Consider the following 242,753-nt stretch of genomic DNA (forward strand, 5'->3'; position numbering starts at 1 on the left):
GGATTGAAATAAATGCAAGGACTTAAATGCAAAGGCAAGAGTTTATGATGTTGCTGAGATAAATGTGGTTCTTCAGATCAGCATCTAGCTAGCTTGCGGAAGTGATTGGTAATAGCAGAGACTATTATTATAAAGAAATAAGGAATACATTTGCCAAGATAAATGCAAATGATCAAATAAAGACAAACAAGTACTAAGTACTTGGTAAAACATTCCATACTTCTGTGATGCTTACATTGCCTTATCATTTTCCCACATAAATAAGCCATCGATTTTTGTTCAATTGTAAGCGAAACTAGAAAAGCAATTAACAGAGACACGAGGTTAATTGGCAGCCCCTCATTGGGTCTGCCAGCTTCCGAGACCCTCCTTCTGGTTAATGTAATGGACCGCAATTTACGTCAACTTAATACTCATTTCTGGGCAAGAGTTCCTTCTCTGCTCCAAGGATATGTGCCTTGAGTGGGTGGACCAGGGAGGTTGATTTCCCGCTCCATTTCTCGCACGCCTAGGTAAGATTTATGGGGAGTGGGGCTCGACTCGAAGGACCTCAAGTGTGCAACGCAATTTGCCGAAAGTATCGAATTTCTCCCAGAAAACACTTTCACCACGGCAGCGCCAGTGCGTGTGTGTGGCTCCCTTTGATTTTTTCCCTGCTGCGACCACTGGACGTAGAAAAGTAAACAGAAGGTTAATGGATTTGACACACGGTTCCAAGGAAGCCACGGCACTTGGGCGTGAAATGGATATGCTTTCAGGCTAGGCACACACACAGTAAGTTCCGAGAAGGTGGATAGAAATTGGGGGAAGACATTGCTTTGTTTACTCCCTGGACAAGTGGACTGTGGTGGATTCTTAAAGAACTGGGCTGTTCCAAAAAGCTGGAGCTCTACGACTCTATCTTGAAAGTTATCATAACATATAGGTCCTTAAGAACTCCTCTCCCTTTAAGCAATATCCTTTTTTAATAAAACTTAATCCAAAAACTGAAATAATCTTAGAAAACTAAGCTAGATCGATTCAGCTTCCTTTTAAGCTTAAGTTCTTTTAGCTCTTGAAGCAATTGTCTGACTTTTCAGCAACTTTAATTTGTTTTCCTACTCTGGAAAATTCCGCCACCGATTCGCAGTGCTGGTCGTGTTTATTTAAACTTTCGCTGCACGTCCGCCCAGCCAGAAGCTGCAGGCTCAAAGTTCCAATCAGTCCTGCCTTTTGCCGTCTGGCTGACAATTGGCCAGGGCAACCAGGACACCCAGGACTCGGGATACTCGCCCACTCCGCGCAGGCACGTGCTCGCTGGGGGAATCGAAATAAGGCGAAGAAAACTGCAACTGTTTACGGCAAATTTGCGCAGTTTTTTGCGCCATTTCACTTTCCAACACACACATTTCCCGAATAAATGCAGCTGCAAATAAATCATGTGCGAAGGTGTCCTTAGCCACCGCAGGCAATCTGCGCCACTGACAGTTTTAATGCCGAATGAAGTCCTTTTTTCCCTCTCACTCTCCCACTCCCCACCACCCCCACTCCCAAGGTCTCGCACTTGTGGCATATGTGTGACGTTTCAATATCCTGTTGCGTGATTTTTATTTTCATATTTTTTATGGAGATTTCCCCGGTGCGTGTGTGGGCACGAGGCTGTTACGTGAAAAGTCGCAAGTCACAAATCAAAAGCTCGCCATTGTTTGGCTTGGCTTTTTGGTTCCACTCAGTATGTTTTTGTTTTCGCTTGTTCTTCTTGTTGGTTTCGCTTCGTTTAGGCCTTTGAGCTGTCTACTTAGGGGGTTTGGCTAGCGGGTGTGCCCTGTACACACAGATATACCCCCCTATTGGAGGGGTATGGGGCTGTTCAGATAGAGAGTCACGCCAGCAGCCAATAAATCAAAATCCGTATTGCTGGCCCCCATAACCCGATTTTCATACCGTTTTGCGTTAGTTGTTGATTTTGTGATTTATGTCACGGTGGTTTTGTCCTCTGTTTTGGGTTCTCGATAAGGCAGAGGGAAAGTTAATTGAGGCAATGATAGAAAATGCCCTCTTAAACTGACAACCATTTTGAAGCAACCAAAAAGAAAGAAAATTTGCTCTGTTTAAACTTTCTCCAGAGATGTTATGCATATAGGAAACCTCTTTAAAATATTAAAAAAAACTGTTTCTTGCTTTAATTTCCAATAAAAACAGATCACTTTGTTCATCCAATTTACATGTACATATTCCTCTACCTAAAGCTCCGCCCTCTTCCACTCCCCCTGGAGTCATGGAGTGTAATATCCATTTTCTACGAGAGCTGGCAAAGTTTTCCAATACCATTTGCCATAATTCTGCTTCGCACATTGACACCTAACCGAAAGCCGTTCAATAAGAGCCAAAAGACAAGGCGGGCAGAGAGTGGAAGGAGCTCTAAAAAATTGTGAAAAGCACTCGAAATCTTGGACAACACTTTTCCGACTTGGACATGGACACTTAACTGACAATGTCTGACCTTTTCAGCAGCACAAGTCGGCGAAAAGTAAAAGCAAAATTTAAGCAAAAATCGTACGAAGACATAACAAAATTTTTGATGTATGTACAAATGTGGGGGGTCAGTTGTGATAGGGTGGGAAAACTCTTTCCGGGGGTTGGAAAATGCTTACGTGATGTTCGAGTCTTGTGTGAAGGTCGCAGGGAGGTTGGGGTGAAAGAAAGCAAGGATGGGTTGGACAAGTCAAGTCAGCGCATTGTTGCATACGTAAGGAAAAGCCTGGAAAAGAGGGAAAACTCCAAAGGGCTAGGGCAGGCACTGGAGATGCAGATGGAGACGGCGCCTTTGTGTCACAAGTTGCCAACACATATTTTCCGACTCCGTGAGGTTTTCCCAGGCAAACTTAAAACTGTCAAAAGTTCAGCCATCTCTTTCTCGCGCTCTACACCCATCTCGGTCTCTACGTGAGGCATCCACATTTGGCCGCCTGTCAGCAGCTGCTCCTCGAACGCAGGACGCGGTTCAATATTGATTCAACTTTCTGGCCAACAACTCGGCGATTAAAAGTGCATTTAAATCCGGCAAAATGGTGGTTTAAAAGGGGTGAAGTGATTCAATTTCATGGAATTTCATCATCTGTATCACATGAAGTCAGCCCTTGGATCTTAACCCCTTGAAAACCAAATTTTGCCTTGGATTTGAATTCTGAACTTTCTTTACTTTTTAATTTTGCAGCACAATAAGCTACCGTTTGCTACTTTAATACTACATTTAATATTTTACTATCCCAAGAAGTAAGTCCGTATCGAAAGGGTTAAGCCTAACCTAATCACCTCCACCTGCCACCTCCAAATGCATCGAAAAGCCCCCAAGGACAAGCAAACAACAGCTGCCTGCAAGTATGCTACAATAAACTGAACTGCACCTCCTACAGTAAGGCCTACGACGAGGGACAGGGCTAAACAGGTCTTCCCATAGAATAGCCTTGAGCCACGCTGCACTGTTTCCAGCAAGGATATTTCATGGGACGGTGTGGGGTCATTGTGTGCCGGTTGTTGCGTGTTTACGCAACGTAACCAAAGTCAAAACCTCGATTAGGATTCAATCTGCTGCTGCCGGCAACACTGGCCACGTTGCGAGTCCATGTTGTTGTTACCCCCCGGGCATCGTAACCCCCCATTCCCCTTCCTGAATACGTATCCATGCACTCCCACTTCCCCTTTCAATTGACCCCACGCAGGTCAGGCTACAAAGTCAAACCGATTAAAACACACGCACGGGTTAGAGACAGACAAGTCGAGATGATAAAGTTCCGCTTTGGACAGAAAGATACCTCTTAATGTATATTAATATTCGATGTATATTAGTAATACATTTTAAGCTGATTATCAGCCATAACTCATAGGAATTTAGTACAGATTATCTTAGATTAAGACTTTATGATTATATCAATCTGTAAATTTAAACTTAGAGCTGCTACAGGGTACTCTGAAGCAGCGACGGGGCTCCAGCTGCGTTGTCCGGCCGTGTCCTTTCGTGTCCACATAGGTAGTCCCATTGTAGTCCACTCCGGGCCGAAACAGTGGGGCTCTGCAGCTCTGCAACTCCGGAGCGGTATTCTTCAAGGGGCAATTAACTGTTAAGCTGCCAAACAGCGGCAGCAAAAAAGTCCAAAATCAAGCGAAAAAAGTAGTTGTCTCGGTCGATGGAGAGCGGAGTCCGAGGGATGTGTATGGGACTTGCATAGATTAGATTTCAGCTGGAACAGGATGCCATCACCCGATCACCCTGCCATGCCCCTTATCCACGAGAATCCCCGATGTCGTGCAGTAGCAAAATATTTGCAGCTGCCACAAAAGCGGGGACCGCACAGTGGCGGCCATAAAAGAGCCATTAACGCCAGGAGTTTGGACCAGCCACAGCCACTCCCCGCGCCCACCGCGCACATCCTTGGGGATAATTTAAAGCGCTTAAATTCGGGGCGGTGAAAATGCTTGAGTGGAAACTGTCAGCAACATCAGCGCATCCAATTGCCAATTAGCCAAGGTGCAAGAAATCAAATGAAAAACCGCGAAAAGCAGCAAAACCATTTCAAATGAAGTGAAAAAAGGGAAAATTCTAAGAGAAAGATTAAATATATTTCAAGGAAACTTCTTGCTCACACAAAAGATGCGAAGGAAAACACGAAACCAATTTGAAAGATAACAAAAAGAAGAATCACTTCGAGTCGTTAGATTTGGGAGGTTACTTAAGCTAACAAAATTAAGGATATAAAATTAAAGATAGGAAATATTATTATTCTGTTTCCAATACTGATCTAGGTTCCTCACTTACTCTATCAAAGAGAGCTTACTAAAATAATTGAAATCGATTTAAAATTATTGATTTTTATAGTCCCTTCATTCTTTCCCAAAATACTTCCCATAATGAGTGGCAAACTTGGAATACATTTTAAATATTCCTCCGAAAGAGTATTAAACAGAAGAGAAGCTTAGAAGGACACTCATCAAGGAGCAAGGACAGGACCACGCCCAGCTGTCTCAACAGTCTACAGCAAATTAATTTGTCGAGTGTCCGTTGCAGCCAGAGAGCCTTGAAGCGAAGGCCACGCTGAAGGTGCATCAATGAGTTGACAGTGTGGAAAGCGCTTTTCTCATCCGGCTTCTCCACCCAATCCAATCCTGCCCTCCTCCCCCGTTCCACAAACAAATCTTTCTGCGGAAATCTCAATCTGCGCTCGAGCAAATTGTTGTTTAAATAAAAATTTAAAGCAAATTGCTGCGCGGAAGTAAATCGTTTTGTGGTAATGGTGGATAAAAAATGTAAGCCACAGCATATCAAATTACCCTCGGATGGAAGAGGAGATGTTGCCAGATGACAAAGTGCGTGGTTTCCCGCGCAGGAGGAGGGGTAGGGGAGTGTAACAAGGTGTAGCTGGAAGTAAGTCAGCTTCTTGATAAGTGGGGTTCGGGATTCTGAGGGGGTGGATTCATCCCGGGATGCGGTTGACAGTCGGGCGCGTTTTGATGCGATGTTGAAAAATTGTTGCTAATTTTTTAACAGCCAACGGAGACGGAGTTCCGGAGACTGGAGATGAGAATATCGCATTTCCGGGGAGTCGCCGGCGAGTGCAAATGGTTGGCATTTTAATTTTATTAGAACAGGAGCAACAAGCGAAGGATAAAAGAAAATCCCCTTAAAGGAGATCTTTCTCCGAGATAGAAGTCACAAAAACACTTAAGGCAAACGGATAACTTTTAAGATCTTCCTTCCAATTGATGTCATTAGGCATATGTTTAGAATGACAGTTCCACGGATTCCATCTTCAAGGTTAGGTAATGTTCAGCACGCCCAGAGCTAGCACACTTACAGGATCTAACCCATAACTTTATAAGCCGCTTTAAGTCCTTGGCAATGATGGCCCAAATACGCGTTAGCCAAAATCATATGCAGAATTTGTCCGGATGTAACAAATGCACCTTTCAGCAGGGAAACACAAGCTCATTGTCTCTTATACAGCTCCCAGTCCTATTTCCCAATGCAATTTAAGCAGCCGCAGAAAAATGTTGCCAACATATTTTGCACAATGTTTTCCTACGCACTCAGGACCAAAAAGGGCAGACGAACGACTTGGGGGACTTTGCTGAAATGACATTTGGCTCCGTATGTGACAGGATGTGCAGGAAGGAGCAGGAGGGCAGGAGGAGGACCTCACAGGAGCAGCCGTTGGCATTGAAAAAGGCAATTTAAGTGAAGCACCAAGTGGGAGGGATTGGTACAGTAGAAGATGTCTAGGTAGGTTCACACAACAATTTCTATACTTTAATTCTTTGTATTCATGAAGAATATCAAAAATAATCTGATTTAAAATGTACTCACTTATCTAGGTACTTCTGAAGTAAGTTGTACCTGAGAAAAACAGTACCATTGTCACTACTTCTGGCCAGAAGGTACACACAGATGTACGCAAACAAGATCCGACGCATGCCAATTGTAGCCACCTTCCTGCCCCTCGCGCCCATCACTCATCCGCAGGGTGTGCGCAAATTTTGATAAATTGCCGCTGCTACCTTTCGGGGGGAAACCTGCATACATATGTTGTCTGGCAGATGAAATGACTCAATCCGGGAAGGTGAAATCAAGACAAATGCATTGCACTTCTCAAGGAGAAAAGTGCACGCCATCAATCTTAATTAAAAGCCAAGTCGCACAGGCAGCGGAATTGGAAAAGTTTCCTTTCGAGAGGAAAACAAACAATAAATCTGGGAAATTATTAGCAGCGCCAATCGAAATCGAAGTGCAAACTTGCAGGGTAAAGATTTGGTCGAAGAGGGAAGGAGCACCTTCAGCCGGGCGTGATAAATGGCAGCCAGAACCACAGGGAAGTTGGGAGGCGGAGGGCTGCGCCTAATTGAATTTAATTGCCACTTAATGGTGCAATGAGCTGATGGCCAATGCCAGCCAAGAAAGCGAATCGAACTGCGACTTGGAGTCCAAGGTATGAAGTGGAAAACTATGTGGAAAACTACTAAGAGGGAAAGGGAAAGTAACTAATAAATAAAGATGAGTAAGCTGGCTCCAACATTATGTTCACGGGAAAAGCGCTCGGAAAAGTGCAAATAAAGTTCATTAAGTAATCGAAATTTATTTTAAATTATATTCTTTAACATAACATATAATTGGAGTGTATTATTCCATAGACCTTTTAATCAAAAAGCAAAAAATTCAATTCTTTTTTAAATTTTAACATTTAATAAGAAAATGTGCGGCTAAAGTTACGATTGCGTGGCGGCAGCATTGCGGGAAGAAGAAACATTTGATCCAGCTCATGGATCCATCGGGTCATTACTGAAAGAGATCGTACACATATGGGCCAGGTTGTTGGACACCGTTCAGCTTACCTATCTTGTGGCCAGATATCAGAGGACATGCGCCATGAAAGGTGCGCTGGTCAAAGTCGTACGTCTCTCCATCCAGGTTGTGCCAAAATAATGCAGATCCCTTTTGAGTTGGCACGACCAAGTTTAATTGGGGAAAGGCTGTGGCTCCACCGTGCTGCACATTGTTCAGCTGTGAAGAGCAGTACTTAGGCAATATGCTATGACGTTTAGATCATGCTTAATTACGTAGAAAATGAGAGTGGCAATGCGATCGCCTGCCCTCTGTAAAAAGGGAGATGGGGTAGAGAAATAGTCGTGGTGTGGCACAAAGTGACCCCCAAAGCCGTACTTCAGGAACTGCATTTCTCTTCCGCTCTGCAGCCTGAGACCTGTAATGTCCTCTGTTTTCCGACTAATGCGGTCCAAGAGCCTCTGATCTTCGGGATCCGCTTCCGGATAAGGAAGCCACACACTATCGGCGGTACGAGATGGGGCTACCTTCTCCGTTCCGTTTTCCGCATGGAAGACCATGGCCCGCTCTAAAAATGGACGACTCTTGCTTTCCAGGCTCTCAATCTCGGAGTCGCTGAGAACGCTATGGTAGATCACTATATACGGGTTCAGAGAGAGTTCCTCCATTCGGAAGGGGGCTAGCTTCAGGAAGGGCGAAGTTGTGGTGTTGTAGCGGCAGTGAAGCCTCGAGCTTGTGGATTCGTTTGCCTGTCTTCGACTTACGGATCTGCAGAGGTGATTAAAGGACTCTTCAGCTTCCGAGGAGTCAAAGTCAGGGGTTGATTCTTGAGGATTCTTAAGGAAGTGAAGAGCGAGCGCATTGCCAGCTCCACCGAACCTGGAATCCTTCATCAGGATGTCGCGTGCGTTGGATTCCTCGCCTGCAGGAGAGATAAATCTATATAAAGTTCCTTCGGATCCTTTTCGACAGCCAGCACCCACCACTTGCTACTAGAGAGCGAGCAAGAAGCAAAGTAACATCTATATCTGAGACCCCGATCACCTCATGGTATTTGCGGGGCTGCTCTGCCAACAACTTCTTGGCCAATCGCAGCCACTTGGAGGCTAAAAGGTAGCTGCCCATCTTGAAGGAGCCCTTTCCCATGGCGTAGCAATCGCTAGCTGATAAGCTGCCACTGGTCCGCAAGACTTGAATGTAACACACATTAGAAGATTCGCTGTTGGGTAACTAACCTGTACTGCACTCCGTCTACCAATCCTCTGGCCACATCCCTGGGTTCCAAGCCATAAGTTTGGATAATGCGAAACATGGCCAGACTGGCCTCCGTCAGATCGTCCTGCAATGGAAGGTCCTTGCGAAGTTCCTCGATTGACGCAATTTTATCTGAATATTTTGAAGAAGAAAATAAGAGGTCAGAACAGATCAGGTTTCTTACCTAGGCCCACTGGCTTCTGCATGAACTTCTCCAGCGGCTCCCAATCCTCGCGCATCTGCCGGATGAGGGTTAAGCTCATAAAGGGGTTGGACAGATACTCGTCTTCTCTGTTCTTTGCTTCTTCCAAGGGCTTTTTAAAAGCTTTAGCTATGCTAAAATGATAGAAAATGACTAAATTGCACGTTTAATCTGTGTTTAGTCACCCTCGCAGTGCGTCGATCTTGTCCTGCAGCTCCATGGCATAACTATTGAGTTGGATAATGAGCTCCTTATCTTTTGCCAGTAAGTTCAACTTCTCCTCCGATGATGTTACGTAGTTCTTACGATCAACATATCCCTGCACCAGCCAGCTCAGACCAAGCATAAAGGTAAGTTTAAGCCACATAGTGTCTGGCACTCATCATCATAAGCAACTGTTATTGTGACGACCTTCCATTCGTTAAGCGTCACGGTAAGTTAGAGTGAAACTAATTCTTAAAATTACTTTTCTAGTGAATGTTCTGCTCCTCAGCCATCTAAGAGAGCTCTTTTTTAGAGACGATTAACATTTTCTTATAGGTTTTATTTAGTATTTAAGTTATAATATCTAACATCAGAAAATATTGCGATAATTATTAAACTCCCTCATTGTATAGCGGCTGCCACGACTGGAAAGAAAGAGTAGATGATGATCAGCCATAGTTAAAGGCGAATTTCAGTTTCTTACCCGAATTGGAACCGTCAAACACAGGGCAGGAAGCGTGCCAATCCATTTTATGGGATTCCCCATTCACATGACGCCAGAAAAGAACTTTTCCTCGCTCCGCAGATACTTTCACATTAATGCGCGGAAAAACTGTGGCACCACCATGAGGGACATCATCCAGCTGAAAAGCAAAGCTTTCAACAGGAACTTCCTGGATAAAGAACTTACGTAAAAGATAAACGAGGCACTCCGATCATTACAACCTTTGGGAACCGCATTGGACTCGTTGAATAAGTCATGGTGATTCGAGGAGTAATGACCCCCGAAACCAAACTGAATGTAGTTTACAGAATGTCTATCACAGATTTTCAATCCGGTGATATCCCGCATCCGCTTGGTCAGTCGATCCAACAATAGTTCCCCAGATGGGGGCATGTCCTTGTAGGGTAGAATGGTTTTCAAGGCTGAGCGACCTTCAAAACCGCCATGTTCTCCAAAAACCTCCATTGGTTTTAGTTTGTGCTCCGCCAAGAGTTTCAACTCCTCAACATCCTTTACTGGCAGGATGTCATGGTATACCATGATGTAAGGTTCCAGGGAGACCTCCTCCATCTTGAGTGGAGCCAATATCAGAAACGGCGACGTGGTAGTGATATAGCGACAGGAGAGCCTTGAAGATTTCGTTGGGGAAGAGGAACGGCACAGCCTCTTGTAATCTTCTGTAAAATCGTGCCCAAAGTCTACAGCCTTGAATGGATTTGCCGCGAACTGATCCAGCAAGGTAGTCGAATTCTCTGCTAGATCGGGCTGCTCCAAGAGCACTTCCTCAGCGTCTTCTTTAAGGCCTGACTTCTGGTTTATAAAATGTACTGAATTACTTTGATCCACCTACCCAATTCCATCAAACAGCGGGCCTCCAGGAGGGCCACATCTCTGCTAGTCATCCCCAGCACCTCATAAACTCCCGAGGAAGGCTCTGCCATCCGAGTCCTGGTGTTGGTCAACCACTGAACCGCCTCCTTAAACTGACCCAGCTTGAAGTACGCCTTTGCGATTTCAAAGCAATCCAGAGCTGAGAGGGTAGAGCTAAAGATCGGAATTAGAGAATGTTGTTTTACGAGATCGAGTGAGTCCTTACTTATATCGCACGTTGTCTATGAGACCGTGGGCCATCTCCCAGGGCATCATACCGTAGACTTCTGCCATTCGGATAATGGCCAGAGTGGCTTCATCGGTATCCGCCGGCCAAGGCAGTTCTGGTAACTTGCTCTTTAGGAAATCGATTTGTTCTGCAAATAAATTTATTGACAGAAGTTAGTTTTCCTAGTTTCCTGCCTTTCTCACCCTCTCCCACTGACTTCTTCATAAACTCTTCCAGGTAGTGCCAATCCTGGTACATGTGTCGGATAAGTGGAAAACTGTGGAGGGGATTGCCCAGGTACTCCTCCTCCACACCTTTTGCAGCCTCAAGTGGTTGTCTGATCTCCCGAACAAGTCTGTAGAAAAACATCCAAAGGAATAGGTAGTTCCATAGGTATTTATAAAGCTCATCCTCACCGCTGCAGCTGGGCAACCTTTTCCTCGACCTTCTCAGCATATATAATTAGGTTATTGATCAGTTCCCTGTCCAACTGCAATAAATCCATTTTCGCTGACTCTGCGACTAGGAACTCTTTGTGTCTATCAAAAGTCACTGAGCTTGCAGCTTTCCAAAAGAAAAGCAATAGCAGAAAAGTGCAAACCCTTTTGAGCAGCATTCTCTTTAAAACTGATGAGGTAGTAGGGAACGGTTTAAAGGTGTCAAACAATCAAGATGTGACCAATTTTCAATTTAACGTTGATAATCGAATTACCTCAAGAAGCGTTACCCAGTCTAGGTAAACCAAAAATTATTTATTATTTATTTTCATTACAATATTCAGTGTAAAAGAGAAATGGGCTTCTTACTCTTCTTTTTTCAAAATGAACTTGATCATAACTGGAAACAAAAATGGAAAACATGGTTAAAAGATATATATTTAACGAGCATAACCACTCTACCTAATCCACTGCCTGCGATATTTGGACAAATCGTGGTGGCCAGCTCCTTGTGTTGCAAGGTGATCAGCACATTGCCCCTCCTGGGTTGGACAAAAAGATCTTCTTTTGGCATGGTAATAGCCCCACCCAATGTCACATCTCTGAGCTATATAAGGATATCGACAAGATCAGGCAGAATATAAAAATGAATAGCACTTACGAATATTAAAACAGTGGCCTCGATGTCCTCCGAATTCATAACGTTCAGCTGTGGAAACTAAAATGGGGTTATATCGACAACCTAAGACTACAACACGTCATTACCTTGGTGGAGTTCCTTAACAGATTGAAGGGCTCGAAAGCCTGCAACTGGGCGTACTCAACTATAAAGAACGTCTTCCAGGTCTCTTCCACTCCTGTCATATCCAAAATCCTCCCATTTATGCGCTTCAGTACCGGACTATATCCATCGGAGATGGAGCACCCGGTAACTCCCTTCATTAGTTCAAATTGGACGTTGGGCGGACATTGCTCGAAGGCGTGTTCGACGTGCTTCATCTCCGATTCGTAGATGCTTCCAGGATAAAGGATAGTGTAGGGATCCTGGCTGAGCTCCTCAAACTTCAATGGAGCATATTCCAGAAATGAATGAACCCACGAATTGAGCTCGCACTTGAGACGACCCTGCGAGATTCCGCCACGACAATGCCTTTCCAGGACACTGGGACTCGGTTCGGGATCGAGTATGGGTTCCATGGGATCCCTCAAACTCAACAACTCCGTCTGACCCACCTCCTGTATTAGATGGACATTCTGGGAGTTCAAGCGCAGGGCCGTCGCGTAGGCATCATTAAAAGATTCGCGATCTGTCAGTTTAAAATACATTATTATTGGATATCCGGAATTATCCAGAGCTTACTCAGTTTAAAGAGGGCCCTGGCCAGATCTCGATAGACCTGCCAGCGCGGGGCTCCCAGTAGATCGTAGAGACCACTGTACTTCGATAGGGTGTAGTGTTCGGCAGCCACTTTAAGCCACTTTGCTGCCCCCAGGTAATCGTGCTCCTCGTAGAGCTCCAACCCCATCTGATAGCAGTCCAGAGGGGAAAGGTGTAGGGAACTAAAAAGAACATAAACTAACTAACTGAATGTTATAGATCTTCATAACTTTTCACCTGTTTCGCTCATTTTTGGCCACCAGGGATGCGGGCTCGTAGCCGTAGAACTGAGTCAGGCTATGCACCTCCTTGGCGGCCTTCTTGAATGCTGACTTTTGGGGAAGCTGCGGCAGTAAGCGGTCGATCTGAGCCACCTGGTCGGGGCCCACCTTCTCCTCCATGTACACCTGCCAACTGACCCAATCCTGGTGCATGTGTCTGATCAATCGAAAGGCATTTAGCGGATTGGAGAGGTACTCCTCCGGATCCCTCTTGGCCTCATCTATGTCGTCAAAGTAATCTTCCAAAGAACTAAAGTAATAGAAAGATTGCTAAGTATTTGGCAAGAATACAATAGGTCCAAAACCCTACCTGTTTATTAGGCTGATCTTCTCCTCCAGCTTTTGAGCATACTCAAGCAGATTCTGTAGGAGATCGCGTTCCAAGTTAAGCAGTCCCCGAATCCGCTTCTCCTCGAGGGTCCTAACGATAGGGCAGACCAGGATGAGCAGTAGGATTGCTGACCAAAGTGACATGGCCATGATGTGGAGATGTTTTGGGGTAAACTAATCTTCTGGGGGACAACACCTGAGCAGGAACACAATGAATTCGACCGAGCCTAATATCTGTGACTAAATGTTTTCCTCCCAATCAAAAAGGCATGCATTATAAAATTTATTTCTAAATAGTGAGTTGTGTTTAGAAGTTAATTTTAATGTTTTAACATTTTTACTAAATTGAAACTGTTTCTTTTCAGAATGTATCAGTAACTCAAATGTTATAAACTTTATGTTGACAAATTTTATATATCAAAGTTTTGCAACGATTTAATCTAGTATTTTTTCCTGTACGAAGTGGGCCTTATCATCATTTCTACAAGGTTATATTCCGGCAGTCTCTGTTGTCCTCCAACTGGTTGGAATGGCATGTTATTGTTATAGGTATATTCCTGGATCAGTCTATAAAATCGATTGTAAAGGTATTAGTGTTTAGTTTGTTCTTAAATTATGTATTTATTACCCTGGGAGGACGTGATACCATTTATCACTCGAGTCTTGTTCAACGGTTTCAGATTGCGGTATCCGAATACCAAAACCTTGTTGTTTAGGGAAATGCTCTACCAAATAACCAGGTGGTTCTCTACGTCTGTTATTAGGATTTGCAGTTGGATAAACGGTTCTTTGTAAATTGGGATTAGGTGCAAAATTCGGAATTATCTTTGATATTACGAAAACACTTAAGGAGTCTACGGCTGTACCAGAGTAAGTTCCCACCGACTTTAGCTTATAGGATTCCTGCTGGCTACCAACTTTAAAGTCGTCGTAATGAGCGTAGCTAATGAGTCCCTCCCTCGATTCAAGTCTAACAAGACATTCGTGCTGTGTATAATTAGTCAACTTATGCAGTACCTCCAGCCCCAAGAAATAATCATTGCTGATAAGGCCAAATCCATTCCTATAATCCGTAAAAGAATGCTTAGTTTTCCGAGTTTGATAATAAATCTCTTGAATGGTCATCCAACCACTGGAATTGCACGGAGCTGCGAATGAATCTATCCCGCGTAGCCTTATGTTGTGTACTTTATTGGGGAGTCCTCTTGGGCAAATCTCTAATTCATTACACTTCTCAAGATCACGGGATATTCTGCGGATTCGATTTTCTTCTGACGAAATCTGAACATTCAGCCTATTTATTTCTTCTGTTTTCTTTGTTATCTTTTCTCTTTTGTCCTCTATTTCTATATCCTTAAATTTAATGAGGTCGTCCTTGGTTAGCAACTCTAATTTTTTTTGTTCTAGTTCCTTGTTCTGGTCCCTTAACAGGTCATCCTTGATTTTTAGTTGACCTTGAGCACCTAGTAACTCAGCTTGCAAAGTTTTCATGGTCCCTGCCATAACACTTAAATTGTCATTTAGCTTTCTTATCTGCTCCTTCTGCTGTGCGATTTGCTCCTCGTTCATCTTTATGATGCTGTCTTTGTGGTTGGATTGTTGGTTTATTTGGTTTATTTCATAATCTTTTGAAATTATTTTGTTTTGACAAATAGATTCTGCTAACGGACCCTGCAGTTCCTCTTTGATCTTCGTAATCTCTTCCTTTGATTTCAGGTTTACTTCAGCAATCGCCAACTTACTCTCCAACTCCCTAATGGTAGCAGACATGTTCCTAATATCGTTTTTTAGTTCATCGTTGGTATCAACTGCGGACTTCAGTTTCTCAAAGTGATCGAGCAAAGGCTTTAGGTTCGGCAAGCAATGTTCACAGGTCTTACAGTCGGGATTTCGGGATTGTGGCTGCGAGGTGCCATTATCTGCGGGAGATAGCTGCGCTAAGACCGAAATCGGCAGAAAAATAATCAAAAACCCAGATTTCATCTCGTTCACGACAAAAAGCATACTAAAGTCTTACTTGAAAGGTGGACTCTTATATAGCTATTCTGTCCCTCATTGTTTTCTGTGTGTGATATCACGCGCCCCGCAGAGTTCTTTGTTCTGCGTAGCCTTGGTGGTGCGACAATGCATTAGAGCGAGATGGTTATAGTGTATAACCGAGAAGGAGTTAGAACAACGCGAGTTGAGACGATATGAGTGTGTCGATCGCTGCACTATAAGAAATTTGACCACTTTTCTGGCCAACATTAAAATCTCAAGAACAAGGCAAGATATTTGGGATCTGTTTTTGATTTGAGTTCATATGGTCAATAGATAGATAGATAGATGCTAACTCAAAAACTAAGCAAGATATTTAGATTATTTTTTTCGATCAGATCAGATAAGATTTAAATCTAAATACTGCTTGTAAAGATAAACAGCAACAGCAGCATCTATTCAAATTTCTGTTATGGAACACTTAAAATTGATCTAATGTGAATGCAATTCAGTTAAAATTATTTTAATTTTTTAACCTTCAAAAAATGTTTTTTGTTAGAAAAGTCGGGTTTGAAAGCTGAAGCGACCAAGTCGTGTTAGCCAAAAAATAGATGTCGCAGCCACGGAAGCGCAAGGGCCGTTAAATTGATATGGAATCCATAGAGTAGAATACTCAAATTCCGACATATATATGCTCAACAATTGAAGAGCGCCACAGAAAGCAAGATTAACTTTTTCCGATTTCGTCGAAAGGAATTCTTATCTGGAATGTGTGCTTTATAATGTAACGGACTGCAACCATCAAAACAACTTTTCAGGCTGAGGTGTTACCTTAGGATCCGAGCGCACGCGAGGTATGTCCGGCTGGCTGCTTGTCGCCTGTTCCGTAGTCATTAATGATTACGGAATCTAATTTTCGCGTGCTAGACAAGCAAAAAAAATCGGTGTCGGATAGCCCCAACTAAACCGAAAGACATGTTTTGTGTTTCCCAGATACCCCGGCCGAGTCTCACTCTTACCTCTTTAGATGACCTAGAGGTTGTGCAGTGCCCACCCTACCAATGGTCGTTCCATTCCCCAGTGTCCCCCAAAGTCAGAACGACCCCAATCACGGCAAGCTACCCTATCTCGAAATCATCCCAGCTGCGGAAAAAGCTTTGGTTTTAAAACATTATAAATACTTTATTACACGCTAAGAAAAACAATGACGGATGCGAAAACATTTCTTAAAATTAAACGTACAAAGAAATAAAACTTATCATGTGCAAAAGGAACTTGAATAGCTGAGGGTTTTTTTGTTTCTAAATAAATTATTGAATTTTTCCAAAATACTTAGCCACGAAAAAGAAAAACTAGGAGATTTAAAAAAAATGTTCTCACTAAGTTGAAGAAAAAGACATCTAGAGAACTTTACGAATTTCCAAAGGCAAAGGGGTAGCAGATCGATTGCATAACTATTTTTCTCTGCCAGATTTTCGTGAAGCGTGCATTAACTATTCTTTAACCAAAATATTTTTTTTCACTTACCACCGCAATGCTGGAACATCCATCGATGAAGTCCGAGGCTATATTTAACTGATTTTAGAAAAAAAAAATATGAACTCACAATGAAAAGCCTACGAAGACAACCCAAGAACATAGAACAAAGTTTTCCAGACTCCGGTTAGGGGATGACTTCCACCGATTTCGATCGGGCGGTAACCCAAACCCCGGAGTATGAGGTGAAAACTAGATCCGAAAGAGCCTGACTTGCCTGACTTGCCCCTGTTACTCTCAGGAGCGCCGCCCCCGTGACTTGTAGTGACTAGTAGTTAGTTAGTTACAAAATTAAAATTGTTTCTATTTAAAATGTATAAGTAACTCAAATGCTATAAACTTTATGTTGACATATTTTATATATCAAAGTTTTGCCAGGGCTTAATCTAAGAATTTGTCCTGTACGAAGTGGGCCTTATCATCATTTCTACAAGGTTATATTCCCGCTGTCTCTGTTGACGTCCAAATCGGGGTTGGGATGGCATGTTATTGTCATTGTTATATTCCTGGATCAGTCTATAAAATCGATTGTAAAGGTATTAGTGTTTAGTTTGTTCTTAAATTATGCATTTATTACCCTGGGAGGACGTGATACCATTTATCACTCGAGTCTTGTTCAACGGTTTCAGATTGCTGTATCCACTTTCTTAAATCTATTTGATTAGGGAAATCTTCCAAATATCCTGGTGGTTCTCCACGTCTTTCATTACGATTTGCAGTTGGATAAACGGTTCTTTGTAAATTGGGATAAGGTGCAATTTTCGGACTAATCTTTGATATTACGAAAACACTTAAGGAGTCTACGGCTGTACCAGAGTAAGTTCCCACCGACTTTAGCTTATAGGATTCCTGCTGGCTACCAACTTTAAAGTCGTCGTAATGAGCGTAGCTAATGAGTCCCTCCCTCGATTCAAGTTTAACAATACATTCGTGATGTGTATAATTAGTCAACTTATGCAGTACCTCCAGCCCCAAGAAAAAATCATTGCTGATAAGGCCAAATCCATTCCTATAATCCGTAAAAGAATGCTTAGTTTTCCCAGTTTGATAATGATACTCTTGAATGGTCATCCAACCACTGGAATTGCACGGAGCTGCGAATGAATCTATCCCGCGTAGCATTATGTTGTGTACTTTATTGGGGAGTCCTCTTGGGCAAATCTCTAATTCATTACACTTCTCAAGAGCACAGGATATTTTTGTTATCGTTGCCAAATTATTATAGTTATCATTATTTATTCTGCGGATTAGATTTTTTTCTGACGAAATATCAGAATTCAGCTTATCTATTTCTTCTGTTTTTTTGAATATCTGTTCTCTTTTGTCCTCTATTTCTATATCCTTAAATTTAATGAGGTCGTCCTTGGTTAGCAACTCTAATTTTTTTTGTTCTAGTTCCTTATTCTTATCCCTTAACAGGTCATCCTTGATTTTTAGTTGACCTTGAGCACTTAGTAACTCAGCTTGCAAAGTTTTCATGTTCCCTGCCATAACACTTAAATTGTCATTTAGCTTTCTTAGCTGCTCCTTTTGCTCTGCGATTTGCTCCTCGTTCATCTTTATTATGCTGTCTTTGTGGTTGGATTGTTGGTTTATTTGGTTTATTTCATAATCTTTTGAAATTATTTTGTTTTGACAAATAGATTCTGCTAACTGACCCTGCAGTTCCTCTTTGATCTTCGTAATCTCTTCCTTTGATTTCAGGTTTACTTCAGCAATCGCCAACTTACTCTCCAACTCCCTAATGGTAGCAGACATGTTCCTAATATCGTTTTTTAGTTCATCGTTGGTATCAACTGCGGACTTCAGTTTCTCAAAGTGATCGAGCAAAGGCTTTAGGTCCGGCAAGCAATGTTCACAGGTCTGCGAGGTGCCATTATCTGCGAGAGATAGCTGCGCTAAGACCGAAATCGGCAGAAAAATGATCAAAAACCCAGATTTCATCTCGTTCACGACAAAAAGCAAACTGAAGGCCTTACTTGAGCGGTGAACGTGTATATACAACAATTGAAGAGCGCCACATAATGCTAGATTAACTTTTTCCGAATTCGACGAAAGGAACTCTTATCTGTAATGTGTGCTTTCTAATCTTTAAAAAAAGTGTCCCTGTAGTTCAAGGTCGCTAAACCAGATGCAAAATATATCGTGGACCTTTATCGAGACAAAAAAATTATTTCATAAGTTCTAATATAAGGTATAAACATATCCCAGCTGGGTAAGCTGTTCTGGTATAAATTGAATTACATATCCTTTACCTCCATTGAATTTTTAGTTTTAATATTTCCTAATTTTTTGTCCGACAGTTTACTTACCCAAGTCTTCTTCCCTACCGGAATTAGCGCCATGTTTAGTAGAGTTTTCCTCCTAAATAGTGTGGCCACAATTTCCACTAAAACCAAAAAAATTCATTATTATCGATAGTGGAGGCGAACATCGGGATTTCCATAGACCAAATTGCATCGCCTATCGACTCAAAATAAAATAGATCAATTGGAAATTTAATTTGAAAATACATTCTTTTACTGGCTATTTAACATTACTGTAAGATAATGACATTGAGTAAACGTTAAATTTGTAAAACAAACTACCATTACAGAGCAATGGAAGCGCCATTATTTTGCCGCGTCTGCATGGAGTATTGCGAAGACATGTTTATGAAAAACATATTTGAGCTAACGCCGGAATATAACTGTACCATCGCCGATATGATAGCTGAGTGTACCGGCTATATAGTTGAGAAAGGAGACCGTCTACCCGAAACCATTTGCTCTAATTGCCTGGAGAATGCGAAAAATGCATTCGAGATAAAGCGAACCAACATGGAGGCCACCAACACCACAAGATAAACGAGCGTCTGGAAGATGAACCATTTTCCATTTCCGACACAGACAGTCAAGATGATAATGAGGATTATTTGCCATCCGATGAGGCGTCAGCGGGTCTGCTCCGGATTATAATCCTCTAAAGGAAAAAATGGCAAAGGAGCATCGACACAAGTGCTCCTATTGTTCCAAGACCTTCCAAAGGGCCTGCCATTTTCAGAGACACCTGCGAATCCACACAAATGAACGACCCTACAAGTGTTATCAGTGTCCAAAGAGTTTCATTTGTTCTTCGAATCTTAATAACCACCTGCGAATTCACGCAGGAGTAAAGCCCTTCAAATGTGATCACTGCTCAAAAAGTTTTATACATAACGGCGCTCTTACGGTACACTTAAAGCGACACAGTGGGGAACGACCTTTCCAATGCACGCAATGCTCAAAATCCTTCTTCTTAAAAGAGCAGCTTAAGATACACATTCGAGTCCATACGGGAGAACGACCATACCAGTGCTCCCTTTGCCCTAAAATATTCGCCGCTTCAGCAGCCCTTAGTCGGCACATGCTAATCCACACTGGAGAACGACCTTATAAATGTTCTAAGTGCTCATCGAGTTTCAACCAGTCCTCAAGTCTGAATCGACACTTGAAAACCCACGACAAATGACTGTACTCTTAAGCCAATTGAAATACATTTTGAAAAGTATTTTATCCTGTCTCTTCTGTAAAGGTCCATCGCTTACTAGATATATACAAAAATAAATTTTAAGGAATATATTTCTGAAGAACTTGGATGTATTTCATGTGATTAGGCTATAATTATCGATACTACCGCTTAGGTGTTAGGGCAATCGATATATGGGAAACATCGATTCATCAGCTGTTCGAATAAATTTCGAGGATTTTCACCAGAGTGTTTTTCGAGTTTTAGGAAAAGTGCGAGTCGAACATAGCAGTGTCGTGGAAAAAAGAGTAATTACTGAATAACAATTATTAATTTAATAGTTGATATTAATAGCGAGTGTAATTGTGCCTATCTTGCTCTTTTCAATATTTCTGAATTTCTTCCTTCCGGTTAAAAACTAATAAATACAGGATCTGGGCGAAAGAATAAAGTAAACTTGAGTACAAACCAATAAGTGCCGAGTAAATACAGTGAAATCTCCTGAAAAGAACCAACATGTTGCTGCAGCGAAATAAGTAAAACTTTAATGCGGCTTTTCCCTATGTTTTGTGTGTTTTTCTTGTATAATTTAATTAGTGTCCCGCTGTTTGCGTGTCTGCCTCCCCTTTCATCACATTTTTTAGTTTTTCTCTTCCTTTTAATCAGTTTTTCCGTCTTTTTCCAGTGCCCGCGAAGATTATAGCCAGGTTATGGATTTCAATTACATGTTCTGTTTGTCTAACCAATTTTATTTTATCAATTGCGTGCTAACAAGAGCAAAAGCCTCACCCCTCTTTTTTTTTGTGCTGGAATTTGTGTTTGCATTTTATTTTTAGCCTCGCTTTTGTTGTTGTTTTAGCCGTTCTCGTTTTGGTTGCTTTATCCCCATCTGCCTCTCCACCTATACTTTGTTTTGCTCTCCACTTTCTGCGGCAGCTCTCTCTTGCCCACAGAAATAAAAATACTTATTCTTGTTATTGATATGGTTTAAGCTTTGTTTGAATAAAGTTGAAGTCTTTTACGTTTAGCATACTCTTAATTAGGTTCTAACGGAAAAAGAGAGGCACGCACTCTTAATTCCAGTTTGTTGTGGTTCGACCGCTCTGATGCTCACTTTCAAACACCTTGACTTATACAGGAAAAAATGATCTAGCAAATCGATTTGCATGCCAAGTCCTTGAAATAAAAGCTTATTAACTTTTATTACTGAAATATCCTTAAGGTTTCCCCATTATACGTACAGTTAGTTGGCCGATTTCACTCAAAACAGCAACAGCTGTTTCCCACCACCAAAACCTCATTCCAGCGATCTGGCAACGCCACACATCCATCGTTCTTTGCGCTCCACTTCGCCCACAGTCTTTCGCTTTTATTTATACGAAAAAGAAGTGTAAAAAGTGCCGTCGTACTGAGTTTTTTTTTATTGATTTCATTCCTATTCCGGATCCGATTCCGTGTTAATTGAAAGCGTTAATCAGTCGAGAAGCTCACATTTGGCCAGTCGTCCGCGGGTTGTGCTCTTATCAACACTTTTCGCGCGTGTTTTTCCTGCGAGAGTGAGTGTCTGCTGTTCATACATACATGGATACATATCACCACACATATGCTTTGCATTTCCATATCCCAAGGAGGTTATAATAGTGTCGGGCTTGTGTTCGATAAAAGATAAGATAAAAGTGACTGCAAATCCATCTAATTACTGATGAGTGACTTTCCTGAGCGATTTCACCCGTACTCACGTGCGCTGCGACTGAAACTAAGGCTCCTGCTCCACTTACTGTTCTTTGTTCCCCCTGAATTACTGTAAATAACCGCAACTAATTTGTGTGATAAAAAACTCACATGTCGCCAATTGAGCTAAATCCAATTTTTTTCCTGGTCGCAATCCAACAAAAACACTTCTGGTGGGGATAATTGCTTATCACACTCACTCAAAAGAATCACTCAATCGCGCGACTTGTTGCCCTTCGCATTTCGGAGTGGCATTTGGTATGTAACTGTTTGTTTAGAAGAAGGACATAGGGAGGATTTGATAACGGGATTCTTGAATTTAAGTTGCTTTCTTAGGGATTTCCAATAATGAATGAGTTTCGCTTTTATCGAATTTCTTGTTTGGATCTCACGAAAAGCTCTCTTTGAAAATGCCGATCTTTCAGTAAATAATCGGAAAGCTTTTGCATGTTTAGAATCTCAATAAATATTGTTAAATTGAAATACATATATTGGATTATTATATCATATTACGAAGAAAGAATTAATATCGTTGGAGTCGTAGCTTTAACTTTTTATTTAGAAAAACAAGCAGGAAGCGTAGAAAAGAGTTGATTAAATCTAAAACAACACGCCCCACGTTTCGGTCCCTAAAGTTGGAGTCACTAACCCATTTCCATGTCTTATCACTGATCCTATCGCCTGTCTGCGGCATCGAAGCTATTGGACTTCAGCTTCAGGCTGCCCCTTGTAAGTTGATTCAAATCGATTATAGACAGGTATGGCTTGGGAGGCACATTCACGGGCAAGGGAACTTCAATTGTGACAGCTGCTGATCTCTTGCTTTTGGAACCCCCGATTCCTCCGTGATCACTGCCCGTTTTCAGGGCTCCCAGGGCGAAGGGAGAATACTGGTCATGAGTGGGGTGTTGGGAGCAACTTGCGGTTGCAGCTCTCCTGTAGTTGCGATATCCACTGAAGCAACTGCTTCCGGGGGCTAACGGGCGAACGGGTGAGAATCCTCCTTCATCCGAAGATCCACCTCCTCCCCCCGAGTCATAGCATATGCTGAGGTTGGTGTAGGCAATGGGGGCGTGGCATCGAGGGGTTTTGGGTCGGGGCTTGACCTCGTATCGGGTTTTCGAGCGGGAGCGAGAGTGGTGGGCATGCCGGTTTCGCCCCCGCCGCTTGCTCCGCACCTCGGTCACTATCGGCATGGGCAGGATGTTGATGAAGCGGTAGTACTGCAGAAGGGTTCTGGCCAGATTCCTCCCAACGCGGTAATCTGGAAGGAAAAGGTTTTTAATAGGAACTCTACTGAGAAGTGGAATACATCCACTTACATCCATCTTCGTTGTACAGTGAGATGGTCTTGCCATCCTTGAGATAGTGACCCGCCATGGAGACTTCCAAAGTGTAGGCATTCACCGTGTCACTGAGTCGCTCGCAACTGAATCTCCGAATGCTTCCTGCCTTCCGTTCATCCGCATTGAACATCGTGTGCTCGGACACATAATCCGGAGCATTGCTGGCGAAGAGTCGCGGGAAAACCAGGTGCCTCTCGTATCTGTAAACATCCTCGTAGGTGTTGCCGTAAATAAAGCAACCGTGCATGCTGCTATTGGCATGCAGATCGATCACAAAGTCAATCTGATACGTCTGAAAGGAATTGAGTGAGTCCAACAAAGATGAAATTGTAAACATGAAATCTATCCGCTTGACGACTATACTCACGTCCGAATTATCTAACTCCTTTAGCATGCCCTTCACAGCATGCAATTCCGGCTGAGTGAACTCGGATCCAATGTGCCAGTTGCGATTCATGTCCTGGCCCATCAGATTGCAGCGATTGTTGCCCAGGAACACCCCATCTGGATTCACCATGGGCACAATCTTGAAGACAAAGTTATCCCTCAAAACCACGGCTATGGGGTGGTTGCCCACCAGGAATTCGATTAGACCCTGGCACACATGGGAGGCTGGAGCTTCGCTGGAGTGCGTCCTGCAGAGGATCACAATCACACGGATGAAGCTGCGATCCAAGCGATTTGTCGAGCGTTGCTTGGCGGTCACATGGTCAATGGTCAGCAGGTCCACATTGCGATTTTGCTGAAATAGTAGCATAGATGTCCATGAAAAACCCTCAAATAGAGATTATCTAAGGACTCACCAAGGATTTAATAAGCACACATCGGGTGAACCGCTTCTCCGCTCCTTGCCGGGCATCAATCACATTCAAATAGGACTGAAGACGCGAATAGCTATATGGCCAGGCCAAAGCAAACTGGTAGACATCCTCCTCTTTGTCGAAAATAAAGGCGAAACTCAAAACATAATGCCCCTGGTGCATGGCCGATCGGTAAAAGAACACCTGCCGCTTTGATAACCTCTGCCACTTGGGTCGACTGGAACTCTTAACCAAAGGGGTCAGCCCCGAGGAGAACAGGTTTCTGCTCTTACTGATGTTCACTATGTGGAAGAGCACTCGCTGATCCTGCTTCACATTATCCACAGTGAAGTTGAACCAGAAGCGAAAGCGCGGATTGCAGGTATCCGGTCTGAGGAACAAGTCGTACTCAAACTCGCCCACCAGCTCCGCTTTTCCCAGATTTCCCGTTTCGAAAGCGGCATCGAAACAGAGGTGACCTCTCTTTGCCTTGCCACTTTGACCCGGCGGACGAATGATAACCCGGGAAACGTTGCCCAGACCACCTTCTCCATCGCTGTCTTCGCTATCTGTAAATGAGTTATCATAAAAAGAGGATTATATAAGTAAAACTCTGCTTAACATTATGCTATCCCCTCCTAAACTCAGACAACGATCGGAATATTATTTAATTGATAAGAATCAAGAGCTAAGCTGAAACAAATTTGCTCTTGATCTTAGCCTTTGGAATCTAAGACGACTGTCAATCCAAGTTGGATTACTTAGTTTCTTATCTGTTTGTGAAATTTGTGCCTGATCACGTTTAGTACCATCTGAGCCGCGTTCGTACATGCTCGTATGCTGAAGCGGATCGCAGGCAATTCCCAACATGGTGACTCTGGCTCCGCTGATGCGTGTTTCTCTGGCAAAAATCTATGTTCTTCTAATGCAACAGAGCCGAGTGGAGTGGCCCTAATCCTCCGAGGGTTTTCCTTAGCCTGGCCTGTCATAACTTTCTTGGTCGGAGGACACCTCCTTCTAATCCCACCCATGCGCTATCTTTAAATCAAGGCATCCTCATCCCGCCATTCTGTTCCTTGTGCCACATATGCGTGCCGCAAGTTTTCATTGCACTCGTTGCACCTGCCAACGCCTTTGGCTGAGCCTCGAGCAACTCGAGACGTCAAATGTCTAAAATTGAATAGTCGCCTCGTGGTTGCGTCGGCCTCCAAACCCAGACCCGACCCGAGCACTTCCTGAGTTGAAAGCCGGAGGTGAATGTCTCGAGTCTTGAAAGGTCTTAAAATAGCTTCATTTGTACTCTAACTGGGGGTGTTTACATTTTCTGAGGGATGAGCAAAAATGCATTTCAATACAACCTTATATTTTGGTTTTTCATGGACAATTTATATTATTGGATTAATCTCTAAGAACTTTCTGTTGGTTATTCTTTTATTCTCCACCTCTACCATGTATAGATTCCACTTGAATATTTTTCTAACACCTTCACTTTCTTAGTGTATTTAAGCTTCGTTTCACTTGGGTATTTCCCCATACCTCCTTATCGCTGGTGCACATTTATGGCCATTTCGCTCACCTGAGTCGCCCATTCCTCCGCCTCAACCCATAAACTTCCCTTTGCTTTGAGGCTGCTTTCCTTGGGCAGGATCGAAAATAGAAATTCAATTAGCCAACGCCTCTTGGGCTTTCACTTTTCTCGAGTGGAGCTCCCAAGACGTGGAAGTCGCGTGCGAAGTCTTGGCGCTGGAGGTCGATCTCTATCTGCTAATCCTGGGCAGCTCCTGGTCGCTCCTCGCCGCTTCCTCCGCACCGCACTGACTGCCTTGGAATCCGGAATCGGGGCTGCGGAATCCGGAACTGTGATTCGCATGTTGGCACTTTGACGTTGCCACGCCACTCACGTGTGTCGCCTTCTGTTTGGTCGATAATTCGCAGTAGTTTCCGGCTAGGGGTTTCGGTTCGCCTGTGGTTTTGGGTTCCTTCGCATCGAGAGCAGTTTCCAGAACTGGGCAACCGAGAAGAGAGGCAGGACTAATTGCGTTCACCAAAAAGCTGAATCTATTTAGTTCACTGGGGCTAATCGATACGGTCGCACATCGCAACGTGGGAACCGTAACTACTGCGTGTGTGTTACTTTAACGATTACGGCAGTGAATGAACCCGACAACACCCCATTCGCTTAACCCTAACCCCTAACCCCTAAACCCAGAACCCAAGACAGCATGTCCAAACGCAGGTAGCTTTCCATTAACCCAACTTAATGTCTGGTTTTGGTTTTGTTTCGCTTTTTATTGATAAAAACTCGTATTGATTCCTGTACTCTCTTACAGACTAGGCAGCGTCCGCCCACCGAAGCGTTGCAGGAGCGACATGGACAATACCTCCACCTCGGACATTGTCATCATCAATGGCAACTCACATCCGGATCTGGCCAACATGGTGGCCGAGCGCATGGGCATCAAGAATGGCGGCTGCTCCGTGTTTCACAAGTCCAACAGGGAGACCATTGTAGAGATCAGTGATTCAGTTAGAGGCAAGGACATCTATATCATACAAACGGGCACTAAGTGAGTCTGGACGTAGTCATGCGTGTCTTTATATTAATTGTCTTCTCATTACCACGAAAGGGATGCCAACAACAACATCATGGAGCTGCTGATCATGGCCTATGCCTGCAAGACTTCCTCGGCCCGCTCTATTGTGGGAGTGATCCCATACTTGCCGTATTCCAAGCAGTGCAAGATGCGCAAGCGCGGGTGCATTGTGTCCAAGCTGCTGGCCAAGATGATGTGCACCTCGGGCCTAACACACATCATCACTATGGATCTGCACCAGAAGGAGATCCAGGGCTTCTTCGATATACCCGTGGACAATCTGAGGGCATCGCCCTTTCTACTCCAATATATTCAGGAGAGCGTGAGTTTTTTTGCACTGTAAACTTGGAATGGAACTAAACGTGTTGATTTCTCCAGATTCCTGACTACCGCAACTCCGTGATTGTGGCCCGCAATCCGGGCGTGGCCAAGAAGGCCAACTCCTATGCCGAGCGACTGCGTCTTGGCCTGGCCGTCATCCATGGCGAACAGAAGGAGACTGATGCCGATGAGGTCGACGGTCGGTACTCCCCTCCCCCGACCAGGTGAGTTGCATTCCCTCAGTCTCAAAAGTGGGCCTCGCTGATCCCCAAGTTAGTTGTCAGGTTTCTGTTTGATTTGTTAGCTGTTTTATTTTGATTTGCTCTTAGCTTTGCTGGTTAGTTTCTGTGTTTATAATGCTTTCTTTAAACACCGAAGTGTCCCTCATGTCTTGTAACCTGTACTCGGCCTTAGACTGTTCCGTTGAATATCCTCCATCACACACCAAACAGTGCAAGTAACATTTCTGTGATTTATCATACCTATGCATATAGCACTAAATCTAAATAGACGGGAATGAATCAGCCATTCATTTTCTAATGTTTACAATTTGAAATTGTATTTTATCTTATCAGATTTATACCTTTCTCAATCTAATGCTGATTAAAATAATCTTAGAGAACATCACTAAATCACTAATTTTGACAAGCATTCTTTTTTATGCATCTTTTATTAGTTATTACCATGAACTTAAAGAAACTCAAACTGTTTAAGTCTGAGTAAAGCATTTACTACTACTTTAAGTTCGTAACTTCATTTGCACGGATCCATTAGATCACAATCGCTATACCATAATTGTTGCAGCTTTTGTCAGTGGCTTCAGTTTGTACTTCACAGCCAAGGCAGACACCAGCTTAGTAGATTTTTGAGTAATGTAAGCCAGTTCTTATTTTCCTGCTTCATTGACGTTCAAACTGTTTTCGTATTTTGCGTTTTTGGAAGTTTTATTTTAATTTTTGACTCCGCACGTGCCGCAAAACCCTCGGCACCTTTTGGCGGGCATAGGGAGTATTTCTCTTGTCAAAATTTCAAATTCAGAAAACAGAAAAACAATCGAAATTTATCTTTATTTGTGTTATGCAGTGCGTATAGCAATTTATTAGGAAATTCAGTTGAAATGTGCTTACCAGCGACGCCTAGGTTCGTATTTTTAACTATTGTTTCATTTCAGTTCAATTATAATTTTTAATCAACTGCCATTTGTACTTTTCCCCACCCACCACGACACACCACCAACCCCCGACCCACCCACACGATTTCTTTCTTTTTTGGTTACGATTACGATCCGACCATCCAATGAAACGCACCACAACCACCACCACCTCGACAAAACCAATCCACAATGTACCACAATGCACCACATTGCACCACTCGAACTGCAAACCTCGTGAAACTGCCGCACACTAACCACTAGAAACTCTACTCCACAACACGCCCCATCCAGCAGCAACCGCCAGAGAACCACCTCGGTGTCGGTGGGTGTTCCGGAGCACATTGTCAAGGTCAAGCCCCCACTGACCATTGTGGGAGATGTCAGCGGACGCATCGCCATTATGGTGGTAAGTATTGTCTTTTCATTCCTAATAATAAAAACTTCCATTAATTGCTATAAATTGACTCTTCCAGGATGACCTGATTGACGATGTCCAGGCCTTTGTGGCCGCCGCTGAGATGCTGAAGGAGAACGGAGCCTGCAAGATCTACGTGCTGGCCACGCACGGTCTGCTTAGCTCAGATGCACCGCGTCAGCTGGAAGAGTCGCCCATCGATGAGGTGGGACTTGTAGTTATTGAGACAATCTTAAGTCAATCTGAATATATTTTTAATCACTATGCAGATCGTTGTCACCAATACCATTCCACACGAGATCCAGAAGCTGCAGTGCCACAAGATCAAGACGATCGACATATCCATTCTGATTGCTGAGGCCATTCGCCGCATCCATAACAAGGAATCCATGTCCTATCTGTTCCGCAACGTAACGCTGGAGGATTAGGGAACCCACCCACTCATACTACCACTCACAAGTCACAAAAATAGTGTTGCCTCCGGCTGATCCTGGGCCGGTTATTGTTTGTTTTTCGCTTTTAGACATCATTGGAAAGTGCGCTCAGCGTGCGTTTGCTCAAATAAAAATGAATGATCCGAGATACTGTAGCACACCTTTAGGCCCCACATATACTCCACACTGTATACACTGTACTACACGTTGTACGTTCATCGAAGGCTAACCACTTTCTGCTAGTTCTTAAGTCAAAGGTCCCAAAACTTTGTCCAAATAAAAGCTGATTGTACTCAATTTTGGAAAGTTTGGGGCATCATAAAGGCGCTATAGGGCACTTGAAGTCTGTCCGAATTTATGGCACTCGTTGAAATGAAAACCTGTTAAGTAGCCCGTCCAAGCCGTAAATCATTATCAAGCAGACACGGCGATTGCAGCCTTAAATGGGTCCGTTCTGCATTCTGCCTTAGCCCGGTAAGCAAATAAAGTACCAAACAGATGTCTCGCATCGCTCTTATTTGACAAATATTGTTGCGGAAACGAGTGCAGCGGCGATAAGATAGCGCATTCATCTCCGAGGAGTTCCTCGTGACAAGAAAACCGGAGAATCCCGCTTAGGCAAGTGGCTCATACATAAATCATGGTCCATTAATCAAGCATCAGATATGTCAGTCCCTATCTTACGGCACCTCAAAGGCGGTAAATTTGCATTGCTAAATGACAGGGGGTTGGCTGAAGAATGCGGTTCCAGCAGTGACGAGATCCCACGGAATGGGAATGGATTCATAAACCCAATATTTGGGCCGGCCCAATGGCGTATATTTGCGAGGTCTCTGCCTAGGCCAAGTGCGATAAACTCGGCACTGTTTGCCCGCCAGAAAGCCAAACAGAAACTGTGCTCCAATCTTCGGCGTGACACTTGCTGCCTTTTTATCGCAAACAAAAACATCGTAAAGTCCAAGATAATCCCACAAATCTCGGTGCTCAGGCACTTGCTGGATTTAAATTCAAATTGAATAGAGTGGCATCTGATATGCAAATCAAGCCCTACGCCGAGATCGACGGGGTATCTCGTTCCCGTTCGAATTCCCAGACACCAGCAACGAGTCACGTGAAGCAGCCGTATTGCGCATACGCCGTGTTAGCCCTGCTTGTTTTACTCTGTCGTGCATTGAACCGACTTCCGTCAGGGGCTTATGCCCATGCCACCTATTAACAGTCCATCACATTTTACTTTTAATAGAGCCTGTCGGCCGCTTTGTTCTATCATTCCCGTGGCGTTCCAATTGCAATGGCAATTGTTGTCTTTTGACTCTGTTTGTTGTTTCCGCTTTTGGCCCTCTTGTTTGCCTTTTTGTTTATCACTACGAAATTGATTTGTTAATTTGCCCAGCTTGTCGACGAGTCATTAGCACGACACTTCGGGCCCATAAATTGATTGGCCCGGACGCTGGCGGTTAGCACCTAGCAATTGTCTAAAATATAATGGGCCATAATCTGGACAGCACGCTCCAGTGCACCCGTGCTCCCGAGTGGGTGTCAGCCCCTAATGCTTATTAGCTTCCCGAGGGGCAAACGATATCTGCCAGATACCCCGATGATTTGCGTTTTGTCTGGCAGAACGGATCAATTTGAATAGAGCGGCAACAACAATCTGGTCACACGACCTGGCCGATTCGGAATGACCACTTGATGATTCGGAATATGCTTTACATTTAAATAAGCTTTGTTAGGGTTACTCTGTGCGCTCCAATTCGAATTTATTGAAAGTAGTTTCGTTTCAGTATGGCTTTTGAAATTCAGTTATTAAACTGAAATTAGTTTATCTAGCCTCTCCTTAGATGAGATGCCTTCTCGTTGGTGCAAATGAATGAAAATCAAACATTGCATATCACGAACGTGCAACTCGTCGAACATCATTATTGATAAATATTATCATTATGGATTTTATGTTCATTGACAACATTTGATTACCAACTATTTTGGGTCCTCCTCCCTTATGAGCTACAGTTGAGAAACTTTCGCCGTAGCTCCTGAGTACCCCTCACGAGTGGCTGTTATGGATAAAAATATACGACTGCCAGGTGCTTATGTGTTTTGCCCGTTTTTTGTGTAGCGATATATCTACGTTTTGTTTTCTTCTGACTCGGTCATGTGACCAAATTAAATCAGTTTCGTTGCCACTGCGGTTGATGCCGTGATAAAAAAAACAGGCTACGCCTCTTCTTTCACTCCCCCTACATTCTCACCGGATCAAAGCGGATCGGGTCACGTGAGAGGTTGGAGCCACTTTGGAAATGATGTCGCATTATGGCGGGGATCCCAGCAGCAATCCCGGTCTTCGGCCGCTATTGAACTTGGTCCGTGACACGGTTTTCGCCAGCTTCCTTAAGCTGAAATTCTCAAAAAGCTGGACAGGCTGACCTCAGACGACATCGTAAATTCAGACCGATCATGAATTCGGATACCCGATCGACGGGTTTGAGTCACGTGAAGCCTTACGGCGGGTACTTTACACGCCTCAATGCAGTCCGCTGCACAGTGGAGGCGGGTGGTGGAACCAGGTGGTTCCGGGGCCGGGACAGGCGTTGGGAGGCGGCTGATCGGCTTGCGTAATGTTTGGGATCTTATACAATTAACTGAATGCACAATTAACAATTTTATTTGAGCGGTGATTGTCATTCATTGCAATTGTTTGAGCTCAACTTTAACTTTGTTTACCCGCCCGTCGGTGCAGTTTCAGATACAAAGATAGCGATGCACCGGGGGAAATAGCTATGCAAATTCGGATTTATTTATTACTCTTTCATGGGCAATATATTAAAGTTGAATAATTAAACAGTTGTGGGATGCTTAGGTGGACTTTTAATTGTACAAATGGGAAATTAGTATAGATTCTTATTGCTAATAACGACTACATTGTAGGTCCATACAAAGTAAACCTCATTATATTTAAGAATCTTGAAAGTCCCAGCAGGAACTCTTTCTTAGACGGTTTTTCTCTGTGTACGCTTACAGTTAGTCTACGTGTTGTCCATGTTTTATGGCGAGCCACAGGCAGTGCATACAAATGGACAAGCCTTTCCGGCATGTGACCCTCAAGGAGAGATGAGCTCCCTTATCAAAATACCAGCACACCTTGAGATTTCTCCGGCCAGATAACTGCCGAAATTCGGCCATGCTCAAGGGCCGCCAAAACATATATAATCTCACCTTAAGTAGGCCGCCCACGCGCACAGAAGATTTATGCTGTATGCCGTCCAAAGACCCAAGAAGAGGCCCCTCCAGCGCCGGAATCTACTTGTTTTTCGAGATGATAGAAGAGAAAACAACGGGAGACAGCTTAACGATAAGCAGACAATTATCCGCACGCCAGCGAAATTAAAAGCAAATTAATTTACTCAAAATTATAATTGACTCGCTGGCGGGCTAGCTATGCACATTTAATTGTTGTCTAATGCGACTGCCCACCGCTCCCCTTTGGGGGTTAACGCTGCGTATGAGTAATGCAAATTGACCACACAAGTGTTACATATCCACCTGCGACACATAATGGCCAACCAATCACCTGGACAAGTCAGCGACCTATAAATATTCATAACAATCGCCGCGAAAGTATCCCAGTAATGTCGATCGCACTAAGATCAATTGTTACGGCGATCGGAGTACGATTGTGGTCGCAGAAATATCTCCCGAATATCTATCAAGTCGAATCTTTAAGCTTATTGGGTGTGCTTTCTTTGATGGTTCAGCTAAACAGCATCATGGGATATATCATAAATTTCATCATTAATTAATAGTCAATGGGCAATTTAAATTTAATTGTAACCGCTTAAATGCTTAATATCTGAGTCCAAATTGCTTATTACCTCATTTTTAATTATCTTTTATTCAGCCGAATTTCATTAGGCTTCAGTCTGGTTGAATCGTTTTAGAAATGACAAATCGAAATTCGAAAAATAGATCACTGCCCTACTATTTGCACCTGAACTGTCGTATATAGATGGGAACTCAAGAAAGGTGACAGAGAAAAGAGAAGGTACAGCAGATTTGCCCTGTGAAATTCCCAGGAGAAGGGCACCCAGTCTTCGGCCTTCGAATAAAAGTTGTTTGATTTTCATCAGTTTGGATCGTAGTTCGTAGCTTATTCGTTTTCGATTCTGCGCCATCGATCAGGCCCTCGGCGCGTGTTTGCCATTTGGGGAGAAGACTGTGCTTGGCAGTGACTAGATCGGTGATTAATAGCCAACCAGGCTTAGAGCCACAATTTTGGAGGGCTTCCAGACTGACCCAGACGCAAGTGGCATGCAGCCAGAGCGTGCCGTCGAGGAAAACCCAGAGAAAAAATCCCCACCTTTGGATTCCCCAAGTTTCGGATTCTGCAGAAAAGCTCTTCGAATGCAAATGGATTGATGTCGACTGAATGAGGTCCAAAACCAGAAGACTCTGGCTAGTAAAACCAGTCCAGAAACAAGGCACTTTTAAGGGGTTTTCCACCAGCCGAGGTACGGCGAATTTAAATTACAGACAGACATAATTGTTAGATGATTTATTCGATCAGCAGCTGATGGACAGATTGACAGGCCAACCGGTTCGAAGTGATGCCAAAAAAGTCAATGTCTCAATGTCTACTCAGGGCGGAGTGGAACTCTCGAGTCCCGGCGAATTCCGGCCATTATCTCGGCCGTATACTTGATTTATGGAGCGCACTCTTCCAACTGATTTATATGCGCCGTGTTCCTACGGCTGATTGATTTCCCGTGTCGACAAACGCTGGACTTCAGTAGCACGCGATTGTCGGGGCCATAAAGATAGGGCGTTCAAAATTTGGGCAACTTTTATGGAAATTTTGGGAGAGCAAAAAAGTTACCTTTAAATCACTTTGATATCCTCCCATCCAAGACGATTTATACATTTCCATTTCATATTAATATTCATTCGATTGGTTTATTGCAAGTGCTAAAAAGCCTGAGAAATTTGCAAATCCCATGGGAAGATCGAAACAGAGCAAAAAACCTTTTAGGCTTGGCCTCCATCGGTTAACAAGAAACCCGGGGTGTGAAAATCCGACCAATTAGCATGCAATAAAATACATTTCTCGAATCGTAATGTTGCATCGGATTGTGGTTCCCATAGTCGGTGCCAGCACGTGCGGAAAAATCACAACAAAGACTGTTGATTTTCCAAAGTAAACAAACAGCTGAAGGGGCAACATGACTTGGAAATACCCTAAACTTGAAAATTATATGTTGCGACGAAGAATATGACTTAAATTATTTCAGCTTATTATGAAAGATAATATATTTGGTTTATTCTTAAGGTGTTAGGTTGATTTATTTCCATCAAAGGGTTACTGCTAGCCAGATTCGCGTCTTCGCTATTGGCAGACTGACTGACTTAACTAGCTTTCATGGGAACATTCAATCATACATAACAAACAAAAAAGCGTGAAATACCCTGTAATTATATGCAATAAAACCTAATTGCCCAAGAAGCCTAAAGATATTGTTGATAATGGGATTAGAGTGAAAATAAGTGAAGATTTCCTAATTAAATCCAGAATTTCCGAACGTTTACGTTTATATAGAAAGCAATGACAATCTCTTCAATAATTAACTTTGTTATAAGTTTTAAGTTTAAAGATAAAAATAAAGTTTGATATCTATACAGAATCAGCTTATAAATGGCGACAGTTCCCTTAGTACACACACGAGTATGTACCTAAATCTAAAAACAACTCCCATTAGTGGAAGTCGCAGTTTTATCTGCCCCCATAAACCTCCCACGAGGTGTTGTCTTACCTGCTGGGTCTGTCCCATGTTCCTGCCTCTTGTTGGCCAACCGATGGGCTGCGTCATTTCCATTTCTTTGGGTGGTTACACGACCTGCCCGCCCAGATGAAAAGCCCCCGATCGCTAGAGAGCCGGTTTCGATCGAGAGCGGGAGAATTGGCTGGGAAGATTTAGTGAGGCCTCAAGAGAAGAGAGGTGGAGAATCGGATGTGAGGATTTCTCAGGTCTCCGGTCTCCGGTCTCGAAAGTAGAGAGTAGAGAGCAGAGAGGAGAGAGGTGGAGATAACATAACGAAAGCCGGCGGATAGTCTCGAATGCGCTGCCAGCGTTTTGCGAGCGATGCCTATTTACTATATAATCGGTTACCAACAGGCGGGCGGCTGTTAGTGCTGCTCTTTCCGCGGCTTCAAATCATTCCCGCAGTGGATGGCCACGCGATCGGTTCGGTTTTTGGTATCAGAGATCAGAGTATCGGTTTCCCGGAGATTCAGTGTCAGTGTCGTCGCCGTTCCAGTGAGAGTGCCATGAAGCCTTAGAAACTAAGGAAATCCCACGACTAAACAATAAATCCACAGACACAGTTTAATAAAATAAATTAACTAAAAATGAGCCAGCGCAGTGACAACGGCCACACGAACAGTGGTTTTAATGGCGGCTCTGAGGTGTCCTTGGACATACCCACCAATACCCTGTATCACACCTCCAGGGACTGCATTGTTCAGGAGGAACAGGGTCCCAATGAGAGCTGCCTGGAGGGCACCCAAGGCTGCTGCTCTAATCTCTGGTCGAATATCTTCAGGAAGAAAACCCTGTACAAGCGTTTCCCCATTCTGGTGTGGCTGCCCCAGTACAAAAAGGATTATATATTCGGCGATATAGTGGCGGGCATATCGGTGGCCTTGACTGTGATTCCCCAGGCCTTGGCCTACGCTGGCATTGCAGGACTAGATCTGCAGTATGGCCTGTATGCCTGCTTCCTTGGCTGCTTCATATACATATTCATTGGATCCAGCAAGGATGTGCCCATAGGACCCACGGCCATATCAGCTCTGTTGTCCTTTCAAATAGCCGGAGGCAGTTGGCAAATGGCCACCTTGCTGACCTTTCTCACAGGACTCATTGAGATCCTGATGGGAGTCTTTCGGCTGGGATTCCTCATTGACTTCGTATCCGGACCAGTGGGAGCTGGTTTCACCAGTGCCGTGTCCTTGATCATCTTCAGTTCCCAGATGAAGGACTTTTTGGGCATCAAAACCAGTGGAAATACCTTCCTGCAAGTGTGGATCAGTATTGTGAATGACATCCACAACATCAGCTGGCCGGACTTCATCCTGGGACTCATCTGCATCACTCTGTTGCTGAGCCTGAGAGCGCTAGCCAGCTGCTCGTTGGGTCCCAAGGAGGGGAAAACCACCACCCAAAAACTTCTTACTGGCATTTTCTGGACCATTGGAACTGCTCGAAATGCCCTGTTGGTTTGTGGAACTGCTGGCCTCGGCTACTGGCTGTTTGTTAATGGAAACGAGGATCTGGTGAGGACCGTTGGGTTTGTGCCCAAGGGATTGCCCTCCTTCCAGCCCCCTCCTTTTCACATGGATGCCGTTATCAATGGAACTACCGGAGAGGTCCTTCAAGAGGAGCAGAGCTTCTGGGACATGGTCAGTACCCTTGGATCCGGCCTCATTGTGGTTCCCCTAATCGCTCTCTTGGAAACCATGGCCGTTGTTCAAGCCTTCGGTGAGTTATTCACAAATTTTCACAAAATTGCGGTTTTGATCTCCTTCCTCCCCAACAGTTCAAGAATCTAAAAATTTCGAGTAGGAAATGAATCACCAGTAATTAGTTTTCATTAAAAGCTTGTTTTTAAATCAGAGTGACGAAAGCAACGAGTTTTTCTGCCAACTTTTAACGGCTTGTGCGAATTTGTTTTAAAATGTTTACTTAATTGATTTAAAAATAGGCGTGTGCTCTTAAGAATCAAATTTAATTCGTTTACGACTGAAAATCAAAGCATTTCCTTATTTTTAATTATGGACTTATAAGTTGATTTCTTTTCTACATTTGAATTTTAACTTATAAATCGTTTCTATTCTCAGCTAATTTATTGCAGTAAATAAGTTGACCCCAAGAACCCAGCACATTAATTAATATTAATAATAAATGACAGCAGTCACACTTTCGGAATTAAGATGCACAGTTTATATGATAGCTTCTGATCACACGATGCGATTTGGGTGTTTCCTCATTCAAATTTGAGTCATTCTGAGTTTGGGGAAGAACATATCTTAAACATATATACTTTGAGTGAATTACAATTTGTCCCTCGTTTGTTTTTCCCCTTCAGCTGATGGAAAACCCACGGACGCCACTCAGGAGTTGATAGCCTCGGGCATTTGCAATGTGGCCAACTCCTTTGTCCAGGGTCTGCGGAGCAATGGAGGGATCGCCAGGGGAGCCATCCTCAATGCCAGTGGAGTGAGGACCCAGCTGTCCAACCTGTACACCAGTGTGATCGTGATCATCGCGCTGCTCTATCTCACGCCCTGCTTTTATTACATTCCTAAGGCGGCACTGGCCTCTATTATTATTGCGGCGGTGATCTTCATGGTCCAGTACCGAGTCATCAAGCCCATGTGGCACAGTAAAAGTGAGTTAAAAATAGATTGATTTATAAAAAGAAGTTGCTTGATAGATGTATGATTCTCCTGCCAACAGAAACCGATCTCATTCCCGGCCTTGGAGCCTTCTTTGCCTGTCTGGTTCTGCCCCTGCAATTGGGCATCCTTGTGGGCATCGGCATCAATGTCGTCTTCATTCTCTACCAGGCAGCCAGGCCAAAGCTGCGCATCGAAACTCTGGCGGTGAGTCATCTATATGAAGATAAGACGCTCTATAGTATGGTGTTCTAAATTATCTCAAGAATAATTTCGTTGCCTAAAAGTATGCAATGAATCTTTAAATTTTGGTTCTCAGTAGAGGTTTTGGATTAGATTTATGTTATAGTAGTAGTATATGCTTTGATATTCATATAAACCTTCTCTTTATAGACAACTTCTGGCCTGAAGTACCTCATGCTCACCCCTGATCGCTGCCTCATCTTCCCTTCGATGGAGTTTGTGCGCAAGGTTATCAACAAGCAGGGTCAGAAGTCCACCCTGCCAGTGGTCATCGACTGCACCCACATCTATGGAGCAGATTTCACGGCCGCCAAGGTCATATCCACCATGGTGATGGACTTCAAGCAGCGGGAGCAGCCTTTGTTCTTCTACAATCTGCAGCCCAGAGTGGCGCAGGTCTTTGAGGGACTTAACAAGGATCTGGTGGTCATATACGACATCACCACCCTGCACGCCAAGCTGGCGGAGAAGTCGCCGATCTGAGGGAGCCAAAGAAATCCGAGGGAGATCAACGCTGCAACCTCGTCAAGCGATAGTCTTAGTCAAATCTCGCTCTAAGTCTGTGTATTAGCCTAGTCTACGTCTTAGTACTAGCTTAGTCTTGCCCGCCGAGGCCGAGGCCGAGCGGCCAAACGTGGCCTGCCCACGCTCATCGCCTTAGTTGAAGGCACCATTCCATGGGGCTAGCCTAGCTCACCTTAATTAGCAGTTAAGTTGCGGCAATCTTCCACATTTCGCAGATGTCTGCACAATATTATTTATTTGGCCTCTGGTGAAACGCTGTGAACTTCGCTGAGCGAAGATGCAGAGTCAGAGTTCCTCCCACCCGCGATTTTGCCGCTGAGCATAGTATTATTTACGGATAGCGATCGAAGAGGTTTAGCATAAGTACTTAAATAAATCGAGTAAATATAACATAGCCAACTGGCCTATACTGTTTTGTTCATAAGGTTATGAATGAGGAATTATAGCACTTATTTTCACTTTATATTTCATCAGAAAGGCTCTACAAACATTGCTTTAACTGTGTTGATTTCAACAGGAATTAGATATTTGAATTTTGTACCACAAGGTATTGGGGTGTTGCCAACTTGTCACTTTATCTTATGGCCACCTGGCTTGGGTATTTGCAAAATCTTATTTGATAGAATTATGGTTGGCTATTTTTTGAATCCCGATTGCCCACTCATCTAGATTAAATATCTAATCAATTTATGTCAAGATTTCGAACTGCCTTCGAATTTGATTTAATTTGGCGCTTCGTGTGGGCAGTAAATCTTTGGCTCGAAAGCATCAATAATTTTCGAGCTCAAAATATGGGTTATCTAAATGTTTGGCAGACTATAGTATGGATACAGCTTCAATTCTTTATTTATATTTTAAAATATTGTTTTTGTTTCAAGTTCATAAGCTTTAGCCGGTTCAAGAACCCCTTCACTTATCTGTAGAATCAAGTTCCCAGCCCTTGTTTGTCAAACGTTTTCCAGCACTGAATAAAAACTGTTGTCTCATCGCCCGCTTCAGTTCGTTTGAAAAATAAACAAAATTCTTTTACAAATCCGATATTCGTTAAAGGCAAAAAATAAGAAGATAACATTCTAGTTATTTTAAGTACTGACTAGAATATAACCCTCTTAAAAACTGTGCCAGATGAATATCGATGTGGGAGTCCCTGAGGATGAAGAAGGACCCGGCTTCCGTTCATACTTTACGCAGAAAATATCCGAGCTGCAGTTTACTGTTAACGAACGCCAGAAGAACTTGCTCCGTTTGCAGGCCCAAAGGAATGAGCTGAACTCCAAGGGTAATCTATGCAGTCTATAAAGTAGAAGTTCCTTATTAAGACTCTTCCTTTCTTTCATTAGTTCGCTTGCTGCGCGAGGAGTTGCAGCTGCTCCAGGAGCAGGGCAGTTACATTGCTGAGGTAGTAAAACCCATGGACAAAAATAAAGTCCTTGTAAAGGTCCATCCTGAGGGGAAGTACGTCGTGGACGTGGACAAGGCCATCAATATCAAGGATGTGACACCCAGCAGTCGAGTAGCTCTTCGGAATGAAAGCTACACTCTACACAAAATCCTTCCCAATAAGGTGGATCCTTTGGTTTCCCTGATGCTGGTGGAAAAGGTTCCGGACTCCACCTACGAGATGGTAGGTGGCTTGGACAAACAGATCCAGGAAATCAAGGAGGTGATCGAGCTGCCTGTGAAGCACCCAGAATTATTTGATGCTTTGGGCATTGCCCAGCCAAAGGGAGTTCTCCTCTACGGGCCTCCTGGAACTGGCAAAACCTTACTGGCCCGAGCTGTAGCCCATCACACGGAGTGCACTTTCATAAGGGTTTCAGGATCGGAGCTGGTGCAGAAATTCATTGGCGAGGGATCCCGAATGGTGAGGGAGCTCTTCGTTATGGCCAGGGAACATGCTCCGTCTATAATCTTCATGGATGAGATCGATTCGATTGGTTCCTCTCGGCTAGAAACCGGAACTGGAGACTCGGAGGTTCAGCGGACCATGCTGGAGCTTCTGAACCAACTGGACGGCTTCGAGGCCACTAAAAACATCAAAGTAATCATGGCCACCAACCGTATCGATGTCTTGGATCAGGCCTTACTGCGTCCCGGTCGCATTGACCGCAAAATAGAGTTTCCACCACCGAATGAGGAGGCCAGATTGGACATTCTTAAGATTCATTCGAGGAAGATGAACCTCACCAGGGGCATAAATCTGCGTAAGATTGCGGAACTGATGCCTGGGTCTTCGGGGGCTGAAGTTAAGGGTGTTTGCACCGAGGCTGGGATGTATGCCTTGAGGGAAAGACGCGTCCATGTCACCCAGGAGGACTTTGAAATGGCCGTATCAAAGGTGATGATGAAGGACTCCGAGAAGAACATGTCCATTCGAAAGTTCTGGAAATAGCTTCAGTATATTCGACCTTCTAGATCAATATCATTCCATCTTATGTAAAAGTCTGTTATCACTGAATAGAACTATTTTCGATCTACCTGTATTTCTGCATCAGAAAGACAATAAGAAAAATAAACTCATGGAAATAAGTTCTTTACTTTATAAACTATGTCTAGATGCTCGAAATCTTACTTAGATAATATTATTTAGATCATAGCAAGGCTAACTCCTAGCCAAAGAAAGAGTGCTGGCCATGCTGACGCACTCACTAGCTCCATTTCCGGACTCGGCGTGGTCGAGGGAGTCCACAGATCTCGATAGATCCGGTTCATCGGGTCGAAGTTCCTGGTTGAGGGAGTGGGTGTTGTAACACAGCACCAGCCTAGTGTTCAATCCCTCGAAGACGCTCACTACACTGGGCTTCAAGTTGAAGAATATGATCTTTTGCTGACGCCGACGGAAGTCGTCCACAATGGAGGATATAACCTTGGCGGCCGTGTAGTCTGCTGCATAGATATAGGTGCAATCGATGACCACTGGCAAAGTGGACTTGCTGCCCAGCTTGAGTACCATATTTCGGACAAACTCCACCGAGGGGAAGATCAGACAGCGATCGGGGGTGATCTTGACGAAACGGATTCCCTGCTGGGTCTCCAATTGCTCGAGGGTTACCTTTGGCCTAGCCGCATAGTAAAGAATGAAGAGAAGATTCACTCCAATGGCCACCATGATACCGATTTCCAGAGGCAGCACCAGACAGGTAACAAAGGCCAGAATTCCAGGCACTAGATCGGAACCTGAAAGGATGAGAGATTACTGAGGAATATATCAACTAGACTGAGCCAGTCCTAACTCACGTTTGCTTCGCCACATGGGCGTTACGACCTGGTACTGGACCTGGAAGATCACAGCCGATATGATAATCGCCGCCAGCACCGCCTTGGGAATAAATGCGAAATAGTCGGTGAGGAAATTCAGGGCCAGCACTACGATGACACCGATGTACAGATTGGACATGTTGGTGCGACACCCACTGGCATTATTCACCGCCGATCGAGCCAACCCGCCATTGCATCTGTAGCCGGAGAAGATGGAGGTGGCAATGTTGCCCACTCCACAGGCGATCATTTCTTGGGTGATATCGATCTGTTTTCCCTTGGCGAAGGCCTTGCAAACAGACATGGTTTCCAAAAGAGCCATCAAGGGAACGATGACGAGACCATAGCCCAGACTCTGCACCATTTCAAGGAAATTCTGTCCTTCCACAGGGGGAATCCCGGCAGTTTCATTGCCAGGCTGTGCCTTGATGGAAAAGGGAGGAAGTGAGGGCGTGGGCATTCCTTTTGGTATATTTCCAGTTAGCCTAAAAGGATTGGTTCCATTGGCATCCAAGTACATGGTGATCGCGGTGAATACAATCACTACAGAGGCGTTCCTTGAGGTCGAAAAGAACTTGATCACATGATTGACAACCCTCTGGAATCCATTCCTCCTGGTCTCATCCTTCGGGCCAATAGTAAACTTTCCGAAACTTCTCATGGCCAGGAGCAGGAAAACACAACCAAATCCCAGACAGGTGTCGGCTACCCGCACATTTTCAATATCTCGGAACATGCTTATCCACGTGGCCAAAAAGGATCCACCATCGCTCTTGACACCCAGCATCGATCGCATTTGGGAAGTGGACACAATCAGGGCCACGGCACTTGTAAAGCCCGCACTCACTGGTCCAGATACGAACTCCACCAGACATCCAAGCTTAAAGATGGCCATCAGGATCTCTATAATGCCGGTGAGAAAGGTCAGAAGTACAGATCTCTGCCAGGATCCTTGGGCGAACTGGAATGTCATGAGCGAGGCCACCGCCGTGCTGCCAATAGTGCTGTCCTTGCAGGTGCCCAAAAGGACATACACGAAGCAGCCCATAAAGGATCCATACAGGCCATACTATTAAGGATATAAAGAAAAAGTCTTTATAAGCTGTCTGCCGAGGCTACCTATCGATCTTATCTGCCAAGAGTTGCTTCACCCGAGACACACTGATAATGAATGATCTAGTGATCATCTCTAAATTATCTCGGGGCTGCTTTTTCCTCAAACTTGCTAATAGGCTGGGAAAACATGGTGATATCTTGATGAACCAATCAAAATTTGTACACCCCACATAACATTTGGAAGCCTTCTTCTTCATAAATTCTTAAAGTAAATTTCGAAGTTTTTGTCTGCGGATTGGAACTCACCTCCGGTGGAAGACCGACCACGCCCGAATAGGCCAATCCCTGGGGAATAACGGTGAGACCCACGGTGAATCCAGCTATCAAATCGCCGATGCAGTCTCGCGAGTTGTAGTGTGGCAGCCAGGTGAGGAAGGGCAGTCGCCTCAAGAGGGTCTTCTTCCGGAAGATATTCCGGGCATATCGCGAGCAGCAGGACTCGGCATTTTCTGACTCTTTAGAAGCCTCCAATTGCTCCAAGCTCTTGCTCTTCGAGGTGCGATGGTCGGTGATAAGAATGAAATCCGTGGAGGAGCTGTCGAACTGCGCCTCCAGACTGTGATTAACCTCCGCCTGTTTGCGGAAGGTCACCTCGTTCTCGAGCGTGGACATTCTGGCCGAGATCTCTGCGTGAACTGATGGCTCGGACGACACGCCGCCGGAACCTGATGATCCAAGGGGCTGCGTCACGCGCTCTTATCTCCGGAGGCTGTTTGCCCAGATCTCGACGCGTGTCGTGTGTGGGAGCGGGATACAGGTTGTATCTTTCAGTTATATCCACAGCGGTTCCATAAACACGCCAAAACGCTCTTGACAATGATCCAAGCCCCTGCATCCGCCCCTTCCCTATGTTTATCTTGGAATTGTCGGCCAGTCCGTCCAATGGCACAAGTGTCCCCGATTGATAATCGGAATTTTTCCATTAATCAAGCGCGATCTGTGGAGAATCGTTAATCAGGTGTGCACTACTCGTTCACCGGGTAAATATTGATCTTGACAGTTATCCATCTCCGTCCAGCTGTGACTAGATCAGTAGCTTTTCGGGTCGAAAGATCGCTTGATGATCGAAAGTGATGAGATACTTGGTATTCAGATAGCTGTCTTATCTAATGTCAAGAGGCTACTGTATAATCTATCTTTATATCTCTAAGATAAAAAGGATTTGAAGGCGGAAAGAAAGTCTTACTATTTTTAGCTGATATACTCGCTGACGAAAGCAATTTGCGTAGTAGTTCCGTAGAATTCCCAAATTATAAAACAAATATTTAATATTCTATAACTTATGTAAAATGATAAAAGAACGCCAATAATCAACAAGAGATATCGTTATATATTTTTGTAGTTTTTTTATTTAATTTTTAAGTTTTTACATGATTTTTAAAAATTGTATTTTAAAAGCATTGCATTATGTCATACAAAGTAAGATATATCATTACATTATACAATCGATTGTTTTTCATTTGTTTTGTGTGTTTAACCATAAGTTAAATTTATGTTTAAGCATTTTCATAATTCAATAGCAGTAATTGTTTCAGAGACCATGGCTATATATGTATCATATATATATAGTGTGTATAAGTATTATGTATGTTATGTTTGTGTTTGTATCATATGTGTGCATGTGTGGATATAAACACGACTAAAACTATAAATTGTGAAACATCCTCCCGTCTAGGGGCTAAAAACAAGGGCCAGAATGGAAGGTAAATAAAATAAAGTACTATAAACGTGTGTTTAGCTGCAGCGTAAATGTGAAGATTTTGCTTAAGGAAATAACTATTTTAGAGCTGCCATTTAGAAAGCTGATCTGATTCGACCTGCGTGTGTGACAATGAACATTCGCCTAACTCGTAACAAACAAATGATTATGCTTATATGGTAAACCGAACACAAACTCGAACCGAAATCAATCAAGTCAATCTGAAGAACGCAACAAACACCAAACAAAACAATATAGAACAACAACAAGTTTATGAGACAACACTACTTTAGGCTATTGCATTTTCTTTTTCAGTGTAGAAATGAAGACTCCAATATCCACAATTCAATTCTGATGAGTCCTACTGCCAGACGCCAATGGTGTAGTTCCTGCTCAGGTGTCCCATGCGACGCTGACGTCCAACTGCAAGATATTCGAAAAACAGGATTAGTAAGATTCCCAATTGAGTTCGACAAGGTACTTGGCTCAGAACAAAGCATGACGCACAACAGTAGAATAGGTTTAATACAAGCCCACAGAAATGCTACCCTTGTTGGCTTACGGCTAAGCTAATACGCCTTAGTTGCTAATCAGACTTCCTGATCCGTAAATATTTACCAACCCGTTTAGGGTCTATTTTCGAACCAATCTCGGCTGGAAGCGTTAAAATTGACACTTTTCAGCTGACGGGGTCACCGGTGGATCTTAGGTGCTAACTCATGATGCTTTCATGATGCTTCACTTTGTGGTGAAATCAAATCTTAACAGGGGTAAGTCAGATGATGTCAATATAACTATTCTATTACTCTTAATTCTATTATTATTATTATTAAGTTACTATCAAAACTATATCTATGGAAATAGGATTACAATTTTAACAATGACACTTCTTAGTGCGAGTATATTTAACATTTCAAAGAACGAATAAAAACTAAATCCACTTTGGCTTTTAGAATTAACTTAATCCTTAAGCAATAGCTAAGTTACCTTAGCTTGTGAAATTCATAATTTATCGTAAGCTAAGTTTGTAGATATATTACCCAAAAGATACTTTACGTACTTCATGTCGCACATCATTCTTCGGTGTTAGTTGACAGCTGGTTGGTGGATTGGTTTCGGGGAGTACAGAAGGTCGGTTGGTGGGGGAGTTGGAGTTGGGTGGACACACAGATCTGTTGTTCTTGTTGCCGTGGCTGCTCATGTTGTTGTTGTTCTGGTTTGCTGGTGGTGTTCTTGGTGTCTTGGTTTCTTGCTGGGTTTGCTTGTTAATTGGTAATTATCTGGTAATCAAATCAGGAGTCGGACAAAACGCACACACATAGAGATGGCTTTCTGGTTGATTGTTGTTCTTGGGTGGTGGTGGTGGCATGTTGTTGTTGGTAGCTTGCTGCACATATTTCGTAATTTGTCTTTTTATTTACGCTGGTTCAGGCGTTTCACACGTACTGGAAACACAGATACAGGACAACGAGAGTGTGTTTGTTCGTGGGCGGGGCGGAAGAGAAGAAACAAATACATTGGCATTAGTCAAGTGGTGGCAACAGAGAGTGAAGAGATATAGAGAAGGATTCAAGAACAATTTAGTTTTCGGGTTAGTTTCGAACTTCAATCAATGTCAATCAATCAGTACAAAACGGTCAATCAGGTAGCAGGTACAACATTCAAGTGGGCCCAGTTTTCTGGGCTTTATTTCGGGCAGAGGTCCTTAAGACTAACTTTCAATTAGCTGGAAGCTTTCGGGGTTATTAATCGGGGTTAATCGCTATTCTTTTCGGCTGCAGATCAAACAACAATTACTTAGACAGAAGGATACCAACTTTTCGTCTGTTTGAGATACTCTGCATCGTGTTTAATATTTTTGTTTGTTGATTTTTCATGGCTCTGGTTGTCGGTGGTGCTGGCTTATTGCTTATTGCTCTGCTGTTAGTTGGTGGTTCTTATTGAATCATAAAAGTGTCTCAAATCTAGGTTTGTTATGGGTTTCTGCTACTTTCGCCTTACACTGACTCGGATCTGGGGACTCACTTAGATCATACATCGCAGTTTAATTCCTATGTGAAGAGAACTTTATTAGAGCCACCGTACTAGCTCGCTGCCAGAAGTTGTCTGAAGTGTGAATCGTGTTCTGGTTTGATTACACATACTTATGTAACATGCAAATGGTTTGGTAGGGGGAAAACATGCAAGAACAATGGGTTAAAAGCAAAAACATGCAGTGAATGGGTAACTTAAACAATAACAAAAGAGTACATAATGAGGCAACAACAATCTACATATTGGATGCTAGTGTTCATGACTGATCAGTGGGAATTGCAAGGACAAACGAGGAAGTCTAGCTTCGAAGAACCGAAGCTGTGGATACCCTTGCATATATTATTTACTATGTAAGCCAATTTGTAGACTTCTTAGATACAAAATTCGAAAACTAAATTAAATATTGCAAGAGTATGAAAAGATCTTTGTTTAGTTTACAGTCAACACTGCTATATATAATATGCAAACAGTCAGCCAAATTGCACTCTCTCTAATCGAAGATCTGCGAAAGCTAGTTATAAGCTATATTTATATAGCTTCTATATGCTATTTGCTAGTTGGGGGCTTTGGTTATTCGGCAGTTCTTGCAAGTTAGCAGAAGAAGTTGAAGAAGTGGATGGAGAATCCGTGTTCATAGATACCTGTGTTAAGCGTTAGATAAAATTATACACGTGACGCCTAAACGATTTCTCCTGGGTTATAGAAGAGGTCTCGACTTGGAACACAGCTCATGGACATGGGTACGCCCAGGTGGAAGGTGTACCCATCGTCCATGAGCCTGTTCGATCTGCGTTATATATGGTATATATGTATTTAGTTTGATATTTCACTTCGTTTCTTTGGTTTCAGTTTGCTTTGCTTAGTTAAAGTCTCTAGAGTATATAGATATTTTTTGGCAAGCTCGGGGCTGCTTTATCTTTAGCTTAAACTTCTGCTCCTGCTTCTGCTTCCTTCTTCTTTATATATATATATATATAGTATATAGTATTATACACGTTCTTTCGTTGTTATGTGCTTCTGTTTTTCTTCGGTTCTTTGGGTTTAGATTACAAAACGCTTTAAAAATGGTTTAGTTGCTTGCTTTCTGGTCTGCTTATTGAATTCTTGTCGACTTTCTATGCAGATTATTGAAAAATCTGAACTGCAGTCGCAACTCAAGATCTTTTCTTACTGAAAACGAGAAACAGAAAGAGGGGAAGAGAGAGAGAGAGAGAATAGAACACATAAACAAAGATGATAAAGACAAGTCACATAAGGAGGGCGAAAAATCATAATCATGAGTCTTTGACTGTCTCGAGAACTGAATTTCTGAATCGTTTTTGGCTGATTTCTCTGATTTCGTCTGTTTTTTGGAGGATAGAAAGATACAAAGATACAAAACACAGAGTGCTGCGATGAGAGTGTGTATGTGGGTGTGCTCGGGATTGGGTTAATAGCACGTCTCTGATCTGAATGATATATGTAGGATCGTGGCTGGATTATTTACACGGATCGATTTCGAATGGAAGAAGCGGCTGACAACGACGACATGGATACAGATATTAACAAGATATAGGTAGGTTGTGCTGGAATCACTTTCCGGTTTCTGCACAGTGTAAGAAAATCTCCAAAGTTTATCATCTCTCTCATAACAAAAGAGTTTATCATTTGTTTACAAAATGTAAGCTTGATTCAACTATTTTGTTATGAACGAGTATTGATAGCAATCTGGAAGTGATATTCTTAGGGGTCCGAGTGGTATGTACAAGTTCTTGGTCGGCAAGATCTTTGGACTGCATCCAGAGTGTTTTTGTGTGTAGTTTTTGGGCAACGACAACGACAACATCAAGGGTTACATAACCAATGAGACAGAAAAGGGAAAGGCGCGAGTGGATCGAATGACTGTCTGTACATGGCTCGAACTTGTGGTTGCTGTGGTTTCAGTGGATTTCAGTGGTGTTCTGTGGCATTCAGTGGCTCCGGTGGTGCGGCTGCAGTGGCTGCCCGGCTTCTCACTCACGTGTGCGCTTGGTAGACGCCTTCATCGTCGTAGTTTGGTGTCACGGACCGACTGCCCGGCACCACCATGTTGTCGGGATCGATCTCCGGATCAAAGGCATCGCCGCCGCCCCGGATGACCATATTATCCGGATCCTCTTCCACTTCATAGTCGGCCGGAGGCTGCGGCGATGGCGACGGCGAGGGCGTAGCCGATCGGTTATAGGAAACCAGATCCCGCTCGATCTCCATGTTGCCCGGCAGGATCAGCTTCGGCAGATTGGGCTTGAGTTTCTGAACGCGGAAGACTGTCGCGGTGTCGAGTTGATTGTTGGTCGATTTTTGGGTGTTTTGAGTTTGAGAGTAGCGTTGCAAATTTACAACAGACAAGTGGATAATTGGTTAATGTTCTTCTTGGCGGAAGTCATTTTACAGTCTATGGTAATTACAAGAAGACGGGAGACGGGAGTCGAGAGAGAATCGAGGGGTGGCACAGAATATTACAAAGGTGGGTCGATCTCTTCTACCGAGATCCTGGCTCTAGTCTAAAGGGTAACACATGGGTTAGCATCGATTATAAATGGAAGAATGATATACGTACTGAACCCTCTTACCATAAATGTCAATTAGAATGTAGTAAATGCTATTGTCTGGCCTAGTTATTATCCATCTTAATTCAATTTTAAAATATATCTTATGGGATGCTCAACCCAGAACGATAACGACAGGTGAAAACGAACGATAACGTGATAACGAAACGTGAACGATAACGATAACGCAACGAAGGCTGGTGAGACGATGTGAGAATGTAGAACGATGGGGTTAAGACTGGAGAATTGGAGTGACGATGAGGCTGATGGAGGCCGAGAACGGATTACCTGGTTACCAGACACAATCGAAAATAGATAATTGATAGAAAGATAAAGTGAAGTGGGGCTGGGGAGGACGCAACAAAGACGTGGAGCTCGGTTACCAAATGGGGCCGCTCAGATCTTCTTCTCAGCTCCAGTTGCTGATGAGGAGGCGGATGCCTCCGCCTGGAGATTGCGCACTAGACGCCCTGCAGGTGGCAAGTTATGGGTTACAGTATCTGATGGATCGGTCCAGGTGCGCGCCTTGATGAACTTCTCGAAGGCAGCCAGGCTCTTCAACCTAGTGGGTGAAACATCCTTGGCCGCCTTGGAGTCTGAATGGTCATGATGGAGTGGCGATTGATTGCTGGATGATGGAGAAGCGATGGTGGTGATTCCGCTGGCTAACATACCTTGTTGCAATTCACCTAAACGCGCGAGTGAGGCAACTCAGTCAATAAGAAATAAACCTAATCCTATCGAGGGGAGGAGCAGTGGAACGAAACGCGGAACCAACGCTGATCGCCTGCAGATCGCTGGGAGTGGAAGTAGCCGTCGGGGTCAACTGTCAATCCCAAGGGTCAACTTACTTCTGTCGATGTTGCGCTGCAGGTGAGCGGCCACTCGGTGGCGGGCGTCGTTGAACTCCAGGTGCAAGCCGAGGCGCAGCAGCGACGAGTTCTTCTCCACCAGGTCGGTGATCTCCATCTCGATCTTGTTGCCCAGCACCGCAGATCGCTGGTCAGAGAGAAATCAAAGAGGTAGATTGGCTTTTAAGTAATATTTAAGGTAGCAACACTCACCTGATTGGAGGCCCTGAACTCCTCGATGGTGTGGCACTTGAGCAGGGCTTGCACCAGCTTAACGATCACGGGCGGACTGATGAAGTTGGTCTCGACATTTAATACTCTCAGGGTTTTGCTCTTCTCGATGGCCTCGGCTAAAAGGAGAGCTGTCTTGTCGGTGAGGCCGACATTTGTCAGCGAGAGGACTTCCAGATGTTCGTTCTGAGGCAGTGCGGCAAACAGTTGCTCGAGCTTCTCGTCCGAGATGTTCTACAGAAAGCCAATAAGTTTAGAAAATGCAGAATGTTAGATGAAGTCTGGGAAAAACCTTAATGTTGTTCAAGTTCAGGTCGATCAGCTTGGAGTCATCGTCCTTGACCCGCTTGATGGACTCCTCAACATCTGTGCTGTTGGGCGGATCCATGGGGAAGAGCTTCTGCTGGGTGGACTTTGTGATGCCATCCCATCCCAAGCCCACCGGCTGTCCCTTGTTGAGCAAGGAGGCGTGGTACTGGTCCTGGTTCATCATCGAGTGGAAACCCAGGATGGCGGCCAGATCGATGATCTCTTCCTGCGTAGCATCGTTAAGAGCGTGCTCGTACTCCTCGCCCATGTCAATGGCGATCTGTTCCTCGGCCTCGATTTCGCGGGCATCCCTTGGCGGGGGCACCCACTTCTTGCCACGGACCTTGCCCTGAACATAGGGCTCGAACTCAGGCTGATCGGGCGTCTCGATGGCCTGCTTATTGATGTGCTCGATCAGCTGTTTCCGGTTTAGAGGACCAGTGGCCTCCTTGGTGCACTCATAGCTGTTGCGCTGGTCTGGCGGCAGGAAGTTATCCTGAAGTAATAGGAAAATGGTTAAAGTCAACGAAAAATAACCTCTACGAGTGGTTACTCACATCGGGATCCACTTCTTTGGCCAGTATGCTTATCTCCTCGGGCGAGAGCTGGGCCAGCAGGCTCTCCACATCCACATCATCGTACTCACTCAGATCCTTGCCATAAAGTTTGGCCGGGGTGGTGAGAGTGGTTGTCTTTGTAGTGGCTGAAGTCTGCAAAGCAAAAAGGAAAATTGTTTAACATTTCAGGATATTTAATTGCATAAAATAATATCTCAGTTAAAGATCATTTCCTGCACCTTCCCAATTAGAAATAATATTTCTAATGAAAGGCTTGTGAACACAATTAGATGTTTTCCCTACAAGTTACAAGTTTTTCCGACTTAAATGCCATGAGAGGATCAGTTAAGATTGCACTTAATTGCAGGGCAATCTTCCCACGCTTTTGCTCTCCTTTTCGCTTGGGCAAATGCCATTGTTTTCACTTTTGCAGAGTTCACTTTTCAGTTTCCTGCTTTTCCGATGAGAGGGAAAGTCAGAAGTGCTCGCACGGGGTTACGAGGTCTGGTAAAATGGGGTTTTCGAAGAACTTAAAGCTACTTTTCGCACATTTTTCTGCTTCAGGCGGAGGCTCACTGGCGGTTGAGGGGCGCGGCGTTTGATCTTTGGCACCGGACGCAGCTTAATCTGCTGGAACTCGGCCACCGGCAGGGCACTCTCCATACTGGACTCTTGACTTGACAGTTCGGAGGTGTCCAATCGATACGGAATATGAAATATAAGGCGCGCAATATGGCAAATCCAATTATGAATGCAACGAGGCGACTTGCAGCTTTTAGCTTTCAGCCGGAGACTTCAGCGACTTGGGACTGGGTCTGCGTTCCACCACCGACTGACTGGCAAGAGAGACCCACCGAAACACCAGACCACCGCACCACCAGACCGCCGAATTAAGGCGAGACAACGGCAACCACATCGAAAGCCAAGCGAGAGTCGTGCAACATTTGCTTCGAGCCAACCCAAAGACAGGCTGCAATCGCTCAGCCAGCCAGATAGTCAGCCACTCAGTCATTCAGCCATTCAGTCAGTTAGTCAGTGAGTCAGGCGTTCACTTCAGGCCAAGTTAAGTCGAGTCACTCAGCCAGTTGGCCCGAAGAGTTGCCAATGTAAATTAGGCACACCGTCAAAAATTAAGGCTAAGAAAGCATGCCTTTTGCAAAGATATTTTCAAGTTTGTAATAATGTTTACAGGTCATTGCAAAACAGATAACAACTTTTAAGATTAAACATTATTTAAGATTATTATTAAAAGGTAACAGCTTTTAAAAACATATCAAACTTATCTTCCAGTGCAGAAGGCGGGGGACAGGGGCAGTCAACTGTGGCATGACTTCTCCGCGGTGGTGTCTGCACTTAAACGACTTCTCGGTGGGAAATTGTTGTGCAACTCTGCCAGATTTCAAATAAATAAGTCAACAAATTGTGGCCCATAAACAAGCCGAGCGGAAGTCGTCGAAAAGCCACGAAATCGACATTAGACATGGAGGGAAAACCTGCCAGTGATTTGCATAAGACAATTGTAGGACTGGAAACATTGAGGGCGGAATAGATGTTCTAGCTAAGCGTGACCGACCGCGATGAGGAAGGAGGGGGAAATTTAGTATTTAGTATATTGTATTTAGTGCAGGCAAATAAAAAGCCAAGAAAAGAGCCGATTGAAAACTGGTTTCCCTCGAGGGCAAAAGAGTGCCAAGGAACCGCGACGGACAATGGCCATAAAACCGGGGCTTAAACTCCTCTTTGGCCAGCCGTTTACTTAGTGCTTTTGAACAGGGAACCGGTTTTGGCCACAATAGGTACAGCTAAGCTACCATAGTGTACCATCTCGGCCAGCAAGTACTAGCAAAACAAACCCACAAATGTGGCCAAGATGACGCTCCCAGATATTGTACGTGTATCTGATAGATACAGCTAAATGCTAAATGCTAAATGCCAGCCGCTGACCCACTTCCGAGTGATGCCTCTTGTGAGGGGGCGATTATGTCAGCTCCTAACGCCTCAAGTTGGAGCCAATTGTTGACATTTCAATTGGGGACAGCAGAACAAACTCCCTCAATGACACAGCAGCGCAAGAACTCCACTCGAATCCAATCGAACCGAGAGGAAGGCCTCCGGAGGTGGACCAACTGTAAACTGTGGGATCATAAAAAGTAATTGCAAAAATAATTGAGTTCACGGCACTCCGGAGACACTCCGAGGCGCTCGAGAGCCGAGCGAATAAATTCACGGCAAAACAAGAAATTAAGTCAATGTTTTGGCTAGTCGAAGAATGGAATGCACTTCGTTAGAGTGAAATATTCATAACTCTCACTAAGTTACTGAGTGTCTTTGGAATATTTCAAGGTGGTTGTTCAAGGAGAACCTTCAACAGGCAAATAACTAACTTAGTTGTGCTATAAAATGCCAAACTTACTGATCTAATATGCTCTTCCCCACAAAGAGTACCCCAAATGAGACCTGTTCTAGTTAGTAAAGCCCAGCCCACCATGCAAATCCGCACAGTAAGCCAGACGGGAACCGAAACGTATCTGTCAGATACTCGTCGTCAACACATTAAACATTAAAAACTGTTAACTGGCGTGCATCTGTCAGTGTTTCGGGTTCGGAGAGCCAATTAGAAGTTGCGATGCGAGATCCCAGTTAAATGGAGTGGCAGGCTCATTAATTGCAACGGGCCTTCGGAACGGTAGTTCGAAATAAACTAACTTAGGAGCAGTTCTACGTGTTCTCCGCCCACCTCCGCCTGCGAGTTTCTGTCAGCTCATTTTATGCAATTACAAAGCAAGTACTTGTCAAGAGATGAGGTTGAATGAAAGGCCTCGGTTAATGGAAGCCAGCTGCTTTGCCCTGAAAATGGTCTGAAGGTTCCGTCAGAAACAGCTTGAGATGCACTTGAGCCTTCTTAATGCATCTGTTGATTCAGAAGTACGATTTCCCATTCTTCACTAAAGCAAATGCAGCTTACAAAGCCAATATAAATAGTCTTTGAGTTTAATAATAATGAAAGGCTTTTATGGGTATATTCTACTCTAGCTGGAAGATGAAAGCCATTTGATTCTATATTAAACTAGTGAATGTCGAGGAGTTTAGTTTTGATATTAAGAAGTCAATCAGGCTTAAGACCAAGAGGAGTCAAGAGGATTTCATACCATAAAATCTGAAATTAATTATTCATCTTTGCCTGTTTGGTTATTCTGATATCTGCTATGTCCATGCCTTACTTCTGTCACTTAATCTTCTTAACAACGTTCTCTAAAATCGAATTCTAGTAAATACATTTTGTTTAGTTTAAAGATACTGTTGTATTGTTTTGCTATTTCCGTTGAGATATGTTATCGACTGTGTAGATATTCTGGTTACGATCCTCTTTAAAAGCCACCACCAATTTTAATTACAGGTTACCTCTATCTACCGAGTTAGGTAGAATAAATAAGCGTTCTACCCGAACAATAAAATACCGCTAAAACCGAAACCCAAACAGAAAACAGGAACAAATCCGGCTTAAGGCCATTCACAAAATCCTCCTGGCCATGTGTGACCCACAAAATTGAGCCCGTGAGCAGCGGGGAGAAATGTGAAACATGTTTTTCGGTGATTTGCACAAATGTATCTATGTATCTGACGGATGGGCGGCGGTCGTTGGGAGTTGGCTGTTGGTTGTTGGTCGCCGAATGCGAAATCGGTCAAGGTGCTTAGGCGATTTAATTAAGCGGCAAACAACAGCACAGTTTTCCAGCAGCGACAAACGGCAATGGTCACGTTTACAGCGAAAAATTTCACATTGCCCGCGGAGCGGAAAAACTGTGGAAAATCAAACAGAAGTGCATGAAAAGTTGGTTTCGCACACGTCCCACGAAAGCAGGTAGGAAAATGAAAATGGACCCGGCTAATGACCAACAAACTGGTGGAAATTCGCGTAGGAAGCGAGGGAAACGGGCAGGGAAATTGCAGCTCTCGAGCAGGAGGAAATCGTAGCAGGAAATTTCGAGCAAGAAACGTTAATTACATTTGCGACCAGGCTCGCTTTTATGGCCATCCGAATCCGACAATTAGTCGCGTGGAAAACCAGAAACCGAAGGTGAAAAGATGCGTCCAATGGAAATGAGCGTCGAGCGGAGTGTCGGGTGAAAATGCGTAGCTGGGGAAATTACATCTTGCACGGGGAAAACCGGCCAAGGCAGTTGCATTTTCTTATCTCAGAGGTATTTATTAAGTTATGATGGTGTTAAATGGCGTTGATTTTTATAATAACTGTGCTACCCTAACATTCCACTTGATAATAGGTACTAAAGAGATTTTAATTTGCCAAAGAACTACCCGTTTTCCCCTGTGGCATTCTGAAAACAATGCATTTCCTTAGCCATTGATAGATTGCCAGCTTTGCAAACCACATCACCTTACTCCCATACGCTTATCCCTGCGGGGTGAAAACTGTGTTATTTCATTTTCCCGGGCACTCCCCAAAGTGCCTGCATAAATGTGAAATATGCCCGGGCACTTTGGCAGCCTGGTAAGATGGAAAAGAAGTTTTTCCTTCTAAGCCAATTCCCAGTGCCAGTCAATTGCATATTCAGTGAACACGAATATGCTTTTTATATGGCAATATTTTATGCAATTTGCATGCCAACAGCAGGCAGCTTATGAGGAGAGAAGAGGGGCGGACGCCAGGGGGTCGACCTCCTGAAAGTTGAGACCTCAGTTGGTCAGTGCGAAAGGGAATCCGTTCCTGGTCGAGCTGTCGAGCTATATATACATTCTGGTTCTGCCTGCAGTCAGCCGTTTAAACTGCTGAAAACTGAGACGTCGATAGTTCCGTCTCAATGCACTCGTATTTAAAACAAGTCAGCTTGCTGAAGTGCGAGAGATTCGACTGAGATTGTACCCTGTATTAATTGAGATACTTAAGTTGTAAATATAATAAAATGAAACCAAAAACCTAGCACACCCCTGGTTTCCCATATTTCTATACAGGGTATGGACCTCGGGTCTCTGCCGCATCGCTGCAACCAGAAATCTCCGATATCAAAGCGGTTAAGAGGGGAACAGAGTAAGGAATCACTGGGGTGCTGGCAGAAACTGACAGTTGGCATGGCCATGGAAAACGTAGAAAAGCCAGAAAACTTGGCTGCAGTGCCGGCAACTTTCCCGATCTGAATTGAATCCGCACATAATGCACAGATGTCGCCAGAGTTGCAGGGGGGAAAAGTGAAATTTGAGCGGCAGACGCATTTAGACAAAATGAGAAACGTGCGTCGCATTCCCAGTGGGGCAGGACAGGACAGTTGGAGGCTGGTGACTGAGCCCAATCATCAATAAGATGCCCAAATAAGCCAGCCAAAAGAATCATAATAAATTATGGCCTTCACTCGCCACTCAGGCCCCCTGAAAAGCACGCAAATTTATGTAGTTTGCATTTGCCTTTGAATTTTAAAAGTGACTCTGCTCTGGGTCACGTTTCGGCGAATGTTTCTGTGCGGAGGAATGTTGTGAGTAATAGAGAGGAGCCCCTCCCCCTTGGGGTGTAAGCTTAGGGCGGACTGGTGTGACAAACTGTCATGAGTGTCAGCCAGTGAAAGTTAAGTGGCAGACAAATTTAGATGTAAATTAATTAAAAATTCATGTAAATTTTCCCTTTCCCACTCTTTCTCCGGGGTCTTTGACTTTGGGTATATACATAAAGCCAACCGCTGGGAAGGTGGCCATAATCACCATTTGTTTACACCACCTCCCTGGGAATAGTTTAAACAATCGGTTGCAAGTGCACCGAGTTCGCTGACCCCTGAATCAGAATTTCCACTCTTAGGTAATTTTCCGGATCAGAAAAATAGCCACAAAGTGTGGCAACAATCACACGCAATCTGCACTGTCGCCAGAAAGCACGCGATTTCTGGGCAACACTGTTGATTCCACATCTTAGTGGGCGTGGCATGCAACTGTTTGTATGTTCGTAGATATATAAATTACAAAGTCAGTTAGTCAGCATGTGGCAAGCAAACAGAGCCAAATTAAAATTGCTGATGAAATTTATTGCCTAAGACACGAAGTTCCCACACAAGGCAGGCCTTAATCTGTTATGAGCTGCCTTTGATTTAGGTTTATCAGTTTAAGTAGTGCCTTACATTTTAGTACATGTCTTAAGTCAGTTTCTATGGTTTGCTAGACATGAGAAAAATGTGGCCTGAGCAAAATAATTAGCTGCGTTTTCACGGCTAAGTTAACATGGAAAGCGAACATATTTATTATTTGATATTAATATTAATTTACAGATGATAGATGGGCTTTGCTCTCCTTTCCCCACATACATTACCACACTCTTTAAGCCAAATTAAACTTGTATGTTTCAGAGGGTCATCTGCCTTCCGAATCGAACTCACCTGCAATTAAAAAGCGAAGAGAACAAAATGCATTATTAAGTGAAAGGGGCACCTTGGGTCGTAAACAAAGAGGCAATGTCAGATTTATGTATATGGTAAGCAGATAAAATGGCAGCTGAAAACTTTCCCAGAAGACATGTAACAATACAGGACAAAATCGAGGAGAGAGGCCGAGGTAATTACATGAAAGCCACGCAGAGAAAATTATGTGAAAAGATTAAATTTGTAAGATAAATTGGAGTGGTGGGCAGGTCGTCGTCTTGTCAGTCGTGTCAGTCACTTCCCTGGGAATCATAATATATATTTTGATGGCAGATCGGAGAGATACTCGTATACAAGGGCGCATAAAATATAAAAAAGCGGTTGCGGTAATAAATGAAAATTATGCAAAGTTTCAGCCGGAATGATGGAGTAATGCCCATCCAAGCCAGAAACGGTTAACGGAGCGTGTTATAAGGCCGGGGATTCGGCCGATTCGGGCTACCAGACTACAGACTCCATCCTTTAGACATCCTGCCCCAGATGAGTAAGTGGAAATTTATGAAAATGCGAATGCGAATGCCGGGGTAATAAATGTGGGCCGGTGGTCCTCTGGCAGCTGCACTTCCACGGAACCCCCAGAACTTTTAAGCCGCCGGAAAAGCCACAAGCTTGTTTTCCCTCCTTGTTAACAACCAAAATCTAAGTGGGCAACAACTTTTCCAAAAACTTTGCCTGACAGTTTGGCGGGCTGGGAATTTTTAAAAGCTTTAATCGTGTCACGGCATTAGGCGACGATATTATCAACTTGGAGCTCAGCACTTGGACACTTATATATATATAATGTATATATACTTATATATAGGAATGATTTGGTGCTAATTGAACTTAGCAGCTGGATTCCGCTTGATTTGATTCGCAGAATTGAGTGGAAATCAAAATATTAGCAAATCACTTAGTTTTTATGCTTCAAACTCAGCCGACGAGTCTGTCATGTGTTTTTGTGTGTCATCTTTCAGTTTTCTATTTATAAGCTTACAGTAAGTTTCTCGATTGTCAAGCCCATTGTAAATATATATTATTATTTGATAAGCGATTCAGCATAACAACGGATGCCCATTGAGCCGATATAGAAGTAAGCAAAGGGTAAGTTATCAGGTGAACCTTTATGGCGGGCTCTTTAACAAACTGATATTAATACTTTTGTTGTATGCAAAAGTGTGTCATTATAATCGATCCGAAACGTAACTCACTTTTGCATTTCGGATTTGTACTACAATTATTAAATATTATATATATATATCGAAAAGGAAAATGTCTCAGTTCACATACATTTCACATTGTTTGAATGTTTCCAAGACAATAAAAACTTGTAATACATATTTTATCATCTATTTAATCACATTTATTAATTAAACTGTCAAGCTCTTTCTAAATATTCCCTTTGAAACACACATCTTATTCAATTTAAATAGTTTACCAATGAACTACCTCTTTAGTTTTCAACATATAAAGCCCTTTACAGCACCGAAACGCACTGTAGATCAGCACTTTGTTGTGGATTTCTCGGGCGCAAACAAGTTTAATCTCTTTTTGGTCTGCGGCTACTGATGGTTTCGTCTTTCGTCAATTTTCATGTGTTTGGCGTCAATTAAACGACGGAAATGAGCAATTTTATGTTGGCCGACTTTGCAGTTGCTTTTTTCCTGTTTTTTTTTCGTTGTACTTTTTGTATTTGTGCCCCTATTACGGGGCTGGGAAAAATCTTTTCATGTCTGCTTTGATGGCTGTCCATCCGTCCGCCAAAGTAAACGCCGAAGCAGAGGAAAGGCGATTAATTACTCAGCTCAACGATGTTAAATGCGCTTTTGACGCCCCCGCGGATTTTCTTCCGGTTTATATATGTTCTATAAAAAAAAGGGCTAAAGGGTTCCAAGGAAAACTTAATTGGGGGAAAATGAGAACTGGGATTATCCCACGTTAAAGGACCGACGTTCAAGGGGAAATCTTAATTAGGGAAATCACAAATTTATAAGCCGACCACGGAATGTTACGCCTGCCTATCAAATCTAATCCTCTGTATTTAAAGCCACAGTTTTCAGTTTAATTAACAGCTTTTATACCTGTAACTTAGTTTAAAGAGGGCTTAGGGCGCGGCTTTGTGTTTTATTAGAACCCTTTTGATGTGATAAAAGGGTTAACAATTTGTAAGATATTTTGGGAATATCTTTTCTTCAGAGCTTATTATTAAGGTGGTCCTATAGTTAAAAATAAATTCAGGTAAGACTAAGAACAGAACCGAATTTAATCAACATTTGTTGGTCGTGACTACACCTCTATCAAGTATTTGGATTTTTTGGCTGATTAAAGATACAAAAACAGACTATAAGAGTAAAGAGTTTGTGACTGTTTCAAGATATAGTATCTGACCAAATATTAGGCTAATCTCTGCTAGTAAGCCTTCAAAGGGCTGGCAATCTTAAAGGTGGAAAGTTGATATCTCATAACGTCATTGCTGGGGAATGAGTAACTCGATATGGCAGATAAGGTCTCGACATAGCGGTAAACGAATATAAAACAGCTGTTTCAGAGCGATAAGGGCGTTTAGTCCGATATTATATAAAAATGCTAAATATGCCAAAATTCGGACACAAAACAAAAGGCACACAGAAAAGAAAGCGATGACATAATAGGAGCTATTAAATTTGTGAATTAATTAATGGGAGGGGGAATCAATAATTAAGGGGAGCGAGGCGGCAAAGGGGTTGAATGTCAAAAATATTTGATGACGAAGAGAGAAAAAGAGCGCAAACTCCAGAACTCAAGAGAGCGAGAGAGCAAAAACTGACGTAATCGTTCGGCAAAGAGAGGGAGAGAGAGGAAAACTAGCAAACAAAATAAATTAATGAAATGAAATCATTCAAGGCAAACAACCCGAAAAAAGAAGAAAAAACACATCAATGAAAAAACAATTTAAACACTTGAGCGGCAACAACAACTACAAGAGTACTAACCTCCATTGTTGCTGCTGTTTATTGTTGTTTTTGTGGTTTATGTTTGAGCGTTTTGTTCACCGTTAGCTGGTCTTGGTTGTTGTTATTGCACTGTTTTTGGTTTTTTGACACGCACTAGAACTTTGTTGCCTTTGATTTCTTTTTTGGGCGTGACACACGAAAAACCGCTAAGAAAGCACTTTTATTGACAGAAACATGCGTGTTTTCTGGAATATTCTAAACTCCCGAATCACAACAACAATTTGCAGCCAGCGCAATTGTTTAATTGTTACTAGTTAAGTGCTAACTGACGAACAACTTTATTTTGCTAAATAGTGGGTATATTTAAGGGTGACCGTTGCGCTACGTGAGAAAATAACTGCCGAGAGAAACAGTGTTACCGCATTTCGAAAATACCTCTGGAATTAAGCCAGCGATAACGATTGCGGGCCATTGAGCTGGTGATTGTTATCGATAATTGTTCGAAACAAATATAACTTATATTACAAATAATAGTATAAATCGGAGGTAAATACTATTTTTTAACTTAGGCAAAATTCTACCTACAGTTTCATTTCTTTTCAAAGTATTTTTCATTGAAACATTTTTTGTGGGAGAGTTGATCGATCTGGAGTTTACAGTTTGAGAGCTACACCTTGGTAATGAGCGCGAAGTTTTTAAAGCCATTGGAAGTTTCAAAAAATTTTCCAATTAGAGTTAATAATGTGTAACACGATTTTATACAATATGATCGTGTAAAACCAATGAATTACAACGAAGTTGTAAAATTTTATCTCAAATACTTAAGGGAATATAATCTGGTCACCAATCATTTATTTCATAGATCTTTTTCCCATTAATAAAAGAAATAATTGGAAATCATAAACTTGAGTTCAACCTAGGCTAGAAAAAAACCCATTACCTGTGCCCCCAGTAAGCCCAATTGCGTTTCAGCCTAAAATGACAAATTTTCCATACGGGTAATTTTATGGGCACAACATAAAATTAAAATTAAGCAGAATGCACGCCATAAATCAAGCGGCTGGTCCCAAGAATCCAGATGCGGCCATTTTCCGTCCTGCATATCATTTTCATGCTCGTTTCATTTTATCAACTTTTCTTGTGTAATTTTTGAGCGAATTGCGTTAAATTAATTAGGGTGATGGGCGAAGGGTGGGCTAGAGGGCGATCAAAGGACGGGGGAAAACTTTCGCGGCATTTCCATAAACAACAATAACAACAGGAGATGCTGCATACTTTTCGAATGAAAAAAAAGCGGACGTGGGTTCACTACACAGGAATAAAAGTTTCTTAGATATATATTCAATTTATGCTGAATTGAATATGATATATACTGTAAAATCTCCCAACTCAATCTTTATAAAGGGAGACTATTAAAGATATTAGGTATTACAAATCTGGAGAGTAAATAAATGTATGGTCAAAAGTTATATTTAGATCAAACTGAAATTACTAATATTCCTGCAGTGTAGAGGGGTCAGGGGGCGGGGCAGCGAGGGCAAGACGTGATGCGCAGACAAATAGAAGACGTCATAAAAATGCCATTGTAAGTAGTTGAGCTTTCTTTTTTTGGCTTTTGTCGGCATTGTGACAGGCGGTTTCTGCTTTTGTTGTTGCCACTGCTAGTTGTTGTTGTTGCTGATATCCTTGCAGGCTGTTATCCTTGTTGTTGTTGCTGTTACTGCTGCGCTGTGGCAAATCGACAAAAGGCACGCAAAGGAGGCAGAAACTCATTTCACTTGTGTCGAAAAGATAAATGCGAAGCGCTTAAAAAAGCAATTACCGCATAAATTGCGCTACAACGCGGTATTCTCCCTCCCCCTACAACAGTCGGCCCCGCCTACAGTGGAACCCCCTCTTAAATTACATCCCCTCCCTTTGGTTTTTGTGCACAGGATGCGGCGCATAAAACTTGCTACAAAAGACAGTCCTTCCTCGGCGGCTTTCTCACAAAACAAATGTTGGCAACACGCGAAAAACATGCAAAATGCATTGGCTTGTACACGAGGGGCAGGGGTGTTCTTCATAGAGGGGGGTCCGGCTTAATTGAAAAATCAATAGTGGGCCCCCGCTCCACCCCCGCGCACCTGCTTACTAAACTCGCGTAAATCAAGTTAAAAATCGCAGCAATCAAAGCACCTGAAGCGCAATAAAAACTCATTAAAAGGAGCCCTCAAACTGCACTGGAAAAAATGTTGATCCTGATATGTCCAGGATAGTATCATAAATTAAAAAGCAAAACAAAGTTTTCTATCCTGATTATTATTAGTAAAAACTTGTTGATTCTCATTTTAGTCACAGTTTTTGTTACAGAATTTTGTAGTTTTTTTCTCAGTGCACCCGCAGGATCCCGTGACGATTGGGGGCCAGGTGTTTTGTCCGGACTTTGGACTCCGGACTATGGTTACAGCCACGGCCGTACTCCGAAATTGGATTTGAACAAATTACGGCACATCGATTTCTCATTAGAGGAGGGCAAGGGGGGAAGGAAATCAAGGGAAAACCCGGGAAATTCCGGGAAAAGGAGTCGAGGGGAAGCTGCGACATTTGATGGCGACAGAAATCACTTAAAGGGAAAATTTAATTGACTCGACTGCGGAAGTCAGCTGCCAATTTGTTGGCCATGCCCCACTGGCACAGGAAATTTCGTCGACTTCCTGATTTAAATAATAACAAACTGTGCCGATGTCTGCTCAGCCTGCCTCTGCCCCCTCTCCCTCTCTATCTGCTTCCTGTAAGTCTAAAGTCTTGCTTGTCACGCCAACTGACGGCAGGGAAAGCCCGCTTCCCTTTCCCTTCGAGGATGAACATGATTGGCGTCATCAGCGAGGGATCTGCAGAAAGATGTATGGGGTGTCAACGTTGATTTTGGTCAGCGTTTGCCTGCCGGCTTAGTTGAGTGTCAATATTTGTGCGCCTCCTGTGCGTGGGCGGTGCTGTTGCGGGGGGCGTGGCTCTACAGGCTATGCCAAATTAAAATGTTTGCCTTATGATGCGGCTGAAAATATAAACATGACAGGGCGGAAGGCGGTGCAAACAAGAAATTTCTGTGGTTCGAGGCAGGTTTGGGGGCCAAGTTGGGGCAGGCCCGGTCAGATCGATGGGATAGAACCGATTAGATGATGGGGAAAACCTCGGAGGATGGAGTCGAGAGGATGATGGAATATTTCAATGTGTAAGTCTATTAAATGTTGATACTTTTTAATAACATTTTAGGTCAGAAACCGATTTTTGTGGCTAGTCCATAAAATGTTATTGATTTTAATAGCTAGGCTAAAGACTAATCAAAAAGAAACGAAATTGAAAAGGATTTAAACTAAAACTGAAAAGCCTTTCAAGCTATTGTATGAAAATGCTTTATATTCCGCCTTGGAAATCATCCTCTTAAGCCAGCAATTTGGCAGTGCAACTTTGATAAGATCACCATTCAGTGGATGCCAGCGATTCCACAAGGATGTGCCAGGATGTGCAGTGCCTCCGCCGCCGCCCATGCCACTTGTTTCTTGATTTTCTGCCTGTTGACTGGGAAACTCTTTGCATTTGTTGAACAACAATTTCCGGCCCGAAGCACGAGCCCGACGGCCGAGTGGCCGGCCGAGGCGAGGCTCAACTGGTGAAGGCTCGTCGGGCCCAGGACGAAGCAGGAGCTGCACGAACTGCTATAAGAAGCGGCTTCCATCAGACGAGACCCGGAGTCGCGTCAGCAACGTCGAACTGAAAGCACCGAAAGAAAGACTTTGAACGGGGAAAAGCGAGAGGCGGAACTCAAACAACGAAATATAACGCATACGCCGCGTTGAACCGAAAAGAACTGCAAGTGAAGTGATACCAGAAAAAAAGCAGCGAATATAAAAAGGAAAAAGAGTTTACCGACTTGGCTCGTTAGTGGAATTTTTTGTTGCCTTTTTGGGCAGTTTACGAGCGGCTCAGCATAAATTGGTAACGTGTATATCCTTTTTTTTTGGGGGTGGTGGGGGGTGTAATGGAAAGGGGGGGAATGTGTCTCATAAAAGTGCGTGAGCCCAGAGTATTTGTCCATGAATGGAATCCCAGCAAGGAACTTATGAATGAAGCTGGCAGATGCGGAGGATACTTCTGCTGATTTATGCCGCGGGTTTGGCTGGCATTGTTGCTTTAATTATATGACTGCGAAAACTTGCCACTTTGATGTGGGCATTTATGGAAGCCAAGCACGCAGAAATGCAAATGGAAGCCCGCAGGAAATTTGACACGTGTATTAGTCTATGTGTGTGTTTGTGTGTTTGAGTGTAAGGATAACCCCTGGAACACCGCAGGACATTTAACACTTCATTGACTTTTGTGGCCCCTCCCGGCGCACTGACTCCCTGACTCCCTGGCTGACTGACTGACTGACTGACTGACTGTCAACATTCCGGCGAAAAGTTTCATTTGCATTTCGTGTGCGCCGCCAGTGAAAATTAATGGCCGCAATGGCTTGGCAAGTTTTCCCTTTTTCCCTTTTTCCCTTTTTCGCCTTGCCAATTTGTTTGGCTTCGAACTCTTTAATAAGTTTGCCAGGCGCCGCAAACTTTTGCCAGCGGCACAAATTCCTTGCCCGACTCCTTTGACAACCTTTGACCCTTTTCCACAAACGCACACACGCGCACACGTGTGCGTGTTGCCAAGCTGCCACGTTGCCACGGGTGTCTGATCCTTCGGCTTTGACATCTAATTTATGAAGCGCTCCCAAATCCAGCGGCGGCACCCATTCCCCCTTCAAGCAACAGGCTGCCGTACCTCTGCTCCCAAGGGACCCGTTTATTAGGGGGTATCACGTAGTCGTTTGCCTTTATTTACTACCGCCCCGGACAACTGCGACTAAGATAATAGTGCTGTTGAACAAGTTTAATAGTTTAATAGCTGTGGCCGAGCAGCAAAGTTTGGATGATGGATTTTAATATGGAAAGTTGTTAAATGAAATATCCTTTAAAGTTAACTTTCGAAAATTGAAACATTTTATTAAAATGTAAAACATTTTAAGTTTGAAATTCAATCGATTATCAAATCGTTTTTTGAACAAGAGTTTGCCTTTACTAACAGTGAGCTCTTTGCCTGGATATTACTTTCACTTTTCCCCGACAGAAGGTTAAAAATAAAGAGCTTAAGGAAGAAGCAAATCCCATTGGCCATTTGCCACCACTTGCCCACTTGATTCCCCACCCCCAGGCCCTTTTCTTTTCTGTTCCATTTTCCTGCTGACCTTAAGTGATGGGGGCGTGGCAGCTGCGTCACATTCCTCAGCTTGTTAGATTTGTTGCCCCCGCCGAAACTTTTTTAATGAGTTTCATAATCTTTGATGCGCTTCGCTTTGTTTCAAGTCCCCACCGCCCCCATCCACAACACTCTTTCGAAAGCCGAAAGTCGGCCTAATGATGTGCGAGCCATGGAATGTGGCAGCGTCCTTTTAAAAATTGTTTTTCTTCTTTCGGGGGAGTGCAGGGCTAGGACATAGGACCAAGGACTAACGACACGGGCCGGGGTCGAGGGTCAGAAGTTATTCAGCGAGTGCCGGGACTGCGATAAGCGTTTAATTGAAAGCGACCCTTGATTTTCGGTTCGCCAAAGGGATTCCAACTGCGATGTCCGTTCCAGGTCGCCGGATGCCTGCTCATTGCAGTTGGCAGTTTGCATTTTAATCCACGAGTGCAGCTCAAAAACTCATGACCGCATGCACTTTTTTGAATTCAAGCTGGAGCTGTGAAGCATTCGCTTACACGGAGGGAAAATATAATGAGTTTGGCCACAGTACTTGATATAAATTTCATCAAAAGCTTCGAGGATGAGAGATTTTAGTGGGTGCTTGTAAGGATTACATTTTAGAAATATTTAATTAATATCAAAATATGTCGAACGAGGAGTCCAGTGTTGTGTTTTTTGGGAATATCTTCCACCCATCCACTAATTAATTTTAAAATATTTCATATCTCTACGATATATATCAAAAACATTGACCAATTAAGCCATTCCGAAGAGCAGAGATCAAATCCGTATCAAATACTTCAATTATTTCAGGTGCTTGTGGGCGTTTTTTGCTGAATTATTCTCGGAAATCTAGTTCGTTTTTTGCCAAACCGAATGCAATTTGGCTTAAATTATTCCCCCACTAATTGAGAGCCTTTCGAGTGGATTCGAGTGGAAGCTGAGAATGCAGGCGGAAGGCTTTCGAGAGGGGAATTTCGAGGGGCACGTCAAAGGGTCAGGTCGAGTGGCATGCATTCCGAGCACATGTTGCTCATGTGGAAGGCCCGACTGCCTCGTACTCTGATTTAAATCTGGAAATCTAGTTCGCTTTGTAGCTGTTCAGCTCTCGCTCGGTTTAAATTTCATTTGTTTAATTTCCTTGCCACGTAATTCCATTTCGAGCCCTTCTTCCACTCCGTTTTGGCCAACATATTGGGCAACATGCCCAGCAAATGCGCAACAAAGGGGGCAAAAACATCAGTGGCATCTGGCAGCGAGAAATGCAATTGTGCAACACATCCTTGAATCCCGGCAGCTGCATCTTTCATACAAGCTCCCCCTTCGGTCTCTTATTTCCTACGGCCCACGCGGCGTATGCGTAATTTGTGTTCTGTTCCCTGTGTCGCAGAAGTCGCGGGTGGGAAAATGTGGGGCGAGAAGTTTTCGTGTTGCCAGAAGGCAACTGGGCGAAAAGGAAAGATTGAGACCAGCATGAAATTCGCCAGGGAGAAGGACGAACAGAGTCCTGGCAACGGATTCTTCGTCGTCGACCAGAGATAATCCTTTGTCCACGGCTCCTTCTTTATCTTTTGCTGAGATTCTCTTTTTTTGTAACCTTGTTGCTGTAATTCTGATAAGTCTCTGCTCTGAATACGCTGCATTTAATATATGTTTTTATTTATTTCCCAGGGGAATGAAGCTGCAGATATTTCTTTAATGTTTAAGTCAGATTGGGAGTTAATCCTTCAGATTTTGGAAACTTATTTAATTAGAAAACCAAATTAAACTTAGCAAGAAGAGTATCTGTAGTTTTGGTACTCCAACTTGTCACTCATTCATGATATGTTTCCATCTTGTGGGGCTTCTTTTTCTGTTTCTGACTCTGGGTTTTCTCTGTTTTTTTTTCGCAGACGTGCGTGATGGAGGGATATGAATAATCTGCGCGTTATTTCCATCTGCTCTTCACTCACGATTCCCCGTTCTGCTTTTCATTGCAGCTGGTCCCACATAATCGCCCCGCCACCGCTACCTCCGGATTTTCCATTTCCCATTTGCACGGCCGTAATGAGGCAATGAGACGAGGGGCAGCCGGAAAAGCAACAGCGGGAAAAGCAGCCCAGGAGCCATGACATCTGGAGTCTGCCGGAGTCTGGAGCTTTGGCCTCTGCCCGAGTGAAAACCCCTGGAAAAGCCCATCCCAGCGATGCTGCGCGATATCTTTCTGTATTTAGTTCTAATCGTTTTATTTTGCTTCATTTTCATGGCGCAGTTAATCGTCAACGTTTACGCGTTCCAGCGCCAGCCGTCGCCCCACAAGCCGGAGCGCAATGAAATTATATTTGTCTAGAGCGGAGACAGCACCACCCACACGAACACAGAGAATAATGTTTCAATAGCGATTCGTTCAATTTAAGAACGGAACTCAAAAGTACAGTCATTAACGGACAAAAATAGAAAGTATTTAAAGTAATGATAGCCACTAGTAATAAAGCATATTTGTCTAGCAAGGAGACTGCATCGGCCATCGATTCAACGTTATTTTTACATCTTAGCTAGACTCCGAAATGATAACCAAAATGTATTGAAGTTGAAGCTAGCTTAAGGCCAAACAATAGCCATTTAACACGAGTTTTCTCCCTGTGCACCCTTGAGGCAGGAAAGGAGGTTGGAGAATGAAGATGCTGCAAAAGCAAAGGCTACAAGTCAAGCCGTGGTGGTTGCCGTTTAATAAGAAAGGGAACTCAACTACTAGGTTCAACTCTCAGTTGAGTGAGAAAAGTAGGAAAAGCCAAGGGGAATGAGGGGGGAAGGGGGAAGAGGGGAAATGGGGGAGGAACGGAGAGATCACCGCAGGAGGAAGATAAACCCTCGAAGAACTGTTAAACTAGGTTGCGCGCTAATTAGTAACGGTAGTCTTGGGAGTGCACAATACGCACCACACACCACTACACACGGGAACCACTGAAACACATACCTACACTGCGAGAAAATAGCACTTGGTAGGGTGTTATAATTTCAGCTGGTCAGCAGTTATTCTTCATATCAAAAGATTAGAATTCGTATTGATATTTAATATTTCTATGAATATTCTAAGATTTAATTAAAGTTTTGATTTGTTTTTTCTTTTATTTTTTTTTACTCTGCACATACAAAGAAAGTTTTCCCCAGCGACAAGGTAGAGGCAAGGAAAAACCACTGGAAAATCTCCAGCAGCCGGGGCAAAGGAATCCAGTGGAGTTTCCCCGCACTAAAGGAAAAGTGTAAAAAGCACAAATTAATTTCATAATTTTTTGCATTTTCCCATCGAACACTTTTGCTGCCACCCCCCCGCCGTTGTTTGTCTTTCATTATACTGTTTTTTTTTGCCAGGGATTTTCCAACAGTATATAAAATTAATTCACATTCTGTTGTTAAAGTAATTAATTGAATGTGACACCGAGATATTTTCGCTTAAAGTTTTCATTGCCTACTTTCCGGCTTTAAATGGGCGTTTTCATTCCGGGCAAGTGGAAAGTGTTGGGGGCGGGCTTTAGTACTTTATTTTCCATCGATTTCTAGCCGCACTCGAGGCGGCTGTGTTTCAGCCTTTTTGGGTTGCTTTTTGTTCAATGCCTGTTTTTCTTTCCACACTTTTCCTGCTTTTCTTTTTTTTTTTTGTAGCGCTTTCATATTTTTCGGTTGTTTTTCTTTTTTGGCACGCCAAGCGCGTTTTATTGTTTTCTTTTGAGCCCCAGCACTTGAGTCCTCGAGGGGCATACACACACTTGACCCCGTTGCAAAAGCGAGCATTGAAACTTTACAATGGGTCCGGAAGGGGGGTGGTGGACGGTGGGTGTGGCCGGGCATTTAACTCTTGCCGGGGCGGTTTAACTTGATTGCTGTCAGTGTGTCCAAATGGAAATTAAAGTTTCATCAAACGCTCAGAGCCCTCTAAGCGGATGTGGGCCAAGTTTGCCCAGAGTTTTCGAGGGGCTGCGCTAAATTTCAAATTGAAATTTAAACTGGAAAGCCACACAGACTCACACACACCACACACACCCAAATCGAAGGAGAATCAAAATGTATTAATCGAAAATTATAAAGTTTTACAATTAAAAGAAAATCTATTATAGAGGAACATTTTACGAGTACGGTTATATACTCCACTATACATAACTAGATATATGATATATACATTCGAACAATAATAGTTATAGTCGTCGGTCGGTAAGTGCTAAGCAGAGCCCAGAAACATAATTTCACCCTGAACTTGTATCGAACTTGTAGCTAGATCTGAATCAAATCGAGGAAATCAAATCGAAAATCGAAATAAATTGAGTAAAGCAAATAAATGTTCTTTGGCGAAAGAAGACTTGCAGTTTGGCTTGGGCGGGCAACAGGGGGGAGAGTCTGATGGTAAGTTAAACCAATTAATAAAGAAATCAACTCGAAGATGATGCCTCTTAGGCACTGGTTTAAAATTCCTTTAAATATTTAACACTGAAACAAAGAGGCTGCATCTAATTGGTGATGCAGTCATCAAGCAGGATCATCTTGTATTCTTTCTCAGCATCCATAATTGAGGTTAGCCCCCTCCTCTTGACCCGGCTAACTTAACCCCCTGGGCCCGTCCATTTTGGCGAACTGAGTGACCAGTCCATTAACGTTCCCATTTCCACTTTGCGGCCCCTCGAGGAAGTGTTAAATGGCATCGGGCAATTGGCATGAGGAGAAATGAATACATTATCTCGGCCATTTAGCTGAAAGGAGCGGGACAGCGCTTGTCATGTCACTGGCTGGGTCCTCGGACAAAACTTTTGGCTCTCGTCCAGAATGCAAAGAAAAGCTGACCCCCCTTCCCCATCTGCCTTGCCCATTTCCCTTGTATGCAACAAGCTTGCGCCGCCCCCTGCCTCCACCCAGGAATTTTCCTGGGGCCGCTGCATTTTTGCTGCTCTTCCCTTTTCCAACTGGGGTTTGTTTTTATTGCATGCCAAGATGTCTGAGCTTTCAGAAGACCAACGGACATGATGGGCAACAAAAACAAAGGCTACTGGTGGAGGGGAGGAGGGCGTTTTGCAGGCTGAAATGCCACCGAAATGGATTTTTGTTATTGTTATTGTCGCTGGTCTCGTTTGCTGAATTTTATTGCATTACAATGGACTGCGCCTTGACCAAATTTGGTCAACAAATGAAACGAAATGAATGGGAAATTGATGCGGGAAAACGTACAGAGGAAGAAATATATTTTCCTTGCTTATTTTTGCAATCACTTTTTGCAATTTCTATTTGAAAAACCGCATAAAATATGACAGTATGGGAAGACCAACACTTCAACCGATAAAAATAATAAAAAATGTTAAAATTAAAAATCACATAAATAATATCTGGAAGGCAGAGGCAAATCCGAGTTGGATTTACGGCGAGATCTGGCATCGGAAATCGCTTAAGGCAGCCGACAGTCCATTTTTCACTTGGCATTGGCCGACAGCTGTCGAAGGTCGGGAAAGCATTCAGAAGAGAGGGAAATGCGGGAAAATCACAACGACTGTTTGGCTTTATGGGGAAAGCGGACAACAACTCGCAGTATTTATTTAATATTTATTTAATATTTATTTTGTGTCATTCGTCTGCCCACTTTGATCTGTGCAGCGACAAGTTCTTTGCCAAAGTCAAGTCAGCTGAGGAAAGCGATGCGGAGAAGGCAGAAGGCAGAAGGGAAAAGGAAAACGGGTCCTTGTTCCACCCAATTGACAAACGAAAATCAAAACTAATTAGACGCAAATTAATGAGCCATGCCACAACAGAATCACCAAGAAAATCAGCAGCCGCGGCGCGAAGAAAAACAAATGTGATGAAAATGCGATGTGAAAATGTGAGAAGCTGACAAACAATTTGGCAGCGTGGACAGCTGAAGGGGGGCTGGGAGGAGGTGATGGTGTTTTTCAGCCACCCCCTGGACCACCCACTTCCCTGACCTTTCAGCTGGCTGAAGGAAAACTGGTGGACTATCAAAATAAACCACCAAACAGAAGAGAAGTCTTCGTGATCCCTCCCTTAAGTTTGAAAAAAACTATCCAAAGAGATGTTTCTCCAGAGAGAATATTAGGGAGAGAAAAACCACAATCATATACACACGCACACACATATTCCAATTCGGTTACACACACTCTGGCAGCGAAATAGGAATGGACCACACGGCGTATGCGCAATTCGCTTTGGCACCCAGCCAACGCTCTATACTTGGAGATCAACGGAAAAAGTTGCTGATTTTTTGCCAGAAATTATTTATAACTGCTTGTTCATGCACACTCACAGACACACCCGATCCGCTGGCTATATGCACTGCGCCAGTATCTGTGTGTTATTTTCGAAACGACTCGCTCTGCTCTCTCTGCCCCCAGCTGTGTGTTAACTTGGCCAGCAGAAATGTGTATAGCTAGTTCTGGTTATATCCATCTGATCGGTCCGTGGAATCGAGTTGGAGTCTCGCACTCGGAGGAGTGCATGAACGGTTCTTTGTTTAGATGAATGAAAGGCAAACTTACTACAGCCTGGGCCTGGAAGGGGGGTATTGCTTACCTGCAAAGAGAATGCAAAAGAAAGACAGAAATTAGTTGATTATTTACGACACAGATACAGATGTAGCTATATATATATGTTCGTAGATGAACGACTGCTCCAATAAACAAATAATTAAACTGATATATAGCTATTAAGTTATTTTTAGCCGCAATTTAAATTCCTGATCGAGGGACTTGGGCAAGTCAGAAATATATGCAAAAATCTGATGAGAACTATAAATTCAAGATTTATATTTTATTAGCATTTACCAATTAATAAGTATATGCATATTTCTATTAGGTTATTTTTAGCACGAGTAAAATCGTTGACAGACAGAATTATGGTGGGTAGAAGTTGAACTCTCTTTGGGATCTCTCCTTTACACCCCTTTAAATCAAATTAATCCTGATATATTACAGTTTAATGTCGCCTAATAATGCCACTCTGCCACGTTGTATTCAAAGTAAGGCAATTTATATGCAAAAGTGGAAACTGGAAAGGAAAACAATAACAGAGCCGACCGAGTGAATAATGCCGAAAAATAATAAATCCACAAATGAGCTGGCACATAGTAGATATAGCTTCTATATCATGCTTTTCCTTCGCTAATGAAACGGTTTATTATCTGATTATTTCGCCCATTGGAAATGTGCACCCAAAAGAAGGCCAAAAGCAGCTCAAAGTCAATTAGCCTCTTGACTGAACCCTAATGATCCCCAAGAAGCCCCTTTGCCGCCGCTTCTGACCAAGTTAATTGCACAAAATGAGTGAAAAGCAGCTGCCGCCAAGCGCCCTGGGCCACTTGAAGAACATATAATTTATTTTATTACATATATATACTAGAGTCGCCGAATAAAACAAAATTGCCGACGAGGCTCTGGTTATGTTTCTGTTCCTGGTTCGCATTCCCATCCTGGAGCTCTTCTCCTGCTCCACATGGAAGACAATCGTAAAGTGCTTAATTAATGCCCACCTACATGCGAGAAGGTGCAAAAGTGGGCCAGTCGGGAGTCGGTTTTCCCCCTGGAAAATGCGGCAAGGGGGAGTCGCATCACTTTTAATTAAAAGATAAAAATTCCCTGTCCAACGGTTTACGAGGTGAGTAGGGGAGGCAGGGGAGGAAGCTTCCCTGCTTGGAGGTGACGCGTCAAAACGCATAAAACGAAGAACGAGAAACTGTTAAAGAAATTAACACACAGGAGACAAGGGGACTTTCCAGCAAAGTGGCATAGAGGACCAGCTGGAAAACTGCTGCTAGTGCCAAGGTGTGGGGAATGCCAGCTTAAAGCGCCCTCCTAAATCAATTACTATTTAATTCAATAAAATATGTAAATCATCATGAAACTCAAACCGAAACGAAGTGAGCTTTTGAAGGATCAAATTAAACACTTTGAAGTAGAGCAAAAGTGGCAAGCCAAACAGCGTTAACGAAGTGAGGAATTCTAAACAAAGCAGTCACTACGGCAAGCAATTGGATTATTTATATCATCAACTTGTTTAATGCAACCTTTGATTGCAATATTTAAGGCCACTGAAAGTAAATTTTGTTACACTTCTTGCTTAGTTAGCAAAAGCAGCCTGAAGGCCGCCTGCACTTTAAGAACCCTGTTAACAGCCCCCTCTGATGGCTTCCCCAACGGATATTTGTATCACTATCCTGCTCATCCAGGATCTCACTTCTAGCCCCTTTTTTGTGACTTCCTGTTTACTGCATTTTTTAATGGCTTAAACTCCTGAATCGATCCGCAGACTGCATTGACTGCTCCACTTCCACTTCCACTTCCCTGATAAACTCTGCCGTTGCTGCAAAGGAAAGCCCAGAGATGAAAGCGGGAAAGGAAGAAGGCGAAATGGGAAATGGGGAAATGGGGAAAAAGGAAAAGTCAGGAGCGCCAGAGCGGAAGTGTGTGTGTGGATTGCTGTAGCTGTTGTTATTGTTGCGCCTTGATTGCTGCCTGCCATGAAAACCTGCGGATAAAAAGTCAACTATTCGGACCCTACACGGGAAACAATAAGTACGAACAAGTTTTAGGTTTTACTTATGGTTTACCCTATTAAAGGCTTTCTCATGGTGATTATTTTAAAGAGTATTGTTTTCCATTTGTTTAATATTCTTTTTAACAAAGTAAAATAAGTTTGTTTAGAGAGCAAAAGAGCTTCGTTTGCGGGTCAAGAACGCAATTTCTTTGTCTGTGCCTGTAAATGCTGGTCGCCAGGAATGCTCATATGTAGGACTGCTCTGTGCCAGCTGGAGTCAGTTGGAGAATGTTATTTTTCCTTTCATCCTGCCCTTTTCATTTCCCCCCGCTTTTCCTGTTTCTTTCCTATTTTCCTTTTTTTTTTTTGCTGATTTGAGAAAGGCAGTGCCAAAATGCCGTCGGGCAAAGGAAAAACAAGCCAGGCGGGCAAACGAAATGTAAGGTGCGGAGTGGCTATAAGGGTGGAGGAGGGGCAGGTGTGAAGGCAGGCACACACGAGAGGGTGTTGGTACATTAAGTGAAATGAAATCCTGTTAAGCGAAACAATGAAGCTATTAAAAAAAATATGTAAGCTCCTGCGCTCTGCTTTCGATGTGTGCGAGAGCAAAGTGGGTGGGTGGGTTGGTGATTTTCCTTCCACATTTCCCTGCTTCTCAGGCAGCAGCCAGGTAAACCTCATAATATCGTTTAATAAATACTTTACAGCTTGATTGATTGCTCCTTCAACGTTTTGAATTCCGGGAGCGACAGGTGGGCCAGAATCTCTTACATCTCAGCATTATTCCCCGACTCCCCCTCCTGAATTTATAGTACCTCCAGTAATTTATGCTTTTCCTGGAAGGGAAGGCAAGCGAAACCACCAGATTGGATCCCATGTGGCTGACTACAATCAAAATGGCAATTCTGGGCTGGCCATTCGCCACCCCCCCAAAGATTATCCCCCTTATCAGCCCTCTCCCACCCCAGCCTTGCCTTCTCAAGCCCAGCGACCTGGAAATGCTTCATCTTCCTTCCCTTTTCAAGTCTGGAACCCTTTTAGTGGTCGAACAGTTCCTTCCCAGAATTTCCTTCTGCCTTTCCTCGCCCCCCCTCGGAAAGTATGTGCATACATTAGGCGAGGCCTGGGGGAAATTCCCTGCCTTCGATGGTGATTAATGTGTCTCGGTTTTTGTTTATTTTCGGGAGCCCAGCCAGGCGCAAGAGCGTCACTAAATGCTTCAGTTAATTAGCCATCGATGAATAAACCAAAGGAGTATCTGAGTTGGGCCAAAACTTATTTATAACCGGGAAACGGCAAGAGGGATTTAAGTTAAGAGGAGGTAATGAAAATATATAAGTTTTTCAGTTCAAAAGTTGATTGTAATGTCTTTGGCAGACACAAAAATAAAGCCAAAGATTTTCCCCCCAAATCTCGTGACTATTTCGTCAAGAAATTCTGAAAAGTCTCAATAAAACAGCAATTTAGTCTATGCTTTCCCTCGGATATTTTCCTTTGCAACGACTAAAAAAATATAAAGAATTTTTAAAGACACTCTGACGCGCTCTCTCTCGGAAATATCAACGACGAGTGGAACTTTCAATCCGTCGGGCATTTGTCAGTTTGACAGGCGGCGGGGGCGATTTTCACCCGCTTGCCACCCCCTATTTGCACCCACTTTCCCAGTTGCGTACCTTGGTGGTGCGGGTCTTGTGCCACTGGGAGGTTTTCTTGGTCGTCGTGGTGGTGGTGGTGGTCTCCTCCTCCTCCTCCACCTCCTCCCCGGCGATGACGTCCTTGTCTTTGGCAGAGTCTGCCATGGCGAGTGTGTGCTTTCGAGAGTGCTGTAATCCTTTCTAGCCCCGAATTCTTTGCATAAATGCTTTTCCCGCTTTTCCCACTCTTCTCTCTTCACAAATATTATCGTATAATTTTCTGAAATCTTTTCCTTTGCTCTGAGTGACTCACGAACATCTTTTCTTGCTCATTTTCACTGGAAACACATTCGGTTCTTATTTTGATATCTGCGCATGAATATGAATTAAATATTATTTATTATTTATTTATTTGATTCGACTGCTGAGTTCTGTTATTCCTTCGCCAAGCTCTCTCGCTTTCTCCTTCTCCGGTGCCAATTTATGGCTGCAGCTGCCTCGAAAAGTGAAATTCTTGGCTATAATTAATTAAACGCGTTCACTAAAATCACCAACAACAGCAGCAACGACAGCATTAGCAACAATTTCGAGTGCGAAACTTGGCCGGCAATTAAATTCTGTAATTATTTGTAAATAAACGGCTATAGACCCAGATTTATGAACTTATAAATCCGCCAGAGGCGTGGGGATTTATCCATAAATTAAATGCGAATTTGACATTCATGAATTATGGAAAGGCAACCCCTTCTCGTTTCTTGGGCTGCCACACTCGTGGGTTTTTCACCGAAAACTTTGCCTATAATTAAGCAAATTACTTCCTCGATTTTATAAAGAAATTCTAATAAGCCCAATAGCAATTAAAAAGAAATTTCGGACTGGGAACACAGCAGCTGAGGTTCACACAAAAATCAAATACTTTTCACAGAACCTTTTCTTTCACACAGAGAATACATTTTTAAAAGGGATTTCCTCTACCTATTTAATTTTTAGTTTAAATTCAAAGGAAAAACTGCAAAAACAGTTGCCAAAATAAGAGTTGCGAGTTTCTGCTGAGCTGTAATCTTGGAATATATAAATATTTTTCCTTTGAATTTTTAAACCAGCTTGTGGCTGAGCAAAAAATCCCTTTTTTAGGTGTCCCGAAATGAGTTGGCAGTATGACATGGAGTGGCCTTAAATTGTGAAAGGAAAACTTGGGAAAAGTTCATGAATTGAAATGTTTAGAAATGTGTTGGCCTTTGTTTATTCGGCTGGCGTGGTGTTTCGGTGTTTTAATTGTTTGATTTGTGTTCGGCGGGTCTTGAATTCGTGTCAGTTTTTGTGGCGAAAAGTGTTTTATATCAAAAGCATTTTCATTTTAATGCACTTTTATGGACAGCGGCAGCGATTGCCGCTGCACATCGTTTGTTTGCATTGAATTGTTTCTAGTATCACACTGTTGTTGCTGTTGTTTTTGTTGGCTTTGTGTGGTGTTTGCTGAATTATTATTTGTTTGATTTGGGTTGCATGTTTCTGTGGCGTGTTGCACTTTTTTTGGGTATTTTGTATGGTGTTTTGTGCCTGTTTTTGTATTGGTTTTTGTTTTGGGGGGTTTGTTTTTATTTCGGCTTCGATTTGCATTGATAGCGCGTGGGTATCAGAGGGGTAGTATTATGGCATTATTGGCTGGATCTGCTGGCATGCGAATTTTCAAGTGGAACAACATTTGTCGGGCACAGTTTTCCGGCCTCAGCCACAGAGACGCGCGTCGAACGAACTGAGTTGGCCCGAATTTTCTTCGCCCGCTGCCAGTCGAAATATGTGGAAAATGCGGTGAAAAGGGGAGACAGGGCGGGGAGCTGCTTTTCGCCGAAGGAAAGAGAGCTGGCTAATAGAGCGGCGCACACAATCAACACTTAATGTGGCCGCGGGGAGCTGAAAAATTCCGCAATTCGCTCATCATCTTCAAGATGAAAAGCCCCGCAGCCTGCTCTCTTATGTTCTAAGTTTATTTTTTATTTTTTTATTGTTCATTGTTTGTTGTGCGAGTGCGAGTGTGTGTGTATGCGAAAATGTTGCCTTCACTTTTTATCATATTTTTGAAATTTTTCACTTGCCACCCTTCGTGGCTCTTGTCAACGGTTCGTATGCGTAATATGGCAGTTTATATGCCGCCGCCCGCCTTTCTCTCACTTTTCTCAAAAGAGCTCTGTTCGCGAACTTGCCAAAACAGGTGAACACGATTCTCCCGAACACGAAAAACAAATTAACCGAAATGTTCAAAATATATTCGCACTCAAAAATGTGATTTTCGAATTGAATTCTGAATTCGGAATTCTGAATTCTGATTTTTGGCTGCCTCGATCTCGGGGTGTAGATGCGACTGCCTTTGGTGGCCAACTGAATGGGGCAATCACACTTCTCGATCGGAAATTACTTCGCCTGCCTCGTTGGCCTTTGTCTCACCTTTTGTTTTGATATTTCCCCGGGTGTTAATCAGTCAGCCGCCCCCTTCGATTCCCACCCCCCCTCTTTCAGAGTTTCCATCATCATTGTCGCGTGCTTATTGCGTTTTTGCCTGGGGCGTATTTTTAGAAACTGGTGGACAAATTGCGCTGCAGTCTACCAGGAAGATGTTGTAGTTTTCCCGCAAATTTATCTCGCAATCAGTCACAAAATTAAGGCCTCAAATGGCGGAAACACAGAGATGGCCAGATGCAGCTCTTGCCAAATCTCGGCTAATGAGTTGTTTGCTTTTAATTAAACCGAAATTTTCATTTAATTTGAATAGCATTGATTGGGGTTTCTGGCACAAAGGAAGCCTTTATCCCGAGTCCCCAGCTGTCCCTTTAGCCGTGTAATTAATTGGTTCTCCTTTTACTTTTTTCTCTCTTCCCTCTCATTCCCGCTCTCCTTCCCAAAAGTTTTTCCTCTTCCTTTCCTTTCGGCCAGCAAAGTTGGTCTGAAAACCCCCTCCAGCTGGCACATATAAATAAACAACAACAAACGATTTGTAGGCCCAACGCCTGCTAAAAATAAAACGCTCCGATATTTCCACCCAAAAAAGCAAGAAAATAAAATATTATTTATAGCCCAAGGCGTCTGTGTGCGTGTGTGTGAGTGTGCCAGTGTGTGTGCGGGTGTATCAATATGCAGTGAAATGATTTTTGAATTTCCAATTCGCAGCTGGATTTGCAGCATGTTGATGTAAAAATCACAGATGCAAATGCAGCGCAAAAAACGGGGGAAAACGGAAAAGTACACAGAACGGCAAGGTGGAAATCAGGCTAGATAAATGGAAAGCATTATGGAGGGGAAAACACGGCTGCAGTCTGGCGTTTGGCGTTTTCCTATCGGTGTTTACAAACAAAGGTGGAAAATAAATCAACGGCAGGGAAAGGGTGTGACAGGCGTTAAAGGGCTTTAACCTCGCCAAGCGGAAAATGGGGAAGAGTGCGACGGAAAGGAAAATCCAAAATGGCAGTTTGAGAGGCACTGGCGAGGTGAGTCAAGGTGAGTTTCCCCCCACAGTTTTACGCCCACCGACTCATGTCAGAAATGATCATTGACATTGTCGCGCTGAAGGTGTTCTACACACACACACACATACTAGAAACTCTCTCGCACACAGCTGCTTAGGAAAACTCTCACACATACACCGAAAGAGTTGCAGGTGTGCTAAGAGCAACTTTCTCTTCGATAATTAGCTCTTTTGCCACGCACACACCTGCTGCTCCTCGCCAAAAAGAAGAAAACAGAAAAGAAAACACAAATCGAAGAGCTTGAGGTGAGCAAACTGTTGCTTCTTCTTCTCCTGCGGCCTTTTCTTTTATTTTTCTAATTTTCATTTATTTTTATTCGCCTCCTCAAGTGTGTGTGTTTGGGTGTGCCTGTCCCACTCCCACCTGATTCACAGTTTCAGCCGAGTGACCGCACCGCTTTCAAGGTAAATCATTTTCAATTTCAGCGTGGAGAAGGTGAGTTCATCGCTGGCGAGGTGGGTTTCGAAGTGGGAATTATCAGTTCTGAAATTGGTTGGACCTTCTTCAAGGCCTCTTAAGTTCAATCCAAGCAATCAGTCAATGTGAATCATGTTAAATATAGTTTTTAGCCTCTTAAAAGTCGAAAAATATAGAAAATTTTGTTTTCAAATAGAAGAATCAATAAGGTAGTAAAGCTAAGCATTCAGAGAATCAACAAAGGAATCCAAGTCGAGAAATTGGTATATAAATAAGTGCAAATAATGGTTATCACAGAAAGCAAATCCCAGGACTTCTCCTGCCCGCCGAAAGCCCCTCGTTATCCGGCGCTGCTGCTGCTGCTGATGCTGCAGAGGAATGTTTGGCTCGCCTGACCATGTGCCTGTCTACGGGCCATAAATATTATTTAATTTTATATATGTTTCTTTCCGAGCCATTAGAATTATGTAGGTTATAATTTAAATAATCAAACACAAAGAACGGCGGCTGGGAGAGCGCTGCGGGCGAAACATCAAATGAAGGCAGAAATGTTGCTAAAGAATTTCACCTCGTCTGGGGTCGCCCTCCCAGAGAAAAACACGACTACATATAGCCGAGAAAAGCGGAGAGGCCCGAGAGTTATGCGGCATATTTATAGATTTTGTTATTGTCAAAGTGTGTTGATGGGTCTTGGAATGGAAACGAGGGCTGACCGTATAACAAGTTCAGGGATTATGGGCTTGGGCTCACGAAAGTCCGTCAATGAATCAATTTCTGTAATGAGTAATGCTGTCGACTGAATTTAAAGATGTTTTAGGAGGGTTTCTTTCTTTCTTTTAACTTATACTAATCGGTGAAACTATTAAAATAATTTTGAAAACCTGGAAAGGTGTCTAATATATTCCCAAAATATTTTGGTAGATATAGTCTAGCTTAATTGAATTAATCACTATAGGAATACTAAGTCCAATGAACTGTAAATATGTTGAAAATTTTACCTTTTCTGTTCTTACCTTCAGTCCCCTTTACAAAAATATCCATCAGGCAATAGCTTATCTATAGAGTGCCATTAAAAACGCGCCCATAAAATGATCTTCAACGATGACAGCCATTAAAGACAGAAAGAAATCAAAAATAGAAGGAGAAAGCAGGATTTTCTATTTGCATTTAACGAGCTGTTCGAGTGGTTTCCCTGCATTCGTTGTTCTTGCATGTTGGACTCGTGTAAATTAATATTTTTCCCATTTTATTTGGCTCCTGCTAATGGGAAATTGATTTATGGACGTGAGACCTAAAGCCATCTGACATTTTTATGTGTGTTTGTCCTCTGGTTATATGCATTTGCGATTGTGGCTAATAGTTCTCCCCCATGGGCTGTATATCAATCATACGCCATGTTAAACGTTATTGGAAAATATTTTTCTTTGTCATTTGAAGAGTTCGAACTTCGATGTTATGTTATCTTTAAACAGTTCCACTGGGAATCTGATTTATTAAAGCTGTTTAAACTCTTTCTGGGAAATTTTCGAAAGCTGCTGCATGTCGAATATCAATCATACGCCCTGTAGAGCTCTCCCGGAATAGAAGAAGATCCCCAGAATAGCCAAGTCGAACCGATTTAGTAATCAAATGGCAGTTGCTCGCATGTCGCAACGTTTAAATGTCGTCGCCCACTTCCGGGATCAGTTTTTCCTTCTTTCTGCCGGCTTTTCCACCTCCCGACCGCCCATTTCCTTCGCTTTTTTGGGGGCAGACAACTAATTAGAGAGGCACATGTGGCGATCAACTTCTGTGGGACTTGCAGTTGGTCGCGCATTTCAATTTTATTTCGTTCATTGATTTTCCGTTCGCTGGGCTCTTTGTGTTCTCCGCTCGCTCTATTGCAAAACCATCAACAGAATCGCCGAATGCATTGCCAGCGGCGGGGAACAGGGAAAATCGTTTTAGTGAAAATAAATTGAAAATCTTTTGGAACATTTTTTGTATGTTGTGATAGATTGCGAGCATTTTCAGCTGTCAGCCAGCTCTGTTTGTGGAACATGCACATATGTGGGTGTTTGTTTGCTTTTTGCCTGTTTGCCGTTTCCTCCGATTCCCATGCATATCCGCAGTATTCGCTGGCTTTGCTTTGTTTGTCCCACTTGGAGTCGAAAGGGGCAGAGGGGCAGGGGGGAGACTGAGAAACTAGAAAGGAAGAACAAGGAGGGCAGCCAAGGAAATTCCGGCGCAGTCATGAAGTCTCGATAATGCACTGCATGGACTTCTACGATTCGAGAGGCACTTCGTTGCATACTTTCAGGATCAGCCATGTGACTGGTGACCAGAAGGAATCGCAATCGCCATGTCATCGAAATTAATAAAGTTAACCGTCGGCTAACGGTTCATTGGAATGGAATTAATTAGCTTCCTTTGTGGAGAAAATTAAATTAAATCAACGCTGTTAAATCAAAAGTAGCCACTCATTAAAATGCGTAATAAAATTCATTGCGGAAATATGGGAATTGCTTTTTTTGTTATAATGAAAATGTATTTATTCAAATTTGATGCATTGAGCGAGGCAAAAAGTAGAACAGATTAACACATTTGAAGATAATTTATAAATGAATTAAAATAATGGGCGATAACAAGACAAATGGCAATGTAATGTAACCATTTGGCAACCGCACAGAAAACATAATTTATTTTTTAAATCCGCCTTAAATTGCACCAAAAATGTTATTTTGTAATGTTTGCTCAATGAAAAAGTTAACTTTTATGCTTTGCAAGAGCATAAAATCTTCGTTTTATTGCTTAGAAACAAGTTTATGTGTCTGTTTCTGTTCTTTCTCCCATTTGCATGGCGCATTCTGATTGATTGCGCGAACGCTGCGAGCTAAACAAGACAATGGGGAAATGGCGCTGGGAAATGATTTTCCGAAATGTTCAAATCATCCAACGGGGGTTCGGAAAATATTCATGACAGCTGCAGCTGTGGGCGGAAAGTTGGCTGTTCTGTGTGAAAATCTGGCCACTGCGTGGCAAACTGCAGTGACCGTAGTCAGCATTTAATCAATCTAATGCACTCGGTCGTCGGTCGTCGGTCGACGGTCGTCCCCAAGCCCCCTAGTCACAGCGGAGCACTCATCAAATTAACACCTTAAAGTCTCAATCGCTCACGGGGCCCACTAATTAAGTAAAAACAAAGCGAAAGGTGGAAATGGGGGGCAAAAATCGTAAGGTTGAGGAAATGTGCATGAGCTTAAGAGTAATTAGGAAAATATATATACAGTTCTTGATTAAAGTCAAGACAAGGGACTGGGCAACAAAACCAAAACATTCGAAGGGAAATGGAAAGCGGAATAAGTCGCAAAAAGTGCAAGGCTAGATACAAATATTTGCCAGCTTCTTCATCAGCAAAATTGAAGAACGAAGGCAGAACACCGATTTGGTAAGGGCACAGCAAGAAATCATATAAACTCTTAAAGAATATGGTAAACTACAAATATTATTGGCATTTAAGGTTGTTTAAGAAGAGTGTAGAATATCCAGAAGATGTTCTTCAGTATATACCTAACTAGACCCCCTTTTCATAGTTCCAATTTGAGGAAATCGAAACCCAAATCTTGTTTCCCTACACTCCGATCGCTGTTAAGTACTCTTAAATTGTTTTTCTCAGCGTAACTCTGAGCTGCTTAAGCGAAACACTGCGAAGGAGACCGCAAACTGCTTAGCAAAATTGCTAATAAACCAACACAAAGCACAAACAGCAAGGCGAGGGCCAAAGGGCAGGGGGCGGTGGCTGGTTGGGGCTGGTGGGAAAGGCAACAAAGGCCGCTGGCAGATAAAAAAGTGTGTCGATAGCAGCTCAGAGTACAAGTAATAAAGGAAAACTCCGAGCGGGAAAGAGATTAAGCGAGAGCGGGAAGGCAGGCAGTCAACGTTTATTTTTAAACATATTGAAAAGGCAAGAAGAAGCGGTTAAGTTGAGGCATCGGTCGAAGCGAATGAAAACAATTTTATTAAGTGAAAAATACGAAGGCAGAAAATAACCCGCAGCCAAAATAAACAGACCAAAGCCAAGGCGAAAAGAAGAGGGAAAAAGAAAAGCGGGAGACCGAAGCGAGGTCCTTGGCAGTGGCAAAATGTTCGCACGAACTCAACGGGTTGCCCCAGGGGCGGCCAAAAGGAAAAGAGGGCAAGGGGGCGGGACCAATCGGAGGATATCTGATTGAAAGATGCGTCGAGGCATCGTTGTCGATGTCGGTGTCGACTCACCTTGAACCACAACAACGCCACCAACAGCGCCGCACGCACAGCACCCGATTAAAGGTGCACTGATAGAAAGTCTTTCTACCTTTCTATCCCTTCTTAAACTTCTATAAATGAATCTAAACAGTTATAAGAGACGATTACCTATAACTTGAAAGGTAGACAGGTTTAATCATTATACTTGCTTAGTGAAAATCGTAAGTCCTAATCCCATTTCTCCCAGTGCAGATCAGACACAATTAAGTGCGAAGAAAACGGAAGCAGACGACAAAATTTTACGAGCCAAGCAACCGAAACGCAGGCGGCGATGAGCGGAGAGGGCGTGCCAGGTGACAAAAGCACCGACGACGGCGACTTCTTTACATAAAAGATTGACAAGTGATTTTCACACCTAAGTGGCAAGCGCAGGAAAACACAAAGGCAGCAACACCAACAACAGCAACAACAACAACAACGGAGACAGGGAAAACTTTTGAGTTGTTTTGGTCTCCCCCCGAAAACCAAACCCCCTCTCGTCAGGTTATTTTTTGGAAAATTTGTTGGAGGAAATTGTTTGGGGCATTGTTCGTGCGGCTCAGTTAGCTAAGTCGATAGATTTTCCCACCCCGGGGCGGTTTTAATTTGTTGAGTGGCGGAGGCCGGAGGAAAACTGACCATTGGAAATGTTGCAGAGTTCTATCAGATGATTGAGTGGGAAAACTTTAAGAATGGGCTACGGCCCAAAGTGTAGTCAATTCTGGGGGGGAAAACTAGGAAAGTCTAAAACTGATAGAGGTGATTTATTAGATAAATACTTTCTCTAACCAAGTTTGCTGGGAGTGATTAAAGAGGTTACCTTTTGGATTGAAATTAATTTCGGAAAAGGGGATTTTGAAGGTATATGGCTTTGAGGTTTATTAAGGATTATTTAAAGTGAGTTTAAGAGGAAGATAATGCCCTAGGAAACTGCTAAAAAATCTAAATAATTAAACACCTTTAGACCCAAAGTAGCTGTTGATTTCTAATTTCCAATAAAAACTGCCCAGAGATTAAGATAAATCTCTCCAAGAACACTTGGCGTACCTCCTGAGCCAATAACTTCCAATAACAACTCATGGAGGAGAATATTCAAATAAATCCCAGGGGACAATGGGCGAACCTCTCGAAATCCGGGACTGGGCCCCCTGGTGGGCGACTTACCGCATCGTCTGTGATGGCCATGGCTTCCTGGTGGATTTTTCTATTGATTCCCCGAATGGAGCAGAGGTCGGGCGGGGGCACTGGGGGTCTAATCCGCTTTTGCCAAAATCGAAATTAACTTGAATGAGGCAATATTGGCTATTGCGCAGAAATTGAATTGAAATTTCGTAGATTTTCACAGAATGGTAATATATATATATCCAGTATATATATTTTGGATCGCACTGGTGCACACACACACTGGCACACACGCACACACACTGGTAAACAAGATCGCGCGTCACGAACTACGAAATGTGGCAGAGTTCGGGGGAAATCGGGGGAGTCCGAAACTAATCTATTTATCTGGCTGACTGGCTGGACTGGTCAATCCATTCGACGCGATTCCATTCCAGCTGGGGCTATATAAATCAATAGTTTCGGTTCGATTGCCACGCGATTGATGCGTCGGTGCGCGCTGCTTTGTTTTGGGGCTTTTGCGATGCAACTAACTGAATGCGATGCAAATTCAAGTCGGAAACTGCATCGAAATGCAATCAAAGTGCCAATTGACGTCGAGTATTTGCAGTTTCCCTACATTATACTCGTATATACGAGTTTATATATATATATATCTATGTCTGTGTACGTGCGGGGTTAACTTTCGATTTCGCGCTGTTGACAAATTCCTGGCATTCTCGCTAATATTCCTCGCGGGCTTTTCACATGGTTTTTCTTTTTTTTTTCGTTCTCCCATCGAGCGGAAATGGCAGCCATTGTCAGGGCCAAGTGGCCGATTCTTCAGGAGGAGGCCTCTTAACTCGGACTTATGGCCACTTGGCCGCAATTAAAGCCGGTTTCGTTTGAATATTAATGGGCACATTAACCGCAAATTGCAGCCAGACTGCAATAATTACGTTCGCGCGAAAAAATATATTCCATGTTGCGCTGGAGACCTAAATATTTCATTAATTTTAAGTTGAGTAAGGCAAGTTGGAGGGAGTTCTGGGAAAGTATTTAGCCAAAGCTGCAGTACTGCAGTTCTCAAAGGCAGATCTTTTCTAAGCACAGACAAAGTCTTCTTTTTGTTACATAAATTAAATTTATTTTTAAAAGAGGAAATCCGTAAAAGGGCCACTCAAACGAGACCCACACGAACAGATTTTCTGCACTGCACCAACGAAAAACAAAGTCAATTGAGAGCATGGCCGAATGTCAATTTTCGGCATTTGGAAAATGGAATTATAGAGCGGATTTAGGGGTCAGTGGCTGTGCGCTGCTTTGGTCATCATCCAAATGGAAATACAAATTTATGGGGATTATTTATTTGCCAGCTTTCGAGGGGGAAAAGTGGCAAAGTGGAAAATAGAAGCCACAAGATGATTCTGTGTAAACAAGCAGATGTCAGTCGAGCTGTTGTTAATTTATTGTTGAATCGGGTTAGGCAAACGTTTGTTCAGCTGAACTAATTTGCAAATTGCGTTTTGTGGATCCGAGTATTAATTGGAGGGAAATGCTAATACCCCCGGGCAACTACTTCTATTTAATCAGACCTCTGCCGTAGCTTCAGCCAATTTCCAGTTAATTGCCTTGTTTTCATTTGCATTTGCAGTAACCTCTTCCCGGGGACTACAAGAGCTTTAGAAAATCTGCAAAATTTCCTCATCCAATTGCCAACAGAACAGAACAATGTTGTTCAGCTGCTCAGGCCCCGAGTTTTCTTGGCTCGGCACGCAGAAAACTACGCAAAACATTTTGTAAATTGAATTTTATTTGTTGAGATTTTTGCGGGGCGCTCAAATGTAATTGAAATAAATTCTCAATAGAATATCCGCCGAAGTTGGCGGAAGCTGATGGCAGGCAATGAAATTATTTGTTTGTTATTCTGGCAGCGCTGTAACGCTCTGCAGAATCCAGGCAGCAAGGGGCCAACTTCCGTTGCGGCAGGTCAAAGCATAGAAGGAGCGCTTCTCGATTTGATCTGGATAAGTAGAAAGGGCGGGAGAAGAGTGTTTGAAAATTAAATGAAATATATGCCAGTCATAAGGTGGATTTTCATCAGAGAGCGAGAGAGAGAGGGAGAGGGCAAATCGCTCAGCGGAATAAATGGCACGTTCATCATACGCCCCGTGTACACAATTTGGCAGCTTTATTTATATACCCCAGCATGAGCGCTAGCATATATCCCACACAGAGACCCGCCTTATGTTTTCACGCAAAACGTTTGCTTTTCAATTATATAAACATATTCCGATTGTATTCAGTGGCGGGGCCGGCCAGTGTGTGCATTAAAATTATAAATTGTTTGAACAGCCAAAGGCAGAAATAAATAAAACACAGCCACCACCAACACATCCGAATTGAATCGAATCGAAGCGAAATGAAAGCGAAGCGCATAAATAACTGACCAAATGTACTCGAAACTTGGAATAGCTGTGGGCTCATTCACTCAAAGGGCGGGGTGTGGTGGCACCTCCTTGGGAACTGCAACAAGTGAATGGAAGCTAAGCGAGCGTCAAAGGCCAAGCGACGCCTGACATTGAAATGTCGGTCTTGTTCGTTTGTCACGCCTTTCAAAAAGCCAACACACTTGGCAATACACTGGACAAAATAGGTATTTCAGAGTTTTAAGAAAGTCAAAACTCAAAGAAAAGCCCCTTAAGCCACCTCAAATAAACTTCTAAGTTGATCTTAGTAGCTCTCCCTCGTAAGTCTCTGGCTTAACTACTTCTAAATACACTTTAGCCTGTACTTTCTCTCAGTGTACCCAACACAAACAGACACATTTGCAATACACGTTTCAATGGCTGCCAGTGAAATATTTGTTTGGACTTCAAGAGGCGCCACCGCGTTGACAGCTGTCAATGAAAAGGGGGTGAAGGGCAAAGGGACCTCAATGTGGGAGTGGATAGTGCAAGGGGGTCATCATCAGAGGGAGTGGGTGGCAGAGACAGCTGTCCCTGCTCTGATTAGCGCTGCGGCTTTCCGCAGTTTGCGGAATGCGCTGGCGAATTGGAAAACAATTTAATATGCCAGCAAGCACAATGGAATCATCGGGGAAATCGCTGTGGTCTGCGATACCGAATCGTGGCCCAGCTAATCGCTCGGAAAACTCTGAATGGGGAAAGCCTGGAATATGACCCCTCCCCCCTGTCCAGCATCAGCAACTAAATCCCTTCGGAGCTGAGCTGGCCCCTCGTGGATTTCCAATTAATCTCTGTTCAATATTATGATGTCTAATCAGGAGAATCCTGGACGGGACAGCAGGACAATGCGGCTCGGAGGCCACAGGAAATTCCATTATCCCTGATTGTCCCTCAGTGTCCGTATGTGGAATTGTATGCTATATGAGGAGCTGCCTGGTTATGTGAGTTTACGGCTTGTTGCACAAATTAGCATGCCCCATTTGAGCCGGACGCCGAGGCTAAGCAAAGATTTGCTTAAATACATTCCGAAGTCGGCAGGAATTCTAAGGGCAAACTCACCGACCACAAGCTACCCGTTACGGGTGTGTACTTAATAAATGTAATTCATTGTGTTTGCATTTAATGAGGCGTAATCAGATCATTTAATAGCGGTAAACTCGGCTTACTATTAAATTGATTTTGAATATTTGATTTGCTTGAATTTAATCAGACTTGATGATGAGTCGGAATGGAAAAAGTGCTAAATTTCTATGAATATTTGATGGGATATATTTGATTAATCAGGGTTGTGATTAACAGCGACTTCTTAGATACTATTTTTAGTTTTTTCCTCATTTTTTCATACTTAGTTTTCCTCCAATTTGTATAACCCTTTAGTTAGCCTTATAAATATGCTGCCCACAACCTCCCTGAATAATTAATGATACCCTGTACAGCCGGCCAAATAACCGCCGAGTAATGAGCAAATCAAATCGGCAAACAAACGGACAGCGGTGAAATCAACTGTGAAATTTATGACAGTTTTCCGGTTAGCTTGAATTAAGGATAATAAGAAGGGGAAGGGGACAGGAAAGGCCCCAGCAGAACTCCGACTTTATTTAACTAATTTTGCATTTTCAATTCGAACTCGACTTCGGCTCAGTCACGTATTCCTGCTGCTGGAACTTTGACCTGTTAAGCGCATAAAAATGACAAAAACGCTACGTGACTCATTAGCCGGGTTTTGCCCAGGAAAAGCTGGCGGGAGAAAGTCGATGTGGGAAAGTGAGAGTAGAAAGTTCAGCAGTTCAGCAGTTCACGAGTTCATGGGCTCAGCGACGGACCCGGACTTGGCCAGCGCAATTAGTTCGGTAAGCTGCTCCGGGCGGAGCACATACGCAGCCCATATACGTACATATGTACGGACATATGCCGGGGAAACGGCACATCCTTATCCTTATCCACAGGACTCCGGCTTACATACAGCTCATGCGTTTTTATTTCCATTTCGGGCCCATAAAAACGAGAAAAGGCCGAGAGAGACCGACCCCAAAAAAGCCAAATTGCAATGCAAATTTAATTTGGCTGCCATAAAACTCGACGAAAGAAAAACGGGTGGTGTTTGCTGTTTGTTTTTTTGCGATGGGGGCCAGACAGTCGTAAAACAGCAGCGGAAAAATCGAAGATTTTCCGGTGAGGGGGGAGTATGGTGGAAGGAAGAAGGAAAAGCGGCGGAGGCAGCTGCATGCGTGGCTGCCCCACCAAGCCGGAAATGCAATTTGTAATTTTGTGCAACGATTTGTTGCAATTAATTGCCGCCCCACAGCTTGCCCCACCAGCCTGCCACACCCTCCACCACCCAACTGCCTTCAGAGCGCGCCAGACCGCAAGACACGGAAACCTCAATATTTATTTTTTTCTGCTTCGATTTTTTTCTGGCTGCAACCATTTTTTTTTTCGGATTTTTGTTTTTTGTTGGCGGCACAGAATTTATTGCATTTAATTTTTTGCCATTTCTTCTCGGACTTGGGGATTTTTTGGCATCGCTCAGCATCGAGTATTTAAGTGATTTCTGCTTAATAATAATTTAATTTCTTGGTTTTTTATACGTCGTGTCTTGCCGTTTGAAATCTTTTGTGATAATTTGCGCCGAAATCAAACAGCTGCAAAATTTGTTTTCCCCTCCTTTCTTTCTCAGATTTTTGTTGGCTTTTCTTCGACGACGTCGCCTATAGAAAGTGTGGCCGAACCAGAGTGATATATATATAAATATATATATATGTATATATCGCCTATATGTCCGCCCATATCTGTGTCGCAGTGTGTGTGTGATGTATAATGTAGGGGAAGATTTATAATATTCGTGGGACCGTATAAACAATTTTCTATATACTTTAATTTATTGTTTTGCGGTATATCTAGAAACAAAAACTGGGTAAACAACACTTGAAATGAAAACAACTTTATAAAACTTTCCATGTTTTTGAATAAACTTTGCTGAAATATTCCTCAGAATTATTGCGAATATCCACTTAAGACTTTTAAAAATAGTTCCCATTAGGAATTTCCAAAAAGCTTTTGTAGTTTTTCACATTGAAGAATTAAAAAGATATTCGATTAGTGTGTGATTGCCAAAACAACTATTTGAGATTGAGATTAGGCTTTTTAAATACTGAATAGATAAACTAAGAAATGAAAGCTTACTCACCTCAGTAATCTTCATGGTGCGCTTCACCGTTTTGCGGGTAACTTCGGTGGTCTCCTCCACGACATCGCCGTCCTCATCGATGGTCTCGGTGACCATCTTCTCGGTCTCGCCGGGGATCACCTCCTCGGTATGTTCGGTGACCACGCTGGTTTTGCTTTGGGCATCGGGCTCGGGCTTGGTCTCCTCGGCGGAGCCACCGAAAACATCCTCAATGTCCGACATGATCTCTGATTTGTATCCCTTTTCTGCGAGGACTCTAGTTGCTTCACTTTGCTTTTTCTTTCGTTCTTGTGTTCACTTTCACTTGGCTTGTTCCACTGATCACTGATCACAGATCACAACAATAACACATAACACGCAGAAATGCTTGGTTTCTCTTTCTTGCTTTTTAGCCTGAAAAAATATAAACGATCAGCCGCAGAAAAATGAATATTTTGTGTATATTCTGTGGGCTTCTTGGCAGCCACAGATTATTATATAAACAAGTAAAATTTCACGGCGCGCCTGCTTCTCAGTAACTTTTTGGCTTGATAACGGTATAGCTATAGGTCTTAATAGATCCTTTGGGCTTTACGAATGGCTAGGGCCTTCGATCCTCTCGGTAAGTGCTTGGATTTTGAACTGTAAAAGCGTAACGTCGACCAGCGGCGACGAAAGGCGCGACAACAACGGATTGCGGATTACGGAGAACGAGAATACGGGAATAACGGAACAATGGGACTACAAAATAACGGAACAATGGGACAACGGAACAAGGCAGAGTTGTAATGAGAAAGCGAAACAAGTTGAAAGACGTGGCTATCAAAAAGGCATCACTTCAACGTGTTTCGCAAACAAATCCGGAATAATTACGGAATAACGGAACGCACACGAGGCGAATTACACGATCACGGGGGTTCTACTTGCTGCCTCCGTCGTGGCTTCTTCTAATTCTTCTAGTTAGAATCTTCTGCCTGCCACCGGAACCGACGCCGGAGAGCAGAGCGAGATGGCCTGTGTCCCGGAGGGTCGAGTGGGGCAGAGGCCCCAAAGGGAGAAAGCATGAGTGCAAACGGGATAGCCAGAGATCCGTTACCCATCTCTCGTGAGAGCCAGGCCAGTTCTCCACACTCTCTCCACTCTCATTCGCTCTTCTCTGTCGATCCTCTGCCTCTGCTGACGTCTGCTCAATTTTGATGTTGATCTTCGTCGCGTTTCAAAACTTGTGTTGCCTTCTGTTCCGTTCTTCTCTACACTGAGAGAATACATTACCTAAATAGGACATAAAATTGTCGCCTATATTATAAATTCTGCATGGGAGATATTTCATAATATATGCCACAGTAATAGTATCATTTAACTCTCATTTTATTATAATTTAAGAAATCGAATCCAAGTAAAAAACTTCAATTTTAATAATCATTAATTATTTATTATTGAGTATAAATGCCTTGAATTTACACATATTTTTCTCTGTGCACTGGTTCCTCCTGTTGTTGTTGCTCTTCCTTTGAGCGAATGTGAAATATGAATGCGAATGAGTGCGCCCGCTAATTGTCCGCCTGTTGCAATTTCTCCGTTGGACCAAAAGAGTGCAATTAGTGCGGCTGCCGACGTCTGCGGCCCGTCAAAATGTGAAACTCTGCCAGCACCCCTCACTAGCTATCTCATGTGGTCCCGAACTCCCCGTACTTCTCATACTCCCCGTCGAAGACCCACGCACTCTCCTTGTCAATGTGCGTGGAGCTATTTTCGGTGGATTTAACAATAGCCAGAAAAAGAGAGAGCGATGAAGGAGAAAGTAAACAAACTATGAACCCATAGATACCTATTAAAGGTTCTAATGATAATTCATACGACTCATTTGTTGGGATGAAATCTTAGCGCTCTGACCATTCATAAGTTTGTATTATTATTCATATATATACAATGAATCAAAGGCTTTGTTTATTATTTTCTTATTTACACCAACTTCTTGTCCAATAAGCTCTGCCTCCCACCGATACCCTGTATGGGCAAACATCTCTGATTCGGGCGGAATATATTGGGCCGATCTGGCTGGCCATTTGGCCGGTCGGCATTTGACGCTGTCTTTTCCTTTTTGGTGTGCTTCTCTTTTTTCCTTTCATTTTCTTTTGCTTTTCCTTTTCCTTTGGCGTGGCCGGCGTTCGACAGCTGAGTGGAGGCAGTGCATCACAGCCAGCGGGGTCTGTACAGGGTGCTTTGTGGCAGGGGCATCTGTCGGAAGATGCCCATCTCAAGTGAGTTCACCTTCTGCCTTCTGTCCGAATTCTGTTTTCAGATTTCTGATGTCTGATTTCTCGTGCTGATTCCGATTTAGATTTTAGATTTTAGATTTCAGTTCTAAGATGATTAGCGGACGCCTTCAATTGCTGGCATTTGGGGCTTTCGTTTTGACAGCGATGTGCGGACTTCCTGTATCGCATCGCGGACTGCAAGATATATGAAAGACAAGTGTTTCGAACGCCCCCCGATTTTGCCCCCGATAGCTGTGTAAACAAAGCGCCAAGCACACGCAAGACGATATATTCTAAAATTAATTTTCGAAAATGTCTTTTCAGCTCGGCAAACGCAGCGACAAATGCCTCTATATAGATACATCCAATGGATGTGTCTCTGATGAGCAAATGCAATTATGTGGAAAAGGGTAGCCGCGGGAGACGCGGCTGCGGATGCAGGGTAATGAATAGAGCCACGAAATGGAGCAGGAACTTCTTTCGCATTCCCCTCAGTGGCCCTGCATGTATGTGTGTTTGCATGTGGAAAACCACACTGATGACAGACAAGCCACAGCAGAGAAAGCCAAAGGATAACATGAGATAACACACATCCAAAGCCACTCAAACACCCACACACATACAGCAGGGGGTAGGAAAATATGGAGGTTCTCAGGGAGACTTTGAACTTATGTTGGTCATATCTCTGCCAAGAACTGCTTATTTTGTTGCTTAAAATTTAAGGTAATTATTAAATATTTAAGGAAACTTGTTGCAGAAACATTGTTATTGATTAGCAGTGCTATGGTTGTGGCGCCATGTGTTGATGCATGCGTACATCCCATCACAGCTGCTGTGATCCTTTTGGCGTCGAGAAATCAGCGCTCAAATATGATTAATAAGTAATTTCTTTGTCAACAACTGACTGGGGATGACGACAGCGGCGATAACGACAACGACTACGACAACGAGAACGACGCCATGGAAATCTTTAATAAAATACATGCATAAATAAATTATAGGGCTAACAGGGGCAAGGAAAAACAAACTGTGTGGAGATGAACTGCTCTGAATGGAGGCGAACTGGTAATAAAACAAAGCGGCTACAGCGAGATACAAAGATACAAGATACAAAGGGGTGACACGAGCAACCGAGGCGTGACCACACTTCCTTTTTTCCAGATTTATATATGTATATACGTCTCACATGTACCATCCTTCTAGCCGCCTTTCAGAGCTCCTTGGCCTTGGCGCTTCCCTGTTTATTTTACAGTTGTAAATTGCACAAAGTAAATGAAGTACTTTTTATTATAAGCCAACAAGCTAACGAGGCCTGTATTCAGCACAGTGAAAAACATCATCGCCATCGAGGGAAATTGCATTAAATAAATATTTTATATAAAAACATATCAATCATTGGTTTGGTTTCATTATTGAAAGCCTGTAATGATATGAATATTAAATCATAAAGTGGATATGAAAATGAAAAATTTATTAAAAATAAAAGCATATCTATATGTTTCCATTCTCTTATTGCAAATAATAAGAAAGGAGAATGAGATTCAAATACAAATAAATATTAAGTTGATTAACGAGTCTCAATATTTTGTTCTTTGTGTACTCCCCCTTTGCCACCCCTCTGCCGAGAGTTTTCTTTGAATGCGCCGTCGTTTGCCAAGTGTCGTTGACTCTCGCTGACCTAGAGGGAAAATAAAACCTGGGAAATGCCTTGCCAAGATTCATGTGTAGATAATTCTGGGAAATGAAGAAAAGTTTTCGCTTCAGTCTCGATTTTGCCTCCCCGACATGCAAAAGCGGAAGGCCCGAAAACGATTTCTGTCAACTTCTGGAGAATTTTCATTGCCTGCCGTCCATTAATTGAGCTGTCGGAGGGCAGGCTGGGAAATGGGAAAATCGGGGGAAACCAGCTGGCAATCGACCATTGAAAAGTTCAGATTGCTTGCTGGCACACACACACACGCACACTCCCGCTGCCACTCGACATGTTTGACTTGCGATTTTCCTTTTAACTCAAGCGAAATGCAGTTAGCAGCAGCAACAGCAGCAGGAAAATGAAGAAAAAGACAAACACCCAGATGGGTGGCTGGGCGGATGGGAAGTTAGGAATGCAATTCTGGGAAAACTAAAACGGAAACTGCAAATACGAGGGATTCGCACAGCATACTTTTAGGTGCAGCTTGGCAGGGAGCAATGGAATGTCTCTAATCTGGTATCCAACTACTGCTACTACCACTGCTATGCATAAATCTGCAGTGGAGAAGAATCTCCGGCAGGATTGTCTGCCCCGCACACCCGGCGAATGAGCAATTTCCCAGCAATTCTTTGGCCATTGCCAATGTTTGCCCTCGCAAGCATGCTGCGGAAAATGTTCGCTTATCAGAATCCAAGTGGGTCTCAACACTCACCGCAGAAATGCACTGCAAGTAATTGGTTTTTATAATATTTTTAAATCTAGATATTTTTAGGTATCTGCAATATTTTATTGAGGAAAAGGTATGGAAAGTAAATGTTCCTTTAACAACACGTTAGGCGGAAATTAAAAAAGAGTATCAATAAAAATAGTAAAATAATATATTTGAAATATGATGATATTTCTCCCTGTTTAGAAAAGGCTAAGAGGGCACTCAGCTAAAAGAATGGAGAAGGGGAATCTCATTGCAACTGTGCTGGCCAAGGAGGTTTATCATCAGTTGCAGGCCGCAAGCTGAAAGAGTGGGTTGCACGGAACAGTTGCTAAGTATTCCGTATTTGTATCTCTACCAGCAGTCCATCCGTAGTATCTGGATCTGCTGCGGGCTGTGGACAGTAAACAGGCGAAGCAGAAATGGAAATAAATAGTTGCCTTGCTCTTTTGTCTAATTAAAACGTTTCATTTCGTTCCAGCTCCATTTGTTGACGTCACACGCACAGAACACACGTGTGTGTGTGTTTGTGTGAGTGAGCATCCGTTGTGAGTGGGGTAGTAGGGTATATTGGTTTTCAGGATGGAAAGTCCTTTTCTATCTTTTCTTACCTTCATAAAGATTAAATTAATAACTTTTTTTTAGTATTCAATGAATCTAATACAAGATCTGTTCCCGAATTTATGTCTCAATATTATGAAGATAATATTTATCTTTACCACAGATATTGCAGATACCATCAGACGAGTACAAAACCTCAAATCATAGGTTATCTCCCAGTCGATTACCAAACCTCCTTCGAACTACTGGTTCCGCTTTCCCTTCTTCCCCGTGTGCGTGACGGACAAACGCACGGGCGCACTTTTCCGCAGGCCATCCCCCTTCGATTGCCCCTGGAAAAGCCACCGTCGTTAGCTGGTCAAATGGTTTCATCTTCATTTGGTTCTGGTCCTGTTTTTCTGGCCAGACATACATATGCCGGGTCCTGCTTCGCCATTATGATGATTTATGAACGGAAATCATTTTTCGCCCAGTGCGGCTTTTCTGGCCTGTCCAAGTGGGTGGCTAGGTGGTTGGACATCGGCTAGGGCCTCCCTTTCGAGGACCTGCTCCGCCCCAAAGTATGCAACAGTTTTCAATTTCGTTTCCGTTTGCTGCAAACTTTCCCTTCACACTCGGCTGGCTCTTTTAATTTGAAAACCAATGCTCCTCTGGTTCGGTTATTTCCAGTTCGGATTCGTTCGCTGTTCGATTTGACTTCATTTGGGGAAAAGTTTTCCCGAGCAGCTGGCCGCAGATTGATGAGTTTTCTTTTTCGGGTGGAGCATTAATTTCCCTTTAACAAATTCTGCAAACTTTCTTTTGGAGAGGGCAAGATGAACATGTTTTGTTGTGGGCAAGGGAGCAACAAGTGGGCATAGACTGCTGAGTTATGGCATCATTATTATGGTTTCTTATGGCAAAAGCTTTATTTTTACAGCTTTTTGAAATGGCTTAAAACTTGGATGTAAGTAGAAGTGTGGGGACAACAACCATTCATGGCAACTTAAGAGCTTAAAGTGTGATTATTAGCTTGAAGATAATAAATATTAAACATTTTTAAAAAGCTTAAGATATATCACAATAAATTTTACAAAAATTGGTAAATATTCAATGTCAAAATAATCGTTTAGTAAACATGGTTTTTGTGGTGTAAATCATATCATCATATTTGGAAAATACTAATGGGTTTTACCTTTGCTTAAGGGCCTTCCCCACTTAAGATGAGTCACTGTCACTGTCTTAAGCAGGTGAGTCTTCGAGCTGGGCCTAAAAATCTCCCAGAAATGTGAGGTTTTAAACTCCCGCTTAGTGAAGCTTAAAAAGCTCGGATTCTTCTGGGATTGGGAGGCTGTGGGGCTTTCCGAGAGAGAACTTTCTCCATCCACCATCTCCAAGCTCTTGCAGTCCAATCCTAAGTGGAAAAACGAGCCGAAGCTGGTTCCGCGAGATAGCAACACCATCAGTTCGACTTTCGACGCGCTGCCAGAAACATCGTGAGCACCGCTTAACCCACAGTACATATCCAAGAAATAATATATATATTATATAGAATGGGATTCCCAGAGAGTGGGAGTCAGAGAAGCTGAGAAAAACAAAGAAGCAGAGAGTGTTCTAGTGCAAGTCAAGTTTGTGTTTAGCACATTTGATTTTGAGCGGGCTCCCTCGAACAAACAAATTCTTCACGCCGTTAACAATAAGTTAAAGCTCTGGAAAAACAACAAGTGAAAGTGCTTCCAGCAACCGCAGCAAAACAAACCAAAAACCAAAACAAAACCAGATCTTTCGGCTGATTACTAAGCGATTTCGTTTTTGTGCATTTGTGATTAACTTATTTTTAGCTGCTAATTGTTCCTAATCGAAGGTCACGCAATCCCCTTCGACTGCCTTGGTTTTGATTCAGTTTGAATTACATTCAGTTACCAATTCATTGTTCATATTTCAGTGATAAAAATCCAACAAGTTAATGTGTAAATACTGCAGTACGAAATTCTGAAAACTATAACTTCACAGCATCTTCGCTTTCTTATCAGTTGTGGTCACTGAAAAAGTTTCATAAGTTTGTTATTTGAAGAAGAAATCAATCATTAAGAAAAAGCTAGGAAGGTGCTCAGAAACAACACAAATCTGTTAAAGTGATCCTGTAATGAAAGGACTGATAAGCTTAATTCTTGATTATAATAAAGAACTGTATACATGTGTCAATATTACTTTTATCCATTTAAAAATCCTATAAAATTCACTAAATAAATTTGTTTTCCTAAACTTGTGTCAATTCCTTTCAATTCAGAAAAATCTATATAAATTCCCGACCGATCCCAGGAAAAACAGACGCAATGAGCGCCGTTGATGCCATAATCAATTACAAGCGCAGTCCCAACGAGGACTTCTACGGTCTGCTCCACTGCGATGAGAACTCGTCGGTAAGTTAGCCCCTTGAGCTCATACTACTTCCTCTTTAGCAGACCTTTAAACTTGACCTTATAACCCCCTCTAAGCTGCCTCCCCGGAATGCTCTGCTAATCTGGGCTGCCAAACTCACTTGGCCCATCAAACTTTACACCGAATTTAATTAGAGGCTAATGGAATTGTGGCCTTCAAAAGTGCGCCTAATCGAATTGGGGCTTTTAGGGTGGACCTGGTTTGAGAAGCGGGGGAACAAATTGATAGCTTCTATAAGTCAAAGTTTTTATTAAATGTTCGTGCATGCAATATAAACCTTCGCATGAAATCATCTATGAAATCAGATACAATTCATGTGGCAGCTCAGCACTGAGAGAAAAGCTTTCGGATGTTTAGAGATTTCATATTTCATACATCAAGATATCAAAGTGATGCTATTAGTTAGCTTTTAGTCTTTCTTTAGCATTTAACTAGATTGATAATGACATCTAGAACCCATTCTCTACCATTTCTTGCCAACTCGCCATGTTTTCTCTCAGTGCCCCTTGAAGGCGAGAGGTTTGCTTTGAGAATTAGTTTCAATTACTCAGTTCAGCCATCGTAGATTGGCAGAATTGGCGCTGATCCGCCGCAGCTGCAGTTGCAGTTCGAGCATCGAGTGCATCTTGACTCAGAGGCTTGACACATCCACAGGCTTACCCCGTCCTCCGAAGTTGAGGCCCACCTAAGCCAACCGATTGCTGGCTAAGCCAACTCCTGTCTGAGCGGAATTAACGAGTTCGGTTTTGGCAGGCAATCTCGGGCGGCTTAATGGCATTTACCCGTCAGCAGACTCCATTCCTGATTCCTGAGCTGCTCTGACATCCATCTTGAGTTGTCACATTTTCGGGCTCAGTAGCCAGCGATGTGGGCAGGTGGGAAAGCTTGTTGTAATCAAATTTATTGGCCCGGAAAATACTCGGGCCAGAGAGACGCACACATTTTGCGAGCTGTCGATTGCATCAGGCTGAGTGGGGAATCTATTGAATTATGCAGGAGCTGCCGGGCGGAGACGCAAGTCCCGGAATCGATTTTGCTGGGCATGTAAACAAAATCAAATATTTGCTGAGAGCTTGAGGAAAATCAGTGGTGGGGGAGCTAAGCATTATGGCCAGGCTCTTATCACGTAGCTCTAGATTTAGCTACTGACCCCTGACCCTCCCTCGCTATTGTTTGCCCCACGACTGCCTCTATTGCCCCGGCAATTATCTCGACTTGGCATCCATTCCCCACTCGAGAATGCAGCCATTCCATTCGCATGCAGATTAGTCTGTGGCATTTGCATACCCAAGCCAAACAATCCCCTAACCAGAGCAGCACAAACTTCGAATGTTTTTGGGGCTAATTTACAGTGATCTCCAAACGGTTCTGGCCATTTTAATTGGCCGGGTGCAATCTGATGGCTGAATTAATCAAGTGGAAATTGAAATTGGCTTGGCTGATGATGATGCGACGACTGTTGCCTGGTCTGCTGCCTTAATTGGGTCCATTCGATTGCGTAATGCAAGTAGGTGCAAGGTAAACACTGTTCTCCCTGCGGCATAACAATCCATTGAAGGTGCCGCAGAAACAGGAGCACGAAAATCAACGAACAGATTCCATTTGTCTAATTATAGAAACCCCAAGGCTGCGGCTGCTTTGGCCACGTACACGTTGGCGTATGAGCAATATTAATTGCGCTGAAATTAATTATACGCGCCGTTGCAGTGCGGTTGGCACGGCAAACGAAGCTCAGCGCCTGGCATGCAAGTAATCCACTTTCTACTGCTGAAAGCAGCGCTGGCCGCATCCCAGAGACTTCCACTGGGAATAAAAACCATCAATTCTGTCAACATCATAGAGAGATATATTTTCCGAATACCATGGTGACCTAAATATGTTTGCTCTATGGCAGCTGCTTTTTGACGTTTCCCCCGCGAACAATGGACTCGAAACCGAATGGAATAAAAAGGACCCTTGCCTGGTCATCCCCATCTCACTGCTGTGTGGCCGCCTTGGTCCTTTGTGTGCCGACCGATGGTGCGCGAAAAGCCATTTCCATTTACAAGACAATAAACAAGCAGCTTTGTACAGTGAGCACTGGGAGAAATGGCTGATTTTTGGGAATAAGTAAGGTTAATAATGAGCTATAGGTATTTAAAAAAAGTTTACAAAGATATCTGTGAGTACTACTCAGAAATATTGACAAGAAAGTATACTTTAATACCAATTATGTCGAACTATAAAGTCCTCCTTTCGCCCAGTGTGCGCTGTCAGCATCATCGCCATCATTACTTTTATTTCTGGTCCCGAGGAGACTCAGTATCAGATCATCGTTGAGAGCTGTCAACTTGTTGCTGTTGGCCGAAAGACACTCGGGCTTAATTAATATCAATTGTTTGGAAAGTGTCAAAAGCCTTTTGCCAGCGTCAAGGACACTGACGGGTGAATTAATTTGGCAACATCACTTTAAACCCTCAAAGTTTTTGTCGCTTTCCCCGCAAGCTTTCCTCTTTTCCCGCAACACACAAGCATAGTTTTCCCCGCCGCAATAACGGCAAAAAGCAACAGCTTTTCTATTACTTTAAGTGGTGCTCAACTGCGCACGAACGTTCTTGCTCGTCAAGTTTTAATGTTTGCTTATTGTTATTTCGTTATTCGGTGGTAGGATGGTGGGTTGGTTGGGGATTTGAGAAAGGGGGACGAGATGCCACATTCGTCTGCAAGTGACAGCTTTACCTTAGCTGCGGTCTCCTTGGAAATCTGCATGCCGCAGGAGCGGTTTACATATCACTCGTGTCCTTGTTTGTCCTGTCATTATGTAATGTGTAATATATAATATTCCCGCCCTGGAGGGAAGTTTTAAAAAATTTATGCCACAAAATACTTAGTTAATTTAAAGGCAAAGGGAATTCATCAAGGCAATTCACTTAACTTGGCCAACTAATTTGTGCTTTTTTCCACTCCATCTTTCTTTTCAGCCCGAGCAGATCCAGGCCGAGTACAAGGTCCTGGCCCTTCAATACCATCCCGACAAGAACTCCGGCGACAAGGAGGCGGAGGCCAAGTTTCAGCAGCTAAAGGTAGGCAAAGAGCAAAGGAAAACACGCAAAAGATCCAAGCAAAAGCGCCTGAAATAAAGAAAAAGGCCAGCGTTTCGGCATTTTACATATTTAATGAAGTTTCCAGGGGTGTGGCTGTATTTTTTCTGTGGTGTGGGGGGATTGTAAATTTGACAGCCTGTGGGGCAATATGTTTGAGATGAAAGTTACCGGAGCGAGCTTAAAATTAAAAGATGTTTAAACCTGGTACTTACTCTGCTCAAACATTCTGCCACAAGGCGAGGCCTTCGGACATGTTTGGATACTTTTAGCCGAATTTACCTTTGTTATTATCTCTGACATGTGAGGACACAGGGGATCATTATAAGACCAAACAATTTGTTTTATTTTCTTTTAAGGGACTTAAATGGAAAACTGTAGAGCTCCTAAAAGCAAAGAATAACTTAAATTGTCTTATTCTGAACTTGGAATAATTAAATCCTCAAGAGACCCCTTGAATTTATAATTTTCCTCGACTTTTTCTGCTTAATATGCTTCTGAATAAACAACAGGAATACTTGTGTGCTTTAGAGAAGCAAAATTAAAGAGATTTTAAACAATCTAGATGACTTCTAAAAGTCAAATATGAATGGAAATGGAAGCAGAGAGCGCTGTGAGAAGTTGAGTTTGGCGGAAGTTGGCGGACTTTCAGAGCCGCACAAATGGCCCGAGTTCTGTTGGGAACTTTCTGTTTCGAATCTTGATAAGTTGCTTGAGTCTGTGAAAAGCGTTTTCCCAGAAAACCCCCCTTTCCCTTGATAGTTTCCGTAATTAGCTGGTGCCCCACTCAACCGAACGCATCTATTCAGAATCGTGTCTGTCAGTTGGGGAAAGTTTTAAGCTGCATTAAACAATGGCGCTGCCCTTTGCACAAACACACACTCTTGCACTTAACCCACTTACACAGACACACCATTCAGTGGCTCACACACACACGCACCCCGGCCTCAAATTGAATTTTCCAAGCGACAAAAGAAAAACAAGGCGGCAGCGATGAGATAAAATAAATTACCCATACGAAATATATTTTTTGAAAACGTTTATTGATTTTCCCCATCAAAGGGCGTTCGAGGGGCTGGAAAAAGGCGTGTCGCAACCTGACAACTCATTAATGTGTGGCTAAAAACAAAATCAAATTGATGTGGGGAAAAGTGCTGGATGCCTAAGGTGAAAACGTGCGCTTTTCCGGGGGTTGATTTGCTTCATGGGTGGGGAAATATAAAAATAAAATCAGAGTTTAAGGGAAAATGTAACTGTGTTAACGTAAGGGGGGAAAGGCTTTCATTAAGCCGAAAATATTTACTAAATTAAATTCTCAACTGATCCAGTAGCATTCTTCATTAATTCATTTTCACAGTGAATTTTAACAGGATTATTTCCAAGCTATTAATATCCTTGAAAGTAAGCCAGATCTACCAACCCAGAGCGAGAAGTCTCTCTTATCATCAGACTTGCCTAGAATTCAGATTATATTGATTAAAATCCGCAGCTGAGCATAATAAACTTGTTAAGTTAAAGTGAAACAAGCTACAGATTTCGCAAATTGGCATCAGGAAATTTGCTTTCCAGTTGGCTTTTCCGAGAATTGCATTTCAATGAGCCCTGAAAGGCTTTCATTAGTTAAGCCCGGCCATTCAGTTTGTTGTATTACGAGAATATTTTCGCTTTTCATACCATGAAATTTTAACACACTGAAATAACAAAGGGTCAAATTAAGGAGAAACGCGAGCCCCTCGACCTGGCCCCTTGCTCCTGGACTGAGGCAGTTTCCCTCCCGCGTCGTAATCATACTTATGGCTGTTCGGAAGCCCGTGCCAGTGTCCGGCGGAGAACGTACGAGTATGTGCCGTACAATTTACGGCTCGTAAAATGGGACGTGCATGTGTGCGGAGCTCGTAAATATGTCGGGATATGCAGGAGGACTTACCTTTATGCCCGGCCATAAAACAAGCCCATGAAGCGTTTAAAATGAAATGTTGAGATTTGAAAGGGCCGGGATTCCTAGGGAAATTCCACAGCGCTCCCCGAGGAGTATGCAAATGAGCCAGGACTTCATCATGGCATTCGACTAACAACTTACAACACAATTTGCAGCTGTCAAGCTGCCGCCCGTCAAAGCCCCCGGCCCGCCAAGGAGTCCGGGGATCCTATAATAATAACGATAGGATAAACAAGCTGGCAGGGATAAGCGGACGGGATCGGAATATGAAACTGCGATTTGATTCTTGTCAGGTGCAGATGAACCGCTTCCGAGCTGTTAATTGCCGCTCTCCCAGGGTCCCGAGTTATTTCCATAAAAAGCAACTAAACGATTGCCCTAATTGAAGACAAACAAACCGCCAGGCATTCGAGCCATCCCATTCGACAGGCTCCAGCCTTGTTTGCTGACCCACATAATCAGTGGCTAGTGAAATAATTGATTATCATGTAAACAGGACCCGAAAAGCAAGCGGAACAATAAAACAGCAGGCTGGCGATGAAATCTCATAGCGTCAATTGGGCATGTGTGTAAGTGGGTGTCTGTCTATCTGGGTATCTGCACTGAGAGAAAGTATTAGAGGGTAGTCCAAGGATATCAAACTAAGTAGGACCTCTGCTGATTGGCCAGAAATTTCTATATTTCGAAAATACTTTTAGATCAGAGACTTTAGCAATGACTATCAAGGCTTTTCTTTCAAAAATGAATTCCTTAAAAACTCATAACTTCAAGCTCTTTCTTACTTAACACTCTAAAGCCCCTAATCATTTTCCCCGTGTATCCTTGTGTGTGTATTGAACACCCCTGAAGCGTGTCGGTGTCTACCGTTGTGGTTATGTGTGTGTTGGGTCTGGCCGTAAAAGTAGTCAAGATATATATCAAGCCCCAGCCGAGGCTATCAAAATCACTTGAGCGTGCGAATATGTGAGAGCCTCTCTGCAGAGGAGTGTGTATGAGTGCGGGTATTCCCCTTACAAGGCTAAGTGTGTGTGTGTGTGTGGACGCCAATAAGTGTGCTATGGAAAGGCATATGAAATTGATTAACATGCAGGCCCAACTAAGGCGGAAAAAAGAGGACCTGGAATGGGTTGGCATCCGAAACCTGTGCAGCTGTTGATTTTGCACTTGAGCAAATCCGAATCCTGACTTTCATGGGCCTTTAAAAAGGGGGGGGGGGCCCTGTGAGCTCCCCTTTCATGTTCAGCTTCATTTCAGAGGAAAATAGATTAAAGCTTGTTTTTCCTTTCACATATTGTAAGGAAAAAGAAAATAAAGCAATCAGTATCTGCTGCAGATTAGTCATTTTTATTGCCGTTTTGAAACTCTTTGTTTAGTATTTACGTTTCCTTGAATAGTTTGTATAAGCGAATGAAATAAATACAAATTTAAAATGTAAAATGCACTACTTACGGACTTCTTAGATGATTTTTAGTCAGTTTAGAACGTGACTTCGTGTTACTTCTGCTCAATATATAAACGAACTATTAAGTAGATTGCACATCCCATGTAACTAAAAAGATTTCTTAAGAAACGGGTCCGTGGTTTTGAATGCGTTGTTAAGCAGAATAACAGCTTTCTAATACATCAAAAATTACAACAATTCATTGTTATATTTTCACAGGAGGCCAAGGAGACCCTCTGCGACCCCGAAAAGAGGGCCGTCTACGACAAGTGGCGCAACAGCGGCATCTCGATGAGCTACAAGCAGTGGCTGGGCATGAAGGAGCATGTCGGTCAGGTGAGAAGATACACGATTGCCGAGAAAGTGGATAAAGAGGTATGCGTTATGGGCCAGGAACTCAGCGATCCAGAGAAGTAGTTCCCCCGTCTCCTTCACTCTGTCTAACCCTCTCACTCACTCTGGCAATATGGAGTTCTGTTCCTTAATCGTTATCCTTTTGTCCCGCTGCACTGCGTCCACACTTTGTCCTGTTTTGTTTCTATATTTCCATTTGATTTGATTGGCCCGCTCCTAATGAAATTTGTAAGCCAAGCCGGAGTTCGTTTTTGCTGAGGCACAATTAACGCGATTATTCATTACCCACCCACTTTCCCGCCCGCCAAGCTCTATGGTAATTTCCGCTGCCGGGCGAAGCGGAAATTGTCGCCCATCCATCAGTGGCTGATGCATTTCTAATTTCTCGGACACCTAGCTGAAACTTCACGGTGAAAGGCTCCCTGGCGCGGGAGTGGTCTCTGGAAATCAATAAAACTCAAGGGGAAACAGCAAGCAATACAATTTCATTATGAAAAGGTTGTCCTCTTTGTTTAAACTTTTGTTTTGTAATTAAAATTAGTAATCAAGTCTGCCCTCTAATTTCTATTTGGAAAACTCCACTAGCAGAGTTGCGGGAGCTCCAAAGGGATGCGAGTTTACTTAGTTTAAATTCTCTATCATCCTTTTAAAGAACATAATAGTATCTTATTTATATTATATTCACAACTTTCTTTCTTGAATCCCCAATTTTAAAACCATAATTCATATTTCTCAATGTGTAGTTTAGAATTTTAAAAGAACCCCCAATCGAACCCCCTGCTCTTCCTATTTCTCTGTGCCCGCTCTATAAGCCCGCTCCTGAGCGCCCGATGAACTCCACCGAATGCAAACCTCTCTTGAATGTGCCTCTTCATCCAGCTCTATGTGTATCCGTGTGTTGTTGCATGCGAAGCGGAGGACCAATGCACCGGGGATGGTGAAACCGTGCCGCTTAATCAAAGTGCCTTGGTCCTCGACCTCAACCGCGCGAATTTTATCTAATTAAATACCTCTTAACCCACCCACTTTTTGCCGCACCAACCGAAGTCCATGCACTGGGTGACCCCCAAGACCAAGGATCGCATGCTGCCGGAGACTGGAGGAGCTGCTGCCCAAGGTCCCGGAACCGGAGCAGGCTGCAGCAGCGGTGGCCTGACCGCAGCCTCGCCCAATCCCGCCCACCGGCGGGCCTCGGAGGGCGGCGCGGCCTTGTACTACGGAAGTCGCAAGGGCGAATGGGGCGGCGAGAACACCGACGTGGCCAACAAGTTTCGCAACTACGAGATCTAAGATAAAAGTTGGCCAGAGATGAAAGTTTCAATTTTAAAAAACATTTACACAGCATATACCAAGTCGGACCGATGGAGGAGCAGTTGGGTGTCAATCCCGCAAGTTATGCAATTATATCAAAATATTCTGAAAGGGAAACAAAAATTTATTATCGATGTGTAACTTAAGCGTTGCGACTACAGAGCACAGATATAGATACTCGAATATAGATGTTTATAGGTGTACAAAAAGATATAGAAAATGGTAATTAACTAACGTATATTTAAGAAAGAGAAACTGTAATTTCAATAAACTCCCCCAAGAAGCGACGACTCCAAGGCGGAGCGGCAAGAATTTTAAGTTGAAGTAAGTCAAATTTTAAGGCAGTCATGCATTATGAATATACACACTATATACACATACTATATATATATATTTATGTAATCAGTGTATTTGTATATCGATGTTTCAAAGTACCATGAATGTACCCCCAAGACAATCCCTTGGCAGCAAACCAAACTAAGCTAAAGCTGTAACTGAAACTAAACTATAACTTAACTAGTGACGGTCTAGCAAATCACCCACCACGTACCACTAAAACGAACATATTTAAAGACATGTTAAAGCGAATTTAAACCTTTATACACACGACACATTTGCATAGTCAAAAAACTCTCACTCGGTGTCCTTTTTAAGTGCAACATTGCGAAAAATCCCCTGAAAATGAACTATTTTCCCTATCACAGAGAAACAATTTTCGCAGAAAAACTACAAAAAAATCGACAAAATATCAAAGAAAAATCAAAAAAAAAAAAAAAGAAAACAAGAAGAGAAATTTATATAAATGTTTTGATGGATAGAGCGGTGAACTTTTCAAACTTATACAGATAGCAGAGAATTATTGTCATTATTATTGTACTATTGCGTATGCGCAGAGCAGAAAAGTTAATTACTACATAAATGTTGTTGCTGGATTTAAATGCATTAACTATACAACTACATATGGATGTTTGTTTTAAGACATACTCTATTGAATTTATTCAAATACACACATATTGCGGATAGACCAGACCAGACCCAGATCAGATCGGAGCAGTAGGAACAGCTGCAAGCCAAAGGCGCGACCCCGTCACCCTCACCTCTTAGACGGGGCGAGGCGGGGCGGAGCTTCAGCTAGTACTAGCAAGTACGCAATTAATTAGTGTTGGTTTTAACTTAGCTGGCCAAATGTTACACGCGGCGAGAGAACAGATCACAAATAAATCAACTTTTTGAAAGGGGTTCCCACTCCTGGCGGAACCTCAGGTATTCAATCATGTCTGTTCATTGGGGGGGATGATGACAATATCACTTGAAAAAGTAAGTAAATCATATTTTTAATCACTTTCCTATAAACTAGAACTTGGTTCACTTAAAGCTTAACCTGGCTTATTACTAGCTTAACTAGAAGCTGCCTGCGCCTCATTCCTCTTATTCATTTCCAAAATCTGGGCGTAGGTGGCCAACGAATCATCCCAAAGCTCACAGGGTCGTCGATCAGATTGATCATTCTCACGGATCCAGCGGTTTTGAACTGTAAAACAAGATCGTAAGGATGAACTTTTCTCTTAAGTTAAACAGGGCTAGACACATACCCCATTTGGATCCTACGATGATGGGACAGGCACCATGCTGGGTACGAACATCGCCCACTCCAGAGGCATGTAGATTGTGCCAGAAGGCAGCTGGAAAGTTATAATGTATTAATTATTAATAGGAATTACAAATTAAAGACTAACTCATAGAATACCTGCATATTTCTTGGGCTTGAGAAGTTGTCTCAGCTGGGGGAAGGCAGTGCCTCCACCTTGGGCCACATCCGAGAGCTGTGAGTGGTGTAAAATCATTTTTATAATCAATATTTACTAAATTTGAGTAGTTATATTTCTAATTTACTCACATAGAAGAGAACTGTGGCAATGCGGTTGCCCATTTCGGGAGAGGAGACCAAGCCGGCGTCAAACTGTTGAGGAACAAAGATTAAGCCAAAAAGTTTATCCTCAGGCGAGTTGCCCCACTTACAGATGTCTGATAGAACCAGTCCGTGTGCTGGCCGTAGTGTCCTCCGATTCCGTAGTTGGCAAACTGGTGATCCTCCGCGTACTTCATGTTCAAGTTGGTCATATCGGCAACCCTTTGATCAATGGTGGCCAGAACCTTGTGCGCCGTGGCTGGGATGAAGGTGATCTGGCTGGTTCTCACATTGGACACCACGGACTCATTGTTGCCCGTTATGGTGGCACGAACAAGCCTGTTGTTGGTTAGTTTCCGGATGACATCGATTTCGCTTTGGTATATGACGTCGTGGTAGAGTACGAGCAGGGGATCCTGGAACAGTTCCTCCGCCTTGAGAGGTGCTATCCACAGGAAAGGATGTGTCTCGGTCACGTAGCCACAGCGAAGGTGGCGTTTTTCCTTGGGAGTGAGCTGCCAGTGACCGCTGCAGGTGAGGCTGTAGGCCTGGAACTCGCCCACGGGCTCATCCTCCCTAGGAATTGGCTGCAATATTAGAAATGAATAATATTTTCTAAGTACCATCAGAAATATAACTTACAGGATGCTCCAGGATGGTCTTCGATTCATTCAGAAGAGACTTTTCCCTGAGAGTCTCCATGAATGTCTCATAGTTCCGGACGTGCTCCTCACTGACTGGGTGAATGCTGATTAGCTCCTGGTAGGTATCGTTGAGACCGCGGAAGTCCTCCAACTCCTTCTTGGCCTGCACCAGGAGAGCCAGTATCTGTGGCTTCAGTTCCTTGGCCCTTTCTCCTCCGGACAAACGATCTTTGGCTTCGATCAACCAGGAGTGAGCCAATTGCGGATGCTGATCCCTTAAAGCCAACCTAGCTATATCCACACAGTGCTCGGAGTTCAATTGGGTGCTAAGTCAAATAAAAGATTATAGTCAAAGGTTTATGACAAAGACTTATGTCGAAGTACCCGTAATCCACGCCATCCAAGACTCCCCTGACCAGGTCCTTGGCCTTCAGCCTGTAAACATACTGAAGTCTAAGTAGCCCATCAATGGCTCCGTCTAGTTCCTTTTTATCTGGCATTGTCTCACGATTTCTGAGCTTCCTCAGGCGATTCAGCGGCTCTTGGGGTACAAAAGTATTAAAAGGGTTCTTAAATCAGCGGACTCTTAACCCACTCTCGCCTGTCGATGCCTCCATTAGGTTCTCCACTCGCTGCCAGTCTACGGTCAGCCTTTTGTTAAGCAAATATTGGTTTATGGGACTTTCCAAGTATGCTGAGCCCCATTCACGGGCCTCATCCCGCTCACTCTCGAACTCCCTCAGCCGGCTATCTTTCCAGATGATTCGGACTAGTCAAAGTATTTATAAGTCGATTCAGAGGTCAACTTACGCTTTTAGGAAATCCAATTTTCCCTGGTTCTCAGCAAGGAACCTTTGCATGTGCAGCAGCATTTTCTGTTCGTAGCCAAAGACTTTGGTCATTTCGTTTATGGAGGAGAAGAACTCCACTCCAGAAACGGAGCAGACTAGTTGGTGGAGCACCAAGAGGAGTACCGATCGCAACGGGAACACCATTCTGCCTGAGATCCGCTCTCGAGAGCTCTTCACTTCGAACTGATTCCGGCATTTGACCCCTCAGAATATTACATAAGTCCCAAGAAGTCAGAGGTTTTTGGTCGAGCAGAAACCTGTTCTCACACGCACCCAAAGAAAGTGCCGAGTTCGATGAGCCGGCAACTGGTTTTGCTTAGCTAATAACTAATGTGGTTCTTGTATATAAATGGCCAAGCAGGCAGTAGCTAAAAACTTAAGAATATGGCCAATTATAGAGAAATAGTACCTTTAATAGCATCTTCTTAATATTTAAAGGGGTTTAGGGGTTTCCTGTTACACCTGTTAAGCATGCCCAATTGCTAAAAAGGTGTAACTAATTCACCATAAGTGTTTTGGTAAAAGCGCCCTGTAAGTTCCATTCCTCCTAAAGTTTCATAGATACAAAATGCGAATTGGCAAACTGTTGCTGGTGATTGTTTCTTCACTAAGTCTAAGACTGGGTCGAACTAAGGACATCCAGCAGCGATATGCCAGATCTGTTGTCAATATGGACGAATTACTCAAAACGGAAGAGGATTTGGTCCACAATTTGGAAGAATACACAGCAAGGCTCTCTAAGAAAGGCTCAAATATTAGGTGGTAAGTCAAAGTTGCAAGCATTTTATAACAGAACGCATGTAATGGAAATGGTGGGACCTTTAAAGGTGGATTCGGCAGATGGAGGAATTGCATCAGAAAGGAAACCCTGTCAACTCTTTTTCCCTTATACGTCACATGCAAGCCGATTGGTTGATGTGGAAACAATATCTGGAAAAGCCTGTGGGTGTAGGTTTGTAGATCTCTCAATGGTACTTTCCCAGTTCTTGACAGTTTTCATTACCCAGAAAGTGTGGCTTTTATAAAGTCAAAGAACTCTGCTTTGCCGCAGGAGGATGACATGATGGACGCCGCTATTGCAATGAGAAGAATGCAAGCGACTTACAAGATGGAACCAAGTGATATAGCCAAGGGTTTGCTGGATGGAGTACAATACAAGTAGGTAAAGGAGTCCTTTCTAAAGAGAAAGATCCAAACCTGACTTTAACTTTAAGCTCTTCGTTGGCTTCGATTGATTGCCTTGCAATGGCTCGTCACTTGATGAACGAATGGCGCTGGACGACTGCCGAGCAATGGATTCTGACAGCCATTGAATCCCTGGATCGGGTGGGTTCTCCTAGTGAAATGCAGTCGCTGAGAGGTCCAACACAAGCTGAACTCTTTAGAGCACTGGGACAAGTTAGGGTCGAAAAGAGTGAGTCGAGAAAGCAGACTCATTGGAATCTGATACAGGATAACAGAAGTTCCTTGCAGGAAATACTGATGGAGCTTTAACGGCGTATCAGGCTGCCCTAAAACATTCTCCCCATGATTCGGAAATATTCGAGGAATATCAAAGCATAGAAGTCAGGGTTCTTACATCACCACCAGCCGAACCGATTAAAGAGGAGCCTGATGATGACATCGAGGAAATGGAGTTGCCCCCCTGTTGCAGTGGCCGCTGTGAGGTTCCCCAAAAACTTAGGAGACTATATTGCGTATATAACCATGTTACATCCCCATTCCTGAAACTTGCGCCCATCAAAACGGAGATTCTATCTGTGGATCCCTTTATGATTCTTTACCATGACATGGTCACTGCAAAGGAGGGCGTTTTCTTACGATCCTCTAGCAAAGGGCTACTGCTGCCATCCCAAACAATCAACTACGAGAAGAAACTCTATGAAATAGCCAAATTCCGCACCTCGAAGTCCACTTGGCTTGATAACGACGCCAACCAGGTGACTTTAAGGCTCACTGAGCGCTTGGCCGATGCAACTGGCTTGAATATTAACCACTCGGAGCCTTTCCATGTCATCAACTATGGAATAGGCGGCTTTTTCGAAAGCCATTACGATGTTTTGTTTTCCGACGAGAATCGTTTCCTTCACGGACAAATTGATCGGATGGCTACCACACTTTTCTATGTCAGTATTTATGATCTGCTTGATACTCGTAATCAATATGTTCTGCCCTACAGCTGAATGATGTACCCCAAGGCGGTGGCACCTATTTCCCAGGAGTAAACATCACTGTTTTTCCGAGGTTCGGAACGGTCCTCTTCTGGTACAATATAGACACGAAGGGCGATCAACAAATCCGAACGATGCACTCCGGATGTCCTGTCATTGTGGGTTCCAAATGGGGTTTGTGTGGTCACAGCTGAGATCCTTGAATGCCTTCTAAGTTTCTTTCTCTCTCTCTTCGTAGTTGTCAGCAAGTGGGTAAACGCAAATGGTCAGGAGTTCAGAAGGCCATGCCTCGATTTGAATTCACATTCCAAATACATGCCTTCTGTAGAAAAGCTTATTAAACTTAAATAACTTATCATTGCATACACATTTCAAGTTTAATTTAGAGCTATACCATGCCCTAGTTCCTATGCTGTTGCCCTAAGTAGCTGGAGTTAATCGGAGATTAAGGCGAAACTAATTTCCGGTAAAATTAAATTATGACACGTTAAGGGGTCTAAAAGTGGAATATTTTTTAGTTTTAGTCTAAAGTGTCTTCCGCAATGGTTAACGTGAAGTTGATGTTTTTGAGAATGCTTTTCCTGGCTCTGGTCTTGGGAGAGGTGAGCAGAGAGAGAATTCTCGAACAGCGCCATACGAGATCTGTGGTGAATATGGACCATATGCTTCTGCTAGATAGCCATCTTGCTGAAAATTTGGAAAATTTCGCTGCGGCTCTCTCACAGAAGGCCAATACGATTATATGGTAAGTCAACTTCCCTATACAACGAATCAAGGATTTTTGAAAGCATTGTAAGCTCTGAAGGGGCATCCACCAGATGGTGGAAAGGTACCAAAACTATGGAAAACATTGGCAGAATTCGGTTGGCCCATTCTACAGCTACTCCCTCATCCGCCACATGCAGGCGGACTGGTTGATGTGGAAGGAGTATCTGGAAAAGCCTGTTGGCCAAGGTGCGTTATCTCTATGTATTAGTTTTCAGGTAGCTTTGACTATCAAATTGCAGAATATTTGGCCTATATGGAGTCACAACGAACTAACTTGCCAAAGGACTGCGACTTGTTAGACGCAACTGAAGGGATGAGGAAAATACAAGTTACTTACCGGATGCTAGCCACTGATGTCGCCAAAGGTCTGCTGGATGGAGTACAATACAAGTAAGTGATGTTTGCCTTATCAAGAGGAAGGTTCTTCAATCGACTTCGATAAGCTCTTCCTTGGCACCAGTTGACTGCCTGGCAATGGGTGAGTATCTGATGAATGAATCGCGTTGGAAGGGAGCGGAGCAATGGATTCTTGCAGGAATTGCTGCTGAGGCTCATCAGACTGCCTTGCATTTGCTGAGGGGACCAAGTGACGCTGAACTGTACAGGAGACTGGGTCAAGTGCGGATGGAGCAGGGTGAGTTTGAACTAAAGATCACAGATACTTAGATTAAAGATCATTAATTGATTGTAGGAAATCATAAGGGTGCCCTGGAAGCTTATCAGGTAGCCCTAAAGCACTCACCGCATGACTCAAAAGTGTTCGAGGAGTACCGGACCTTGGAAGGCAGAATTCTTACATTAAAAGCTTTCAAGCCGATTGAAGAGGAAGAAGACGATTCTTACGAAGACAATATTCTGCCTCCTTGTTGCAGCGGCCGCTGTGAAGTTTCCCGAAAACTAAGGAGGTTATATTGTGTGTATAACCATGTGACTTCCCCCTTCCTGCTACTGGCCCCCATCAAAACGGAGATTCTCTCGATCGATCCGTTCGTGATGCTCCTCCATAACATGGTATCCCCACAGGATAGTGCTCAGCTAAGATCTTCGAGCAAGCAAGACTTGCAACCGTCCACCATAGCTAACATAATAGACAAAAATTTTACAATCGAAGTCGCTGACTACCGGACTTCAAAGTCAGTTTGGTATAGTAACAGCTTCAGCGAGGCCACCAAAAATACGGTTGAGCGTTTGGGAGATGCAACTGGTCTGGACATGAACTACACGGAGCACTTCCAGATCATTAACTATGGCCTTGGGGGCTTCTTCACGACACACTTTGACTTAGTGCTCAAGGACGAGGACCGATTCAACGGAAGCTCCGATCGCCTTGCTACCACGCTCTTCTACGTTAGTATTTTTTGATTTTCTAAAAGCCTCTTCTATACAACATTTCTTGATATCCAGCTTAACGATGTGCCCCAAGGCGGTGGCACCCATTTCCCGAAACTGAACATCACGGTCTTCCCAAAGTCGGGATCGGCTCTCTTCTGGTACAATTTGCGCAACAGTGGTAGTACTCACAATGGTACCCTCCACACTGGCTGCCCGGTCATCGTGGGTTCCAAATGGGGTTCGTTGATGAAAAAAGATGTTTGTTTATACATCTTAATTAATATTTTCCTTCGTAGTTGTCAGTAAGTGGATAACAGACGAAGGACAGGAGTTCCGAAGGCCCTGCATCGATTCGAAGTCAAAGAAGAAGTACTTTCCATCTGTTGAAAAAGTTATAATTTAGTTTGATCCTTCTTCAGTAAACACAAATTACTTTTAATAATAACATATTAGGTGAGGAAAACTAAAATCTCAAGGGATGACTGTTATTCGTGGTAGAGTACAGTCAAGGGATCATGAAGGAAAACTTCTGCCTTGATCGGAGAAAGCGGAGTGTAAGGGGATCCTTTCCTGTTGTGATAAAAGCAATAAAGGTTTGCATTGCTTTTGATCAGATATTGCTTATTTCCAAGCTTAAAGTTTGTAGATGAGGGCGGATCGAGAAGAATCTGAGAGCTCAAGTACTCATGCATCCTGAGCAACTTTGCATTTCGGGGCTGCGTCTTCAAGGCAGACTCAACGGTCTCAAGGGCTCTTAACCACTTGTCTGAAAAGATACTTCATATAATAGCCATAGACTTTTAGTGGAGATTGGATTAGTTACTCTGCTTTACGTAGATTTCTGCCAGTTTCAAGTGCAAGTCAGCTGAATTCAAGGGCGGATGTGTGGCAAGAGGGTACGGATTGGCTGGATCCTCTGGAAGGGATATAGCCAGTTGTACCCACTGCTGGGCCTTGTTGAAGTCATTGATGGCAAAACTGTAATCTGCCAATAGGAGACAGTCGCGTGGGGACAGCCTGAAACTGTTAAACATAATCCAAGTTAATCTTAATCTATAATTTTATGAAACTCAAAGACATACTTATAAGCCACGCCGAAGATCACACCTCTTGCACCATCTCGAGGAAGTAAATCATAGGCGTTTATGATTCTGGAAATGCCCTGGCAGACCTCTTTGACATCCTCCTTACTTGGTAGGTACTTCTTTTTGGATATAAGAGATTCAAATTCATCTGCAATACCATAGTAATAAGAGACTTGTCTTCTGCGGGTCTCTTAATACCTCTTCCTGGATCCACCTCCAGGTAGGCTTGCCAGTGATTCCAGTGCGTTGCCATATGATGGATTAGGGAGAAACTGCCCGCAGAACTAGACACAATACCCAATTTATTGTGTTCATTCTGGATATGAAAAGTAGCCAAGTCAACGAGGGCTCTGAAAAGAATTAGCCTGTACATCGGTGGCTTAAGTTAAATAATACCTTACTCGTTGATTATCTTTAGTTTCTCATCCAACGCCCTTATATAGTTATCCAAATGCTCCACCAAATCAGCGTTTAAATGCAGATAATTGATTAGTTTAGTAATCGATAAAGCAGATTTAGTCTCAGATTTGGACAGAGATATTACAGGGAGGACCAAGAAGCCTACTAAAAGGAAGGCGGTCTTCATATCTGCAATCTCCACTGAAGACTTTTGATTTTGTACTGCAAATCAGAGCTTCCACAAGCATTTGTCACCCTTTAAGCCATGACTGAAAAAGTTAGTTAAGCCAAATGGATTTATTTCTTTTGTCTAGACCTTCTAAGCTTCATTATTTTGCTTTCCTTTTTATTTCCTTTACTTTGTCATAGAGATCCTGCACCTGACTCTCACTTACAGGTGTAAGAACTCCATAAAGTTCCTTTTGTGGGTAATTAAGGTTTTGGTAGCCTTCTAGGGTTCTATTCAGCCAGTCTTCTGCCTGGTCGTAGTCCTCCTGGTCGAAAGCATACTGAGCGAGTTCCAGGGATTCCAAAGGACTATCGAAGAAGGAAAATAAGCAATAATTATTTCAGATTAGTTACTTACCTAAGTCTGGAATCATATTCGACTTCATCTTCCGTTTGTGTTTTTCGGTAATGTATAGCTTCTCCTATCGAGTCCTTGTATTCATACCTTGATGGAATCTGGTTCAGCAACTCCCGCATCTCAGCGACTTGCTCTGGTAATCGAAAGAAAGAAAATAGTTTTCATTAATGATCAGTCATTATTCTTTATTTATTACCTGAAGCCAAGGGCTGCTCCATTAATCTGCGCCAAATGGGCCAATCGAAGTGCATGTGATGCAACAAGGAGAAGCTGTTCAGGGGATTGCCCAAGTATTCCTCTGGATCTGTTCCCACTTTGGCTAGTTTCGATCTCCTTTCATCTACATATCTTTTAAGAAACAGATACGTGTACTGCCTAACCTTTAGATTATGAAAACACCGACCGATTCAGCACACTAATATGATCCTGAAGGTCCTCTGAATAGCTTTTCAACTGTGTCATTAGCCGCAAGTCCAGATCGAGGTGGTGTTCGATATTCGAAGCACAGATCAATTTGGGAAAAACTAAAGTCACAAAAGCAACCAACCACATGGTTAGAGGGGAAAAATAACATTGGTAAGAAACAACCATGAGACTTAAGATTTATTATTACAAAGTCTGTTCAAAATCGATTTTCTGTAGAAAAAAATTCAAATGTTCTTCAAGCATGGCCTCTTAAAAAGTTGCCGCCATTCCCTTATCCACTTGGTCATGACTATAAAAGTAGTTAAATCGAAACTCTTGGTAAATAAATATGCAACATCTTCTTACCCCATCTGGAACCCACTACGGTGGGGCAAGCTGAGTGCAAGGTCCTTACATCGCCATCACCCTTGTGGTCGAGATTGTACCACAAAAGTGCTGAGCCCTTCTTCGGGAAGACTGACAGTCTGAGACTGGGAAACACTGTGGCTCCTCCAAGAGTCACGTCGCTTAACTTTTGGTGATTGTTCCAAGAAATCAGAATTACTTTTATCATATAAGGAGTATTACTTACATAAAATAGGGCTGTCGAAATGCGATCAGAAAAGTCAGTCTGCAAAGAGTAGCTGTTGCAATAGTAATCACTTTCCGAAGACAACCTCACCTTTGAATACCCAAAGAAGTCGTAATGGATGGCGTAGTAACCGCCAATTCCATAGTTCATAACCTGGAAAATTTCCGAATCATGGAGGTCGAAATTGGTCATGTCCTGTGTAAGTTGGGTCATTCTCAGCATAACTCCGTCCGTCTGCTTTATCCATGCGCCATTGGTGGTGCGAGCGGGGCGTTCTTGCAAGGATATGTTTGAAGAAATTGTAAGGGCTGGGACCAGACTGCCCTGTGCCAGGTTCTTAATGCCAATGATGTCTCTTTCGGAAAGCACATCGTGGTAGAGCACCATGTAGGGATCGAGGGAAAGAAGTTCCATTTTAAGAGGCGCCAATCGGAGGAAAGGCGAGGCGGTGGTGTTGTACAAGCAAACGAGTTTTCCGATAGGTCGACACTCTACAGAGCAGCATTGCTCGTAGACACCTTGTGGTTGCTCTTCCTAGGTTGCATAAAGTTTTGAAAGTATTCCAAAAATGAAAGTTTCACCACTCACCTTTAGGGGCGGTTCCTTGCCGATTCTTATGTTCATTGCGAGGCGAGCATAGGTTCGTCTTAAGCTAACCTTCTCCGACCAAGTCCCAATGGCGGCTTCCAACTCAGCCAAGGCCGAAGTTCTCGAACCTTAAAGAGTCAACCATAATATCAGAACCCCTTTACTATAAAAACCTACCAAGTCCTTCTTTAATCTCCACTAGAAGTTCATGGAAACTGACCAAAGTTACTCCCAGTTGGGTATACAAATAGTTTTCCTCGTTTTGCTCATCCTCCATGTACTTCTCCACACCAACATTCAGCCACTCCATGGCACGGGTTAAATTCTTATACTTGACCATGTCCTTGGCTATGGTATAACACTCCATTGCATTAAGAGAAATGCTAAGGAACAGTAATCTGTAATGCGGGAATATAAATTAAATAAAGATTTCTTACTTGGAATGAACTTCCCGGAAAACTCCTTGAGCCATGTTACGAGTCGAAATGGAGTACACACTCTGTATGAGTTCCAAGCCTCTAGTGGCCTCCCCCATATCCTTGGTCGTTGGCATTTTTGCAGCAATAGCAGTTATATTCAGGACATAAGCTAATCGAATTGGATAGAGTAGGAACTCTTTTTAGGATTGAGGCAACTTACCCTCCCACGGCTGCTGTTCTAAGTACCACACCCAATTGGCGTAGTCCGAGTACAGGCGACGTACGACCCGAAAAGAATCTATGGGATGTGTTGGAAGCTGCCCGCTCTCTTCGTACTCCATCATTTGCAAATAGCTTCGATGATGAGAAGTTATGATTATAATCTTTGTTAATACTTTAAACTTACTGTTCTATTGTGTCCACTCTCTGCTGGAGTTTTTCAGAAAATTTCTCTAAAGTATTCAATAGGTACAGTTCGTAGGAGACTAGTTTTCCCATGTCGTATATCGATGTGGCATAGTTATTTTCGACCACATAGGTTTTGGCAAGACTCGCAGCTAAGACTAAGAGGCAGACTGGGAAAAATGTAGTGTTAAGTTTCGACATCTCAAAATAAACTGCTAAAGAAAAGCGGGAATAGAACTTTATGTGGGTTCGCGGATGGAAAAATGCATTTCTCATGCTTTGATTTCATTAAATTTTTCAAATCAGGCGCATAAAGCTGAGACTATCCGTCTTACCCATTCAAAACAGAAATGTAGTTCCATTATATTGATCGTCAAATAAGCGTGTACCTCTCTGTTTTTCAGCGGATCTTCAGAGCCACCTACTTTCTGTTAGCCACACTCAGCAATAGAAATGCCGAAAACCCCCAACTGTGTCAATGTTTGCGTAGCTGCACTCTTGAAAGGCAGACAGACAGTCTCCGAATTTGACTTTTCCAAACCCAGATCAGTAACCAATGGAGCTCCGAGCAGTGAGAATGTTCCGGCTAAGTATAGTTCTTTTGATATTCTGCCTTTTCTCAGTCAATGGGGACTATTACTCGGCCATAAGTGAGCTGGAGAGACTTCTTGACGTGGAGGCCTTTATAGTGGAAAAGTTCGATGATTATCTAGAAAGGGCTCAGCGAGAACATGATGAAATCAAAAGGTGTTAACTTAACTATTAAAACATAAAAATATATTTACAAAATATATATTTTTTATTGCAGATTTTTGGATCAAGTAGAGCATCTGCAAACTGATCGCAGTGATCTGGAGGAATACTTTGGCAACCCCTCAATGCATTCATTACCATCAGACGCCTCGTTCACGACTGGAAGTTCAATGTATTTGATCCTGTTTTCGCCACAACCAACATTGACACCTACAAGAGTTCTCTTACTGATTCCCTCGATAAAATCCAGTTCAAAGGACCCACTCAAGATGATCTGCAAGGGGCCACCCGGGCTCTTCTTCGTCTGCAGAATATCTACAATCTTCATACAGACCACTTGGCCAACGGAGTCCTCCTTCCAGGAGAGACCAACCAGCTGGGTACACCATTGAGTGCCAGTGACTGTTATGAGTTGGGAAAGAATCTCTGTCAGTCCAAGGAGTACACCTATGGCTCCGAGTGGCTACTGGAGGCTAGAAAACGATTGCATGGTCAACCCTCCAGCCTTATCTGGCCTACGTCCATGAAGTTCTCAGGGATAGTGAAATGGAAATGATCATGGAGAAGGGCAAGGGTCATATGGAGCGTTCGAAAGTGGGTCAGTCCGAGAACTCTACCACCACTGAGATCCGCACCAGCCAAAACACCTGGCTCTGGTACGAAACGAATCCTTGGCTTTCCAAAATCAAACAGCGACTGGAGGATGTCACCGGATTGAGCACTGAAAGTGCAGAGCCACTTCAGCTGGTCAACTACGGAATCGGTGGGCAGTATGAGCCGCACTTTGACTTCATGGATGTGAGTCCATCTACAAATTTAGTGTGCCTTTCTGTAATTTTCACTTATTCTGCAGGACGATGGGCATTCTGTCTTTGGCTGGAAGGGTAACCGTCTGCTGACCGCTCTTTTCTATGTAAGTTTTATTTCCCGTTACAAATTTTAAGGGTATTTAAGGATATTATTTTTTGCTAAAAGAGATTATGTTTTTCCTTTCTCAAAATGCAAAATTCGGTCTATCCCGTTTCTAAGTACAAGGTTATAGGTTGATGGTACCCCTTACCGAAAATTCCTGATTTGGTCCACAAAATGGCATTTTTATAACCATAACTAAGCTAATAATGGCCCAATATTGAATGGAATACCTCGATGGGTTTGTTTTCAAATTCCCAGTCAAACTGCATTCACAGTTTAAAATGTCAACAGTTTGGATTTTTTTCCAAAATTTGTATGATGTAAAATTTGGAAATTCGGTTTACCCTTTTCTTTCCCCACAATCCGAAAGTATTGTTCCCATAACTAAGCCACAAATGGCCAATGATTCCCAATTGCTTTGCATTCAAATCTGGGAAACTTAATTTGCGGCCATTTTTCGAGAATTGTGATGAGGGGTACCCCCTTATAAAAAATGCGAAATTTAGCCGAAAATTGATTTTCCCAAATTCGAAAATCGAGTGATAGGGGTGCTTAGTTTTGGTCGTTAGCAGCACAAAAAAGTTGTTCTTTCAGCTGTGCGTCTTGTTTTGGCCGAGCTAGAGCTAAAGAGCCTAACATAGTATTGCAAATTTATGTTAAAAATGGGTTTCCAGCTTTTTTTAGCCATTAAATCGGCACTCTCAGCCACAAATAAGAAGAATAACACAAAAAGCAAGTATAGGGGTTTAAGGTTTTGGTTGTTAGCAGCGTAAAACAGTCAATGTTTTAGCCGTACGTCTTGTTACAAAAAATTAAAAATGTTGTTAAAAAATCAAATTTTCAAAATCGTCAAACTAATGATGAGGGATGTAAGTTTCGGTCGTAATCTGATTTTGATTTGACTGAGCTATACGTATAAAACCGATCAAAAATGGTATCATTAAAGCTAATAATCCTGAATTTTCTCTAAAATAATCAAAATATTTCCCGTAACAAAGCCTATAATTGTCATAATTTAATCGCTCCTCACTTTTTATTTTCTCAGCTCAACGACGTCGCTCTGGGAGGTGCCACTGCCTTTCCCTTCCTCCGCTTGGCTGTTCCCCCGGTAAAAGGCAGTCTCCTAATCTGGTACAATCTGCAGAGTTCCATGCACAAGGACTTCCGAACAAAGCATGCTGGTTGCCCGGTGCTCAAGGGTTCCAAGTGGAGTAAGCTTACTTTAAAACTTGAAATAAAATATATAATATTTGAGAAACATTCTCTCTTTCAGTATGCAATGAGTGGTTCCACGTGGGTGCCCAGGAATTCAGGCGACCTTGCGGCCTTGTCAGCGATGAGGGAAAGTTCCTAGACTTGGAGCACAAATGATAGATATAAGGCATGAATTTCAAAATAAATCTCTTAAAATTATTTATGGAAAGGTTATTAATACTGAGAGGTACGAAATTCACCATGAAGATTAGCTAATACATAAGCAAAGTTCAATCGAATGACTGAAAAACTAAACTCACCACTTTCTTAAGACAAATGGGAAATGGGCCTTGGCCTCAGTTTAGCCACACGATTCAAGCCGGTCAGTCGAACGTTCTCCGTTCGGTTCGAACTTCGAACACATAATTAGAAGAAATCTCTAGTCATTGACCCGAGGGCCAAGAGCAAAGCCAAGCGTCGAGCGAAGAGACTGAAAGAAGACCGGAGACATCTAATTATGCAAATGCCGGTGGCTCTTAGTTTGCTGTGGCTGCTTCAGCTGTTTTTGCTGACGGATTCGGTGGTTGGAGCTGGTTTCGCCAGGGGGAGGAGCAGCTGGAGGCGCTGCTGGACACCGAAACTCAGCTCATCGATGAGCTGCGAGATTACATAGAAAGATTGGAACTTCAGCTGGAGGAAATCCAAAGAGAGACCTCAGCAATCGCGGAGATTCACGGTCAAGTGGACAATGTGGAGGAGTACATGGGAAATCCTCTAAATGTTCTCACCATTCTCAAGAGATTTGATAGTGTGTGGCCGAGATTGGAGCAGCAGGCAAATGCCACCCATCAGTTAGCTTTGGGAGAAGGTTTCCCTGGCAGGGATTTAACCCTGCCCAGCGAGGAGGACTACGAGGACAACCTGAACAACCTGCTACATCTTCAGTCGGTCTACGAACTGGACCCCAACAGCCTCTCCTTGGGCGTGGTCAATGGGTTGAAGTTGGGGTGAGGAATCTGAGTTCTGAAAGCACAAATTGGAAATTCACAAGGTGCTGGATGGGAAAGCAAAGCAATCAAAAATTGTTTGCATAATTTTAGCTCCGCCATGTCCTGGGGCGACTGCCTGGAAGTGGCTCGGAAGTCGGACTTCGCTGTGGCTAGATTTTGGTTAGAGTCAGCTTTGGACAAACTGCCCTCCGCTTCTGAGAACTCCACAGAATCGAAGAGGGAACGGGAAAGTGGGCGTGTGGACATCCTGGAGGCAACTCTGAACATTGAATACCGCGCTGGTAGGTTGGCCTAGGATTAAGTGCAATATCCCCTCCAGAGCTCCGAATTTTCCCTCTGTTTTTTTTTCAGGGGAACTTTCCCGAGCCCTGGCAACTGCAGAGGAGCTTCTGGTGCTGCTGCCAATGAACAAGAATGTTCAAAAGGCCAAGAAAAAGATAGAAAAAGCCATGGCCAAGAAGGAACTGCCGAAGGGCAGCAGCCAAAAGTCGAGGACGAAGAAGCAAGTAAGTGGCGGATCAAGTTTCAGGGTAAGCTTATGAGTCTCAGTTATGAAAAACATTCCAAGCCGGAGGAAGTGCCAGTTCAAGCAATAAGAAAATGTCATATGAGAAAAGAAAAATAATAAAATGTGAGGAAAAACACTTAAGTTATGACGATTGGTTAGCCAGCAAGAGGAATGAAGGTTTAACTCGGAAGCAGTGCTTTTATGTTTGCCAAACTTCTCTGAGAATGAGCATACCCTTTCTATACTGCAATAAACCTGTAATCATAATGAAAACAAAAACATTCTTGACATGCCCACCTGAAACTTTTTATTTTCTTTTCCAGAAAGTGAAATCCCCAGAGCAGCTTCTCATAGAGGAGCTCTGCCGCGGGGCAACACAGCAAAGCTCCATAGGAAGCCGCTTCCCGCATTGCCAGTTGGACGGAAGTACGTCCTGGTCCCTTCTGCAACCTTCTAAAACGGAGCCCCTGAGCTCGGACCCTTATATAGTACTGCATCACGATGTTCTGACCCCAAAGCAAATAGGTCAATTGCTGGAACTTGTAGACGAGGAAGAGGATTCTAAGGGAGTTACCTATCAGCCGATGAAGCTATCCAAAATGGCGCAGAAGAAGTTGAGGGGCATTAATCATCTCCTGGGCATCGAGGCTGGGGACCTGGATCCGTGGACAGGTCGTCGCCATAGTCACGAGCACACCACAAAGTTGGAAGATAATTCGGAAACCGAGCATGTGGCACGTGTCATGCTGAACGTACGTGGTTCGCCAACGATACCTAATTAATTGAGTAATGTGTCACTAATTAAATTCCAAACCATCACCGCGGTTCAGTTGCAGGCACCCGGAATGGGAGGGGCCGTGGTTTTTCCGCAGCTGGAGCTCGGCGTGAATGTCCCTAGTGGTTCGCTGCTCCACTGGCACACACGCTCCGCCGGAGGCTTGTCATCCGAGTGGGACTACCGCAGTGGTCAGGCAGTCTGTCCAGTGCTCCTCGGCGTCCAATTGTGTAAGTTGTGGAAGGAATGAAGCGTGCCGGGGCGCGCACCTTCCACATCCCAAAAGAAGTTACGAGATACCTTGTATTAGTTTTCAAGAACCTTCAAATTCTTCCAATGGTGTTGTATGTGGATATTTACCCTTTAGGCCTGAGTAGTTTAAGGAGTACGGGGTATCTCGCAGTCGAATATTACTTCCCTAGAGCTAATTTCCATTTTTATTCATCTCGATTTCGCATGCAGCCGCGTGGACAGGACACAATTGACGTGGGCAGCGAGGCTTGATGTGTTTCCATGGTTTCCCGATCCGAGCTACATGTGCTTTAATTGCCAGCGGGGGAATCGAATAAAGTTGACCTTGGCATTTGATTAAAAAGCAGCCTTTTATTGCGTTATTTCCCGTTGGGAGTGGCCAGCGGTCGGTGCGAATGGGCTGGGCAAACAATGACTGGAAATGGGAGGCATCAGTGGGATCCATAATTGTTTGTTTGTTTGTTGTTAAGAGGAAACCCGCGAGTCAAACACTGGGCCATAAAACAAGTGTGTTGACCATCTCTGAAGTCGATAAATCAGCGGAGATTGCAGATCAAAACAGTGTGAGTTATAGTGGCCGGCTCATTAACAAATCATTGCTCCAAATTGGCAGGCCGCGGGGGGGAACCTTAAACAATGGCCAATAGACCATAAACCAATATGAAGTGTCGTATTGGTCGGATGCTAAATGTTAATCGGCCCTAGCCAAAACTGCTAAATAGCTGAAACTGCAGTCTAAATATCAAACAGCTAACGGCCAATTAGCCCGTATTAATATGCCGGGCTGGTCTATTCTCTATTCTCTATTCCATAAAACACGCCGGGCCGCAGACCAAACCCGTACGCTCTTCCCCAACTTCTCGGCTGCGGAACATGCACAGAACTGGCTCATAAAACAGTTTTCTTCAAATCATAGGCCACCGCAACTAGTTTTCGACGGCGACAGCGACATCAACATCGCACACGCGAAATCAATTCTCGCCGCCGGTTTTCTCTCCGCTTATTGGGGATGTCTCGAAGTTGCGATCTCTCAAAGATCCCCCACAGATCAGTTCGCCACGAGACGCGAACGGCGGCGGACTTGAAGAACTTCAAGGAATTACCGAACTTAGCAAGGATTTTCCTTCAAACTATACAATGCGGGGATATATATTTCTGGTGGGGCTGATGTCCTTACTGGTCCAAGGAGCTCTGGCCTCGGATTTCTTCTCATCCATAACGGGCTTAGAGGAACTTCTGCATACGGAGGAGTATCTCACGCGGGAACTGAGATCCAAGGTTGATGGCATTAGGATTTCACTGCAACACTTGGAGGGGTAAGTATGGTTAAGTGCTGAAGGATGTAAGGAAGGACTTATTCATCGACTCTTCAGCCTAGGAAGATGATCATAGATAAGTTTTTTTGTAGAACAAACTTCATAAATAATATTTCTCTAAGATTTAGGATAGCAACAGCTTAGACCGCTATTAAAGTTAACCGGATTTAATATTTCGTCATGTATTTATATGAACTGAATCAACGTTTTAAAGTAATAGCTGGACGACGATCGCCTTTTTATAGGCATTTAAAAAGATAGTAGTACTAGAGTGTCCTATACTTATCCATTATTGTATAACAAAAAAGAGAAAACAGCTAGAATCAGAGGATATTCACCGGTCGAACCTTAAAACATACAAGCCAAAAATAGTTTCAGCTAGATCACGACATTTAAGACAAAGCAAATTAAATTACAGCCTATTGTCGTTAGCAAATCCATAAAAGTTTTATTGCTCCTGTCGAGAACTAGTTTACAGAGTCGCCGACACCTCGGTTGTCTGTCAGACTTGATGTCTGCTTTATGTCTGTCAAGATTGCCGTTTCAGCGATCTTAAATTAGTGTTATCGTTAAGATGCACCTGTCACTAATCTAGAGTAGTTAGTCTAATCTAGAGTATTAGCCACTGATTTTGGATCATCGTTGACAGTTGGCCAGATCAGCGAATATTGGTTATCAGGTTTCGGATTCGATTTTGGCATTTCGCTTTCGTTTTATTGGATTTCGCAGTGTTGTTTCTTATCGCAGCGATCGTAAAAACTATTATGAATATAGAATCACACATAAATTAGAATTAATTAAGCCGAAAGACGAGTATGAGCTTGCAAAATCAGCTCCTATGACGACACAAGCCTCATAAATCGGCTAAACTGGTAGGCAACGCTAATCTGAAACTTGTTCATCCGCAGCGAGCTGTCCTCCATCGAAATGGAGCATACCCTAGCTGCGGCGGGCTCGGAGAACTATCTGACCAATCCGGTGAATGTGTACCGTCTGATGAAGCGACTCCACACGGACTGGCCCCTCATGGAGGGCCGAGTCCAGCTGATGGCTGAGGAAATGAGTGAGTTGGAGGTTGCCCTTGAAAAGAAAGAATCTAAAGATCTCTCCTTGACAGATTTCAATGCAACCAGAGAGTACGGCCTGAGTTTCCCCAGCCAGGAGGACGTCGAAGGGGCTGCCCTGGCCCTCGTTCGTCTCCAGAGCACCTACAAGCTGGACGTGGCCCAGGTGGCCGCTGGCATCCTGAATGGCGTCAAATACGGGTGAGACCACAGAGTGGGTTGGATGGCGGAAGCGAATAAGCAATAACCAGCCAGGCTTAAAATACAGAGCTATCCCACCTAATCCAAGTCCAATCGAGTAGCTCCCCTTCTTACTTAACCCCAATGGAAATCACTTTAATCTATTTCTTGATAAGTATATTGACTTCTTGGCAGAATGTGTTACATATTAGTAGGTTCCGTATCAGTTTGGTTCCGTTATCTCCGCGTAATATAAAGTAGACATGTCTAGTCAGCTGTTTAAAGTTTAAGCTGTATAAAGTTGAGCTTATAAATCTGTAAACCCCCAAGTTTCTTAAAAAATGAAGAGACATGAAACAACAGATCCTAATTAAATACTATACTCATATGAAGGGGATATGGTAGTCGAAAGAATCTATTATAACATTTGCAGTGTTTATTTTTAGCTCGGACATGAGCTGGCAGGATTGCTTCGAGCTGGGTCAACAACTCTTTGAAATGGAGGACTACAACAACACGAAGGTCTGGTTGCGGGAGTCGATGGAACGCTTGCGACGTCACAGCAGCTCCGCCCACACCCACACCCATTCCCCGGTTCCCAGCGGACCGGATACCGTCACCCTCAACAAAATGGAGGCGACGGCCAAGAGTTTGTTCCAATTGGGTGAGCATAAAGAGCAGTGGGTGGAATTGGCCAGCTTTTTAAGGTTACTTATTCAAACGATTTTTAGGCGACTTCGATACGGCTTACGAGCTGAGCCAACGGGTGCTCCAATTCGATCCCAAACGCATAAGGAACTGGCATCTCGGCGACAAAGGAGCAGCACTTCCCGAAGACGTCGACGACGTCTACCTGCCAAAGCACTCGGATACCTATAGCGTAAGTAAAACTTAAAAACCAATATTCTTTAGAGTCGCAAAATTCATCGAAGAACATTGTTTCGGTATACCTTTACGATTAATTTGTGTTGACTTTTTATAAAATAGATTTTCTATTAAGTTTCATGACTCATTCAACAACTTAAAAATAGGACATCAAAATGACTTATCAGCGGCGGCAGTAGTTTTTTTTTCATAATTTCGTCGCCGTGGTACTACGCGTAATTCTTCCATTCATCTTCTTAGGACCCCCAGACGTATATTTTTCAAGCAATAGCTGCCATAAACCAATCCTAATCCGAAATATAAATTCAGACAAGGCCATGCAAAATATTTACAAAGCAAAGCCCTTTCCGTCTTTCTACACACATACCACTTTCTAGAAAAACATCCGAAAATAATCCGATGACCTAGTGACCTTTTAGGCCGATAGGCAGTAGCAAAAAAACTGGGTATAAAGTTAAGGTATTTGAGGCATATTATAGGCTGAATCCTTTAAAATAAACTTATCACTAAAGAAAACGAAAGATAGATGTCAATCATAGGTAAATGCGTCATTCGCTATATTGGCTCTTATTATTATAATCTTAAAAAAGTAAATGGTATCTTATGGTCGAATCACTCAAGGTGCTGCTTATCAGCCACAGTTTTAGGCTCTTCTCGTTTTTTCAGAAATCCGCTCAGATTCAGTATATAAGGAAGGTTCGCGAAGGAAAGTTTAAATTAGTCGAAATGCTTAAGTCAGCTAACGTTATTCTGTGCTCTTTGGTTCTATTGGCTTCGCAAGGATCTTGGGCAGCTCCTCAGGATAATGGCCAATCAGTGTGTCTCCTGAAGGACCCTTCGAATCAATGCAGCAAATTCTGCCTTGGTGTATTGACTCCGATGGTAGGAAAGCTGGCGAGCATTGAAGGCAAACAAAGTACCATTGCGACATCGCTTCTGGCGTTAAAATCCGGGCTGGAAGCCGACAAGATATCACATTCGCGGAAGCAAGATGATCAACTTGTGACTGCTCAGACCAATTTACAAGACCTCAATGCCAAGCTGAATGTAATGGAAGTGAGATTAGTGGAATCAGAATCCAAACTAGAAGCTATGCAGACGGCAATACAAACTCAACTTTTGGAGATGCAATCAAAAATACTTGGAAGTATAGTGGAATCAGAATCCAAACTGGAAGCTATGCTGACGGCAGTACAAACTCAACTTTTGGAGATGCAATCAAAAATGGTGAAAAATAGTACAGTTCAGATGCTTCAAAATAAGCTGGACAACCAAACAACTTTTCTTCAGGAGTCCTTGAAGAATATCATAACCCGAGAAGACTTCGAGGCGAGGTTAGTCGAAACGAAGGATGCTGTAAGGTCCGTTCTACCGGCTTTACAGAGCGAAATCGAACAAAAGCTACTTGCATTTCAAAACCGAACAGAAAGTCAACAAACAAACCTTATGGAAAACCTTTCTAAACTAAAATTAAGTACCATACCGCAAGAATTTGAGCGGGTGGGCTCGAGATACTTTTATTTCGAGCATAAGCTTAAACTAAGTTGGACAGAGGCTGAAGATACTTGTCGCCGTATGGGAGGCCATCTTGCTGAGATCCGAAACGAAAATGAATTCAATGCTATCTACAAAAAACTCACTAATTATTGGTATTTTATTGGCTTAAACGATCTGGACAACGAAGGCACATTCGTTTCTATAGCCACCGGAGCCCCCGCACCATATGTCAATTTGTCCTCGAAGCAACTAGAGTACAATAGCGACATCAGGAACTGTGTTGATATTATAGGAGGGAAAATGTATATTGCTAGTTGTTCGGATAAAGAATATTTCATTTGTCAATGGCCAGATGAAGATTAGTCGACATCCCAAACTGAAAAGATTTTATTATATTTATGTATTATATTGAAATATAAAACTAAATTGTAAAAAACGATTTGGCAGTCTATCCATCCAATAAAAATGATTGATCAGAGATTAATCAAGTTATCTTATTCCCATAGCTGTCGCAGGAGTTCGCCCAGTACGAGAGGGTGTGTCGAGGAGAGCTCCACCCCACACCTCGAGGGGAATTGCGCTGTCGTTATAGCCAAGGACACCATCCATATCGGTTTCTGGTACCACTGAAGCTGGAGGAGCACAGCCTGGATCCTTATGTGGTAACCTTTCACGACATGCTGAGTCCCCAAAAGATTTCACAACTCCGGGAAATGGCCGTTCCACGCATGCGTCGCTCTACAGTGAATCCCCTACCCGGTGGACAGACCAAAAAATCCTCTTTTCGTGTCAGCAAGAATGCCTGGCTGGAGTATGAATCACATCCCACCATGAAGGGCATGCTGCAGGACCTGAAAGATGCCACTGGACTGGACACCACATTCTGCGAACAGCTCCAAGTGGCCAACTACGGCGTGGGTGGGCACTACGAGCCGCATTGGGACTTTTTCCGGGACCCCGATCATTATCCGGCGGAGGAGGGCAACCGCATTGCCACTGCCATATTTTATGTGAGTTGACGTTGCCGTAATCCCTTATATGATTTAGTAAAAGCAATTATTTCCCCTCCACACAGCTTTCCGATGTGGAACAGGGCGGGGCTACCGCCTTTCCCTTCCTGGACATCGCCGTTAAGCCCCAGCTGGGCAATGTCCTTTTTTGGTACAATCTACACCGCTCCCTGGACATGGACTACCGCACCAAGCATGCCGGTTGTCCGGTGCTCAAGGGCAGCAAGTGGAGTAAGTTGTTCTGTTAGTTAACCAGGAGAGGTCTTAGCTCAGATAATTATTTTCGTTCTTTCGTTAAACTGTGGTTTATGCTAACTAAATAAGTATTTATCTAAAATCGTTTGTAAGCTTCAGTTTCCCTAGCAACTGTCATTTTAAGTTAAGGATAAATACCAGGCCATTGGTATTGCTCTTTCTGAGCTCAACAGGCTGACCAAAATGACGGTTAATTTAAGTTAACACTCGAAACTTAAGCCCCCATCTGCTCTCGAGTTGAGCTCCGCAATTAATGTAATTATTTTCGACCTGATCTTTGCAGTTGGCAATGTTTGGATACACGAGGTGACGCAGACCTTTGCCCGGCCCTGCGACGTTTTCCGGGATCACGAGGTCTCGCTGGGGTACGAGATAATCAAATAAAGATAAATGTGATAGCCAAGTCGGCCTTACCGTGTCTCATTTCTGGCCTGAACAAGCTCAGTGGGTTAAGAGGCTTGAGTGCTTTGCCGAGTCACTCAAAACAAACGAGGCGGGTCGGCCTTAGTTTGAGCCAAAAGCCAGTTGCGTATTCATTTGCCGGCTTCATTTGCATAAACAAGTTCACGGGCAAAGTTTCTTTGGGAGATTTGAATGTTTTTCGGGCTTGTGAAGTGACAACTGCTGGGAGCAGAAAAGTGAAAGTAATTAGCAAGGGAAATTCAGTCTGGCTGGGAAAGTCACTGAGCTTTAATGTTGAGTTCTGGTTCCTTTAACAAAAGCCACAACTTCTGGCTGGCCTATGTAAATACACCAGACTGATTCAGTTTATTGAACCTTTCTGAGTACCCACTTCACTTCATGGGGACCTATTCATGCAGAACTCGTCCCCCGCGGGCAGTTCTTTGACCAGAGATTCCGTTCCATTCGATTCGAAAGCTGGAACTGCTCGATCGACACCCGCAGCCCCAAAACGCTTCATCACAGACGCCCCGAGCTTTTTCTCATCAGATCTTTCAAAGATCGTCGCTTTTGCCGCCGACCGAAATCAGTTTCTAACGAGTCGCGGCTGGGACAGCAAGCCAAAACCGCGATCCGAAATCTTAAAGCCAGTGGCATTTAATTGGTTAATTGAAATGTTTCTCGGGAAGTGCTTCCTTTTTTTGGTGCTGCAGGTCCTGTCCTGCCACTGTGAGTTTTTCAGCTCCACCTCGGGTCTGGAGAAGTTATTCGAAACGGAGGTTGTCCTCTTGGCTGAGCTGCAGAGTTATGTGAATGAAATTAACCAACATGCCGAGGCGCTGCAGAGGTAAAAGTGATTGAAATTAAAGCTAAATTTAAATAATATTTTTGGTTCAGACAGGGGGAAACCTCTGTCAAGTTAAATCCATTTCAAAGCCAATGACATTATTTACTGAATTTTCATGAATTGCACATTCCTTTACTGAAATCCTAAAGACTAAAGTGCTGAAGTAAAATCGACACTTTTATTAAACATACTACTATTAAACAAAGCTATCAATCAAAATTCTTATTAGTTTGAGCAAGCGATTGGTATGCAAAACATAAGATCAGAACTATAATGCCATAAGGGGAATGCTTTTTTAGAGGAATTTACAGATTGGTTTCTATTCTTCTTCTACTGAGATGCTATTAAGAACCCAGATTAAATGAGAAGACATTTCAGGTTCCAGCCGAGCCTACTCTTCCAGGCAGCCTAAAGCCAGATGGTCAGTTTTTGGTTTTAATTAGATGCAAATGAGATATTCATTTCGCGCAGAAGCCAATTGTATTTGATAGAGTCCATCAGTTTCCCAGTCATGTATTTTCCACAGTTCGCAAAACAATAACATGAAAAACAATTGACAGATGTCAGCGGGCATACGATTATGAATTTTTCATCTCACATGCGTGGACGACCGCCCACGTAGGTTGAAAATTAATATCGGACTCGGGTGGGCAGATTTTCAGCTGCTGCTGTTGTTATTTTTGGCTAATTAAAGTCGGGTGTGGGATAGCTGGCACACCGAGATTTTAAATTCTAGTTAGCTTCAGTTAGTTTTATTACAATTATGCAGATTTGTGCACTCCGGGCCGACGACGACCGGTTGCCATAAAAGTGAATGGCAATCCAGCGATTTGTCGCCGATTGGAGATGGAGATGTGATGGTGCCCTAACCGAGCTATTTGTTTAGATGCGCTGGGTGATATTTATTTTATGGACTGCTAATTTCTCCTATTTCTTGGCTTGATTTATTTGCGCCGGTTATTATACTAATTAATGGCTCATATAAAGCACAAATCGCCGGCCAACCACTTTCAATAGCATTTCGAAACCTTGCATTTCATTATCTCGATCTGGAGAATCGATTGCTACCATCCCAGATATCGATCGCCAGATCTGAGAAACAATTGCCGCTAGTTTATTTTGTTGTTCAGAAATAAGTGTCATCGACTTGGCAGATTGGGGATCTTAAAATATGGTGCACTCATCGCCTCAGATATGCATAATATCCAGCATTATTTTGTTTATCATGCGCATTTCGCAAACCGAAACCGGATTCCCGGCTGTCTAATACAAAAACCGTTAGAAAATTGTAAAGTATATTATTTATACCCCCTGAGTCAGCCGTCAGAACAAACAGGTCTTTGATTTTCGAACCCTGTAAGCCACAATTGAACGTTAGTCACTGGACATGGCGTCCCCTTTCCGAATCAAGAAATAAAATAGATTTATTGGGAACAAGTGCTGCCACTTAATCATCAGCACAATGAAGTTTCCAACAAAAGACCTCGGCTCAAATTAGTTGTGTCTCGCCTCTGGATTCAGATTATGGCTACGCTCCCAGCTTAATGACTTCTAAACGAGCCCCAGTGCTGGCGACAGGCGTGAAAATAAATGCGTTAATTATACTAAACAGGTAACCCTCTACCCGAATACATTCCTGGCCAGTGCTGAATATTCTTAAACACTTTTTTGTTCCTTAATTCTGAAAAATGTTTGCAATCAGCAGGTGTTTAGATGGATAAACCGAGTGTTAGCTGGTGTGTTAATCAGTTACCTAAGAATCGAAGATAAATATAAGTAACAAAGCATAATTACTTCGAAATCCTGATCAAAGTTTATTCTACCTTAATGACAAAACAACTAATTATTTGTATCAGCAAAGAATGGTTTCATATCTGGTTTCCGATCTAATTAATTACTTGAATTCGTGTTCGAAAAACGTTTCTGTACCTCCCCCTTAAACCATAATGTTGCCAAGAACTTCAGTTTGAATTTGTATCTTTAAAATAACCAATCAATTCCGAATTCAAGTTCAGGTTCCGTTTTGCCAGTGTAGGAGCCGCAGAGAACTTTTGGTTTTAGTTTGTCCATCCCAAATAACTTAATTTATGCAAATTCCTTTAGTTATGAGTCTGATTAATGATTACTTTGTTTATGATCTCAGTGAAATAGACGCCATCCGCGTGGAGCACCTGAACGCCGCCGATGGAATCGATGACTACCTCAACAATCCGGTGAACGCATTCCGACTGATTAAGCGCCTTCACAGCGATTGGGAGACCTTCGAGGGCAGTGTTACGGCTGATTCGAGTCGCTCAAGTGGGTCACCATTGTGAAGGTGATGTAATATATGCCATCTGACCCTATATCGTTGCAGACTACCTAGAGTCCATGGCCAGGCTTAAGGAGAATCTCAGCTTCCCTTCGCAGGACGACTTCGTGGGCTCGGCCATTGCTCTTACGCGACTTCAGCAGACTTACCAGTTGGATGTGGCCGAGCTGGCCAGTGGAATCTTAAATGGTGTTAAGTATGGGTAAGGAATTACCGTCTTTGAATTAGTATTAAAGATAGTACATAAGTCATCTGAGAATACTAGATGAAGTGCTTAAGCACTGATAGTTTATAGCAAGCTTAGTGCTTAGCTTACTTGGCTTACCCAACAAGATCTTGAAGTTAATGGCCAGTTGACTTGGCATCACCTCATAACAAAGCAGCAATTAAGTTTTCCTATTCCGAGTGCCATTTCATGATGTGAGCTTAAGACTGCCCAATGTTTTCAAAGCCCAAAAGTGGGAAAGGAAGTGACCCAAAAAAATGTAAAGTTTCAGCGACTATGTTTAGCAGATTGCTGAAGTCTGGCTATTGTAGCTACTACTAAGATGTTATAAACTATCTTTCAGTACGGCCATGTCTTGGCAGGACTGCTTCGTCCTGGGCCAGCACCTGTACGCATTGAGGGATTACAACCACACTGTTCCGTGGCTGCAGCAGTCGATGCAGCTGCTCGGGGAACAGTCTTACGGATCGGAGTCCGCCTCTCTGGACTTTATGGAGGCAGTGGTGGAATATCACAGGGAAATGGGTGCCCACGAGAGTGCCTTGAATCTGGTCAATCATGTGCTATCCATTGAACCAGAGCAAAGGAATCACCTGCTGGAGACTCGTCAGCATCTGGAGGAGTTGATCACAGATGGCGACAAGAACGGCCTGCTTCATATGACAGCACGGAGACCTGGAGACTACCATGAGTCCCGCGAGTTCCGCATGTACGAGCAGGTGTGCCGTGGGGAGTTGGCCCCACTGCCCTCTCAGCAGAGAAAACTCAGGTGTCGCCTTAGGAGAAGCCGATTGGGTTACGTTCCATTTAGATTGGAGGAGCTGCACCTGGATCCTCTGGTAGTGCAAATGCATCAGGTGGTTAGCTCCAAAGACTCGGAGTTCCTTCAAAAAACTGCCCGACCGAGGATTAAGAGATCCACTGTATACTCCCTGGGCGGCAATGGGGGATCCATGGCGGCCGCCTTTCGCACTAGTCAAGGTGCCTCCTTCAACTACTCGAGGAACGCGGCCACCAAGCTTCTTAGTCAGCATGTGGGTGATTTTTCTGGCCTGGACATGGACTATGCCGAGGATCTGCAGGTGGCAAACTATGGCATTGGTGGGCACTACGAGCCCCACTGGGATAGTTTTCCCGACAATCACATATACCAGGAGGGGGATCTCCACGGGAATCGTATTGCCACGGGAATATATTACGTGAGTTTTTCATTATCTTGAAGATTTCCTTGAAGTTACTAATAAGATGTAATTGGCTTTCCAGCTTTCCGATGTAGAAGCTGGAGGCGGGACAGCTTTTCCCTTCTTGCCCCTGCTGGTGACCCCTGAACGAGGTAGTCTGCTCTTCTGGTACAACCTTCATCCTTCCGGTGACCAGGACTTCCGAACCAAGCACGCTGCATGTCCCGTTCTCCAGGGCAGCAAGTGGAGTAAGTCAAGCCTCTTGTTAAAAAGTAACCCATTAAGTTTAATATTGGTTTTCCAGTTGCCAATGTCTGGGTCAGAGAACGCCATCAGGACAAAGTAAGACCCTGTGATCTGCAAAGGAACCGAGAGATCTCTCTGCACTACAGGGACTTCGACTGATGCACTTAGAACTAAGAAATATTCTCAACACTCATTAAAGTAAGAAATTAATTTATTAAATGTATAAAGAGCACTCAGTCCCGATAGGCTTCGGACTTATAGCTATCTGAGGTGAGGTTGCAAGGTCGACGGAACTCCTGGTAGCCCGAGTGCATCCAGATGTTTCCAACTGTAAGAAGGATTCAAAGTGATAAATAATATTAAATGATAAACCAGAAAACGTGTGTCTTACTCCGCTTGGAGCCCACTATAACTGGACAGCCGGCATGCAAAGTGCGCACATCCACATCCAGGGAGCGATGTAGATTATGCCACATGACCAGAGCTCCTTTGACAGGTGGCAGGAAGACATTCAGCTTGGTGAAGACGGTGTAACCCCCTTGCTCAACATCAGAGAGCTACAGTATAGAATATTTCAAAATCACTTTAGAGGGAAAGAACCAGGTCTGGACTCACGTAAAACATGCTGGTGGAGATGCGATCTCCTCGAACTTGCTTTGGCAGATTGACCTCAAAGTAATCCGGATGCGGCTCGTACTGACCACCGACTCCGTAGTTGGCCACCTGCATATACTCGGCTCCGGCTATATCGAATCCGGAAACAAACTGAATCATCCGGCTCACATACATCATCACTGGAGCCTTGTAGTCCAGCCAGGTTTGCTGACTGACCCGGAGATCCCTAACGGTACGTTTACCGCCTTCTCCGGCAACAGCAGAGCGAACCATCTCCTCCTTGTCTGCCTCCACGAAGATGGAAAGGATCTGCTGAGAGCTTAGCATCCCGTGATAGACATTGATATCGGGATCCAGGTGCACTGGCTCCACTTGGAGTGGCGCCAAGGTGAAGTAGGCATGTCGCTTTCCATCCAGATAGCATTTTAAGGGCTTGCCACTGCTCTCCTCTGGCAATCTTCTGCCCTGGCACAGCCTCGTATAATTTGCAAACCAAGGGGGGTTATCCTCCTGGAAGTTCTTTCCTGGCTCTCTGCTCTCCAGATACTTTCGCGTTTGCTGAGCGGAATGAGTGGGATCAGGTTTGAGGATCTGATTTAGGAGTGTTCCAGCTCTCTTGGGATTACCCAACTCGAAGTTGGCCATTGCTGCATATTCCCGGATATCTGATATGTACCTTTTTTCGTCCTTTTCCTCCCGTGGACTATTTCGAAGGAGGACTAAGGCCGCTTGAAGCCATTCCAGTGATCTGTGATATTCCCCGAGGTCGAAGAGTTGGACTCCAATTTCATAGCACTCACGCCAATGCAGATCCGTGTCAAAGGTGTATCCATTGATAATGCCATCAGCCAAATCCGTGGTCGTGAGATTGTAGACTTTCTGCAGCCTTGCCAAGCCCTTGATTGCTCCTTGAAGCTCAGATTGATCAGGGTAGCCTAAATCTCTGGTTAAGGTCTCTACGAATTCTCGGAAGTCTGTCAGAAAAGAGAAACTTATGAAGTGTTTTCTATGAATGAGTATTACACCCACCTTCCCTGGGTTTATTGGCAAGAATGGGTTCGAAGACAATCGCATCCCAATCCTGAACCAATCGTTTGATCAATCGGAATGCATGAAGAGGGTGACCTAGATACTCATCAAGTCTTACTTGCGCCATGGCCCACTCATGTTCCCTTTTAATTTGCTCCACATATCTATTAATTATTACAGTTACACTCTTCCTGGAACTCTTTCATATCATATTGCCTTACCTGCGATAAAAGTTAAGCTGCTGCTGCTGCGTCTCCAAGTACGACCGCGTGGCATTCAGGAGCTCCTGTTCCACTTGGGCCAGATCCTGCATACTGTCCACTGACGAGTAGAACTCCCCCTTGGCTACTCCACTCCAAATCACATGCAGGAAAATACCAGCAACCAGGCACCAACTTCGATGCGACATTTTGACTAGTGCACTGAGAGACCCAGACCGACTGATGGTGACTGCCTCAGCCAGAGGTATCTATGTATCTAAGTGCGGATTGGGCCAAATAGAACGATATTCCATTTGTAGACTGTCACGTATCCAGACAAAAACGCTGTGCAAACAAAGATGTCAGGTACAGACACCCACACAAGCGATGCTAAACAAACAACTTGTTCGTTCTCCAAATCTCTCACTCTCTTTCCCTAAAACATCACAATTGGGGAGATGGACATTTCCATAGCTAGTGCTAGTACCTACTTTAACAGCTAAGTTATTAAAATCAGAAATATATATGCCTTGCTAAAGCAAACAAGATCTACAAATTCCCGAACTTTATTGAAGAGGAGCTAAGATGTTGTCCAACTTTTAACGTGATATCAATTAGTTTAGTTAATATTTTTTACTAATATCCCCTTAGAAGCCATGTACTTTCCTCAAACATTCCCTATTTAAGAGACTGCAGACATATAATGCTTCAAAATTTTATTAACAACGGAAATTATTTAAAGGCTTAGTAAGAAATTCCGGTGTTGTCGCGGATCCAGTCCAAGTATCCGGTGACACGGGTGAAGACAGCGGGGTGACCGGCCTGGCAGCCAGATCCAGAGACGAAGGAAGTCACACCGACCAGGCGGTTGCCGTCGTGTGTGACCAAGGGACCACCGGAGTCACCACCGCAGGTGGACTTTCCTCCGTCGGTGTTGATGCAGATCATGTAGTCGTGAAGAGACCAGAAGCGGCTGCAGTCGCTCTGGGAGATGATCTGGACATCGACGGACTGGAGCCAGTCGGGCAGTGGGCTTCCATCGTAGGTACCGCCCCATCCGGAGGCAACAGCCCACCATCCGGCGTAGTCCTGGTAGCGATCGTTGCCAGTGGGGAGCTCAACCTTGTTCACCAAGCTCCAGAAGTCAACGTGGGGAGTGCGGATCAGGGAGATGTCGTTGTGCAGGTTGCCGCTGTTGTAGTGGTGGTGCTGGATGATGTCGCCGCTGCCAACCCAGTGGGTGTACTGGGGCTGGGTGCGGATGCTGGCTCCGTAGTTGATGGTCACTCCGCTGGCACCGTTGGTGCAGTGAGCAGCAGTCAGGACCCAGGTGTTTCCGATGATGGAGCCACCGCACCACCAGTTTCCGTTGCCGCTGAACAGCAGACCAACGATGTAGGGCACCTTGCCCTCGTAGGCTGGGTAGCCGTTGGTGATCCGACCCTGGATGTCCTTGACGGGGACGGGGGTCAGCTTCTGCTCGGGAGCAGGGAGGGCAGAGGCTGCGGCAACAGCCAGAGCCAGGAATACGAACAGTTTCATCTTGGACAGGTCTTACAACTCATGTTTTCTTCAGTGCTTGACCGCCCTTTTATACGGAATCCACGACCTTATCAGTCCTAAGAAGTTCTGTTGGAAGTCTGAAACTATTGAGGGCTGTATATTATGGCCAAGTCTTGGCATGTCAAGTTGTGCCACCTGATAAGTGGGAACAGATTAGTCTTTGGTGAAAATATGACAAGTACTTGGCGGTTGTCAGTTTGTTGTAAATAGCTAAGAACTTAACCGTTTCGCGCTTAAGATCGCCAATATTTTCTATAATTTTGAATGGTATTATAATCATAGATCCTCATTAATAATATTTTAATAACTTAATTAATTTTAGGTAATTGAGTAAATAAATATTTTTGCCTACAGTTGATTTTTATTAGCCATGACTATTAAATCTCTTATCAAATTTTATTAAAGAAAAAATCCCCACCTACACATTATAATCGATTAAGAACTGCCTTAAATTAACTCAAATCTGTGCTGATAACGATTTTTTGCCATCGAATCACTGATGGGGCTGGACACCTTGCGTTGTTAAGAAGTCATTCAACTTTTTCGGAAAGTTCTTACTATAATACACTGCCATAAAATGTTGAGCATTTTCTATATATTTCCATTGTCCAAAAGAATCACCCCCTTTTTTTTTATACTCACCTTAATTTTTTAGTCATTATAGCTGTGCTTGATGAGATATTTCTTGTTGTTGTTGTTGTTCATGACATAAATACTAATATTTAGAACTTGGAATAGTTCAAATATGAAATATTGGTATTGTTTTGATTGCTTTTTAAAAATATATATTGTTAAAATCGTCATTCGTTTTACCAAGTTTGTAACTTAATACTAAGGTGTACACTTTTGGAAAAAGTTATAAATTTACTAATGTTAACCACAATTTTCCTGTTACTTAATTCAAACGAAATCATAAGCAGCTTCCATATCAACAGCAAGGTTGGCTTTAGTATATTTTACAGAGTAAAGAGAGAGAGAGTAAACCCAATTATAAAATCTATTCTATTAAAGATTACCCCATGTATTACCATGACTGTTTTACGCTGCTAACAACCAAAACTTTAAACCCCTATACTTGCTTTTTGTGTTATTCTTCTTATTTGTGGCTGCGAGTGCCGATTTAATGGCTAAAAAAGCTGGAAACCCATTTTTAACAGAAATTTGCAATACTATGTTAGGCACTTTAGCTCTAACTCGGCCAAAACAAGACGCACAGTTAAAAGAACAACTTTTTTGTGCTGCTAACGACCAAAACTAAGCACCCCTATCACTCGATTTTCGAATTTGGGAAAATCAATTTTGGCCCAAATTTCGCATTTTTGATAAGGGGTACCATCATCAAAATTCTCGAAAAATCGCCGAAAATTAAGTTTTCCAGATTTGAGTGCAAACCGATTGGGAATCAAAGCAATCAAATTACAAGCCCTACGAGGTATTACATTCCTGATTTGGACCATTTTTGGCTGTGCTATGGCCAAGAAACTGATTTTTTGGGGCTCAAAGTCAAATATACGTCTTTTAGAGCCCAGATTCTTGCCGGTTTTTAGCTCTAACTTTGTCAAAACAAGACATACGGCTAAAACATTGACTGTTTTACGCTGCTAACAACCAAAACTTTAAACCCCTTTACTTGCTTTTTGTGTTATTCTTCTTATTTGTGGCTGCGAGTGCCGATTTAATGGCTAAAAAAGCTGGAAACCCATTTTTAACAGAAATTTGCAATACTATGTTAGGCACTTTAGCTCTAACTCGGCCAAAACAAGACGCACAGCTGAAAGAACAACTTTTTTGTGCTGCTAACGACCAAAACTAAGCACCCCTATCACTCGATTTTCGAATTTGGGAAAATCAATTTTGGCCCAAATTTCGCATTTTTGATAAGGGGTACCATCATCAAAATTCTCGAAAAATCGCCGAAAATTAAGTTTTCCAGATTTGAGTGCAAACCGATTGGGAATCAAAGCAATCAAATTACAAGCCCTACGAGGTATTACATTCCTGATTTGGACCATTTTTGGCTGTGCTATGGCCAAGAAACTGATTTTTTGGGGCTCAAAGTCAAATATACGTCTTTTAGAGCCCAGATTCTTGCCGGTTTTTAGCTCTAACTTTGTCAAAACAAGACATACGGCTAAAACATTGACTGTTTTACGCTGCTAACAACCAAAACTTTAAACCCCTTTACTTGCTTTTTGTGTTATTCTTCTTATTTGTGGCTGCGAGTGCCGATTTAATGGCTAAAAAAGCTGGAAACCCATTTTTAACAGAAATTTGCAATACTATGTTAGGCACTTTAGCTCTAGCTCGGCCAAAACAAGACGCACAGCTGAAAGAACAACTTTTTTGTGCTGCTAACGACCAAAACTAAGCACCCCTATCACTCGATTTTCGAATTTGGGAAAATCAATTTTGGCCCAAATTTCGCATTTTTGATAAGGGGTACATCATCAAAATTTGCAAAAATGCCCAAAAATTGAGTTCTCCAGATTTTAATGCAAACCTATTGGGAATCATTGCAATCAAATTACGAGCCCTACGACGTATTACATTCCTCATATGGGCCATTTTGGCTGTGCTATGGCCAAAAAACTGATTTTTTTGAGCTCAAGATTATGCTACATCTTTTGACAGCAGAGAGCACGGTTTTGTTGCCGTTTCTTAACTCTAACTTTGTCAATATAAGACGAACGGCTAAAACAGATAGCTTATAATGGTAGGCAATAAGCAAATCCCACTGCTGTTATAAGGTGGCGCCATCTTTCAATGAAGATCTAAAACTATAGCAGTCAGCCTTTGTCAGCCTGCGCGCGATTTTTATGAACCAAAGTGCTCTCTTGAATATGCACTTTATTTAATACTCGGAGTGCATGTAATGTCTTCAACTCTGTTACCGTTCCTATATTATAGCCCGTTTCTTAATTATATCAGTAAAATGTTTACTTTTTAAACGTTTATTGAACAAACCCAAAAAACGGGGAAAAACATAAAGCTCTTAGTAGGAGATGCCGGTGTTGTCGCGGATCCAGTCCAAGTATCCGGTGACACGGCTGAAGACAGCTGGGTGACCAGACTGGCAGCCAGCGGCGGAGCCATAGGAGGTCACTCCGACCAGGCGGTTGCCCTCGTGTGTGACCAGGGGACCACCGGAGTCACCTCCGCAGGTGGACTTTCCTCCCTCAGTGTTGATGCAGATCATGTTGTCGTGGAGAGACCAGGTGCGGCTGCAGTCGCTCTGGGACATGATCTGGACATCGACGGCCTGGAGCCAGTCGGGCAGTGGGCTTCCATCGTAGGTACCGCCCCATCCGGAGGCAACAGCCCACCATCCGGCGTAGTCCTGGTAGCGATCGTTGTAGCTGGGGAGCTCAACCTTGTTCACCAAGCTCCAGAAGTCAACGTGGGGAGTGCGGATCAAGGAGATGTCGTTGTGCAGGTTGCCGCTGTTGTAGTGGTGGTGCTGGATGATGTCTCCGCTGCCGACCCAGTGGGTGTACTGAGGCTGGGTGCGGATGCTGGCTCCGTAGTTGATGGTCACTCCGTTGGCATTGTTGGTGCAGTGAGCGGCGGTCAGAACCCAGGTGTTTCCGATGATGGAGCCACCGCACCACCAGTTTCCGTTGCCGCTGAACAACAGACCTACGATGTAGGGCACCTTGCCCTCGTAGGCTGGGTAGCCATTGGTAATGCGACCCTGAATGTCCTTAACAGGGACAGGGGTCAGCTTCTGCTCGGGAGCAGGGAGGGCAGAGGCCGCGGCAACAGCCAGAGCCAGGAATACGAACAGTTTCATCTTGGACAGGTCTTTCAACTTATGGTTTTTCCAGAAACTGGCAGCCCTTTTATACCGAAGCTGAAACCTTATCATTCTTAAGAGCCACTTTTAAATATCTGTAAGAATTGACGGTTGTATATTATGTCCAGTGTTTGGCATGCTAAGTTCTGCCGACTGATAAGTCTTTGGTGAAATTATGACTCGTACCTGACTGTGGTCTTCTCCCTTTCCTTCTATCACTTTGTTAATCTTTATTCGACTCTTCTGAAATTTGCTAAAAAAAACATTTGTTACAGCCATGACTGTTAGGTCTCTAATCAATTGCACTTCAAAATATACTCCTACGCTGTATAATGATGTACCTAACCAGTTGGCTATGAAGTACTATAAATTAATTCGTATCTCCTGATTTTGTACTATCAAATCAGTGTAGTGGTTGAACATCTCGAACTGATAAGAGTTCATTCAATATTTTCGAGTGTCGTTCAGCGTTACTTTGAAAATTTCTTACTTTTATAAACAGTCATAAAACATAGTTTTACTTCACCCATTTCCTGTATTATAAATATATATGTTATGCCATATTAGCAAGTCACTTATTTCTTTGAACTGATATCTATTTTTGATGATTTGCAATTTTGCAAGTCCCTTTTAACCATAATATTTTACACCTTAAAGTAAAACACTTGGGCTTAGCATAGATGCCCCCGGTTTCTGCTTTAATTCTTCGCCGAATGCAATGGGACTAGCCATTATTCACTTCGCTTGCACTTTTAACATTTCACGGAATATACGATTGAATTTACCAGAACGCCGCAAAGTGTGCAACGCAGTGCGGTAGATGCTGCCAGGATAAGCCGATTTGTTCCTCTCCCATTCGAACCCATTCGAAACACACCCACGTATCGACTAACAGCTGATGCAGCCGTAGCTCCACTTACCGCACTTGATGGATGAGCCCTCCGGCTGATGAATCGCCACCCACTAATCGAACATCACCCCCGGATCGGAGAACCTCTCTGCTGTCCTTTAAATGTTGTGCCTTTCCTGACACCCCATCGCTGTTGAAAATTGGTAGGTATTGCTTATAAAGGTATACGGTTTTTCATATTGATTTTATTACAATTTTTTCTACTACTTAACCTAGGCAAATATACAAAAGTAGATAAATTCCATACGAGTCTAAGATACATCTAGGTAGAAGTGGTTCCACATGTAGAAACCGTAAGTAGAACAGATGCGACCTTCTCCGGGCTGAATGCTTTATTTACAATAGGAAGTCGATGGCCGATGGCGAAGGATTTAAGATTTCGCATTTAAGATTCTTTGCATTCACTAACTAGACTCCGGCTTAAATGGCGAACTCGCCGTGATCCTCGTCCAAGGAGCAGGGTCTGCGGAACTCCTGACCTCGTTCATGGATCCACTTGTTGGACACTGTTTTGTGAGTGATTAAAACTAATAAATAAAAAAGGTACTTAGAAATGACAAAGAACTTACCCCACTTGGTGCCCGTGAGTACGGGACAGGCTGCGTGGCGAGTCCTCACATCGCCCTCTCCGTCTTTGTGCAGGTTCATCCAAAAGGCAGCCGTCCCCTTCTTGGGGAATAGAGCAGTGTGGAGGGATGTGAAAACAGTGGCTCCGCCCTGCTCCACATCGCTCATCTAGAATAAAAGGTTTCAAAAATTATAAACTTATGTAATGTATAAAAAGTTTCGTAAAAGCAATTAATTAGTTGTGAGCCATTCAGATGTATCAGTTTAGCAATTTCAAAGCATACTATTGGGCGCTGACTAAAAACAACTTTGTGTGCAAAAAGTATTCCATTGAAATGGGAAACCACATTTGCAAGGCAGCTTCGGTTTTTGTATCTATTTTACTGCCATTGTGCGTTCCTTTGCATTCCCAGCTATGGAATTCCATTCATGGGCATTGCAACCTACGCATCTCTATTTATAAATAAGCCTTACTAATGATTCTGGTGCTTGTGCAAATAAAGCAAAAATTCAGAAAATTTTATAAACTGTGTAGGATGTGCTCTTGCACAAGCATACGTATCGGATTATTTTATTAAAAAGAGGCAAAATGCGGAAAACTTACGTAGAAGAGTACGGTGGCAATCCGGTTGCCCAGATTAAGACCCTCAAAGGCGCGCTGCTCTTCTTTCTGAAGTTGGTTGGGAAATAATGATTTGGTTTTCATCTGAATTGCTAAGCCAACTCACCCTGGCGAAGTCAAAGTGCGGCTCGTAGTGTCCTCCAATGCCGTAGTTAACCACCTGCAGCTCCTCGGCGGAGTCCATGTCCAAGCCGGTCATATCCGCTGTACGCTGCACCACTGTCTCAACCACCCGATCCTCGTTGGTTTTTAGCCAGGCGGACTTGCTGATCCTGTAGTTCGCCGTCTCCAAGGCTCCAGTCACGGAATTTTGGACCGTAGCTCTGCGGAAACGAGGGCGAGCCATCCGCTTGATTACATCGATCTCGCTGTCGTACATGGCGTCGTGGTAGATCACGATGTAGGGGTCCATGTTGGCCTCCTCCAGCTTCAGAGGACCCAATCGCAGGAAGGGCACATTGTTGGTGACATAGCGACATCTCAAGGGTCTCAGCTCCGATGGCGATGGCTTTAGTTCACCCCGACATAGCATCTCGTAGGCTCTGCGCTCAGTCAAATCGAAGATGGCGGGATCACTTTTGGCCACGGGCTGTGGAGTGGACTATCTTGAACTGAGAGATCTTTGATTTCATTCCAAATGGGTCTTACCAAATCGGACTTTGGCATCTCATCGGTGCCATCGTCGCCCTTCATCTTCTTCAACTGCAACTGGTTGGCAATCTCCTTTTCGTAGAAGCGTTTGTTTCCATTGGCCCTCTCGTGGTGAGGAAGCAGTTGTAGTAGCTCGTTGGTCATGGTTAGGGCACTCTCAATGTTGCCTAAAAGGAAGGTTAAGGAAGAACTTTCACACACAATCCATTTCATACTAAACTAGTTCTTGTTATGGGCTTGAACACTCAGAATACCTTTTAAATATCTCCTCATTATTAGTAAAAGCTACAACTTTTAAAGAGAAAACATCAAAGTAACTCGGCCATTAAACGAGCTACTACTACTATAATGTCATGAATAAACAAGCAGCACTTTAGTGAAATACTTATTTAAAGTCAAGAGTTTCGCACTTGACCGACCCGCACAATTAATTCATCAGGGTCTAAAGGGGTCTTAAGTGCGATACCGTACTAAGTAAACAAGGCTCGGCCCGAAAGTATGCCACTGTTTCTTTGAAAGTTTTACCTCGAACCTGACCTCGAACTTCCTGTTCGTGAGACTGCTTGTCTGTCAAGTCGATTGGATTGTTACCAAAGTTTGCAAGCTGCGCACTTATTTATTCATTTGCGTCCAGGTCCAGGCAGTCATTTATCCGTGGTCCCGACTAATAAGTTTGCCTGCCAGTTCCCGTAGAAGAATCCGGCTTTAACCTCCGACCCAACCTCCACTTCTGAGGCCCTGTCGGCGACAGGAATTTAAATTTGCATCTCCCGACACATGTGTGCCACCAGGCGTAGGGGGAGGGGGAAACGGGAGCGGGATCTGAGTGGTTGGGTGACAGAAAGCCTGTCACTTGCCTCGAGGGCGGACCCATTTGTGTTGTTTTCTCGTGTCGTTCCTCAACACAATATGGCGGCACTTCCTCTCCGCCCCTGGCCACGCCCATAAGTTGTGTGTCGAGCCAAACTCTCTACATGGCAAGAAAACAACAACAACTTGATGGAAAACAGATACTCGCAGGTGAAACTACGTTGCTCATATCGTTTAGGAAGGTGACTAACATCAGGTATACTCCAATATACGTGGATGCCACAATATTATATTTCCATTTACTATTAATCAAAATCATTCAAATTTTTAAGTTATTCTATATTTAATAGGAAACACTAAGATATTCTTATTAATCGTTAAACCTAAGCCCCGCCAACCTTTCTCCCTGTGTAAAGCCATCTAGAAAGCAAGGAGCACCCACTGAAGAAACAGATACGTGTGCCAGGTCATTGGCGAACGGATGGGGCTGCTAACCGGGGTAATAAGACGTTAATAAAGCACACAGCTCCCTGGCGAAAGGACGTGCCGATCCTGGCCTGAACTACGTGATGGTGCCTCTTGGCCGCAACAATGTCGCACTGGCTGCAGATGGCCAACACTTTAACGCACTTAATGGAGGGCCCTAAGAGCGGCTCCAGGTGAAAAGTATGGAAAGTGTGGAAAGAGGCGAGGGGCACGCGGTGGTGGGAGAGGAGGCAAGTGGCCGGGGACAGAGTGCAATTTCCTGCAACCAAATGGACCTCGAAAGAGCCATGCAAACGAGCTAGGACAACAACGAGCTGGGACAGCCAACACACTCTGAGAATTTAATTACCGAAATTTCATTTAAGGACCATTTCTAGTTTTAGGGGAGAATGAAAGTGGTGTCAGGTTTAAAACTCTTTAACCAACCAAAGTAAATATTATCTTTTACTTGGAGTTAAGCTTATAGATCGAGGCAGAAGTACAACATTTCTGCCACATTTTAAGTACTTGTTTTTCCAAGTGCATCCAAGCACTTTGGACAGACAAAAAGGAGCCGAACTGGACTTGAACTCACCCTCCTTGTAGGTGGAGAAGGCCAGGTACTCGAGGATGTCGGCCTTGGTGAAACTCTGGGTGTGGTTGCTCGGCTCCTCCAGCATGCGGGCCATCGCCTCGTTCATCCAGAGCACCGTGTGGTAGTAGTCGTGGTTCACGTACGATTGTCTTCCCAGCTCGAAACAGTCGTCCGAGGACATTTCCGTGCTGCGGGACAATAAACTTGGTCACTGAATATCCCAGGGACGTTGGCCAAATATATGGCAAGTTTCCAATTTCCAAGTTGTTTATTTTTTTGGCCAAACTCACCTGTACTGAATGCCGTTGAGCTTCCCCCTGGCCACACTCGAGGTGTCCAGTTGGTAGGTGTCCTGCAGGCGGAGCAAGGCCACCGCTGCCCCATTGAGATCCTCGTCGGAGGGGAACTTCAAGACACTTCGATACTGGGTGATGTTTTGCACGAAGTCGGTGCCCACGTCATGCTCCATGAGGTTCTCCACCTGGCGCCAGTCGGTGGTAAGACGCTTGGTCAGCAAATAAGCATTAATTGGGTTGGATACGTAGCCGGTAATATCGCTGGAGGCATCTGCGTGCTCCCTCTGGTACTCGTCCATCTTACTGCAATTTAAGGAGAGAGCAAAAACTTAGCAGACAGTTCACTAAGTGCTTTTCGCGAGCAGGCAAATTGCATTACAACTAGTGGAAGGCAAAGCCAAAGTTTGAACTTGGCCAAGTCCTGCGGCAAAAATAAGCTACAGCTCAAACAAAATGGCGTAACTTCCTTGTTTACCAATAAGAAAATGCAGAAACAATAAGCTTAAGTAGGGAAAATAGCAATGTTTTACCCAGTTTCCCATTTAAAAATGCATTGGCTCTTAATGGGTTGCTTATCTAGCAAACTTATTGTCTTAAAGTTGCTCGGAGCTCTCTTACTTATTCATCAAGCTGAGCAGCATTTTTGCTGAATCAACTTTTTGACCTGCATTTAGTTTAAGCTCAGTCCATAAAAGCTATCTTCTATAAATAAAAACCAAAGTTATTGGTAATCAGGTGCCTTTATTTTATTCTTACAGCGAAACATTCTTAGCCTACACAAAGGTGAACAATAAGTTAAACAAACTATGATCTAGCAGTAAGTACAACCCACTTGTTATTTACAGTCGTTTCGGGGGATGATGATCTTCCTCTGGTTATTAATCTAATGCTTTGTTTTTGGTCTTTTAGCCGTTTGGTGTGTCGATTTTTGAAGTCCAAGTGGATGGTGTACAACTAATTAGAGACTAAGAACTAACTCCGTGGGATTACACCACGTTGACGCGGTTGTCTGGCGGTGGTCGGTGGCACCACAAGCTGCCCAGCACACCCAGTCCGATGAAGAACATGGTGAAGGTGGAAAGTCCCAGGATGACTCCAGTGGTCACATCGTGGACAGGAAAGCCGGGGAAGGGGTCCACCACGAGAATCACTAGCAGGCCACAGGACTTGAAGAGGCAAAACACGGTCACCAGGATGTAGCCGGAACTATAGCTCCTGTTCGGCAGCCAGTCGCAGTGGCGCGACTTGAAGCCCAGGAAGCCAAGCCCCATTCCAGAAATGGAGGCCACCAGGCCAAACTGCAGGTAGAAGGATTTCCCAAACTGCCGAAAGGAAAATGAAGTTATTCAAATGTTTTTCTTGACAAAACCAAAAATGTTTCTAACTACTTACGTGTGCGATCATGTAGACGATGAGAGCCGCATTCATGGTGCTGCCCAACACGAGCATCAGGGACACCACGGCCAAGGTAATCGTGGCATTGGCCATCTTCTGGGGATAGGAATTGTTGTTCTTTCCCTTTCCCTGAATGCTGCTCATGTCCTGTTCCCTGTCCGGATCCTGCTCCTGAACCCTGGGGCTGATGACGGCCATGGAACGATCAGCCATCTGCATGGGAAGCGGCTTCACGGTCTCGTAGTGGAGTCTCTGGGGGGAAAGCCGGTTCTGTCGTTGGGGTAAGGCTGGTGGAGCCCCAATCACTGCAGCAACCTGCTGACTCTGGTAGATCTGCTGGCTCTTGTAGATCTCCAGCCTGCGTTCCATCTGCAACTGCTCGTGGTGGGCGGCATTCCTGGGCGTGGAGTGGGCCAACCTCGGTGGCGGCTGCATTTTCCTGGGCGTGGTCAGGAGTTCGTGCAAGGCTCTGGTGGCAGCTACTGCATTCCTTTGCTGCGGCGTTGAAGTCCTGGCAGCATATTGCTGACTCAGCTCCATATTACTGAGGCAGGTTTCCTGCTGCTCCTGCTCCTCGGCCAAGTCATCATCATCTGCATCGGTGGGCACCACGGCATACCGATGGGCCCGGCCGTTGTGCATCTGTATGATCTCCTGGTTCTCGTCCACCAGCTCCTCATCCTCGGCGGTGGGAACCATCTGGTACCTCTGGTTGCTGTTTTTATCCACAATCAAAAAGGTCTTGCTGCCGAAATCACTGCTGAAGGCAGGCTTAATCTGCGTTTGATTGGGATTGGCGGAGTTATTATTGTTATTTCTGGGCTTGGGCGGTAGATTTAGTATAGGTGGCAAGCTGGCGAACTGTGTCTCCTGGTGGGGCTCTTCGTGAAAGGAGTGCGGCTCCTCCTCCTCATGCAGGCCATGACGGGAGCTATACCGATCTAGGTTATCCTGCGATCTGGCCAGTCTCTGGGCTGCTTGGCCGGGAACTATGGCATATCTGCTGGCCCTACTGCTGTTCAGTTCCTCCAGGGGAACCAAGGCATAGCGGCCACTAGATGATTGCTGCTGATACTGCTGCTGCTTGGCCTGATGTTGCAGCTGTTGCTGCTGCTGTTGCTGCTGCTGCTGGTGTTGTTTCCGCGTCACCGATCGCGTGGACATGCTACGTTGCATTCGCAGGGGACCCTCGCGGGGATCTCGTGTGGGCGTGGCATGGCCAGAACGCGGAGCCGCTGCCCCAAAACTCATCTGGAGACTCCTGTTGTAGATGGAGTCCACTCCACGCGAGGAGGAGTTGCTGCTGGGCACCGGGTAAAACTCGCTGTTCTGGCAGAATGCCGGGTTCGTATAATTATGCTGCGACATGTTGGCACTGTACTGGTTACTGGTGGTTACTCCGCAACCTTTAAGGGGTGTTCTTGCTCGATTTCTTTTCGGGTTCCTAGCACTTTTCACTCTCCGTTTGTAAGATCTACGATCCGTTCACCTCGGCAACTGCGACTCGACTGATCTAAAGAGCCGTTCCAGCCGGCAACTCCTCAACTACAGCAACTTCCTCCACTTCCTGCGCCGGCGCGCAGTCGAGTGGATCGTGCTCCGAGTCGTACCCCACCCCACACAAACACCATTTACTTGTACATAAGACACCCGTACAATGACCGACTGTGTTTGGCGCGTTCCATTAGGCCAGAACGGAGAAACGCAGAAACATCTGCTCCTGCGCGGCGAACGAGGGTTGAAACCCATTTCACTTCCAACTGAGACATTTCAGCTCTGCCCAAACCCAAACTAAAGCCTAAAAACCCCTGGCGAATTGCAGGAGCAGCCGGCGTTCCATTCGGCTCGCTTTATCAGCGTTTTTAATTCTTATTTACCAACTCATATGCGCTCCCTCGCGGCTTCAATTCTGTTTTGATACCGCTTAGAATTTATGTTATGGGGTATGATGGATGTCTTTTACAGCTGAAGGGGATTATATGTACATATAACCAGATCATATCAGCACTGTGTCACCACCAAAGATATGACACTATATACCTAATTTGAATGTTTTTATTCTGGAATTTTGTCATAAGAACTAGTTGCTTTGATTTGTGCATACTAAGTTTACTCCTGCTCTATCTGTTTTTAGAAATATCTTAAAAAGTTTATTAGTAGCTGAAAACATATCAAGTTTTGGTTCTAAAATACCTAACATATAGCCGTCAACTGACAAAATAAACTTTAACTGCTGGCTTTCATAAAACAGTTTAGCTTAATATGCACATATTGCTGCCATAAATGCGGCAAGTCATAAACTAGAGCTCTCAGTCCCATATCAAGTTTTATTATTTCTGTTCTATAAACAAATTAAAAACAAACAAGCTTTAAAAACTAAGAACTAGTTAAATTAGAATACGATTTGTGTTTATTCTTTTATCGTTAATATAAAGTAATCAAACATCATTTATGATTAATAAAATCAAGGGGTAGTTCCCCGTCGATCTCTTTCCTTAAAAGCAAATACTTGTTCAGCGCAGAGCGAAAACCTTCCCTAAAGGCAGCCCCTCCCCTGATTTCTGGTGCCCAAGCGACCGTTACATTCGGTTGCCACTGGAAAAGCCGCGGAATACGTTATGTTCGTGGGCCAACTTTATCCGGATCCGGATCTCACCTCCCACATGCACGTACGCCTAGGCCTTTGGGCCCCGCAGATTGGATGCACGCGTGCTGTCCTTTTGTCCCGCTGCGGTGGCCAATTTAATTGCCTTTCGGCCAAAAGCAAATCAGCGCAGCCATAGGGCGGCTGTCAAGCGGATTAGCCAGGAATTGGAGGCACCAACAGCTGGCCAGTGAGAGAGAGTTTAGGAGGCATTAAAACTTAAACGCCGGCAGACGGCACGCGACATCAGTGCGGGGGGGATTCTGCATCCGAAGGATACTCAGATGCTCAAAGGCAGGGCAATGACAGCGCACAAGGATAACGCATTCGGAGGCAGAAGAGGAACAGAGACAGCAGGCTCACAGCTGTCAGCTGTTTGCTGTCTGCTGCTCGCTGCGAGGATCCTGTCTTGTCCTTTGTTGTGACAAAGCCAAGGTACAAATGCAGAAACAGAGCAGCAACAGAACAGGAACAGCCGCATAAGACAGATCCTGAGTCCTGCGTTTTCAGTGCTGAGTTCTGAGTGCGACTGGCATTATTTGATTAGGGGAGTTGCCTCACCGCATCCTGCACCCTGTTCCCTGCTTTCTCCCCCATATTATTTCCGCTGCCAGTTGTCATATAAGTCCTATATATGTTGTGCCATATAGATCCTGTTCTTGTGTAGGCAAAAGATACGTATCTGCCATTATGTGTGTGAGTGTGTGTGGGGCGCCTTCTCAGCTACAGATACAGATGCAGTTATATAAGTCTATATATAGTGGTGTCTAGGTGCGTGCAACAGCTGCCCCTCGCACGTGGCAAAGTAATTACCAGAATGCAGGCGGCTACCTGAACCTCATTCAAGTCCCCCATTCACGGACTAGCAACATCTTGCCAGCATTACCATAAGAAGTATTTATGCTAAGTAGCATACGGGTTCGCTGGAGCTGGTCTTATAAGGTTGGGTCTTCAGAACACACCTACTAACTAGGTCTGGCTCTTAAAACTAACTTGAACATGGCTTCTTCCCTTGAACTCTGTTACAAATAATGAAGTATCTTTACCTTGAATTTATTAAGCAGCAATTTGTAAATATAAAAATGCTTTCTGCACATTGTTAAAGAATAATTAAAATGAAACTCGAAACTAAAAGTATCAAGGACTGTAAAAACATGAAACTATCTGGAGCAACTCTTTGACTACCAATGCTGCCTTAAAAATATTAAATTACAAAAAAATATACAAACTCTGGATTGAGAAAGCCCTTCCATTTACCCTGAATTTAAAACATATTTAAATGGCAAAACCATTTCTGCTCTGACTATATTTAATAACAACTATCAAAGTCACTCACTAGTCAAGCAAAGCGGCAAAAATGGGCTACAAATCGAAAGGCCAAATTCGTTTGGGTTAATTAAATAGAAAGGGAACGTTTTTCTGCCCGTTGGTAAACAAAGCAACTAATTAGTAATTGCATTTGTTTTTTCGTTATGGGCAAATGAAAATGCCTGCTAACCGCTCTCAATGGGTCAATTACGAAAACTGTGAGCTCGAACAACACGATTGTACATTTCCAAATTTAATTAAGTTTTAGAATGTGGGATTTCCCAAACAATAACCAAGCAGAGTTTATTAAAAAGTATAAACCTGCATTTTGCAAGCAGGGAAATGCAATTTAAAGCCATTAAAATCAAGGCTTCCCAATTAATTACTTAAATGTTATTTAAGCCCAATTAAGTTCAGTGAATTCGGGAAATCAATACTCACTTTTTGAGGAAGTTCAGCTTGTTCTCCTGCACGCGTATGTAGCCCTCCAGGTTGGTAATCAGTACGGATTCAGTCTCAAGTAGTTCCTCCATCTCGGCCAGGGCCGTAAAGACCTCCCCGCTTACAGGCGCGCCCACCAGGAGCAGGACTCCCAGGAGGCACATCAATCGCCAGTCCGCTGCCATTTTAAAGTCTGCAAGAAGAGGGAAAACTCGTGAATTTAAGTTATAAGAAAAACATGGTTCGGCCATCGATTTTGGCCTTAAGTCTCCGGCCATGTGTGAAGTAGAAGCTCCAAGCTCACTGAACTCGAAATCGACTGTTGTATCGATTAATTCCACTACCGATTCTAGCTGCCATATAGAATTTCTGAGTCGCGGGGCAGCCGCTGCTTGGGTTTGGGCATTCGCCAATTTATTTTAATGAGCGTTTTTTAATTTGACCTGCCATCGAGCGATTGTTTTATGGCGTTTACTTTACGGCGCTCACAACGCGCCGACGACAGTAAAACGGGTCCAAGACCATTCGATGGCACTCCACTGAACGGAGAAATGCTCTTTAAGTGCCAGTATTTCCTTTGCCAGAAACAATTTGCAATTTATATGGTTCCCTTACTGCCCCTAGAAGGCTTCCATTGACTGATGTGCTATTCGCCAATTTGTCACAGCCAGAAGTGGAACGAGCAAAATTTTCAATTTCAGATACCTACCCAGCATTACTTTGCATCTCAAACGGAGGCTTTGCTACTTTAAGGGGTTTTATCAAGAAGATAATTTGGGAGTACAACTCAGAATTCGGCAACAACTGAATGGCCTTTGAAAGGACCATTTGCGAGTTCATCTAACTGGTACTGACGCAGTAAAGAAACCCTACCAAGTAAGTGAAACATCAAACAGATATTTATCAAACACATAACAGTAAAGGCCCTATTAACCAACCCGTTCATTCAGTTAGTCACTTGTAAAAGTCTCCTTGCAAACGGCTTTGCATCTTATGAGGTATCAAGTTTCATATATATGGCTATAAACCGCAGTTTGTTTAAGCCAATGCTAAGCCATCCGTCTCGCCTGACAGGAACACCGAATTCAAGTTTGTTTCCAGTTCCGTTTTTCGGGGCGGGCCACATAGATTGCGGCTTAGTTAACGTGCCAATAAATTTTAATTGATATTAATTAGCCGCGCGCTGTTAACTCGCATCTTTAAGATAAGCGATGTTTTGTGGCACTCAATTTGGATATTGAAGACGTTCGTCGAGAGGTAGAGCGGGTGGTGGTGGTGGTGGCCCAAAAAGTCCTCCAAAAACCACAAGGACGATGCTGATGTATGCTCTCCAAGGCAGTGGGCGTTGAATAATTAATCAGCAGTAATTAATTCTGGCAAGTCAAGAAAGTCAAACAGACAGACAGACAGTCTCGTACTTGGGCAGGTAATTGCTCACATTAATCAGTCACTCGGGAGATAAGATCTGATATTAATATGCGGCATTTTGGCCAACACTTCTGGCCACTTCTGCCCGGAATTATGGATGCTCCGAGGCGAAGGCAACTACGATTTATGTCAGCTAACATGTGTTAAAAGCCAACCCGGCTGTCAGCAAATATTGAATAATCTCGCCCAGACCGGTTAGCCCCTTACTAAGTCTATTTGGATTTCCATTTCTAGTTGGGAATTTCGAGACTCTGATCAGAACGAGGGCAACAGCTATTAAGTTTTACGACCTGGTCATTCTATTTCATTCCATTTGGCTTTCCAGTTTGAGACTGATGTTCCTGATGCCAGATAGTAGACTAGATAGATAGATAGTTTCTGGCTAGGTTGGCCCTGCATCTCTCTCTGTATGGGAAATTAATTGGGGTTCAAAGAACTCCGTTACTTATGCAAATGTATCTCACAGATACGCGTCGCTGCAGCGGGGAATAAAGCCGCACAGAAACCTTTCATTGTGAGTGATGATGACCAAACCCTTAACGGTTCTCCCAAACCGCGTTACACAATCAAACTTATTGAAATGCAAATATTATTTCATCTGCAGTCCGAGAGGAATGGGGACTCCAGCAAGTTCACCGAACTCCCCAGCGGCCGCCCCACGCTCTCCATTAAGTGTGGTCCAAATAATTTGCTTTCATTGCAAGAATTCCAGTGCCACAGAGGCGAATGTTTGTTGCCACGAGTTGCAACATTTCAGCCAAAGAATTTTAAACAGCCGGAAGAGCGACCACCCATGCAATGCTGAAATAAGGTGCGTTTGGTGGCTGTAAGGTGCAGTTCGTAAGTTGTTAATGGGGGTAGCTCTTTATGTAAAGAAGTTTCTTAACAAGTTGTATCTTTTTCAGATGTTTATTTATCTAAAAACATTCCATGTTACATTATTTATACCTTCATATAGCTGACTTTGGCTATAATCATCTTAAAGCTGCCTTTAAGTATACCTAACAGTCTCCACATACTTCTATAATAAACCTACAACATAAAGAAGTTACAGATACATCAAATAAAACTACGCTAAGCACCAGCTTATATACTTAAGTATAATGAAAACATGAAGATAATCGGGACTAAGACGGCTCTCGAAACGTTCTCAACTATAAATGTCAGCGTATTAGCGATAATTTGGCCGTATTGTATAAAACGTCTTTATGGCAATATTTAAAAATCAAATCAAAGTGGGGCCGTTAAAATCAATTCCATTCAATAAAAGACACAATTTACGAGTTGCGATCGGGCTTATGTACTGCAGTTAACACATTACCCTTGTTATCGAGCCAAACAGAAAAAAAGGTAATAAAGATAAGTGAATAAATATACATATATACATGAGTATTTGCAATGCAGAATCACCTGCCAAGTTGTCTGAACGTTCAGCAGGGGATTACTCACATTTCTGGTCGATCAAAATGATGGGGGCCCATAAAGTCAGAGTGGCATACAAACGAACCGCATATTCAAAACGTGCAAAATGTGAAATTATCAATATTTAACAGGGAGCTGGCAGCAGGAATAAATGTCAGGCAGCTCTAATTACGATGGACTGCGGTTAAAGCGGCCAAAGGACGAGGACTTTCCCAGGACAAAGCTGAAATTGGATTTCACGTTAAACTAATTGGCAGCAAATTACAAACTTCAACCGAGTGGAAGAGAGCAGAAAGTTGATATGGTTACGGAAATTAATGCATGACCGAGGAAAATTCGATTTCCAGCCCAGTCAAGACGATGATTTTCCTTCACTTTCATCACACCTCCTCTTCTGGTTAGTTGGGCAAACTAATCTCTCAATCAACTTCGATTCACGCCTCATCATCACCACTTTTTGCACTTCTTGCGGTGCGCATTGTGCTGCAATGAAATGGACTTTCGTCATCGGATTGCATTCGCCACACTGCCAACTGGCACGCCTCTTCTTCACAGTCCGCCCCCAGAAATAAAAAACCAACAGAAAAGCTGGCTCGGCATTTTTTGGCTTGCGTGTATTCTGTGCCTTATGCAATCCAGCAATCTGGCAGCCAGCAATCCAGCAACCAGCAACAATGTTCGATGCCTCTTCTTCTTCGTGATTTTACTGCACTTTTCCGAGGAAAAGCGGGGAGAAATGAAAATGAATTTGCTGCCGGCTTTTGTTCGACAAAATTGTGTTATCTTGCGCCCGGCTGCAATTAAGTTATGAAATATTTTGTGTGCAAAACGCTGACTAAGCTCAATGTTCGACCCACTGACTGACTGCGAAAAGTGGCGATGGAAAAATGAAAATGGAGATGGTTGACTGCCCCACGGATACAGATACGCAGATACTCTTGTGCCAGGTGACAGGGAACTAGCATTACTCGCATCGCACCTGGCCAGTCAGCAAATGTTTCCTACCTGGCAAAAAGGCGTCCTTGTTGCCACAGCAAAAAAGTTGCTAACTGTGACCTGGTTGTCTATACTATATGGTATTGGCTGGCAACAGTGGAGTTTCTTTAAGGTTATAGGGTTATGTTCTATACGATAAATTTTAAGATATAGCTGACTAGCCAACATAGCAAGACAGCAATTAAAGGTGTGCCTAAATTGTAGTGCTATTTTTTGGTAGCATAGCATCCTTGTCATCCCTAAGTGTCTCTCCATTGCCACAGCACTTGTCCACTTCGGGGACCTTTCACTGTGCCACCTGTCCCACACAATGGCACCTCGCTTATCGAGAGCAGCATATTCACCTGCTTCCTGGGAAACTCCTTCCCCTTTGCCCGCAGATCTGCCACACTTTCCCTCAAATGAAACTGTCAGCAAACGGCACCAATTCTATAAAATGCAACGGGACAATTTGAGCAGACACGACATCATTATTCAGGTGCAAATGCTGTGGGTGGCTTATCACACCCCCCTCCCTGGGAGTGGGTGTCTAGGTGTGAAGCGTTGGCAACATTTGCAAGGCCGACTGGCAGGTGAATAGTAGGTTTGCTGGTCTGTTCATCTATGGTTATCGTGGCCCCCACAATGTCGTCCATCAATTTTATGACCGGCGAAGTCGAGGAAGCTGCTCAAGCGACTCCGAGATGGACGGGGTTAAGACCATAACTCAACCAACAGTGGCCCAGCAGCAGCACTGACATTTATGAGCTACCTAGAGCGGACTCATAACCGTTCCTCAGCAGCAAATTTGGAACTCCAACCGCTACACTGAGAGAAACTAACACCTTTGCTTAATTTAACACCTTAAATTCGCATTTCTAAGTAAATATTTAAATAAGACGTTATCATAAAACACGTTTTCCTAATGACGCTCGACTCTATCTGAGTAAAAGCGTTTTAAAATCTATAAATATTTATCTCTTTGCGGGGGAAGCAGAACTGACCAAATATTATGAATGCTATCTGTTCCACATCTTCTGTTTGGGGGACATTAATTAATCTCAGCTTAGCAGTGCAAGAAACTAACGTTTAACGTTTCAAAATCAAGTATAAATTTGTCTAATATAAAAATATTTAATCATAACATTTATCAGAAACTGGCATTGTCTTCGGGCATTTCTAGCTCCTCTTTGAATGCCTTCTAGAAACAAGTTTCTAAGAATTAATGACGCCAAATAAAACTTGAATCGGTTTCTGGGTGGAGCCTTTTCAATTTTGTATTGATTGTGTCTTCATTATTGATGCGATATTATTAAAAGCCTAATTAAAATAGAATTAATTGCATGATTTGTTTGCTTAGCCAATAATGAAGAGATGTTGCCAAATAATTAAGAGTTTTAGAAATTCGGAATATTAATCTGAGACCATCTGAGATAACTTTTTACTAGTTAAAAATATAAACTTCCAGTTAGTGATTCTCCCTCTGTACCTGATCTTTGAGCCCTGGCATTTGTGAGCTGTCGGCAAGCTCGTGGAAATCGCTGAGCTCTTTTCGCCACATTGTCTCTTTGGGCCAGTTGCTGTTAATGTGGCACGAAGTCGCCAAACTGCTGCCACCGCAGTCTGCCATCTGCTAAATGTCAGGCCCCCAGCCCCCGAACTGACCTTCCCCACATGGACTCCATCTGTATTTCCCATGCCTGCTGTGACATTTGCCCATTCGGAATCCGCCGAGGGTACGGCTTCCTCCCCACCTGCCAGCCCACCAACCCTGCAGCCCCTCTCCCATCAAATTTGGCCAATTTGCGTGGCTCTGCTCGTCGATCGAATGCATAATTAAAATCGCATCGAATCGACCCGTCGATTTCTTCTTCGCCGGCACTGTAATTTGATTCCGAGTTTTTCTTTAATTAACTGACTTAATGGAGCTCGTTAGACGCGCCTCGGCATAACCACTTCATCATCATCATGGCTTTAATACCCTCATCGTTGGCACAAACTTTGCCCTAACCACCGAAAGAGGTATCTCCACTTTGCTGATACGCAGAAAAGAGTTCTGAGTGGGAAAATCATGGTCTCGGGCTGCCTAGTTTGTGCAAATTATGCAAACAATTTGGTTAAGTGTAATTGAGTTGGCCAGGCCAAGAGCGCGTGGCATTTTCCAGGCCACATATTGCAGTTGCCCCGAGAACTGGGAGTCGTCGGGGGTAATATGATTTGTCTGCTAGCAAAAGTTCTGCTCGCAGGGCACAAACTTTTCAATTCCATAAGCGTTAATTTGATTGCCACAACTTTGTCTAACCCCACGAACCCAAAGAAAAGACCCAACACTGGCGGAAAAATTGAAAGTAGGAGAGGAAACATGTGTCTTTGAGATTTCTGCTGCATACTATCATAAATCTCTTCTAGAAACTTGAAACTAGAAGATTCTAAGGCTTCTCTGATAACCTACTGACAGAAGATGTCGCTTGAAATATTTCAAATATGATTCTGATCAGAAATTTATTCTCTCTGTACTGGGGAAAACGGCATTCGCGTTAAATATTCAGTAGGCAGGAAGGAAGGACTCGGCGGAAGTGATTCAAGTGCATTCAGCGAGTTTGCTAATTAGTAATGAATGACAAATGTTCGCAGCTCTTCCCCCTACCAGCCAACCCCCTTTAACACCCTGATGGCCCCCGATGCTAACCCATGAATGTCAGACAGATGCCGTCATGGAGCGTGTGCACACATAAATTTTACAATTCACCTTGAAAAGTAAGCATAAACGACGTCCCCCGATGGAAATCGCAATATCAAACCGGTTCAAAGTCGATGGCGAACATCATTGGAGCGAAAGATGAGCTGGGAAAAAAGTGGGAAAATGCTCGCATGCCAGACAAGGAAGTGGGCCAAACGGCAGCCTCCTTGTCATCACTTTCCTCGCATTCCCCACCTGAAGTTCGATTCGGATTTGGTTTTCATTTTGGCCAGGCAGCAGCCACTTTTGCTTTCGCATCCATCTCTATTATGACCAACCGGTTGTCATTGCCGCACTAATTAGCAAGCAAATACTGATCAAATGGGCTTAAAGCCGAGAGGCCGAATAACGCGAGCGGGGAGCATCGAACGAGAAGAACCTGGCTAAATTATAAAGTTCATAAATTAGCACACCTAACTCGTAAGTTAATTGAAGCTATTGGAGTCGTTTGTGTTTTTAAAAATACTCATACCCATTAATCATCCAAACCAGACTCTAATTGGTGAAGTGTCTCCAATCGGATAAGCCATATAAGCTGATTCGAATTGCTAAATAAGGTTTGTGTCTGGGATAAGTTGTGGTAATAGAACTTGGATATATCCTTTGACCTTAACAGGGGAAATTATGAGACCTTGGGGGAATAATATATCTTACTTATAATAAAGTAACAGATTGATACGATAAAAAGCTCAGCTTATCACCTTTTTAAATTAGTTGGCTTAGTAACGAGTAAATATTTCTGTAATAATAATTCTTAAGTAGTTCCACAAACAATCGTTTCCAATAATTGTGATTATACTGAAAGAAATCTCCTTATTCCTGATATCTCTTAAATAATCTTTAATTATAGAAAAAAGTGTTTAAAAAGTTTTTTTAGGAACATCCTTTTTCCCCATGGTTGGCAACACATCGCGAGAACTAGTTCAAGGACTAGTTCCACTCCCACTCAAGGGTGGATTGGAAGCCTTTTCCAGGAAAAGAGCCGCACAGAAGAGAGCAGAGAGATCAAACTGAAGATGAAGTGCACAAGAAACGCAACCAAAACAAATGCCGACAATTGACTACGTGACTGCGGCACTTCCTCCTTTGCGCCCCCAGTCCCCATTATATAAACACACCCAGACGGACATAGAAACACACACACATACATATGCCTATGACCGCACACACTTTTTCGAGTCCAGATATTTAGAGGCTTATCGCCAGCGGCAAGGAGAGGGAAGGGAAGACAGAGCATCTGTAGGAAGTGGGGAATATGTGGGGGCAGAAGCGGTCAATTGGATCGCCATGTGGTGACAACAAGTGCATATAATATATAGGCACGGGCACAGAAAGCAGCTGAATGGGAAATCAGTTCAGCGTTCGTCACCAGAGCAGCATTTCTCTCTAATCAAAATCGAATATTCAATTTAGCTGGCCCACATTCCGCATTTGTCGTAAAGTCCCCATTATTGTTATCAGTGCACGACGGAAGCCGACAGGAGAAACACGTCAGAAGTTCTAGAAATTATATCTGAGGGATTCTTTGGCTTACCTAGTGGCTTGCTGGGAACTTGTTGCTGGATCTCGATGGATGTCAATGAATCTCGCCGCCTTCTTTGTTTACAATTCTTTGAGAACACCTCGATTGCATCGCCCGCCCGCACTCTGTATCTTATAGATACATTTCCACTTTCAACCCGTAGCACACAGTACACGTATCTTTTGGGTATTTTCGTTTAGAACCGATTTCAGGAGTGTTTTCTCTTGTCTCGAGGAGCAGGTCCCTCTTTTCTTTAGTTTATTCTGTAATTTTAAAGGGTTTCTCTTCAATTCGCGTCCGCGCGTTGAGAAATACCGAATGGAACTGAGTTTGTTTTGTTGCCGCCTCGAACGTAGATAAATACAGACTTCCAGCAAGAGCAAGTTTCTGGTTTCATGAACTGGAAAACTCAGAGAGCAAGAGAGCACTTCACACCTACACTCCGAAACGGAGAGCGAAACTACACATACATTCCACTGCGCTCTCTATACCTCTCCTCTTTGTGGATTTCATGCGGTCAGCTGACTGTGGATTGTAAGTTGTGGCGGGATATTTGATTTACCATCTTTGACATTTCTTACCCTTATTAAATACCCATCTAAATAAAAACAAACTAAAAACCACAAAACTTAGTTTCAACATAATTTGGCATCTTTTTTATTCGCGTTAGCAAAAATAAAGCTTTCCTTCGTCACTTACAAATGGTAAATAAATACATGGATTCAGTGTAGGTTTTTGATTTTGATGGGCTCGACAAGTGTCTGGCCAGGAATATTTATAGGATCACTCCACTTGGATGTCCGGGACCTAATCCTCCTTAACGGTGAAGGAGTGCGTGAGGCCCTCGTAGGGATACTTTCCGCCCAGGATGTACTTGTACTCTCCAGAGTGCCGGATGCGATATTCCCCGGGAAGGGTCTGTGGACTGATGTTCCAGTAGATGTCCAACTCGCTGAAGCCCAGGATCGTGTTGGTGCGGTGCCAGATCATTCTGAAAGAATATAGATCAAGTTAATAACTCTTTATGGACATAATCCAGACTTGACTCACTTCGTCTCCCAACTGGCGTCCGTGTAGGCCACCTTCCAGCGGTCCTCGTTGATCTTTCGCTCCACAGTGAAGTAGGTTTTCTCGGTGAAAAGGTTGTTGCGCGGATTTCCGGATATGTAGGTTACCTTCACCGTCTCATTGATGCCGTACTCCTTGTTGGGCTGGGATTTCACGTAGCCAAAGTCCGTGTTGATGGGGTGTCCGTCGAAGAGAACTCCGGTGTTTAGCGACAGCATTACGTCGTTCATGTATGGCGGACTTGGACCCGCATCTACTGTCTCATTCCGCATCATAGCCTTGGTCAAACGCTCGAACACGTCCATGTAAATGGAGTGGGTGTGGGGACCGAAGATCGTTGAGGCTGCCTCGTAACGCTGCGCCTGGTACTCCTCCGGGGTCACCGTGTAACTGGTGTATATATTGGTCAGTCCGGCGATGATCACCTCGGTGTCTATACCTCCGGCAGCCGAGGCAGCTGCCCGAATCTGGTTACGCAGACGACGTCCCGCCATCGTGGTAAACTCACAGGGCACGGCTGCTATGATCACATCGCCAATCTTCAGGATCTGATCCGACACAATCTTTGGCTGCCACTCGTACGGGAAGGTGGCCTAAAATGGGAATAAATTTCCAGTTGAATGGTTATTTTATGCACAAAATAAAAACATTTTCAGCAAACATTATTTAATGACTAACATAATGAATGATCTTATAACCTAGAGAAAAACTACTTTACCTTAATGTTTATTAGCTAAAAAGTGCTTTGCGTTTCGTTTTTAATTACCTGCACTTCAGAGCAATAAAAATGATAATGACAATAATTGACTTAGACTATATTTAATTTAAAAGTAAATGGAAAATGGTTGAAATCTATTTTGAGCTGTGCTCTCAATCGATCCTACAAGTTTAGTAAGCAATGGCACACCATCTTAAGTGTTGCATACTTTCAGGCATTACTAAATTTATGAGGCATCTCTTAAGCATTACTATATATGGGTAGATAATCTATAAGTACTCACCCTTCCAGTAGCCAAAAGAATCGGTTTCGGTTCGTGGCACTTGATGTCCTCCTGTGTGGGAGCAGCAATGAAGTCGCGTACGAAGTTCCACATGGCGTTGTCCGTGGTGGTTCCCTGCTCGAAACTGAAGGCTCCAGGCCCATCGGTGGTGCCAGCGGCAAAACTGTAACCCATGGCAGGCTGACAGCCCCGCACCTTGTCGATCTTCCTGCTCAGCGGGTTGTAGGTACTGCCATTGTAATTGGGCATGTCTACAAACTGGTGGATAAACCTCACATCTCCAGTGACTTCCCGGGCAGTGGACTCCTGGCTCTGCTCATTGAGTAGACCCAGAGCAGCATCCGCCAACCTCTGTCCCAAAATCTGGGTGCTCTCAAACATATCCTTACCGGGACCAGAGGCGAAGCAATCTCCCTCGCCAGCAGGACAACGGGAAGTTAAGAGATCGCATTCATTGCCGGAAATCGAGCACTTGGGACCCATTATGTTAGGGGAAACATCTCCGAGATTGGACGAACAGAAGGCACCCACGAATTTGCCCTTGCCGGGCATCTTGTTCGGATTGTATTCCTTTTCCAGGAGCAGAGCAGCATAGCCCACGTTATCGCTGGTCACCAGTTTGTTGGTGTTGTTCATTGAGGTGGCATGGACTGCGTACCAGTTGAAGGCGCCCAGCAGGTTGTTTTCCAGATCCACAAATCTCAGCTGAGTCAAGGTCTTATCCGTGTCGTGTTCATACTGGGCACGCTCCTCGGCAGGATTTCTCAGGTAGGAGGAAGGAGAACGATTGATGTTGACATTGAGGACTGTGGTCTTGGACAGGAAGATACGACCATCTACCAGATTGTCCGTGGCCCTTTTTATGCACTAAAACAAAGCAAACATAATCATTCCGTTTAGGATTTTCCTTAAATGTAATACCTACCAAATAGATACCCTGAGCCATCACCTCGAAGGTCTGAGGCACAAAGCCCAGAATGGAGATATCGTAGAGCAGGTGCATCAGGAATCCTCCGGGTGCTCCGTGGGTGTGGGTGCCACTTATAGCCACGTTGTCCGTGTGGTAGAGGTTTCCGTAGCGAGCCTGCAACCGCTTAATCACCTCCCTCTTCAATCCATAACCCATCATTCCGGCATCGGCACTCACGAAGGCCACTCGGTTGCCCTTCTCGTCCTCCACCACAAAAGCACGGGCAAAGACTCGGGTGTGGATGCCACGCCCCACTTGCTTGATGTTGGCATAGCCCATCTATCATAGGAGACTCATATATAGATCAAAACATAAAGATGTTATTTTAATACTCACAAAATTGATCTCGACTGGAGGACCTGTGATGTCCGCTCTACCTACGCCCACTTTGTAGGTGGCGCTGGCCAAACCGCATAGGGAACTTAGGGCCAAAAGAGCCAGAAAGGCTATATTGCTGATGGCCATGTTTTGTTTTGGGAACTTAACTTTTAACTGCAATGTAATTATATTTAAAAAATAATTAAATAACTAGTTAATTAAATAATAATTTTAAAGAATTTACTTCTCATGTCAAAATTTACGTAATCACTAAAACCAAAGTTAGCCTTTCATGTTTTAAATAACTCCTTATCTGTGACATAAATACAAGCCAATTAGCCATGTTAAAAATAAACTACATTTTTTAATCATCATGATGAATAGCAGTTAACTTTTAATTACTGCCTTAAATCGCACACGAGATATAATTTAAAATAAATGCTCAATTTTTACCAACATTTTTCAGAAGTTATTAACTGACTCAAAAGTGCCTTATAATATTAACAGCCAATAATCAAATTAATAAAGCCGTTTTGAAGGAAATTAATAGGCTGTTAATTAAGATAGTTTAGCTAATTTGATTCATTTTAATATTTGTTTTTATAACAAGCTAACAGGCTGCTCTAACTTAACATAATATCAATCTTCTCCCTACCACTTTGTTCTACTTCTGATAAGTGGAAGTTGCGACTGATTATCATAAAACTGTATCTTTCTTTACAACCCTAACATAACCAATTCAAAAACGCAGAAATCAAGAGACAACCGTTGCTATTTGGCAATCATTTTGTATATTGCAAATATCTGCAACAAAACGCGATGGTGACGAAAGACATAATCGATTGACAGTCGGACAGCTGAGCTTGAACCATTCCGGCGATCCAGCGATCCACCGGCCCTCATCTATCAATCGGTTATAGATTAAATGGACAAATGCGAATTGGCAATCGCACTTCGAATGGGGCTGAGATTGGGGCGACGGTGACCTCCAGCAGACTTATAACAATAACAATAACAACCCGATGGACAATAACAATAACAATAATAATAACAAATAACAAAGCAAACAACCGACCCGCAGTTGCATGATGACGGACGGGGGATCTCTTATCAGTATCTGAAGACTCTCTTCGGAACCGGTTTTTATCAGTTGCGAAAGCCAAGCGGCTTCTTCGGTGGCTCAGCAGTTACTTTACAGCAGCGGTCAATATGACAGAACTGTGACCATAAATTATAGGAATTTTTGAGATAAAAAATATTAAAATATTTTAATTTTTACTTAAAATTTCTTCTTTGACATTTTACATATTTATTATTATAATCTATATAAATATATTCCTAGGTATCTTGGTTTTAATTTTTGGCTCTGTAGCATATCTTCCATTTCTATCGCTCATAAAATGATAACCATATGGAACACATGTGGTATACTTGATACTTCTATGCTGACCGCTGTTGTCTGTCTTGAAACCAAAAGTAGTTGGGTTTTTCACTACCACGCATTAGCACCGCCCCCTTCATCACTCATTTCCCCTCATTTGTGTTTCCAATTTTTCCGCTTGCTTTTGTTTCGAATTTAACGATGAATCGACTTCTTTTGTATGCGCAGTCGGTTCCCTTCCGTCCACATAGAACTCTCTGTTCTCATTGGGATCCCGCAAAAGGCGTTAAGTAGGAAATCGAGTGGGTAATTGCCGCGCATCTAAAGCAGTGCCTCATTCACCTGACCACCACGCCGATTCGACTATCCGCCGATCCCCATTATTTGTCGTACACTTTGCATAATTTACACACCACGGGCCTGACATTGAAAACGAAAATTAAATAAATATGCTCGGCTATAAGGCGCGACTATCAGCTGCAGGGCCATCGCACAAGATACAATACAAACTACAGATACAGATACAAATGGCCCGGCAAACACGTATCTTTTGTGCGGATTTCGATTTCGGATTCAGATACTTTTGCAACCGCCTGGAGGCTCGAAAATGTAACGCCGCTCGCCAAGAAAAGAGAGCACTCACAATATATGGAGATACGGCAAAGTACCTCTTGGATACGGACCGCCAAACGCTGATCGCCGGACAAACGCGCCAATTGAGTAAATTACAGAAGATTTCGTTTGATGAGTCTTTTATAAGATGAGTAGGTGTATTATATACCATACATGTGTATCTGAGGTTACTTGCACTGATTTAGGGATGCTCGGACTTGTTTTTGAGGGTTATGCAATGTGAACTCCTTTTTTTAGTGGAAAACCAGGCTCTGGCTTTTGGGCTTCAACACTCACATTCAAGGTTTGCAATCAATTATTTCGGATAATTATTGCTCTGGCGCTTATCACACGCTCTTTATCTGGCCAATTAACGGATAATGTGCAGCATTTGCATTTGCAGTTTGGGGCTTGTCGGGGCGATGCCAAAACCGATTTCAAAACACGCTGGGCCCCACTTTTTTCGATTTATTTATCTCTCCACGAACGCGACAGTTGATTTTTGGGTTTTCTGTGTTTTGTCCTCTCCCCCCAAAACGAAACTATCTCAAAACCGAACCGAAACGAGAGATCCGTGGGATTTTATCGCCGCCCGTTGTGCGCCCAAGCTGGCACTCGACTGATCTGATCGAGCCAAGACACCGATGTATTCCACACTGGGCTCAGCTCTCTCAGTTGTGGATCGCATTCAAAAAGCTGGCTTTGGACTGCAAGCGGTGGCGGGAAATTTGAATTATGTTTTGTTATATCTTAAGTTTGAAGTAGTTTACTATTTATTATGTGTTTAATCACTGAATATCAATCAAGTTGATCTAAATATGATAAAAAGTGTTTATAAAACTTTATTATTTTATGAAATAAAGAGAGCTACCTTTACTATTTCTTGCAACCTGATATATAATTTATTTTTGAGTTTGAGCATTACTTCTTGAACCTTTCTAAATTTAAATGCACGTATTATTTATCTTATGAAAGCATCTTTTATAAGCCCGTCCAATATTTCCACCTGCACTGTAGGTTTTGCCCGATCTGCATGCTTTAAATAATCCACCGATAGCTTATCATATCGCCTCGTTAGTTTCCGCAGATCAGGAATTAGATTGGACTTATATAGCTGTTATTCCTAGGTAAACAACTGCGCACTTTGACTCCTGCGAACAAGATATTCTCACACTCTAAGAACCCGATACCCGGTTGGCATATGGTATTTAAAATTTCGACTATATTGACTTACCCCAGAAATAAGTTTCCTGCAGACTTCTTTCGGGATCGATCCACGCGCTACTACTGAATGGGCGCTCAATCGATCCAGCTAAGGGGTCTTTGAAATAACCAGCCGATAAGGTCCAACTATCGACTAACTTCGAGTGTATTACCAAGATTAGCCGTGTTTTATTTGCAGCGATACGGATTAAGTACGTGCAATAGGAGGGGGAATATACGGCGTGCTCTCTAGAAATACAAATTTGCAACGTACTATTAGCATGCTTTTAAAAAGTATATATTTGGTTATTGTTCTGGTTATCTGACCTCTAAACCAGGAAGTACTTAAATTACTCAAAATATAACTAATTCAAAATTAAATTTACAATATTTTTAATCTAAATATGTAATGTATAATAATTATAACAGTTTTATTGGCTATAGGGGTTAGCGATAAACAATAAATCGTATTTAAATAGCTAAAGCTCGTGTACTTAATTTCGCACGCGTAGTAATATTGACTAAATTTAAACAAAACAGCTGAAAACTTGAAAAACTTAAAATAAACTTAGGAATTAAAAATTAAACATTGCAATTTAATTCAAAATATATATTAAAGTGAATTGAAATACTTCACTTCGAATTATGACAGTAACACACAAATCAAAATAACTCGACTATCAGTTTTTTTTTTTTTTTTTGTATCTTATTTGTTCAAAAAGTAACGTTCGACTTGCTTACAAAATTTCTGTTAACTATAATAACTCCGATTACTATCGATAAGCCATAAACGATTATCTTAGTGCCATCGCAATCAGCTGACTGCGTGGGAAAACAGCTGTTTCCAGCTTTTTCAGAGGACGCCACCTGCGTAATTATGAGTAATTCTCCACGCAAAAAGATTGCGGAACAGCATTAAATCGCCAGCCAAGTGCGCGTCCGATTCGTGGGAGCAAGAGCCCAAGACAATAGCCAAAGGATTACCGGCAAACGAGGCATCGGAAGCCTGGACAAAGAGCTGACACTTCAGTAGGAGCAAGTGAAACCATGTCAAAGGCTGTGAATAATATGAGCATGGGCGTCGTAGAGCCGCAGGAGAGGATGAAGCACCTGTCGCACTGCGGTAACCTAATCGACGTGGACAAGAACATGCCAGTCACACGGTGAGTCCTTCGTTTTCAAGCGATTCCATTGCCATTTGCCCCAAGGCTATGACCTTGGTCGCGAAGGACTTCTGGGCTCTAGGTTTCTCATACCCAATGTCCTTGTAGGTACTATCGCTCAGGCACCGAGATGCTGCGCATGGCCAACGTATACCTGCGGGAGGGCAACCACGAGAACGCTTTCATCCTGTACTTGCGCTACATGACCCTCTTCATTGAGAAGATCCGCCAGCACCCGGATTACGGTAGTGTTAAGGCCGATGTGCGGGATATCAACAAGAAGATCAAAGACGAGATAATGCCCACGACAGAGAAGCTGCGCGCCAAACTATTAACCCATTACCAAAGGGAATACGAGCAATTCCTGGCCAACAAGGAGGCTGAACGGGCCAGGGAATTGGAGAAGGAGCGAGAAAAGGAACGTCAGCGGCAGAAGGAAAGGGAAAAGGCGGGATCGAGTAGCATTCCATCCCTCATCCCGGCCAACCTGCACGTGCTGATCGACGAGGGCAACCAGCCATCGGCACCGGACTTGTCCCTGCTCGACCAGGTGGTCTACCCCAATGACTTTCCCACGGGTGCAAATCGAAGCCTGCCGGGATCGGGACTCCTGTTGCCTGCTGCTGGTGAAGCAGCCGCCGATAAGACAACCAAGTAAGATTCAAAGAAGGGTTTTAAAGCTTAAAAGAGATATTCCCAGGAACTGCCTGGGATTCAGTCTAGACATTCCTAATCAAGGGGTACCCAAAACCTATGTTTATTCTATGATGAAATGGAGAAACATGAAGAATTTCTGTTCCAACCTCGGTGCAGATGAAATTCTATAGTTGAAATCAGCATAACTTTTCCTAACCCCTACGTACTGTAAACATCAATGCGCCTATTTGTGGTTTAAAATGGGACACCTCAAGCAAATAAGTAGCCTACGCTAGCTTATCGAGCGATCGTCAGCTATAAACAGATATTTATTTGATTGAACTTGATAAGGGAACTGATAGTTTCTTGAAGCAGTTAGACTATCTATAGCCAATAACATTTTCTTAATAGCAATGCATATCTATAAATTCCTACTTACTCTAAGAATTAGATATATATTAACAAATATATTCATTCATTCAGCTCTAAGCCTAGCTTCGATCGCAACCAGAAGCCATCTTACAACCGTACGGATTCATTGCTGGCGGGATCTTTACGCCTAGTGTATGTTCCCGGAGACACGATGGAGGTGTTCCTAAAGCTGGCTCTTGCCAACACCTCGAAAAACATAGAGACTTGCGGAGTTCTAGCTGGTCATCTGTCCCAGAACCAGCTGTACATTACGCACATCATCACGCCGCAACAGCAAGGAACCCCGGATAGCTGCAACACGATGCATGAGGAGCAGATTTTCGATGTTCAGGACCAGATGCAGCTGATTACACTGGGATGGATTCATGTGGGCTATATAAGCTATATATATCTTAACTCTTACATATAAATTATACAATTTACTTCCTTTTTGCAGACCCATCCCACACAGACTGCGTTTCTGTCCTCCGTTGACCTGCATACGCATTGCTCCTATCAGATTATGATGCCCGAAGCCTTGGCCATTGTGTGTGCCCCAAAGTACAATACGTGAGTCACCCATGAGTCATTTTGGATAACAACTGCTTATCTGGTACTCATATCTTGGTCTTGCAGCACTGGTTTCTTTATACTCACGCCACACTATGGACTTGACTACATTGCCCAGTGTCGTCAGTCGGGCTTTCATCCGCACCCAAATGACCCGCCGCTCTTCATGGAGGCGCAGCACATCCGGATTGATAACCAGGCTAAGATCAAGGTCATAGATCTGCGTAGATAGTCACTCAAAGCAAACGAACTCAGCAGATCTAGCAATAGCTCCAGTTTCGGGTGTCAAACAGTGATTAACCATGGAAATTACAGAGATTTAGGCAGATAGAGAGAGAGTAACTATTTTCGGCAAAGAAAGAAAGATATGTATTTTTGCAAGCTGTTGATCCCGAGGATCGTCTATACATCACTTTAAGCACTCGGCGGCATTTGTTGTTGTTTATTGCGTTCCGGCCTTTCCGTTCGTTGCATACTTTCACTTAAGAATCCCCAATGTGATTTTAAATTGTGGCTTACCCTTGCGTTCGTTACTACCACATATTTAATATGTTAGGCAGTTGGAGGGGAACCCCCGTCACTCTCACACACAGGCACACACACACACCCATGCAGCTTACAATGCATACTATTCGGGGCATCCAAACAAGGAGTCCCTCCTTCTACGGCTTACTACTTGCGATAACCTGTTGTTCAAAGACGAATCATCATTAAATGCTATTATTAAACTGTGCATGCTTACCTATTGTACTAAACTGAATAAATATTTATGACTACTGGCTTATGGACGCCCATATGTTTCAATTTTAATGGGTATCGTTAACTTAGTTTTAGATTTTCAGTATGGCATGGTAGTAAAGTTAGAGAAATAAAATCTTGATTTTGTGCGTAATTAATTGATTTCATAATAGTAGAATTTTGTAATTTCTCTAAGATTAAAAACTTACAATTCCATCTCTTGTATAGGAATCTAGGAAGGAAATGCAATTTTTTGAATATAAAAACTTTTTCCGAAAGAGGGCGCTCCGCTCAGCTGAAAAATTTCCCTCATCACAATTTAACATTACTCGCTGCAGTTGAGCAGCTGCAACTCATTAAAGATTACTTTAAATTACATAGTATACTACTTTAGGATATATTTAACTGTTTTTCTTAATAATTTCTTTTAATTTAGAAGTCACTTTTACCATATCGTATTTTCACTGACTATAGGGGTGGGAAAGTTAACATTTCCCTTGTATCTTAACATTTCCCACCGCAACCACCTTTTGGAGCCCTGTTATCCAATGTTTTCCATGTTGTCATCCAGTTTAGCGCGTTTTCTCCTCTGGCACGGTCCTGTTTTCCGAGGTGTTCCCAGTGCAGCAGCTATCGCCTCCAACCATCTGGGTGCATTTAAGGAACAGGAACCTATATAGAGTTGTATTCAAGTGCTGATCCGCGGGGCAGTGAATCGAGTGTCCCGCAAAATAAGCGGAATTAAGTGCGTAAAAATCGATAAGGGAGAGCAGCTCCTTGTAAACCACCCACCTGAGGCCAGGTGGAAAATCGTCATTTAATTCCTGCTGGTTTTGCTGAAGCTGAAGCGCCAAAAGTCAGAGTAGTTCCACCCACCCGAAGTGCCGCTGATAATGGCAATGAACATCCCGTTTCCGTTTAATTGGATACCCACTCTGCCAGTCGCTCGATGCCAAGAAGTAAGTGCACTCGGTGGAGCTTAGCCTTTGTCATCCGTGGAATCCCTACCCTCTGCATCAAGTGGGCGCCAGTTTGCGCTTTAATTACCAGAGCCACCCCCACGCCTACTTTGCCACACAAGAGGCGGCGGATTAGGTGCTCGGATCTAAAAATAAATGTGGCTGGAAAAGGAATGAAAAGAGCAAAAGTGCCGACGGGCGGAAACGTATAAACAAGCTGAATTACAAAATTATAAAATACCCTTTTAGAAATATTGAAACGCATTATATTAAAGAACCAAAGATAGAGAAAGATTTTTAAGGATTATGTTTGAACTATCACCAAGTTAGAACCAAACTAAATTTCTCATTTAATGACATATGGTTCCCCATTTGATTCCTTCCTTATTTAAGTGATATAATAAGTTATATTATAAGTTATTATACACAGTGGTTTTCTCTGTATCCACCAATACAGATATAAAGATATAGTAACCGTGACAAGCACGTGCCACTCGCTGCAGGCAGCTGAGGGGCATGGAAAGTGGGGGAAATAAGGGGGAAGCGACCTGTGAATGCAGGAGCCTTTGACTGGCGAAAGACAGGAGCTACGACCATGGCCAAGAAGAACTCATTATGCAAATGCAACAAAGCAGAAGTCAAGGTGCGGGGTAGACAAACACGGGGAGAGACACTAAATCCGAGCAAACAAACAAACAAATCGCTGCAGTCTGCCGTCACACAGGTCGTATGTGTATCATTTTCCGCTTGTTGGCCCTGTCAGAGTAAAAAAACAGAGAGAATCTCTTTCTACTGGGCATGAATGCATAAAATAACACACAAGTACATTTCGGGGGTTTACAAGTTCACTGAGCAGTGGCAACAAATTGAATCGGGGCTAAAGCGGAACTTCCTTTGCTCGTTTTCGGATTGGATTATTTCACGCCCACTGAATCTACAGAAAGTTGTTGTTTGCAAAGTAAAAATGTGGGAAATATGAAAAGAAATGAGACAATATACAAATAAATCACACTGAAGAGTTCCATAATTACGAATTTTCAATCGTAGAGGACGTTTACATGCCATCAAAATCAATAAGTAAACAATGCACATTAATTAAAAGTCCGATTACAAACATGGCAATTTAATTACTTTCTGTTGAAGCGAAAGTCCATATCCAGGTCCCAGCATCGATATGAATTATATATCCTCATCGAGTGAACAATTCAATATTCGTATTTTCGCTGCTCTCAATGAATACTTGATGGCATCGCAAATTGTGCAGCAAATTGCCGGCGAACGAGTTCATTTATTGCCCCTGCCAATCGATTGGGAAAGGTCAATGCGACACTTTGACGGATCCGACAGACAGTGGGTTACCACCCACGACCAATAAATCCAATTTCAGCTATATCTAACCGCAAAACTAGGGAAGGAAAAAGAGGTCACTTGACTGAAGGTAGTAAGGATTCAGTATTTTATCATGGAATGAACTTATAACCTATAAATACATTTTTATCAGTATTTGAATGAATGAGAGACAAGTCATTGGGGATTCCAACCTACTTTCATTTCGCATTACAATTAATTTTAATCAGAAGCCATCTGAAATTGATAACACATCAATCATGTTTGCGTTTTCCCTGGGGCTTTTATCTTCCATCGAATAGCCAGTCCTGATTTTGACTTCATTGTATTTCGAGGACTTTATGGCTGGGATGTCCATCAATGTTTTCGTGTTTTCGCTGATTTCATTATGAAATCCGCTGTTGTTTTTCGCAATTTTGTGCCGCAAACAAACAACTCAGAGAATGTGAGGGACCCCCAGCAGAAAAAGAGAGAGAACCGCGGCCGGGGAAATTACAAATTTCATCGCGTGCTAATCGCATTACGTCAATGAGGCAATTGATAAATGCTGGGGAATCGAATCGGAATCTGACTTATTGTCATCGAAGTTGAACTTGTTGACGGAGCTGCTGACCTTTGGGTGTTTATTCAGGCGTAATTGTGCGTCGAACTGGCGGAGAGAGCGAGTAAACAACTTGCTGAGATATGATATAGGGTATTAGATACTCGACTTTAGGTTACCTGGTACTCAAAATCACTTGCGGGAGTGTTTGCTAATGATTAAAATTACAATTTAATGCACTACAACCTTATCAGCTCTATTAAGGTGTTTACAAATATTACTCAAAATGAGTACTTAAAGTTTATAAGCTTTGTAATCAAAGGTTTGATGTATTACACTCTGATTGCTTTGGGTAATAAAATGTAGATGATCAGTCCTTATATATGTCAAGCCTTTCTTCATGTGTAATTAATCAATAAAATTGTTGTCATTTACTACACTTAGCAAAAAACATGATAACTTTGATTACAAACTAAAGATCTTTATTAACGTAATACAAACTGCTAGCTAAAAATCATTATATAAATATTTTCTTTAAAATATTCTATACAGCAAAATCAATATTTTTTTACAATAACAAAAGTCTGGATTCAATTTGATTTTGTTTATTATCCATTGTTATTATTTAATTTATTCTCCCTAAAAGAAATAATATTCATACCCAATCTAAAAATACCGATTCTAAAGAGAGTCCGTGTAAGAGAGCTTATTGACATTGATAATGAGCACAAGAATCAAAGAGAGTGGCGGCCAAGGTAAAAGTTCTACTCTCGAGCTCTCTTCGGAGGCTTCTCCCACACCAGATACTCTCCCAGTAGCTGTGGTGGTTCTTTGCTCGCCCGTCCGCTCCACTCGCAGTTAATCGCGGAACGGAGACGCAGTGGTTTCGACTCGAGCAGTTTGGATTAGATCGGTTTGCATTGATGAGCTAATTAGATGCAGCAATTGTTCGCGGAAACAACATTGAACCAGAAGTAGTCACAGCTAAAAAACAGGAATGCCACTGACCAATTTGCCAAATGTAAGTTCTAGCTGCGCTTCTTCGGCGGCTGACACGTGTTGATTTTGCAATTGGGCTTAAGCGTTTGAGCGGAAGAGCAAAAAGAGAGTGAGCCAGAGGCGGCTTAATGGGGGTGGTTTTGGATACAACCCATAAAGATGATAAATATATACATACTTGGATGAGAAATAACTAAAAGTCTCTCTGAGTTACAGCGAAGAAATCCCCCTTAACCCCTAATGAACCCACCTTTGGAGAAAGAGTTCCCAACTTATTGTTCTCTCTGTATTCTTTTCTTCTTGCAGTCTCCGTCGCTTTTGAAGCGCGCCGGCACGGAAAAGTTGCGAGAGGTGTTCCAAAAGTACGCCTCCATCCAAAAGAATGGCGAGCACTATATGACCAGCGAGGACTTCGTGCGCAAGTTCCTAGGACTCTTTTCGGAAGCTGCATTTAATGACGTAAGTAGTGGGCGTTTGCTGCACCCGCGGGTCATTGCAAGGTTATTTTGCATAGTCTGGCCGATAAGACCGGCAGCCATATCTTATCGGCAGATAACTCCCTCGTGAGGGGCGGCACATAGTAACTTATAAACATAAATCAGTGGCATAACTCCCGTTCTGATTCACCGGTTGACCTTGACCCACCCGCAAACAAATATCAAACTAAATAACCCGGCAGTCACTTGGCTGCCTCGTGTCTAACCGCCAACGTCACAGATTCTATTTTAATGGGTCCGCTTATCAGCTTTATGGTCTGAGAACCGAACTGAACCTGATTGTAGATCGTAGGTGCCCCCGCAAATTGGAACTGATTCAATCAGGTGCCGAAGTCTGTGGGGCAGTTTCTTTACGGCCCTCGTTTAGAGAGTAACTACCGGTCTAATGTTCAATTAATAGAGATTAACTTGTCAGTGGCAAAAGTATCACAAGTAATAACTTTCAAACAAATTCTAAAGGTTTTTACTTTCTCATATATAGTATTTTGTTATCTTATCACTACTTTCATATTGTTTGTTGAAAATAAATGTCATCATTCATCTGGAAATGATCATTACATCTACCTTTGTTAAACCGAGTATAAAACCAACTTTTATTTAAATTCGATTTTCTGATTAGGAATCGGTGCGCCTGCTGGCAAACATTGCGGACACGAGCAAGGATGGGCTCATCTCGTTCTCGGAGTTCCAGGCCTTCGAGGGTCTGCTCTGCACTCCAGATGCCCTCTACAGGACTGCTTTCCAGCTGTTCGACCGTAAGGGCAACGGCACTGTTTCCTATGGTAAGCAAAACCTTAAGGAATAAACCTCTTAAACGTTAAAACTAAACAAGACTCATCTATCTTCCAGCTGACTTTGCTGATGTCGTACAAAAAACTGAACTGCACTCAAAGATACCTTTTAGCTTAGATGGCCCCTTTATCAAGCGCTACTTTGGTGATGTAAGTGGAATGCAGTCTCATAAATACATTTAATACATTTTCTATAATCTAATCATTATTTTTTCCAACTTTCAGAAGAAGCAACGCCTTATCAACTATGCTGAGTTCACGCAGCTGCTGCACGACTTCCACGAGGAGCACGCGATGGAGGCTTTCCGCAGCAAGGATCCAGCTGGCACTGGATTCATCTCCCCCTTGGACTTCCAAGACATAATCGTTAATGTTAAGCGGCATTTACTGACCCCTGGTGTCAAGGACAACCTTGTCTCGGTAGCTATCTTCGGTCCTCCTGATATGATTATGCTTCTAAAGATCGCTTTTAATGCATTCAGGTCACTGAGGGTCACAAGGTGAGCTTCCCGTATTTCATCGCATTTACCTCGCTGCTGAACAACATGGAACTGATCAAACAAGTCTACCTGCATGCCACCGAAGGCAGTCGCACGGATATGATCACCAAGGACCAGATCCTGTACGCCGCCCAGACGATGAGCCAAATCACTCCGCTGGAGATCGATATCCTTTTCCATCTGGCGGGAGCTGTCCATCAAGCTGGGTGAGTTTTCACATAGAGAAGTCATTGGGTTCAGTGTTGCCAACTTTGGATTTAAATTAGCAAAACTTATACATTTATTTATTTTAAATAGCCTTTGAAAATGAGGTATTCATTTGCTAATTATTTGTATTTTTAGTAGATTTATTATAGTTCAAGATTTAAGGAGTTTGCACAGCGTTTTTCTGCTCATGGTACTGATTTGTGCTTCATTTCGTAGAAGTAGACGTTACGGTAGTCAAAGAACCATTTCTCAATATTTTTCATAGACTTCTGGATTAAAAGCTCAGGGCAGTACTTTGTAGAAGCAGAAATATAATCTTTAAGAGCTCAAAAGCTTCTGAAGCATGTAAATATATATATTGAATGGTTATTTTTCACATAGTAATAGTGATGAGAACAAAATATAATCAGTTGTAGTTAGACTGCTATTACATATCTATGTTTTACTGAGAATAATAGCTTGTAAATATATAGCTTAAACTTAGTTTACAGCTCTTATGAGTCAGTCCGATAGTTTTTTAGCAACTTAGAGTTATCGCTGAAAGTGCATGCGTATCCCAGGGGAATCCCCAAGAAGAGTGTCAAGTGTTTTGTGCTAATTTTTGCTTGTTTGTATCTTTTCTCTCTCTGTGTTTCTCTTTATTTCTCCATTTCTCTGCGCTGCACTCGCAATTCTCATTCAAAGCTGGTGGAAGCGCAGGAGAAAGATAACTCCGAGTAGGCAAGTGATCTCGTCCTTCCCTGGGCTGATTTGAGCTTTTTTTATTCGTTTCTGATTCCAATCCACGAGTTCCCGAACCCCGAACCTAACCCAGTTGGTGTCTCTTAGTTCCCCTTTTGTTAAACATATAAAAAGGATTTAGCAGCTAATATTATCCTTGCACTGCGATTCCTCAGCCGCATCGACTACAGTGACCTGAGCAACATTGCCCCCGAGCATTATACCAAGCATATGACTCATCGCCTGGCGGAGATCAAGGCGGTTGAGAGTCCCGCTGACCGATCTGCCTTCATCATGGTTCTGGAGAGCTCTTATCGTTTCACCCTCGGATCCTTTGCAGGCGGTAAGTTAAGATCTGAAACTAATCAGATACGATACTTACAAACCATATCATATATCCTCAGCTGTGGGCGCCACTGTGGTCTACCCCATCGATCTAGTCAAGACTCGGATGCAGAACCAGCGAGCGGGCTCGTATATCGGTGAAGTTGCCTACCGGAACTCATGGGATTGTTTCAAGAAGGTAACCTATGCTCACAAATATTCCGAGAGTAGAGTATAATCCTTCTCTTTTAACATCCAAGGTTGTTCGTCACGAGGGTTTCATGGGTCTCTACAGAGGTCTGCTTCCCCAACTGATGGGAGTGGCTCCTGAGAAAGCCATCAAGTTGACGGTCAACGATTTGGTGAGGGACAAACTCACCGACAAGAAGGGCAACATTCCCACCTGGGCGGAGGTTCTGGCTGGAGGTTGTGCAGGTGCCTCACAGGTGGTCTTCACCAATCCCCTGGAGATTGTAAAGATCCGACTGCAGGTGGCAGGAGAAATCGCCAGTGGGAGCAAGATCCGTGCCTGGTCGGTGGTGCGGGAACTGGGACTCTTTGGCCTCTATAAGGGAGCCAGGGCCTGTCTTCTTCGCGATGTGCCCTTCTCGGCCATCTATTTCCCAACATACGCCCACACCAAGGCCATGATGGCCGACAAGGACGGCTACAACCACCCACTTACTTTGTTGGCCGCTGGTGCGATTGCCGGTGTTCCGGCCGCCTCGCTCGTCACGCCCGCCGACGTTATCAAGACCCGCCTCCAAGTGGTGGCCCGATCTGGACAGACCACCTACAATGGAGTCTGGGATGCCACCAAGAAGATCATGGCCGAGGAGGGACCAAGGGCCTTCTGGAAGGGCACAGCAGGTTAGTTAGATTTTTCTCCCTTATAAATATTTTATAATATCTTTGACTATTCTTCTCAGCACGTGTGTTCCGGTCATCGCCACAGTTTGGTGTGACCCTGGTGACGTACGAACTGCTGCAGCGACTCTTCTACGTCGACTTTGGAGGCACTCAACCTAAGGGATCAGAGGCGCACAAGATCACCACTCCGCTGGAAAAGGCAGCGGCGTCGGTGAGCACCGAGAACTTGGACCACATCGGTGGCTACCGAGCGGCTGTTCCTCTTCTGGCCGGAGTGGAGTCCAAGTTCGGATTGTACCTGCCTCGATTTGCACGCGGAGTAGCCGCTGCCACGCCCTCGACGGCCACGGGCTCCTGATTGTACTGGCGCCACCGCCTGCCAAGCGCCACGTAGTCAGAGAGATGCGATGTGATGGCAGGATTGGGGGCTCCGGATCAACTGAGATGAGATATATTTTTTGCTAGGACGCGTTTACACAAAATACACACAGAAGCACTGAAGATATTTCTAACGAGGATCAGGGAGGAGCAGCGCCGTATCTATAGTACTATTGTATCTGAACAGCAGGGTTCGAACCCTGAGCACCTGGCTCTGAGCAACTGTTTTTACCACACTCCCAAAAACGAAACCAACTAAAAAACAAAAAGTGTAGGAACCCATTAAAAAAGATAAAGATAAAGTTTAGAATCGATTTTGGCGATGGTGCATATATATTTAGGCAAGTGTAGAACTGTTTTTTGTAAACTTTGTTAACTAGTTTAAAGTCTAGAGCAACAACCAATCACTGAACGTCAACTTTTGCACTCAATGTAACTATTAAAGCGAAACCTTTTAATCTTAGTACGAATTTGTTCAAAACAATTATCAAGCAAAGGAAATGCAATGAATGACCTCTTAGCTAATAAAGAATAAATAAATAAAACTCAATGTTAAAAACAATTAATCTGACAGGAAATTATTACTTTGCATTGGGGGTTAAAATGGTTTTCCACAATATTTCTTCAACCTTTTCAAATCTCTTACAAAATGATTTAGAAAACGAAGTCATACCCAAAGTAATTTTACCTACTCCCATTCGAACTGACCCACAGATGACGGGGTCCGCCCCTTGAAAGCTGCTTGCCAACTCAATCGAGCGTCTAATTCATGGCCAATTGCCACTGAACATTGAACAGGGTCGAAACGCATCTGATTAGAATTGTGCGTTCGTGGCCATTTGCAAATCGATGTTGACAAGTTAATTTTAGGCACTGCCCATTTGGTTTTCTGGGTTGCCCAGACTCGGTTTCGAAGTCAGCAACTGTCTGCCGACCATGACCGCTAAGGGAAACCGTTAGGGATCCGAGAAGAAGGTCTTCACATCTGCCCCAATGACCGGGTGCACTGGACGAGATCGGTCGCCGATCACTGATCAGCAATGGGTTATAAAAACTGCATCGATAGAAGCTTATTTGATGCAGTTTCATTTTGGTTTTCGAAGGGTGAACAATGCGAGTTGAGTCGTGTCTGGTTGTATTGCTACTTGGAGTGATCCTCAGTGATCGTTTTGCTGCTGGAGAGGATCAGGCTGATAAATCATGGATAACCCAGCTGAGGAAGCTACGAACAGATCTTCGAGACTGCTATCAATCGGGAGCATCACAAAGTCTCTGGTCTTGCTTCCGCTCAAGGAGTTTGCACATCTTCGAGGGCATCATGTCCTCTCCGGAGATTTCAATCTACGATGGAGTACGCCTGGTAGCTGCTTCTAATGTTACGGGGAACTCTTCAAGCCCTCAGGATGAGCGGAAAGACTTAAAGCACTTAACCTGGTTTGATCAGTTGGCAGTGAGTCTGGCCAAGGGCTTAACCACCCACACTTTGCAAGTGAACTTGGGAAAACTAACCGAACGGTATTTGAGTAGCGGTGGGTTCCGCCTAAATTTCACCCTTTTCTTTAATAATTAAAGATCTTTTTTCGTAGAGACTTCTTCTAACGACCCTGTGGGAAGTGCCCGACTGAGAAGACATCGTTATAACATGATTATAACCATGATGTTTGGTGTGACTGCTTTGGGAGCTATCTTGGTACCAATGGGCTTCCAAATGCTGTCCATAGTAAGCGGCAAAGCTCTATTATTAGCCAAGATGGCCCTGCTCTTAGCCTCTATTAATGGATTAAAGAGGGTAAGAGAATGTCAGAGTTTAAGGATAACTTAACCCTCACACCTTTCCCCCAATTACTCACAGGTAGCCAACAATGGACTGCATTATGGACTCTACCATGTACCAGGAGAGCATTTAGGTGGTTACTATGACCGAGGAGATGTAAGCCATCCTAGAAATGTGCCCATTCCAGTAGCTGTAGCTCCGACCTTGGATGTAGGATTGAAATGAGAATATTTTAAAGTTAGAAGTTAGAATTCTTTCCATTACAGCTGACCACATAACAACCAAATTATTTAAAAACTAATAAATGTTGAATAAAAGTCCTTAGAATAAACGAATATTTTTTAATTTAAGAAAAATGTATTTATATTTTAGACGCAAAAGAGCACATTTAAAGTTCCACGTTTACTTAACATTAAGATACATTTTGTAAGATTCGTTTTCAAAGTAAATAAAATCCGGTTTCCACTTGAATAAACTTTTCACCTCAGCTTTTTTAGCCTGGCAATGCCCAAGAAAACTCACCACAAAAGCTGATTGTGGTGAATAACCAAACAGCGGCAAGTATTTCAAAAAGTAAAACCGAAATTGAAGTGAAATAATATAAAGTCGCAAATAAAATGAGATAATAGTTTTCAAGAAGAAGAACCCAAAGAAAAGTCTAAAGAAAATTGACAGCAACTCACAGTCAATAAGCTGCTCAAGACCTCAAGGGAAAAACACGAAAAAAAGTGTCAGGAAAACCAAGAACTAAACGGGTCGCCTGGCTATAAAAGGAAATGCGGCGCTGATAAGGACCAACACTCGGTCGACGAGCGGCAGCGTTGACGCATCGTCCTTGTTTTCGCCCTGCAACGGTTTCTTGATTTATTTTTCCTTGTAAAAAAAAATAAACGGTTTCCCGGCGCAATTTCAAACCCGCATCAAGTATACGCAACGTGTGCCTAGTAAGCATCGCGTGCCTCCGTCGCTAATTCCACGCTCTAATGAAGTTATAGGGTGCGTGATTCCTGCTCTAATCTCTGGTCAGGCCAAAGGATCAAAAGAAGGCGCTCCGGAACTCGACGGTTAATTGAAAACTCGCCTCGCACTTCAAAAACTTAATCTCAATCTCCCCGCGGGGATTGGTCCTTTTACGCCTAGGTTTCGGGTATCGAAAGTCGCTATGAAATTGGTCGTGTATCTTTATTTGTCCATGATTGTGCTGGGCGTGCAGGTGAGTGTTGAGTTAGGAGTTAATACACAAGGGTACAATTTTATTAAATTATCATTTAAAAGGTTTAAAAACTATATAGTAAAAAGGTTAAGTTTAAAATATCAAAGACTTCTAGAGTCTAGAGTATAATAAAGAGCTTTGGCAAATGGTTAACTGCTATATATAGAAGTTAATGTATGAAGGCAAAGTTCTTACATAAAAATCATTTGAAAAGAAACAATCAGAAATCAGCCTTTATTTTCGAAATGTAAGAAAATATGTGAATAATCATTATCTGTGTTAGATATAGTCAACTGAGGAAATGAACTATTTTTCCCTGTGCATCAATAGGTGACAAAGTCACGCGTGTAATTCCTTGTAATTCGATCAACAAGTTGGGCCAACTTTTGTTTCCATGCTGTTCTAATGACTTGATCTAATTTCTTTCGGCCGAGATTTCTGGCCTGATTGATTGGTTGAAGCTTTCGGCGTTATTGGCGAACTTTTTGGCAGCCTTTCAGTTTCGGCTTATGCTAGAACAGATTACCTTCATTAGGCTCACGTTGCAAACTTCGCTGGTAATCAATTTATGGAAGTCCAAGCAGGTCAGCGGGTCAGAGTTGCCGCCCCGTCGCAAATGAATATTTAATTCGATTTGGTAATGCCCCAATCGGGTGAAAGTTTCCCGTGACATTTGGTTGCAGCCGAAACAAAAATAGAACTCGTGCTGACAAATCAGCTAATTATGATTGAGACTCCTGCAAGATAGATGGATAAAATAGCAGTCGCCAAAAATACCCAATCGAATCCATCTTTCCCGGTAGCGAGTAGAGTCGAATTGGCATGGCTGATGGCACGGGAAAGTAATCATTGATGTACTACTCAGATACGCAGCTCCTTCATTTAAAAATATTTACCTTTCTTTGACAAAAAAAATATATTAAAACAGTTCAAGAAAGCAGCATATGTCATGTACGCCTGCCAAAGACAGAAGCCATTTGGATATGAAAATATTCGAAAGTGTTGGCCGATTAGGGTTCTATTTTTCATTCCTGGTCCCTGCCATCCATCACTTGCAGAACCTGCGATCTGTTTGCTTAATGGCAACATTGTGGGCCAAGCTAGGAAGCCATGATGTTGGGAATCCACTTCAATGGCCAAGGATGAATGTAAATTTCGCACCTGCCATTGAGCCGTGGGCGGTGGCAAAAACCAAACAGTCACAGGCAGTGCAAGCCTGACCGGAAAACCCCACGATTTGAAGGCAAGGCAATTGCAATGGAACTGAAACTGAAACTGCAACTGACTCATTCCTTGTATGGTCACTCACATTAGACATGGACGAGATTTTCCTATGCTCTCCTGCGCTTCCCCCACCCCCTGCCCCCTTTTCAACCCCCACAAATCCACTTCCTGCTCGATTGCCAGAGAGTCCTGCACTTGATGTGCGCTTTATGTTGACACCGACGCTTTGGCACTTTACAGCCATTTAAGCCAGGACATGACAGCCACACCCCTGCTGTCCCATTTCCGTCCGCATTTTCCTGTTTTTCCTCGATTTTCCCGCCGCGAAGCTTCGCCTTTCACTCGGGCAACATGTGAGAACGACAACAATTAAACCATGAATGTCAACGGGTGCAACAGAGGGAAAACGAGTTGCGGTGCGGCAAAGACATAAAATATAAGCTTCAACATTCAGAGGTGACCTCTAATTGCAGCAGCCACAAATGGGCTACTCAGGTGAATCTGGCAGGGACTTAGCTCTTTATTCGTTCTAATTTCCCTACGTTTTCTATGGGCAACCTAGAATATAAACACTGAAAAGTGGAGTCTTTAAAAGTCCCACGCATATTGTTATCTTTTCTTTGCTTGGTGTAATTGAGTCTGCTATAGAGGGAAAGCCAACCTCATCTCTTATGCTTCAATATCTATCCAAATATGGTTCTGGGATCCCTCTAATTTCCATAAATTTCCCTCATCATGTAGCAGCAGCCGCGCGAAATTTATGCCATCTATTCAATTCCGTTCTGCCAGAACTCTTGCATAAATCTCGAATGCAATATGTTCGATAAAAATCGAGGAGCAGAGGAAGCCCAAGCATTTAGGGCAGAACTAATTTCCGTTTTGGGAACATACGCGCATCTTTTCATCCTTAAACTCAGCTGCAGTTTAGATACAAACTGAAAAGCCAAGACTGACGTCAAATTGAGGGGACAAAAATAACTTTTTGGCCAAATTGCATTTAACGGTTCATTTGCGGTTGCGCGAAATTAATTAAATGATTTAAGCCAATGACACCTCTCACTGCTCGTTCAACAGTGCGTATGCGTAATCGAATTCATTTGCGGCTTTCGCTGATAATCCTTGGATTTTCGCTTGATGGCTATGAGCTCTGACAAATGCCGAGCTTAACTTTTAATCGCAAAGTTGAATGAGTTGCTGACGCAAATTAAGCGATTGTTTGGATGGGCAAAAAAAAATTGGAAATAAATAAGAGAGAAGGCTCATAATTTAGCCACCGGAGTTTGGCCTGGTTTCCTGGGGACCCAAGGGACTTCTTTTTCTTAATAAGTCCTTCCGTTCGCTGCTCATTTCGTGGCCATTCATTTGACTTAATTCCGACTTGAGCAATGCTTAGTTGGCAGTATTCCTTTAGCATCCGGCATTATGCGCATATTAGAGCCATCATCACTCAGTGAGACGAATCCTTTCAGGACGATTCCTCGAGTGAGTTTTTCGCTGCCCTTAAAGGCGTCTAAATATTTGATGGTCGAGTGGCAGCCTGTTGCTTTGCCGGACTTGGGCAAGTGCATCACTTATTCATGGCCAGGAATCCGCCATTCTTCTCTTAAAGCCATATCCTTTGAAGCTGTCTCATAACTTAGTCATTCCGCCACCCAAGATTCCCCATCCAGCTGCAAGTGTTTGCTTTCGCTGAAGGATTACCACCGGATCTCCTGCCGCGATCCCAAAAGTCAATATTTACCTGACCCCCGAAAGGATTCGAATTTCCCCAGGTGCTTCCTTCCGCCGCCAAAAGTTCAGCTTAGGTGTCGCCGTCATCTGCCAAGCGAACTTTTAATCAAGTCACAAATATTGCTGGCATCTTAATTCCTGGCAGTGGCATGTGAGGACCTGATTCGCATATCCCTGGCTAATTAGCGGCTTCTGGAGCGCCGGGAACAAAGGAATCTCCCGCCTACATCGACCTTGAGGCTGGATTCTCCCACCTCCCGTTATCTGAACATCCTGAATAGCTGTGAAAAGTACTGGAATTGAGTTACTCACCGAACAACAGGCTCATTAATCAATTCACGCGACCACGGAGCTGCCAAAATATGAATGAACATTTTAAAATAGAACAGGCCAAAGTAAAAACAACTAATTGAATATTCTGGCTTTTTAATGACAGCATTCTATAAGTTATTCCATTAAGAATTCGAGCCAGGCCTTCGAAAATAGAAAGGAATTCCTAATGGATTCGGGATTCAAGAAACATTTATATGGCCACTTAAGTCTTTAAACATATAATCTTATATAATGACAGTAAAAATACATCGTTTCATAGCCAATAAAAGCAGGAATGCAAGTTCATTGGAAGTGAAAGAGTGCAAATGTGCTGGCTTGTGGGATTTCTTTGAAGGATTGTCACAATGCCCATAGAAGTTTTCTCTTTCTGACGTCCCCTTGTCGCCCGCCCACAAAGTTCGAGCTACTTTCATTGAATCCTCGGATCTCCGTGGCAACTTTCGGATAGCAATCCAGGTCCCAATGGAACCTTTTGATGGAGCAGCTGGCGCATCCTGCGACTCGCTTAGTTTGACAAAAGGCGTCCAGCGTGATTCTCGCCCACATTTCACCCTCTTAGAAGTCCAAAATCCGATGGCAGCATTGTGATTATGCAAATCAGGCCGCTGCCAAGTGTGTTCAAAGGGATCATGTTTATTATTTATTTACTGCCTCTGCCTGTTGACAGTTTATCCAGACTCTCTGGAATCCTTCGATTCCCGACCAAAGATTTGTGACGCAAGGGTGGCAATCATTTTTTTAGGCATATCCTTTTGGTGAGACCAGGGATTAAAGTTGCTTTGGCATGAACCGCCACTAATTGACAGTTCCATAACGCCCGGACGACTCGTTAAAGCCAAAGCTCGAGTGTTGCGCAAACAAATGCCGAATAACGAAAGCCAAAACTTTTTGGCCTTAACTCAATTATTTGGGCCCGCGGCCAATGCGTCACCATTTATCAATTTCCCAGCGGGCTTGGTGCGATTTCAATTAACAGGAAAATCTGAAAAAAGTTACCACTAATCAATCATAAAATGAGAAAGAGGAGAGCACAAAAAAATTTGGGACGAAGGTTGAGTTTGCTTTTCTTGATAAAAAGTTTTAACTTTGCCCCCGATTTGTCATGCTTAAAATTTCCCTGACCCCTTGGAGGAATATATATACAAAGTCTTTAGCTGGGCACGTTCGGAGCGTCATCTGCTCGATTCTTGTTTATTGGAGAATCGTGTGTGGTAGTTTAATTAAAACTGGCTATTGTCCTCTGTCCCGGATGACCTCTTGGCCCCCATCCAAGCCTCTGCAGTTGCATTGTGGGCTGAGCCCTAAGTGCCGCATTAGCTGCCCCCCGCGACGATTTCTTTCTTTGGACACAACTACAGAAGTCGGCGGGCATTAGTCGCGGAGGACATCCCGCTGATCCTTTGGCCAGGACATGCCCCATCGCGGGTTTCCCCCTCTTCTGGTCTCGATGTCTGTCTTTTGTGCGGAGTGTATGGAGCAGAAGGAGCTGGCTGACTGCTCCTGATCTGACTCAGTTTCACATTCAGTTGCAGTCAGCCAGAGGGGAGCTCTCACTAAAATAAATACATTCGGAAAAAGTTTTATTAAAAATGGCAAGGCTTAAAAAGAAGTTAAATTAAATATTGCCAACAACAGTAAAAGAAATATATGTACTTTTAAAATTATAAATTTAAATCCCATTCCCTTAGATATTTTAGAATTTAAACTTAATTTTACAAACGCCTTGCCTAAAACGCCTTTTCATCATAATTAAGCATCACTTTCTCCGAGTGCACTGGCTTACTTTCTCTGCAATTTATGTTCCAGGCCTGGCCCAGTGTGAAGCGGTCCTTTGAGCTCTTCCCCAACCCTGCAGTGCCGCACAATGTGCACACGGTCTCAGGTAAGTTAAGATTCTCATGTGCCGTGAAGAGAGGAAAACTCTTCAGCCAAGTGCCCTCGGCGGAAAATGGGAAATGCACTTTGGCGGCAGCGACAAGTTTAAAGCGCTTTCTAAACCTTGTTTACTTGTCTCTCAAATTGATTTCTGCATAACTTGTAAGCGCTTCTTGTAATACCCCATCCCAGCTCATGGTACCCGGGGCGTATGCGCAATTTGTACAACCAGGCAACACGAATTTATTGCCCATTAAAATTCAAATCAAACTGGAGTGCACTTCCCGTATCTGTGTTTCCCTTCGCCCCCTCCCTTGGCGAAACTGACCCAAACTGTCCAAATGGAAACGGAAGATTACAAACTTGTGGTCACTCAATGGCCATAGAGCAGAAATATTGTGATTCCGGCGAAAGAAAACTTAATAAATTTCATGGATAGCCAGCAACTTGTGCCAACTTCAATTGACTTAATCCCATAGCCGCCCAACCGCCCAGATTTTCCATCCATTTTCCTTTTTCCCAGGGGAAAGTCGTCAAAGCAACCGCATGTCAGGTCTCACAAAATGGAAAGTTGCATCACTCTCAAAATCTCGGTATCAGGTGAAACATCAACAAATCTGTGGCTATGCCAATTTATAATTGCTTTTATTTATAGTCAGGGAAACTTTAACCTGGTGTGGGAGGTTGGTGTACCTGGGGGGTTGGGTCAGCTTAATGACGTCACATCCACAAATAGAAATTCCATTTCGAAGGACAAATGAAAAACAACTCTAATCCAGGAATAAACAAAGCAGTCTCTTGATAGCATCGGTGTTTGGCAGATATAAAAATGTTTCAATTTTGAATAAATTTGATGATTTGAGAGATTTAAATGCTCTTAAAACATCTCTTTACCTTATATTTTATTTCATTTTTATTCAAGAGGAAATTCACTGGTTCAATGTGTGAATATTTTATTATTTCTCATCAACTACCAGCCACTTATGCTTATTAAAATTATGGCCTAGCCCATCAGCGGCCTAATCAATTATTAATAGACCGTTTTAATTGTCTTTTGCAATAAATGAATATATTAAAAGGCCAAAAAAGGCACCACTTGAAAGCAATTAGCAAGTGTCATAAACAAATAGGCGCCTCCGCTTACCGACTCTTCCCATCCTTCCAGCACCCTATTCCCCATCAAGGGATTCACGTACGAGTACATCCCACAAAGCCCACACGAGTACATTCCGAGTATGTGACATGCATGCCAAGAATGGGACAAAAAATAAGTCAAATAGTAGTTTAATTGTTTTTGGGCCTGGTCTGGGAGATGGAGATGGAGATGCCGCAGAGCGAGAGGTCATAAAAAGCAGCCAACATATCGTATTTGAGTGGGTGACCCGGCTAATAATGCCGGCCATAAATCAGCCAACGATGGCCGGCATTAAGTGGATGCGCATGATAAATTAATTGTTGCCCAGGAGCCAAGTTAGAAACAATCAAAGGGGATTTCAATTGCCCGCCCCTAATCCCTCAATTCCTCCTGGATATGGATATCGTGGTGGAAATTTGCGAAGACAAATTGGTTTCAGATTCGGATGCGGATTCGGTTTTCGGCTGCTATTACTGCTCCAAGGCATCAAGTGCATTTCGTGCACGAGGAGAAATGCGGACTTTAAAATATTTAACGAATATTAAAGTCCTAAAATATAATCATAAATTATTGACTTAACAACGAACTTTTTAACGTAAAAGAACTTTTGTAGATTTCTATGACAGGGCTTTTATACTTAAAGACTTTACTTGTCCTATGAACCTGCCTTTTCGCTCAGTGTAAAGCCATTAAATCCAACCCCTTACTTTCACCCCCACTCTACCTAGATTGCATGCATGTGGCCTCCGAGGCAGGTGACTACATCTTCAAGAAGCTCAACCCTCTGAGTTCAGCCCTCAATCGGGAGGTGGCTCTGCTCGAGCTGGAGGCAGCAGGAGGAGTAGGAGGAGCAGCAGGAGTGGGAGTTGGAGTGGGTGTAGTGCCAGGGGAAGGAGCGGCAACTGGAACAGGAGCAGATGTCCAGGAACTGCAGCCCGAGGTCTGTGGACTTTATGTGATTGGGGAGCCAGACACAATTGTGGAGATTACAATGAAGCACTACGATGCGAACTGCGAGACAGGAGCCCTAATGGCGGTAAGTGCTTCAAAGTGTCACTAAATTATGCCCAATGTGACCCATTTTCCTGGATAGTTTGTTGATGGCTGGGAGCTGAATGGCGAGTACTTTCCGGGCATTAAAGATCACCATCGCCCTTTGGAGGAGCGTGTTTACGAGTTCTGCAACAACTACAGACAATGGTGGGTGCAGATTAGTTGATATCTTTGTATCTTCTTAGCACTTAATCCTTTAATATTCCAGGCCACGTGTCAGTAACAAGAAGTTCTTCCGGTCGAGTCAAAATGCCGCTTTGCTCCAATACCGCATTCCTGTGAGAGGTTCCTTTGTGGCCAATGTCCGATTCCACAAGATCACGCAACGTAAGTTCAGGGGTTCTTTACATTTGATATTTCATTATCCCATCCCCATTTCAGCCTGCAATGTTTTGGTACAGGACACGGCTGCTATGTACAAGATGACCAACTTTGGCCAGGCTCGCAACTGCACCATCTCGGCGCTCTTTCCGGCCGTGGTTTCTCTAGCCAGCTTGCGGATTGGCGGAAAGAGTGTGAGGGCCCAGCCAAAGGTCAACTATGATGTGGGTGCAACCTTTAAGTTTCCCTATCCTTAGTTAATATCCTGTCCCCCACTTAGTGTCAATTGCCCAGTGATCGACTAGAGATCGGAGGATCTTCGGGACTGGACCCCATTGGAATGGAGCAGGCCAGTGCCGTTTGCGGAGCCTCCAGTGATTTGGGACCCGAACAAGCCATGTTCTGCGGAGTGAGCACCGTGAGATTGGTGTCCTCCGGCCGCTTCCAGAACCAGGCGGCCATTGTCCTGCGAAAGGCCGAGGAGCAGGACCTGGACATCGCCACGCTCATCTGTGCGCTCTAAGCTAGTTAGGCGAGAGCTGGGACCCTGTCCAAAAATGTATATGTTTGTAAAAAAAATGAAAAAGAATCCAGAGCAGCGGACGACACCTCCCCGGACTCCATCGTAGTGCTTAAACTTAACTCTTAACTTAATCCAGCTAATTCGCAAAGTATTCGCTACCCGAGAGGCATCTTAGGTAATATATATATATGTATATCGAACATTCTGAGTGTTGACTACAAGAATCGTGTGTGTTTATTGTTGGTTTTTATTTATCTCCGGAGGTTTCGGGCATTCCTTTAGTAGTTTTATAACCCCCTTTATGGGGTGTGATTATCGCCATTGATATTATGTGTTAAGAATAGGCGGGGCCATTGATAAGACCTATCCAAGTACTTTAGATGCAGCTAACAGTGCCAGCAGAGACCCCAAGCTGAGGGCAGTCAATCCAGCAGCACCTCCACTGCCACCATCACCACCATTGTCATCCGTATCGGTCTCATTTTCCAGCTAAAAGGAAATCATGGCTTATAACAGATAAGTTATATAGGGTATTCCAAAGGATACTCACACTCTCCGCCAGGATGGCCTGCAGCTCCTTGCAGCGAGTTCGCTCCTGGTAGTTACTGGTGGCTATCCTGCAGATGGTCTTACTCAGGCAAGAGTCATCACAGCCTTCGGCCAACTTGGGGTCCGAGTTGGTGAACTTGTTCCGCCAGAACTTCCTCAGCAAACTTGGTTTCTCAGCCATTTCCACCAGCAAGCGATCGATTCCCGCAGGACTAGTGTCCTCGGTGTATTCCTTAGTGAACTGGTACTCCAAGGCCCATTGGGGCTGCTCGTCTGGCTTCAGATTGGCCTCAGTCAGGTTAAACGTGAAGGTGTGGTGATCTAGAACCTGCCAGTTGGTAGGATGCAGCTCATATAGCCTGTAGTTGGGATTCTTGTTCGAATAGGAGGTCAGACTACCGCCATTCCAGTTGACCACGGTGGCGTAACCCTCATCGGAGTAGTGCAGGTTCATCTCATCCTTGTGGGTGTGACCACTGAACACTCCAGTTATGATGCCATTGAATCGAGTGAGAACCCTATTGTACTCATTGGCCCAGCTGCTCCAGCAATCGCCATCGCCAGCGGGAATGTGGGTAAGGATGTGGACAGATTCACCCGCCTGTTCAGCCGCTAATAGAGTATCGTGGAACCACTGAAGCTGCTCCTGGATCAAGGTGGCATTGTAGAACAGCCACCAGTTGTAGAGATAGCAGTCCATGCTGTTGAGGGCCACAATGCGGTGTCCTTCACTCGGCGACACGGTGTAATATCCTCCCCGAAGGACAGTGTCCTTGGCCTCACTGGGCAACCACTTGGACCACAAGCTCCAAACGTGTTCATAGAGCCAATCAACTTTCAAGGCTGAGGGCACCTCATCATTGCCGAAACTGTAATGAATTTAATAAATGCGAAACAAATTTAAAATCATTGTTAAGTTTATTAATCTGAAATCAATGCTAATTCATACTTAAGTAATCCTAGGAAATAAGGGCGGTATTCCCTTGAATTTCCTAAAACTAAAGTGCATTGAACGCCTCATTGAAATTAGCTGCTTGACAGCTATAAAGTAATTAGTGTCCCCCAATCGCTTAAAAGCCGATCACTTTTAACTTTAGTAGATTAGTTTCGGCTAGTGGTAGTACCTAATTTCCAAATTGTATCAATCAGCCGTAGTAAATATTTACTATAGGGGGCCATATCAGGCTTTATGGGTTTGCAGTGGGGGAGCAATAGGAGGAAATTTTCACAATAAACTTTATCTAGGCGGAAAATACAGGAGTTCTTAAAGCGTATATTTAGCATCATCTATAATTGCGTAGACTAGAGCCTTCGCTTAAAAGGGTTCTAATTAAGGGTAGTAGTATTTACTATGGGTCCATATCGAACTTTATGACTTGTGGGAAGAGTTTTATTGTGGGAAAAACTGACAATAAACTTTATCTTGAAGGGAAATGCAGAAGTCAGAAGATATTGGTTAGTAAGTTTTAAGAAATTATAGGTCATATACCAATAAAGACTCCTAATTATGCGATGAAGTAAAAGAAACTCAATTCGATTGGGTGCTTGGGCGAAGTCTTTTATGACCTTTAGTTTTCTTGGTCTGTGGGTCAGAAATAATACTTGCTCTTTAAGGCGAAATAACCGAGAATTACCCAAGGCCAAGGCTTTTTTGCCCCAATTCAAGCCAATTTCGGACACGTTTGTTTGAACTTTTCCCATCCGGGTCATTAACTTAATCATATCGAGGGAGTGCAAATTACGAGTACTCACACGTTCGTTGGATGAGGTTCGTGGTTTCCGAGGCAAGGGTAGATGGGCGTATTTGGGAAGTACTCGGCCAGGAGGCCATCGATTTCGGACAGCATGTCCAGATTTCCCTGTTTGGTGGTGGACCAGACATTGTGGGGCGGCACGTCGCCAGTGTGGTATATCCACTCGATCTTGTGGTTATCCTTGATGTGTTCAAAGGCGCTTAAAATGAGATGTTTGGGGCAATCGCAATCACGGTAATCAGACCAGTAACCAGCTGCTGCCGAGGAGTCAGATCCTTCGGCCAAAGAGTTCCGACAGCACATGGGCTCATCGCAGGCTGCATTACTGCCCACGCTATACTCAGGATCATAATGGATGTCGGTGAGGTGCAGAACGAGGATATCCTCAGAGGTCTTGGCTGGCAAATTTGAGTTTGATTCGGTGGGCGAATCACCCTGGATGGTCAAGGTAAGATTGTACTCATCCTGTTTCACCTGGCAAATGGGAATGGGTAGCATTCCGCAGAACGACTGTGAACTTGCCACAGTTTCGTTCAGGATAAAGTCAAAAATAGGCCAGTTTAGCTCGAATAATCCGGAGCACACCTCCTGAGTGCTGATTGAAAAGTAATCGCAGAGTCCCAGAGCCAATTTCTTGGCCTCATCATCCCTTTGCGGCCCACTCAACTCTCCCTCGGTGAAAGTTCGAGCGAAAACATTAATGGTGGATCTGCAGAGGGTGCAGACGAAAAACTGATCCGCGGAACTCAATTCAGCCATGGATTCGGTGAAAATGGCCTTTTTGCTGTGACTATTCCGAAGATCCTTACCCAGTTGCTGAAGTCTCTCGGTCTCGATGCCAGTTCGATGATACTTCAGGTACTCACGGCTTATCTCTTCCGCCACGCTAGCTGTAAAGAGGCAATCAGGGATGTCAAAAACAGGTACTCGAAGCTGTCAGCTGGAAGTTATCTTTTGGCCAACTCCAAACAATTTCGACTTAGTGACTATCTGGCTACCTGATCCACGCCATTCATGATTTGATAGGCATTCTAATTCATAATGGAAAGCAATACTTAATCTATCCACTTAGCGAATCTCATATAAATATATGATAATATATATTTTAATATAAACTGAACGTGATTATTGATCGCTCTATTATGGACACAGAACTACACTTTTATGATTAATCCTTTGAGTACTAATCAAGAACAAAGATTTTCTTTTGCTCACTCGAATAGGTTTTAATGTTCTTTTAAGGATCTTCAACCCACCTGAGACGATGGCTGCAGCACGTTGCTCCTTGGTCAGGTTATCGGCAACGTTCGGAAGGCTGAATGCCCCGCACCCGACGAGCAGGATGGCGATCCCCACTACAGCTATGCTCCAGATCAACTTCATGGCGAAACTGTGTAAAGGATTGGAGACCAGCCCCTACTTATAGCCTAATATCATCGCTATCAGCTTAGCCGCTTATCAGAAAAAGTGATATCGCTTCGGTAAAATGCCAGCGGTCATCAGCCCATACTAATTTAAGTTCGAGGACAGATTTCTTCGGCTGCTAATCGGTATTAGAGTCCTCATATAAGTATAAGTATATAAGCAAATAAATTTTCGAAAGAGTAATACATCTTTTTCAGTTTTTCACATTACTGGAATAGTTTTTTGAAGTACGTTTTAAGCACCTGTTCAAATGAGTTCTGTATTTTTAGATTATTCAAAAATATTACTTTTTACCCTGTACTAATATACTATATATTTTCTTTTTGAACTAAGTTTATATTATATATATTTTAATGTTTACATTACCAATATTTTTTAAGTGTAAATGAGTGACTAAGATTGTGGCGTGATCCCCAACATTCGATCACGATTCTCCACTTAATCGGTCCGTCGTAAATCATTACCAAAATAAAACTCTGTTGCACGTGCTTACATTTATCCGCGTGTTGAAAATCGGCCATTTTCTTGGCCATAAACCTGTAGCCAACGGCATGTTTTATGGAGAATGCTGCTAAATTGGCTAATTTGAGCTAATCGCCATTAGCAGATAAGGTAATCGACGGGAAAACAAAGTCCCCCCAACAAAAATCACCAGATTAGCTTCGATAGGGATAAGCGCGTACTTCTATTTGCCACTTGAGAGTGGTAACTTTTGGAATGGAATCCATTTGCTTATATAACTTAGGGGGTACAAATGAGGGTTTCTAGAAGCTAAGACGGATGGAGAGGACGATGGCCAGCAAGGAGCTGATGCTGAGCAGTCCCAAAGTGGAGGACCCGCCGCCTCCGTTGTCATCTTCATCACCTGGAGTGCTGCTGCTGGGTCCTGGAGTCGTGGGTTCATCGCCACCAGATGAGGTGTTTTCCTCGTTATCCAGCTAAAGGAGGAGGTTTTAGTTTCCGATCTACGGGATTTCATAAGAGTGACTTACAGAGGCAAACAGCTTTTCCCGCAGTTCCTCGCATCGTCCTGTCTGGGAATTGATGGTCACAGCAGCACGACACAAAGATCCTGCCAAGCAAGTGCGATCACATCCTCCATTCACCTGAGGATCTGCAGAGGTCACACGGAATCGCCAGTACTAAAAGATAAAAGGGTATTTATTAGTTAGTATAAAGAATATAGACTATATACGTGAAATGGATTCTTACCTTCCTCATCAGGGCGGGATTCTCGGCGAATTGATCGAGCAGTTTGTCAATGCCGGCAGGACTCGTGTCCTCGGTGAACTCCTTGATGAACTCGTACTCCAAGAACCACTCGGGCTGCTCATCCGGTTTCAGATTGGCATCCGTGAGATTGTAAATCCAAGTCCAATGGTTGGTTACAGTGAAGGTTTCGGGATTTACTGCGTACTCCCTGTAGTTGGGGTTCTTGTTGGAATAGGTGGTAACGGCACCACCGTTCCAGGCAACGGCCGTGGCATGTCCTCCTTCCTCCGAGTAGTAGACAAAGAGTTCATCCTTGTGCGAGTGTCCAGTGAAGATACCACTAATAGTGGAACTGAAGCGAGTGATGCAGCGGTTGAATTCTCGAGCCCACACAGACCAGCAGGTTCCGTCACCCGATGGAATGTGGGTCAGCACATGGACGTACTCGCCGGCCTTTTCGGCCTCCAAAAGGGTATCGTGGAACCACTGGAGTTGGGGAATCTTGTCCGTGCCGCTGTGATACAGCCAGAAGTTATCCGTATAGCAATCGTTGCTGTTCAGAGCGATGATACGGAAACCCTTCTTGGGCACCACTGTATAGTAACCTCCCTTGAGGATCGTCTCCTTGGTCTCTACGGGCAGCCACTTGGACCAGTCGTTGTACAGATGTTCGTAAAGCCACTTGGTGCTGATCTCATCTGGAACACCCTCGGGACTGAAGCTGCAATTTCAAAATTAAGATAGATTAGCACGTGTGGTTAAAAACATTGTAAATTATTGGGTGATATGCAAGAGGAAGTCAAAGATAAGGATTTAGTAGTACACTTATAACTCTGAGCTAATCTAAGATTAGGAATTAAAACTCAAGAAATCTATAAATAGACAGTATTGCTTATATAAAAAAAATATCAAATGCTTTCGACCAGTAAATGTAAATCTTAAAGATTCTTAAATAGTTTTTAATGGATTACTTACAGATTCAGAGGATGAGGCTCATGGTTTCCAATGCAGGGATAGACGGGAACATCACCAAAAGCCTCGTTGAGGCGCTGGCTGACCTTGGTCAGCACTTCAGTGTTCTTCTCCACAGAAGTGGCCCACACCATATGGTCCACAATATCTCCAGTTTGATATACATAATCGCATTTGGTGTTGGCCACTGCGTGATCCAGGGCGGATTCAAAGGCGTGCCACGGCAGATCACAGTCCCTGTAATCGCCCCAATATCCGGCAGCATCGCTGGTTCCCTCGGTTGTCTCCTTGTTCCTCTGGCAACACATGGGTTCCGCGCAGGTGGCCAGACTTCCGGGCGTGTATAAGGGATCGTGGTGGATATCAGTGAACTGGCAGATCCTGATATCAGACTCGCTATAGGTAGGGGTGTCGGACTTGGGGCCAGACAAGGCCTCTCCAGTATTGTCCACAGTCAGAGTCCAGTTGTAATCCGCATTCGAGCCGGCATTACAGAAGCTGTACTCCATGAACAGGGAGCAGAAGCTCTGGGAATCGCTCTCGGAGTTCCGCATGATGTACTCGACGGTGGGCAGGTTGGAATCAATCAGACCTTCACAGACCTCCTCCGTCTGCAGGTTCAGCCTACGGCACACATCCATGGCGAAATCCTTCATTAGAACCGAGCTATTCTCCCCGTGGAGTTCGCCGTCCTCATCGCGAATGGTGCGGATGAAAACCCGCATGACTGATCTGCAGGCTACGCACACAAAGAAGCTATCCCTGGGTTCCAGATCGGGCATGTTCCTGGTGAATATATCCTTCTGACTGTGTGACTTGGCCAGCTGATTAGTAAGCTTCAGGAACTCCGGCGTCTCCACTCCGGTCTTCAAATAGGTTATGTACTCCTTGGCTAGACGCTCAGATATATCATCTGCAATGGCGGACAGGATACTATCGTCCATATCGAAGTGTATGGGGACTCCGGGCAGGTTTACGGCGGAAACCACCAGAAGCCCGCAGGCCAAGGCGACCGCTAGCTGAATTCCGATTCCTCTCATGGTTCACAAACTGGAGCAACTGGAGCATAACTTCAATCGGTGGGGCCACTTATAGCCTCTGGTTATCTCTCCACCAGCTGGCCAATCCATTTAACGGTGAGATTAGCCTAATCACGAATATGCGAGCTTTTGTGTTTTTATATTAGGCTGAAGAAGTGGCCATAATCTGCCTCCGGTGGGGCAGATTTCAGATTACTCAATAATACATCGTAAAAATGCCGATTTTGGCAATTCACCATAAATTGCGATTAAGAATGTTATATTAAGCCATTATTAATAAGAACTTTAGCTACATATTTAATAAGTTTAGTTATACATAGGCTTAAGTTAAAATCATGAATTCCACAGAAGTGGATGTAGATGGTAAACACTACATTAATCCTATCTTATCACTTTCCCAAAATAAAATATAACAGATAAAGGCGCTAGCGATTCCAAAGAAATATCGATGTAGTGGTGTAAGAGATTTTTATGTCTTAGATTGATTTACTATTGTTTACAATTTGAACTCTAACATTTTAAGCGGTCAATATACTTTAGTGTGACCATGCTGCAGTACTTGTCAAACACCCCACCTCTTCCGGCGTCTCCGCCTGGTCCCACCAGCCCAGCCGTTGCATGGTCACATCGCCAAACGAGTGATTTATAAATATTCCAAGAGGCAGGGCGATAATTACTATTGAAGCAGCGTTGTAAGATGCCATCCGAAGTCCAGGACAGGCTGTGAGTGTTCAGGATCGGGCAGTGAACAGAAAGCACCCTCCCCTGGATTAGAACAAGGATAACTAGGCAGGATTACCAGTGTTTCGGGCCAGAAGCAACAACAAAAGACTGCCGAACAGTGACGCCATTTTCTGTGCGAATAAAGAGCAGGTGGGGCACACAAGAGATATACCCGATAAAGTGACATTATACCCACTAAGTACAGAGCCCAGCCAGGATGAGCAGCCTTATCAACTTTCTCAACCCAAAACTGAAGCCCTCTGTAGAGAGCGATGCCGTGTGCGAGGACGGATACACTGCGGCTAATCTGGTGGCTGACGACATCGAACAGCTGGAACGGGGATTCATGTGCTTCGCCGTTTGCAAGCCACCTATAGAAATCATTTTCGATTTTCCCAAGGCGGTGGACATGAAGGTCATCAAGTTGTGGCCCTCCTGCGGAGCCCTCAGATCCACTTCCTTCGAACTACATGGACGGCACGATGGCATTTGGGAAAGAGTGGCCTTTGTCCGGGACCTAGGACGTGGCGTGGATTCGGTAACCTTCTGCTACCAGAGCGACTACAACTCTCGCAGCAGTTCTAACTCGGAGCAAAGTGAGAAGGTTTTCTTCTTCAAATCCGCTCACAAGATTCTGGCGAACACTAATAGCGTTAAGGTAGTGATCCGGGCCACGGAGAAATGTCCTCCAGTTCTGCGCAAGGTTCAGATGTGGGGCCTACCCGCCCGATCCCTAGACAAAGCCGACCGGGAACTGGTAAAGAGTATCTGGAGCGAGATTAGCGATCCATACGGGCAGAGGGATGCCGCTCAGACACCCACCGGACAGAGGTCACCACCGCGTCATGTTCCAGAGCTCAGAGAGCAATCCTCACTCTCCATTCCAGAGGAGTTCCTAGATTCCATCACATGGGAGCTAATGGTAAGGAATATTTTGTGTTTAAAACTCCTTTTAATGGCAGACAAAATCTATTTTCTTGATTTCCTAATGTTGATCCACAAAAAGTATACATTTGCACTGAATGCCTAGTCATGAGTCAGCGTCAGCCATTTTGTCGATACCACTTCCGCAAGAAATGCATTGCAAGGTCGATTTAATCTGGTCATGTGCTCATAAGTGAAACGGGAACACGCCTGCATATCTTGGGAAGTCCTAGGAAATGAGGCGATATAATTTTTGTAATCTTTCTGATTCAGTTTCCATTTTGAAATCATATACGCACCTTTATCAATGTGTAACCAGGAAAATAACGAAACAGCAGTCATTCAACCAAGAAATATCAGTTCTTAAATCATTAGGCATGATTATTACCCTTCAGATATGATAAAAAAATTCAACGAAATCCTTTAAAACATGTTATTTCTTCGTGATTCAACTTGATTTCTTTCTCTTAGAAAATTTCATTGAATCATTATGGAAACTTTATTCACATTTCATTGTGATATTCCAGTAAAAAGATGACTTGTTCTGCCAAGGATTTCCCAATTCGTCATTATCAATCCTCTAACGCTGCCACTTTTCACTTTAGATCTTTCCCACCGTGTTGCCGTCTGGAAAAGTGGTGGACCAGTCAACAATCGACAAACACGCCGAGGAGGAGGCCAAGTGGGGCCGCCAGCCATCGGATCCCTTCACAGGCCTGGAATACACTGCACAGCGCAAAGCAATCCTCAATCTGGCATTGAAGGCGCGCATCGAGAAGTTCCTCATGGAGCATTCGGAGCACTTTAAGGCGGTGCCGCGTTCTCTTGGAACATCTCGTCTGCGTCGTCGCCATGCCTCGCAGTTCGCCAGCAGCACCTGCCAGCCGGGACAGATCAGTCCGGCTGCTGGAACCTATTCGGCACTGAGCAGCGCCTACAAGCAGCAGCAGCGGAAGAGCAGAGCTACAGCCACGGCCACTTCCTCATCGGCCGCATCCTTCGGAGGATCCCCGCACTCACCACCGGCGGCTAAGAGGGCGAGGCATAGCCATCATGGCAGCGCCTGTGCCACGGTGACCTCGGCTACAACCTCCATAGATCAGGCAATTCAGCAAGCGCTGCAAAAGGTCACTCGCTTCAGCCAGCTGGCAGCGAACTCGAGCGTGGGTTCCGGATCATCGAGTGCCCCTCCCGACAGCTGCATAAACTGTCGGAGTGCTCAGTTCGGCTACGAGATCCGCACCTGCCGCCATTTGGTCTGCCGGGAGTGCCTGGTGCTCCTCTCGCGCGACCAGCAGTGCGTTTGCAAAGTATTCTTCCGCGGAGCCGATGTGGAGCGGTATCATAAACTGGACCCTTAAGAGCTTCCCCGTACTTCTCCCGATCGAGCCTCCTCAGTCGATCGTCGCAATAAGTTTGGTTCGGCCCTTCGGTTCAGTTTGTAAGCCAGTCAATCGCTTTAGCCCCTAGGCCTCGTCTACGTTAGTTTATAGTCATATCAGAGTCGGTCTGGTCGCAGAGTCGCAGAGAAGCCAAAAGTGTACACGCGCGAGTCTTTCCCGATTCGGCAGTATGTATCAGTATCAGGTCACGTTTAGTCATAGAGCAGATTACGGATTACCGATTAGCAATAGAGAGTGCGCGCCTAGTTTTTGTAGACACTTTATATACAGTCCCCGAAAGACAGGATCGTTCAGCGCAGGTTTATATATTCATACCAATTATATTTAGAATAAAATACAATAAAACCCAATTCGATTGCGTAATCAATGTCAAAGTTATTTTTGTGGTTTGATATTTGCATTTTAAAATTATTTCCATATTTTTGTTAAGTTCAAAATGCCTCAAAACGTTTACATTTTAATGTAAGAAATTTACATTTTTTTAGCTTTCTATAAAAATGCATTTTACTTTTGTTTGAAATTTTTATAGATATTAAACATTCATTTTTATTGTGTTGCACCTCGTTTCACAAATAGTTCAATTTATTTTATAAATTATATAATGTATTTTTATACTTTGGCTCAATAAAAGCATATACAATAAAATATGTTTCTGTACTTAATTTGTATTGCTTACAAAGTCATGTTTCACATATTAAAGTACTAAAATAAATATATATTTTAAGTTCTTGAGTCTCCTAATAATTTGTTTGCTTGTTTTGTTGTTGATCTTATCTACATTATACATTTCAATAAGGCGCCCCCTTTTGCCTTTTATATGCGACTTAATTCTGAATCTGGGATATCGATAACAAACAGCTGGTCCCATTCCGCTTTATTTGTAAACATTTGAAAAACCTGCCGAATTTCGTAATTTTTTGATATTTTGATGTCCGATGAGGCAAATATCACTCCTCAATCCGGTCGGAGACCCCGTCTTGGATTGGGCAAACGAGGCTGTCAATCAACGCCCCTACTGCGTATTAAAAGGGAAGATTCAGCTGTGCACACACCAAATGAGAATTTGGAGACTCCAAGAGCTTTAGCTTTATCCCTGAGCTCCCGTAGGATAGGATTGTCCAAGAACAGATCGGAATTAACAAAAAAGAAACTGGAGTTTGCTGCAGTGCATGACACCAAGGATGAGGAGCCGAAGGTTACTAAGAAACCAGCCAAAAAGGGCAAAAAGAAAAGGGATTCTAAAGGAGGTTCCAACGAAAACAAGGGTGTTCAGGACCTGACAGAGAATAATAATCCTCAGAAGAATGAACTCGAAGAGGATCCTCAGTGCAGCAAAATTATAGAACTTCAGGGGGATATAGAAATCTGGCGTAAGGCTTTTATAGCCTCTGTGGACGATTTACTGACGCTGGCGGAGCCTGGACTCTCAAAGAAGGACCTCCTTTACCAGCTGGGCATTCCCTCCGAAATGCTACGTTATCTGGAGGAGGAATGACCTAAGTTAAACATAGTTTTCCATTAGATTTAACATTAATAAACTGTATTCCCATTGCAACAAAAAGGAAACTCAAAACTTTAAAAAAAACTAGTACTTGTGCGGACGAACGGGTCTCTCGGGATCGAAGAGCTTAGGGTCCTGCAGGAAGTCGAGGTCCTTATGATACCCTGGCATCAGCAGACACTGCTGGGCGCGCAGGATGGCCTGCTCTACTTGCTCCTGCCGACGCTTGCATAATCCGGTAATATGACGCCCATAAATGCGACCAGTGTATGGTGACTGGAATTGGGAAAGCAGCTTCACGTTCTTGTAGTGTGGCTCTATGCTGTGCTTGCAGAGGATGCACTGCTGAGGGTCCTTTTCGTAGGGATTCGTTATGTCAATTGGTAAATCCGAGTCAGAAGATTCCGGTGAAGCCGAGTAGAGACGGCTGGTGGCCCCAAATTGCTGTCTGCCCACTAGGTTTACAACAGTGGCTATAGATTACTTTATTAGTAGAGTTCTTATATTTTTACTGACTTTTTAACTCACCATTTTGTGCTAGAAATTTGCCTAGTTTCAACATTTTAATATGATAATATTACCAAAAAACAACTATTAAACAGTGTTGGTAAATGCAGTAAGGTAACATGTGTTCAGCAATCGATACATCGATTCGTTTATACTTTCGATAAAACTAGCATGTTGTTCGACGGTCACCCTACTGCTTAGAATATTAATGAAAACACAAAAATGAAACCGAGATCGCAGAAAACCCAAGGAAAAGCCAATGGAAAACCATTCAATGGCCCTGGCAAAGTGGCCCTCAACCATAAGCCCTATTTCAAGAACAAAAACAAGCAAAAGGCCAAAGGGGTAAGTGAAAAATCAATCGTACAGAGGAGGTATACACACATGTTTTACCAATATCTTCTCAGGATAAACCAAATAAACCCAATAAACCAGAGATCCGGAAAATGAAACGCCAGGAAAAGGCTTCTCAGGCAGCGGCGGAAAGAGAAAAAGTTCGTGCGGAGCGGGATGCCAAAGTAAAGGCCTACAAACAACAGCGTTTGGAGAAAACCAAGGCCATTAGCAAAAGAACACAAAAAGGGCAGCCTTTGATGAAGGATCGCATGCAGCTCCTTTTGAAGCAGATCGAAGAGATGAAGCGTCGTTAAGTGAGTCAAGGATCTTTTTACGACACACGGAACACTTGACACTAACCTCGATTTTTCCTAGGAGGCAAAAATATGATTACTTTTAAAGTAGGTTTACTTTATTTCTAGTTTAAATAAATTGTTTTCCACATTTACTTTAGTTTGGCACATATTTTATAAGTTGAATACATTAATGATTTGATCTAAACGCTTATCTTATTTTAAAATTTCTCTTCTAACGTTTAGCTATCTATTTTTTAAAGAAATCTGAGACAGTAGGCATTATTTCCTGAACAATTTTATTTTCAAAGCTGTTAGAAAGTCAAATTTAAAACTGATTTTTGTCAACATTACGCCTAGCCGACTCACAAATTTATTTAGAATGTAGTCAGATCACTTGATAATATGGAATAACTTTACAAAACTCTTAGCCGTATATTCGTCAAGTTTGAAGGCAAGGTCTAATTAAACTAAATTCTTATTCAGCTTCCCTTTGTATATAAGAAAAACTTTGAATTCATACATTTTTTTAAACTTTTATTGAAAAAAACCCCAAAAAACGGGGAAAAACATAAAGCTCTTAGTAAGAGATGCCGGTGTTGTCGCGGATCCAGTCCAAGTATCCGGTGACACGGCTGAAGACGGCAGGGTGACCGGACTGGCAGCCAGCGGCGGAGCCATAGGAGGTCACTCCGACCAGGCGGTTGCCCTCGTGTGTGACCAGGGGACCACCGGAGTCACCTCCGCAGGTGGACTTTCCTCCCTCAGTGTTGATGCAGATCATGTTGTCGTGGAGAGACCAGGTGCGGCTGCAGTCGCTCTGGGACATGATCTGGACATCGACGGCCTGGAGCCAGTCGGGCAGTGGGCTTCCATCGTAGGTACCGCCCCATCCGGAGGCAACAGCCCACCATCCGGCGTAGTCCTGGTAGCGATCGTTGTAGCTGGGGAGCTCAACCTTGTTTACCAAGCTCCAGAAGTCAACGTGGGGAGTGCGGATCAGGGAGATGTCGTTGTGCAGGTTGCCGCTGTTGTAGTGGTGGTGCTGGATGATGTCGCCGCTGCCGACCCAGTGGGTGTACTGGGGCTGGGTGCGGATGCTGGCTCCGTAGTTGATGGTCACTCCATTGGCATTGTTAGTGCAGTGAGCGGCGGTCAAGACCCAGGTGTTTCCGATGATGGAGCCACCGCACCACCAGTTTCCGTTGCCGCTGAACAGCAGACCAACGATGTAGGGCACCTTGCCCTCGTAGGCTGGGTAGCCGTTGGTAATGCGACCCTGAATGTCCTTAACAGGGACAGGGGTCAGCTTCTGCTCGGGAGCAGGGAGGGCATTGGCTGCGGCCACGGCCAGAGCCAGGAATACGAACAGTTTCATCTTGGATAGGTCTTTCAACTCATACTTTCCTCATTGCTTGGCCGCCCTTTTATACCGAAGCTAAGGCCTTATCAGGCCCAAGAACCACTGTTGGATGTCTGTAAGAATCTACGGTTGTATATTATGGCCAAGTTTTGGCATGACAAGTTTTGCAGGCTGATAAGTGAGTTTTTGCTGAAATTATGGCATGTACTTGGGCTGTTTTGGTAACTTTGGTTCCGAATAAACATCAAGCCCGAATTTCGTACTCCCCTTTCCCTAAATCTTAATATTTATCATTGTGCTTGCACTTACATCGTGACTATCAAATCGCAAATCAATTAAATTAAAGAAATCCTACAAATCTATTAAGAACTATCATAAATAACTTTTTATTTGTTTTGATAACAATTTTTTACTATCGAACCAGTAAGTCGGCAGTTGATAACAGTTTTCATTCAGTACATTCTACTTTCATTCAGCTTTACCGTGGAAATTCCTACAAGAATTAACACTCATTAAATGAATGCCGGGAAAAAATATCCTCTACAAGAAAGTGCTTCTTGGTTTTACCTATTAGATGGCCGTCAGCTGGGTGATGGACAGGGGGACCCACATGAACCATCCAGAACTTGCACTCAGGTTCCAGATGGACTTGCCGTAACTGTCTGTACACCCGGAAGTGCGACTACACTCTCCTCGCGAGGGCGGCCGGAAACAGGTGCTTCGGCAGGGACCAGTCTCTGCCGAAGGTCCTGGCGAATGGTAGTCGGGCGAAGAGAAGACAACTCTAGAAGATCACCCCAATCCAAGGCGGAACAGCCTGCGTCGAAGGATGTGTGGCCGAGGGGGAACTCGGTTCTAAGCAGGCGAACTCTGCGCACCTGTCGACCCGCAGTTTTAGTCCAGACTTCCTGCGGCATCTCGGGCTCTGCCGTGGGCGACCTCCTTTCCCGTGCACTCGTGGGAATCAAATGAATAGTTCAATAGTATATGAGTCAGATGCTGCTCCAGATGCATCACCCAACCAGAACCCTAAAGAACGCTCAGGTCCTGACTTTGTCAGGCTAAGGACTAAGCAAAGGAAGCTGCTGCGAAAGGCGCTCCGAGTAGGACTCACCAGAGAGAAGGCTTTAGTGATAGCACAAGCTGTTCCCATGGCTAAAGGACTCCTGCCTGCTCCTTATGGCATCCAGACCAGTAAACCCTACCCCTACTCTACTTTTCTTAAATGTGTTAAACTCGGTTTTGTTTCGGAGTCGGATGGAACACCCCTGACTACCGAGCAAATGTCCAAGATCAAGGAAGCCATCATCGACGTCGTCGTAGAGCAAGCCGGCAGCAAGAAGCCAAAGTTTGAAGAATGTGTGGATCGAAAAGGCTGGCTCCTTGTCATTTGTTCCAACTCTTCCACTGCAACATGGCTTAAACGAAATTTCTGTCACATTCAAAGCAAGTTAACTTTTAAACTAAAGTTATTGGAGGAGTCAAACCTTCCGAGGAAAAATGTGGTTTGCGGTTACTTTCCAGACAGCCTGTCCACAAGTAATGAAAAGGTCCTAGAAATCATAGCTGCCCAGAATGCAATCTCCACTGCAGAATGGAGGGTTATGAACCGACTGACCCAAGGTGATTATCTACAACTAGTCCTGACAGTGGACAATGAGTCACACCAGACACTGGTGAAGATGAACGGCATCATATCCTACCGATTCGGGAGCTTAAAGTTGAGTATAAAAAGCTCTTCGGTTAGAAAATCAGTTTTAGATGAAGAAGAGGAACCCTCGAATGAAGCACCTCCAGAAGAGACACCCCAAGTGCAAGGGGATGCTCAAAACACTGCTGTGACTGTATTTCAAAAACCACCTATTCAAAATAATGCCCGAATGAACTTCAATTATGGTCAATACTACTACCCATGGAACCAGAATGGAAATGCGTGGAATAATTACAATAATCTTTGGTACCAATGGCATCAGTGGAATCAACAGCAAATGTACAGGTATGATCCTTCTTACCCCAGGGATAATTCATGGAACTTTAGGCCTAATGGATTCTATGGACCAAATGCGTGTTATCAAAGTGACATGAGTGTTAGACCTCCACCTATGCCTTGAAAGAACTTAAGGATAAATCAAGTAAGTTGTTATTTTAAGGATACTTAAACATATATCTCTTATCATAGCTATTTGTGATTGTTATTAAACTCTTTGGACTAACAAGATTTATTTTCAGGAATTTTGTAGTTAAGGGTAAAACAGAGAACAGCAAAGTGACTCCGAGGATATGGCAACATGAGGTATTTAGAATTTTTAGTGAGTAGACATTCATACAGGACTCTTCCCACTTCCACTTCCGAAATGGACTCTTTTAACCTATAACACAAGACTTTTGCTTACAGCATCCGATACAATCCAAAACAGTAACACTGGTTACACTAAAAACAGAACAAGAACTCAGAAAGCATGCGGTCTTAAGCTGAAGTTCCTTGGCTAATGGTAATATAATGTAATTATGGGATGTGATTCTATGCAACAAGCCTCTCCTCAAAATCTAGAATTTGATTATAGAAAGACCAAAATGAGATGATGAGGGGTAGGTCTGTGCCATTGAAATCTGGCTAAAAAGTAAGGGGTTTTAATAAGTACGTGCCATAAAGCTCTCCTGGGTATTCGAATATCAACTTTTCCGTGCACGCTCCTTGCGCTAATTAAATCTAATGCAACCTGTAATAAATTCGCTTGTCGCACTTTTCCGGCCGTGCGAATCAACCCTTTTTTTCGCGAGTTCGCTTTGCATATTCTGGCGGCAAATTGCCCTGCTGCCATTCAGCCTTATCATCTACAGCATCCTGAATCCTGTACCTGCTGGAGTCACCCTTGTAGATCCTCCGATTCCCTCGCGATTTGGCGAACAAAGCAATTTGCTGGCAGCCACGCGATTCAATTTTCGCCAAAATATTCGGCATAATAGTAAAGTTTTATGCGAATTCCGCTGGCAGAACATCCGTTTCCGCCTTGAAAAACCAAGGGTTAGCTCTGGGTCACCTCCTTCCAACCATCTAGCCATCTAGCCATCCAACCATCCGCCACCCCTCACCTCACTTCAGATTGACAATCAGCATGCGGTCTCATATCCGCTGGAAGAGCAAACAAAAGCAGGGAAAACTTTCACTTATGCGATATTGCGAAACTATTGGGCTGCGCAACCCGTTGACACAAATCGCACTAAATCAAAAATTATACTTTGGCCAAATAAAACGAAAGGATGCCTCGCAGGAAGTCTCTACACCCTGTGGCCATAAATCTCATCTAGTCAAATATTGAATTACGCCGGATGAGGAAAGGGTTCGCTGGCGACTTGCAGATCCAATTTAGTGGGTCAGAAGGATATGGCACATCCCCTTGCCATAGCCACCACACCATATAGTGTGTGACATTTTCCCGGCCATTCCCGCTTTGTTCTGTTTATTTAATAAAAATTTGAAGTTATGAGTGCTCAAAGGGTCGTTTATGCGTCGATAATGAATAGTTATGGCCGTTCGAGGGGTCTGATCCGTAATGCTTTGTTTGGGTCGCTTATAATGCAATTTATGCATGTTTATGTTCGAGTAGTTATGGGCTGCTTGGGGTGACACAATGGGTTAAGAGCTCGCCATTCTTTATATTCCATTTTATTGACAAAAACACGCCCGTTGCCAATGAAAAACAAAACATACTTAGGTGAGTGAAACATACAATTTTAAAACTACATATTTAACTAATTTCAGGCGCTTAGAAAATACCTCCAAATCTCAGAACAACACCTACAAAATAATCTGTAATATCGGGAAATATTTTCAGTTTGCCTGCTTTACCACAAAAACCATCTAGAATAAACATATTTATACAAAAACAACATGACAAGATGTTTTAATTAAATACTCGCCTAGTTAATTCTCTTTAAAATATTATATTCCCTCAACATCAATACAGATTAATTACGGCTCAAGGTATATAAGCACCTATGAATAGCAACATCGATTCAGCTGTTTTGGGTTTTTCATAGAGCAGCCGGGGGTTCACTTTTCGATTCATCAACGAGCTCGCCTTTGGTAAAATCCAAGCTGATAAGAACCCCCGATGTCATGATCATCGGGACTTCGTTGTATTTACTCGAAATCTCAAACATTTAATCACGAGCCATCCCCGCCAAAGCTTCAGTCTTAATTCAACTCTCAGCTTAAGAGCAATACCCGCGGATTATATAACTATCGAAATGGAATACTTCAAGTTCTACTGGCTTCTGCTCGTAGTAATGCTCTTCGTTTGCCCGGAAAATGCCTACGCAGCTCCCAAAAGAAAATCCAAGCCAAGGTTCTCGCTTCCTAAGATCAACATAAATATCCACCATAATAGTAAGTACTTAAATATTGTTTTTAAGGGAATTAAACTTATTAATATATAACTTATTCCCATTTTAGATATCCGCATTGGCTAGTGGACTTAGTATTTAGTAGTTATAGTGTAGTTGAGTAGCTTAAAGATGATTACTTTAACTTAGTAACATGTTCAGCCATTATATGGTCTATTAAAATATATAAACTTACTTAATTTAAACTTATTAAACATCAAAAAATAAACAATAGCTGTGCTTACTAGCAATACATACCTAGCTACAGATTTTTCTTCATTTGCGATAAGAAGCTTCGGCAGCCAAGTAAATATTTGAAACACTTTCCAGCTGAAAATTAAGGAAACCTTGCAAAATGAAAGTAACTTAACTTATGTCTCTATAAGGAAATTCCTTAATTTCAAAGACTTAACCCTTCTCAACCCAAGAACAACGTTTAAATGCAAAACTTGTGCATAACTCACTGGCTTTCCAATCTTGTTAACGATTCGGTATGCTAATTAAATTCTTGCCAATGCAGGCAGGAAAAACAAGTGGCCCGAAAGGATGCCGAGGAAATTTTCACTTTCGCTGGTCTGAGATAGGAAAAAATCTGCCGGGAAATTAACACCCGACCCGTAAAAGGTTTCCCCCAGCAATTTGGAACTGATCCTGTGCCGCAAGAAGGACCAACTTTTGGCTGTGAATTTATGGGTATTCTGGTACAGTGGAGCTGGGGATGCAGTTGCTCTTATCTGGCTGAAATATTAACGGTTTAGGCTTAATTACAAATGGTGACGTTGCCCGAGGACTCCAAATTAACTGCCAGGACTTCGGCTTTTCTGAGGACATTGCTACGTAGATGGGGCAGCCATTAGGGTAATTATTTACAACAATTTCAAATTTTACACATGAACAAGCTGTGGCACAATCAAAAATGGCGCCACAAAATGTTTTGCATGCACTTTCCATGTTTCGTGTTTCGGTTTCAGTTTTGTTTGTTTCAGTTTTTGGCTTTTGGCTTTGTTTTTCAAGGGCTGCGGCTCATAAATTACGAAAGTGCGGGCTGTAAATCACAGGATCACCCCTTTTCCGTTCCGTGTGGCTCCCGGCGAATTGTCCATGTAAATTTCGAAATTTTCAACAATTTGCAACACTCTTTCTTTCTCTTTTTTTTTTTGTGTTTTGGCCAACGAACACGTGGCCAGAAACAAGGGGCGGGGGTAGTGTGAACAGAATCCTTTGAGGGCTGGTGCATAAATTTCAATTAAAATTGAAAAGCCATGAAAAATAAAATCCCCCACAGGGACCAAAGTGATAACCATGAAAAGTTTTTCCATGGACTGTTTGGGCTTTGGCGGGGGGGCATTTTAATTGTGGACAGCAGCAGGTGCAGGCATGCATGAAAGTGGCCCAGAACGGCGGACAGGGCCAACAGTTTTTCAATTAAAACTCGAAAATATTTCCAATAATTGCCGAATAAGTGAAACTTTGTCAAGCAGCCCCGAAAGGGTTGCAACATGCCTCCGAGGAATGTCAATGGAGTGTGGATTCTGGTCACTCTGATGGATGTCACACATCATCGATTAAAAGGGGGTAGACTGGACATCCTTCATGGGAAGGAATTCGTTCCTAAAAAAGTCTTTTTATATTTAATATTAACCCCTTAAAGTAAATCATTTTAAACTGAAATCCACAGTGGACAGTGCCCACTTCATCGACATATTTCACACTTCAGCAGATCGCAGTTTTTCCCAAGGCATCCATCATCCTATCCCCTCAGTCAGGACCCACTTCCGATACTCATCTGCAATCAGCTTTATTCCGGCGACAAATGTCAAAACTATAAGCTGACACTAAACCATTGAGGCACTTCAGCAGCTAACGGTAAACAGCTAGTAACAAACATCGAATACAAAATCCCCAACCCCTAAGTTACTAGACAATGAGGGTGACTGGTCACCCCTGTCCTGTCCGAAATTGCTCTTTAACTTGCAACAGCGAGCGGTTAACAAGCGACGCGTGCCGCATCCTGTTTTCACACGCCACAAAGCTCAAGTACAGTTGCCGCACAGTACAGTTTCGTCTAAGGGGCGGGACTGTACTGGTGACAACGCTACATAACCTCACAATGAGCCATGACATAATTCACTTCCTGCCGCATCATCAGCGAGGGACATCCCCAATAACTCGGTTTAAAGTCGCATAACTCTCGAATTAAAGTGACCATGCGACAATTTTCAATTTCCACATTGTCCATAAATCAAATTGCGTTTACAATGAGTTGGCCAGAGGGCATTCGCAGTGGAAACTGGGCGGGGTTAGGCACATGGGTGAGGGTTCAAAGTAGTACCTTTTGATGGGTTTATTGAAAAACTGTCCTGAATTTGTTGAGTTTCATGTACCCTGTGCTTGAAAGGGAACAATAGTTAAGAGATGAAGTTGGAAAACAATAACAAGGGGAAGGGGAGTTGGAAAACTAATAAATATTTTTCAAGAACACATTAAGAAGAGGTTAGCATATCGATGTAGCACTGTAACAAAATAGCATATAAAAAGATATAAGGGTATTTAAAACTTCGAATATCTCTGGAATCCTTCCCCCGTAATATGCTTGTTTTCAGGTTTTTTGTTCCTTGGTTTTTTGGGTGGTTCGGTGTTGACATACCAGAGATAAGCAGGCAGAGTAGGTCCTGTACCATGTGTCACAGTTATGAGCATCTGCAATCCAATTTAATCAGAGCTGTTGGCAAATGGCCCGCCTCTGACCGAATTTTGGGGCAAAAACACAGCAAATAATCGCATTAGGGCCTTCGGGAAAAACCCGCAGACAATGGCTATGTGGCATGTGTCAAAATTTTCACATCGATAAGAGAGATCTAAGGACCGCAGAGCACATGTGTGGGCCAATTTGAAACATGATTAGCAGCGAATCGGAGAGTGGCAAGTTTTGAAATTCAATTTTTAAATTGGCCCTGGAATTTTCCTCCCTAAGTAACCACCAAGGCACCAGCACCAAGGGATTTTGGGCTGGGCCATAAATCTGGAAAAAGTCTTAACATGTCAGCGACACTTTCCCCAAACAAGGTCCAACTTTATTCAAATGCCAGGAAGCAACAGGAAGGGCCTGACGAAGAATTCCGAGTCGGACTTTCTTAATGTCTACAAATTCCTTTCGGCAAATCCAATACAAAGCCCACTGACTTTGATTTATCACGGCGGGGCGTGGTATTTTTAATTTACAAGCCCGTGGAGTTGCCCCAAACCATCTCTTAACCCTTTGAGACCGCCTGTCTGCATAATTATGTCCGTGTGCCCGCAAATTTATGGACCTGCCAACGTCTTACTCCTGCAGCTCCTGGACTTTCACTTTGTCAAATGGGGTTTCCTTGTAATTGGCTTCGGTCTTGGTCTCTACTTAGTTGGGATTTGTTTGGCTCGGACTTATATGGTGGTCAAGTGGTCATCCGGACCTCGGTTGTTTATTAATTTGTGGTGGGATTTTACACAAATTTCTGATAGTTTCTAAAAACTGAGTGAGAAAATCATTCTAAGGACTCATCATAAACAAATTGCCTGACAAAACTTATTCCTCCACTTGAGAATTGAAACCCGCACTCCCGGGGAAAACCACAAATGATGACTGCATCAAGTGAGGTTGAGTTTGAGGGAACGGGGATGACAACAGCATGACAATCCTGAAGAGCAATTCCTGTAAAATTCTATGACTTCGTAACTAATTAGCGCAGCCCATAAAAACAATGAAGGCAGCGCAGAGAAAGGCGGGGAAAGTCACCCTCTTGGAAAACCCATCCTCACCACTTTCCTAATGAAGTTTGACGTGCTGATGTGCGGTGACGTTGACGAGGAGGAGGATTCCCAGGATTTTCAGGAGCGGAGAATTGGCAGTCAACAAGTGAAAGTCAGCCCGCGGTGAAACCCAATGATGATGCCCCTCAGGATGATGCTGTTTTGAGTTGTGAACTGTGACGAAGGACTTTGTTGAGGGGCCATAAAATGCATAAAAATTAAAAACGTGTTAAAATGCTCAAGAAAAACTCGCGCAATCTTTTTAATGAGCTCTTAATGAGGCTGCCGGACCAAATCAAGAAGCTAAAAAACAAGCAACCGAGCTGAACCGAAAATAATTTGCGTCTCGTTTGCTTGGTGGCGCAACTTAAAAAATCGTAAATTATGGACAAATTTTTAATGAAAAAAACTTCATTCCGGCATATGCTCCAGGTCGCCACCCCCTTTTCCAAGCCCCGGATTTTCGATCCATATCTGTGTGTGACTTTTGTTGCTGCCCATAAATTATGTAAATTTCCATTCGAAATTCAAAATTAAAAAAAAAATGTATAGAAATGGAATCCCGAATGGTGTATAAAAAACCGCTGTCCTGCTGGCTGTAATAAGGGTGAAAGGTCAGAGAGGGCTAGGGGGCGTGGCTGGTAAACATCATAAAAGTGAGAAATATGCCTCTTATTTTGTATTTTGTAATTTGTTTTGTAATTTTGCGCCTTTTTGTTCTGAAATATGAGTAAAAAATTGCCACATTTACCCAAAAACAAAAGCAGAGGGGGAAATGCGACGCCGGGTAAATGGATTTTTCATTCGATTTTTATTCCCTCACCACCGTTCGTGGGAATCCCCATTTCCCGGGCTTAACCCGCACTAAGTCTGCGAGTTTTCTTCCTTATTTTCCTTGATTCTCAACTGTACAAATTGAACGAGACAGGCTGCAAGTTTTCCAGGAAAAGATGCATAGATACGTAGATACTTTTCGGTATCGCATAAATTAAGGAGGCATTCGCGGAGGGACTGGGACTGGGAGTCAGACATATGCAAAGGCGTGACTACCGAGACTCAGGTGAAATTTATTGGAGCGAAGGAGTCCAACACGAACGTGCTACACTCAACTGCAGGGTTGATTAAATTGGAATTTAAGTTGTATCAACTAAGCTTTTAGACTTTTCTTATCAGTTTTAGGAGTATCTATAAGTATGCTACAAAATATTTTCAATCTGAAAGATAGATTACTTTAGTATTAAGAACTCTCCCTATTTACTGTATACTTTTAGTCAGCTTTACAACTTTAACAAACTAAAAATATATTTTATAAAATATAAAAGAATGTAAGAGATACTTTAAGTCTTTGTAGTCCAGTGTAATTAGCTGACGGCTGCTGTAAGAAGTCGACTGCAAGTTCTTTTCTGGCTGCGCTTAATTTTTAATGCGGGCCGTGAAATTTATTGGGCCGCCACAAATTTGAGTTAATCTGCGACTTGCCAACGGGCTTAACAGTGCTGGGAGAGACTGTACTTTACAACGGAGAAGGATTCCTGAATGAGGAGTGGGTTTTCCTCTTTTATACGTGTACTCCACAAAAGGAGTCATTCAAGGATGGGGTGGAGTACTTCCCTGCGACAGACTCATTTAAAGTCCCAACTGAAATCAACGCTGATTTAATTTCAACTGTCAGGGGTTAAGGAGTTGGCCCGTAGAAGGGTAAGAGGTGTGATAAGTGCTTTTCAATGCGATGCGCGACAGGATCTGGTTCCAGGACTTACAGTTTGGCCCTGCATTCCGAGTGGGACATTCCTCGGTGCTGCCATCAATCAATTGGCCGGCTAACGAGTGGCATGTCCTGTGAGTTTTGTGGGTCCTGTACATCGCCATGTGTGTGTTCTTGTGGGTAGCCTTGTAAAGGGACTGAGCACGTAATCCCGCTTTGTCGTGGCTGGTTTTCACTCATCCAGCGCTTCATTCCAATCATTGACAGTTGACCAAGAAGGATGGCCTTCGAAATGGGTCTGGGTTGGAGTAGTAATAGGATGTAGGGATCGAGGGCGCTATAAGCGGGGAGATAGGAGAACCCTAACTTAGGAGCAGCTGATGAAAACGCTTCTGGAAAATCAAATTAAACTTCTAGGGTAAAACCATTTGGATGATAGACTTAAGATCCATACTGTAGTATATAGTAAAGCCTCTTCTCTGATTTAGAAAATCTATTCTAATAGATGCCCCTTATAGATATTTATTTTCTGTGTACTAGAACTACCCCTTTTTTTGGGGAAGTGGAGACTCGAAATTGCGTCGCTTAGCCAGGACAACACCATAAATATTTATTAATGGAATTAACTGAGCTGGCAGAATTCAAATTGAAATATCAACGCAGTAATTAAAATTCATGCTGAGCTCCTCTCGAGGGGTGGTGCTCCCTGCGATACCAACTCCCGCTTCCCCCTCCTAAGCGATGATATACGAGCAGAAGGGTTTTTTTCGGCCCATTTGCATATGTCTTGCCTCTGGAATGATGGCCTTAATTGTGGCCATAACGTGTTGTGTGTGTGGTAAGCCATGTGCCGAGGCTGGAGCCCGCGTGTGTGGTTAAGTGGTTTTCCAGGTCGCCTAAAACGCCATCTAAAAATCCACCCACTATCCTTTCGAACGAAAAGTGGCGCTCATTTTAATGAGCAACAAATTCAATTTCAACTTTTGTGCTTCTTTGTTCCCGAAAATTAATTCATTTGCAATTCAAGGCCTTCAATTGCGTTTGTGTTTGGCTTGGCTGTCGAGGGGGTGGACGTTTATCTCCTGGGAACTGGCGATTATTTGGTTAACTCAAATTTATGCTGCCAGATCATGAGCCCCGCTTTTCAATTTTCCACACATAAATCAAGCGTTCTCTGACAGCAGCAAATGCAAATCAAGTATCTGACTTTTTGATATCAAATTGGGGCTAAATGGCGAAGGAAATTTCTCTTAAATAGAAAATGTAAGCCATGTCCAGCTTGTTTCTTTTTTCAAATATTTATATCCCGGTTCTCCTTTCAAACGATGTGCTAATGCGATACTAGCGATGAAAATTAGGATGAGCATAGTGACAGAGGGTGGGATGAGGAAGCTGAGGGATGTATCTGAGCAAGCCATTGTTAAAATTCCAACAGCTGTCCTCGTAAATCAAAATTATGAGTTTTCAATGAAAGCTCCGCTGAATGGAAACTTTTTAACGGCCATTTGATGAATGCTAAAAACCAATAAGGGACAGGGAAATTTATAACTATTACTTACGCACGATTAAATAATCAGAAAAATAGAGATACAAAGCATGGGGGTAAGGGGCAGCTTTCTTTGTTGCAAATTGCAGGCATTTGATGGGCTTAAACCCTTTGCAGCAACGCAGGGGAAGATGGAGCCTAATGAGGCAGCCATAAAAACCGAAATGGAACCATCAAAATATGGCAGAACTTTCGGCCTGACAAATGGGCGAGACTTAGTTCGAGGGCGTGACAAAAATCCAATCAAGTTGTATAAATATTCAGGATCAGCACTTTGGGGCAGAAAAACTAATATAGAAATTAGGTGTGTAATGTGCTGAGCGGGCCATAAATATTTCCTATTCCCGATTCGCATCGCTGGAGGAATATTTGCAAAATGTTTCCACAACACTGAACTGAAGTGTATGAAGAGGGTGACTTGTCCAAGGAGGGGACTGTCCACTGTCCAGTGTCCGTTTCAAGTGTTTGCCACATCTGACATTTGTCATCATGATTCGGCCATAAATACAAACTGCGCTGCAAATAAATAAACATTTCCCGAAATTGTTTTGGGAAGTGGAAAGAGAAGAATGCTTTCCAAAAGGGATTGATTTTGATAAACGATTACTATTAATATTATAGGAAAAATAACAGGCAATGAGTCTAGAGTTTTATTCTTTCAAAAGTATAGAAGAAAAGAGTCTCACCTATCCATATTACATCCTATTACACCTTTAAAACCTTTTATTAATCTCAGCTTAAGCAATTTAAATTTCATAATGACAGCCTCCTTCCCCATACCTTTACCCTTCCTGGAGATTCTCTCATCTTGCAACAAAGTCTGCCTTTGATGTGTGTGCCCTCTTGATGGCATATCAAATGTGGAACTATCGATATGGATGGATGATATGCATATGGGAACACATCCTTCGCCTTGGCAAACAAACAAGTTAACGCAATTAAGAGTCCTTGCCGAGGAACTTAATTAAGAATGCCGCCTGCCAAGAAATTTGTCAATGGCAACCGAGTCGAGCAGCCGCAAAAGGCAAACACATCAATCGCCGGAGGAAACGGGAAACCCTTGCCACGGGACGCTCCTTGCCAAGGATACGTGGAACTATTCTAATGCGGTTGGTGTTGCAATTAAATTAACATAAACTTCGGTACCAGCCAGGACACGTTTTCCACTCTTTTTAGCCCAAAAATGTAGACTTAAGAAGGGGTTGGGCTTGGGATTGGGGGTGAGTATGGTGGTAAACTCCCCTCCTTCGGCACTGAGAGAAAATATAAATTTTAAGTTGATATCTAACTTAAGTTCCATCCACAGTTCTAGAACTGATTTCTCCCAGTATAGGCACATGCAAATCGGTCCTTGGGAAGCCCCAATTTGATTGACGCCGCACGAAGCGTTAATAACTTTAGCAACGCCTTTGTCCTGCGGCGGACTTTGATGATGACTACGATGATTATGACGAGCCAGTGGACGGGGAACTTGGGATGGAAATGAGGCGGAGTTCTTAGTTCCAGTTCCTTGATGGCGATGATGACGCACTATCAGCAATCACTATAATTGCATAGTTTATCCGCGTGTGCGTTTGTTTGCTTTTAATAGAGCTGCTCTATTTGTTTACTATTTAAACCCGCTTTTCCCTTTTGCCGTCAGCAGATGTCCCGGCTGTCACGCAACCCAATTATTTCCCCCAAACTCGTGTAACTGTTAATTGGCAGAGCGTCTCCCGGGCATCCTGCATGTCCTGAATGTCCTGGGTGCGCCAGTTCTAGTTGCCCAAGCCCTTCAGATAGTTCTCCCTGCACCCACAAGCTGAGATTGCTTTTCCCCGCCGAAAGGGTTACGATTAGTTGTAGTTTTAGTTTTCCGTCGCCAAGGGGCTCTTCTTAATCTCCGCGCAGATGAAAAGTAAATAGAAAATTGTATTGCCCAGAAAAATCAAATTAAGAGGGGACTTGGATGAAATTATCATTATGGGGAAAGGGGTTACTAACTCCCAAAAGAGTTAAATAGGAAAAGGAAGTACTTACCAACTTTAAAAATAAGTTCATAATCTTAATCATATCAAAATATATTGCATTTGGACTATAACTTGCAACATTCTTTATCAATCTCTCGAGTTTCAATCTTTAGATTTGCAATTCAAGACTTAAAGACTCCCAGCGGAGAAACTGAAATGGAAAAAGCAAAACGCTTTCTCCCGTCGAAGCGTAAAAGTAGCTCTTGTCTTATTTTTCTGTTTCAGATACTTGGCTGCATATGATTTATGGGGCAGACAGGCAGGCAGTGGAGGAGAGAGGGGAGAGATTTACGAGTCCTTCACACACAGGATATTCGCCATCAGGCAGCAGGATGGGAATGCAAATCGCGCACGCATGAAGTGAGTCCAGGAAGTGGGGAATTACCTCCTCAATCGGGAGACAAGAGGTTTTTCAAAAAGAGGAACAGGTCCTTTAAAAGTTTGCAATCCTCTAAGGAGAACTTTAAGGACAAAAGCAGGGAAAATCCTTAGTAATTTACAGCTTAGCAAGGACTTATGTTGCTTAAGTAAGAAAGATAAGAACAAGCATAAATTGTCCTGCCTAATTGACCCATCTTTAGACCGTTAAACTCCCTTGCCACATCTAATTTGCCTTAACAGTTAGCCTTATATCCATTAGGCATTATCGAGGGCCATAAAACCGGTGATGGGAAAATCATCTGCCAAAGGAAATAACAGTCGATGGCCCCAGGACATGCATCCTGTTGTCACATGCTATCAAAATCATAAAACTATCCGCCCGGCGACTCCTTTGTGCGCTAATAGACTTGCCAGGATCCTTTTCGCGTTTTTGCCAATTTCGCTTTTCCGTCCGAGGAAATCATTTCTGTTGTATCGAATCTTTTGTTGCTTCCTCTTTGGCTTTTTGTCTCTGTTCCTGCCAGACGGAAAGTCTGATTCCTGAGTGTCCTTAAGTGCAGTCTGCCTTGACTTTCCAGAAAACCAGACCAGAACTGATGGGCTGGGATGTGGGCTACTACAGAGATTAGTGTCCAATAGCGATGACATCTCCAAGAGGCGGAACAGAAGGATGTACTCGTACAGGATAAAGATACGAAAAAAGGAAACAAAACTCGTTTAAGCTGAAATAATAAACGAATAAAAAAGGCGATCCCCTTCCTCCCCCTGCTGCACTTGAAAGTGTCACAACAAGTAAACAGAAACCCCCCAACGAACTCACTAATAACTCAGACCAGAGTAAATGGGAAAATCAAATAAAAACAAGTTAAAACTTCCGTGAAAAAGCGAAGAAATGAAACGAAAACAACAACAATTAGAAATCGCGGAAGGACGAGACCCTCCTGCTCGTATTTTTAAGCAGTCGAGTAATTACACATTTAATTGCTATGGGCCAGGACTCTTTCTGAGAGGGCAGTCGGGTAAAAAAAATATGTAAAAAATTACTTAAAATTCAGACATAATGAAAACTGTTCGGGGAATTATGCTAATACACTATACAGAAAACCAACGCCGTGCTAAGGAGGTCCTGGAGTCCTTTTCCTGTTCCTTTTCCTGCATTTCGTCCGGCTTTTCTCCCATTACGTGTCCTGTTTCTTTAAAAAGCAAAAGTGGAAAGAAGGAAAATGTTGACGGAAAGTGAAAGTTCGATTTATGCAGCTACAAATTCACTTAGCTATGCAGAGTGTCCTGCGCCTTTCACCACCCGAAATGCTCCTTGATGTACGCACATTTTTGGTTCCATTTATTAGGTTTTCCTTGCAACTTCCTGGGTGGCAAGGTCCAACCCCTCGGGCCCATTGATTCATGGCGTATTTTTTTAGCGCGCATTTTGCCTGAATTTGTAATTAGCCACGGGGTAATCAAAGGGGATGGGGTGGCTCTCAAACCGGAGAGGGTAAAGAGTCCTCAAAAAATGTTGTAGGGTTCAAAAGGTTGATTTCTCGATTTAGCTGTTGATTAGTTGGGGGGTTCTGGGGGTTATAGGGTTAACTAAAAGGATCGGAATCATAAGAGAAGAATAACTAATTTTAAGGTAAACAAACTAAATACCATATTAATACCTTTTAAGTCCATTAAAAACAATCATTTGGATAATTTAAATTTTGTTTTTAACTCTCCTTTAAGTTCTTTCAATACCTCTTGATTCCAGGGTATCTCTCAGTCTCATTCCCCCTCCTGACTAATTAGCTTAAACTCTTCTTACGCTCATTGCCCTTGCTCCCCCCGGCAGTTGATTTGTGTAAACATTTTTAATTATGAATGCGCTGCGTTGTAATGACTTGATATCTTTGTGTTTGGCCATCGACTTTATCCGAGCTCCTTTCGGGGAAATGCTAATCCAGCTCCTGGACATTGGCGGCCAGTTGTTGGATTCCCACGTTGGGCTTACGTTTCCAGCTTATCGACATCCGCCAGATCCGCCACTCCACCCACTTTATACTGCCGAATTAAATGATTAATAAAAGTTATCGTGAAATGGAAAGGAAGCGAGTCAAATTTGTCGCCAAACAAGGAAGATGCCATGGATCCTTGGTGACAATATTAATTTCTGCCCGAACTGCGCATTAACATTTTCCAGGGAAAATCCTGGGAAGACGACTGGGTCACGCCCCCATTCAAATTGTGGCATAAACATGCAGTTTTAGCCCACATTTATGACACTCGAAACGCGTGTCCCGGCCATAAGGCCATGGATCAAATTGTATAATATTAATTTCTAATTGCATAAATTTTTCCTCGTTACTGGGGAGTTATCCTGTTCTCCTGTGTCGTTCCTATATCTCTTTTCCATTTACGATTTTTGTCTGGCTCGTAAAAACTAAAGCGCTCCAAGGTGTTTCGTGATGTGTTTTTATTTGCCGGTCGCTGTGCCGCACAAATAAAAATAAAAGCACCCATCAAATGTCGAGTTAAAATGTTTTATTATTTCACTTTATGCCCGTCAAACGACGTGAGTTTCGACCAGGAACACAAACACAACCGGGAGAACAGGATGTGGCCGGGGTTTTTGAGGTTCGGGAAGACAATTGCCAAATGGTTTATTGTTTTTGCGGCTGCTCTGTGGAGCGTTGATAAGTCCACCGATTTGGGCTCTGTGTTTGATGATGTCGCTGCTGGATAAACAGGATCCTTACCAGGCTTTTCCCCTGCCCATCCCCTTGGGGCAATATCTTTTTGAAATTGTTATTAAAATCGCAATGCGATAAGATGCCGATGGGGAGCGTGTGTTTCCTTTGACAATTACTTCGATTTGCCATGCTTGGGTGGGATGAGAATGTAACTCGAACTGGTACAGTTTGACTCTGTTTGACTTAATGAAATAACAAAAAGAAGGCTCTTTAACCTACAGATAGTTAAAGTTTACACAACTGATTTTTAATCACAAAAGCAGCTTTACCGGGAGGGCATTTTATTTATTGATCTATTGTCACTGGCAACCTTGTTGCGGCTTTTTGCAATTATTTATTCGCGCTCTGAGCAAACCGCATGGAAAATGTTTTCCAACCAATACGTGACAATGGGACAATCGAGTCGACTGGCAACATTCACCTTCGCTCGTCAATCGCTAAATGCCCTGATTAATCCACTTCAAACAGGGCGAAACTCAGATTTTAGTCACCTACGTGAACGGCGGCAAAAAGTTGTTGTTGTGCCGAAATGAGACTGCGACTCGGCTGAGGTACTCGCATATCGCTACGTGCACAGTGGCTGATTGCATTTACGTGTTGTCACCTGTCGCCCCTGGAAGCCCTTCTGTTCCCACCCACAATCACTGCACTTCAGTCTGCAACTAATGCGAATGAATGGATGCAAGCCACACGCAGCCATCGATAAGCAGTTCGCGGTCTGCCCGCCAACTTGCACCATGAAAAACCCCCAAATATCCCACGCAGAACCACTAGAACCATCTGAGTCTCCCTCCAATATTTCACCCACTAAATTTGGCAACATCTAGACGTGGCAAACTTCTGGCTAATCAGATGCAGTTGTAATTACAAAACTCCGGCGTTGAAATTTCGAGAGTAACGAGGTTAGGAAATGGGATTAGATGGGGTTTCTAAACTGCCAGAACGAGGAAATCCTTTTAATGTTATAAACACACTAGGAGAAGGGGAGAGGAGATCCTGACTTCATTTGACTTTTGTGCAATGTTACCTTTCCCTGATTATAATTTGGAATTCAAGGTTATCTCTTATCATATTTGAAAGAATAAAAAGTTTAAAATTAAATATGATTTTTGGTTACCCTAGATGTTGCCACACAAATCGAACCTTTATGAGGTGTCCACATATCGCGACTTTCAGCTAGATAATAGGGGAAACCAGCTAATGCCCCCTGTGAAGGGTTATCTGCCACTGGGAATCTTTAGAAGCGATACTGGTTGGGAAAGAGAATGGGTCAGGGGCAGAGGCACGTCGAGAATTCTAGACTTTGACTTTCGGCAAACTTTAAGTAAATCTGCTTATCTTGCTGGAAAGTTTCGCTCTACGTGCCGCCGTCTCGTCGCGGTCGCCAGTTGCTTTGTTCCACCCACTGAGCCACTGAGCCACCCAGCAACCCACAACTTCTATACTGAAACCACCATGCAGTACCCCCTTTCAGAGACAAGAGGAATGCAGACTTGTCATAACGTTGACAATGTCTGGACACGTTGGCATTAGGCCGGTCAAAATGTGGACTCCCTATCGCAAAGGTCGCTGTCAATCATAGAAGTTGTTCCCCTCTTTCGGGGGAAGAAATCCATAGGAGGTGGATGTCATGTGCTGAAGGCCACTGCCATTGCACACTGTTGCCAAGTGAAAATTAATTGAAATTCTCGCTCTCAGCTGGAAATCATTGGTAATGTCCTCTTTGCCAGCTTGATCCCTTGCTGCTTGAGTGCACCGACTGATTTGCATGTGAGTTCGCCTTGGAGGAGGGATAATGGTCTGTTGACACTGCCTCCGCTTCGGGGAAAGCTTGTTAATTGCAATGGATTCTGATGTGATTACGACAGCTTCGATAAATACCAACTTGGAGTTCATTGTTCGGATTTTCCAGGAAGTAAATCATATTGAAGTTGATTTAATGAAGTAAAAGGAAGTAGTTGTTATGTAACTATTATTGTTGGACTTAATTCTCAGATCGAAAGAGAGATTCTTGCAATTTAGAAAACTTAATTTAATCTTGTAGTAATTTCCGCACCTGCTTTAGTTTTATTGCCTCGTCCACCCTTCATTTTAATCCCTTAGTTTATTTTACGCTTCTTTTAACGACTCTAGCTGAAAGCCATTCAACCCATCGAAGGCCATTCCTCTTGGCCAAGGCTCTTAAAGGCATCTGGCGCATAGCATACTATCCCTTTTCCCGATTACAGGACTGCTCCCATTACTGCTCCTGGCCAAGTGCAAGTGCATGGCCCAATTTATGGTCAAATGCTAATTTTGGCCATGTCCTCGCACAAAGCGCGAATTGCTCTTGTCGCTGGGCGAGGACTAGGAGTTGGAGTAACACGACCAGGATCAGGACTCCACTTTGAGGACTCCAAAAGTGGAGTCCGTTGCGGGCCAGTGGCTGCAATAACTCGTCTGCGTGTCGGTCGGTCTGCTCGTCTGCAGCTGCCAGATGGCTCCGAGCCGGGATCCCAGATCCCTGGCAACTTTGTGGCTCCCGGTAATCCTTGTTGCATTTGTTGTACGCCTCGCCGTCGTTGCCATTAATGCCCGCAAAAAAAGGAGGGCAGGACAGCGCGGAGGAAGTGCAAAAAAATGCTATTATCTTTTTAAATTGTCTGCCAGGCGGCGGAGGAACAGCGGCAGCAGCAGCAACAGCAACATCGAAAGCCGCAGGAGCAACATCAGGCACGGCGGCAACATCAGCAATAGCAACAGGGAGAAGTTCACTCAAAAGAACTTTTATAACATTTTTAAAACAATGATTAAATATATTTTACTATAAAAATCTAAAAATTTCCAAACATATCATTACTACATAAGCTCTTATCAAAAAAATGGACATTAATCTTAATTTCCAAAACATATCCTTCATTGAGCTAAATTTTTAAATACATGTTAGCAAGGATAACCTTCTAAACCCTAAAACATTTCCCACAAACATTTTCTCAGTGCCGCGACAGAGGGAAATATGGATTAAAATGTTGCCCGGAGAAAAGCCAGAAGGAAAAGTAGAAAAAGGCGAAGGAGGATCCTTGCGTGGCTGGCGCGTTAACTTGATTTTTTAAGTGCCTCTCCGGCGCATTATGAACACGGCCCAGCCGATTACGGCTAGCCATTTTTCTCCATTTTCCGCCCCGCTTTTCATTTCTGCTCATGCATACGAAATTAGTGGCGATACGGAGCCAAATTCGCAGCGAAGTGGAGCAAAGGCGGAGGAAGCTGTCCAGGGAAGCGTTTATGGCTTACAGCGAGTTAATCGCGCTGTCATCATCCGTCGCTCGTTTGTCCAACTTGCAGCAATTGTCGCAGTTGCAATTGTGTGTGTGTGTATGGCCCAGTGTTTGGGGCACTTGAAGTAAGCGGCTTATTCTGCTGGCATTTCACTTGGCTCAAATCCACTTCGCAGGCTTCGAGAAGGGAGACTTGAGATGGCTGGCTGAGAAGCCTTCATTGTCTGCTCCTTCCTTTATCAAATAATTATGACCCATTATCTGTGAAAGGGTAAGGAAATTTCAAAGACTGCTACAAGAATTAGCAATATATATGCGTTATAGTTGCTGATGCTAAAGAAGGTATCAGAGAAAGTATGACAAGACTGAAGTAAGTTATAAGTTGTAGACTTTAAGAAAGCTTCCTTAGTAGTTGTCTTCCAAACTTCCTGTTGATTTCTGTTAATTTTTAATCAACTGCTTACAGCTCGACAGCACGTCCCTCTGAAAATTCCACTAAGTGGGTGTGGCCGGGTCGTAAAAACTGATTTTAATGCTCAGTCGAAACTATGGGGCAGTTCCAAAGTCCCTTCCCCAACCCCCTCACCACTGAGACGGCGTCTTTGTCTTTTACAACCTTTTGTCAGTCGTTAATTTTTATGTTTATAGCGCAAATTCTCGCCTTGCTGCACACACGCTCACTGAATTTTGAAAACCGCAAAATGGCGAGCCAATTGATGGGCGGCGGAGTAAGTTTCGGGGAGGAGTTCGACGACGTTCAAGGTAGTTAAAACAATAACAATTAGCTGCAAGCCAAAGTCGTTGGCCGCACGCCGAAATTAATTAGCGAGCGAAAGCGCTCCGTTTCGAGGTTAGGTTGAGTCGAAAAGTGAGGTTAGCTCCGGGCGCAGAGTGAGGTTAGGTTTCACTCAAACACACAAAGTGCAACAGCCAAATCGGAAAAACCAAAGTTAAATTATTGTGCTGACTGGACTGGAAGTCAGTCGGGCTTGGGTGGGAAATCTAATCAAACTAGTGAAAACTTTCGACCGGAAAAATTGCACATTGAAAGTTTGTCCGCCTCTTCAGGGAAACTTTTTCTGGCTCTCTCTCTCTCTTTCTCTACTTAAACCTCATCTGTCTCCCTCCTTGGGCGGAATAATTGCCAAAATGGAAAGCCAAAACTTAAACAAAAACGCAGACATTAATGAAATTTTGATAAACTTTTGCCCGAGACTGCAGTGAAACAATGAAAGCAGCCCAAATATCGGAAAGAGATACACAGCCAAGTGCAATTCGAGCAGACAAATCAGAGCAAATTATGATTTATTGAATTTTAATTTAGTGCCAGGGCAGAAAATTCGCCATAAATATTTGAAGAAGCCCAGGCCGGAGCCAGAAACTGAATCAGAATTTACGCTCATTGCGAAGTTTGTGGGCTGTTCGAGTGTTTTGCAACCCTCAGGGGTGGCGCCGCAAAGTACAGTCGCCCCCCAGCTTTCTAGCTCTGCGCGTGCCTGACTCACGCATTATTCAGCAAATCGGAAACGGAGAGGGGAGCAGCTGCCAAGAGTTGTATTCCGTTTGATTTTCGGCTGTGGACAGGGCAAGGAGTTTGCCAAATGTGCGTGTGCGTATGCAAATCACTGGCCACATGTCATTTCTGACCATTTCCGCTCGAGGACTCGCGTCAGTAAGGCCCAAGGAGCGGAAAAACAAAAGGGAAAACAAGGAAGCTTCCGAATACGAACTTTGAGATACTCTGCCGGATAGTCGATCGAATATAATCCTAATGAGATCTTATGAAAAACCTTCTGATTTCCTGGCTTAAAAGTTATTATCAGTTTTTATAACAATACAAAAATCTCGAATTGAGAATTACTATCTTTTTTCAAAACTCCTTTGCAATATCCCAAATGCTTATTAATACTAACAAGAATAGAGTATTTAAATGTTAATTTTTAAATATTTAAAATCCTTCTAATGCCCACATCGAGGGTATTAAAATAACAATTACGGTAGCAACCCCTTGGTCACTAAATCGGGGTGGCTCTTCGAAATTCCAGCTTCCAGATGGGGTGCCTTATGCCTCATGCGACTTGCGAACTTTTTTCCAACTTGTTTTTACCCACTGACCTTGAAAAGTGAACGCATGCAAATTGAGCAGCTGAAAAATCAACAAAATAAGTCCAAGGGGTGGCTGTGGATCGGGATCAGGTTGCTCTTCCTTATATATAGACGAGTATACATATCCCATTCCCTTGTGAAAACCTCAGCGAAATTGCGAAAAATTGCATTATTTAGCAACAGGGGAAAACATCAACAAAGGGCTTAAAACGCTCGCTTATCAGCGATTCTCTTATCGCGAATTTCCACATGGAAATCCATTAGTCAATCCCCGTATTTCTGCCATATTGGTTTGCCTGTAAACCTCTTACCTCACCGCTCAATTGCCTGGCTAATACCAAAGTCCCCTAGGAAAATTCCCCCTTTTCGAGATGATTGAACAAATTGCTCAGGGAGCTTTATGCAAATTGCTATATATATTGCACAATAGACTAATCGGGTAAACCTTTATGTTTATATTTTTAAGAGAAAGTGATTTGGTCAGAAAGTAAAAGAAGATTTCAGTTAGAGAAGATTACTTGAAGACAAAGTTACAGTAAATTACCTTAAAAACTTTTATTCAGAATGAAGTTTGTCTTTCTTTATTACTGAATTAACTTATTAGCTAACATTTTAACGATAACGATAACGTCTTTTTATAAAAGAAAGTAGAATGGCAAATAAATAATATTTTCGATCAGATGGCATACTGTAATCTCAGTAAAAACTTTCTGACTTTTATAAAAGCAAGTAGAAATCCACACAGCTTTCTGTTTCAGCAATCTATCTATTAAAATACTTATTATAGGCTTTTTAATAAAGAAATGTAAACACAATTTCAGTACTTTATACTAAGCCGTGTGCATAAATGTATAAATACCTAGCTTCTTTTCGAACCTATCAAGTCTATCTATCGATCTATCTAACTGCATATATAAAAATACCTACGATTAGATAGCGGGCAGAAACAGCAAAGTAATCAATAGCAAATTAATAAAAGCTGACAGACAAATGAGAATTGAAAGCCTTTAAGCTGTAAGAAAGAGCATTTAATAGTAAATCTGAGTACAACTTCCACAAGTTTTCCGTTAAAGTCCTGTTGCAATATTTACGTTGCGATAAGAATGCTTATTCAGGCCGCCCCCCGCTCTGCAAAAATTTGTTAATGAAACATGGCAAACAATTTCGCTTCTTGGCCTGTCTGCCTTGCCACCGAAAACATGGCGAAAACAAAAGTCCAGGAGACAAGACTTTTCATTAAAATTGCACAGCCGGAGTGGGAGGAGTGGGTTGAAAGCGAGCTGGAGAGGGGCTTATAAGGTGGGTGGATTCAAGGATTATTTATGGGGAGCCTGGCGGAAGCTGTCGGCGCAGCTGCCTTTCACTGGCTGCAAATGGCATTGCAATAAAACGAAATTAAATTGCTATTTTGCATACATATTATGTGTGTCCCGCATGTCCTGGACACGCACACACACTCAACCACATGTGTGTGTGTGTGGTCTCATATTCATAGTTGTCTGGCTGGCGAACAATAACCGAAATATCCCGAATCCTTTGACAACATCTGGCCTCCCGAATAGTTTTTAACCCCTGCCCTCGTGGCAGCCTCAGACTCAACCCTTTGTAATTGCTCAAAGCTTTTATTAAAATGCATAAATTAATAGAATTATTTTGGGCCAAAGACACCTTTTTATGGCGCCATTTAGGGCATGTGTGGAATCGTTACCAAAAACCAGTTTGGCCCTCACAAATTGCCCGATGGCTTATGGCCAAACAATTACAAATGACGAAGTTAAGATCCACGCCAAATGCACCACAAATGACCGCAATTAGCCACCCTCCTTCGCGTAGTTTATGGGTATTTACACAGGGAAAATACTATTAGTGTGGCTTCAAAATGGTAATTATAATGAAATATTGATCAGTGAATATAAAATGTTAGTTTTTGTAGTTAGCAAGATAGTTGTAATCCCTCATAGACAGCTTATAGCTAGTGGAAGTCTTCTACTTTTCTCCTTGTGTACTTCGATGGCATTACGAAAATCATTGAGGCAGCATCCATCCGCAAATCAGGGCAATTAATATTAAGTGGATTATTATTTAATGACCGCTGCACGCACTCGGAGACACTGAGGAACCACTTTGAGGCACACCAACCCCAACCCCAACCACAACCCCAACCATAACCACATCAACTTCAATCTCATTTTGTCCTAACTGTTATGATCCCGAATGGAGTTTTCTCTTATGGTTGTCATATTCTAATTACACGAGAGCACGCAGTTATTACACGGATTCGCTTAATGCCACAGATACGGATGCTGCGATTTGATGACCCCTGACCCCTAACCCCTAAACCCTAACCCCTAGCCTGTTATGCCCCACCACACCCACTACAGTAGTTATAGCAGCATTAAAATGGCAAATTGACGTTCATTTCACGTGCTAGTGGACCGTATCCGGATGTGCGGCTATATGAGCATAGTCCTCATTGAATGGGCGTCGCTAATTGATAAATTGCCCTGATGCGTGGCTGGGATCTATATCCATAGTCACATATAATAGCTACTCCAGAATGTTCTAGAATGTGATTAAAGAAAAAACGCTTTCTAAAGGTAGTAAAAGTAGTTTTTAATTCGCATTTCCCACGTTGATTAAAGATTTGTTAGTTCTAACTTTTCCACTATTGCTGTCTGAAATCTAGTTCAAGTCTGCTTTAATAAACAGAGCTGCAAAATGCTATATATTTGCTATATAGATTCCAGATCAGTTGACACTAAAACGGATTTTATTTATTTACACAAATACAGTAGGTCAGGGAAGAGAGGAGTGGGAAAAGGGCGATAAGGAAACTGCGATGCAAATTCAGGGGACAATAATAGTCCGAGATTGCATCGCTGCCTTACGTAACCAGTTGACATCCACGTCATCTCGGAGGTTCCGACTTAGTCAGCAGGCGTCCAAGATGGCGCCAGACCCCCATTCCGGCGGAACCTTTCCGGAGGCAAACGCAAAGCCGTGTGCACCAGCCAGTGATAAGAGGGAAAGAGAGAATCTTTCGGGGAATGGCAACCAATTGAATAAACGTGGCCTAACTTTATCAGCCAGAGGAGGAGTGTGTCTCTGATAAGATAGTCGGGCTCCTTTCAGCCTCTGAGATCCCAGGAAGATTACTTAACGGTTTGAATGATTTGTCACTTTTTACCAGCGATTTGGGTTGTCAAATGGTATAATCATAAATTATTCAAAAATGAGAGATCTTTGGTTAGCCTAGACTCTTTTTGGAAAACCCCTTTTTATTTTTTATTGCCAACAGTCGTAGAACATGATTCAAAGTCAGCAGTTTCCAGGCAGTTTTTTCATTTTCATTTTCATTCCATATAATATGATTCACAGACAAGACTAATCTTCAAAAATACTAAGCCATTTCTGTCTCTATAATGGAGTATAAGTTTTGTTTACAGAAGATTATCTGTTTCTTGGAAGAGAAGTGACATTTATTTATAGAAGCATCCCATTGGTCTTCAGTTTAAAAAGCCCTTAAAAATCTAAATCCCAAACGGTAGCGTTCTGGAACTTTACAGCCCCTTGTAATCGCAGAGCGTGGTAATAGTCGAGTAATTTCGCGATTGTAAGTTCCATTGTTCCATGGCGGTATCCAAAGTACACTGCCAGTTGGTCTGCTATCAGCACTCGGAGAAGAGAAGCGCAAACAGACGCCCCACATTGAGGACCGCCTCTAGAACCAAAAGCAGATCCATTTCGAAAACCCAAACCTTATCGGAGAGGCAAACAATCTGCTGTTTTACTAGTTGATATTTAGTTACTTTGTTGTGTTTATTTGTTCAAGCGGTAACGTACATGCTAAAGATACATTGCTGGGGCGAACTTGCTAACTTATTTATGATAACATTATCACAATCTGATGTGCTGGTAAATCAAGGTGATTCTGGGCGTAAATCATTCATTTTTGGCTGCTTTGATAATGCTGCTGATGCACTGCGATTTATTGATGAACAAACCAAGGAAACAAATTAATTTATAAGGGATTTATGAGAGCAATTTTGAGGGAATAGTGTAGGAGTGTTGGGAGGAAGAGGAGAATGTTGTTCTCTCCACTCTTTACTGCTTCTGCAGGTACTCGTCGAACAGGTAGACGGACAGAGATGGGTCCGGAACCTTCATCAGCTTGGCGAGGTCGTTGGCATAGCCGGACAGCTTGCGCACGGTCTCGGCCTGCTTGCCCAGGAAGTTCTCCTCGATGTAGTGGGCCAGCTCGGGATCGCGCTCGGCATCGGCGGCGTGAGTGGCACGAGAGTGCACGTGGGTGGCGCCAACAGCCAGCTGCTTCTCAGTGTCCAAAGCCAGAGCCAGGGAGTGCAGTTCATCGACCTCCAAAGTGCCTCGCTTGGTGCTCACAGAGCCAGATGACTCGTGACGGGTGTTGAAGTCCACGACTCCACCACGGCGGGTCACCTGCTTGATCAGGGCAATGCTGTCATCGAAGGAGCGGTCAGAGAGACCCTGGTACAGCTTCTGGAAGCCGGGGCGGTTCTTCTGGTACGAGTTGAAGTGGGTGGCCAGGAGCAGGTAGTCGTACGACTTTGCCAACTGGGCGTTGATGTAGGATTGAATCTCGGGCTCCACATGGTCAATGCCGGCATAACGGGCATTACAGATGGAGTTGCCTAATGGAAAGGAAAGAGAATAGTAAACATTACAGTCTGACTATCTGAGTGGAGGAAAATAACATTTAGAAGGCCGCCTTTATAAAGTGAAGATAAGGTTTTAATGGTTTCTAATAGGTAAGTAAGTAGTAAAGTACATGTGTAAAATCTAACTTGGCTTTTAGTTTTTAAATTTAATATTGTTCTATAAAGAAACAAAGACATTATGGTAACATAAGAAAGGTTTTCAACTATTGTTGACCAATAAGAAATTGAAATTTATCTCAGAAGTTTGTTGAACTCAAACTTAAAAGTGCAAGAAATTTAGAATAATTAACTTTTATAACATCTAATGTATTTCTCACTTACTTTTGCCTGTGAAAAAGCCCGTGAGCGCTTGTTTTTATTATTATTATTATTTCACAAATATACAAAAAGCAACAACACACAGACACAGATTAGGTTCTCTTCATCTATGCTCTCTCTGTAAGAGGCACTCTTTCCTTTTACTCACCCGAGAAGGCCGACGAAGAGCAGGCGGTGATTACGGTGTTCTGGCAGTACTCTTCGTTGTTGGCCAGGGCCACGGAGCCGAGGCACGCAAAGAGAGCGAGTGCAACGAAAAGTTTCATCTTAATGCCTGATTACTGTAAATTAAAATCAAAATTGAAATGCGAAAACAATGGAAATTAGTTTCACAATATTTGACAATTGGAAAAACAGCCACTTTTATTTTCGTTTGATGTGGAAATCGCCCATTTGCGTCGTAGAGTTTTCTTGAATGTTCTCTCTTGCGTTTTTCATCAAAACAAAACCACCACCAATGGAATGTTTTTGTTTTTCAATGTTTTTCTGTGGTTTATATTACGTTTTCCAGCAATATACTCGCTGATTCTTTTTACCACACACTCACTAACTAGCTAGTAATTGTTTAAACTCACTTCAAGTGTCTGCAATGCGTTAATAACTTTTTAGACGCTGCTTTTGTGTGCTGCTTGTTGGAACTCTGAAAATCAACTGCTGTTTATAGCGTCGCGTTCGACTCTTTCTATTCGATCGATAAGGCTGTGTATGTGTGTTTCTGGAGAGAGTGCATGGGCATTTGTTATTTTGCGCTCAGTGCGGGGATTTCGTTGTCATTCAAACATGGCCGCGGTGGTGTTGTTTTTGTTGCCTTCTGGATAGTGACTCACGGCAGGGTTGTCAGCGTGTGCAAAAGGTGGACACTGCACTTTGGATTTCAAGTGGCTTCTTGAAAATATTTATAAGAAAGTTGAGATTTATTGGTTAACATTTGATATGATTTAAAAGATGTATTACTTAGATATATTATAATATATACAGAATTAATAGCTTGGCGACCTTTTGCTTATAATCTTAACGTTCTTTTCATGCGTGTTCCCTTCCTATGCACGAATTGCCTTTTAATGTTCGACTCATAAAAAAATGTGTAAAAGCTTAATTATTTGTATAAATGGTTTTTACCTATTTAAATTATATTCATTTCTGAAAATAAATCATAGCTTAATTGGGTATGAATTTGTCTTAAAATTAAATTTTATTTGCCCTATAGGGTTTCTCCAATAGGCAAGTTATATAAAATCTCTATAGTTTCCCAGAGTTTATCCCCCTTATCAACTGTCATTCACAGAGTTCTGCAAGCGACACCTCAAAAAAGCCGTCGCCATATTTAGTAGCTATCAAAGTTACTGATTGATCCCCTCGCCGAACGTGACAAATCAACTTCACAAAATAAGACTTAAATTGTCAAGCGAAAATTAAACCGCCTGGCAACCCATGACGTGTTGCTTTTACACGACCAAAACAAAAACAAAAAACAGCTGACGCAGAGCGCAAAAGAGCAGCCATATTGCATTTGCATGATTGTTCTTTTGTACATGAGGATTATCTTACTAGGAAACCCGACAATCCCTGCAAAGTATAGTCCATATTGAGGACGTGTGTATGAAATTAAGTGCGTCTATCTTCGGGAATATTCAATTATCAGCCATTTAAACGGTTAACAAAGAAAGACGACATGTTGGAAAGATAGCAGTGCACACTCTCCATCACTCACACTCGCACACAAACCCACACAGAGAGAAAAGTCGAGAGCGAGAGCGCTTAAAAGTGTTTTGTCCGCCGTTTGGAGCGACAGTTCGCTTTCGAGTTCGCTATAAACACAAAGCATAGGCATTAGCTCTACTGAAAAATCAGATTACGGCTGTCAAGCAGAAGGTACTGGAAACGAAACCATTCGAGAAATCAAAATAATCCCAATCAAAGCCCATCAAATTGAAGCAGGCGACGCCTTCTGCGCCAGTGTGTGTAAAGGCAGCTAGATTTTCAATCAATCGGCAAAGAGCGAGGCCCTATTTAAAATTGTACCCCAACTCAAGTCGCCTCATTCTCATTTGTGCATTTCAAGCAAAACAAACTAAAAGTGTCAACAAATTTGTTCTGTGATTTCGTGCTAAAGACTTCTTCCATTTCGACGAACAAAGATGGTGAAATTAATCGCTAGCCTTCTCCTCTTGGCCGTGGTGGCCCAGGCCTATGGAGATTTCAAATGTGAGTACTATAATTAAAGATTATTTAGCGGATATTCAAACAAAACAAAGGCAGTACTGCGGAAAAAATAATAAATTTCGACGCAATAGGCAAAGAGTGAAAAAATCAACTGTAATGCTGGAGTTGAAGAGAGCATGCGCTGTTTCTCTTAGCCGCTCTTCGTTCTCTTTTTTACTGGAGTAACCAAACCAGTTGTTTATTTTTTAATTATCGATACTTCCGTAACGTTTTTAAAAGAAATGCAAACCAGTTTTAAATATTCAGTTTCCATAATTCAAACGTGCGAATTTCGCTTTCATTTTCGTGAATAAAACATCTAAATGAGCTTGACCTCCGTTGTTGTTTTTACATTTCCAATACAATTCCAATTTCAAGCTCTCTTTGCACACGGCTTGTGATGTGCGAGCGAGGTGGCTAACCAAAAGCATGCTTTTGCACACGACACTACATCAAAACAAATACCGTTACTATGGCGGAGAGAAGTGCGCACGTTACCAATGCAATTACAAGAAGAGAGTGAGTAAGAGAGTAAGCCATTGCAGTTTTGCACACGGTTCTTTTGCCCTAGAATAACGGCATACCAAGCGCAGTTTCAAAGTTTTCTGTAATTACGCCCCCCTTAAAAATAGTAACCACCCCACAGCCCCCTCTCCCTTAGCCAAGCCTGAAAGCAAGAGTTTCGTAAAAGAGCTGCAGAAAGAAAGAGAAGAACTGAAACAGAAAACAATACAAAATCCGAACCACGGTGAAGGTCAAGATCAGGGGTGCAAAGGTTTCTATTAAAGTTACGCTTATAAAAGTCGAATTTTCTATAAATTAAAAAGCTGTAATTTACTTATTGCTTTGTTAGCTAGATTAATTCGACTTAATCTTGCTCTTTAATTTGATTTTACCCCCGACTTAAACCATCCGAATTTCTTTCCAGGCTCGTTGGCCGTGCCGGAGATCACCAAGGATTGGGTGGACATGAAGGATGCCTGCTTGAAGGGCATGCGCCACCAGATCCAGGAGGAGATCAACGCCTCCTACCAGTACTTGGCCATGGGCGCCTACTTCTCCCGCGACACCGTCAACCGCCCTGGTTTTGCCGAGACTTTCTTCAAGGCCGCAAAGGAGGAGCGTGAGCACGGTTCCAAGTTGGTTGAGTACCTTTCCATGCGCGGTCAACTGACCGAGGGAGTCAGCGATCTGATCAACGTTCCGGTAAGTCTACACTCTCCTAACTCCCAATCTGAAAGCAAGCTAATCCTGGACAATCCTCCGCAGACTGTGGCCAAGCAGGAGTGGACCGATGGCGCCAGCGCTCTGTCTGATGCCCTCGACCTGGAGATCAAGGTCACCCGGTCCATCCGTAAGCTGATCCAGACCTGCGAGGGCAAGCCCTACAACCACTACCACTTGGTGGACTACCTGACTGGTGTCTACTTGGAGGAGCAGCTCCATGGACAGCGCGAGATTGCCGGCAAGCTGACCACCCTCAAGAAGATGATGGACACCAACGGCGAATTGGGCGAGTTCCTGTTCGACAAGACCCTCCTGTAAGGAGGTGGAGATCACCATCAAGTGGAGCAGCCCAGTCACGCATCAAAATTTTATCAGCCAGTCGAGTTCATAAAGTGTTCTGTTGTTATCTGTTAGCCGAGAGAGCCTTCCCCGAGGGTCCGCTATGAAATCACCACCAACCAAGTCAACGACTGGCCAATAAATTATCCGTTCGACTGCGATCCTCAAACCAGCACATCAAAATTCCACGTCTGTTCTTTCTTATCAACGCACGCGAGGAGTCTTATAAATTCAAGTTCTTTGAGTTCTGATTTACCGTACACCTCGGGAGGGGGCTCCGCATTACGCAATCGCTGAGATTTCGCCTAGCCTTAAGTGGAATCGCTCATCCGCATAGAAAGACACTCAAGCACAACCCATTCAATACATCCTATGTCTTTATACTTTTCTGTCAATTAGACGAGCAAAATATTAAATAAATAAACAATATATGTGTAATAAAGGAATAACGATATGCGTCTTTTATTCATTATTTTTTAAGATGACTAACGGAAGATAATTATTTATTATGGCGGGATTTGTAATAAACGAGTCGACATAATAATTGAACAATGTCGTATTTGTATTAAATTTTGGTCGAAAAGCCACCCCGGAAAGAAGCCATAAATCGGGTTCAATAATGATGACTCGTACCTTTTTGAACCCCGAAAACGAGTTCTAAACGATTAAAAATAACATCTGATAACTTATTTTCATATAAGGTGTTGGGAAAATTGTGATATTACCCCTTATAAAAAATTCAAAATTCATAATTTATAATTCATCCATAACAAAACCAATAATTGTCCGAATATGAAAAGTCATATTTCGTTGAGCTTGTTTTTTAATTCCTAACAAATCTGCATTCACAGTTGAAAATGTCAATTTCTCGCCATTTTTCGCAAATTTTTATGATGTTCCCCTGTTGAAACTGCGAAATTTGGTTTACCCTTATTTTCCCCTCAGTCCGACATTATTGTTTCCATAACTTGGCTAATAATGGTCCAAATATGGAATGTCATATCTCGAACGGCTCGTAATTTGATTGCTATGATCCCCAATTGATTTGCATTCAAATCTGGGAAACTTCAATTTTCGACATTTTTCGCAAATTTTGATGATGTTACCCCTTACAAAAATACGAAATTTTGTCAAAAATTATTTTTTTCAAAATCGAAAAACTGGTGATAGGGGTGATAAGTGTTGGTCGTTAGCAGCACAAAAAAGTTGTTCTTTCAGCTGTGCGTCTTGTTTTGGCCGAGCTAGAGCTAAAGTGCCTAACATAGTATTGCAAATTTATGTTAAAAATGGGTTTCCAGCTTTTTTAGCCATTAAATCGGCACTCGCAGCCACAAATAAGAAGAATAACACAAAAAGCATGTATAGGGGCTTAAAGTTTTTGTTGTTAACTGCATAAAATAGTCACTGTTTTAGCTATGCTTCTTGTTTTGACAAAGTTAGAGCTAAGAAACGGCAAGAATCTTGGCTCTAAAAGACGTATATTTGACTTTGGGCCCCAAAAAATGAGTTTTTTGTCCATAGCACAGCCAAAAATGGTCCAAAACAGGAATGTAATACCTCGTAGGGCTTGTAATTTGATAGCTATGATTCCCAATCGGTTTGCACTCAAATCTGGAAAACTTAATTTTCGGCCATTTTTCGAGAATTTTGATAATGGTACCCCTTATCAAAAATGCGAAATTTGGGCAAAAATTGATTTTCCCAAATTCGAAAATCGAGTGATAGGGGTGCTTAGTTTTGGTCGTTAGCAGCACAAAACAGTTGTTCTTTCAGCTGTGCGTCTTGTTTTGGCCGAGCTAGAGCTGAAGAGCCTAACATAGTGTTGCAAATTTCTGTTAAAAATGGGTTTCCAGCTTTCTTAGCCATTAAATCGGCACTCGCAGTCACAAATAAGAAGAATAACACAAAAAGCAAGTATAGGGGTTTAAAGTTTTGGTTGGTAGCAGCGTAAAACAGTCAATGTTTTAGCCGTACGTCTTGTTTTGACAAAGTTAGAGCTAAGAAACCGCAAAAAACCGAGCCCTCTGCTGGCAAAAGACGTATTCTTGGCTTTGGACAGCCATAGCACAGCCAAAAATTATCAGAATATGGAATGTAATACCTCGTACGGCTCGTATTTTGATTGCTATGATCCCCAATTAATTTGCATTCAAATCTGGAAAACTTCATTTTTGGACATTTTTCGCAAGTTTTGATGATGGTACCCCTTACAAAAAATTGAAAATTTGGCCAAAATAAAAATTGTTTCAAATCGTCAATCTAATGATGGGGGTAGAAAGTTTTGGTCTTTAGTTGCTCAAAACAGTCTTTATTTTTGCTCTGCGTCTTGTTTTGACCAAGTTATAGGTATATAATCGATAAGAATCTGTCAAAACTCATAATCGTGAATTTCGGCCCAAATAATTAGAATCCTACCAATAACAAAGCCAATAACTGTCGGAAGATGGCATATAACACTGAATTTTAAATTAAAAATCGAGATAAGCTGCTTTAAAACTTAATAATTTTTTACAATTTTTCTAAAAAAAAAAAATGATGTGATGTTACCTTTTATGAAAAGTACATAACTTGGTTTTTGTCGATTTTGACCATAACTAGGTGAATAATGATCTGAATATGGACTGTCATAGCTCGTTTTGTTTTCTAATTTCCAATTGATCTGCATTCGAATCTGAAAAGGTACACTTTTGACCACTTTCACCCTTACCCCATTTACACTACTGTGGAATATCACAGTTTTTCCAAAGAACGCAAAACTATTCTTTACTTAAGTATGCCCTATCCGATTACCTATTTCCCAAGAGATTTCAGTAAAGTGCAGATCATTTGATACCGCTTTCGATTGTTACACTTAATACTAAGATACACTTTTGGCTAATTTGAGCTGTCTTTCTATAAAATAAGCTTCCTAAGAAGATAATATGGCAATCCCTGTGTTAGCCGATTAACCCTTTATTGTCCCATGACAATGCACTTGATGAGCCGTATCTGGGATCACGTCTCGCCTGTCCATCAGTGGCCAGTGTCTAATGGTTCGTCCGCATCGCATATTCCGTTTGATAAACGTCGGCATCTTCGTCTCGGAGTCCCATTATTGACCCTTTCATGTAGTCACCTCCCACTGAGGATAACCCCGTGCTCTTAACCCCTTTCCACGGGCTAATCTGATTTGAAAACACAAAAAGCCAACCATAAAGAGGAAGTTGAGCGAGACGAAGAGTGCACAGAGAGAAATTACTATAACAAATATCATGAGATATGAAAGAAAACTTAGTTTATCTTTTTGAGTAATCAATTTAAGGTACAAAAAAGTTGGATGTGCCAAAGGTAAATCATAATTAATCGTATTTAATAACACTTTTAACACCTTTTTGTTTCCTGTGTGAGATTTGCCGATGGACCAGACCAAGTACAAAGAATAATTCATAAGTCACTTGTAAAAATGTCCACAACCATTGGCTTTAGCCACCCCTTGGCCTTGGGCTAATGTGTGCCTGAGTTCACCCTTTCGATGTCCATGTCCATGTCGATTCGAGTGATTGACAGGACATGCCATGCATTGAATTATGATAAATTGTGGCAACTGTCAAAAGGCTGCGCTCGGGCTTCCTCCTCTTCCTGCCACCCACTTCCAACCAGATTTTGTATTTTCCGAGCGTGACCAGAGTGAATGGGTTAGTGCCTGGCATTTTAAACAATTCCATAAGCTAATATTTGAGCAGATGTCCTTGTTCGTTGTGGATTTAAAATTGCATCAATCCCATTCGACAATGGGCCGCAAATTTTTTGATAAGCGCCGCAAATATTTAAGCGCAATTCGTTCGAATGACCAGAAAAAGGGGGCGGAGTTCTCGGGGTGGTGTGTCCGGCATACAAATGGTCCATGACATTCGGGGACCGACTATCAATCTTGGCTAACTGAGACGAACTTTTGTTCATGCCTCTCAACCAATTTGCCAATGATTTTTATTGCATTTTTTGTGAATATCATTTTTTATAAGTTATGGAGTTCCCTGTAAGTCTGGGGTATAACTCGATTCTGGAAAGATATAGCTTCGTTCTTAGACATTTTTGAGGGAGTTTTATGCCAATATTGCTGATATCCTTTGGGCATGTGGCTTGGGTATCTCCAAGTCGTTTCAATAGACTATAGTTGTGTTTTTCCATATTTTGTTTAGGGTGTGAGTAAAGATAGCCAGCCAATTTGGTAGTGAAATATCCTTTGCAGGGACGTGCGAGTGATTCGTCCTGCGCATATCCTTCAGATAAAAGTGCCTGCACGCTTATCGCGCTGACATTTGTCCTGCTCCTCGTTCGCTGACAAATTTGCAACGCCAGCCAGCCGGGACAATGGGCATGAAATGGAAATGAGAATTGGAAAATGAATGCCACGGAGTGTCCTGCCATCCGCTTTAGGATCCTCTATCAAACCGAACCGAACCAAACTGAACCGGTTCTGACTTCAAGTGGCGGCAGCCAGCGCCGCAGGACATTCGCCGCCTGCCGCCAGGAGATGATTTATGTCCGGATAGTTCCTTTGTCTTTCACTCAAACGAACACCACGAACCTCTCACTCCGATTATATGCCACTTTCTCCGCTTGTTTGCTGTTCTCACCATAAATCTCTGGGCGCCCATTTAGGAGTGACAGGCGTAGCCCTCGGGAAATCCTTTCAAACCGGTTGAAGAAGTCAAGCGAGGGAACAGGATCAAGTACCTCGATCGATGGATGTTTTTTGTAAAGCTTAAAAGGTAATTATACTTTTCTAAACTAAAACCTTTTAAACTTAGTAACACCACATTCATTCTTGCTTACAGCGAAAATCCAGTCGATTTGCATTCACTCACTCAGTTTGTTTGGATAACTCTTCTGCGGGAGCTGAAGGGAAAAGTGTGCAGGCGCATCCCTGAGGTCCTTGCACTTACTTGGCTTGCAAGCTCAAACATAATCTAGCCTCCAACCCTCGGCATCCTTCGATTCACTCTCGCTCTCGATAAAGTTCTTGGAAGCTGCCACACTCCACTCGAGGATGCATCACGCAAATGATTAAAATTCAACAAACATCGGTCAGGAGAATCCGAGGAGCAGCCAAGCAAAGAACCATTGTCGCCTTCGGATACCGCTGCTCCGGCCCACAGCGTTATTGAAATGTCTTAGCAGCTGTCCAAACATCCTTCCTCGCCGAATCCTTACAGGGGAGAAAGGATTCTGCTGATTTAGCATATTGACTCCTTGCCAAGGAGCGAACTTATACAAGATTTATGCGCCCGACGCACGCCAGGCGACAGTCGAGATAAAAAGGATTCGTATAACTCACGCCCAGCCAAAGGACACAGCCAGGATGGCAGTGCAGAGGAAGAAATACTACGACTTTCCTTGAAGTTAAGATAGAACTCATTTTGATGTAGGTTTATTATCTGTTTATATTTTCTCTCAGTGCAGGCTGCCATAGCTTAGGAGTGGGGAGGACCGTGCAATAAATTGGATTTGCATATTAGCACACTACCAGAAAAGGAAGCCGAGGGAAATGGAGAGGCTGCACCCTTTCATCTGGAGGAATGGGAATTCCGATGGGAAAGAACGGGTGACCACTGACCTTGTATCCTGGGGGGTTGTGGGTGCCCAACGGCCATTATGCAGAGCGTCTTAAGTACGAAATCTTGCTTAAATTGGTTATAAATCATTAAAAATATGTCCACAAACTGGGAGGGGCAGGGGCAACTGAATCCTTTGAGCTGTTTGCCGAAAGGGTTTGCAACAATTTCCAGAATTTGCGGCATTCACATGTGGGCTGGAGTTTTAGGGGGTTGGGAAATGGGCTTGTAATTCCCTTTGATTTATAAAGATAACGACGCAGTGTCGTGTTTAATTTGCAGCCCACCTTCTCCCACTGCGATATTTACATAGATAAATCCTGGCACAGGACTCTTGGCCAAATGGTCAGGCAGTCAGGCATCCGTATGACTTATGTGTCCCGGCCACAAAGTTTGGTAATTATGCATGCCCCAGACATATTACTTTCGCCATAGTTCGCTCGTTTTTGTCTTAGTCGGGCATCTTGAAAGGGGGTTGACATTTTTTAACTGACCACTTTCATTGGCACAAGGGAACGGCCAAAGTTTTGGGCCACAAACTTTGGCTTGACATGGCTAAGATAAAGATTGGGTCCAGTCCCGTGCACTGAGAAAGAAAAATGGAAGGGAAAGACCTTCCAAGAACGACTAATATTGATTTCTCCTAACATTTAACTTGTTAAGAGTTTGTTTTAAAGAAACGAGATGGATTACCTAAGAATCTTTACTAGTTTTAAGATTTATCTAGATTTCAATTTCCAAAATACGAGTATATTTAGACTTTCTGGCAGTGTCGTAACTTTGGTAATCGTCTGTTGTGTTTATTGTCTGTCCCTCTGACTTTTTATCCCCGAACAGTTCAATGGCCACAAGTATCAACTATGAATTTCCCCAGAGGGTCATTCCGTGGTGAACTTATGCACCCAGGTTGGCACTGGGGGATCGGGATCAGGATCTGAATGGAGAGCTGGATAGTTTGTTGGGAGGCCAGTCGAATAAAAAGCTGATTTGCATGCTCCTCCGCAGCCTCGGACCTCGCGCATTAAAACTAAAGAGCAGCATCAGCAGCGGGACATGAAAAAGGACCTGCAACGTGTGAGGTTAAATAGATTTAGCGTAAGGACACGGCTCAGGGAGGCATGCCCCCGCCGCCTGTCTGCCCCATGCGCAGTTATGCCGCAGACATGGCTCGCTTTTGATTTAAGCGCATTGTTTGCGTTAAATATTTGCCATGCCGGCCACGTCACCACCCTCCCTGGTTAAGCAGACCCACCTAGAGCCAGGACCCGGAGCCAAAGCCAGAGCCACAGCTGCAACCAAGAGCTTCGGGCTGAAAGGGAGTGGCCACACTCTGAGCCAGAACCACGAACGAGCTACCATTTCCCAACCTCCGAAAGTCAGCGTGACACGGGGCACTCGAGAGGAGGAAACGTTTTTGCACTGGAAGAAATATTCCAGAGAATCCTTTTTTTATGTCCTTTTAAGAGTTATAATAAGAATTCTAAATTCTAAAAATTAAACTTGAAAAAGTATTTTTTCCTCAGTGCAACATCCTTGCTAATCGGACGAAGGAGTAGCTCCCCACTCAAGGAGCCAACGTTCATCTGCGGGCTAAGAAGCGAGCAATCCTCGCCTCGTGTTTGATTTCCGCTTTCAGCTCCTTGACTCGCCTGGGCACACACATCCTTGGGCGTCTCGGGGGCGAAGAAGTCCTTTCATTCTGCCCCCGCGGCCAAACAGCTTAAACTTCACACGCAGACACGTCTGCGGGAAAGTGGAAAGTGGGTGGTACAAGCATTTTGTAGGGAACATTTTGAGGCGTGGGTTGGTCTCCTCACTCAGAAGACGCATGAAGTGCATTAGTTGCAATTGAATTTGTACATTGTGTGTGGCACTGAGGAAGGGAGCGGCAGACTCCTTTCGAGTGCAATTTTGTTGCCGAGCTGAAATTGGATTCCATATTGCCACTCAGCGAACATCGTACAGATGTGGCTATAACCCCTCTGCACCCACGCACAGCCACCGGCAAAGTTAATTAGAAAGCCGGGCAGGTACTTGGTGGCAGCTTCAAAGAC

At 43.3% G+C, this 242,753-nt stretch overlaps 42 protein-coding genes and 1 long non-coding RNA gene across 82 annotated transcripts; 22 read left to right on the forward strand and 21 right to left on the reverse strand.

Annotated features, from left to right (window-relative positions):
• Positions 1-7,211: 7,211 nt before the first annotated feature.
• On the reverse strand, positions 7,212-9,135 carry LOC108111276 (prolyl 4-hydroxylase subunit alpha-2). The gene is made up of 7 exons (XM_017220663.2): positions 8,954-9,135; positions 8,751-8,902; positions 8,548-8,698; positions 8,296-8,489; positions 7,588-8,234; positions 7,363-7,531; positions 7,212-7,309 (listed from the first exon to the last, which is right to left on the reverse strand). The coding sequence occupies exons 1-7, from the start codon at positions 9,133-9,135 to the stop codon at positions 7,212-7,214; spliced, it is 1,593 nt and encodes a 530-aa protein (XP_017076152.2).
• Positions 9,136-9,421: 286 nt separating this feature from the next.
• Positions 9,422-11,221, reverse strand: LOC108111275 (prolyl 4-hydroxylase subunit alpha-1). The gene is made up of 6 exons (XM_017220662.2): positions 10,993-11,221; positions 10,780-10,931; positions 10,574-10,724; positions 10,328-10,521; positions 9,664-10,280; positions 9,422-9,616 (listed from the first exon to the last, which is right to left on the reverse strand). The coding sequence occupies exons 1-6, from the start codon at positions 11,190-11,192 to the stop codon at positions 9,422-9,424; spliced, it is 1,509 nt and encodes a 502-aa protein (XP_017076151.2). The 5' UTR covers positions 11,193-11,221.
• Positions 11,222-11,327: 106 nt separating this feature from the next.
• Positions 11,328-18,877, reverse strand: LOC108111273 (prolyl 4-hydroxylase subunit alpha-2). 4 transcript variants are annotated; one of them, XM_041817640.1, is made up of 9 exons: positions 18,828-18,877; positions 13,631-13,789; positions 12,983-13,569; positions 12,629-12,922; positions 12,374-12,573; positions 11,779-12,320; positions 11,675-11,731; positions 11,476-11,620; positions 11,328-11,413 (listed from the first exon to the last, which is right to left on the reverse strand). In XM_041817640.1, exons 3-9 carry the CDS (start codon positions 13,150-13,152, stop codon positions 11,379-11,381), a joined length of 1,443 nt encoding a protein of 480 aa, XP_041673574.1. In that variant the 5' UTR covers positions 13,153-13,569; positions 13,631-13,789; positions 18,828-18,877; the 3' UTR covers positions 11,328-11,378. The 4 variants fall into 4 exon arrangements, with proteins under 4 accessions (XP_041673574.1, XP_041673573.1, XP_041673572.1 ...); XM_041817639.1 differs by having other exon boundaries at positions 13,631-13,756; positions 18,828-18,871; XM_041817638.1 differs by lacking the exon at positions 18,828-18,877 and adding an exon at positions 14,745-14,955 and having other exon boundaries at positions 13,631-13,756.
• A 98-nt stretch (positions 18,878-18,975) lies between these two features.
• LOC121529715 lies at positions 18,976-20,043 on the forward strand. The gene is made up of 2 exons (XR_005993619.1): positions 18,976-19,056; positions 19,112-20,043. It is a non-coding gene; the product is annotated as an uncharacterized LOC121529715 (long non-coding RNA).
• A 183-nt stretch (positions 20,044-20,226) lies between these two features.
• On the forward strand, positions 20,227-29,092 carry LOC108111327 (phosphoribosyl pyrophosphate synthase-associated protein 2). 11 transcript variants are annotated; one of them, XM_017220738.2, is made up of 9 exons: positions 20,227-20,309; positions 20,433-20,537; positions 26,209-26,445; positions 26,506-26,794; positions 26,851-27,017; positions 27,877-27,933; positions 28,208-28,352; positions 28,420-28,566; positions 28,631-29,092. In XM_017220738.2, exons 2-9 carry the CDS (start codon positions 20,518-20,520, stop codon positions 28,787-28,789), a joined length of 1,221 nt encoding a protein of 406 aa, XP_017076227.1. In that variant the 5' UTR covers positions 20,227-20,309; positions 20,433-20,517; the 3' UTR covers positions 28,790-29,092. The 11 variants fall into 11 exon arrangements, with proteins under 11 accessions (XP_017076227.1, XP_017076231.1, XP_017076237.1 ...); XM_017220740.2 differs by lacking the exon at positions 20,433-20,537 and adding an exon at positions 20,687-20,708 and having other exon boundaries at positions 20,278-20,309; positions 28,238-28,352; XM_017220737.2 differs by lacking the exon at positions 20,433-20,537 and adding an exon at positions 20,687-20,708 and having other exon boundaries at positions 20,279-20,309.
• On the reverse strand, positions 21,564-26,001 carry LOC108111322 (cytosolic carboxypeptidase 6). 6 transcript variants are annotated; one of them, XR_005993617.1, is made up of 5 exons: positions 25,455-26,001; positions 23,882-24,447; positions 23,055-23,820; positions 21,741-22,996; positions 21,564-21,681 (listed from the first exon to the last, which is right to left on the reverse strand). XR_005993617.1 is itself a non-coding variant. In XM_041817632.1 (5 exons), the coding sequence occupies exons 1-5, from the start codon at positions 25,465-25,467 to the stop codon at positions 22,407-22,409; spliced, it is 1,860 nt and encodes a 619-aa protein (XP_041673566.1). In that variant the 5' UTR covers positions 25,468-26,001; the 3' UTR covers positions 21,564-22,406. The 6 variants fall into 6 exon arrangements, 4 of the variants coding, with proteins under 4 accessions (XP_041673566.1, XP_041673567.1, XP_017076207.2 ...); XR_005993618.1 differs by having other exon boundaries at positions 21,737-22,996; XM_041817632.1 differs by having other exon boundaries at positions 21,564-22,996; positions 23,055-23,370; positions 23,446-23,820.
• A 5,901-nt stretch (positions 29,093-34,993) lies between the features above and the next one.
• On the forward strand, positions 34,994-38,403 carry LOC108111323 (sodium-independent sulfate anion transporter). Its single transcript, XM_017220720.2, has 4 exons — positions 34,994-36,324; positions 36,932-37,234; positions 37,303-37,448; positions 37,635-38,403. Exons 1-4 carry the CDS (start codon positions 35,193-35,195, stop codon positions 37,965-37,967), a joined length of 1,914 nt encoding a protein of 637 aa, XP_017076209.1. The 5' UTR covers positions 34,994-35,192; the 3' UTR covers positions 37,968-38,403.
• Positions 38,404-39,003: 600 nt separating this feature from the next.
• On the forward strand, positions 39,004-40,538 carry LOC108111329 (26S proteasome regulatory subunit 8). Its single transcript, XM_017220749.2, has 2 exons — positions 39,004-39,288; positions 39,350-40,538. Exons 1-2 carry the CDS (start codon positions 39,135-39,137, stop codon positions 40,399-40,401), a joined length of 1,206 nt encoding a protein of 401 aa, XP_017076238.1. The 5' UTR covers positions 39,004-39,134; the 3' UTR covers positions 40,402-40,538.
• Positions 40,532-43,092, reverse strand: LOC108111321 (sodium-independent sulfate anion transporter). Its single transcript, XM_017220717.2, has 3 exons — positions 42,630-43,092; positions 41,247-42,336; positions 40,532-41,186 (listed from the first exon to the last, which is right to left on the reverse strand). Exons 1-3 carry the CDS (start codon positions 42,993-42,995, stop codon positions 40,612-40,614), a joined length of 2,031 nt encoding a protein of 676 aa, XP_017076206.2. The 5' UTR covers positions 42,996-43,092; the 3' UTR covers positions 40,532-40,611.
• A 622-nt stretch (positions 43,093-43,714) lies between these two features.
• Positions 43,715-91,259, reverse strand: LOC108111325 (tropomodulin). 13 transcript variants are annotated; one of them, XM_041817634.1, is made up of 10 exons: positions 91,181-91,259; positions 90,312-90,704; positions 50,632-50,784; positions 50,058-50,570; positions 49,748-49,999; positions 49,535-49,682; positions 48,116-48,401; positions 46,758-47,286; positions 45,143-45,527; positions 43,715-44,505 (listed from the first exon to the last, which is right to left on the reverse strand). In XM_041817634.1, the coding sequence occupies exons 2-8, from the start codon at positions 90,531-90,533 to the stop codon at positions 47,271-47,273; spliced, it is 1,590 nt and encodes a 529-aa protein (XP_041673568.1). In that variant the 5' UTR covers positions 90,534-90,704; positions 91,181-91,259; the 3' UTR covers positions 43,715-44,505; positions 45,143-45,527; positions 46,758-47,270. The 13 variants fall into 13 exon arrangements, with proteins under 13 accessions (XP_041673568.1, XP_041673569.1, XP_017076213.1 ...); XM_041817635.1 differs by having other exon boundaries at positions 91,164-91,203; XM_017220724.2 differs by lacking the exon at positions 91,181-91,259 and adding an exon at positions 45,900-46,133 and having other exon boundaries at positions 90,312-90,970.
• On the forward strand, positions 63,706-68,144 carry LOC108111332. The gene is made up of 2 exons (XM_017220753.2): positions 63,706-63,937; positions 67,198-68,144. The coding sequence occupies exon 2, from the start codon at positions 67,404-67,406 to the stop codon at positions 67,545-67,547; it is 144 nt and encodes a 47-aa protein (XP_017076242.1). The 5' UTR covers positions 63,706-63,937; positions 67,198-67,403; the 3' UTR covers positions 67,548-68,144.
• Positions 91,260-96,956: 5,697 nt separating the features above from the next.
• Positions 96,957-106,375, forward strand: LOC108111331 (J domain-containing protein). 2 transcript variants are annotated; one of them, XM_017220751.2, is made up of 5 exons: positions 96,957-97,007; positions 97,781-97,913; positions 100,893-100,994; positions 104,612-104,767; positions 105,794-106,375. In XM_017220751.2, exons 2-5 carry the CDS (start codon positions 97,827-97,829, stop codon positions 106,034-106,036), a joined length of 588 nt encoding a protein of 195 aa, XP_017076240.1. In that variant the 5' UTR covers positions 96,957-97,007; positions 97,781-97,826; the 3' UTR covers positions 106,037-106,375. The 2 variants fall into 2 exon arrangements, with proteins under 2 accessions (XP_017076240.1, XP_017076241.1); XM_017220752.2 differs by having other exon boundaries at positions 104,612-104,728.
• A 1,043-nt stretch (positions 106,376-107,418) lies between these two features.
• Positions 107,419-109,630, reverse strand: LOC108111324 (prolyl 4-hydroxylase subunit alpha-2). Its single transcript, XM_017220722.2, has 9 exons — positions 109,421-109,630; positions 109,206-109,357; positions 108,995-109,151; positions 108,609-108,936; positions 108,077-108,553; positions 107,955-108,017; positions 107,805-107,880; positions 107,650-107,739; positions 107,419-107,588 (listed from the first exon to the last, which is right to left on the reverse strand). The coding sequence occupies exons 1-9, from the start codon at positions 109,603-109,605 to the stop codon at positions 107,455-107,457; spliced, it is 1,662 nt and encodes a 553-aa protein (XP_017076211.1). The 5' UTR covers positions 109,606-109,630; the 3' UTR covers positions 107,419-107,454.
• A 399-nt stretch (positions 109,631-110,029) lies between these two features.
• On the forward strand, positions 110,030-111,995 carry LOC108111272 (prolyl 4-hydroxylase subunit alpha-2). Of its 2 annotated transcripts, none has more exons than XM_017220660.2 (7): positions 110,030-110,223; positions 110,289-110,413; positions 110,469-110,619; positions 110,676-110,875; positions 110,935-111,587; positions 111,641-111,806; positions 111,871-111,995. In XM_017220660.2, the coding sequence occupies exons 1-7, from the start codon at positions 110,030-110,032 to the stop codon at positions 111,981-111,983; spliced, it is 1,602 nt and encodes a 533-aa protein (XP_017076149.2). In that variant the 3' UTR covers positions 111,984-111,995. The 2 variants fall into 2 exon arrangements, with proteins under 2 accessions (XP_017076149.2, XP_041673571.1); XM_041817637.1 differs by having other exon boundaries at positions 110,289-110,407; positions 110,445-110,619.
• A 179-nt stretch (positions 111,996-112,174) lies between these two features.
• On the forward strand, positions 112,175-114,135 carry LOC108111309 (prolyl 4-hydroxylase subunit alpha-1). Its single transcript, XM_017220703.1, has 7 exons — positions 112,175-112,377; positions 112,438-112,586; positions 112,640-112,790; positions 112,844-113,034; positions 113,092-113,747; positions 113,805-113,970; positions 114,029-114,135. Exons 1-7 carry the CDS (start codon positions 112,175-112,177, stop codon positions 114,133-114,135), a joined length of 1,623 nt encoding a protein of 540 aa, XP_017076192.1.
• Positions 114,136-114,217: 82 nt separating this feature from the next.
• LOC121529717 (prolyl 4-hydroxylase subunit alpha-1-like) lies at positions 114,218-115,070 on the reverse strand. The gene is made up of 4 exons (XM_041817643.1): positions 115,032-115,070; positions 114,815-114,936; positions 114,556-114,755; positions 114,218-114,498 (listed from the first exon to the last, which is right to left on the reverse strand). The coding sequence occupies exons 1-4, from the start codon at positions 115,068-115,070 to the stop codon at positions 114,218-114,220; spliced, it is 642 nt and encodes a 213-aa protein (XP_041673577.1).
• A 475-nt stretch (positions 115,071-115,545) lies between these two features.
• Positions 115,546-116,321, reverse strand: LOC108111271 (prolyl 4-hydroxylase subunit alpha-2). The gene is made up of 4 exons (XM_017220659.2): positions 116,206-116,321; positions 115,999-116,150; positions 115,803-115,935; positions 115,546-115,753 (listed from the first exon to the last, which is right to left on the reverse strand). The coding sequence occupies exons 1-4, from the start codon at positions 116,262-116,264 to the stop codon at positions 115,546-115,548; spliced, it is 552 nt and encodes a 183-aa protein (XP_017076148.2). The 5' UTR covers positions 116,265-116,321.
• A 131-nt stretch (positions 116,322-116,452) lies between these two features.
• LOC108111270 (prolyl 4-hydroxylase subunit alpha-2) lies at positions 116,453-118,412 on the reverse strand. Its single transcript, XM_017220658.2, has 9 exons — positions 118,213-118,412; positions 118,027-118,160; positions 117,825-117,975; positions 117,565-117,770; positions 117,388-117,515; positions 116,900-117,333; positions 116,800-116,851; positions 116,574-116,739; positions 116,453-116,517 (listed from the first exon to the last, which is right to left on the reverse strand). Exons 1-9 carry the CDS (start codon positions 118,410-118,412, stop codon positions 116,453-116,455), a joined length of 1,536 nt encoding a protein of 511 aa, XP_017076147.1.
• A 366-nt stretch (positions 118,413-118,778) lies between these two features.
• On the forward strand, positions 118,779-121,289 carry LOC108111307 (prolyl 4-hydroxylase subunit alpha-2). Its single transcript, XM_017220700.2, is given in 7 exon segments — positions 118,779-118,958; positions 119,020-119,084; positions 119,087-119,466; positions 119,469-119,762; positions 119,818-119,877; positions 120,922-121,087; positions 121,150-121,289. Coding segments are annotated over 7 exon segments (1,233 nt in total). The 5' UTR covers positions 118,779-118,788; the 3' UTR covers positions 121,248-121,289.
• Positions 121,290-121,452: 163 nt separating this feature from the next.
• LOC121529718 (prolyl 4-hydroxylase subunit alpha-1) lies at positions 121,453-123,936 on the forward strand. The gene is given in 7 exon segments (XM_041817652.1): positions 121,453-121,669; positions 121,672-122,077; positions 122,171-122,361; positions 122,432-122,586; positions 122,912-123,340; positions 123,419-123,593; positions 123,826-123,936. Coding segments are annotated over 7 exon segments (1,461 nt in total). The 5' UTR covers positions 121,453-121,587; the 3' UTR covers positions 123,849-123,936.
• Positions 123,937-124,687: 751 nt separating this feature from the next.
• LOC108111269 (prolyl 4-hydroxylase subunit alpha-1) lies at positions 124,688-130,213 on the forward strand. The gene is made up of 8 exons (XM_041817647.1): positions 124,688-124,931; positions 125,840-125,994; positions 126,049-126,196; positions 126,622-126,839; positions 126,907-127,055; positions 129,064-129,567; positions 129,633-129,798; positions 130,106-130,213. Exons 1-8 carry the CDS (start codon positions 124,753-124,755, stop codon positions 130,204-130,206), a joined length of 1,620 nt encoding a protein of 539 aa, XP_041673581.1. The 5' UTR covers positions 124,688-124,752; the 3' UTR covers positions 130,207-130,213.
• Positions 130,214-130,839: 626 nt separating this feature from the next.
• Positions 130,840-135,278, forward strand: LOC108111287 (prolyl 4-hydroxylase subunit alpha-2). The gene is made up of 6 exons (XM_017220675.2): positions 130,840-131,071; positions 133,215-133,369; positions 133,428-133,584; positions 133,952-134,807; positions 134,872-135,037; positions 135,094-135,278. The coding sequence occupies exons 1-6, from the start codon at positions 130,899-130,901 to the stop codon at positions 135,192-135,194; spliced, it is 1,608 nt and encodes a 535-aa protein (XP_017076164.1). The 5' UTR covers positions 130,840-130,898; the 3' UTR covers positions 135,195-135,278.
• LOC108111288 (prolyl 4-hydroxylase subunit alpha-1) lies at positions 135,252-137,155 on the reverse strand. Its single transcript, XM_017220676.2, has 5 exons — positions 136,901-137,155; positions 136,680-136,843; positions 135,651-136,624; positions 135,427-135,592; positions 135,252-135,363 (listed from the first exon to the last, which is right to left on the reverse strand). The coding sequence occupies exons 1-5, from the start codon at positions 137,086-137,088 to the stop codon at positions 135,269-135,271; spliced, it is 1,587 nt and encodes a 528-aa protein (XP_017076165.2). The 5' UTR covers positions 137,089-137,155; the 3' UTR covers positions 135,252-135,268.
• Positions 137,156-137,580: 425 nt separating this feature from the next.
• On the reverse strand, positions 137,581-138,431 carry LOC108111279 (serine protease 1-like). The gene has a single exon (XM_017220667.2). It carries the CDS (start codon positions 138,419-138,421, stop codon positions 137,624-137,626), a length of 798 nt encoding a protein of 265 aa, XP_017076156.1. The 5' UTR covers positions 138,422-138,431; the 3' UTR covers positions 137,581-137,623.
• Positions 138,432-141,377: 2,946 nt separating this feature from the next.
• Positions 141,378-142,258, reverse strand: LOC108111282 (serine protease 1-like). Its single transcript, XM_017220670.2, has one exon. It carries the CDS (start codon positions 142,230-142,232, stop codon positions 141,435-141,437), a length of 798 nt encoding a protein of 265 aa, XP_017076159.2. The 5' UTR covers positions 142,233-142,258; the 3' UTR covers positions 141,378-141,434.
• Positions 142,259-143,310: 1,052 nt separating this feature from the next.
• On the reverse strand, positions 143,311-161,361 carry LOC108111423 (prolyl 4-hydroxylase subunit alpha-1). The gene is made up of 9 exons (XM_017220882.2): positions 161,039-161,361; positions 152,940-153,132; positions 147,146-147,454; positions 146,856-147,043; positions 144,983-145,152; positions 144,441-144,923; positions 144,317-144,382; positions 143,715-143,880; positions 143,311-143,651 (listed from the first exon to the last, which is right to left on the reverse strand). Exons 2-9 carry the CDS (start codon positions 153,122-153,124, stop codon positions 143,566-143,568), a joined length of 1,653 nt encoding a protein of 550 aa, XP_017076371.2. The 5' UTR covers positions 153,125-153,132; positions 161,039-161,361; the 3' UTR covers positions 143,311-143,565.
• On the reverse strand, positions 147,879-152,864 carry LOC108111422 (probable basic-leucine zipper transcription factor R). The gene is made up of 2 exons (XM_017220881.2): positions 148,544-152,864; positions 147,879-148,473 (listed from the first exon to the last, which is right to left on the reverse strand). The coding sequence occupies exons 1-2, from the start codon at positions 149,912-149,914 to the stop codon at positions 148,138-148,140; spliced, it is 1,707 nt and encodes a 568-aa protein (XP_017076370.1). The 5' UTR covers positions 149,915-152,864; the 3' UTR covers positions 147,879-148,137.
• A 294-nt stretch (positions 161,362-161,655) lies between the features above and the next one.
• On the reverse strand, positions 161,656-167,668 carry LOC108111436 (neutral ceramidase). 3 transcript variants are annotated; one of them, XM_017220905.2, is made up of 6 exons: positions 167,611-167,668; positions 164,402-164,557; positions 164,021-164,344; positions 163,096-163,962; positions 162,077-162,687; positions 161,656-162,017 (listed from the first exon to the last, which is right to left on the reverse strand). In XM_017220905.2, exons 2-6 carry the CDS (start codon positions 164,528-164,530, stop codon positions 161,834-161,836), a joined length of 2,115 nt encoding a protein of 704 aa, XP_017076394.1. In that variant the 5' UTR covers positions 164,531-164,557; positions 167,611-167,668; the 3' UTR covers positions 161,656-161,833. The 3 variants fall into 3 exon arrangements, with proteins under 3 accessions (XP_017076394.1, XP_017076393.1, XP_017076392.2); XM_017220904.2 differs by lacking the exon at positions 167,611-167,668 and adding an exon at positions 166,674-166,978; XM_017220903.2 differs by lacking the exon at positions 167,611-167,668 and adding an exon at positions 166,408-166,515.
• A 650-nt stretch (positions 167,669-168,318) lies between these two features.
• LOC108111444 (STAM-binding protein-like A) lies at positions 168,319-171,147 on the forward strand. The gene is made up of 5 exons (XM_017220913.2): positions 168,319-168,742; positions 168,851-169,396; positions 169,862-170,177; positions 170,247-170,359; positions 170,426-171,147. Exons 1-5 carry the CDS (start codon positions 168,627-168,629, stop codon positions 170,589-170,591), a joined length of 1,257 nt encoding a protein of 418 aa, XP_017076402.1. The 5' UTR covers positions 168,319-168,626; the 3' UTR covers positions 170,592-171,147.
• A 731-nt stretch (positions 171,148-171,878) lies between these two features.
• On the forward strand, positions 171,879-179,792 carry LOC108111428 (calcium-binding mitochondrial carrier protein Aralar1). Of its 2 annotated transcripts, none has more exons than XM_017220888.2 (10): positions 171,879-172,056; positions 175,250-175,402; positions 176,060-176,222; positions 176,290-176,381; positions 176,457-176,651; positions 176,714-176,937; positions 177,835-178,001; positions 178,063-178,181; positions 178,243-178,852; positions 178,912-179,792. In XM_017220888.2, the coding sequence occupies exons 1-10, from the start codon at positions 171,991-171,993 to the stop codon at positions 179,208-179,210; spliced, it is 2,088 nt and encodes a 695-aa protein (XP_017076377.1). In that variant the 5' UTR covers positions 171,879-171,990; the 3' UTR covers positions 179,211-179,792. The 2 variants fall into 2 exon arrangements, with proteins under 2 accessions (XP_017076377.1, XP_017076379.1); XM_017220890.2 differs by lacking the exon at positions 171,879-172,056 and adding an exon at positions 174,791-174,965.
• A 549-nt stretch (positions 179,793-180,341) lies between these two features.
• On the forward strand, positions 180,342-181,229 carry LOC108111320. Its single transcript, XM_017220715.1, has 3 exons — positions 180,342-180,759; positions 180,817-181,019; positions 181,083-181,229. The coding sequence occupies exons 1-3, from the start codon at positions 180,342-180,344 to the stop codon at positions 181,227-181,229; spliced, it is 768 nt and encodes a 255-aa protein (XP_017076204.1).
• A 590-nt stretch (positions 181,230-181,819) lies between these two features.
• On the forward strand, positions 181,820-190,548 carry LOC108111453 (corticotropin-releasing factor-binding protein). Its single transcript, XM_017220924.2, has 7 exons — positions 181,820-182,217; positions 187,312-187,387; positions 189,244-189,551; positions 189,609-189,715; positions 189,777-189,895; positions 189,950-190,113; positions 190,170-190,548. Exons 1-7 carry the CDS (start codon positions 182,167-182,169, stop codon positions 190,410-190,412), a joined length of 1,068 nt encoding a protein of 355 aa, XP_017076413.1. The 5' UTR covers positions 181,820-182,166; the 3' UTR covers positions 190,413-190,548.
• A 93-nt stretch (positions 190,549-190,641) lies between these two features.
• LOC108111452 (sphingomyelin phosphodiesterase) lies at positions 190,642-194,098 on the reverse strand. The gene is made up of 4 exons (XM_017220923.2): positions 193,972-194,098; positions 192,714-193,605; positions 190,963-191,830; positions 190,642-190,901 (listed from the first exon to the last, which is right to left on the reverse strand). The coding sequence occupies exons 1-4, from the start codon at positions 194,096-194,098 to the stop codon at positions 190,776-190,778; spliced, it is 2,013 nt and encodes a 670-aa protein (XP_017076412.2). The 3' UTR covers positions 190,642-190,775.
• A 703-nt stretch (positions 194,099-194,801) lies between these two features.
• Positions 194,802-197,443, reverse strand: LOC108111454 (sphingomyelin phosphodiesterase). Its single transcript, XM_017220926.2, has 4 exons — positions 196,328-197,443; positions 195,353-196,073; positions 195,133-195,282; positions 194,802-195,078 (listed from the first exon to the last, which is right to left on the reverse strand). The coding sequence occupies exons 1-4, from the start codon at positions 197,362-197,364 to the stop codon at positions 194,905-194,907; spliced, it is 2,082 nt and encodes a 693-aa protein (XP_017076415.1). The 5' UTR covers positions 197,365-197,443; the 3' UTR covers positions 194,802-194,904.
• A 534-nt stretch (positions 197,444-197,977) lies between these two features.
• Positions 197,978-200,764, forward strand: LOC108111391 (RING finger protein 37). Its single transcript, XM_017220826.2, has 3 exons — positions 197,978-198,237; positions 198,293-199,009; positions 199,617-200,764. The coding sequence occupies exons 2-3, from the start codon at positions 198,305-198,307 to the stop codon at positions 200,370-200,372; spliced, it is 1,461 nt and encodes a 486-aa protein (XP_017076315.1). The 5' UTR covers positions 197,978-198,237; positions 198,293-198,304; the 3' UTR covers positions 200,373-200,764.
• Positions 200,765-200,858: 94 nt separating this feature from the next.
• Positions 200,859-201,909, forward strand: LOC108111393. Its single transcript, XM_017220828.2, has one exon. The coding sequence runs from the start codon at positions 201,343-201,345 to the stop codon at positions 201,907-201,909; it is 567 nt and encodes a 188-aa protein (XP_017076317.1). The 5' UTR covers positions 200,859-201,342.
• Positions 201,910-201,932: 23 nt separating this feature from the next.
• Positions 201,933-202,548, reverse strand: LOC108111394 (28S ribosomal protein S18c, mitochondrial). The gene is made up of 2 exons (XM_017220829.2): positions 202,444-202,548; positions 201,933-202,388 (listed from the first exon to the last, which is right to left on the reverse strand). Exons 1-2 carry the CDS (start codon positions 202,475-202,477, stop codon positions 202,000-202,002), a joined length of 423 nt encoding a protein of 140 aa, XP_017076318.1. The 5' UTR covers positions 202,478-202,548; the 3' UTR covers positions 201,933-201,999.
• A 31-nt stretch (positions 202,549-202,579) lies between these two features.
• On the forward strand, positions 202,580-203,259 carry LOC108111395 (thyroid transcription factor 1-associated protein 26). The gene is made up of 3 exons (XM_017220830.2): positions 202,580-202,767; positions 202,830-203,072; positions 203,134-203,259. Exons 1-2 carry the CDS (start codon positions 202,645-202,647, stop codon positions 203,070-203,072), a joined length of 366 nt encoding a protein of 121 aa, XP_017076319.1. The 5' UTR covers positions 202,580-202,644; the 3' UTR covers positions 203,134-203,259.
• A 312-nt stretch (positions 203,260-203,571) lies between these two features.
• Positions 203,572-204,440, reverse strand: LOC108111392 (serine protease 1-like). The gene has a single exon (XM_017220827.2). It carries the CDS (start codon positions 204,427-204,429, stop codon positions 203,632-203,634), a length of 798 nt encoding a protein of 265 aa, XP_017076316.1. The 5' UTR covers positions 204,430-204,440; the 3' UTR covers positions 203,572-203,631.
• Positions 204,441-205,364: 924 nt separating this feature from the next.
• LOC108111437 lies at positions 205,365-208,493 on the forward strand. Of its 2 annotated transcripts, XR_001772590.2 has the most exons (3): positions 205,365-206,546; positions 206,644-206,707; positions 208,383-208,493. XR_001772590.2 is itself a non-coding variant. In XM_017220906.2 (2 exons), exon 1 carries the CDS (start codon positions 205,383-205,385, stop codon positions 206,523-206,525), a length of 1,143 nt encoding a protein of 380 aa, XP_017076395.2. In that variant the 5' UTR covers positions 205,365-205,382; the 3' UTR covers positions 206,526-206,546; positions 206,632-208,305. The 2 variants fall into 2 exon arrangements, 1 of the variants encoding a protein (XP_017076395.2); XM_017220906.2 differs by lacking the exon at positions 208,383-208,493 and having other exon boundaries at positions 206,632-208,305.
• A 166-nt stretch (positions 208,494-208,659) lies between these two features.
• Positions 208,660-209,061, forward strand: LOC108111439. The gene is made up of 2 exons (XM_017220907.2): positions 208,660-208,804; positions 208,871-209,061. The coding sequence occupies exons 1-2, from the start codon at positions 208,666-208,668 to the stop codon at positions 208,885-208,887; spliced, it is 156 nt and encodes a 51-aa protein (XP_017076396.1). The 5' UTR covers positions 208,660-208,665; the 3' UTR covers positions 208,888-209,061.
• A 21,046-nt stretch (positions 209,062-230,107) lies between these two features.
• Positions 230,108-232,038, reverse strand: LOC108111440 (ferritin heavy chain). The gene is made up of 3 exons (XM_017220908.1): positions 231,913-232,038; positions 231,486-231,618; positions 230,108-230,992 (listed from the first exon to the last, which is right to left on the reverse strand). The coding sequence occupies exons 2-3, from the start codon at positions 231,601-231,603 to the stop codon at positions 230,427-230,429; spliced, it is 684 nt and encodes a 227-aa protein (XP_017076397.1). The 5' UTR covers positions 231,604-231,618; positions 231,913-232,038; the 3' UTR covers positions 230,108-230,426.
• A 1,067-nt stretch (positions 232,039-233,105) lies between these two features.
• On the forward strand, positions 233,106-235,551 carry LOC108111429 (ferritin subunit). Of its 4 annotated transcripts, none has more exons than XM_017220892.2 (3): positions 233,108-233,542; positions 234,468-234,745; positions 234,809-235,551. In XM_017220892.2, exons 1-3 carry the CDS (start codon positions 233,476-233,478, stop codon positions 235,082-235,084), a joined length of 621 nt encoding a protein of 206 aa, XP_017076381.1. In that variant the 5' UTR covers positions 233,108-233,475; the 3' UTR covers positions 235,085-235,551. The 4 variants fall into 4 exon arrangements, with proteins under 4 accessions (XP_041673582.1, XP_017076381.1, XP_041673584.1 ...); XM_041817650.1 differs by having other exon boundaries at positions 233,111-233,209; positions 233,451-233,542; positions 234,468-235,551; XM_041817649.1 differs by having other exon boundaries at positions 233,114-233,209; positions 233,400-233,542; positions 234,468-235,551.
• Positions 235,552-242,753: the final 7,202 nt, after the last annotated feature.

Source organism: Drosophila eugracilis, unplaced genomic scaffold (genome assembly GCF_018153835.1).
Source record: "Drosophila eugracilis isolate 14026-0451.02 unplaced genomic scaffold, ASM1815383v1 contig_1781, whole genome shotgun sequence".
Lineage (NCBI taxonomy): Eukaryota > Metazoa > Arthropoda > Insecta > Diptera > Drosophilidae > Drosophila > Drosophila eugracilis.

Coding starts and splice junctions, on each gene's coding strand:
- LOC121529717 (XM_041817643.1), bottom strand. CDS start 115,070: ATGGCAACGCACTGGAATCACTGGCAAGCCTACCTGGAG. Junction 114,937..115,031: donor ACTGGCAAGCCTACCTGGAG/GTGGATCCAGGA, acceptor ATATCCAAAAAG/AAGTACCTACCAAGTAAGGA. Junction 114,499..114,555: donor AGAAATCTACGTAAAGCAGA/GTAACTAATCCA, acceptor GTATCTTTTCAG/ACAAGTGGTTAAGAGCCCTT.
- LOC108111436 (XM_017220905.2), bottom strand. CDS start 164,530: ATGGCCATCAGCAATATAGCCTTTCTGGCTCTTTTGGCCCTAAGTTCC. Junction 163,963..164,020: donor TGGCTCAGGGTATCTATTTG/GTAGGTATTACA, acceptor GCTTTGTTTTAG/TGCATAAAAAGGGCCACGGA. Junction 162,688..163,095: donor TTCTTTTGGCTACTGGAAGG/GTGAGTACTTAT, acceptor TTCCCATTTTAG/GCCACCTTCCCGTACGAGTG.
- LOC108111329 (XM_017220749.2), top strand. CDS start 39,135: ATGAATATCGATGTGGGAGTCCCTGAGGATGAAGAAGGACCCGGCTTC. Junction 39,289..39,349: donor GAATGAGCTGAACTCCAAGG/GTAATCTATGCA, acceptor TTCTTTCATTAG/TTCGCTTGCTGCGCGAGGAG.
- LOC108111429 (XM_041817648.1), top strand. CDS start 233,476: ATGGTGAAATTAATCGCTAGCCTTCTCCTCTTGGCCGTGGTGGCCCAG. Junction 233,543..234,467: donor GGCCTATGGAGATTTCAAAT/GTGAGTACTATA, acceptor ATTTCTTTCCAG/GCTCGTTGGCCGTGCCGGAG.
- LOC108111454 (XM_017220926.2), bottom strand. CDS start 197,364: ATGAGAGGAATCGGAATTCAGCTAGCGGTCGCCTTGGCCTGCGGGCTT. Junction 196,074..196,327: donor GAGCCTCATCCTCTGAATCT/GTAAGTAATCCA, acceptor TTGAAATTGCAG/CTTCAGTCCCGAGGGTGTTC. Junction 195,079..195,132: donor GGGAAAAGCTGTTTGCCTCT/GTAAGTCACTCT, acceptor CTCCTCCTTTAG/CTGGATAACGAGGAAAACAC.
- LOC108111309 (XM_017220703.1), top strand. CDS start 112,175: ATGGTTAACGTGAAGTTGATGTTTTTGAGAATGCTTTTCCTGGCTCTG. Junction 112,791..112,843: donor CTGGATGGAGTACAATACAA/GTAAGTGATGTT, acceptor GACTTCGATAAG/CTCTTCCTTGGCACCAGTTG. Junction 113,971..114,028: donor CATCGTGGGTTCCAAATGGG/GTTCGTTGATGA, acceptor TTTCCTTCGTAG/TTGTCAGTAAGTGGATAACA.
- LOC108111393 (XM_017220828.2), top strand. CDS start 201,343: ATGTCCGATGAGGCAAATATCACTCCTCAATCCGGTCGGAGACCCCGT.
- LOC108111331 (XM_017220751.2), top strand. CDS start 97,827: ATGAGCGCCGTTGATGCCATAATCAATTACAAGCGCAGTCCCAACGAG. Junction 97,914..100,892: donor ACTGCGATGAGAACTCGTCG/GTAAGTTAGCCC, acceptor CTTTCTTTTCAG/CCCGAGCAGATCCAGGCCGA. Junction 100,995..104,611: donor CCAAGTTTCAGCAGCTAAAG/GTAGGCAAAGAG, acceptor ATATTTTCACAG/GAGGCCAAGGAGACCCTCTG.
- LOC108111273 (XM_041817640.1), bottom strand. CDS start 13,152: ATGGCCATGTCACTTTGGTCAGCAATCCTACTGCTCATCCTGGTCTGC. Junction 12,923..12,982: donor AAGATCAGCCTAATAAACAG/GTAGGGTTTTGG, acceptor CTATTACTTTAG/TTCTTTGGAAGATTACTTTG. Junction 11,621..11,674: donor AGGCCACTGTTTTAATATTC/GTAAGTGCTATT, acceptor ATCCTTATATAG/CTCAGAGATGTGACATTGGG.
- LOC108111321 (XM_017220717.2), bottom strand. CDS start 42,995: ATGTCCACGCTCGAGAACGAGGTGACCTTCCGCAAACAGGCGGAGGTT. Junction 42,337..42,629: donor TGGTCGGTCTTCCACCGGAG/GTGAGTTCCAAT, acceptor TATCCTTAATAG/TATGGCCTGTATGGATCCTT. Junction 41,187..41,246: donor GCCCATGTGGCGAAGCAAAC/GTGAGTTAGGAC, acceptor TCATCCTTTCAG/GTTCCGATCTAGTGCCTGGA.
- LOC108111422 (XM_017220881.2), bottom strand. CDS start 149,914: ATGTCGCAGCATAATTATACGAACCCGGCATTCTGCCAGAACAGCGAG. Junction 148,474..148,543: donor TCGTCTACATGATCGCACAC/GTAAGTAGTTAG, acceptor TCCTTTCGGCAG/TTTGGGAAATCCTTCTACCT.
- LOC108111320 (XM_017220715.1), top strand. CDS start 180,342: ATGCGAGTTGAGTCGTGTCTGGTTGTATTGCTACTTGGAGTGATCCTC. Junction 180,760..180,816: donor CGAACGGTATTTGAGTAGCG/GTGGGTTCCGCC, acceptor CTTTTTTCGTAG/AGACTTCTTCTAACGACCCT. Junction 181,020..181,082: donor CTATTAATGGATTAAAGAGG/GTAAGAGAATGT, acceptor AATTACTCACAG/GTAGCCAACAATGGACTGCA.
- LOC108111324 (XM_017220722.2), bottom strand. CDS start 109,605: ATGGTGTTCCCGTTGCGATCGGTACTCCTCTTGGTGCTCCACCAACTA. Junction 109,358..109,420: donor AAATTGGATTTCCTAAAAGC/GTAAGTTGACCT, acceptor CTGGAAAGATAG/CCGGCTGAGGGAGTTCGAGA. Junction 108,554..108,608: donor AGACCATCCTGGAGCATCCT/GTAAGTTATATT, acceptor CTAATATTGCAG/CCAATTCCTAGGGAGGATGA.
- LOC108111439 (XM_017220907.2), top strand. CDS start 208,666: ATGGAATACTTCAAGTTCTACTGGCTTCTGCTCGTAGTAATGCTCTTC.
- LOC108111395 (XM_017220830.2), top strand. CDS start 202,645: ATGAAACCGAGATCGCAGAAAACCCAAGGAAAAGCCAATGGAAAACCA. Junction 202,768..202,829: donor ACAAGCAAAAGGCCAAAGGG/GTAAGTGAAAAA, acceptor ATATCTTCTCAG/GATAAACCAAATAAACCCAA.
- LOC108111423 (XM_017220882.2), bottom strand. CDS start 153,124: ATGGCAGCGGACTGGCGATTGATGTGCCTCCTGGGAGTCCTGCTCCTG. Junction 145,153..146,855: donor CTTCTCCACCTACAAGGAGG/GTGAGTTCAAGT, acceptor CCTTCCTTTTAG/GCAACATTGAGAGTGCCCTA. Junction 143,881..144,316: donor TTGCCACCGTACTCTTCTAC/GTAAGTTTTCCG, acceptor CTTTTATTCTAG/ATGAGCGATGTGGAGCAGGG.
- LOC108111270 (XM_017220658.2), bottom strand. CDS start 118,412: ATGTCGAAACTTAACACTACATTTTTCCCAGTCTGCCTCTTAGTCTTA. Junction 117,516..117,564: donor GGAGATTAAAGAAGGACTTG/GTAGGTTTTTAT, acceptor TGACTCTTTAAG/GTTCGAGAACTTCGGCCTTG. Junction 116,740..116,799: donor TTTCGACAGCCCTATTTTAT/GTAAGTAATACT, acceptor AATCACCAAAAG/TTAAGCGACGTGACTCTTGG.
- LOC108111327 (XM_017220737.2), top strand. Junction 26,446..26,505: donor ATCATACAAACGGGCACTAA/GTGAGTCTGGAC, acceptor TTACCACGAAAG/GGATGCCAACAACAACATCA. Junction 27,934..28,207: donor TGCTTACCAGCGACGCCTAG/GTTCGTATTTTT, acceptor ACTAACCACTAG/AAACTCTACTCCACAACACG.
- LOC108111452 (XM_017220923.2), bottom strand. CDS start 194,098: ATGAAGTTGATCTGGAGCATAGCTGTAGTGGGGATCGCCATCCTGCTC. Junction 193,606..193,971: donor TGCTGCAGCCATCGTCTCAG/GTGGGTTGAAGA, acceptor GCCTCTTTACAG/CTAGCGTGGCGGAAGAGATA. Junction 190,902..190,962: donor AGGCCATCCTGGCGGAGAGT/GTGAGTATCCTT, acceptor ATTTCCTTTTAG/CTGGAAAATGAGACCGATAC.
- LOC108111269 (XM_041817647.1), top strand. CDS start 124,753: ATGCGGGGATATATATTTCTGGTGGGGCTGATGTCCTTACTGGTCCAA. Junction 124,932..125,839: donor TCACTGCAACACTTGGAGGG/GTAAGTATGGTT, acceptor GTTCATCCGCAG/CGAGCTGTCCTCCATCGAAA. Junction 129,568..129,632: donor TTGCCACTGCCATATTTTAT/GTGAGTTGACGT, acceptor CCCTCCACACAG/CTTTCCGATGTGGAACAGGG.
- LOC108111440 (XM_017220908.1), bottom strand. CDS start 231,603: ATGAAACTTTTCGTTGCACTCGCTCTCTTTGCGTGCCTCGGCTCCGTG. Junction 230,993..231,485: donor CTCTTCGTCGGCCTTCTCGG/GTGAGTAAAAGG, acceptor CCTTTCCATTAG/GCAACTCCATCTGTAATGCC.
- LOC108111279 (XM_017220667.2), bottom strand. CDS start 138,421: ATGAAACTGTTCGTATTCCTGGCTCTGGCTGTTGCCGCAGCCTCTGCC.
- LOC108111323 (XM_017220720.2), top strand. CDS start 35,193: ATGAGCCAGCGCAGTGACAACGGCCACACGAACAGTGGTTTTAATGGC. Junction 37,235..37,302: donor GCCCATGTGGCACAGTAAAA/GTGAGTTAAAAA, acceptor TCCTGCCAACAG/AAACCGATCTCATTCCCGGC. Junction 37,449..37,634: donor TGCGCATCGAAACTCTGGCG/GTGAGTCATCTA, acceptor TTCTCTTTATAG/ACAACTTCTGGCCTGAAGTA.
- LOC108111271 (XM_017220659.2), bottom strand. CDS start 116,264: ATGACACAGTTGAAAAGCTATTCAGAGGACCTTCAGGATCATATTAGT. Junction 116,151..116,205: donor CATATTAGTGTGCTGAATCG/GTCGGTGTTTTC, acceptor GTTTCTTAAAAG/ATATGTAGATGAAAGGAGAT. Junction 115,936..115,998: donor GGAGCAGCCCTTGGCTTCAG/GTAATAAATAAA, acceptor TTCGATTACCAG/AGCAAGTCGCTGAGATGCGG.
- LOC108111288 (XM_017220676.2), bottom strand. CDS start 137,088: ATGTCGCATCGAAGTTGGTGCCTGGTTGCTGGTATTTTCCTGCATGTG. Junction 136,625..136,679: donor TGCCAATAAACCCAGGGAAG/GTGGGTGTAATA, acceptor CTTTTCTGACAG/ACTTCCGAGAATTCGTAGAG. Junction 135,593..135,650: donor TCTCCACCAGCATGTTTTAC/GTGAGTCCAGAC, acceptor TCTATACTGTAG/CTCTCTGATGTTGAGCAAGG.
- LOC108111287 (XM_017220675.2), top strand. CDS start 130,899: ATGTTTCTCGGGAAGTGCTTCCTTTTTTTGGTGCTGCAGGTCCTGTCC. Junction 131,072..133,214: donor CATGCCGAGGCGCTGCAGAG/GTAAAAGTGATT, acceptor TTATGATCTCAG/TGAAATAGACGCCATCCGCG. Junction 135,038..135,093: donor TCTCCAGGGCAGCAAGTGGA/GTAAGTCAAGCC, acceptor TTGGTTTTCCAG/TTGCCAATGTCTGGGTCAGA.
- LOC108111325 (XM_041817634.1), bottom strand. CDS start 90,533: ATGTCGGACATTGAGGATGTTTTCGGTGGCTCCGCCGAGGAGACCAAG. Junction 50,785..90,311: donor GCACCATGAAGATTACTGAG/GTGAGTAAGCTT, acceptor TTTGCTTTGCAG/ACTTCAGCCACTACAAAGAC. Junction 48,402..49,534: donor GCAGCGCAACATCGACAGAA/GTAAGTTGACCC, acceptor ACACCGCGACAG/TCTTCCGCGTTCAGAAACTC.
- LOC108111391 (XM_017220826.2), top strand. CDS start 198,305: ATGAGCAGCCTTATCAACTTTCTCAACCCAAAACTGAAGCCCTCTGTA. Junction 199,010..199,616: donor CCATCACATGGGAGCTAATG/GTAAGGAATATT, acceptor TTTTCACTTTAG/ATCTTTCCCACCGTGTTGCC.
- LOC108111453 (XM_017220924.2), top strand. CDS start 182,167: ATGAAATTGGTCGTGTATCTTTATTTGTCCATGATTGTGCTGGGCGTG. Junction 187,388..189,243: donor CAATGTGCACACGGTCTCAG/GTAAGTTAAGAT, acceptor CACTCTACCTAG/ATTGCATGCATGTGGCCTCC. Junction 189,552..189,608: donor AGACAGGAGCCCTAATGGCG/GTAAGTGCTTCA, acceptor TTTCCTGGATAG/TTTGTTGATGGCTGGGAGCT.
- LOC108111332 (XM_017220753.2), top strand. CDS start 67,404: ATGCTGCGCGATATCTTTCTGTATTTAGTTCTAATCGTTTTATTTTGC.
- LOC108111392 (XM_017220827.2), bottom strand. CDS start 204,429: ATGAAACTGTTCGTATTCCTGGCTCTGGCCGTGGCCGCAGCCAATGCC.
- LOC108111272 (XM_041817637.1), top strand. CDS start 110,030: ATGCGAATTGGCAAACTGTTGCTGGTGATTGTTTCTTCACTAAGTCTA. Junction 110,876..110,934: donor ACAAGTTAGGGTCGAAAAGA/GTGAGTCGAGAA, acceptor AGTTCCTTGCAG/GAAATACTGATGGAGCTTTA. Junction 111,588..111,640: donor TGGCTACCACACTTTTCTAT/GTCAGTATTTAT, acceptor TCTGCCCTACAG/CTGAATGATGTACCCCAAGG.
- LOC108111428 (XM_017220888.2), top strand. CDS start 171,991: ATGGCAATGAACATCCCGTTTCCGTTTAATTGGATACCCACTCTGCCA. Junction 176,382..176,456: donor TCAAGCGCTACTTTGGTGAT/GTAAGTGGAATG, acceptor TCCAACTTTCAG/AAGAAGCAACGCCTTATCAA. Junction 176,938..177,834: donor GGAGCTGTCCATCAAGCTGG/GTGAGTTTTCAC, acceptor GCGATTCCTCAG/CCGCATCGACTACAGTGACC.
- LOC108111444 (XM_017220913.2), top strand. CDS start 168,627: ATGTCAAAGGCTGTGAATAATATGAGCATGGGCGTCGTAGAGCCGCAG. Junction 170,178..170,246: donor TTACACTGGGATGGATTCAT/GTGGGCTATATA, acceptor TCCTTTTTGCAG/ACCCATCCCACACAGACTGC. Junction 170,360..170,425: donor TGTGCCCCAAAGTACAATAC/GTGAGTCACCCA, acceptor TTGGTCTTGCAG/CACTGGTTTCTTTATACTCA.
- LOC108111282 (XM_017220670.2), bottom strand. CDS start 142,232: ATGAAACTGTTCGTATTCCTGGCTCTGGCTGTTGCCGCGGCCTCTGCC.
- LOC108111322 (XM_017220719.2), bottom strand. CDS start 24,748: ATGTTGGGAATTGCCTGCGATCCGCTTCAGCATACGAGCATGTACGAA. Junction 24,448..24,687: donor GTACGAACGCGGCTCAGATG/GTACTAAACGTG, acceptor ACTCATTTACAG/ATAGCGAAGACAGCGATGGA. Junction 22,997..23,054: donor ACTGTACAACGAAGATGGAT/GTAAGTGGATGT, acceptor TTTTCCTTCCAG/ATTACCGCGTTGGGAGGAAT.
- LOC108111275 (XM_017220662.2), bottom strand. CDS start 11,192: ATGCTGCTCAAAAGGGTTTGCACTTTTCTGCTATTGCTTTTCTTTTGG. Junction 10,725..10,779: donor GAAGAAGTCAGTGGGAGAGG/GTGAGAAAGGCA, acceptor ATTTATTTGCAG/AACAAATCGATTTCCTAAAG. Junction 9,617..9,663: donor GTGCCTCGTTTATCTTTTAC/GTAAGTTCTTTA, acceptor TTTGCTTTTCAG/CTGGATGATGTCCCTCATGG.
- LOC108111276 (XM_017220663.2), bottom strand. CDS start 9,135: ATGTGGCTTAAACTTACCTTTATGCTTGGTCTGAGCTGGCTGGTGCAG. Junction 8,903..8,953: donor AAGATCGACGCACTGCGAGG/GTGACTAAACAC, acceptor CTATCATTTTAG/CATAGCTAAAGCTTTTAAAA. Junction 7,310..7,362: donor GATATCTGGCCACAAGATAG/GTAAGCTGAACG, acceptor GATCTCTTTCAG/TAATGACCCGATGGATCCAT.
- LOC108111437 (XM_017220906.2), top strand. CDS start 205,383: ATGAATAGTTCAATAGTATATGAGTCAGATGCTGCTCCAGATGCATCA.
- LOC108111394 (XM_017220829.2), bottom strand. CDS start 202,477: ATGTTGAAACTAGGCAAATTTCTAGCACAAAATG. Junction 202,389..202,443: donor CAAATTTCTAGCACAAAATG/GTGAGTTAAAAA, acceptor AGTAATCTATAG/CCACTGTTGTAAACCTAGTG.